Below are 287,013 nucleotides of genomic sequence, written 5' to 3'. Positions count from 1 at the left end.
GACAGCCTGGTCTGCAGCAATCCCTTCTGGATGATTCATCTGCCTTATCTCTGCAGCGTGCTCATTTCCCAGCCCAAATGCATCCAAATCCCAGATCAGAGGTTCCATTGTTTCCAGGCTCTGTCTGCTCCCACAAAGGAAAGCTCATTATGCCCAGAGTCTCCCTCTCTGTTTAGTGTGACAACAGAACCACTGGAGCACTGTCACAGCTTGTGCTAACTGCTCCCAAACTCTGCTTTTAAAACAGAATTTCCTTTCTTAATAGAAATTATAAGTGACAAATCCATGGGATGAATCTGGTATTCATTGTTTGCAAGAGAGAAGAGAGGGGATTTAAACGAAGCAGATATTCTGAGAGGAGCCTCAGGAAATCATTTACCAGCTCCAGTGAGAGGGGAGCTGTGTTATCAGCAGAATTTACATGTTACATTAGCCAGGAGTAGGAATCTTTCTATCCAAAATCTGCTTGCAAAATTAGTGGAATACTGTTGCTTTAATGCCTTTTTCTTGTAAAATCTTCCCCTCTTTGTGGGAACCAGAGAAATTAAATTTGTGAGCTACTGTCCGTTCCCCAAATCGCACTGCAACAGGAGCAGAGGCTTCAAGGTTAAAAATGATGAAAGTTGCAAAAAAAAAAAAGAGGCATTTTTAGCCTTTAAGAACTGCTCACACAGCAAGTGCCAGAGAAACAACCATTGCTCTGTCCTGCTGCTGCTCCATCTGGATCTGGAACGTGAGGGCAGAGAAACCTGAGGCTTGACACTGGCTCTGCTTCTCCCTGGAAACAGGGCAGGGCATGGACAAACCAAGGTGGGTTTGGTCCATCAGAATCCATCAGGTCGTGAGCACCTGCAGAGACTTTTCCCAAACAAAGTTAAATGGTAAATGAAAGATTTTCTCTCATCTTTCTTATTATAAACCTTGTTGCTTTTAACTCTGTTGGCCCAAAAGCAAAACTACCATGAGGTAAATCTGAGTGTCAGCATGGAATTCAGTGGAGCTAAGGGTGTCCCTGTGTCTGGGATGCCGTTGGAACCAAGGAATCACTGAGGCTGGAAAAGAGCTCCCAGCTAACCCGAAATCCCTCCCTGCATTGCAGCCCAGGTGCTAAGATTTCTCATGCTCAAAAATCTCGCTGTGAATTTCCACTTAATGGGAAAAAAAAAAAAAAAAAAGGGAAAAGACCCCCACTACTCCTGCTTAGACTGCTTCTTCTCAGCAGTAAATCCCTGCTTGGCCAGGCAGGAGCAGGAAATGCCAGGGGGAAAGGCTGAGTGTCCACCCAGCACAGCTGGAAACAGGATTTTTCATGAAGGCAGCTGGGAATGTCTCCTGTGCAGCTCAGCCCAAAGTGGTTTTTTATCCCTCAATAACAAAACATCTGGAGTCAGGGCAGCCAGGAGTGAGGCAGAGAGGGGGTGCTGCACCCCCAGTGTGCCAGGGGGTCGTGGGACTCTGTCCCCTGTGCTCTGGCGGACAGAGGTGCCGTGGGTGGTGTAATGTGATTCTGAAGAGCTTTATGCTTGGATTAAAAAGGCCTAATTGAGTGTCCTGGTAGGATAAGACACAGCTCCTGGTGCCCTGGAACAGAGGCAAATCTGGACCATGAAATATGCTCAAACCTGATTTTCCTCTGTAGCAAACCACTGCCCTGAAACCTCTTTATTCCTTCTCACAAAGGCTGAAAGCTATTTCCTGGCACCAGATCCCCCAAATTTCCAGTTAATAAGCAGGCTTTGTGCTGTTGACCTTACACATGCTGGCACAGCCAGATTTTCCAGCAGAAATGAGAGGCCAGCAGCCAACTTGTATTGCATTTTAAAGCTCTGCAGCTTGGAGAGGGAAGGGAAATGATCCAGCAGGGCCTCAGGCACGGCACGGTGACTGGCACCCTCGGCGGAGCGCGGTGGCACCGGGACACGCTGCTGAAATTACTTTTGGATGCTCTGTCAAGCACAAGATATAAATTGCACAATGTTTTTAAATGTTTTGGAGAGATTGCCTTTTGAGTGGCACCCTCCATTCCGGTGTGTCCAGTAAGGTGGAGAGAATTCATTTGCATTTTTCATTTTTATCGGCGTCTTTTAGCCAGCCTGGACCAGGAGAGTGAATCCAGCTGTGTGGAGGATGCCAGAAACAGCTCAGCCTCCATCTGCTCAAAGATACAAATTTGATTTCCCCTCATCTTTATTTTCATGTCAAAAATTTTCTGCACTTTTTCAATATCCTTTTACTTCCTCTTTTATCCCTGGTGTAAATCCTGACTATCAAATGAAATGAAATGGAAGGGAATGGACTGCCTGAAGCTATTCACGGCACGGGAACTCACTACACCTCCTAATAACCCATTCCCTATTTATTTTTAGCAGCATACCATCCCTATCTTTCCTGTTACTGTTGAATACTCAAGTGGTGCTGCTGCTAAACATTATGACTTCCTTTTCTTTGCTTAATTACGTGCCAATCAGTGGAGAGCAGAGTGTGCTCTCAGCTGGTTGCTGGATAAATATTGAGTGCAGTGTGATCCCAGCCATTACTACAGAAATGGGCATTTCTAAACCTCCCATCAGTGAGGTCCTGGTGGAAGTGTGTGCCAGCTGTGTTTCTGGGGAGCACTGGGAGCAGCTCGTGGTCTGCCATGTTAAAATTGGAGATTTCCAACTTGGATCACCCCGCATAGGGCTTAGAAGAGAGTGTGATGGTTTTTTGATGCAATAATGAACCCCCCATATTTTGGTACCAGTTGTCCAGTTTTCAGCTAGTCCATGTATTTTTACCTGTTCAGTGAGGAAGGTGAGCATGCCCTGGGTAACCTGCCTTGCCCTTGGCTATTTCTGTAAATAAATCCCAGGTTCCAAGAAGTGCCCAATTTGCAGCAGCTGCCCCCAGTGATCCCTGCAGTGGAGCTGTCTGGGGATGCACAGAGGAAAAACAAATCAGCCTTTTCCCTGCATGTGGATTTTTAAATTTTATTTTTATTTTTTAAAAATATTGTTTTGGTCTCTTCTGGAGTTTTTACTCTGCTCTTTGTTGTTGTTTTAACATAGCTGAGAATATACTGTCTGCTGCTAATGAATAGCACAGAAACCATACGCTTGCAAGGCTCTGGGGTCGTGCCGAGTCGGCTGCTGCTCCCCATATACTGCTGGGATATATTTGCCAGCATTTCAATTAGATCATCAATAACCCAGTGCAGCTGCTGAGAGAAGAACTCAGATGTTCATAAATGTTATAGTCCATTAAGTTCAGATACTTCAAAGGCAGTTTGGAAAGAAAGTCATTTGTTAGGCCGAGTGTCAGTATAGTGGAATGCAAATCATGCTGGATGCCAAAGAAAAGGATTAAAAATGGAGTTTAAAGGTCAAATTAACTTAATTTGACCACTTCTGACACATAATGTTACTCCATGACTTTTAAAATACTGCAGCCATGTGCCAGGGTAAGGATTCCCCTGGAAGGATGCAAACCCTGGGTGCAGGATGCTCAGGGCACTGCCAGCAGCAGCACAGGGACACCACAGGGACACCCCAGTAGCTGGGGGGTTTGAGGGGTGTAGGGAGTCTGGGGTGTCTGTGGGGATGTGAGAGGGTGTGTGAGTGTGTGTGTGTGTGTGTGCAATTTCCTGATTTAAAATCCATGTGATATTTCCTGCCCTCTAAAATCTGAAAAGCAAGTCAGTGTTTCAAGCACAGCAAATATTGAAAGAACTGATTAACATCATGTGAGATTTTCCCATTTTAAGATTATTTCCATTTGGAGCAGGCAGAGAACCAAAGCTCCTTTCCCAGGATGTTTCCCTGCAGCCTCCCTCTCCCCTGGGGTGTGTGCAGGAGGGTGAAGCAGCGTGATTTGTGATGCTTTGGAAGGAGAGAGGAATGCAAACATCAGGGTGAATTAACAGCTGATGGAAAACGCGGCCAGCTCACCTCGGAGGAGGGATGGCATGACAGGGAGAGAGAGGAAAACACTACATCACCCTGGAACTGCCAAACTACAGCTGAGATTCAGCAGCAGAAGAAATCTGGGCATGGCATCTGCTTTCAGCAAGTGGAGCTGCATCCCGGGAATGGAGCAGATTGGCACCGACCGGGGGGAGCAGCACGACAGATCCTGCCCCAGGAACACAGCCAGGATGTCCATGAATTGCAAAGACTTTTCTGCAAAGGTGGGAGCTTCAGGAGGCATAACAAATGCTTTCCCCACCTGGCAAGGGCAGGGACACGTGGATAACCAGGGGAATCTGTCCTTGGTGCTGTGTCCTTGGTGATGGTGCACATATGGCCAGGCAGGGTCACCCAGCCTGTTCCCAGCTCCTGCTGTCCCACTGTCCTCTGCAGATTGGGGATTTGGGCTGGATAAAACATTTCTGTGACTGCCTTGCTGGAATGTTAGTTGTTTGGTTTAACAGGCACTTTCCCAGCAAATACTTGCTGCTATGAAACAAGTTCTGTAGTTCAGGATATTTGTGGCTGGTGAACCAGTTACATGAAATGTCTTTGTCAGATTTTGACCTCAAATGGAATGGTTTTTAAAATTCCTTTAAAAATCAGGGCAGCATTTCTCAGAAGCCTGCCCCAGCTTTGCCCAAAGCTTCTGAGCCCTGGCATCTCCATCTGCAAGGATGGGGACAGCAGAGCTGGTGGGTGTGACCTGGTTTTGGGGGGTTTCAGTCTCCATTGGCAGTGCCAGGACTGTCCTGGTGGTGGGGACAGGAGCCAGGGAGGGTTTGTGGCCCTGGTGATGTGGATCTGCCATGGGACACATGAGTTCAACCCCATGAAAGCTCAGTAGAGACAAAGGCAGTGGTTCTCCTCTTGGGAAAAATCTGTTTTTCCCTCAAGTCAGCTTCTTCCAGACAGCACAGAGGGAAGATCCACATCCGTGTTCTCACTGCCTCCTTCCTCCCACGAGCCCCAGGAGGCCTCCTCTGGGAGATCCCCAAGGATTTCTCTGGGGATGCCTCTAAGAAATCTCCAAGGATGCCTTTAGGCAGCCTGGGGCTCACCCTTCCTCTGGGACCTGCAGCAGTGACAGAGCTGCGAGTGCCGCTCAGGGAATGGATGCTCCTCCCTGGGGAGGCTGCTGGGATCCCAGCTGGGGCAGAACGGGGGGGCTGCACTCCCAGGATGCCTGCTGGGTACCTGCAGGAGCCTGTGCCCGGCCCTGGACTGCCAGGAGCTGCCAAGGGTCCCCTCTGGGCACCTGGAGCTCCAGGAGCTGCCAAGTGTCCCCTCTGGGCACCTGGAGCTCCAGGAGCTGCCAAGTGTCCCCTCTGGGCACCTGGAGCTCCAGGAGCTGCCAAGTGTCCCCTCTGGGCACCTGGAGCTGCCAGGAGCTGCCAAGTGTCCCCTCTGGGCACCTGGAGCTCCAGGAGCTGCCAAGTGTCCCCTCTGGGCACCTGGAGCTCCAGGAGCTGCCAAGGGTCCCCTCTGGGCACCTGCAGGAGTCTGTGCCCATCACTTGGAGCTGCCAGGAGCTGCTGGTGTCTCCCCTCACACTCATTTGTGTTTTTGAGTCAAGCAATGTAGTGGTTTTGGTTTACCAATTTGAGATTTCTTGGCCACTTTGAGATTTTTTGGCCACTGAGAGTGGTGGGTTCAGTGCTGGCTAATTACTAGTGCGCTCACTGGAATGTACTCACTCATTTTCTGTTGTGATATAGGATTAGGAGAAAGGCAAAGCAAGCTCAAAACTTTAAAAGGGTATAAAGAAAAATTTATTAAAGCAACTAAAAGAAAGAGTAATCAGAATCAGAACAAAACTTTCAGGACACTTCTCCTCCCCCTACAACCTTTTCTTTCCCAATGATAATGTAAAGAAACAAAACCTAAAATTTCAGTCAGATTACCACCTCTAGAACAGCCTTTTTCCAGATCATTTAGGGAAGTGGTGGCAGAAAAAGTCCCTCCTGGAAGGGTGATTTAAATATCTGGTTCATCATTGTCACTGGTGATGCTGTCTGTGAGTAATGAGGGGAAAGGAGGAGGGAGGCAAGGACAAGGACGAAGCTTGGGAAGTGACTCATTAGCAGGGTGTTAATGAAGCTCTCAGCATCGCAGGGGCAGAGGCAGTTCATGGACTTGCCTGGTCACCTCTGTGCCCTGTCCCCAGCGCCTGTGACAGCTCAGGGAAGGGCAGTGGGGTCACTGTGACAGAAAACCCGGAATGGGACAGGACCACAGCAGGCACAGGAAGCAAAACAACAGCAGAAACTGCTGGGTGCTGAAGCAGCTGAGGATCCAAATCTCACGTGGCTCTTGCAGTGAGTGGCACTGCCGTGCTCTGTCACAGCTGAGCTGCCATCAGCCTGGCTCTGGGAGAATTCACATCAGGTTATCAATTCCATCAGAACCGGGAGACGGGAGGGAAATTTGATAAGCGCCTGCGATGGCTGATTAAGATGGAGAGAAGAGGAGCCTCAGGTTTAACTCCCACCTGACCTTTCCAGAAGGAGGCAGGGTGTTGAAAAATGCCATTTGCAGCTCTTAAAGGTTTTATGCCCCTGAACGCCTCGGAGCTGTTTAAGGAGAATGATATTCAGCTTGCTCAGGCCCTGCTTCCCCTCACAGCAGCCCCAGTGGGAGGCTGAGGAGGATTTATGAAAGGTCAATATTTGAATGTGCAAAACTTACTAAGTCTATCAGAGCACAGGGAGAGATTCTGCATCAGCTCACTGAAAATCGGCTTAAATTTCCACTCAAGTAGGACAGCAGCTGGAAGAACCCTGTGTGGCTCCATTGGTGCTGGCTGTGGTCAGCTGTGCACCAGCAGCTCCATGAATTCCTGTTCTCCGCTGGCACAACAAGGTCTGGACACAGGACAGGACAGAAGGAACAGAGTCTGTAACACCCCAGTGTGTCCAAAACCCCTGGGGTTCCTTCTCTCAGAGCCTACAGGGCAAGTCCTGCCAGGAGCTGCTGCAGAACCAGGACATTCCCAGTGGGCCGGGAGGAGCATTCCCAGTCTGTCTGATAGTGTAGGGACAAAATGTTCCTAAATTCATGGGGATTGAGGGGAGTTGGAAAGAGTTGCAGGGGAGTTGGAAAGAGAGGCCTGGAAATGTTGGAAAGGTTGGGCCTGGAAATGTTGGAAATGTTGGAAAGGTTGGAAAGGTTGGAAAGGTTGGGCCTGGTAGGCCCTGGGAAAATGTTAGGCTTTCCTGGATCATGCAAAACTGCACCTGTATAATCATTTAATGACAATAATAAATGATATGATTGTTATATGATAAATGATATGGTTGTTAGATGCCACGATTGTTTGGTAATTGGATATAATTATTGTTTAATTGGAACAGGAATCATGAGAAACGATGTTTGGGGGGTTTGATGGAAATGACAAGAGTCCATGCTTGGATGAAATCAATAGACACATAGATTATATGTACACATAGATTATAGATTTTATACAATACAATTTTATACAATAGAACAATATAAGTTCAATAATTAATAAGTAGTTATATAATGATAAGGGTATAAAAATATATTCATCCCCAACCCATGTTGGAGTCAGATTTGGGTCTGTGCCCCTGACACCCAGAGCTCTTCAATAAAAGCACCTGCACATAATCATTCTGTGATTTTGTTTTTATGAACACTAACATGCCCAGGCTGGGGACACTTTGCCAGTGCTGAGCACCTGTACTGGGCAGGTGACATCTCAGAACTTCCTCTCCCAAACTGCAGCTATGGAAAGCAAAGCTGGAAAGCAAACCCAGCTCTGAATCGCAATGCCAGGGAATGTTATTCCTTGTTTTCAGGATCACAGCAGCTGCAGCTTTCACAGATTTTGTGCGAAAAGAAGCAAATTTCACCGAAGCAGAAGAATGAACCCAGAGCAGAGGAGCTGCTGCAGCCACTGACATCTGCTGCAAAGCCAGTGTGAATATTTCATATCACACAATATCAAAAGTTTGCTCATGTCTCCCAGATGGGGCCGGGTGGTGATGTGTAACCGAGGGGTAGCACTGGTTCAGCAGGAACATATGACATGAATTTGCTCCAGATTTCAGGATTCTTAGCTGTGATTTTATTCTCATTCAGTGATTTGACAGGCAGCCAGTAAAATTTCAACAGAAGGGAGAAAGTGAGAAAAGGCTCCTATTCCTTGGGATCAGTCAGAAAAGAACATGTTTCCCTTTTTGGTGGCACTCCTGGTCCCAGGTCAGGACCCGGTGCCAGGACAGGGAGATTCCAAATCCTCCGGGCAGGAGGGGCTACAGGCAGGGCTGGGCACCGGCAGCTCTTCCCTTGCCACGGAGATTGCTCTGGAGCCACAGAGATTTTGGAATCCCCAAAATGAAAAGCAAATATTTTTGCATCTGGTTTGCAGCAGGAAGAGAATCCGTGTGAGGTGATGAGAGTGGGGCTCACAGGAGACTGGGACCCTGTCTGGCTGAATTCCAGGGCTTCCCCACTACTTCCCAACCCCTACAAGTATTAGCCAATTCCTCAGTATTTAAACTCCTTTCAAGAGCTGAAGTGTCGTTAAATCTCCCGTTTTGCCACAATTTACAATTAGTTTACCTCATTAAGCATTGTAAAAGCTGTCGGGAAGCACCTTGGAGGTTATCTATCACCCTTATTGCTGCTGCTGCCGTGGCTCTGCACAGCAGGAGCCTCCTGGGGACTCAGCAGAGCCCTGAACAAGGGGTGACAGCACCAAATCCAGGGGTGGCACCTGCCCTGGCCACCGAGGGCCACCAGCAGGTGTGGGGTCAGGGCTGCAGCTCCTCTGCTGAGCCCCTGAGCATCAGCCCAAGGGCCTGAGTGGTCACTGCTCCTTGTGCTGCCTTTTCTGGCCACCCAAAACCAGAGGCCAGATGAAATTAAGGGAATAAAAAGCAGTTCTATTTACTGAAGGGCCTTCAGGTGCATTTAGGGCAGACAAAGCCCCCAGAGCCACCCAAAATGGACAGTGAGTCACAGGTTTCACACTTTTATAGGTTTGGGCCATTTGCATATTGGGGGTTCATCTTCCAATTCCAGCTTCAGCTAATGAAGTCATTGACCCCAAGTTTGCTCCCCCCAACTCACTTTTGTTTCCATCTCTCAGGGCCTGAGGCAGTGAGGTGTCCTTGATTGCCAGGCCTGGAGAGGAATTGTTGTGTCTGCCCAAAATGGGAAAGCAGCAGCTCACACTGTGTGTGGAGTTTGGAGTTATACACTAAAGAACTGAAGGATTACAAACATATAAAAATTAGAAAAGCTGAAATCCTGAGGCATCACTTGCACATTCCTTATTTTAAAGCCTGACACTTGGATAACCAGAGAAGCAGAAGGAAGCAATGTGCTCTGCACAGCACAAATAAAAGCAGCAGAAGTGAAAAAGCTGTTTTTTACCAAATCCTGCGTAATAGCAGCCCAATATCAGCATGAGATTGGAGCTGTAATTTAAGGGAACAATCTCTGTTCTGCATGTAAGAAGCTCTTATCCCTTCCAGCAATCCTGGATCTGTCCTGACGCTCTTCCTCTTGTCTTCTGCCAGTACTTGCAATTTCTAGTGAGTAGTTAAATTTGACCAAAAGATAAATTAGTAAGCACTGCCTGAGGACAGAGTTTGCATCCAGAAATGGGTCCTTGCTTAACTGATGTAACTCAAACAGCTCAATTCTCTTGGGAGCTGGTGTGATCCTCAGCTCTGGAAACCGAGACACTTCTACTGAGCCACTGAAATTGCAGGAAGAAGTTTTATTTTAAATAATTGAACTTGAATAATTTAGGAAGTGTTACCCAAAGCAAAACTTGCAGATTGGCAGCAGGGAGGGTTAAACAACTCAGCCACCTGTGTCTGTGTCCCTTCTGTAGAGCATGTTGGTTTTTTCCCAGATTTCCAGCAATGATGTTGTAAGCTGCTCCACAGGTTGTCTTAGAGCCCTGTTTTAGGCTCCAGCTCAGGGAAAATAAGGGGGAGACACTCAGTGAAAGCCACCAGAGCTGCCTGGTGACATTGTTACCCTAATTCCTGTAAAAAATCCATATATCAGCAATAGATATTTGGGATTTAATTGTTTTGATAAGCACAGGGCACTTTGCCAAACAGTCAATTGAACAAAACTGTGGCAATTAGCAGAGAAGCTCTCCCTGCAGAATTACAATCCTTAAGCTCCATTCCTATTTACAAACGAGGTTGGATGAGTGGGGATGTCCATGCTAATCCCTGTGCCCAGCCCCTCCTGCTCCCAAAGCCGGGTCTGTCCCAGCTCTGTGCCCTGACCTCCCATCCGAGTATTTCTGCTGATATTTACACACACACAGAGAACAAAAGGTGATTTACGCAGTCAAGGCAGGATTATATTTTGTAGAGAAGCTCCCACTAGACTTGTATCTCAGTTTGTCTCCGGTGTGGAATTGCAACCTCACTTTTTCATCCTGAAATATTAGTTTACAGAGTCACCTCACCTCCCAAAATCCCAGCTGGAGGTCCGAGAAAAAGACTCACTTAGGCAGAACCTCCCCGTCCTGCAGCTCTGCAAGGGAACCTTTTTCTCCCAGTCAAACCCATCTATAGGAAAACTGAAATGAGGAGACAGATTCTTGGGGTTTATTGCCTCTGCTTCGGGGAAAAAAAAAAAAAAAAAAAAAAAAAAAAAGAAGCTTTGTTTCCTCTAAGAGGAGCTGTGATCATTAGAGATCTGTCTGTGTTCATTTTGCTGCTCTCCTCACAGGGCTGGTGTGCTGGAGCTGCTGTCGATGAGAGCTCAGAGATCGATCAGGGCTGGCTCAGAGCTCTGACACTGATGAAGAGCCATGGCCCCAGCACCTGCAGAGCCCCCACAGAGCCCAAACCTTTGCAAAAGGCCAGGGAAGGAAAGTCTTTGCCTGCTGGTGTCCTAAAGGCAGAGCAGGGCTGAACAGCAGCAGTGAGATCATGGTGAGCTCTGTAGGAAGTTCAGGGACTGTCCCTTTGCCAGGGAACTCCCCTGAACTGGCTTCAGGCTGCCTTGGTGTGGGTAACTTCTTCCTGGATGCAATTTTTTGCCCCAGGATGGATAAGGAGCCATGGGAGGCTGTCTAATTCACCTGTGGTCTCAGTACAAGTCCAGGGTGTGACCAAAGCCTGGCACTGCCTAATTCCCTTGGCTGGCAGCAGGTGTTCACAGCAAAATCACTGTTTCAACAACCTGCCTGGCTCTGTGGTACAGTCTCCACATGGCATCAATTGTGGCTGTCACATCCCCTTTGATAACCCCCCAGGACCCCTGGGGCTGCTGTTGATGTGAAACACACTGGACCACTCAAACCAGCTCGAGCTCTGCCTCTTGCTTTGCTAATTAATTTTATCTCCTACTCAAACCCAGGCAATCCTCAGCCTTGCAGAATTGATTTCAGGGCAAAGGAGGCATATTTGTGTCTTACCAAAGCCACTCCAGTTACAAACCCGGAGCACTTGCTCCCTGTTATTTGCATCAGCATGTTCTAAAGTAGGACACAGTGCTTGGACTGTTTCTATTCTGGTAACTTACAATGTATTTTTATAATGTCTTTTTCCTTCCCCTCCCGTCTCTTTTCTTTTCTCAGAGACAAACAGCAGCTGTGTTGTTGGCACAGTGCTGAGAAAGGGAAGCAGAAGGGCAGCAAGGGCATGGAGATAAGCAGTTCTGGTGTAAATCAGATCCTTCACAAAGCTGAGATTAAAAATTGTCGCTTGCCTACAAATAAGTGATGATTTCTTGCCCTCCCCGTATGTGCAGGCACTTTGATTTCCCATTCAGATGCTTTCTGAGCACTTCATTTTGGAGAGGGAAAGGCAAGGATCAAGTCTCCTCTCATCTGCAGAAGGCCAGAGCCCAGTTCTGCTCTCAGTGCAGGCACAGCACGCACACAAACCCTGCCTTGATGCCATCACTAAAGCAGGACTGAAGCAGCAAACCTGGCCCAGTCACCCAGTGCTGGCCACCAAAAGTCTCCAGGTGGGTGCTGGGCCAAACCCAGAGATGGCAAACCCAGCAGGACCCACCACACTCAGCTTCAGAGAGCTCTGCCCAGGCTGCCAGGGCCACTGAAGGGCCCAAAAAACCTCCTGGTCCAATAAACCAGGCTCAAGGCAGACCCAGCTCAGGACAGGGGCAGCTGGGTTTAACTGTGCTGCTCCAGAGCCACACCTGTAACCCACAGCACCCTGAGATCCTGGGCAGGATGCTCCATCCCTGTGTCCAGAGGTTTTGGACAGGGATTGCTCAGCAGAGATCACATGCTTGGCTTCTCGGAAAGCTGAAGGATGATCAATAGTTGATTAATCTAGTGAAGAAATTAATGTATTAAAAGCGGTGACTGATGTCAAATACATTCTCTCTTGCTCATTGATTTCCTTATTTTTAACCTGCATGTGCCAAAGTCCTGAAGCCCAATTCTAGTGTGCAGCTGGCACATCCATCTCTTTAATTTCATATGGATATAAGATACTGAGCAATGTATTTGATTGAGTAAATGTGGTGCCATTGATTTTGTGGCTGAATTATCTGATTTGATTGGCACCGTGTCCCATTTAATAGAGAAAGCAACCAATTCAATAAGTAATGTTAGTAATTGGGTAGTTGTTCTCTGAAGAAAGATTACTTGAGTTTACAGGACTAATGTTTCTTAGTTGCAGCATAAACTGGATAAATTCCTACACGAGATGAACATGATAACATTTATCCTGTAATAACAGAGCTCTGGGCTCTCTAATGCAGCATCCAGGGCTCCTGGGCAGCCCCACTGAGCAGCTCCCACACTGTTCATACACAAATACAAAGCTCAGCAACCAGGGCCACTCACTAATTAACCCTCTAATATTGCTGGCAAATTAAAACACAATGCACAGAGCTGCATTATTAAGCTTAGAACTTCCTAATATCTCGCTAGATATAATTTTAGGGAGCTTAGGGAGTTATTCTAGACAAGAACTAATGCACAGACCATTGTTCTATTTGTCCTTACTTTTCTACTTCTTACATAATTTTCCTGCTGACCAATCTCATGGCTACTGCTTCGCTCTAATGACAGTTCTGCTGTCTCTGAGGCCTGCCTTTTGCAGCTTTCCCAAAACCCTCTGGTTTTATGGATTCCCACGTCTAAAGCCGCAGAGAAATGCTGCATAGGTGTGTGTGTGTGCTCTGACAAACACACTGTGAGTGACAGAGGGCTCAGGGCACTGCTCGGGTTTGGAGTGGGAGCAGGAGCAGCCCTGGCTCCAGTGGGGCTGGATCAGAATCCCAGAATCATTCAGGCTGGGAAAGAACTCGAGTCCAACCTGCAATCAGCCAGCCCAGAGCACTGAGTGCCACATCCAGCTGCTCCTTGGGCACCTCCAGGGATGTGTGGCTGCACATCCTTTCCCAAAACACCTTCCCAAGCCTGAATCCGAGGTGGGTGATTTTATTCAAGGTGGTGCTCAGTACTAAGAGGAAAGATATTTAATTAAGTGTTATACTCTGCAAATTTGATACCAACAATCATCTGCCAAGTTCATGTAAAGCTGATAGAAATAAAAGCAGGACGACTCATATACTGATTTTTCAGCCTGTGCTGTATTATTTTCAAAAGAGAAACCAGCACACAACAATTGGATTCCATGCTGATATATTACAAAATACAATCTAGCCATAACACTGATGTGACAGCCAAAAGCAGATATTAGCAGAAGAAAGTGATTTTTTTTATTATACAATTTTATCAGCGGATGGAAATTTCAGGACTTAAATTTACCATCACACCCACATCTGAACCTGAATATCTGGGAGGCCATTTACTCCACTGTACAATAAAAGGGAGTCAGACAAGGTAATGCATAATGGAAATCAAAGTGGAGCTTCCATTTGCTGCACATAAACTATCGGCTGCAGGATCTAAATTATGAGGAGATTCACTCCCAGGTGATGAATGCAGAGCACAACGAGTGGGGAAGGACAGACCCTGAGGGAGGAGGAATGTGCCACTTGTCGAGGTGTTTATCAAAACAGAGATATGCTTCTGTATCTTAAAATGTTATTTCTCTCAAAATTTATTTCAGCTACTGATAAGCAAGACCTGTTTATTTATTTCACGGCAATTACAGGGTTGCTCAGAACTGCCTGTTCTGGCAGATTTTCCCCACAGAAAAAGCTTTTCACTGAGCATTTCAGAGCTTTGCTTCTAAAAATTCAGAACTTCAAAACCATTTTTAAATGTAGAAATATTCGGTTTGGTTTTTTTCTGTTCCGGAGGCCCAGGCTGCATCTTTCAAATTCCTGACTTTTTTAAAAAAGGAAAGATGCTTCAGGCTCCAGAACAGCAAAGGATATTTTGTTTTCCTCAGGGTGCTGCAGGGCAGGAGCCCCATGGGCACCCCTGGCCCAGGGATGCTCCTGCTGCTGCCTCTGAGAGCTGCTGTCTTCATCTGACACACCAGATTTACCAAGCTGTGAAAAACACCAATCAATTGTTTTTAAAATTTTTAAAGTTCAATAGTAATAAAATGGTTATAAAAATAGTAATATCATTAGAGTAATAAAAATTTGGACAATTAGGTTTAGGACAATATGAGACAATAAAAACAAAGAGTTACATACAGTCCGGGTGCTTCTTTCTGGGCAAAATAACCCCGAAAAAGGACCCACGTTAACAGAGGATTAACCCTTAAAAACAATAGGCTGTTGCATATTCATACACCTCATCCATGATGCATAAATTCCATTCAAACAAAGGATTCTGTCTGGTCAGTGTCAACTTCTTCCTCTGAATCCTGACAGCATCTTCAGGGCTGAGGAGGCAGGATGAAGTTCGTTTCTTCTGATAAGGGAGCAATAAATTGTTTTTCTCTGAAAGATTTAGGTGTCCTGTGGCTGCTATCTTGGTGTGAGTCCTTTCTTTAAAAATATATCTTACATAACATAGTTTCTATTTTAACATTATGTTATAACCTAAAACTATATTTAACACTACTTAAAAAAATTAATACAGCATCACTTTCTAATGTAACACATATAATATTTATTTTAATATTTGCAAAAAGCCAATCATAAAATACGCATTTTTCACACAAGTCAATACAGTTCTGGCCATAGAAAATGGGTGAAATAGATAGAGAACTGCTTTGTGTTAGGTTTCCTTGCCTTTTCAGAGGAGACACTCAGCGTTCAGCCTCTCCTGCCTCTCCTAAGCTGCTTTGTGCAAGAGCTGGAATGGAAAAAGGCAATGACTCCAGTTTTATCTGCCCTTAATTAAATGCTGAAGTGCTCGTGTGTAGTGGTGGGATTGTGTTGTGGTGAAACCCAAACCCCGTGAATGGGGTAATTATAAGCTGAGGGATTTTGCTAATACCAGACTTCCCCTCATTTTCCCTCAGTAATTAGAACACAGCAAATAAATCAGTGTGCAGTTGACTTAAACAATCTGCAACTGGAAGAATTGCTTGCTGATGACTTCCCTGGCCAATCACATCCCTACTGCTGCCACATATCAAAGAAATTGTTTCTGTGTCTTCATATTAAAGGCATTTCTTCCAGCTGGCAGGCTCCCATCCTTTCCTGCTGCTGGACAGGACAGGAGCAGTGTTGGAGGGAGGTGTAAGACAGGAGATGCTCATAGGCCTGGTGTTCAAACCTGAGAGCCATAAACACACAAATTCAGAGCGGGGGCATTGGTTTGAAAGCAAGATATTGGTGTCTAAGTGACTGGCAGAGAGAGAGAGGTCTCCAGAATGAGCCCCAGGAAGTGAAGCCTCTGCCTGATTTCTGGCCAGGTGCTCCTCAGGGCCCTGTGGCACACATCAGCTGCCCCAGTCTGGAGTTGATGGGATCCACACCAGGCTGTCACCCCTCTGAACCACGGGCTCTAGGCTGGTGCAATGCACAGCACTAAGAAGCTGAATCTGGAAGCATCGGTTCCACTGACCAGGATCTCTGCCACGTGGTTAAAGAACTGCAGTAGGTCTGAGCTCTCCTGACCCACCTCCCTGCCAGCCTGACCTCTCTGAACCCCAGGGGGCAGAGGGATCCTGGTGTCTGGGTTAGGGTTAAACCAGTGAAACCAGCCCAGCTTCCCCAGCATCAGGCACACTCAGCCCATTTCATGGACACGTGTCCTTATGGAAGCAGCATTTTCCCCAGCTCTGTGCGTGTGCTGAGGCTGTAAAAGCCCTGACAATGTGTACCAGAGCAGGATCTTTGTTTACCAGCTGTCAGCTAATAACAGGAGGTGTTATCCCAACCCTGAGCCCATTGCCAGCACGAGCAGCAGCTCCCAGGCTAAGCTGGCTGATTTACTGACTGCTCAAGCCCGCGTTGCATGAGCTGGTGTGAATGTAATCTACTCAAAACACCCCGCTGGGACCCATAAACTTTATATAAGGAGCCTTAACTCAAACAGTAAGAGGCTCCTAGGGCCTATGGAGAATGGCTCAAATGCTGCTTGGGATGGATTTTTTAATGCTTTTTGTTTTTTTCTTTTGTAGTCACAAGGGCTGTTTTCTGTTTATTTTGCAAAACAAAAGCAATACCCCCTCCCCAAACTGCCCCCCAATCTCTTGTGCCACAAGCACAGGTAAGGCAGGAAAGGCGTGCCAGCACCTTGTCATCCACCCAGACTGGGATGGGAAAACAACCTTTCCTGGTGCTTGTCCTCAGTGGGGATTTGTGAAAAGAATGATTGATGTTATTTGATGGGACATTTGCCCTCTCAGTGCAGCAGGAAAAGTTTAACAGGAACGTAAAAGTGGTACAACCTTGACCCTGGGATGAGCTCTGCCAGGGCTGTGCTGGTTGGTGACGTGGCAGGAGCAGATGCTGCCTCTGGGTGACATTCCAGGACAGCCAGAGCTCTTCCTGCAGGTGCTGCTGCTGTGCTCAGCAACACACCTGCACAAACCCTTCTGATCCCACCTTGCACCCATTTCTTCCCAGAAAAAGAAATCTCTGTTGTTCAGCCTGGAGAAAAGGGGGCTCAGGGGGGACCTTGTGGCTTTGCACAGCTCCTGAGGGGACAGGAGGGGACAGCCCCAGGTTGGGCTCTGCTCCCAGGGAACAGGGACAGCAGGAGAGGGAATGGCTTCAGATTGCACCAGGGCAGGCTCAGGGTGGACATCAGCAGGAGTTTCTCCATGGAAAGGGTGCTCAGGCATTGGAACTGGGAGGTTTGGAGTCCCCACCCCTGGAATTCCTGGAGGCATTCAGTGACAAAGTGGGGATTGGGTACAGCTTGGACTGGATGCTCTTAGAAGTATTTTCTAACTTTAATGATTTATTTTTCTATGATTCTACAAAAAAGAGTCATTTGAATGTCCACAAATGATGGAGAGAAGCTGGGACGTTATCTCTCTGAACTCAACACCCATAAGGATTTGGCTGTTTGGCACCACTTTGAGATAATTGTTTCCAAGGATCTGAATGCAGAAAATACTTTAAAAACAACTTCAGAATCAATAGCTCTTTTAATTTGCAACTCGCGGCTCACTTTGACAAATAACCCAAAAAGGGAGGATAAATAATGCAGCTTCAATTATATTTCTGTACAAAATTTGTCTTATTTTGTGTAGTGTACTGCTGAGCTAATTCAATTTTCTGCTGCCAGCCCATGCTTGTTTCCCTTTCACTTGTAATATATAACTTTATGAAGAGGGACTAAATCTTCCTACGTGAATGGCAGTTTATCCTCGAACGTGAATGTTTCTGGAAAATAAGAGAAAATAAACCAACAACAATACTCCTCATAAAACCAAGAAAAGCCACACAGCTGAGTTATTTTTCAGCAGGGACAAAGGAAACACAATAGAGGAAAGCAGGTGGCAGCTGGAAAACATCCAGAAACCGCCAGAGGCTTTTGGTTTTACAGCTGGAAACCAAGACCTGATACCCCCTGCTTGAACACACGCCTTTGAATTCCCAGGCTGGAGGGGAGCTCTCTCCCTGCTCTTCCTGCTGCCTGCCTGAAGGATGCACCAACATCTGAGATGTAGAAACCGTGGTTCCTGGCCCCAAAAGCTGAAAATTTAAATCGGTTTTGGAGCTTGGGGGTGGAAATTTCAAGTTCTGTTTATTTAAGTGTGAAGACTGAAGGTCGCTGGGGTGTTCCAAGGTGTCCAGGAGGTTATTGGAGCATGGTGCCCACTCAGCTGGGCTGGCACCACAAAACCTGTGTCTATTTTAGTGGTGTCACTTCTCTGCATCTCTGCTGGTGGCTGGCACAGGCCAGGGGTGGAATCTTCTCTTGCAGTGACATGGGACATGTGGTGGCAATGGCCACAACCCCTCTGTGCCGAGCAGGACACAGGCAGGGGACACTAAAACTGCAACCCCATTGCTGACTTAGTGACATTTCCATAACTTCTGCATCCTGTAATCCACTCTCATGAGCTGCCATTGGAGCTATTTCTGCACCTTTCATTTCTTTTTCTCTAAACTGCTGCCTCTGGAGGGGGAAAACAAACCACAAGCACTTCTTTCATGTCTAAAGGCAAAATGTCAGTCAGCCTCTGCCTGTCCCTCATCTCACACCATCCCAGTGTGGCCAGCCTGGCTGCTGGGAGTGAGTAAAGAGAGAGGAGCCTGTTCAGCTACAGGCTGGGAATTGTTTGCAGCAAACCAACAGATGTTTATGGTTCATGAGTACATTCCCAAAAGGACAGTGTTAGCAGCCTGAAAAAATGGGAGGGCGGAAAGATGGAGGAATTGATTTAACATCTGTGTTTTTCTTGAAAACCTGTTCTCTCAGGGATGCTGGGAAGCTGACATTTTCACAAGACAGGAGTGGGGTTCCTGGCTAATTGTGGTCCTGGTAGTGAAACAGCAGAGGATCCAAAGGAGAGATCTGGAGGCTGCAGCATCTCCTTCACAGCTCCTCCACCACCTGGAGTACTGGCAGTGAGAAAATACAGGCTCACTACAACTTTGTCCTCTTGGCTTCTTTCTCACACAGCTCAGAAAGCGATGGCTTTGCAGCCTGTCCCTTGTCTCAGCCAACACACAGCCTGGAGGGAGCACCACTGCTCCAGAAATGTGCCGGGAGAGAAATCCACCCTCACTCCCGGCTTGTCCCTCTGCCCCTCTCCTCTGATGGCAGCCCTGCTGCTCTGCAGGTTCTCCCATGCTACACTTTGTGTTACAGGTGCTCGATTATATTTTAATTTTCTGTTAAACTGGTGCTGCTCTCACACAGAACCCCACAGAGCAGCAGGAGCCCAGCAGCAATAACTCTGTCCATGCCCCCACAACCCAGACTCACCAGATCCACGCTGCACTTCTCTGCATTTCAGCCTGCTTGGTGTTAATTTTAGACTAAAAAGTTCCTGTTTTGGAGCTGAAAATGCAGCTGATAATGTGGTTACCCACTGTGGCTGTGCCCTGCCTCGGCAGGAGGCAGCAGCATCCCTGTGTGTGCTGCTGTACTGCCAGGCTGGTCTCACAGCTCCTCTGAAGCCATGGGCACCTCGGCCCTGCACTCCCTGCTAGTCTGGCTGGATTATTACACAAAATTTAGGGTATTTCTGCCCTGGAAATGTCAGCTTTTGCATGCTGAATGAGCCTGTGGGCACTCCCTGAGTCTCCATCGCCCATCTCTGCCCTGGCTGGCAGGGGACATATTTGGGAGCAGGAGGAAGGGTGTGCACTGAGGACACACAAAACTCCTTCCCTCACTTAGCTGGTGCTTGGTGCTCCCTCCTTTGTCTGATGGATCAGCCTGGGGTTCCTCGTGGAGCCTCCCAGTGCTGCTGGCCTGTGGTGATGCTCCAGCTCTGGTCCTCACTGGGGCCCTGGAGCTACAGAAGCTTCTGAAACACACTGCCAAAGTTTTGGGGGATCCCAGCTCTGGACCTGCAGGGAAAACCAGCAGCTGCAAGGTCACTGGCATGTTTTCTCAACCAGGCCCAGAGGTGTGAAGCTGCAGACCCCAAAATTTGGTTTTTATGAACAGGGTGCAAAAAGGAAACCACACATCTCCCGGACACAGCAGTGCCAGAAATCCAGATCAGCCAAGAGCAGAATCAGCTGAAGCTGTGGAGTTGTCCTTGTTTTCAAAGTAATAAACTCTGTAATTAACCACAGCTTAATAAGTCATCAATCTTATGTTAAAAAAGGAATAATGAACTAATTAACTAGAATGCATTCCCCAGTGTAGACAATCAATGCCTTATCTTAATGCTGGGTATCTCTGGAGGGGAAGGAGGGAGGTTAGAAACAGTAAAGATACTAAATATTGAGAGAGAGAATGATTTGCTTTTCCCCATAAAAGAAAATTGATTAAGAGACAAACTCCAGTCTTTGAAACCCAGGACACTTTTTCCTGTTTTAATTCTTAGAGAAGATACAGACTAAGAACTACCCTTAGTATTCTATGAGTAACTGTTTAATCTATAAGACAAGAACCACAAGGCTGGCAAACCCCCTTTAGATCACCCTCCTTCCCCCTCCCCAAGTTTAAAGAAATGTAAATTGCCATTCCAGAGGCAGTGCCTTCAAAAAGAGGGAGTTTGCATTTCTGTGAGATTTTGGAATGTGTCTTTCTAATCTTCCAGTCTCACACATATTTATTCCAGTGATTCCCTTTGCTTCCTTTTGTCAGACTGAAGTTAATTCAAGTCATTTTATACTCCAAAAGCAAGCCTTTTCTTGTATGTTTAAAATCCAGTTTGAACCTCTCCCAGTTCAATAGAGTCACTTGGGCTGTGAGCAACTGCTCAAGCAATTGCTGCTTCTTCCCTCCAGAATATTACATTCTCTGGTGCTCACAACAAAGCCATCACGAGTGTTAATATTGTTGTCATGGTGACTGACAGCTGCTGCAAACACGGCTGATATAAAGTTAAATTACTGCACTTTGGAAGCAGCACAAAGCTCTGAGCGCCGCTGGGGGATCTGTTACATCCTCCTGGGGAAAGCGGAGAGCTGAGAGCCTTCCCCCAGTGCCATCACAAAAAAAGCCTTGCACACACCTGTCTCAAGCCAGAGACATCTCATCTCATCTCATCTCATCCCATGGCATCCCCGGGCTGAGCAGCCCCCGGACAGGGCAGGGCAGGGCAGGGCGTGGGGGGCTCCTCCAGCCCTGCTGGGGGCTGCACAGCACCGACAGCCACAGGGCAAGGGAGGTCTCTGTCTACAAAAACACTCCCCTGAGTAAGAGACCGAGAGCAGAGATGTGGGACCCCAGGCAGCTCTGCAGAATGCTGTTTATTGTGTGGAGGATGTTACAGCACCCTCAGGTCTTTGGTAACACAGCCACACCTACAGCTGCAGGCAAGCCTGAAGACCCTTTAATTACATTTTGCATGATATATTTTTCTTTGCTGAGCATCTTAATACATAACAACCCATCAATACCTTTACTATTACCTACAGACCTACCTGTCATTGCCATATTATGGTCATTACTATCCAACGACATGAGTTAGTATGTTACAGTTTAAACTTAAAGTTGTTTTTCAGTTTTCTTGCAGTGGAAAATTCTTAGACCTTTTTTCTTCCTGTCACACTGGCATGTTTGTGTGCCTGTGGTATCTTTCTGCTTTTCCTAAGACCCATTTCTGCTTGGTAAAAACATCTTTTTTGTTTGTGGTCAACATATCCATTGCTCTAGTCATAAAACCTCTTCCAACTTGACTTAACATTTGCTTTCTTAGTTGTCCAGTAATGACTGGCTCAGCAATTGTCAATTTAGACATCTATTTTCTTCTATATCAAAACTTGGTTCCATCTCTATTCCGCTCTCAGGTTCTACATTCAGAGATCTTTCTGCCAAGCATAAATACCTGTGAAACTTTCTTGTCAAACTTCCATCTTTCAAAACATCCACACCTGGCCCTGGTGGGCACAGCACAGCCCAGGGATGTGAATGTTCCCAGTGAGCTCCCAGGGATGTGAACCTCCCCAGTGAGCTGCAGGATGTGCAAACTCCGAGAGAGCCAGGGTGTGAGCACAAACATCTGAGGGCTCCCCAGGAGCCAACACCTGCACCAGGATGGTTCTGCTCTGCTTATTCCCTTCTGTTCCATGGCACAGCACAGCCCAGCTGAGCTCCCAGGGATGTGAACCTTCCCAGTGAGCTCCCAAGGATGTACAAACTCTGAGAGAGCCAGGGTCTGAGCACAAACATCTGAGGGCTCCCCAGGAGCCAACACCTGCACCAGGATGGTTCTGCTCTGCTTATTCCCTTCTGTTCCATGGCACAGCACAGCCCAGCTGAGCTCCCAGGGATGTGAACCCCTCAGTGAGCTCCCAGGGATGTGCAAACTGAGTGAGATGGGGTCTGAACACAAACTGAGGGCTCACCAGGAGCCAACACCTGCACCAGGATGGTTCTGCTCTGCTTATTCCCTTCTGTTCCATGGCACAGCACAGCCCAGCTGAGCTCCCAGGGATGTGAACCTTCCCAGTGAGCTGCAGGATGTGCAAACTCCGAGCAAGCTGGGCTGGGGGGTCTGAGCACAAACATCTGAGGGTTCCCCAGGAGCCAACACCTGCACCAGGATGGCTCTGCTCTGTTTATTCCCTTCTATTCCATGGCACAGCACAGACCAGCTGAGCTCAGGGATGTGAAACCCCTCAGTGAGCTCCCAGGGATGTGCAAACTGAGTGAGATGGGGTCTGAACACAAACTGAGGGCTCCCCAGGAGCCAACACCTGCACCAGGATGGCTCTGCTCTGCTTATTCCCTTCTATTCCATGGTGAAATTCCCTTCCTGCTTCTTACCAGGGGCTGTGGGATGGGCTCCACACAGCAGGCATGTGAAATGCGTCCGAGCAGCCCTGCAGGATGAGCTCCCAGCTGGGCAGGTTTAATGTTCACATCCAGCTCCTGGTCCTTCCCCAGCCACCCAGCAGAGCCCAGCAGACCTGCTGCAGCAGTCAGTGCACCTGCCAAGAGGTGAGCAGCACCTGGGCTCAGGAACTGCCTCCCCCCAGGTCTCTGAGGGGTTCACCAAGGAATAAAACCCACAGGGGAGTTAGAGGGAGAATCAATCAAATGGATGGAGGTGTGGGAATGGAATTTAGGTTAAGAAAGGCCAATCTCAGACCGTATTTTTAATTAAATTGGGAGAAGTTCTTAACTGATAAAAACATCTTTAGTTGGACTTAATGGCATTTAGCTGCTTTAATTGGGATGTCTATATATGGTGTTTGTAGACAGAAACAGATAATAAGGCAACAAAAACAGATCACAGGGGTTTAAAATCCTGGCATTTGCATAACCCAATTGTTCACATTATGAAACGGAAACCCTGTTATCAGCTTGCATAAAACAGCTTGTTTTGGTAGATTGCAAATACTGTGTTTAATTAACCAAGCTTCAGGGACAGTGAATCTTATTGTTACAAGATACCACTCTGTGGAAATAAAGGCATTTTCATTTAAATAAAACAAAAGGGGATGTTTATCAGGATGTTACTTAATTGTCAGCATTGCTAAAGAGTTTTGTTCCTGCTATGATTTATGAACTGGAATTGATCAGTGAAGCAGGGAACCAGACGCCTTTGTCCTGTACAATTAAAGTTCTGTCATCTTACATCCTGGCATTAATGATGCCAGCAGCCAAGAGGAAAGGGGGAAAAATCTGCAGGTGCACAACTGGGTTGGGCATGAAAACCAGTTTTAACCAATTGCCCTCTCAAAGGACCTTGACCTCAGTAAAATTTACCTCTGGCTCTTCCAGAAAGTTCCTTGCAATGTCACTGAGGTGCCATCATGTTCCCCACCAAAGAGCAGGGGAGGAAGCTGAGGGTATTTGCCACTGACATATTCTCTGCCACCTCCTCCTGCAGCATTCAAGCAGGAGATCCTTATCTGAAATCCAGGAGCTGTCCACAGAGTGAGATGGAAAATAACTGAGCTGCTGTGAAGGGAATGATTGGGTTTTCCTTGCAGAAAGCACTGCTGGGAATGGAAAACATTTATTTTGAGCTTAAGACATGATATAAACTAAACATTTCTCTATCTAGATGTGTATTCACGTTTCCAGTATGTCAGAAATCATTTTTCATTAGGGGGGGAGAAAAAACCTACCCAGACATCTCCAGAAATGTTGCTTGCTGTGCTGCAGCCTCGCTGGGAGCCTGCCTGAGGCCACACCTGGGTGCAGCTGTGCCACAGGGGCATGGCAGGAGCATCCCCAGCCTGGGAGCGTGCCAGGCTCTGGGAAAAGCAAAAGGGAAGGGAAGAGGATGAGGACAGTGCTGTCCACATTAGCACAAATGCAAAGTGCACTGGGTGTTTCTCTGAAATAGGTAATTGTGTTTGAAAGGACACAAAAGCTGCAGTTGCTGAGCTGCTTCCAGCAACAAATGTATTCCGTGGCCTGAAACAAAAATCTTATTTATATGCTGTGTTTTCCTGTGATTGCTTCAATGTGCTTATCACACTGGTCTTGCTGCCATGCAAGGCCACTGAATTCCTTCTGCTCTGACGTGGCAATGTGCAACTTCTGATTTCTAACCCCAGCCAGACCCCCCAAATACCTGGAGGCTGTGGGGGAGTCTGCTGGGGAGTTCAGCCAGGGCAGGAGCTGCTGGAGAGCCCAGCAAAGCAGAGAACCAAAGAAACGTGCTGGAGTAATTGGAGGGGAGAGCAGATGCTGCTGGCAATAAAAGCCTGTGTGAAACCCAGCTGAGAAGCCAACTGTGAGACCCACAGGGGCAAACTTCCCTGTGGTAGGACAAAAGAGACCCAGCGAGTGAATAGCAGAAAAATCTATCACAAGGTGCCCATTATCAGGCAGCAGCCAAGCTGCAAAAAGTAGCAAATTGGATTTGAGAAGGGAAGGGAAGCAGGCACCCTGTGGACACAATTACAGAGCCAGCTCAGGAATTGCAGGGTGTGGAAATGCCGGAGCAGCAGATGGGACAGGTCTGAGCAGGCACTGAAGCCCCCTCCCCACATGTGCCAAGGAAATGCCCAGCTCCTGCTCCTGTCCCTGCACACTGCCCAGTGCCAGCAGCTCCTCCCTTTGCCTCTGTCCACACCTGTCACCCTTATATTTTCTGAAAAACCCTCTTTGCCCAGGATTCTTCTCCTGGGAAGCTGAGAAGCCTCAGAGAAAAATGAAAACAATAATTATCTCATTTTCTTCTCCTGTGTTTTGCTGCCTTGGAATGTGGTTTGGCCATTGTTTACCAACTGGCCATTGTTTGATTGGTTTCATGTGAATTGTTTTAACTTAATGACCAATCACAGTCAGGCTGTGTTGGACTCTGGAAGGAGTCATGGGTTTTCATTATCATTCTTTGTAGCTTTCTGTCTATATCCTTTCTCTATAGTTTAGTATAGCATTGTATAACATAACATAACATAACATAACATAACATAACATAACATAACATAACATAACATAACATAACATAACATAACATAACATAACATAACATAACATAACATAACATAACATAACATAACATAACATAACATAACATAACATAACATAACATAACATAACATAACATAACATAACATAACGTAATATAATATATAACATAATATACCATATATCATATAATAATAAATTTGCCTTCTAAGAACATGAAGACAGATTCATCATTTCCTCCTTTGTCCTGGAGACCCAGCAAATACCAGACACACCCTGGCAGCTCCATCCCCTCTGTTCCCCAGTGCTGCCAAAGGTCACCTGGGGCTGTGTCCCAAGCACAGGAGGTGCCCAGCAGCAGGACCCCACCAGCACTCTGGGATTCTGCTCCCCACCCAGCTGGGATCCAGGAAGGAGATGTGGTGCTGTGACTTCCACTGGAGGAGGATCTTGTCCCTGTGGCTGCCAGGGAGGTGTGGGATAAGGGAGTAATTTAAAAATTCAAATCCTGCCCCGGTGCTGACTGCAGAAATCTGCTGGGAAATGAACCCCTGGTCTGTGTTTGGGGGTGAAGGTTTGCAGAGGGGTGCAGGAGGTGGAACAGGGTGCAGGAAATGGAACAGGGTGCAGGAACACCCCTGCAAGCCCTGGTGTTGGTGTGTGAGTTTCCAGCAGTGTCATTACCTGCCCAGTGAGGTGTAAACACCCAAAATCCCGGGATCAGTGAGGTTGGAAAAGCCCTCCCAGGTCACAGAGCCCAAGCTGTGCCCAATCCCCACCTTGTCCCCAGCCCAGAGCACTGAGTGTCACATCCAGGCCTTCTTGGACACCTCCAGGGATGAGACCCCAAACCTCAGAGCAGTTCTGATGCCTGACCACCCTTTCCATGCAGAAATTCCTCCTGGATACACTGCACAGCCTTGCCCTACCCCAGCCCTGGAACCTCCCAGGAAAACTTCCCAGCAGCCAGGCTGCTCTTGGAAAAGGTGAAGCTGGTGCTTGAAAGGCACCGAATCCTTTAATCCCTGCAGCCACTTTAACCCTTGGCCTCCAGAGCCTCGCTGAAGGATCTGAAAGCTTGCTGAAATCCCAGAGTATCACAAGGATCAGTGTACATCCTTAAATAAACCTCCTTTCTTTAGCTCTCTCCCTTTGTGAGGATTTCTGCTGCGAGAGGCACAGCTGCTTCTGAGGAAATGGCTTGAAGGTTCCAAACCCCCTCCTGCTTTTCACTTCTTGCCTCTCGAGGGTTAACAGTCCTCAGGAGAGCAGAGCAGCCTGTCTATCCACTTTGGTAATTGAAATCAATTTCTCTGCCTTATCTGTAGGAAACCTATATAGTCAAGACACTAATCTGCTGGCTCTGGCATCTTTTAAATGAAAACCTATTTTAAAAAAGAAAAAGGTCCTTTCCCTGCCTGCTGGTACTCCTTCCTTCGGCTTCTGGGGGTGGGGACAGACAAAACTCCAGGGCCTAGACTTATTTTAGGATGCTGGCCAAGGGGATATCCAGTGGGAGAAGGATGCCAAGAACATTTGGGAGAGGGGCTTTCAGCTGGATTTCTCCCTGCTGCAGCTCCTTGGCTTGCCCTGCAGTTACCCCCAGGCTCTGTTCCTGACTCCTGTAGGCAGCAGGGTCACAAAATCAGGATGCCACAAGCACAGCCACAGGCAGGGATGAAGGAGATGAACCCCCCCAGCCTGCTCTGCTGGGATCAGTGCCTTCCTTCACAAACCTTGTCAATCTCCAGTTACCCAAAACCAATCCTGCAGAGAAAGAGCAGCCCCAAACCATGTTCTCTCCTAATCCTGGTCATTAGGAGTCCAGCCAAACCAATAGATTTCTATTTTGCAGTCAATCAGGCTTGAAATCCCTGTGGTTTTGATTGTAATTACACAGATCAAGTAATCAATAGAGAATCACACCTTCCTGAGTCTAAAATAGGGGAATGAGAACCCAGGAGCAGCCTCAGAGCAGGGAATGTGGGGCAAAGCACAGAACTGATGGGCCAGACCACAAACTGGGGTTCCACAAGAGGCTGAAAGGACCTGAGTTATTGCTGGCCCAAGAGCCTTCTGTGTATTTCTGACCCTTCCCAAGCAGCCATCCCACTGCTGGCTGCAGAAGGCACCAGTTCTCACCATTCTCTAGTGAGAAATGTGCATTTACCAAAAGTTAACAATTTGTACTTTCCTTCAAACTAAGTGCACTTTTTGAGCAAGACAATATAATTAAATGAGGCACATTAATACTGTGAGATAAGCATCACTGACCACATTTATGACAATATTAAAGGAATTCACAGAGAAAAGGGACTTATACCCTATAAATCAAAGCATTTTGGTGCATATAATTTGAGAACACGAGTCTATGAATTGTAATAGAGCATGACAAAGTCTCATCAGCAGAAGTAAATATTAAGCCCCTGATGACAAACAGACACACACATCCTATCTGAATGTTTTTTCAATTTAAAGCAGTTCCCTGATTCTTATTCTCTTAATTGAGGTAATTTGCTTGAAGTGTCCCTTGCAGCTGAGAAATTACAATTGCCCCTTTAATATTCTGGTAATTCTAACTGCATTTTCCCCATCTGATGCTAATCCTCATGTTCCTCTGAGGAGGAATCCTCTTTGGGTGAAAAAAGCTTGATAAGAGGCCAACATGCACATCAGAAAATGAAATGTCTGTCAGTGATTTGACTGCATAAGGGTAGAGGAGGGAATGGCCATTTCCCTGGCCAGTTATCCATTATGGGAAATTGCCATTATATTCCTTTCAGCTCCCTGAGAAGTCAATAGAACATAATGAAGTTATCACAAGATGCAGCTTCCTGAGCTAATTTGGTGATGGCAATATAAACCAGCTCTGGGTAAAGGTGGGGGAGAGCTTTGTTTGCAGAAGGGAACACGAGAATAGTTGGGGTTATAGAGGACAGGCAGGAGTTTCTTCCATCCTCCTCTCCCTTTCAGGCAAGATTTTTTTTATAAAATGCCAGAAAAGTTTTAGTAGTCAGTGTCACAGCAATAGGAACCTGAAAGATCAATGTAACTGCAAGCTGCTCTTGCCTCTGCCATTCAATGTGTTAAACAAAAGCGTGTTCCCGTTCTCCAGGAACTTCCATAAGGTCTCGCAGGAAAGCCCCAGACACACACATTCTTTTCCTCAGCAGAAGTGACACCAAAAGGACAAAAATCACAGGATGGTTTGGGTTGGAACGGACCTTAAAGCTCGTCTCATTCCAACCCCCTTCCATGGGCAGGGACACCTTCCACTAGCCCAGGGCTGAGCACTGCTCATCATCCAGAAACCCCTCTGAGGTACGGCTCAGCTGATTGTCCTCCAGCTCTGCAAAGGATGCACCAGGTCCTGGAAGGACGCAGGCACAGGGATGCACGAGAGGTCCTGGAAGGACGCAGAAAAAGGATGTATGGGAGGCCCTGGAAGGATGCAGGGAGGTCCTGGAAGGATGGAGGCACAGTGATGTACAAGAGGTCCTGGAAGGATGGAGGCACAGTGATGTACAAGAGGTCCTGGAAGGATGGAGGTACAGTGATGCATGAGAGGTCCTGGAAGGATGGAGGTACAGTGATGCACGAGAGGTCCTGGAAGGATGGAGGCACAGTGATGTACAAGAGGTCCTGGAAGGATGCAAAGGATGCACGAGAGGTCCTGGAAGGATGCAGGCACAGTGATGCAAGGGAGGTCCTGGAAGGATGGAGGCGCAGAGCCTGTCATGCAGCAGTTGCTGGGCACTGACAATTTACAATAACCTGGCAATCCAGCTGCACCCAGCTCGCTGTGTTGGACAGTGGAACGCTCCTGGTGTTGATGACAAACTCCACACTGAGCACAGGCTGTGTTTCTGACTCCTTGGTGAAAACACAACCTCGTTTCAGCAGCAGATCTCCTGCCTCCTGCTCACCCGGGGCCAGGTGAGCCCTCCCAACAACACAGGTCCTGGTTCCATGCAGCTGGAGCCACCAAAGCCACTCTTTGTAGCCACACAATTTTGGCATTTACCAACCCAATTTAGGTGCCAGAGGCACCTTGGAGCTGCATTAATCGATTTATTCTGCTCGTTGTAGGAATATTTATCCTGTCAAGCAGTTTTAGGATTGCAATAGTTCCTCTGCTAATCTGCAGTGCACCAAACTGAGCAGGGGAAGGAACACGGGGGGAGCTTTGCACACACATTTTGGGGAATATGGCACTGAGGAATACCCCCACAGCTGTTACTGACTGCATTCACACACCAGTAACTGCTCACTAAAGGAGCGGCTACAAAACACGTGGGGAGTAACTCTGTCTGCTGGCCTTGGAGACTGAAAGTGGAAATTAAATGAAATATTTCACTGCAGCCTGGGCAGACAGTGGCTTCAGGGCTGCAAACCCACGGGATGCTTTCCTGCTGTGGAGGGGATGCTGGGCTCGCAGTCCCCAGGACTGGCAGGAACAGGGACACCACAGAGCCCAGGGAGGATGAGCAGCTGAGCAAGGAGTGGAATGGGACAAAAGCTTTCAGGCTGGAAATTTCGACCACAAGCCCTTCTCACTGAGAGTCCCTGCAGCCTGTGATATTTGGATTATGACTAAATTCTGTGTACAAGAACCACTGGGAGTTTTTTCAGCCTCTTGCTGTAGCAAGTCACCAAGGAAGGAGGGTGGTGTTTAGTTTGGTTTTTGTGAGGAGAATTACCAGAATGAAGGTCAAGGAGCAGTGTGGGCTGACCTGTACAAATCTGGCATTTTTACTCCTGTCTCCAAGCACCATGATAAACCACTCTGAGCACAAACCTGCCTCAAAATGAATCACCAGGTGCTCCACAGAGCAGGAAATTGCAAGGGGACACTGTGGGCCCTGGGCACAGAGGACAATTGTTCTCTCAGCATTTCTACCAGTTTTCCTTCCCCCTCAAATTTCAATAGGCCATGTCTAATTATTGACTGACACGTGTTCCCCCCACACCAGGGTGTTATCAGACCACGTCACTTGTGTCAGTCCACAGAATTAGCAGCCATAATTGGACCCTTTTAACAAGGTACACAACACATTTTAAATTAAATTGCATTCCATAAATCAGGTTAACCTTTTCAACATTGCTCTAAGAAAATTAATTACTCATATCGAAGCACATGACCTTTTCACAGTGCTTGGGACTAGCTTCCACATTTCTTTTATTTTCCCTTCTCTCTGCTCCTCCCTCCTCTCTCCCCTAGCCCAGACTTCTTTCTTGACTTAAAAGCATCAAAGCCCAAAAAGCATCAAGGCTGAGCACCTTGCTTCAGCTCTCATAGCTTCAGCCTAGCATGATTTAATTGCTTAATCTCCTCTGCTAAGCAAGCTGCCCCTCTTCCCCCTCCCCTCTCTGCTGGCAGGTGGAGCCAGGGCTGCCCTGTGCCAACGCTCAGCTTTATCATCAGGCCCTTTACTTGTGTTTCATGTTTGCTGAAAGCACCAGGGAATCTCGTTGTGTGAGGATCTCCATTTCCATCGCCAGCAACTGGCAATGTTTCTACTTTATTAGCCTCAGAACCATAAATAAAGTGTGGATGAGTGCCTAAAGAACTCAGAGGGAAGAAAAGGGAGAAGTGCTTTGTGTTATTAAAGTTTGCCAGAACTTTCCACAACATTTCTGTGGGGTTAAGGGGAATAAATGCCAGCAGAGTCCCATCAGGGCACCCTCCAACCCAACCAGGTGGGGCAAACCCAAAAGGTACAATCCCACCACCTGCTCTTGATCCTGCCTGCAGCTTCCATGGGATTTGGGGTCTGGGAGCTTCCTCCCACCTCCCACAGTGAGTTCCAAAGCTGCATTGCACTTACAGGTAACAAACCTCAGTTCTAGTGGGGAGAATTGGACAAAGCTCTCAGGGAGCAGCAGCAGTTCAGGTGAGCTCACCCTGTCCACAGCTGAGCACCTGCCCCAAAATCCTACAAAAAGTTCTTATTGGGCTTTCCTCCTTGGAAAACAGCACTACTGGGATCTTCAGTGGGATTTAAATAAACTCACTCTGGAGCATGAGTGACTGCCTGGATCCCTTCAACCCTGGGGTCTCTTCCCAGAATCCCCCTTGGGATAAAACCAGAAGTTTTTATCACCTTCCTTGGTAAAGCACCACATTCATAATTTACTCTTAACATGGACAAATTTGCAGACATCTTTCTGCAGAAAATCCTTCTAGAATGGAGGGGTACATTCAGGATAGGGAGCACAGGCAGTGATGTGCTTCAGCACTTTCCAGGAGCTCAGTTTAGCGCGCCAGTTTTGTTTGGCAGCCACCCCCAATATATATAATATAATATTGTTATATAATGTTGTTAGCTGCTAAAACAGGTCTGCTGCAGCATTTTCTTGGTCCTGGGGCTCCTCTCCAGTCTTGGACAACTTCAAGCTGGGGATTTTAAAAAGCCACAAAGGACTGGCACCAGATAAGCTTGGGAGCTGTGAAGTGGTCATTCTGTCTAACATAGGTGAGAGGTTGTAAATAAAGAACAGATAGTTCTTAGTATAAAATGTTAGCACCACCCCAAGGGCAGTCACTGTGCCACAGCCTGCTGGACAGAGCTCAGCTGGTCAGGGAAAGAATGTATTAGATAAGAGAAAATAAACAACCTTGAAAACAGAGCCAAGGAATCCCTACTCCTTCTTTGGTCACTGGGTTGGGAAAAAAGAGACTTTCTAACACCTCGGGGTCATCTCAACCACACAGACCTCGACACTTCCCCCTCTTTGTGCCTGGTTTCCACAGGTGAACGAGTCCCAGGTGTTGCTGTCTCTGTCCTGTGGGACCCACAATGGTGGGGATTGGTGTCAAACTCCATACAAATGTGTGACTTATGGATGATCCTCAGTAGTTAAAAACATCTGTTGTGCTGTTTCTCCCCTGAAATGGGATAATCTATGTAGTTTTACTATAGACTGTATTTCCCAGCTGCCTTAATTTCTTTGAATTGCTCTGTGAGTTGCTGAAGTCATCAGCAGAAATGCTGGAGTCAGCTGGATTTTAAACATTTAAAATGATATAGTGCCATTTTCCTTCAGAAAGAATCTTAAAAAATTTAATTATTCTTTTTCTTTTTCCTATTTCTTTCCTTTTCATTTAATGATGGGGCTGTTGAAACCTCTCATTAAAAGTGCCATAAAATAAAACAGACAAAAAAAGCTTAGAGCAGAATCTTAGAATGTGACAAAGTTTTGTTGAAAACATCAGGCATTTGCTGCTGCTGCTGCTTTAGTGCCTTTTTTTACACAGAAAAGCAAGGAATGAGGAGGAGGGGGGTGATTGAAGGTGGCTCCTGTGTTTTATGCTCAAGTTGATGCCTCATAATCAGCACTGCACTGTGGTACCTGCTCCTTGGAAGCCAGATATATGATTAGATAAACATGTTAATGACCTAAGCACAATTAAAACAGCTGTTACAGCCCGGCCAGGCCCATCTGGCCTCAGGGTGAGGGTGCTGAGTGCTCAGAGCATGTGTAGACCAAAGGACAGTGATGCAGGACTAAATCCTGGCCCCCTTAAACTTACTGAGAAGACTTATTTCTTCTATAATTTCCCAGTTAATCAGCCTGGTTCAGCTGAGTTGATTTCAGAGTTTTAAGTTGGAAACAAAGGCAAAACTAGGAGCTCATTTGGAACGAGGAAACAAAAATAGGTTTTCCCCTTGTAGTGTGCTTAAACTGTGTTTGTTTTTGTTCCTGTGTACCCAGACACACATTAAAAAGATTGAACATAATAAGTTAATTGTTTGCCTAATCCTTAATGAAGATTGCTATTTCCTCTTCAGAATTGCTGCTTGAAGTAAGATGCATTAAAGCTCCCTTGGAAGCATTGGGAGTGCTGGGAGAGGTGGAGCTCAGAGGGAGTTTTTGTTTTACTGCTCAGAGCCCCCTCCCAGCAGGGGGATCCTGTGGCTGCTCTGCTCCTCAAAGGCAGCAGCCCCAAAAGCTGCACAATTTTTATTCCTGCAAAATCCAGGCAACATTAAAATAGTCCCATCAGCTTCAGTGTCCTGCAGCAGTTGTCCAAGAAGATCACCTTGAGGGTCATTTCTGGGCAAATACCTGTAGGAAATGTTTGCTGGTTGGTGGTAACAGTGAGGAGCTCCTGAGGGTGGGAGAGGGGTCTGGAGACTCTTTTCTGTCCCTTGTTTCTGTGAAAAAATTGAGTTTTTGAGGTTGTTCTGAAGCCCTTTTTCTGTGGTTGCTTCTCTTCTCCGTGGCAGTGCTGCCTACCCCGGGCTTCCTGTCATTTATAATAATTATGATGGTTTTGTTGGAGTGATTTTGCATCAATCCATCCATCCCTGCCCTCCAGCTGTAATTATGCTTTTTGACGCCATTGAATTGCAAAGATCTGGGGAAAAAGCTTTCAACATCTTTGATAACAAAATGTGATGCATCACTCATTTGGGCTGGGGCAGTGGCTCCTCCAGCTCGCTCTGAGCATTAAATCAGATGTTTTGATGGTGAGTGACAGAGCCAGGGAAATGTCTCCTTGCAGATTGAGTCCCTCAAACCCAGGAGTTAAACAAAGCCTGAGCCCTGTCCATGACACTGTGGGGCTGATGCCTGAGCAAAGAGGGTGAACTCAGACAACCCAAACCAGCACCACATCAAACAGAAGCAGATTTGCTTCCAGGAGACGTATTTTGCCCTAAAGTTTCATTTGCTGCATTTCCCTTGTTTCAGATGTTGCTCCAGCAGCTCCTTCATTACAGCAAATCAAATAAACAAATGAAAAATTAAAGCTATTGTTATCCAGCCGCTCCCTCAGGGGTCTGTGGTTCTTTGCATATTTATGATGTTTTTTGGGCTGTGTGTGGGATGAGAACAGATGGCTGATGGGTTCCAGTGGCTTACCTGCTCCAGCAAACTGGCAGGTGTCCACACCTCCAGCAAATGAAAACCCACAGAGCAGGTTTGGGAAGAGAAGTACATTGTAGTCATTGAAAGCTGCTTCCAATTGCTTATTGTGTTTTGGTTTTTTTTTTTTTTTTTAATTTCTTGTGGTCGTGGTTTCTTCTCCTGTGCTGTTCATTAGCCCTTCTGGAATTTAAATGGCACATTTTATGGATGAGAGTTAACTGGGTTTGCCAGATAGAATTGCTGCATTGCCATTGCCTCTGTGCATGAATATAGAGATGTGGACATTGATAGGAATGCAAGTACCTCGGAATGTTCTGACTGATAGAATATTTCTTTTCCCTCCTTATTTAATTTTGCTGTTTGGAGTGAAAGGAACGCATTTAAATAATAAAACGAACCACAATGTGCCTGCTGCTCTATTCAGGGAGTTTTTCTAATTTCAGTTCTTTCTGCAGAACTGCTATAAATACTCTGACATGAGAATGCCTGAGAAATAGGTCACAAGGAAAACTGCTAATATGTACATTTGATAGAACTCCTTCCAAAGTTGATTTCTTTCAGAGTGTTTCACAAAGCAAATAATGTGAAGATGAAGCTGGAGTTTTCAAGAATACCTGCCTGAGAGTGGGAACCAGATGAACATTCCTCTGCTTCTGTTCACCCCCAGACATGCTCTGAATCCAGATCTCATAAGAGACAGGTGAAACTGCTGCAGGCTGGAGTCCTGCACGAGCATCAATAATGTGATTATCTTTTCTTAGGACTGTTTGCTTTTTGAAATGACCATAATTTGGCAGATGCTGTGTCACTGTCATATTTTCCGGAAAAATCCTCTTTGCCCAGGATTTCTCTCCTGAGAAGCTGAGAAGCCTCAGAGTGTGTTCTGCTGCTTTGGAATGCAATATGGAAATTGCTTATCAAACATGTGAATTGCTTTTTCTTAATATATGATATAATATGATGTAATATGATATAATATACAATATGTAGTATAATATATATACCTAATATAATGCAATATAATGCAATATAATGCATTATAATGCAATATAATACAATATAATACAGTATAATACAATATAATATATAAATATATCAGCCTTCTGAGAACATGGAGTCAGATTAACCCCTTCCCTCCTCCTGGGGACCCTCACACAGACCACAACGCTGCTCCTGCCAGGGCTGGTTACTGGGGGGTGTCTCCTGCAGGGTGCCCCCAGCAGAGCTGCAATTCTTGGAGTTCACTTGCAAAAAACCCCCACCATCTTTGCTGAAAGGAAAAGGGAACAAAGGGAACGTCGGCGTGCTCAGTGCCAGGGTGAGCAGCAGTGGGGAGAAGCCCTGCAGCCCCGGCTGAGCTGGCAGCTCCCTGAGCAGGGATGTGTTTGTGGCACATCCAGAGCCAGCCTGGCAGGCAGGGCTGGGCTGGGCTGGGCTGCCTGGCTGCTGGAGCAGCCTTATCTTGTGATATCAGGCTTTTTCCAGTCCTGTTTTTCCTGTTTTCTCAGGGTGCCAGCGCGTGGCACCTTCCCCCAGGCGCTGCTGTCGCCTCTCTGGGAGGGCCCAGCCTCTGGAGAGGCTCCCAAAAAAAATCTTCTGGAAACGGCTGACTTCTGTAAGCAAACAGACAAAAAGGCATTTAAGTCCTCCCGACTGAATGTGTGACATAATAAAATTCTAAACTGGCTTTGGCATCAGACTGAGCAGAAGTTTTGGCTGGGATTTTGGAGGTTTTGGTGCGATGTGAACCCTCAGTCCAGAGGAGGGTGCTGGGCACTAACAGGGATCAAAGTCCAGTGTGTTGGATGCATTTTGGCAAAAAAATTGGAACTTTGAAAATCTCTTTTTAAGCTTTTCTCCCAGGTCTGGGAGCTGGATCTTTTAAGAGACACAATGCACACTGGGCTCAATCTGATTTATTTTTTTTCCCCACAGCAGTTTGGAGGAACTTCAGATAATCATCAGAATGTGTGGACACTTATTTAAACTGAACAGAACTTTAAGCTGTGGAAAGTCACTTAGAAAAGCACTTTTGGGAGGAAGAGTAATCTTAAAAGACAGAATGGAAATATGCATTTTATTTTAAAAAATTCTTTGTGGTCTTCTAAATATTTTTGATGATAAGGGAATTCATGGGCATAGTTGAACCTGAGTAGAAAATCCAGGCTGAACTTAGGTGTTTTCAGATGATGTATTACACAAAATCAAATTAGATTTTCATTAAGGTAATCTGTGTATTTTATTTATACTAATATAAATTAACTGTTTTGAGCTATGATGGTTAATAAACCAAATATCTCCTGAGGTCTTCCAAAGGCATAACAAGCCTGGTATCCTTTAGGGCACTTGTATTAAATAAATTTGGAAGCATTGAATAAGGGAGGAAAATGAAAACATGATGCAAACAGAATACACTTAACATTTATTGTGGCAACACAAATAAATGCTTGGAATGTTGGAGCTTGAATTTGAGGGAATAACTGGTAAAAGAAACCAGTCAGAAAAACCACGTGATAATGGCAGAATGGAAAAGTTAAAATTTAATTCCAGCACGAGAAGCAGTGTTTTCCATGGAGGCTGATCCCTGGGGTGCTGGTGATCTTCCCCCCAGGATCAGGGAGGCTGAGGGGTTCCCAGACTGTCTGTTGGCATCTTCTGGGGGCACTGGGTCCCCCTCTGCCCCTGCTCCTGCCCAGCCCAGGTGTGCAGAGTGGGCACGGGCATTTGGTGTTTAATTACTGCTCTGCTGCTGTCAGTTCTTAATATACTCACAGCAATAAGTGCAAGATGATCTATCCTAGCCAGGCTTCCAATGTTTATCATGAATAGAGAATGAACTGACATAAAAGCTTTAAGGATCTCTTCCCCCTCCTGTAGTGAGTAAAAACTTGATTTCCTTAACTAATAGATTGCTGTCAGTGTAACAGGAACAGAGTTTCCAGCCTGTAGTTAAAGAAAAAAATCACTTGCTCCATTTACTTCATATTGCAAAAAATCCCAGCCCCAGAACGCCGAAGAGCTCGTGCTTTGTGTGTGAAAAATCCTGTGTTTTGGAGGCAGGGATGGCATTAACATTCTAATGGTGGCTGCTTAAGTGCAATCAATGTATTGCAGGTGTTCGACAGATCCCGGGGATGGAGCGCTCCTTGTCTGAAGCTGGAATTGGCTGCCTGCCTTCTGCTCTCTGGGGGCTGATTCAGTTTGTCTGTTTGCTCATATTTTACAGTAAATTAGAGACCTGTGACCATCATATTAATACTTGGAACAAAAGCCTTTGAGTGCTTTTATCTTTAGAGTAAATTATACTGACTCGAATTAAGAGACATTTGGAATTTTCCTGATGAAATAGGAATGTCAGCAGAAGGAATATGTAAATCTCTTTTGCCATTTTCTGGATATCAAAGCCTGACATCCAGCACCAGGTTGGAGCTCAGGAGCTGGACAAAGCACCAATGGCTGCTCTGTTGCATCTCTTTGGAGTAGGATATATTTTTTATATTGCTTTGGTACAGCATGAGCTGCAGAGTGCTCCTGGCTGGGCTTTCCTGAGCTGCTCTTACACCAGCACACAGCTCATAAGAATCCACGTTTGGACAAAACCAGGAAACTGCTGCTCCTCCCCTACCTTGGGGCTGTATTTGCTCAGCAGAAATGGTCCCTGTTGGAGTGAAATTTAGTGACCAGAGTGATACTGGAGCTGGGGCACATGGATAAATGATTTATACCAGGGACTGGTGGGTTGTCTTTTGTAACTTGTCTCCCTTGGGCGTTTGTGGCCTTATTTTCAAGGGTGTTGACCCCTTTATACAACTGTCAGTGAAAGTGGGTTTTAGAGGGAAAATGAAAACCAGAATTTCTGTGTAGATTTTAAAGATGACCATGTGGATTTTGGGGTCTGGTCCAGAGCATGCTGCAGTCAAGGGAGTCCTTCATGTGACTGAGCTGGGCAGTCACGCTGAGCCACAGAAGAACAAAAACTGGCACAGCACAGAGAACCCCCAAATGTCTGGGCTCACTGTGGGCACTTAACTCAGGACAAAGCTTTTGGCAAACTGGCAGAGCTGGGGGTGGCTGGGGGGCAGTGGCACCCCCAGGGAAAGGAGAACAGGCATTTTAGAGAATGAATGTGTTCTTTCCAACCCGATAATCCCTGTGGACCTGGAGAATGAAGAGCAATCTCATTGTAAAATATTCATAGACAGCTGCTCTATAGCATTTATCCCAGTGTTACTTCAGTCTTGAGCTAGTCTATAATTAAAGCATTTATGTTTCAGATGCTTAACAGGGTGTTTTAAAATGTTTAGGTCTTGTAAATGATGTTTATTTATGGTTAGCTAATTAAGCCAGCAGAGTTCAGCTTGGTCTCCAATCCAGCCCAAAAGACGAGCAGTGACATTCCCTGCTACTTTGGAAGCAGCTGATCCAAAAGGGATCCCCACTCCCTCCTTGCCTGGCTCTGTGCTCCTGGTCCTCCTGGCAGGAAAAGGGCTGCACAGGGATCCAAGAGCTGTTAAATGAAGCTGCCTGTCCTGGGTGCTGACACATTTGGGCTGTTGGGTTTTTGGTGTCACCCACCCCTCCAGCCTCTCACTGCTCTGTTTGGTGCCCAAGGTGATGCCTTAAGTTTTAGCTTTTATATTTTTCAGATTCTGTGCTGCTTTAGTGTGTAACTCTGAGCCTCTCATTCAGTGTTAGCAAGTTCTCTTCACAGGGTAGGTAGACAAAAATAATCCTTTTCCAGCTTGACCAAGGATAACCATTGCAAGCTCCAGGCCCAAAAAGTATAAACATATCATAAATAATATTATAAATAAATGGTGAATTGAAGAGAGAAAAACAAGGAGGATGGAACTTCATAACCTAAAGCTTTAATTGGATAATTAACTCCTATATGCAAATGGAGCAAAACTTATAAAAGTGAGAGACTCCATGACTGGTTGTCCATTTTTGTGACCATTTTGGTTCATCTTAGGTGTAGCCCTGGCTGTGCTCTTGTGCTGCCCAAGGTGGATCCATTGAGGCCTTTTAATAAATCCCTGCTTTATTCTTTAGCTCTGTCCAGCCTCTGCTCTAGGGCAGCCTTCTCAAGGCTCCTCTTGGCCTCATCTCCGAGCAGGAGTGGGGGTTTGCTGCTCTGCAGAGGGGTCTTGTGTTGCTCTAGGACATGAAATAAAATGACACACATGCTGGAACCTCTAAGGGTAAAAAGAAGGGAAGTTTAATTTCTGACTCCAACATTTCTAGATTTCCAAAAGTGACAGTGGATTGGAAGGTGACAGTGCCACATCTCCAATGACACTGGACAAACCAACAGTCCATCAAGTTTATCCTCCTCCAGAAAGGAATGCAAAACAATTAATTATTTACATAAAGTGCGTGAGAAAGTTCATTACAAGAATGTAAACATCAGAAGGCTCAGAAGAACTTAGAAGAACAGGGCGACTGTCTTGGTTCTGGTGGGGAGGAGAGTAAAAGTGTCAGGTGAGTGCTGGCTGCTCCCTAGATCAAGGTGGGCTTGGGGACAACCCCTGGGCTGGAGGGGACAGTGTCCTGCTGCTGCTTGGATGCCCGTGGCATCCAGTGAGGCCGTGGGATGAAATGGAGTTTGTGTTCTTGAAATGGAAGTGAAAGTTTGCGGCCACACCGCTGACAGTGAGCCGGGTTTGGGGCCAGCCCTGCCTTGCACAGGGATGCAGAGAGCCCAGCCTTTGCTCAGCTGCAGGAGCCCGGCGAGAACACCCAGCCTGGAGAGGAAACCTGGTGCCAGCCCTGAGCTGGGTGCTGCGGGCTCCGGTTCCCTCTCCAAACACACTTTAGCGTTTCCCTAGCGAACAGTTCATTATCTGCCCTCTCTCTGCGAGTGTGAACTCCCAGGCTTTCAGGGCAGGAATCCTGTCTCTGCTGCAGTGCTGGCTGCTGGGAGGTCTCAGTGCTATTGTGATGCAAATACCAATAACACGAGGGAACGAGAAGGTAAAGAGCTGTTGGCACCAGCTGGCAAGCTCGGATGCATTTTGTTTCCACCAGATAATCCTGCAGGGCTGTGATACCCTGTCACTATTTCTCAATTTCTTTTTTTTTTTTTTTTTTTTTTTTTTTTTTTAATGCAGTATTACTGTGAGGGGTTGGCCTTTAGCATCCTTAAATTCTTGCTTTTAATCTTTGACTCCTTCTATTCATGTAATTATTTCCATCCTCTTTCTCCCCACTGTGAAGTTTTGCTTTCAGAAGAATTCTACCTTTAAAGCAGCAACTAAATGAGGTCAAAAAGTGCATATATGGAAAGAATATCTTGTCTAAAACATGCAAGTTATGGTTCATCAGCCTCTTGGCTGTGTTCAAGTGGCTATTAGCAATAGCATGTGTAACCTCCCGTTGCTTTACTACCCGTGTTTTTCACTTTATGCTTTATCCACCAATGCAGAAGCCTCTGCTCAATGAGATTTGCTGATGGACTGGTCCTATAAAAAAATTCCTGATGGTGATCAAAGCACAGCTCAGACATTGCCCCCGGGGCTGTGATGCCCTGTGTGCTCTTTACAGGGGCCAGATGGTTGCTACGTGTGCCAAATGCCACACAGAAATTCACGGCATCTCTGTGGCGAACCAGTACGTTTTAGTTAGTGTAAATCAAAACACAGCCCCAAATTACTTCTAAACCAAATTGTAACACTTTAATGTAACTGCTCCCAGGCCGGCTGGAGTGGGGTTTGCTTTTGTTCATTTCGGGAACCATCTGTGCCTGCAAGCACAGCTCCAGTGCAATAAAAATAACTCCAGAAAGCAGAGTGAGCACACAAAGTGGGCTAAATCGGGTTAAATTAGCTTCAATATAAAAACTGGTAGAATTCCTCTCTTCAGTGCTGCCTGAAAGAGAAATGTGTTGCCACCTTGTGCAGGGCTGGGTCATCCAAACCCTGCTCCTTTCAGGTGAGCACGGAGGGAGGGGAAAGGCAGGTGGGACTGAGCCACACCGGGTGATTTCACCTCAGCAGTGTCTCCCCAGGAGCTGCCCTGGTGTGGGACAGACAGACAGCTCCACAGCACAGACACCACCAGGGTTATTAAGCAGGGATATATTCTCCAGTGCTGCACAGGAGGGGGAATTCTGGGAGCAATGTAATTCAGATTGGAGCTGTGATTCAGCTCCTGAAATTCATTGAAGCAGCAGGTCTAAAGCTGAACAGTTTTACCTGGATCTATGCAAATTTATGGCATAATATAACATGGAAATATATGTAAATGTTGTCAATTATTGTAAAGCAAAGAAGCACATAGATGGAATATTCCATAAAATGTTTTATACAGCATTTTTTGAATTCCTAAAAGAGAAAACCTGAGAAATAGCAAATGAACTGGAATTGAATGTGGATGTTCCAAGCCCATTACATTGGGACATTTTCTTTGAACTGCTTATTAATCTCACCTTCCGTGCAGGTTTTCAAGAGCTCACTTCTTTCCACTGCTACATTATACCTTTACAAATCAGGGAAATGTCAACTCGTGATTTACTGACAAAGCCGACAACTGACATAATTTATCTCACTTGAGATCAGTTCATCAAACTTGGGAACATCTTGGCTGCTGTAAAATCCAGGCATTTGATACAATCGTGGCTGCTTAAAATGCAAAGGCTAACCTACATTTTTAAAATGCTGTAAAAAGAACAAGAAGTGATGCCAGGATGAAAATTTATGAGGCACGGAGCCGGGATCTGAATTCAGCGTTTGCTGCGTTTGGAGTGTTGTTACTATCTTGTTTGCACAGTTGAAAACCGGTGTTAATGGGAGGATGGAGCTTTAAAATTCGAGTCCAGCACCGGCTGTGACCTGGTGCTATGCAGGAATTTTAAATGCTCATCCTTAATTTAATATAACATTGTTTGATACCAGTGGCTCCTTGTTAGTGCAGCTCTGATTAGAGCAGCACGTTCCGGCAGTCTGAGCACTTGCTGCATTCAAATTCAGAGATAAACCTATGAAAACACAGATGAAAGTGGAGTGATATAGTTTAATATCAACTACTCTGATAATATTAAAATGGAATTAGCTTTTGCACCTTCTATCAGAAGGTGTTCTGTTTAACGTAGCAGCCTTCTAAGGTTTTGGGGGTGTAAGGTTTGTTTTGGGTGTTTGCACAACGTGCAGGATGTGGCTGAGTGCTCTGACAAACAACAGCTCCTGCAGTTCTCAGCACCGGGGTAAGAGATTTCCTAGGATATTAAAACACAGAGTTTTAGATTAAAGCGTGATAGCCCCTTCCTGTTATCTCCAAGTGCCTCGGTAATGGCCAAACTCTTGGGTACAAAGTGGTACAGATTCCACCGTGGGGACTGAAAGCAGAATAACTGCAGTGGGAGATGAGTTCTGGTGTTGTAAAACAACTTTGGGGAGCACTTTGCTCTTAAATATTCATGACCAAGCCATCAACCGATGTGCCAAGAGCCGTGTTGACACAAAACCTGATCCAAGGGTAAGCCAAGGCTCAGTCTCGATGTTTAGCTCGGATTTTGCACCCCAAATGTGTTGGATGCTTCTGATCTCTTTCTGAGCCTGGCAAGAGCAGGGCTGGGAGTGTCTGGGGCTTTCTGCAGCTCTGCCCGGTGATGTGTGTCCTGCTGACACGCAGCACTGCCGAGAGAGCTCTGCAGGTTATGGGGAAAGCACAGCTTGGGTTAACATTTATCTCAACTGTCATCGCTATTTGCAACACTAAATCTTCCTCATAAATAAGTGCAGAAATCTTTGCTTCAAAGTGAAAAATTCATGCTCCAGTTAAACCTCAATTATATTTCCAAACAATATTTATCAGATTTTCGGATGTGTGCTTAGTGCAGTTCAATTTTGTGCTATCAGTCAGAAGTGGCAGTGCTTGAGAAGGGGGGCTGGGGGTGTTTTTCAGGTGGGAAATGGAGCGTGCAGAGAGGAGGCAGTGCTGCCAGGGCAGGTGAGAGGGGCCTGTGGTTTGGGTTCACTTCTAATGAAATATCAGTGCATTAAAAAAAAAAATAAAAATCTCTGTAATGTTTCTCCCTGCAGAACACGGGAAGTGGATCTGAATTTTAAAGTCTGCTCCAGGGGCTTGGAATGGGAAGCTATTGTTTCATTCCATAATTCTGGGGAGGTAACAACCAAGCACCTCTAATTTCATGACTCTCTGAATTTATTTCACCTAATCTTTTTTTCTACAGCAATTTACCACATTAATTTAGCAAAAAACTTGACAAGTGTGCACATGCAGAACTTAAGCTCTGTCCTTAAGTACACATTAAGTAAAGATTTAAGGTTTTAAATATAAGATTAATTCAACTCTTGCTTACAGTTCCATTGCAAAATTGTTGATTATCTAGAAACTCATGTTTCTTGTGAATTTGACCATGTGTAATGCATTCTATGTATAGTGCTAACACTTATGATCAGAGAAGTAAAACTCTTGAGCTGAATGGGAATGAAGTGTGTGTTTTGAGGCTGGAAGTGTCGAACAGATTCTTCTTAAAAGTTTTGAGAGGAAACTTGTGGGCTGGAGCTGTGACAGGCTGCATACGTGAGGTGCTGGCTCCCAGCTCGTGTTTTAGGCAGCGTCCCCAGAATCTGGTGCCTCCCTGAATGTTCCTACTCCCACTCACCCACCCATTTACACCTGGAGCTGCTTCTTGAAGTCATTTCTGCTTCTTCCATTGATGTACTAAAATTGGGCTGTTCCCTTTGTTCTAAGGGAGCTTATTCTTTGGTCCTGTCCTCAAGGCAGGAATTAAACATTCATTTCAAAAGGGATTTGCTTTGGGCATGGGTAAATTTGATTTTTCGTAGGTTTGTGGGAGCACAAATTACAGCTCTGTGAAAGGAGGAATGGTAGGATGTTTCAGAAAGTCTCTGAACATGCAAGGCACATATTGTTGTTTATCTCTGATCTGTGCTTCAGAACGGGGCATTTTATATAGAAAAGGAGGGACTGAGACAAGTGTTGGAAAAAACCACCAGTACCCAGCGACCAGATTCCAAGATTCCCATTTCAGATACATATAAAGAGGGGAGCTATAGCAGTATCATTCAAATGTGACAGCAGTCACTCCAACCTTTGCTATTACGGCACAAAATTACATGTTCTTGCCAGAGAAATAGGAAGGGCTGATAGGGACGACAGCTGGGATTTGCTTTCTTATCTATATTTTACACACATGCTCTTTCATTTCCCTCTCTCTCCCTCTGTTCCAGGATCCAGGCTGGCTCTTAGAGCTGCTGTTAGTTTGCAAACAATGGGACAGCTTTGTATCCTTTCATCCTCAGCCCCATAGATCCAGGTTGAAAATTAAATTACTTAATTCTTGTGCTTTGTAATTGGTAGCATTAAGAGTGAAGTTCTGCCTGCAATGGGCTGTTTGTCTGAAATGTCTCCAGAGGTCCTTTCCTGAGCTGTGGGTGAGGGATCCAGCTCTGGGGAATCGATGTGTGGTGGGTTTGACTTGGCTGTAAGGAAATGGGAATGCAATCTCAGCCTGCACAGCTTCATGGCATGTGGAGAGAAAATGCTGAGCTGAAAATCCTCAGCAGAACAGATTCTGGGAGCTTGCATGACCTTGCTCTGCTGGAGTTAATGGCAGCTATTACTTACTGCTAATAGCTCATCAAAGCACTTTAAATTATCCACCTCTTGGGTGCATATTATAGATTCTGTAAGTCGAAAGATGTGTAGTACCCTCTTGTCTCTGCCCTCCTGCTTCTTTTCTTGATCTCTGGAGCACCTGCTCATGGCTTCACCCATCAGTACCGTGGGGAAGTCCATTCCCACGTTTCCATTAGAGATTGCAGAGTGATTTCTGCAGGGGCAGACCCCTGTGCCAGGGCTGTGCAAACTGAGGCGTGTGGAAAAGGTGATCCAGCAGCCACTCCTGCATGGGATTTGCAGCAGTCACACTGGAGAGGAGTGATTCTGAGCTATATTAAATGTAAAACCAAAGCAAGACGAGGGGCTGATTTGATGGATTAATGGAAAAGTTAATTGGCCTTCCCCAGAATGATTATCATTAACAAAATGCAGCTGCTAACCTGCCAGAACCAATCTGTGTAGACAGGGTTTGGGGCTTTTTGTTAGGCTGGTTTTTATTCTGCTCATGACTACTTGGGATGAAGGTACTTTTTTCAGTCTCTGCATTGTCTCCTGATGGATTTGGTGTGGGCTGTTTCAGTGGTGGCTCTGCAGCCAGAGCTGTGGGAGTGGGTGAGCTCCAGCTCTGAGGATGGCCACGAAGTTGGATCCGTGCCTGTGGTTAAGGAAACTTGAACTGACAAGCACCGTGGGCTGGCTGTGTGAATGCAGGGAAGTTTTCTGTGCCAAGTCAGTTCCATTAATCTTGGGGCTGTGACATGTCTGTGCTCTTATTGATTTCCCAGCAGGCTGATCATCACCAGGCTGATCACGTTAGGAGCCAATATGGAGAAGGCACAGGGGGGAAATGGGGCTGGTGTGTTTATCTCTAGGGCACAGGATGCTCATAATCAATGCCACTTGGAGACAAAGCCAGATGGGCTGAGATAATTGATGAAAAGTGCCTCTAAGTAGGAGAGGTTCTACATAACTTACAGGGAGGGGGAGAAATGTTTTTGGGTTTTTTTTTTTAATTTTTTTTTTTAAGGACAGCAGATATCTGTGTAGCCCTGACAGTCAGAGCTGGTCCAGGGAGACACTGACCACACCTAGCCAGCCCCACAGGCCAGGTGGGCACTCAGGCTGGCTGTGCCCATGGGGAAGGTTCCTCTCCAGGGTGGTGGAGGCTGGACACAGCTGAAAAGGGTAAAGAACAAACAGGAGCAGCCAGTCTGTCCCATGGTCTGCACAGACACCACCCAGTGCCATGGACCACCACAGAACCAACCTCAGCTCCTGCAGCTCTAGCAGGGCTTGTGCAATTCTCTTGCTGTGCCAAAATACACAAACTCCCCCCTGAGTCCTTCATTTGGTCTCTGAAATTCTCCTCAAAGTAGTCTCAAAATGTATTTTTCAGGAACTTATTTCTTCTCTTCTCAATCAATAATGAGCTATCCCAGTCAAGCCCTACATATTAAGTTGTTTTCTTGTTATTCTTTAAGACAGCTGCTTGGAATTAAAATAGCTCTTAGGCAAATCTTAGAGAAACAATTAAAGCCTGGTGCTTGGGAGATTTTTGCAATTATGAACTGATCATGGTTTGGTCCTGGAAAGACTTGTGCCTCTGGCATTAGTGAGTGGGAGCTGTGTGCAGAGATAAGCACAGGAATATTTTTTTCCTTGATTGTGGTCTGAAAGCAAACTTGGAGATGCTGTTTTTTTATTGAGTATCATTTAATTTATCTCATTGTCTGTTTTGCACATCCTGGAGTGGCTTTTGGCCGGGGCAGTGAGGACTGGGACAGGTCAGTCCTTGGCAGAGCTGCCTCGCTGACCAGGTGTGCTCTGCAGAGGGCAAGGCTGGTGGTTAATCCTGGCTTTTATCTGCAGAGAAATTACAGCCCAAATGTGAAAACTCTTTCCCTGAGGAGCCCAAGGAGGGTGAGCTGCTCCCTGAGCTGCAGGAGAAGTCCCAGATGTGCACTGGCCCAGCAGAACCCCAGCCCAAAGGCTGAACTTTGGACCTTTGGCCTCGCAGGGCAGGGAGGAGAGTCAGGCTCTGAGTGCCTGAATGGTGCACTTGGAGTTCTTGTCTCTCTCCAGCTGTTGTTTAAAAGAAGCAAAGCTTGAACAGCACCACAAAAAAACCCCCAAAAGGGCCTCACCACTCTCACAGGGAACAACTTGTCGAACTCTCTCTTTTTTCCTCTTTCTTTCTTTATATATATATATATATATATGTACACACACATATGTATGTATATTTGACCTCAGCTTGCTGATGGGAGCCAGAAACTTGAAATAACAGAACAGGTTCCATTTTCAAAATTAAATTATTGTCTGGCTGTTATAACAATTTATTGTTTCGTGCTTCTGGATATCAAAGAGCTTTTTCTACCTACATAGAGGAAAGAAAAATCTAATTTATTTTCTGTAGCTCATAAAAGGAAGCTCCTTTCCCCATGGCAGGACTTCTCCTGTCAGTTAATAAGCTCCTACAGCCAAACCTATTAGGAGCACTTTTAAGTGGTTGCCAGCATGGTTTAATTCGCAACGCCCCAGTGTCTGTTCCCACCCTCTGAAAACTTCAGGTTGACACAATTGTTAAACCTTTAAGCTGCAAATAATTACAGTTAGTGTCTGATCAGGGACACATTTATACATCATCAATATCAAAAGTCTGTGCCGTGGGGAGCGGCTGAGGGAGCTGGGGAAGGGGCTCAGCCTGGAGAAAAGGGGGCTCAGGTGGGACCTTCTGGTTCTGCACAGCTCCTGACAGGAGGGGACAGCCAGGAGGGTCAGGCTCTGCTCTCATTGATGCCTTAAGATTTTAGCTTTTATATTCTTCATATGTTTGTAATCCTGCAGTTCTTTAGTGCAAACTAAGAAACTCCAAACTCCACACACAGTGTGAGCTGCTGCTTTCCCATTTTGGGCAGACACAACAATTCCTCTCCAGGCCTGGCAATCAAGGACACCTCACTGCCTCAGGCCTGAGAGATGGAAACAAAAGTGAGTTGGGGGAGCAAACTTGGGGTCAATGACTTCATTAGCTGAAGCTGGAATTGGAAGATGAAGCCCCAATATGTAAATGGCCCAAACGTCCAAAATGGACCAAACTGTGACCCATTGTCCATTTTGGGTGTACTCCCGGGGAGATTTGTCTGCCTGAAATGTACCTGAAGTGCCTTCAATAAATAGAATTGCTTTTTATTCCCTTGGTTTTGTCTGGCCTCTGTTTTAGGTAGCCCCAGAAAGGAATCACCAGGGAGGAGGAGAGGGAATGGCCTCAAGCTGTGCCAGGGCAGGGTCAGGCTGGGCACCAGCAGGAATTTCCCCATGGAAAGGGTGGTCAGACATTGGAGATTTGGAGTCCCCAGCCCTGGAGGTGCCCAAGGAACACCTGGACGTGGCACTCAGAGCTCTGGGCTGGAGATCAGGCACAGCTTGGACTCAATGCTCTTGGAGGGCTTTTCCAACCTTAATGATTCTGTGATTTTCTGCACCTTGGAGAGAAATAACAGTGTAAATTCTGTCATCCCTATCCAGTGTCAGAGCTTATGAGAGAGAGCTCTGTAATTAATGTATTTCTTTCCCAGGTGTATTTCTTTTCTTTCCCTTTTTATAAAAGAATGTCATTCCCAAGGTGGGCACAGCGAAAGTGGGTTTATAATGTGTCATTAGTAGCTTTAGACCTTGTGCCTTGCAGGCTGTTATTACTGTTCAGTGTGGGAGAACAGATGCTATTTTACTGGAAAAGCAAAACTGCATTAAATTGACAGCACTTTAATTTTTCATGGTGGTAGCAAGAATCCTTACTTCCTATTTTATTTGCATTTTTATTACTGAGAAGCACGGTGACTGAGCTACCTGGTGGTTTTGTCAGTGCTGCTCATCTAGGCAGGCTCTGACCATCCAAGTAGCAGCTGGACTATGAATATGTATCATTTATTCATATGACAAACTTTTGGTACAGGATGCTGAATAGATGGAGGCTTCCTGCAGTTAGTGACCTGGAGAGCAGAGGGCAAAATGAAGTGTTCTGAAGTGGAACACTCCATCAAGGCATTCATTTTCACCTAGATGTGGTTCTTCTGCTGTTGACATTCTTGCCCAGACCATTATTTGCTGATTTGGAGCAGTGTTTAGGCTGTGTTTGATGTGCTTCATTGAAATCAAAGATGCTGCATTGAAAACCATCAAGATTCTGGTGTTTTTCTGGCATTCTCCAGCCAAGAGTCCTGGCAGGCTTCAGAAAACTCAGGGATTTTACTTTTCCTTTTTAGATTTAGCTTACATTAAAAGTTACTAAGGTATCTGATGCCCTCTGACCCCCCTCCTACAGAGGGACATAATGCTGATTTATATATAAAGTTCAAGGATATTGCTGTTGCTCAGTCTAGAAAAGATTGACTGGAATGTTCTTCAAATGTGCAAAAAAAAAACCCCAAACAAACCCCAAAAAACTCCTCAAACTACAGAGGGAGGAATTTCTCTTGTGTGTTCTAGACTGGGCTAGAAGAAATGGTGTTAAACAGCAAGGAATACAGGTTTAATTAATCTTCTGCAAAAGCTTTCCACTGATGAACCAAGTGAAGCATGGCCTTGTCATGGCTGGGGAGCACAGGGTGCCTGATACTGGGGCTCTTTAAGAAAGTTGAGCAGGGATTTGCTTGAAATTCTTCCCTGTGAGGGTAGTTACTCTTTCCTGCATGGATATGTATAGCTGTGTATAGTTATTTATAGCCAAAATGTCTGTCCTCCTGTGAAATTGTGACAGGAGTCAGTAAAAATAGAAAAAACTTGTGATGCTTCAGGACTGCGTCAAGAAAAAAGTCTGGAGAACCACGAGTGTGATCCCCCACTTGGGTGAGCACCATCTGGAAGGGTCAGTCCCACTTCTCCTGCTGTGTCTGAGCCCAGGCAGGCTGATCCTCAGGGAGCTCCTCTGGGGCTGGCTGGTTTCACTGGAAGGGCAGGTGGGTGAACTGCAGCAGCCTGGGGTGTGCAGGAGTTCAGAGTAAATAATTGAACTGTCTCATGGCCTTAAACTCTGTGAACCTGTGAAGGATTCAGTTTGCTGCTGATGGGAGCACCAGTGCTCTGGAGATGTTCATCCCTGTGCCTGGAGGGTGCCCAGGCAGTTCCAGCCTCTTGGTCTCTTTGCTACAATTATTTATATTTATAAAAAGAGTGAAGTGCCTGCAGCACTTTGCCCAAAATGGTAATAAACACTCCTCAACAATGCAAAAGACTTTCTTTTGATAAGATCATTTTAAAAGGTAACTGCTTATGATAATACAATTTATTCGTAATGGCTTGAGGGCAAGCTAGGATGGAAATGAAGCATGTCTTCCATTAGAACCATACAGAAACAAACTAATAGGCTGCAGAGAGAACCATTTGTAATGTTACTATAATTCACATGATTCATTAAACTGAAATGGAAAATGATAGCATTTCCCCCTGAAAAAAAAATCCGTATGGAATTACATGCTGAGATCACTTAGCTGAACTATTTTATTGACTAAGCATCTTGTTGTGCTGATGTGGAGATTACAGAGGCCTGCAGCCATTAATTTTTCTGATTTCTAAAATTAGAACTCCTTTTTCTTATGGGATTGTTGGGATGTGTTTCCCCTCTGGCTGTAGCTGAGGGGCTGCTCTTGGGCATTTCCTGGCAGTGGGAATTCCTGGATCCTTGGAAATGTGCTGCTGGTGCTCACCCTCCCAGGTCACTGCAGGGAAGTGAAGGATTGAAGGGCTTTGAGGCAGTAAAAGGCACAGAAGTGATGGGTTTTTAGCAGCTAGAGATAAAAACAGTTGCTTTCCAGGTGATTCATGTCTTTGGGATCTGGAGAAGTTTCTCTTGACATGCACACTCAGCCCTCCCTAGAATGTCACCCGTGATTAATGTCAGCAAACACACTGTGCCATTTAAAGGATTTTTGGAAAACAGCACATTGAGCAGGTTTTAATGCTGATTTTTTGACAGCCTTCACGTTTGGCCCTGACATCCTGCAGAGGAGACTCTGTCTTCCACTGGCCATTTATCAGAAGTATCACAGGACAGAGGAAGAATATTTTAAATGAGCTCAGGATGACCTCAGAGTGGATTAATGTATTTGGGAGGACTGATCAACCTGACAATCTCACATTCATCAGTGTGAAATCAATCTGAAAGGTACAATGGATTGTATCTACTTAACTGTTGATAGAGGATGCCAGAACTGACAGAATAACCTGGCACTTGCTATTTATTGCACAGGGATGCAGAATACTTGCCTGTATACATAAACAGCTCTTCCCTCTTTTGCAACACGTTGCATGGCAAGAAAAACTAATGGCAGTCTGGGATAACTGGACATTTTCTGACAGAGCCACACATCTCTTCAGTCATCTGTAATTCCAGTGGATTCCCATATCATGCAACAAAGGAAAGCAGGAGCTACAGGGATGGAATGTAACTCTTGTGCCAGTGTCATTTACATTTTGCTTTATTAGACAAAAGTCAAGTAATTAATCAGTTGATTGCTTAATTCAAAATTCAGTCGATTGCAATTGAGGCTTTATCACTCTCCTTTCCATATGATGAGATTTGGTTGATGAATTTGATTCTGTTTTGGTTGCCTGGCTCTAAATAAAGTGAGTTTTGTTACAGGCAAGCCAGAGGTTTCAGGTTTTGTGTGTGAGCAGAAATTGAAAAATTGGGCTGTGAGCAATATTCCACAGGGAGGCTTTCAGACAACCCAGTTGGATTTCAGAAAGGGCACTCAGGGTTGTGCTTTCAGAAATGCTGAGTTGATGCTGGAGAGAGGGAATCCCATCAATCCATACAAATATCTCCACAGGGTGCCAAGAGGATGGTGCCAGACTCTTTTCAGTGGTGCCAGTGACAGGATGAGGAGCAATGGCTATAAACAAAAATACAACATTTCATCTCAACATGAGGAAGAGCTTCTTTGCATGGAGTGTGGCTGAGCTCTGGAACAGGAGTCCTGGGAAGACATGGAGTCTCCTTTTCCAGAGATATTCCAGCCCCACCTGGACACCTGCTCTGGGTTCCTGTGGTTGTGTCTTGGCAGGGGATTGGATGGGATGATCTCCAGGGGTTCCTTCCAACCCCAACTATTCTGTGACTGTGTTTGCTCCACTTCTTTCAGCTCAGCTTGGGTGAATTTACCTGTGAAAAGTCAGATCCTGTTATTTCCAAGTGGGTAAAACTTCCCTGCTCTAGACAACACCCACACACATAAAATCCACCCGAGCCCCTGCTCAGTCCCACAGGGAGGAATCAGGGCTGTCATCCAGAGCTACTTCTGGGCAGAATTTCTGCCTTTGTGCCAATGCCCAGAGGTGCCTCATGCCTCGTGCAGTGAAGGAGAGCACTGGGAGCAGGTGGGTGCAGGCAGAGGGGTGAGCATGAGGGAGAGGCTGTGAATTCCATGGATGTGCCAGGTCCCTCTCCAACAGTAACTTGGCCATCAGTGCCTCTGAGCAGCCCTGAAGCAAGAGCAACACAGAAGAGACTTAAATTTCTGCTACAGAAGAGACCTAAATTCCTGCTTTTAAGCAAATTGAAGTATGAGTACAAAGAAACAACCAAATGTGTGGCTTTGGAGATGCTCACTTCCCCGTGAAGAATATGCATTCAGTGGTCTCCTACCTGCAAAGTCATAAATCTGCACTCCAGCCTGGATTCCCCCTGTAAGCCCCAGCAGAAGCTGTCATTTCTTATTGTCTAAACAATTTACAGCTGCCTTAAAAGGGTGTCTCAGCAATCTTGACATCTCGACTTGATCATAAATTCAGAGCTATCGTTGAAGGAAATGCTTTTCCCTTTAGATAAGCACGCCAGTGGAAATCTGCCCAGCCTGAGCTGCAGGAGGGTGGCTGTGTCTGCCCCTTCCCTGGGCTCTGCTGTGCCAGCCAGGCAGGCTCGTGGGGGTTGTGCCCTTCCCAGGGCCAGGGGCAGGTACAGGAATGCTGCTCTACCAGCAGCTATTTCATTATCAGCTTGTATAGCTTTAAGAAACTCTCCACAGTGGAATTGTAATCGGGTAAACCTGGGGCCCATGAAATGAGATTTTCAGTTCTGTGAGTTAGCAGTAGGTGTGATACATTAAAGCAGATTTACTCCCCAGGTGAGGGAGATTTTTTATGAGAAATCTGATAAATTAAGCACAGAGATTTCTGGTACAGAGCACAGCTCGCCTGCTGACCCACTACCCTCGTTTGGCTTTTTCATCTCCTGGCTGTGTTTGAGGGAGTGCTCCACAAATAAAATTAGCCATAACGTTACTGATACTTTTCTGCAGTGGCAAGGCCAGGAAATTTATTCTTGGAGATGTGTGAGGTTGTAAGAAGGTGAAACTGCAAAGATGTGTTCCCAGTGTTCATTCCAGGGATAAAAATGGGGGTCTGGAGCATCCTGCTGACACCAGGAACATCTGCTGAGGCTGCTTGGCACTGGTAGAGCAATTCATTCTGGATCCCTGGCGCTTCCACAGCCCTGCCCCTGCTTCCCAGGAGGCAGGAAAGGTGCCAGGTGTGCCAGGACTGTGAGCTGTGGTGCAAGGAGCAGGTGTGACCTTGCCCTGCTGCTGCCCTGGGTGTCCTGGTGCAGTGCCAGCTCCTGTGTGCGTGTGTCCCCACTGCCAGCCCTGTCCTGCTCCTCTGGGGACAGCTGATGCCTTTTCTGGCTACATGAAAACAGAGGCAAGGCGGTGGAGTTTGGAGTTATACACTAAAGAACTGCAGGATTACAAATAGATAAAGAATATAAAAGCTAAAATCCTGAAGCCTCAGAGCCAGATATACTTGGCACCAGGAGTGGCCCAGTGGGGCAGCAGAGAGTGCAAAGGGCTAGTGACATCAGTGAATTTCTGCTCATCTTCCCAAAAACCACTGGGCTTTCTGCATTTCCACCATTTTGGTTTTCTTCTTTCCCTTGCTGTTATTACAGATTTTCTTCTTTATTATTGTTTTTCTCCCTCTCTTAGCCTTCCTGGGCCCTTGTGCCCTTTGCCAGGTTTCTCCAGGTGTGGCACAGCTGGGGTCAGGGGGGTTCAGTGTCCAACAGCCGGGGTCAGGCCAAGCCCCTCTCAGCTGTGGTGCTGCTGATCTCTGGTGTGACACCGTGGAGACAGCTCCAGTATTTACCTGTCAGCCTGTTTGGCCCTGCAACCACCTGAAATAAAGGGTCAGGAAGAATAAAGTGGCTGTTCTGTGCTCTCTGTGCTGCTGTGTGCCTTGCAGGAGGGTGGCTCTCCTGAGGCACTGCAGTAACACTGGCAGAGCTTTGGTGTGGAAGTGCTCCATGCAGAGGGAACCTGGCAGGAATCCCCAGCTGCACGGGGCTTTGTGCAGCTGAAAAGCATGTTTCTTACACAGACAATAACATAGACAGAAATTCTATTTCTGTGAGGGATTTTCACAGCCCTCTGGGTGGGATTCACAGGTGGGGTGGCAGTAAATGCAGAAGGAAACAGGATGGTGCAATATTGACCACAGTGACAAGTGTCACTGGAGAGAGCTGGCAGGAGTGTGACCACAGAAAAGTTATGGAGGCCACCAGGCAGCAGGTCATGGAGAATCCTTGCAACCACTTCTGTGTGATTCCAGAGGGAGAAATGAGTCTTGATGTGTGTCTGTGAGCTGGGTACAAGGGTACCTGTAATTACCCCGTGCAGGTGGGGGTGTGGCACTGCCCCTCACAGCTGTGTTTGTGCTCACTGCACACAGACCACTCCAGCTACATTCATTTATTCCAAGTTTTTAATAAGATGTAATTGGAAAGGACTTCTACAAGATCTGCATGTGGATTTGACATTTAAGGATATGATTAAGTGAAAGCTGCTGAGGTCATTGCTTGACTAAATTGGCTTAATGAATGTTGATTACATTGTACAAGTTAATTTAATTTAGTGAGATTTTTATCTTCTGGATTGGATATCACCTTCTGTTCTGTTATTGATTGAAATATGGGAGGATGCCAGGACTGGTTCTGTCTGAGTTGATAGGTCACTGCAGCCCTGGCTGCTCAGAATGCCTAGGAGCAGGGGCTGTGTGTTCCAGGAGAGAGCCTTTTTCTCTCAAAAAATCCCTCCAGGACAAGGAAGGGCTGATGCAATGTTCAAATTCTCCCAGGAGCTGCCCACGCAGCCGTTTTTGGGCTGTGGTTCGTGAGTGTGTCACTGATGTGGGGCTGCCTTTGCACAGCTGTGAGAGCAGCCTGGCCAGAGCTGCCTCTGCTCAAAGAAGTTTCCTGGCTGGTGGGCAGGAATCTGTCTGCAGAAGGGAGTGAAGAGAATAAAGTCGCCTCCACAAAAAGGCTGCAGGAAACTTAAGTCATGAGGAGATGAATTTGTCTGAGTGGGTCTTGTGCAGGGCTGTGCTGCCCTGGCCAGAGTTCCAGGGTGGTGAGGTTGGAGCTTTGCTGCCTGACACGTGTCCCTCTGCTGTTTTGGGCAGGAGGGGTGGGAGAGGACACTTCTTCCCCTCCATCCCTTTGCATTCCCATCTTTCTAGAACTTGCCCTGTCGCTCTGCCCTGTGATAATTCACTTTTGGGGGAAATTTTGAAGGAATTAATGAGGGGACCTCTGAATTGTTTTTGATGATGTGGTTTATTTTCTTATCTTCTACATAGGCAGGAGGGGTGAGCTCGGCTCACATTGTTACAGCACAGTTCAGAATGTCACAAGACCCTTGGTTACAAGACCTCTTAAGGATTTATTGACCAATAAACCGTTCCTAACAAGGACATTTGTGCTTTTGACTCAACCCTTAAATATTCTGCCTTGTGGACCCATGCTACAGTGTAAGCTTTCTTAGCCAATCATGTTATGACACACAAACATACAGTACTGCATTCTAATTTTCTTGTTTACCTCTGTAACTACTTTTATTTTTTTCTACATCTTAAACTCTAAAACTCTAAACTTTACTAAGCTTAATGTGTCTCTGCTTTAAACTACAAATCCACATTCTTGCTTCTAGCATCTCAGTTCGGGAGCCTTTTCCAAGGTCTCAGATCAAATCCTGGGTTTAATTCTAAGCTTTGGCTTACAGCCCCAAAGTTCTGAGAGTTCCCTGCATTTTGGATTCCAACACACCCTGGGGTGGCAAAGGAGCCCAGAGAGCCCAGGGTGTCTGGGCTGTGACACTGCCAAGGAGCCCCTGCCCTCAGCACAGTGCATGGGGAGATGTGCTGGTGCCTTTGGAGAGAGCATCTCCTGAGGGATTCGTGCTCCATATGGAATGTTTCAGTGGCATATGCCCTTCATCCTGAGCGCTGAATTATTCAGCACTTTGGAATAATGAATCACTGAACAAAGCCTGGCTGTGCAGCTCCACAGGCCTCGGCTGCCTGCTGCAGCAATCCCGGCCAGTGCTCCTGGGTGGGAGCTCTGCAGCTCATGGTGGGACTCTGCTGGAGCTGTGATTCCAGGGAAAAACTGGGATTCCAGATTTTTGGGCCATTGCTTGTGGCTGCTAGAGCAGCACCTTCCAGCTGGCTGCCCAGGAAAGCTCAGAGGAGCAGCTCTGGCTCAGGCTGCTCCTCTCTGCCATGTAGATCAGCTAGAAGGTTGTTTGGTTGGAAAAACCACCCAAGATTGAGCCAACCATTCCCCCTGCACTGCCAAGGCCACCACTAACACACATCCCCTAGTGCCACATCCACAGGTCCTAAATCCCTCAAGGGATGGGGCTCCACCACTGCCCTGGGCAATCTGTGCCAGGGCTAACAATACTTTAGGTGGAGAAATTGTCCCCAGTATCCAAGCTGAACTTCTGATGGCGCAGCTTGAGGCCATTTGCTCATATCCTGTCCCTTTTCCCTTGCCAGCAGAGACCAACATCCCCCCAGCTGTCCCCTCCTGTCAGGAGCTGTGCAGAGCCAGAAGGTCCCCCCTGAGCCTCCTTTACTCCAGGCTGAGCCCCTCGAGCTCTGCCCAAGTTTTCAGAATATTTTGCTGTATGTCAGTATGGCCATTCTTGTGATCTTTTAAGATTCCTGTTGTTCTACTGCTCATGAACTGAATTTGGAATTCCTGCCCACAGCCCAGCTCTGGTGTCACAGGTGTGGCCCTGCATGGAACTTCACCACGGATCTTTTGGGTGCTCAGAGGTGCCACAAGAGGGACAAGGAGGGCAGGCAGCCCCTGCTGCATGGTCCCCTGCTCCTCTGCCTCTAAAGCACGGTGTCCCTGGGCAGGCAGGTGAGGGGGTCCCTGAGGAGCAGCCCTGGGACAAGCAGGAGCAGAGCTGGGCAGTGCTGGGCTCTGCAGAGCTCAGCAGCAGCTCAACCCAGGCACATCTCCATGCAAATGCAGGCTAGCCCCCTGACCAGGCTCTGTGCAGCTGGGGAGGGTTATTCTGGATGTATAAAAACTATAATATAAAACTATTATACCTCAGGGGCAAAACTGCCACCCACTTGTCCTCAAATCCCAGCCTCAGTGGGGCTACTGAACCTCAGAGGGGTTATGCATTTTCTGGCTTCAAGTTCCTCTGTCCCTTGTCCTTGATTGTGCTCCTGACAGCCCTGGAATGGTTTTATTGTGATATATTTGTGCTCAGAATTCCTTTGCTCACTTGCAGCAGGTCTGTGTGAGCAAAGAACTGTGGAGCTGTGCTCCAGGACAGGCTGGGCACTGCTGGTGCCAGGAGCTGTGCTGGTTCTGCTTCCCCCACACATGACCCACAGAGCTGAAAGGAAATGCTCAGGGCGAGGATTAAATTTAGATTTTTATCCAAGTGAAAACTTTGTCATCTCAGCAGATGTTATGTGCTCCAAAGCAGTAAAATCGCTGTTATTCAGAGGAGAGAAGAGGAAAATGGATCTTCTAATCTCTGTTCAGAGCTCAGCAATACACTTTGTCTTCAGTTAATATCAGGCTAACTTTCCAGGCAAAAGCAAAACCAGGTTGAATTTGGCTAGAAGTTGACCTCAAAAGTATGGACTGCCTTAAAGATGGAACTCTTTTGCTTTGTTTGACAAATTATTTTTAATGAGTAATTTTGGAATTTTTAGAACAAGATTTCTCATTTCAGAAATGTGTATATTTTGATAGTACTGCATTTTTCCTTTTAATTTCAGTGGCATTTAAAAATTAATGTTTAAAAAAAATACAGTTCTGCTTAATATCTTTCCAGTTGTTTTCCAAGTTGTTTATCTCCACTCTCCAGAGCATCCAGTGGCTCTGAACTGGTATCAGTTGCTGAACATTAGATTGCTCAGTGTAAAAAATGCTGGAGCTCTCTGGGGTGCTTCAGCCAAAATGTGATCAACACTTAAAAATGCTTAAAGACCAACCACCCTGGAACTTCTTGGGATGATGCTCTGACACTGTCTGACATCTGCACTGATAGGTCTCATCACCCACCACGAACCCTGACCCTGCAGTCATGGACTGTGTATGAAATGGAGAGGAAAAAAACCCAGAGAATGTAGGGCTGTAATTCATAATAACTTCCAAAATAAGTTAAAGTCCCAGAGCAACCCATTTAATGAGGAACTGAGCTGAAATACACTACAGTGGAATTGCTGACGTTCTGATGTTGTTCCCACAGAGCCCATTAAACCTCTTTATGTAACATTGCTGCAGCCACACGTTGCTGAAGATTTCCTCATTGTGCATTTTGCTCGATGGTTTCATAGATTTTAATAATTCTTCTTTTGGTACTTTCAATTTAAAAAAGGGAAAATCACAGTTCAACAGCTTAATAAGGGGCAAGTGAAATGTCTCATTTCTTTTGAAGGCAAATTCTGGTGTTTTGGGTTTTAGCAGCGCAATTCCACCCCAGAAAATAAAAAGCAGTGTTTGTTGCCAGCTCTGAGAAGCTGAGCAATAAGAAAACTGTCAAAAGGAAAACATTCAGCACAGCATTCCCCAGCAAACCTATGAAAGTTGCCACAGCCTGTTTATTGAAAGGAATGGGTTTAGCTCTGCACTGTTGCAGGGGGAAGTGGTGGCCACGGCTCTTTGGGACCAGGCATTTTGAATGGGAAATCGAAGGCCGTGCATCTTTAGCAGGGATTTTGGATGGAAAACTGATGGCTGTGGCTCTTTGGGTGGGATTTTGAAAGGCACAATTACACCAGGCTGGAATTAGTGTGTGCTGCTCCCCAAAAGGCTGGAGGGGGAGTGGCTGCTGTGTGGGTGCTCTGCTGCCTTTGAGCACCCCAATAACCTGTCTGTGCTGCTGCTGGAGGTGGGGACTGGTGCACAGTTTCTTAATCACTCTCTGACAAACACTGTTAAGCCTCATTAATGCAAATTACCAGATGATCTATTTTTGTAGAGTCTCAGTCCCATCACTTGAACTTGCACTACACAGCAACTTTAGAAAAATCAATTTTTAGTCCTTACTACAAATTGATTTTATGGCTTTTTCTGCTTGGAGCTGCTGGGACCTCGAGCCCTGATCAACCAGGCTGAACGTTGCCCTGTGTGCCCCCATGGGGTAGAGGGGGAACACTGACATGGGGGAAGAGTCTCTAGAAGAAAAATTAGCCTTGAGAGTTCTTTCTGAAAGGGTGTGTAAAATCTTACAGAATCTCAGGGCTGGAAAAGCCCTCTAAGGCCATCAAGTTCCCCCAGCACTGCCAAGGCCAGCACTGACCCACGTTCCCAAGTGCCACATCCACATGGATTTTAATTCCCCCCAGGGATGGGGACTCCACCACTGCCCTGGGCAGCCCTTTGGGTGGAGAAAAGTTTCCAAACATCCAGATGTGCAAAAAGAAGGTAAAGATTTGTGGTGGCGATGTTGAAGTACTCTGCAATCTTTTTCTTGAAGTGTTAGAGTAAAAATGTTCAGATTAGTGACTTATTTGGTTACATCCCTGAAGCCTCATGGTTATCTTGGTGACAAGAATCCTCAACTGGAGGTTGGAAATCACAGTCACTTCACTTGAAAGTGGTGTGGTCTCCTGGGCTCTGACCAAGTAATTATGTTTCAAACTTGAAATGAAATGTCTTCCTTGAAATGAGAATTTAAATGAATTAACTGGATCTCTTGGCAGGCACTAGTTTAATTTAAACTCCAGGTATAGTCCTGGCTTGGCACACAGAGCTTAACTGCAGCCACTTCTAACAAACAAAAACAAAGAGAGAGAAGTGGCTGAGGCAGTGCTGGGGTTTGAAGTTTTTTACAACTATTGAAATTGTTCTCTCATTAATTAACCCTGACCTAATGGTTTTTCTGTTGAAGGATGTTCATTTGATCCCACAGCTGAACTCTCATTTGCCAATCAAAGCTGAGCCATCAGGGCAGGGCTGAGGGAGCTCCTTCTGGTCTGGTTGATGAGGTGGGATTTGGTCACAGGTTGGACTCAATGATCTTGGAGGTCTTTTCCAACCTGGCTGATTCTGAGGCTGCAGAACTCGCTGCTGTGGGGAAGCCTGTCCCGGTGCTGTTTTAGGGGTGTAAGAGTTGGCATTTCCCCCAGAGAGAGGTGGCAGGAGGCCTGGGATGGGAGCAGCCTTGGCTGGGTGGGATCTGGGAATGGCTGTCTCTGTGATGGGGCAGGGTGGAGTGACTGGGATAGTGGGAGTCAGCATAAAAATAAGTGCATTGGAATTCTGGAAATGCTTTTAAATGTACTGCACCCCTAAAAGAAAGGGAAGATTATACCCCAAATGCCAAAGCTACAAGAACAGTTTCATTACTCCTGACGTGAAATTGTTGGGGGAACACCACAGAGCTTCCCAAAGAGAACTCTTAGCTAATCATGAAGTCATTTGTTGATACACCTCCTAATTTTGCATCTGATATTTATTTAGCAGCCTAAAATGTTTTTGTCACGTCCTGCAAGCCACCTCATTAGCTCTGTTATTTGTCCCATTAGTGCAGTTGATCACACGTTGGCGTTGGCGGCGCGTGGCTCGGAGCACGGGTTGGTGTGGAGGCAGATGTGTTTCACAGGCCTGAGTATGAGCTGGAGCTGGCAAAACAGGGAGTGATTTAATGAAGTTTTGATACAGCTCATCAGATACTGAAATGGGAAGATGCAATATTAATTTAGAAATGCATTATCATTTCAATTGTAGTCGTTCAGAAGAGTATTAATAACAGGGGAGCTTGTGGCGGTTTGGGAAGATGATGTATTATTCTAAAGGCAAAAATATTCTTCAGAATTATGTTTCATTTGACACCTAAACATCTAGCATATTCCTATTATCACTGTGTAATCAATTTTTTTCCCTGTGTCTTCCGTGCTTACAAACATAATCACTGGAGGCATTTCAGCACTGCACGGGAGGTTCAGGAGGGGGGAGGCAGGATGAGCTTAAAACACCAGGCTGACAACTTCTACCTTCTAATCCTCAATTCTTCTGTGGATTTAAACGACTTGAAATTCTTTTTGACAGCAGGAAGTCCTTTTGCTGTCACAAGCAAAAGAAAGAAAGATGCAAATGTCGTCTAAAACTTGTTCCATCTGTGTCAGTTCAGGCCATGTCCCATGGGAGGGACTGACCGCCTCTGAAGGCTTTGATCCTTCTTACATGGGACTTGCTGGATCCTGGGATGAATGAGGGGTGTCCCAGCCTGCTAAAACAGATTTGGCTCAACCAGAGCGGCATTCCTGGTGAAGAGAGATGTAGAAAACATATCCTGATTTTTCTGACTCCAGGAGATTTGACAAGCCTGACAAACCTGAATTAACTGTTGCTGGGTAATCTATGAAACCACCCTCCTTTTTTACTGTCCAGGGCATAGCCCCACTCTAACTCCCTAGCCTGAAGTTCTCATGGAACCAAAGACCTTAAGGATCATAAAGTCCAATGGTGAATTGTGTTGTGCAAATGTTGAGCTCAGCCTCTGAAGAACAGTCAGGAGGAGCTGGCAGGAAGGGATGTGCTTTCCCATTCCAAGTCTGCTTGGGGATGTCCCTCCTGCTGTGCCTGCCCCTGTAGCATGTCCCTGCTCCTCAGCTTTCTGAGATGAGATCAAAATGAATGTTCTGGAAAATGCTTAGATGGCTTGAACTGTGCATTGTACTGTTGAAGCATGGCAACATTGAAATGGCTCTCACTCTGTCACTAGTAGGAGTCCTGCCATCCTGCATTTGTATAGTCCAGATCCTCCTGTGACGTGGGGATGTGACCAAGGCCATCAGTGTCATCTGTTCCTGCTGCCTCTTGGACCCGTCCCAGTGGGGCAGCTCTGGAGCCTGTGAAGAACCTGGGGTTTCCTCTATGGCTCAGGCTGTAATCAAGGCCTATTCACATCCTGATGGTGCTTTGGGAAAATGTACAGGTTCTCTCCAAAAACCTTGCTCGTGGCTTGGGTGAGTTCCAGCCCAAACAACCACTTAATTACCACAGTCTCCTGGCACTGGTGTACAAGCAAATTCCCGTCTAACTGCAGAACAAAGCAATATTTTGTGTTCATTCGTAGTCACAACCATTTAATGTGTGAATTCTTGAAATCCTAAAGCTTCACAGTGAATCCCAGCCTGCTGCCTTCCTGCCCAAGATGCAGGGCTGGATCCTGGGCTGTTCCAGGCTGATCTGCCTCGGAGGGCTCCAAGGGCTTGGGGCAGTTGTCCAGCAGCCACACCAGCTCTGCACAGCAGGCACAGCATCCTGGGGCATGCAGGGCTTCCCAAAGGGCTCATCTGACACCAGATGTCATCTTCTGTTTCCAGCTGCTCCTGAGGATGCCTTTCTGGCAGTGTCCCAGGAAGTTTCTGAAGATCTTTACTGAGTCTCTGGACTTCAGCTTTTATGCCTGGGTTTTAATAAACCCATTACTGCTGCCTAGCTGGATGCTTGGCAGCTCTGCTGGGCTCCAGCTGCTCACACTGCAGTGCCTTCCATAATTTTCCTGACACAGGCAGCAAAACAACCTTGGCTGGTTTCTCCCAGCCTGTGGGGCCTGTCATTCCCCCAAGAAGGCTCTCAGAGCCTGCTGGCTTTTTTTTTTTAGCCAGCCACAACTCTGGTGGGGACAGGCAGGTGATGGATGAGCAGTGTTCCCTCAAGTGTGCAAGCAGCAGTGCATCATCTCGGCAGGCAGAGACAGCTGGGCACTGTTTGCTCAGAGCACACTCAGGCTCAGAAACATGTTTGCTGGACACTGTTCCCCCAGGGAGAATGCTGGAATAGAGCTTTTCTTAGGGAGCTGTGAGCCTGCTCTTACAGGCAGGGTTAGTCTTTCCTGACACTGGTTTTTAGTGTCCTTGTGGAAATACCATCCAGTGATTCTCTGGTGCTTCTGAGACTGTCTCTGTGGGGGCTCAGCTGTACTGTTGTGCCCAAGGACTGCCATGGTGGGCACTGCTGGTGGCAGGCTTTTGGGCTCCAGGGAAAGGAAGGAATTTCAAACTGAATATTCAAATAGAATATTAGGAAGAAATTCTTCCCTGTGAGGGTGGGGAGGCCCTGGCACAGGGTGCCCAGAGAAGCTGTGGTTGCCCCTGGATCCCTGGAAGTGTCCAAGGCCAGGTTGGATGGGGCTTGGAGCAACTTGAGATAGTGGAAGGTGCCCCTGCCCGTGGCAGGGGGTGAAACTGGATTTGCTTTAATGTTCTTTCCAACCCAAACCACTCTGGGATTCTTTCTGTCAGTCTGTGCTCAGGCCTGAGGGATTGGGAATGCTGTGGGTCAGGTCAGGATGGGAGCATGGCTGAAAGATCTCACACACCTGATCCAGGTGTAGATGAGAAAATTGCTTTGATGGTTTTATGCAGAAGTTCAGAGGCAGCAGCCAGACACGTGTTGTTGCCTCCACCATCTCACGGAATGAGAAGGTATCCGTTGGTTAAAAAGGACCAGATGCTCCAACAGCTGCCAGCAGACACCTCCTCCTCCTCCTCCTCTTAGGATGTTTGCTCTTGGAACAAGGATTTTACCCTGTTGTGTGCATATATATGCAAAAAGTAACCAAGGATGAGCAAAGGCAAATCTGCCACTTCAAATGAAATAACAAAATTCAAATTTAAGGGAATGTTTCTGTTAGGTTGAGGTTTGGAAAAATAATTTCCTCAGTAATTTCTTTACTTGATTCCCAAACCAGGGGAAAAAAATGGGCTTAAACATCAGCTTTTACAGTGGTTTTCCTCTATGGGGATTGTTTTGTAGCTGCCCTCTGAGTTGGACTTTGAGCCTTACTTGAGTTTCAAATTTTTTGCACAGTTGGGTGCTCTGAGTGGGAGTGCTGGAGTCTAGTGTGCTGGGCCTGAGGAGTCACCACAGGTTACAGCAGCCTCGGGGACAGCTTTTGGCATGTTCTCATTGAATCAAATCTATCACAATAAATCCTTGTGTTATACTGCTAGTTTCACAATAATTTAAATCAACAAAGGCCTGAGCTCCCTCTCCAGTGGCTGCTGCTCTTGCCATGTGATGGGGGAAGACAAATAACCAGGCAGTATTTTACTCCTCAGGCTCTGCCACTGGCAAATGCTTCCAAACACGCTCTGTGAATTTATGCTGCTGGTGGCAGACTTCCCTGGCAATCCTGGTAATTAATCACTCTGTTTAACAATGAGGAACATTTCACTGCTCTGATTAGCACTAGGTGAAGTGATCAGCACAATTAATCAGGTGCAGGGAAGGGCTGGCATTGGATTTGGGCAGAGAAAGTTTGAAACCAAAGAATTTCCTGTGTCTGGTGTGAGAAGACCCTTGGCACTCAGTTGTGCCCCAGACTGGGGACAAGGGTAGAATAAAGTGCATCTGAGAAAAAAATACCCCAAAAATGGCACCAGCTCCATCACTCAGGGTATCTGGGAAGGACAAGTGACTCACATGAGCTGCTCACAGATACTTGTGTTTGCACATTCCCCTGGGAAAACTCCAAAACTTCCACAAGTCCCAAAATACTTCCTAAAAATATATTCTTTAAAGATACTTTTCCTCTTTTTACTGTTTATATCGGCTTTCCACTGCCTGCTCTTTGACTGTAAGACTCTAACACGCTAGTGAATATTTCATGTGGCTCAGTTGCCAGCAGCTGCTCTGGAGAGCCCTGAAGGAGCTGGTTGTACCCGTCACTGCGGTGCCAGGTGATGTGACAGTCCCTCCCACGTAGCTCTGCCATCAGTGCCACAGCTCCTGTCCTGTCCTCATCTTCAGAATTCATCCTGGAGCCACAGTGTGCATGTGCAGTGTTTAAATGGCAGCTCTGGCCCCTTCCTGTGCCCCACAGAGACTCAAGCTCAGGATTTTAGGGTTGTAGAATTGAACAGCCTTAGGGAAGCACTGTCGGAACCAAGAGGCTCCCGGCGATGATTTGAATCTGTTGGTGAATTACAACATACATTTTTCAGATGTTCATGTATTTATCCATTCCCATGGTGCTGTGTTTCCTTTGGAGGGATGTGCTGATGAATTACCATCACAGGCAGTAGAGAGGGACAGGTTTCCTTTGAACCAGGTGATGTGGCCAGCCTTCAGAATCAAAATAACAGAACAACTTGAAAACAATAAGAAATATCCTGATCTGTGCTTATTCTCTTACCATGGTGCCACCATGAAGCTTTTTAACATGTTCCCAAAGCTGGGCTGGCAGCAGAAGGGGTCTGTCAGTGTACATCCAGAGGTGGAATCACAGAATCCTGGAAAAGACCTTTGAGACATCAAATCCAACTATCAACCCCTATTCACCACGAAACCATGTCCTCAAGTGCCACATCCACATGTTTTTTGAACACTTCCCAGGATGGAGACTCTACCAATGCCCTGGGCAGCCTGTGCCAATGTTTTATGACCTTTTCTGTGAAAAAAATGTTGTCTAATATCTCATCTGAACCTCTCCTGGCACAGCTTGGAGCCATTTCCTCTCATGCCTGCAGCCCACGCTCTGTTGAAGCATTGCTGTCTGGGGGTGACTGTCCCCTGGGATTCCTTGATCCCTAATCAGGGGTTTTCCTCTCTGGGTGGCTGAGGTAGGAGGAGGATTTTCCTGGTCATGCTCTGCCTGCTCCAAGGATCAGTTCACACCTGACCCAGTTCTGCCTTGCTGTGGTTCCACTGAGTGCAGGAATGGGATTCTGAGGGAGGAAATATCAAAAAATTAGAAGTGAAGGCCTGGTTGTTCCTGTTGCACCCTCTTTGAGGACCTTGAAGCAAGTAAGACACAGACACTCCAGACTGTTTCCTCTTCCCATTCCACATGTTCCATGTTTCCCAAAGGCAGTGGGTGAGCATGTGCAGGATGTGGCAGCACATGCAGTAATTTTTCTTAGGCTGGAGTTTCATTATTGAGGCTTTCAGTGCATACCAACATCTCCCCATTGTTACTGGTCCCCTCTGGAGTAAGAGGGAGGCTCTCCCAGGAGGAGGCAGCAGCAGCTGCAGAGCTGTGGAGCCTGTCAGCAAGTGGCAGAGGGGACCTGAGACATGGACAGGGTGATTAATCTGGATTACGGCAGGAAACATGTTTTCCTGTGTCAGATCCATCTTACAAATCCCAGGGCAGCTACTGCTCTTCATCAGAGTTCAGTGAATCCTTTGCTGAAATTAAACAGTCCAGTGACAGGAGAGATGCATGAAATGGCTCTCATTCCCTTTAAGCTGACTGCTCACATTCCTTGCTGCCTCTGTTTGCCTTTTCCAAAGGTAAGGCAGACCATTAATTTAGTAATTTGTGGGCCCGACAGACTCAGAGGCTTTCAAAGGTTATTGCTCGCACAGCCTCGTCTCCCAGCCCTCTGGGACGTGCTCTGTGAAGTGCTGGAAATGGTGCATGATGAGGGGGATGCCCTTTGGAAAAGGTTAAGCCTGCTGCTGGCTCATCACGGCCCTGCGAGCGGGGCAGGCCGGAGGGAAATCAGGGAGATCACAGGGAGGCAGCTGGGAGTGAGCCCGGGCCCGGGGGTGCAGGGTGGAATTCGGACTGATGCCTCGGGATTTCGGCTTTTATATTCTTCGTAAATGTGTTAACCTGGAACTCTTTAGGGCATGACTCCAAACTCCACTCACAGTGTGAGCTGCTGCTTTCCCATTTTGGGCAGACACAACAATTCCTCTCCCGGCCTGGGAATCTAGGCCTGGCCTCACTGCCTCAGGCCCTGAGAGATGGAAACAAAAGTGAGCTGGGGGGAGAAAAGCTGGGGTAAATTACTTCATTAGCTGAACCTGTATTGGAAGATGAACCCCCAATGTGCAAATGGCCCAAACTTATAAGAATATGAAAACATGGCCTGTTGTCTATTTTGGGTGTAGCCCCTGGGGGGCTTAGTCTGTCCGAAATGTCCCTGAAGGCCCTTCAATAAATATAACTGCTTTTTACTCCTTTAATTTTGTCTGGCCTCTGTTTTAGGTAGCCCCAGAAAAGGCATCAGGATGAGTGGGATCAGATGAACCCTGGCACTGCCCCTGCTGCACTTCAGCCCCTCAGCAGTGTCCTGGTGAGGGGATGCAATGTCATTGTGGCAGAAGCTTCTGCAGCCCCCCTAGCTCCAATGGAGCTGCTGATTTTGGCTCTGCCCTGTTGGTAACCAACAGCCAAATGCTCTGTCCATGCCAGTGGCTGTGCTTGGTTTCTTTTTTTTTTTTTTTTTTTTTTTTTTTTTTTTTAATGCAGAAAATCCCAGAATCGTTGAGGTTGGAAAAGGCCTCCAAGGTCATTGAGTCCAGCCTGTGGCTGATTCCCACCTTGTCCCCAGCCCAGAGCACTGAGTGTCACATTCAGCCCTTCCTTGGACACCTCCAGGGGTGGGGACTCCACCCTGAGCAGCCCATTCCACTGTCTCACCACCCTTTCCATGAAGAAATTCTTCCTGGATATGCATAATTGTACATTTGCAAGTGAAACAGGCCACAGACATATTTTGGGCAACTGGAAGGAATGACAACAGGAGCTGATATTTAGCTATTGAAATTTTGTACTCCGGCATTGTATACTTAATATCTTCTTTATTGCTGCCCCCAAGCACCTCCATTACACCACAACTGCGAAACTGGTTTTAGTCTGTGTTTTTGGATTAATTCTGTTTGCTCCTGTATCCATCCACTTGGTTTTCTTTCAAATCAGGAGAACTGAAACCTCCCAGCCAACACAAGAAGAAGGGGAAATCTGAACAGGAAAAGCCCAGAATTTGCAGCTTCATCCAGGGAAGTGAGCTGGGCTCTGTCACTACCTCCTGTCCTTGGTGAGCTGTGTCTGCAGCAGGGAATTCTGTGGGTTCCTTCCTCACAGCCTGCCCTGGGAGGGAACACTGCAGCTTTTTCAGCTCCATTAGGTGGTACAGCTGAAATGGATGGAGCTAATGAACACGTGCACAAGCTGGATGGCTCAGGAGCTGGAAAGCCTCTGAGCAAGTAAGGCAGAATTAGGCAGGTAAAGAACCTGATTGTTTATCAGGTGATAAAGGATTGGTGTGAATTGCAGGAGACACTGGAAATTTGGAAGATGTGTAGATCTAAATGGGTACATTTGTTCCAATTAAATAAGGGCAAGGGAACAGAATGCCTGTTCAGAAGCATCACAGACTGAGGTTTTCATCTTATTTACTCTGATTCCTGGAAGAACAATTAATGGGAATGGTCCTGTGGCTGGAAAGCCCCATGGTGCTGCTTAAATCCTCTCTCACAGGTCCTTGAGAAGGGATGGCAAACCAAGGTGACATGGAAACCCCTTCTGATAAGTTGTTTTTAGTGAATCTGAACCTTCCCCTTTGCTGTGAGGCTTGGTTTCTTCTCTATAAAGTTTTGTTTGTTTTTTAAAACAATTTTTAATTGGGAATTTTACCAGATTCATTTCCTAAGCTGGTATTGCTTTTTTTTTCCAATTACAAGTGTTCTTCCTGCAGCCTTTGGAAAACACAATATTTCTGTGAAGGTTTTGGGAAGCATCTCAAAGAAAATTTTGATTAAAACCCTGCGAACTGAAGCATGTGAGAAGTGTGTTGTTACGGGCAGCCTCCCCAAAGTAATCTATTTTTATGAAAAGCTGGAATGTGCTCATTTACACCCATTGCCCTGAGGGCACAGACCTCTCTTGGGAGTGGGGAAGGATGTTTCCAGAGGTTTTGATACAGAGAGAAAACGCAACCCCTTGAATTTCTCTTCTTTATGTCCCATCTTGAAGCTGCTGCTGTTCCTGTCACCCCTGTCCTGTCACAGCTGCTGTGCAGAATGTGAACACAGAGATTTCCCAACGCCAGAGCCCCCTGGAAAATCTCCTGTCAGGTTCATGCAGCCACTGCTTGGCACCTTCCTCCCATTCAGGGCTCAGGATTACTGTGGCATTGATTGAACAGGAAATTCGTGGAGGAAAATTAAGCCTCCAAAAGATACAATAATTTAAATAATTGGCAATTTTTTGTGTGTATGTGAGAACATGAGAAATGCAGCTTGTTCATTCATTGTCAGTTCCTCCAGGACCGCATTACAGGAGCAGATGAATTCTTATGAAACAAAGATTCTATTTTCATGCAAATATCCCTCAGTAATAAAATACCCAGGGAATAAAGATGACAGGAAAATGTATGAGGTACAAGCAGAGCTGTTTCTAGAGCAGTGTGTTTCCCACAGAGCCTCAGTGGCTCCTTACACCCTGGGCTGTGGTGGGACAAGGTGCTGAGCAGGATGAGGCTCTGGGAGCAGTGGGATGGGACAAGTGGCTGCACATGCTGCCCATGGAATCAGGGAACCATTCAAGGAGGAAAAGATGCTGCTTCTGAGCTGCAATTTCTGGGCAGAAATGATCTTTTCTACTCTCATATTGTGACATGGAAACCCCTTTGTACAGGGTTGGGAAGAGGTCGCCTGAACTACTGTGAAGGGAAGTTTTCAGAGTTACAAATTTGAAATTTTTCTTCCTTCTATTTAAAATAACTTTAAATTATTCTGTCAAAGCAAAAATCTTTTGTTCAGAATTCATTTGCTTGCCAAAGCTGTTAAGGAATTCTCAATGCCTCTGTTGTTATCCAGGTGTGAGGAATTTACCTGGAATGGCAGCTGGTGGGATGTGGGGCAGGCTCAGCCTGTCCATGCCCTGGTGGTTCCCAAAGCTAACTCCTGCATATTCTTAATTGCTCCTCTCTTCCCTTTGGGAATGCCAGGTCCATCTCTCAGGCTGCTGGGTGTCCTGCCAGCCTGTTGCAACATTAATCAGTTTTTTTCCTGCTGTATCTCCGGCCTTCCAAGCATGGATTTAAACATTAGATGAAACTAAATTAATCAATGTATAAATTAATTACCAAAAATGACTTCGCCTCAGAGGCTGAAGCAGGGATGGGTGAGAGAGAAATCCAAATACCCAAATTAAAATCTCGATCAAACTTTAAAAATAATGGATAATTACAGGGCTTTTTTTTTTTTTTATGTTCATATTAAATTGTAAGGAATTATTAGATATTTAACTGACATTTATCCAGATAGCCCACAGCAAGTTAGGTAGCGCTTACATGCTGTAATAAATGTCAGCATTTAAAAATTAATTGCTGTGCTATCTAACTTGCTGTGGGCTGTCTCGTTAAATATTAATGGGATGTCTAAAAATATGTTATGAGCTGAAAGGATTATTTGGATACGGGATTGCGGAGTTCTAAGGCCTAGAGGGGAAAGCTGTGTTCGAGCATCACCAGTTCCTTGGGATTGCTGTGTGATGAGGCAGCTCTGACTGTGCCCTCTCCAGCAGGAATGGGGTCTGGGAGAGCCCAGGGCTGTGTGGAGGGCTGGGCTGTGGGAGAATCCTTCCCTGGGAGGGTGGGGATGCTCAGGTTCCCAGAGAAGCCCCTGGATCCTGGGGAATGTTCCAGGCCATGTTGGATGGGGCTGGAGCAGCCTGGGATAGTGGAAGGTGTCCCTGCCCATGGCGGGGGTGGAATGGGATGGGTTTAAGGTCCTTTCAACCCAAGGATTCTGTGATCCTTCAGCTCCTTCGATAATGCATTAAAGGAAACCAGTCCTGGCAGAGATTTATCAGCTCCTCAGCAAGGAAATAAATATTCCCCCTCCTCATCTGGAGAAGAATCAGGAGCTGTGGGTGCCCTGGTGATGCCTTAAGTTTTAACTTTTATATTTTTCAGATTCTGTGCTGCTTTAGTGTGTGGGTCTGAGCTTCATATTAGGGGATGGTGAGCTCTCTTCACAGAGCAGGGAGACAAAACAATTCCTGCTCTAGCTGGGGACCAGGGACAAATGATCCAAATCTCAGGCCCAAGAGCACAAACACCGTGGGCTGAAGAGAGAAAAACAAGAAGGATGGGACTTCATAACCTAAAGCTGTATTTGGACCATTAACTCAGAACTTATAAAAGTGAGAGACCTTGTGACCAGGTGTCCATTTTGTGACCATTTTGGTTCATCTTGGGTGCAGCCCTGGCTGGGCTCTTGTGCTGCCCAAGGTGCATCCATTGAGGAGATCCTTTTAATAAATCCCTACTTTATTCTTTAACTCTGCCTAGTCTCTGTTCTAGGTCAGCCTTCTCAAGGCATCGCTGGGACCCTGTTGGTGCAGGAAGAGCCAAGCAGTTCACACCTGACCCAGCTCTGTCTTGCTGTCGTTCCACTGAGTGCAGGAATGGGATTTTGTGGGAGGAAATACCAAAAAATTAGAAGCGAAGGCCTGGTTGTTCCCGTTGCACCCTCTTTGAGGACCTTGAAGCAAACTCAGTGTTGCTGTTTCACATCTCTCCTGCTCACCCATCTCCAGGGTGGAGATGGCCCTTGAGCTCAGGCTGGGAAGGAGGAGGAGGAGGAGGAGGAGGAGGAGGTGGAGGAAGGGAGAAGGTCTGAGTATGGCCTTGGCTGCTCCCTGCCAGGAGGAGATAACACACGGTGGGGAAGACAAAAGGGGAGGGAGGGAGGTCCTGTCCAACATGAGTACTGGTATTTATTATTTATTTTGAGCAAGCCTTGCCAAGTGCTTTGCAGAGAACACACAGCGAAGCGTGTGAGCGGTTTGGTTTAAAGAGCAGTGCAAGCACCAGGAGGGAAAAGTGTTTTGCAGCTCAGTGGAAAACCGAAGGGATATTTCTGTCCTGAGTCAGTCTCCCCCATGAATTATGCATGCTGGCCTCCCAGAAACACAGGGTAATCAGGAATATGCCTGCCCATGGTAAACACAACGCATGTTGCTGTAATAGAGCTAAAGACCATTCCCAGCCACTCTTACTATTAAAGCTAAGAAATGTGCAGCATTTTCCCACTCAGCCACCACTTTAACTCCAATGCTCTGCTATTCCCCACACACTAATAAAGTGTTTAGAGTGAGTGAGAGCTTCTGCATGCAGAGGAAAGGCTGTTGTGGGATGGTTCTTCCTGGGGCTGCAGGGTTTGGAGGCAGGACAGGTACCTGGTGGGGCTCCCTGGTGAGCTCCTCCCCTGAGGGTACACTCACAGAGTGAATTAACCCTACAGCCAAGGAACTCCCTGTCCCCTGAGTCCCCCATGCTCAGCCAGGCTGGCAGGGAGTGGGATTGATCCCAGAGGAGGATCTGTGAGTGCTCCAGGTGCTGGTGCTGCAGGGGCAGGTGCCACAGCCTAGTGGGGTGAGCTCAGGGGCTGCATCACCCCTCTCTGCCTCTGTTCAACTTCTCTTGTTTTTGTCCATGTCAAAAAAAAAATCCAACAAAATTTGTCCTAGATGATCTCAGAGGTCTTTTCCAACCTAAATGGTTCTGTGGTTCTCTGATTTTGTAGCCTCTGAAAATCCACCATGATGTGTCTTTTCAGTCAGCTGAAGCATGTGGAACAGGTCTGCATGGATTTTGGAGAAGTGGCATCTTGGAAATGGAATTGGTGGGATTGCTGAAGGAACACCTGCTGAGCCCTCTGCCCGCCTTGAGCAGGAGAAGACAAAGCATGTCCTGCACAATTCCTGTCCTTCCCAGCCTCAGCCTCTTCCCAACATGCTCTGGAATGCCCACATGAAGTAGAACATTCTCTGCAAACATTCAGCCTGGGTAGTGCTCATCCAGCACATTGACTTTGATTCAGAAAAAAACCAGCAGAGAATTGAATTGAAGATGATTCAGAATTCCCACTTCCTTTCCCCTGAACAGACCAAGGAATGTGATTTCATTCATTGTATACTCAGTTCAAGGCACCATTTACTGCTAAAGGATCGAGCAAATATAATTTAAAGTTCCACTGTGCATGTGACAGATTTAATTAGTGTACTCGGGAGCTCGAAGTAACTCAGAAAGTATTTGTTTGCATAAAACCAGGCTGTGTCTGCAATTTAAACTGGAATAAAGTAATGCAGTTATGGAGGATTTAATGAGTTGTTGCGTAAACACCATCCTGGATGGGGAATTGGATTAGGAAATAAAACTGGGTTAGTGAGTGCACCCAAATCCAGCCTGCCATGTTCTCCTGCCCACGGAGGCTGTTAATGCCATTCAGCTAACGTGGATGGAGCTGTGCGAGGAGCTGTGGGAGGAGCTGAGTGAGGATCCCTCGTGTTGTTACCCTGTCTGTGCATCCACTGGAGCATCACTCCCCTGGCTGGAAGTGACAGTGGTGAAGGCACTGATGGGATCAGCTCCTTGGCAGGAGGAAAGCCTCACAGATAACTTCATCCCTTGTGGGGTCTGGGAGTTTGTCCTAAAACTCCGCAGTGTTTTGTGCAGAGCTGTCAGAAAAGGGTCTTGGCTGGAGGGTGACATGGAGATAGAGCCCACTCTGTTGTTGCTGTCTCATACAAATCTGTCCATCACACTCAGAGGTTGGGCTGGCAGCCTGCTCAGAACCTGCCTGTTAAGCTGGTCAAGATCCAGGCTGGAGAGAAATGTGATGACACAGCCCAGGTGCTGGAACTCCGGATTTTGAGAATTTTAGACTTCCTGTGTTTTCAGGCACAGACCCTCAAGAGAACACTACATTTGACCTGAGGCCGTGGAGAAGGCTTCCAAAATGGAATAACAGAACTGGGATTGTGGCATTACCTAGATTTATGTGAGGAGCAGAGGAGATGGCTCACAGGGCACTGATGCAGCGAGGGGAGCAGGGTCACTGGCCGTGGGCAGGATGAGCGATGCTCCGTGAGCCCTCAGGGAAAAACCCTCAGGTACTGATTAAAACCGGCACGAATTGCACGAATTGCAGGCAGATGGTTCTCTCTGCCCACTCCCCAAAGGAATTTCCATCTTGAACTTCGCATATAAAACCCATTATCTCCTACATCCCAGAGCTGCAGTGATGAAATTGGGGGAGTGAACTCTCGTTTCCGACTTGGGAAGTTCAGTTGTTACCTGGTACCTCTGGAGGTCACTATAACAAAGAAAAATACAGATACTGGAAGAGGTTTTTAAGGTTTTTATTTGACTATTTGCTCTCGAAGTGATTTTTTTGTGTTACAGCATGTGCATGTGTGAAACCTGATCAATTAATGTGAGTGTTTTAATTAATTTATCTGTGAAAAGTTATTGATCCTGCAAGATTTTAATTTGTCTGTCTGTCCTTCTTGTTATCTACAGCAGTCATTGCCTGCTGTGCCTTCCCAGTTTGAAGACTTTCCCACTGGTCAGAACTGGAAGATCTAACCTAGCACTCCACATCCTACTAATGTGTGCAGACCTCCCGAAAATCTGGGCTTTCCCTGAGGTGTGAGGAGGGTTTGATGTAATTTAATGTTTTTTACACTGGTGCCAGGACTGCAACATGGGGTTCTTAAGAGACATAGTTTTAAATGGGAATCGTTTTAAGGCAAATTAACTCAAGTAGAACCTAATCCCATGTCCAGTAGGTCATGTTCCACCACAGGGGTATCAGCTGGTCCTTCTTAATAGAGCAAAAAGCTTTATTAAATAATGAATAATAAAGGTGGCAAACTGCAGTGGAATTTAACAGCTGCTAATTGTCTTATTTTTTGTGATATGCACCAAACCAAGAAGGGACTCAGTATTCTCATTATTATTTCTCTAATGCTTCTCTAAATTGCAGAGTGGTCAAGAAGAGCTTTGACAACAGAGGAGTAGTAATTTCTCCTTACTCCATCCCACATTCCCCTCCTTACTCCATCCCACATCCCTCCTTACCTTGTCCCCCATCCCTCCTGTCCCCTGGAGGTTCTCTGGTGTTTGCTGGAAGCTCAGAGCACAAGCTAAAAGCTTCCACCCTCTAGTACTGCTGCTCTCTCTCATTTCTCTCCTGACTCTTCTCAAGGAATTGGTTGCAACAAGAGTTTGACATCTGCACTCTGTTAGATGTGGCAGAAACAGGTCAGGAAATGAAGGGGTGAAAACAGACTCCCATGAGGCAGTGTTACCTTGTTCCCTTAGCAGAAAAAAATAATGCAAGGAGCCACCCAGCCCTAGCTCTCATATCTCTGTGCTGACACTGGAAATGGCCTGAAGTTTGGGGAAAAAAAATACAGAAATATCCCTACAAAGAGAATTTCTGTTAATGCTACCATTTAAAACCTCTTTTGTTTGAAAGAAAGATGCTGATGGAGCCATTTCCATTGGTTTCTGTTCAACAGGTTCTTAGTCCTTGCTGGTAGAGATGGGTGCTCATATCAGCCATTTCACACCCTGTGTTGTGTCTTTATTTCAGGGTAGACAATTGCAGCATCACTCACAAGATGTGATTTGGGAACTTTCCAGGAGAAATAAGAATTTTTCATCCTGGTGATATGCAGCATGACCTTCAACTCTGAACACCCTAAAATAAAGTTTGGCTGAACTTTCCTATTGATGTATGCAGGGTGTAGGATAAAGCCTGAAGGTTCCTCGTGCTTGGAAGCTTGTGCTCTCCAGTAGTTTATCACCTGCAAAGTACAATGTCTATTCCCTGATATGCCAGGATAGAGACACTATTTTTTGTTTGATGGCTCAGCTTGACTTTTCAATGACTAAAATTTACATCGTGGGGTTTCAATCATCTGAGTTAGTTCTCGAATGCCTTTGATCACTGCCCATGGGTTAACTGCTCTGAGGAGTCTCAAAACTGTTGGTATTGTTAAACAGACAACATATTTTTCTTTTGATTAGACACCGAGGCCAGCAACACTGTCTGCTGTGCAGAGTTATCTGAGCAGTCTTCTCAAGTGCTGCAAGTTTACCCTTGAATATGACAGATATAAACCACCTTTTCTGTGTCTGTGTATCTTTCAGTCAAGTGATTGATCTGCCACATTAGTGTGAGCTCCAGCTTTGTCACCCTGGCACTTGCAGGCTGAGCTATATATTCTGCAAGGGGAGATTGCCAAGGACACTCCTAGGATGGAGTAATCACCAGAAGAAACCTTTGCATCATTTGCAAATATATGAATTTGGTTTGTATACTAGCAGGAACAGAATGTCCCTAACAGAAATTGTTTTCAAGGACAAGCACAGAGCTCAGAGAAAATTCTCCTGCAGCTTCCAGCCTCAGTCACATCACTTAACATCTTCAGTGGGCATTAACTTTTCAGAGGTGCTACCAACCAGCTGGTTAAAAACCTCTGCTGGTATTATTTCAACAGATCTGTAAGGACACACAGGAATGACATGAGAAATGTGGTATGAGCTCTGTTTCATAATTTTTCTTTAAATTAATTTTTGGAAATGAATGCAAAAAAGATGAAGATGCATTGCAGAAGTGGGACAGAGCATGGCAAATTCAATCACTTTATTCAGGACACAGATAATTCCTAATGACAGTAGGCAGGACAGCAAGGCCCTATCAATTAGCGCCAATCAGGTGCTAAGTGTAACTTCTGTTCCAGAGTAAATGTGGGCAGGAGATGAAGCTCCTTCCTTTTGCTGGAGGAGCTCTTGGAGGAGCTGCACGTTCTCGGTGCTGCCTTGCACAAAAACCAAGCAGGAAAAAGCCCACAGTGTCACCCCTCAGGGCTGAGCTTCCTGAATTTCAAGGGCTTTAAGTGTGAAGTAACTTCCTTTGGTAAGAGCAGGCACAGTTCAGAGTGAACAGGGCACATTCAGTGGGGGAAAGGGTGTCTCCTATTGTGCCTTGCAGTCACTCCGTGTAAAAAAAGAAGGAAAAAGAGCTCAGTAAGAGTTAAACAACGGTCTTAATGCCTTCAAAGTTAGGAAACTGTAAATAGCAATTAAAAGGATGGGTTTTACAGTGGCTTTGGAAAATGATTTTTTTTTTTTTGAAATGAACATTTAAGAGAAGCGAAATTTATTGTGTGGGAATGGAAACAGAATTTTGCACAAGAATCAGTACCTGTGACCTGATGAACTGGGCAGCAGCAGGTCCAGAGTGTCCTTCCATCAGTCCTGCCTCTGGCATGACTGTGACATCCCTTTAGGATTTGGGACCTCTCCAAGCCTGTTGGTGCCACAGCAGTGGGTGGCATTGACCTGTGGGGAGCTCAGCAGAGTACAAACTGTCAGATGAAGTTGGGGAGAAAAGATCCCTTGGAAGTTTGAATAGCAGCTGTCAAATGTGCAACCTCTGTTTAATTTGCCTCAAGAGATGAGAGATTCCTTGGTGACATTTAGCTCTGTCTCCAGAGGTGTAGAGGTGAGGGGTTCTGGAGACCACTTCTCTGAAGTGCTACAGAATAAGTATTCAGTTCTCTTTTCTCCTAAGAGACTCTGGGCATCTTGTTGAAATACCAAGGAGAGAAAGTAGAAAGACATAAAAAGGTCATTAGAAAAATTTAAGAAAGTGGCATTTAGCAGATGGAATGGCCCTGTGATGGCTGCAGTGCCAGCCTTCACCCTAATTGTGGCTCAGAAAGATCACCAGGAACGGTTTTCAGAGGAATCTCACAGAAATGTTCCAAGTCTCATTTGTCAATAGACTTTACTAAGGGACTGTTGATGGAATAAAACAGAAAGCAACACATCCCTCTTCACTGCAGGATCTGGAGGAAGTGATCTCTTTGAAGTTAAAGTTGGAACTGCAAACACCAACAGGTTTTGGTGTTTGGTGTATCTCCCAGCTCAATTTCGGGCAGTCTCAGTGGGGCTGTGGAGTCCTACCTTGCTCCTGACCTCCTGGAAGAGTGGAAAGTGGAATTACTGAATTGTGGAATGGCCTGGCTTGGAAGGAAATTAAAGATCATGTAATTGCACCCCCCTGATGTGGGCAGGGACACCTTCCACTAGAACAGATTGTTGAGGGCCCCTTCCAACCTGGCCTTGAACACTCCTAGGGATGGGGCGTTCCTGGAAGAATGGAGATTTGATGGTTCCTGGGTTGTGATTGTTTGCTTTCAGAATAATCTCACCATTGAACTTTTCATAAAGCAACCAAATAGGTATTAAAAGGAATTTATTTGGTTTTTTGTCTGTTTTTTTTCTTTTTTTTTTTTTTTTTTTTTTTTTTAATTAGCATTTTAGCATGAACACCCCCCACCCCACCCCAAGTCCATGCTCTCTATCCAGGGGGGAATATTCCCATACAGGATTATTCCCTGGGGCTGATGTTCTGACTGGCTGGGAGGAAAGCTTGTTAAAGAGGATTTTTCCCCAGTTCCTCCAGCTCTCCTTGTTGCCTTGTTTGATGTGGGCAATCTGATATGAAGGCAAATACACCTTCAAGTGCTCAGGAAGTGCCAGGATCTGTGGAGATAATGAATTAAAACGCTGCCACGGAGCTCGTTCCACCTCAGATGTGCATGTTTAATTATGTGACAGGTTTTGATAGAAAGTACAATGTTTAAGTGTCTGTAAATTCCAAGCATCTGGTTTGATGAACTGATCTTTATGTATTCCTGCCTCATAAATGGCTTTGAATGCACTTCTAACAAGGGACTGGATTAGGCATAATAGGACAGGGACAGCACGGGGAGAACGTTTCAATTGGCATCTAAAAGGCATCAGTTTCTGTGTGGGGTGAGAGTGTGAAAGTGCCTTTTAGAATAACCCGTGAAAAATGCAGGAGATGAGTTAAATGTGAACCCAGGAGGAAGGTCTTGAAGATTGTGCTTGCAGCAAAAATGTGATCAATGGGGAGCGGAGAGCGAAACAATGCGGGGCTGCCGGCGAAGTAGGTCACCCGTTAACGAGGCACTGCCTCACGCAGAGGGAGAATTTAATTTTTAAACACCAGATCCTGCATTTGCCTGAAATAAAACCTATCTAGAAATTTAGCAGCTGGCCAAATAAGAAAAAAAAAAAAAGTTTTATTCTGCTGCGTTCGGTTTTTACTAAATTTACTTATATAGTGGTTGAATAACTTTTAGTATTTTAGTCTTGATTAGATGTGACTCCTTTGTGTTGCTGCTCAGGATTCCCATGAACCAGGAGCTGTTGAACGATGGTGGTTTTTGGGGTGGTGCCGGGATAAAGCTGTGCGTTTCTTTCACTTATGCTATGGGAAGTTGATAAATTCAAGTTCTTTGTGTGCTGTCTGTTCACAGAAATAATATAAAAATCTATGTGTGGGTATGAAAAGCATGAGGTACCACACCTTTGAGAAAGCAGCTGCTGTTGGAGTATCCTTTATGTAACTCCAGGGCTGTATAAAGTGTGAGTAAAGTGTCATAATTCAGATTAAGGTTTTCCCAGCATATTTACTCTCCATGAACAGCCCATAATTTAACACATTGCTGTTCCTCCAAGAGCAGCTCCACATTCACTCGAACCCCTTCTTGTTATAATTAGTATTTTATCTTATTGATTAATGGAGCAAGATCTATAAGGCCAGTCTTAAAATCATTTAGCAGTAAAACACTGTGCAATTACAGTGTCTCTGTAATCCCTTTAATAATGACACAAAGAAGTTATTATTTCTTCTCAGGTGTCCACACTGGATTTATGTCAATGAGAGGGAAATTCCTTGTGGGTCAGTGTGGTCACAGGCTGCAGTTTTGGAGTGCCAGACCTGAGCAGCTGAGCTGTGTGCAGCCAAGGCTCAGAGAGTTTAATAAATGCTGATAAACCACTAATCTATAATATTTAACCCTTCTGTCTTCTTTCATCTGCTACAAATTTGTGTTAGTGAAAAAATATTCTGTTTCATGCCCATACATTTTCTGCAGAGCAAATTTTTTTGGGAGTGTTATTTTTAATTGCTGTTTTGGCTGGTTAGCAGAGGGTCTAAGGGAAGGTCCTGGAGAATGCCCAGAGCCCTTTGTCAGGCTGAGCTGCTTCAAAACAGTGTGCACTGAAGGCAGGATGCTCCACTTTTGGGCACACACCAAGTGCCTTTTTATTTTTTGGTCCCAACAGAGCCGAGTTAAGCCCACATCATCCCGTTTTAAAGAGAGTATAAAATAGCCACATGAAGCTGTGCCCCGATTTAATGGGAACAGCTCTTCTGAGCTGCAGAATTCTAAATTGCAGCTGGTGACTAAAGGTGGAATTTTTGCCATTGTGCTTGGGCTTCTGCATTATCCAGAGCAACTCATCCTCACGAGGTATTTAAAAGCATCCTTGAGAAATGAGCACAAAGTCTAGACAATGGCCAGCATTCAACTGGCAGGAAAATGTTTTATGTCTGGAAAATATTTGAAAAGAGATTTGAACCTTCCCCATGCTTCATTAGGGGATGAGCTACCTGAAGAAAACTCCAGTGGAGGGAATGAAACAGGAATTGAGACAATGATTAAAACAAAAGCAGAGTAATTGTCCTCTTCTCACCTGAGAATTATTTTCCCCCAGAGCCAAACCTGCCTGTCCCTCTCCTTGGAGCAGTGATGCTCCTTTGGAACGTGGCAAAGGCTAAGACAGGGCCTGAAGGAATTAGGGGAGAGTCTCTGTGTCTTCATTTCTGGTGGGTGTTTTTACAACTGTCTGCTCCTGGGCATTGGTCTAACATAATGAAATGCATATGTATTTTTAGAGGTGATGTGAATTTTGGATTAATTAAGAATGTAAGTCCCAGGCTCCTTCTTTAGATGTTAGCTCTTATTAATATTTATAAAAAACCAATTCCATATTAATACATTCATAATACATCAGATATGTGGCACTACCCCGTTTAATAGATTTTTTTTAGAACATCATTGTAACTGTGAGGATGTTCTCCTCTGTCCTTCTCCGAGTTGAAAGAGTATTCATATGGATTTTTCTCCCAATGTTTAGACAGGATTTTTCTGAAAAGCCTCCTTTTTAATTACCTCACCAGTCCATCAATAGAGGGCCGTAGGCAACGTAATTTCAGCAGCCAGCAGAGGTATAAACTGCAATGGGAACAGTCAAGGAGCAGAATTGCTGCAGGTATGGATTGGATCACATCCAATACCTGGCACTGGTGCTGGGGAATGTGAACGGATGTGGGGTTTGGGGTCCCAGCCCTGCTCTGTGGTGTATCTCAGCTGTGTCCCCCTCCTGGTGCCCACCGAGGGGCTGTCCTGGGTCACCCAGGGCCAGGGGCTGCTGAGGGGGCACTGCTGGGGTTGGCACATCACAGGGACCCCACGGGGCACCAGGGCTGTCCAGCTTAAAACTTAAAAGTGTGTGCCAGAAAATGCTTTAGGCCGGGGCTGGGAGCGAGGCACACGCAGGAAGAAGGAGCTGCTGGTTTTGAGTCCTTCACAGAGCTGTAGAACCATGGAATGGTTTGGGTTGGAAGGCACCTTAAAGATCACCCAGTTCTACCCCCTGCCATGTGCAGGGACACCTTGCAGTGTCCCAGGTGCTCCCAGCCCTGTCCAGCCTGGCCTTGGGCACTGCCAGGGATCCAGGGGCAGCCACAGCTGCTCTGGGCACCAGTGCCAGGGCCTGCCACCCTCACACCCAAGATTTTCACCCTGGATTTTTCTAACCCAAGATATTTTAATTCTTTCCCCTAACCCTGCCCTGTGGCAGTGGAAAGCCATCAACCCTTGTCCTGGCACTCCAGGTCTCTCTCTCCATCTTTCCTGCAGCTCCCTTCACCCACAAGGAACTCACAAAGCCACAACGAGGTCACTCCAAAGCTTCTCCTCTCCAGGCTGAACAATCCCACCTCTCTGAGCCTTTCCTCATGGCAGAGATGCTCCAGCCCTTGGATCACCTTGTATTTAACCATAAAGCAGTGAAGGTGGGGTCTTGTGGCACCATTTCCTTGCTCTTTTGTGCTGCTCTTGGGCTCAACTTCCCCCAGCTCCTTCCCCTGCAGTAATTAGGATTCCATATTTTTTTAAAATCTTTTTAACATTCCTCATTTCAAAGTTAATTTGCTTTGAGAACAACCCAATTAGAGGTGAATCACTCTCTATATGTGCAATTCTGCACTAATTGCTTTATTTGATCATTTTATATTTATAAGCTAAATGCCTTATTTTCTTTAGGAAGGAGCTCTCCATGCCTCCCACCTCTCACAGCTCAAGGTCTTTTCCATTTGTGGGTGGCTGTTGGCAATAAGAACAATGTTATTATACCGTTGTTCAGAGAATTATGTCATTTGCAAAAGAATCACAGCTCAGACCGTGTGAGGGGAGCTGCGTGGGGGCCCGGGGGAGCAGCGTGTCCTCCCTGACATCACAGGCATGGAGGCTTGGGTTGAATCCCTGGCCCAGGAGCTGGGGGAAATACATAATTTGAGACAGTTTTCTGTGACACTGAGAGAGATCTGATAGCTCATCATTCCCACAGTTACTGAGGACTCACACTGAAATTTAACCACACATGATCCCATGTCCTTGTGATGCCTCAGGATTTCAGCTTTTCTATTTTTCATATATTTGTAATCCTGCAGTTCTTTAGTGTATAACTCCAAACTCCACACACAGTGTGAGCTGCTGCTTTCCCATTTTGGGCAGACACAACAATTCCTCTCCAGGCCTGGCAATCAAGGACACCTCACTGCCTCAGGCCCTGAGAGATGGAAACAAAAGTGAGTTGGGGGGAGCAAACTTGGGGTCAATGACTTCATTAGCTGAAGCTGTAATTGGAAGATGAACCCCCAACATGCAAATGAACCAAACTTATAAAAGTGTGAAAATCCCTGGCCCATTTTCCATTTTGGGTGTAGCCCCTGGGGGGCTTTGTCTGCCCAAAATGTACCTGGAGGCCTTCAATAAATAGAACTGCTTTTTATTGCCTTAATTTTGTCTGGCCTCTGTTTTAGGTAGGCTCAAAAAGGCATCACTGGGATGCTATTTTTGGGGGTTGAAATGGGTGTCTTCAAGTCGGCAGTAAAGATAAATCCATAATTATCATTTGTTCTGTTACATGGGTTTAGGATTGATTCTGAATTAGTCCACAGTGGTTTTTAATAAAACTAGCTGTAGGACATTTGGCTGCTGTTAGCAGGAGTGTGAAGCCAGGCCTGGGTGAGCCAGCTCAGGGCAGCAGCTCCAGCTGCTCACTGCACTGCTTCAGGCTGGGTTAATGTCCATCAATCCTTGCTGCCAAATTAACACACAACATTTGCAGTTGGGATGTTTGTTACCTATGTTCCAGCAATCTTGTTGGAAATGTGATTTTTCCCAGTCCTGGTTTTCCCTTAGAGGGGGTTGTCCTGACTTTGTACCCATCACTGTCATCCAAATCTATCATTTCCAAAAAAGAGTGCGTGTGCTGTATGTACAGATCTAGCAATAGAGAAAATCTGAATCTAAAATACTGAGGAGGAGGGTAAAGGTGAAACAGAGACTGGGTAAAATTCCAGATTGAGCAGTGGGAGCAGCTCATGAACCAGGCTGGCAAGAGCCAGATGATTGTGCCATTCCCTATTTATGTGGTATTAAATATATTTACCTCCTTAAAAAAAAAACCAACACAATAAGAGATAGTGCCATGTTTTGAAGCTCAGAGAAAATTTACAGGGGAGAGAAAGAAAGTTCTGTTTGTTAGTTTTTTTAATGTAATGAATAAATCAACATTTAGGTGAGTTTCCTGGTGGTATTTACAACACTGGCGTTTGAACTCTTGGTTTATTTATAATTCCAAGGATCCTGTATCCAACTTAGTAATATAAAGATTGCCACCTTGTCCCATTTCAGAGCTGCAGGCAGCACTCTCCATCCCTAGCAGAATCCCATCTACCAGCCCAGCAGCAGGGAAAGAAATTGGCACCAATTCAATTTATTCAGGCTGGAAATAAGATTGGGAAATACCATCACCTTAATTCATTATTATTTTCACTCTGTGAGTTGTAATCTTGTCATTACCCTTTATGCCAGCCTTAAGATCATTCTGTTCTCCAGGGAGTTTCAAATGTTTCTTGCCAGGTATCTGTGCTGGAGCTCCATGTTCCCAGCTGGCACCGAGCCCTGGGGGACATCAGGGGTGCCTGGTGTCATTCAGAGCCCCTTGTGCTGTGCCCCTTGTGCCAGCCTGTGTTGTTCCACAGGTGTGTGTTAGACCAGGCTGTTGTTAATTTGTTAATTCCATTCCTGACAATCACATCTCTGGGCACAGAAAGCCCCGGGGATATGGTCAGGTCATAAATGTGCTTCCTTACCACTGGCTGTGTTTGAAATGAGCTTTGGTGAGTAATTTCCAAACCCACTGGACCAGGCAGGCACAGGGTGAGACCCTGCAGCCTGCAGAGCCAGGACAGCTGAGGAACACATTGGGAACACATTTTGAACACATGGGGAATGCTGGTTCTTCTGGCCTTGATCCAGTGAAGTCATGTGTGTTAAATGGGGTCTGGGACAGAGTTTGTGCCCCTGGCTGGGACAGGAGGCAGGGAGCTCTGTGTGGACCTGCATGCCCTGCCCTGAGCAATCCCTGCCAGTTCTGCCCTACTTTTGGCATCTTTGGGAGTTCTGTCTTGCCCTCAGCACCCTGACAGTTCTACCCCAGCGCCTGATCAGGCAGAGTGGACAGCAGGATGGGGAACATGTGCTGATATGTAGAACAAAATCACTGTAATGCCGAGGGAAAATAAACCCAGCCCTGAGAGGTGCATGGGACCCTGTGCGTGCTGCTCCTGTGGCTGCCCCGAGTCCCCAGCAGCTGCCACAGCCCCAGCAAACACGGAACTCCTGCATCCTGCAGGCTATAAAATCCATGATGGGGAATATCTGCAGGAGCATCAATCTTCGTGAATGAGGAGAGGATGGAGCAGGGGAGTCACGAGTGAGTTATCCTGTCACTGCTGACAAATGGAGACAAATCGTGTGACACCAGCTATTTATTTATACACTTTGCTGGCTTTGCATATGGGTGTGAGCAGGAGGAACAGCATGGTGGCACATGTGCCACTGCTGCTGCAAAGGGCTTTGGTCAGGGTGAGCTTTGGGAGGTTTTCACTGTGTGGTCACAGCAGGCAAGGACTGGGCTCCACAGGGAGAGATCACAGAAAAGCTTTTCCAGCTGATGCTGTCTGGGCTAGATCCCTTTGTTTCCTGAAGCTCAGAGTTCTGTGAAGATTGAAATCTGTAATTTTGAGAGCTCTGTATTGTTGGAACAAGGTCCTGATGGAGGTAATCCCTGACGTTTTGTAGTGCTTGAAGCACAGGTCTGATGGAAGGAGCTGGGAAGCTGTGGGATATGCATCATGCACTTTGCATTATGCATCTTAGAAATGCAAATTTATTTTCATCTTAACCCTCAGCTCAGTGCAATCCTGCTAATCCTTTCACAAAGACATGAACTACTAATCCAAGTGCTGCACAGGTCTTGCAGATCTCTAAGCAGTTTTCCAAATTCCTCTCCATGCTGAAAAGGAAATTTGTATTATTTGGATCAAGAGTGCAGCTGAAATTGGGGGTGACTTTTGCTTTTCTGAAGAGGTTTCCTGGGAGTGAGCTGGTGTGAAACCTTCCTTCCCAGCTGTCTGAAACAGGGGAACTGCTACAGCTGAGTCCTGCTTCTCCTGGAACTCCTTCTGACGGAATTGGACTAACACAAAGTGACAAAGAATCAGACAAACTGACACTGAATTTAGGGGGGTAAAGCCTGTATTGCCTGTACTTGGCCGTGTTAAGGAGCAGGAATCTGAGTGGGTTTAAATGTTTGTTCGCTCAGTGACTGATTCATGAGCTGAATTTTTCTCTGCTAAAAAAACCCCATCATTTTTGTTTTGGAATAAATTCAGTACACAAATGTAATCACCCAGAAAAATATTTACTGTGACCAGCACAATCAATTCCCTGACCCCTTTGTCTTTATAAAATCACCCAGCAAGGCTGCTTTATAATTTACTATTGTTTATTAATTTTATCTCTCTGTCCTTTCAGCAATCATTCCTGTCACAGTCAAGGATTTGTGATCCAAGCCAGCCAGCCAAAAACCCAAACCAGTTTGCAAACACCCAAACAGGAACATCAACAGGCCAATGCTGTACATGCATTGCTGGTGTCTCAACTCTGCTGCCAGCCCCATGGTGGGGGGACATCCTTGGCTGCTGAGGGTCCTGCAGGGCTGGGCACACTTCAGTCACCCCTCAGAGCCTCTGATTTACTGTGAGTGAGACACAAAAGGTCCCATGAGGTTAGGAAATGCTGCCTTTGGGGAGAGAGGGAAGGATAACTGCCAGCATAACAAAATTGCTGCCCCTCCTGCCAATCCTCCCCTCTCTCTGTGCATCAAGCGTTTCTCAACATTTCTGGCTTGAGGGTGTGTGTGTGTGTGTGCGTTCAGATTTCTTTATTTATTTCATTTTCCACGGACACATGAGATGAGACCAAGCTGTATAATTTTCTTCCCACTCCCTGTGTGCAGCCACTGAATTCGTCTTAATTTCCTGCACCAGTGCCCATGGACTGGGAGCTGCTTTCTGCCCCCCCTGGAGTGAATGATGCTGTTCAGGAGCTCAGGTGATTAAAACAGGCAGACTCCAGCTAGGCACAGAAAAGGGCATTTTCTCATCTGTGCTCTTGGTGTAATGCAGCAAAAAAGCTGAGGGGTTGTGGGATGGTGCAGGGGGATGGAGGGATGGAGGGTGCCTTCGGGTGCCACCACTCTTTTGGTCTGTCACCACATGGAGTCACAGCAAAGCTGAGGCCCAGAGACCCCCCCTACAAACCACAGCCTCCCCCCCACCTTGGCTGTACTTGAGTTTTTGATTTTGCAGCCCCTTTTTCCATGCTCTGGTTGTGTATTTGTGGGGACTCCCGGGGTGTTTTGTGTAGGAAGTCAGAACAAGGCTCCTGCAACCCTCGCACGCTCTGGAAATAGGTGTTGGCACATTGTGGCTTTCAGCAGGGGAGGGATGGAGGGAGGTAGGTAGGACATTTCCCATTAAAGGAAATTTTGCTTCCCTCTTCATCCACAGTCTCTTTCTGCCCAAACAGAGCCCTTGGAATGCCTGGGCTCTTGGAAACTGAGCTGCTGTCTCCTGTGTAGAGTCAGAACTTCATAGAACCACAGAATCATGGAATGGCTTGGGTTGGAAGGACCTCAGAGCTCATTTTGTTCATGGCAGGGACACCTTCCACTACCCCAGGTTGCTCCAAGCCCTGTGAACCAGGTGTGGAACAATTCCAGGGATGGGGCAGCCACATCTTCTCTGGGTAACCTGTGCCAGAGCCTCCCCACCCTCAGAGGGAGGAATTTATTCCCAATAGCCCATCTAACCCTGCCCTCTGTCAGTGTGAAGCCATTCCCCCTTGTCCTGTCACTGCATTCTCTTGTAAAAAAAAAAAATTAATAGAAATAAATAAAGTAAACAAAGAGTGTTTCATGGGCAGCTGAGAGGTCGGCAGAGGTCACACTGTATCATTGCTGGTTCTCAACCATCCATTTCTGGCTTCTTGTTAATCCCCAGACAGAGAAGCCACAAGTGCAGGAGTTGTGTCTGTGCTGCCCCGGGCCAGGGCCTGTCCCTGCTGTAACCAGCCACGTTCCCGCCTGCTGCAGGGGATAATTTTTTGTTTATAGAAAAATCCATAAGGTTTGAGTTATCAAAAGCTGTGTGCACTAGTGAGAAGGACACAAAATCAATGCTGAAATATTGTCTTATTTAATGGCCGCTGTAAATAGCTCTGTTATGATTCTTTAGTAGCAGTGAGTTATGGCAGGGGGGCAGTGGGGTGGGCTGGTCTGCAGCCCAGAGCCCCACGAGCCCCACCTGGCCCTGGGGGAGCTGACAGAGGCTGTGACAGGACAGGGGGAATGGCTTCACCTGGCCAGAGGGCAGGGCTGGATGGGATGTTGGGAAGGAATTGTTCCCTGGCAGGGTGTAAGCCCTGGCACTGGTGCCCAGAGCAGCTGTGGCTGCCCCTGGATCCCTGGCAGTGCCCAAGGCCAGGCTGGACAGGGCTTGGAGCAGCCTGGGACAGTGGAAGGTGTCCCTGACATGGCAGGGGGTGGAACGAGACAGGCTCTAAGGTGTCTTCCAGCCCAAGCCATTTTGGGATTCTGTGGTGTCTTAGTTCATGGGTTCATGGCAGTGAATTTAGTAGAATCACAGATGCCACATGCAGGGACACTTTCCACTAGACCAGGCTGTTCTGAGCCCCTCCAACCTGGCCTGGAACAGGGATACCCAAGGGGTGTGACATCTAATTTTTCTGAGCAACCTGTGGCGTTGTTTCACATGTGTCCTCTCCCCTTCTCCTTTTGTAAGACATGTTTTAGAAACATCACTGAGGCTTATAAATGAGGCTTTTTAAACTGTTTGAATACTTGTCCTATTTGTGGTTTGTTTCCGTGTCATTGAATGCAATTATCTGGAGGAGAAGTTATTTCTAGAATATATTCAGGTAATTTGGAAAACACTGGTATTTCCCCCCCTTTTCTGGAAAGGCCTGAGGTCTGGGTTGGGGTTTCTGGAGTAACCTAGTTGTGTTTCCAGCAGCAGCAGTAATCACTACCAGTGAGAAGAAAATAATATTGCAGGGTTCTTTGCTTGAAAGTCAGAAGGAATTAGGAAATCCTGCTCTGCACTGCTCCTTGAAGGTCAGGCAGGCATTGCTCAGTCCAATCACATGTGCAAACTCCAGCATCTGAGGGCTCACAGAAGCTGATAAAGAGTTTTCCCTGAAGTCCTGCCGCAGCCAGTGGGATCGTGCAGGCATCACCTCTGTCAATATTTAACTCTGGGTCAATACAGCTTGATGTTTGGCTTAACAGAACTTAATATCTGCCGAATGTCAGCCAAGTTCTGGCAAGTGCAGGAGCTGCCTGGTTCTGTGGGGAAGGGGTTCTGGCTGAGGAGTGGTGGGAAGCAGCCCAGCTCTGCTCACAGGTGAGGCTCCTGCTCCTCTTCACCCCAACAGACAGGGCTGCTAGCCCAGCAGGGGTTACTGGGGCTGTGCAGGGAGCAGGGAGCTGAGTTTCAGGGGATGAGCCTGTCACTGGTGCACGGGGCAGTCACCAGGCAGGGCTGCAGCTCAAGGAGCAGCAGCTTCTCAAAGCATCTGTCCCTTTCTGTGTGAGCTGCTGGGGCTCATGGAGCTCCCTCTGGCACAGAAGATGCACAGGAGAGAATCACAGAATGGTTTGGGTTGGAAGGGACCTTAAAGTCCATCTTGTTCTAACCCCCTTCCATTGGACCAGTTCCTCCACTGGAGACCTTCTGGTCCTGTTGACATCCCCAGCATGTTGTGAGTGCTGCTGTTTCTCCCTGGATTTTTTCTTCTCATGAGTTTTTCCATTCACCTGCCTGGCAGTGATGCCCTGAGGCTGCTGGCAGCTGCAGTAAGGCCAGGCTGTCCCTCTGCCCTCCCCTCAGCCTGGCACTGTCCCCTCCTCCCCACAGCCCACGTCTTTGGGCAGCAGTTAGCCAGTGACAGGGGTTTCTTTTTGCCATGGTTTTAATATTCATGCCACATGCAAATGAGGGAAAAAGGTAATTGTCCCAATTAAGACTAAATAGGTTTTTCTCACACATCTTGAATAATTCGATGCTTCTGCTTATCTCATAAAAAGTTTCCTGGTGGAACTGCCTCAGCCTTGGTGTTCCTACAGGAGCCTGCTGAGCCTTGGTAATTAAGCTGTGATTAGCCAGCTATAAATACATGGGGTGGAATTCTACATTGCACTCGTAGGGCACCCGGAGATGCTAATAAAGTGATCAGATCAGTGAGCACCTCAGGTACAGCAGCAGTGCTGGGAGAAAGCTTTTGCTGTTATGGCAGGTCAGCTGCCCTGGCTCAGCTCCTCTGGACTCAGAGGAGCTGGTCCTGGTGGATCACTTCCACTCGGAGGCTCCCTGTCCCACCAGCATTTCTTCACAGAAAGGGAGGTCAGGCTTTGGAAGGGGCTGCCCAAGGAGGTTTGGAGTCCCCATCCCTGGAGGTGTCCAAGGAATGACTGGACATGGCACTGGGTGCTGTGGGCTGGGTGACAAGGTGGGCATGGGGCACAGCTTGGACTCGATGATCCTGGAGGTGTTTTCTGACCTTGATGATTCTGGGATTCTGTGATTCCCATGAAGGGGAGAGTGGTGGTGAATTGGCTTTTTGAGGAGGTGGCTCACTGGGTCCCTCTGCTCCTCCTGCCCACTGGGGTTTGGGCTCCAGAGATGTGATGAGGGCTCCAGTGACTGAGACCCTCCTCCCAGCCAGAGCAGAGGACGATTCCTGGGCTTGAAACCAAGGGCCACGAGGTTGTGCTCATTCAGCCAGAGACATGATGGATCTCATGGCCTCTGGACCCAACTGCAGCTGTTTGTGATGTCAGGGGACTGCTCTCCAGTGAATTACAGCTGATACTTCATCACACACATTATTCTGGTAAGGAACAAACTGGAGGAAGCCAGGACAATTTGGAGAAGAAAGCGAACTGACAGTTCCCGAGTAAATGATTCATTATTCACTCAGCTCTGGCTGCTTATTGCACTTGCCCCAACTCCTGAACAGAAGTTGGCTCGTTTCAAACCCTGCTGCATTCTTATTTCTCTGCTGTGACATGACCTGGCAGCTCAAATGTTCATGAACACACTTATGAATTAAAAGTTCTGTCAAACCTGATTCTGTGAACTGCTCACAGGAAATTCATATCAGCTGCTAATTTCCATCCCTTTACGTCTCAAATACCATTTGTGAGCTTTCTAACTCAATGCTATTTCAGTTTTAAAAGCACTTCAGGAAAACAACGTGGGATTATTTGGCAGGAGGCAGTTGTCTAAAGCACTGTCAGAACAAGCACTTTCTCTTTAGCAGCCTCTTTCCTCACCATTACAGCTCCTGCAGGGGCTGGTACAGACTCAGCCCCTTTGGGCCCAGCACTAGAGGAACAGCGTGCACAAAATCCTGATGATTTTGTAGAGTTTGACACACTGTTGTGGAAGTGTTCCAGTCATGTGAATGAGGAGGCCAACAGGGAAATCTGAAACTTCAGAACACTGTGCAAGAGCAAAGGGTTGGATGCAAAGGAGTGCAGCAGCAGAAAGGGAATGGCAGAGCCCCCGTGCCCAGGTGAGGGCAGAAACAGAGGTGGAACAGAAAACAATGAAGCAGTTTATGCAAAATCAGAACCCAACAAAATATTCACAAAGAAGATCCCAAACAAAATTCAGAGAAAGAAAAATAAAGGCTCAGCCAGGGGCCTGCGCTCTGGACCGTGGTGTGTGGGTGGATGTGGTGTTTTCCACGCCAGCCCTGGACGCGAGTGCGGATACCTGGGAGCAGCGAGATCCAAGCTGGCAGCAGGAACCTTCCCGCAGAGGGCTGTGAATGCATCCCACGTCATCCCACACCTCTGCTCGCTGTTCGAGCCCGAGGCAGCGTCAGAATAACCACAGAGAGCACTAGCAGGCGTTAGCTTGGGTTTGGGCTGTTTGGCACAAAGAGCCGCGTCCCTGTACGTGCTCATTCAGGCTGGGAGGGGAGATGGAAACGTTCCCTTTCATTGCTGATTTCTCCATCTGTTTTGTGTCTCTGCTTTGTTCGCCTGCAGCGCTGCGTGGGTGCTTGTTGGGGAAGGGCGTTCCGGAGCCCTTGCACAGTTTTCCTGGTAAACACGATTTGATAGTCACTTCAAGTGTGGCTTTTGCAGTGTTCTCACATTTCATTCCTTTATGCTCTGCCAATCCGAGTCCTGCTGCTCCTTTTGTCCCTCTGCTCTTCCAGCCCAGCCCTGCCCCCAGCCATGAATGCATCGAGAAGTATTTTTTCCAATTTAACGCTGGCCAATTTTTATGTGTAGCTGTAAGTGGGTCCATTAGCGCTGGTCAGAGGAAAGCCGAAGAACATTTGGCAGATAATTGGGCCTGGATCCATCAGAAGGTCCTGATGTGGAGCCCACAGCTCTCTGTGCTGGTGAAACATCTGTGTAAAGAGCTCTGCAGCTGAGGCTTCGTTAGAACTGCCCGTCACCGCAGTCCTCTTAAAGCTCTCAATACACCAGGGACTCCTCTGGGTCTGCCCAAAATAGCAACTCTCCACTTAGGCAGCCGTGTGCTGAAACGGGAGTCGTCTCATTTAAATGTTCCCGGCTGTAGGCACGACCTGAGCCTCTTTGTGGGATGTGCTGAGCTATCAAAGCCTCACTCTTCACAGCTCTCGTTAGTCCTGGGGGACGTGGGGCTGGAGGTGGCACCCAGCTGTGTCCCTGAGCTGAGTGTGTAATTTTCCAGCCACATCTGGAAAGGGGCAGATGTGTAATTGCATGCAAATGGTCATTTGTCACAGTGAACTGTCTTTTATAGTAGATTATGCTTGAAAAAAGGCTGTACGTTAGGATGAGGAGATAATTGTAGTGTTTATGGAACTGAGTGACAGTCAGATAAAATCGGGGGCACTTTCCCCAGCTCTGTTCACTTTCTGCTCATTCTCAGCCTGGCACACCGGTGCAGCTGCTCTGGGCTCCTTGGCACTGTCTCATGCCTGAGCATTGTTTCCCCATGCATTTTCCAGCTGTGCCTGTGCCCACCTCTGCTGCTCACCCTCTGCTCTGTGCTGGGACTTTCTATACTTCAGCCCTTGTCCATGGCACAACGCTCAGGTGTGCCTCCAGAATCAACATAAGGTTTATTTAAGTGACTGCCAGGGGATCACAGCGTTCTCTGAACCAAGAAAATGAACCTTCCATAAGAGTCTGAAAAACATTCAGCGCTGAGAGAAGATGCAGAATGGACCTGACACATCTCTGCATCTCTTGCACAGGGCATGGTGAGCTCCTCCTGAATCTCCAGTCTGTTACACCCCGATCATCTCAGCTGTCCTAGGATCCTCCAAAAGCCCTTCAGAGTCGCCCACCAGCCGTGCTGTGCTGTTGCCTGCACCCCTGCCCTCTCCATCAGCACAGGGCAGCGTGCCATGATGCTGAGTCCCCCTCCCTGTCCACCACCAAACCCTGCACACGCTCGTGGTGTCAGCCTGGGTTCTGCAGAGGAGGTGTGGGCTCCCAGCCCTGCTGATTAATCCGGAAGAGACATTATTTCAGATTATTGTTGCACCACTGAGATGAAGTCAGAGGATGCTGTTGGCTTGCTGGGATGTGGGATGGCTTCACACACACCGAGGGTGATGCTGTGCAGGATGAATGCCAGCGAACAGGGAGTTTTCAGACATGCAGATTTGTTTTGTGGATCATCATCTGTTCCTTCTGTGTGCTACTTAAACTGGCTGTTGTTATGCAAATCCCGTAATGTATTTAGGAGTGCTCTCCAGAGATTTCAAATGGCATCTAATCTGGTTAGCAGATCCATTCTGCAAGAGACCTGGCTAATGTGTTCAGCTAAAGATGAGATATTGGTATTTTATGCGTGGGAATAGCGACAGAGGCTGCTTTGTCCCATTCACCAAGCACTTACAGCACTCTGACTGACCCAAAACCCGTGTAACTGCCAGGAGAAGAATAAACACACCTATAATGTGAACAAGCAAGTACAACGTATTTACAGCTCCTGACACTGCCTCGGAGTGGCTGCAAACTGGGAACTTGCCTGTTCTCCTGAGTTAAACAAGGCCGGGCTGAGTCTGTACCTGGATGAGAAATCCAGGAGCTCCCAGAGCTCCCAAATCTTTTCCGGCCTGTATCACTGACATTTCAGGCCCCAGTGCCCCTTCCCTCTGCTCCCTGGATTTTGTTGTTACCAGTTTGATTTGCAAACAACCAGGGAGTCTTTTTGTGTCTCCAGACTGATGAGGGTTCCATGCCCAGGCTTCTTCCTGATGTCCTGTCTGTCCACCATCTCCTTCTTGGGCTGTGGGATGTCCAACAGGAAACAGATTCCTGTTAAATCTGTTTTTAATGCAATTATTTCCATGCAAACAAGTGTTTCTATTTTACTGGCTGAACTTAAAAACTGTGTGCATCCACTTGGAATGTTCCACTGAAACCACTTATTTCTAGCCCAAATGGCAGCCCAGACTTTTTGACCAAATGGCACTTTACTTTCTGCTGGTTAAAACAAATGTTTCTGATTTTTCTTTTAATGCTACATTAGAATTGGATTGAGATAAATCAGCTCAAAAGTACCTCATTGAAATAAAAAATGTTAATTGAAAAAGTTTTTACTCTAAATTTAAATTTAAAAGGCAAATGCCTTCAACAAAGCAACGTGAGTGATTAAATAATTTTGATGCATATGAAACACTTTATCAAATTAATCTTTCATTTGAAGACTATAAATACATTAACATTCACATTTGTGTATTCTGAACATGCAGGGTTTGGTGGAGTTCTTGTTCCTGGTTCCATGTAGCTCTGGGCTGGCTCCTCGTTCCCTTCTCCACCATCTGCTCCGTGTCTCCTACCCCAGAACTGTCCCACGTGCCACTGTAATGTTCCTTGTCAGATGACAGATTTCGGGGAGCTTTAGTAATTAGGAACTCCACTCTCATCAAGGAAAATAATTAGTGTGAATGCTTGTGGTTTACTAAAGCAGCTCAATTAAAGAGAGTAACAAGCTTTTTACAGCAACAAAGGAGGGACTAAGCAGGCCTTGGTGAGTAAATAAAGCTGTAATCAGTGTGATTAATTTAAAGTCTCAGGAAGGCAGGAATTGGATTGATATTCCAAAAGTTTCACATGTCTCGTGAGATCTCAGAAGAAATCATTCCACATTTTAGGGCTAACATGAGGCCTCGCTAATTGTGAACAAGAAGAAGCAAAAGCTAACAAATGTAATTTGCTATTAATTTCCTCTGAAGCACAGATTTTCATGAGTGTTTTCATGGGGCTCCTAAAAAAATCTGTGTACGTTTCCTGGCTACAATAAATTCAAGAAAGGTTTAGGAATGGACTGGCTTTTAACCAGGATCCTTAAAATCCTCCTTCATCTGCATTTTTTCCCCCTGGCACTATCATGGGGACTCCCTTGTGCTGTTCCTGTTGCTCAAGAAATCGGTGTTACTGCTATTCCTTCTCTTCCACCTGAAATTTGGCTTTCCTCCACAGTTTATTTTGGGATACAGCAAACCCTAAACAGCTGGACAGGAGCTGGGACTGTAAATCGTAACCAGCTTTAATTTACTTCATTTCCCACTGGTGACTGATGGTTTTATGGTGCTTTACTGCACTTCATAATAATTTAAAGCAGATATTTAGTATGTCTATAAAATCTCTTTCATGAGCTTCTGGGGAAGGGAAGGGAAATACTCTCCAGGTTTTTGTTTGAGTTACAAACTGTTGACAAGTCAATCTACAAAATAAGTCATTCTTGGGGGTGGAGGAGTTGCTGAACCCCTTTGCTTATAAGAACTTGTTTATGGGGGATTCTCAGTTTTTTCTGATTAAATCCAGACAGGCTTAATGCTTAAATCAGTCTTTGAGCCTGGGAAACATCCTGATAATGCTTCAGTCTAGAAATGTCATATCAGACAATTCTTGAGTCTCCTTTTGCTGCAGAACACGAGGATTGAATAATTTCCTTTGATAAGTATTTTTCATTCTTTCTCATTTTTCTAGTGTTTCCAGCATTCTCAAATTTTCTCCTCAGCATTTTTTAGTGGAAAAAGAAAAATAATTTGAGTGTCTTATAACTGATGATTTCCATGACAATTATCCTGGAATAAGCACCTCTGATTGATGGCTGGGTCTTTCCCTTTGCACAAGGCAGAGCTCAGGGAGGTTCTTTGTGATTTAGCACAAATCCAGCAGCCCTGACAGTGAAACCCTGGGTGCACCCGGCTGGGAAGTGAGGTGAAATCTCCTCGAATTACAGCTCGGGTTCTGCTCATTCCCTTGTGTTTCTCAGAGTTTCCTCCTGCTGAAATCGTGTCTCAGCTGATGAAAATAAACGCTCCAGCGCTGTGTCAGTCTGCTGTGGCACCCCGGAGAGAGACATGGCATTTCCAGCAGACATCTGAGCAGGGAGAAGCAAAACAGACCCTAACTGAAACTGCAGCTGGATAAGGACAGTCCTGATGTGGTCCTGGCAGCCACTGGAGACGTGGAAATGAGGAGGGTCAGCCCCTGCATGGGCAGAGGCAGGAGGGATGGACATGACAGGGCTTGGGTGTCCTCTGGAGAGACTCTGGTCAGGCAAGGTCAGCCTCCAGTGGGACACCAGATAAAAACCTGCAGAAGAAGCATAATTCTCTATTCTAATTCTAAAATTTATTAAGTTGTCGTGATACCTTAAGTTTTAACTTTCGTGTTTTTCAGATTCTGTGCTGCTTTAGTGTGCAGTTCTGAGCTTCATATGAGGGGATGGTGAGCTCTCTGCACAGAGCAGGGAGACAAAACAATTCCTGCTCTAGCTGGGGACCAAGGACAAATGATCCAAATCTCAGCCCAAGAGCACAAACAACATGGACTGAAGAGAGAAAAACAAGCAGGATGGGACTTCATAACCTAAAGCTGTAATTGGGCAATGAACTCCAATGTGCAAATGGAGCAGAACTTAAAAAATTAGAGACCTCATGAGTGGTTGTCCATTTTTGTGACCATTTTGGTTCATCTTGGGTGCAGCCCTGGCTGGGCTCTTGTGCTGCCCAAGGTGAATCCATTGAGGCCTTTTAATAAATCCCTACTTTATTCTTTATCTCTGTCCAGTCTCTGTTCTAGGTCAGCCTTCTCAAGGCATCAGGGTTTGCAGGGTTGCCTGGACTGGCTGTGGCTCCTGAGAGCATCCTGCCCAAGCAGTGCCAGCTGATCCTCATGGATGGGGATCCAGGGCATCCCCACGCTGCCACCTGCCCTCCCTGCCATGCTCCTGAAACCACATCCTCCTTGAGAGGGAATTTCATTTGCAAGTCTCCAGGTTTTGGATTATCCTTCCCAATCCCCTACAGTATTATGATTTCTTTTCGAATTTAACTCGAGTGTTTCTGTGAACCCTGCCCGTGAACTCCGCAGTAATTTGTATTGTAATGGGAAGGGCAGCACGGCATGGAAAGAACCTTTCCATAAATAAATGCTGAGTTCTGGGGAGCACCTGCAGCAGGAATGAAAAATCAGAGGTGATGGGGCTATTTCAGCAAGTTCAAATTCCAACCAACCTCCTTTCAGCAGAGGAAAATACCATTCCAATACCTGCCCTGGTGTTCATTTGCACTGGAGAAGGATCAGCGTTTGCATTAGGTTCTCCAAATTTTGATAACCTCATTTCCCCTGAGGGAGTTTTGGGCAGGATAATGTATAGCCCCATGTTGTGTGTTCCGAATTCCATTTGCGAGAGATCAGGATTTTATTGCCAGAGCAGCATTTAAAAATTGCTCTCTCTTTTCTTGGCTTTGTGGGAATTTACAGGCCCAGAGCAGAAAGAAAAGAATTTTTTGATAAGATGTAGTCTTGATTTTTATTTATTACTTTTGATGGGAATCTTTACCCCATGGATGAATCTTGCTAGTTATAAAAAGTAATTGCTGAAAATGCCCAGCTCCTTCCTGCAGTGGGGCTGGAGCTGCCAGTGCAGGAAGGGCTGTTCTGGAGCTGGAACACCCGGTGGTCTGAGTGCCCAGCCACCAGCATTGCCAGGCAGGCAGCTCCAAGGGTGAGTGCTCAGCTTTTCCTAAAAATAGGACTTCTTTGTGGCCTTTTAAATTTTTGGTTTTTTTTTTCCCTTTTTTCCTGCCTTTATGCCATCACTGAGCAGCTGCTGGGGCAGCTGAGTTGTGTGCTCAGGTACCTCCCTGAAGCTCCTTGGATCCCTGCAGCCCCTCCTGCTCCTCTGCTCCTGCAGAGGGATGATGGAGCAATCAGTGGCTGGAGCAATCTCCTCTACCTCTCCTCCTTTTTACCCTCCTCCTCCTCTTCTTCCTTGCCCCAAGTGCTCTCTTTCCTCCCTGCTCCCTATTCCCTGGGAAGACAGATTTCAGGGAGCAGGTGGTCTCTAGGAATTGCCACCTGTGCCTCAGTGAGGCTGGGGGGGCTGGAGGTGGGACAGACACTGTCCAGTGCTCCTGCTCCAGGCCAGACCCATTCTGGGGGAGGCTGGATGTCACCATGATATTTTCTGAAAAATCCTCTTTGCCCAGGATTCTTCTAATGGGAAGATGAGAAGCCTAAGAGGAAAAGAAAAGCAATATTATCTGATGGCTTCTCCTTGCGTTTTGCTGCTTTGGAATGTGGTCTGGACATTGTTTACCAAGAGGTGCATCTTTGATTGGTTCCATGTGAATTGTGTTGACTTAATGACCAATCCCAGCCCAACTGTGTCAGGACTCTGGTCAGTCACAGGTTTTTATTATTCATTCTTTTCTAGCCTTCTGATGTGTCCTTTTCTCTACAGTTTGGTATAGTTTTACTATATAATTTCTTTTAATATAATATAGTATCATAATATAATAAATCAGCCTTTTAAGACTATGGAGTCAAATTAATCTCTTCCGTCATCCTGGGACCCTCACAACCACAACAGCTGAAGGTGTGACAGACACTGTCCAGTGCCTGCTGGGCTCCTGCTCCAGGCCAGACCCATTTTGGGGGGCTGGAGGTGTGACAGACAATGTCCAGTGCCTGCTGGGCTCCTGCTCCAGGCCAGATCCATTTTGGGGGGACAGGAGGTGGGACAGACAATGTCCAGTGCCTGCTGGGCTCCTGCTCCAGGCCAGACCCATTTTGGGGGGCTGGAGGTTTGACAATGTCCAGTGCCTGCTGGGCTCCTGCTCCAGGCCAGATCCATTTTGGGGTGTCTGGCTGCTCCCCACTGCTGGGTCAGCTCCGTGCTGGGCACTGTCTCCAAGCTTGAAATGTGCATCAACTTTCTCCACTGAGTTTTCCACTTGTTTTTTTTATTTAATTGAGCATCTCTCAGCATCTCCTGCTTCACTGGGCTCCTGAAGGACTGAGGCATTGATGCAGATCATGGGAATTATTCCTGGGACAGTGGTTTGGGCTGTTCCACTCCAACCCAGCCATGGGCTGAGATCCTTTAAATGCACGTGTTCCTTTCCTGAAGAATTAGCAGAGGAACTCATTAATTCCTAATTGCTGCTAATTAATCCTCTGTATGGTTTCTCATGTTTATGAGCAGATGAAGTAGAACTTTCCCTCATCGACGCCTTGAGAACATTTAAGCCTTTTGTGTGGCTTGTTAAATCATCACATTTCCAACTTCCCAGTTACCAGTGCAGTCAGTAATTAATTGATATCCCCGTGGTACGAGGTAGCTGTATGTTGGTTTTCTAGTCCTGCTTGTTACCAGTGCAGTCAGTAATTAATTGATATCCCCGTGGTACGAGGTAGGTTGGTATGTTGGTTTTCTAGTCCTGCTCTACTTTGTGTATTTTCATGTCATATGGCAGATTAACTCCAGCTTCCAAATTTTTCTCTGAACACTTTCAGAGCCATGGTGAGGCTGCTCTCTGAGGTCCCTTTGCCCACACAGATGACCTTTTAAGAAGTCTTTACTCCAGCCCTTCTTCCCTCAAAGCTCCATTCTTCTAACCCAGGCAAAGAATAGCAGCACTGGCTCCACAAATCTCATCAAACTTGTTGCTTCATGGTAGCAACTGGAGGTAAATGGATGTTCCCTCCCCTCTGGGGGTAATGATGGTTTGAAACTCCCTGTCCTGCCTCCACTTCCTTCATTTGGCATGTCTTTGGGAGTTTATATAATCTGGCAGTGATCCCTTGTCTAAACCCCGTCCAGCATTTCATGCAATAAACTTAATGAACTTTTCCATCTTGGAACAGCTGAATTCTTTCAGAGCAGCTGCTCTGGTTTATTGATGGGCTCATTAGAGCACTGCCACTGGCCCAGGAGGGACTTTCTGCACATCCCAGTGTGGAACATAAACTGGGCTTTTTCAGATGATCCTGCTTAAAGGCTGGGAGGGCTGGGATTGATGGCTGGCATTGCAGGAGCTCAGCCAGGGAGCCTGGGGAGAAGGAGCTGGGGAATGCAGGGAAAGCCAGAGGGCAGAGGCAGTGTGCTGAGCCCTGGCTGGCTGGCAGGAATGCTGTTCCATGGTTTCCTGTGGGATCTGTGTCTTTTTGGGGCAGGAGATTGCATGGAGAGACTGAGCTGTGGGTCCCCACAGCCCTGCCAGGGAAAGTGGCACTTCTCTCAGTACTGCATTTGGAGAAAATCTAAACAATTTGAGATTGTTTTTAAATTTTCTTTGGAGGGTTTGTAATGAAAGTGATTCCTCCCCAAGCAAGAACATTGCCCTTTCCACACAGCTCTGTTGTTTACTTCATCCATCATCCTTGCTCGGGAGCTCAATTCATAGGAGTGCCCTGACTGCTTTCTTGGGTGTGAAAATTGAAATTTCAGTTCTTGTCCTTGTCTACAGAAGTCACCTGGCCTGTGTCCATCGGTGAGCTGGTCCAGACTGTCTCATCAGACCTCGACTTTCAGGGGAATAAAAATTCCAGCTTTATTTTCTGCAGCATCCACCTCTGTCATGCTGTGGTGGAAAACATTCAGGATTGGATTTGTTTACAGGCCCTTTCTAGTGATCAGCACGTCCTGGGGAAAAAGCCTCAAAGGAGTAAGAATAAACCCAAAAGGTTTCCAAATCTTGTATTTAACATTCATGATCATTTTAACCATTCTTTAGGTCCCAGCTGGTACACTCAGACCTGCAGAACCCAGCCCTGTCTTTGCAGCTGAGCTGGAGGAGATGAGAAAAAAAATAGAATAAGAAAAAATGAAAAAAAAAAAGAATGAAAAAAGAAGAGAATGAGAAAAGCCTCATGCAGCCAGTCTGGAAGGAACAGGTCCTCTGAGGAGCATTTGGAGCACAGGCTTTAGGATAATTAGGGCTTGTGTTTGGGTGAGCAGGTGCCAAAGGCTGCTCTGTCCAAACTGCCCCGACCCAGACCACCGTGTGCTGTAAATCCTGTTGGAAATAAATAACTGAGCCCACAGACTGGTGATTCAGCCCTCAGAACCTCAGATGGTTTTGTTTGTGTTGTTTCCATTTGCCTGGGTAATCAAATTTGTTGGAATTAGGGGTTTGTCTAGATAATAAGGTTTTCTCCCCCTCTGGCAGGGGAGCGGGTTGTGGTGAATGCTGCATGGATTGGAATAAACTGGCCCTTGATAGCATCAATTACCCACTCCTGATGGATGGCTGAGTGCAGGCTGCCAGCTTTGGATTGCATGGGATCAGCCACATTTCTCTCTGATGGAAATGCCCTGAGGGAAATGCAATTGCAGCATTGGTGGAGACCTGAGCACGTGGAGGGACGCCACAGCCACGCTGGGGACAAGGACAGCCTGGCACCCCCTCACTGCCTGTGGGCCCTGGGCAGTGACAGCCTGGCCAAACCCACGCTGGTGACACTGGTGACAGTGTTCTGCTGCACTCTGTGCCAGGCCATCAGCAATTGTCCCTTTGCTGGTGTTCTGTGGGGATTGCTGCAGTCAGGCCCTGCCAGGGCTGTGGTGGCAGAAACAGGAGCACCTGTGGTGGCTTGTGGAGCATCCAGAGGCTGTTCCCACCTGGAGCACCTGTGGTGGCTTGTGGAGCATCCAGAGGCTGTTCCCACCTAGGACACCTGTGATGGCTTGTGGAGCATCCAGAGGCTGTTCCCACCTGGAGCACCTGTGATGGCTTGTGGAGCATCCCAGGGGCTGTTCCCACTGGCTCTCCAGGTGCAGGCTGGGCAAAGTCAGGTAGTGGTTTGTAGGTGTGAGTGTAGGTGGTGGCCAAGCCATGCTGCACCTGGTGAAGGATCCATAGCGTGGGTGATGGTGCTCTTGTGTGGGGCAAAGCCTGCAGCAGCCACTGTTCTTTTTTCCAGCTTCCCCAGGGCTGCTCAGCCAGCAGCAGGCTGGGTGATGATCCCTGGGGTCCGAGGAGCTGCTGGACTCTGCCAGCCCTGCCAGTGGATGTTCAGCCAGGAGGGGAGCAGGGCCTCTTTCTGCTCCAGGAGTTCCCCACAGCCTTGCTCCGTGGGCTTGGGGGTCTCTCCCTATCCAGGGACAGCTTCAGGGAGGTTTGGGGATAGAGTTCTGTGCCATGGAAGCACTGGTTCAGCAAGAGAAACTGGAAATTAGACAGGTGTGTATGAACAGACATAGCCTGAAGTGTGAGCAGGGCTGGAGGGGTGGTTATGATCATCAGGGTGCAGAATTCCTGCTAAAAGACAAACTACCCCACTTGTATTACCTCTGGTAGCTGCAGGATCTGCAGGATGGATTGGGATTAGTGTTGTGGTAACAGCCTGCTGAGCAGCCCCTGGCTCCTCCAGCCTCTCTAGTGCTGCTGTGAGCCAAAGGAGCCGTGGTGTCCCCACGCTCTGCTCCTGTGAGGAGACAAGAGTGGCAAAGCCATTAGCTTGGAGCACATTCCTTAATGTGGCATAAGCAGCTAAAGAAGACGTATTTATGCTCCTTCATTTGCAATTGATAATCTCAAGAGTGAGAACTGGTAATAAATTCCCTCACTGGGGCTCCTCTCCCTCCAGCCCCGCCACAGAGGGGAAGAGCAGCTCATTTGCATGAGATAATGAAACTGCAGTGAAATAGTAAAATTGCAAAGCAACTTTGTTTTAATAATGACAGATGCTTCTTAAACACTTCAATTATGTCTCTCTGAGTTGTTATAGCAAGGCCACAGAAAGGGAGAGCAGTATTCCTGAAATACTGGGAATAAATCTCATTCCCTTTCCACAACATCGCCAAGTGGAAAATTTTCCCCTTTGTTCAAACGAAAGCATTTGGCTTTTTCCTGGCTCAGGGCTTGCCTGTTTCAGGTCCTGAGAGGGGACAGGTGAGTGCTGCCAGGCAGGTCACCCTCCCCAGGGTGGGGTGGGCTGTGGGCCCTGAGACTCAGGGCTTGCCTGTTTCAGGTCCTGAGAGGGGACAGGTGAGTGCTGCCAGGGTGGGGTGGGGTGGGCTGTGGGCCCTGGGGTGCTGGGAGCCACATTCCCTCGTGCTGTCCTATGGGAATTGTAAAAATGGTGCCAATTTCCATGGTTCACGACCCTTCAGTGACACAGTGTCAGTACCAGCCTCAACTTCCCCGAGCAAAACTGGCTCCTGAGGTGCTGCAGACACTTTGCTATAAAGAAGCAGCAAATGGTGCATCCAACAAAGCACAGGGAGCAAGATAAACACATTAACGGAAAAAAAGCCATTATGTGAGCACACAGCGTGCATGGAGAACAGGGAGAGAGATTCTGGGCAGCAGGGGAGGATGATGAAAATAAGACAACTAGTGCTGAAGGGTAAAAAGCCTGAGAGACAGGAATGGTCTGTGCCTGAAATCTTTCTGCAGCACGTTTTTGTGTTTTCTGCAGTGATTCTCCAACGCTGTGCTTTGCTGCGTGCCCCCTTCCCTCCTCTAATGGTGCCCTTTTCCCTTCTGCTGGGGACTGTGCTCTGGTTCCTCCTGCCTCCCTTTCAAGCCCATGGAAAGAAACCTCTCCAGACCTGCTCCTCCCCTGAGCCCGAGCAGGCTCCGAGGTGTTACCTGTGTCACATCACTTTGCTAATTTACGACAACCATTTCAAGGCACATTATATCCAGAGCCCATATGTCACCTCAGCGCTGCCAAAAGAGTTCTTGTTTACTAAGCTGATGCTTTCAGCGTGCTCAGAGTGTGCTAAATAGCACCATCGATACTACTTAAAATAAAAGGTGTCAGCACCTTGTCTGCCCCTGCAGATTGCTCAGAGCTCTCAGCTCTGGAATGTCCCCGAGGCTGAGCTGCTCCTGCTCTGCTCCTGACCCATCCCTGCAGCTCTCCCCTGCCCCATCTCCCCGCGAGCAGCTCTTGGGGCTGAGACAGGAAGGCAGCTCTTGGTTTGGGGCAGGATGACACACTTTTAGTGGTTTTGATGCTCTTAATGTCTGGGGTTCCCAAGGAAGGCCAGGCCAGGTGTGTGCAGCTGCTGGTGCTGTCCAGCCCTGGCAGAGGAGCAGTCCTGCGGTGTGCAGAGCCCACAGAGGGCTGTCCCTGTCCCCCAGTGCTGCTGCATCCCCGGGATGCTCCCAGCACAGTCCTGAGCTGACAGGGCCCTCCTGCTGATGGACCAGGCTCTGCTCTGCTCCCTTTCCTCACCCCTCTGTGTAGCACAAAGTCTTTCAGTCTTTTGGTGTTTTCTGCTTTGTCTGAGCCAGAGGCTCTGTTCTTTCTAGTTAAAACCATAAAATTAGTGCACAACTCCAGTCCCATGGTTCGGTTTCTGGTGGGAAATATCAGATGCTGAAGTTGCACAGAAATTCTTGACGGGAAATGTCACCAAATTCTTCCAAATGTCACAATCCAGTTTGGATCCAGGCTGTGTCAGGAGGCTCAGGGCAGATTTCTTTCTGTGCTATTCACCTTTCTGCTGGGCTCCACTTCTCACTGGCATCACCCCCTGGTTCTGCAGGGCCCAGCTGACCCCGTTCCCATTCTGGAAGGGGGAATAAAGGAGGGGGTCTCTGGAGGAGGCTCCACAGCTCCTGGTTATGCTGCAAGTCACTCCAATTTCTCATCTGTGGAGCTAGAGATGGAGGTGGCATGAGCTGGGATCAACCTGTCATGCTGAGTAAGCTGGGTTGGGATGAGATAATGCCTCTTGTGAAAATCTCAGGAAGATTCTGATGCCAGACAGACAAGGGTGTTATTAAATGGAAAGTTATTATATGCAGGGGCTGCTCCCCATTTCCATGGTTGTTTGGGCCTTGTAAGAGTGATGCAAACACAGTTTTTATACCGTGCAGGGACTGTCCTGCCCAACCCTCTCTGGCAGGCACCAGAGGAGACAATGGATTGCTGCCATCATTCCCAAATTTCCATTAGGGAAAACAAGTGTAATTTACCTGTGAAAACATTCAGGTCCAAACTTGCCTGGGTCCTCCCCGAGTGGCAGATTATGTCTGGTTTGGTTTGGGGAGAAGAAAGGAGTTGGTGCTCACAGAGAGCAAGAGTGCACAGAGGGGTCGTGGTGGCCCATGTCAGCTGCCTGTGAGAGGGCACAGGGATGTATGAGAGCACTGACACCCCGGGTCAGCAGAACACCTGCTCGCAGATGTACAATTACTGCTTTGAAATGGGATTTTGCTGGAAGAGATCCAGGTTAAAAATTATTCTCTGCTGAGCTGAAAATCTGAAATGTCTGAAGGTGCATGGCTGGGACTGGGTGACGGGAGGGTGGGCAGACACCTCTCACCATTCCCTGATTTTCTCCATATTTTGCCCAGAGGGATTAATTGATGCTTAAAGGGAAGGGAACTGCTGTTTTATGAGTGAAATCTGTTGTCTCATTCATTATTCATTGGGAGGTGATTGGCAGCTTCCAGGCGGTGGGTCACAGGCACTAAAGGGTGAGCTGCTGACTGACAAGGTTAATTGCTGCCTGCCGTTAATGCTGATAACGATTTATGTTGACAATTCCTGGTATTCCTGCCGCAGCCGGGGGTTTGTCACGCGGGGTCAGCCCCGTCCTGCCCCTGCTGTCCCCGCAGCTGGGAGCTCCCATTCCCTCGGCACGTGGGAAGGGATTTTGTTCCCCGAGAAGGTCTCTCATGCTAAGTGATGCAGAAGCAGATTTGCAAAGGCATCCGTTGCTTTTACCTTTCCCCCTTCTTCTTTTTTGCTGTGTTCTTTGCATATTGATCAGGGTTCAGAGCATTAAAGTGAGGCTGGGCTTGGCTCTGCTGATCCCCCTCAGCACCAGCCTCAAAGCTTTGCCTTTCCGGGGGCTCAAGCGAATAGAGATGTGAAAGATTTTTGAGGGTGACCCTTGAAAATACTTAAAAAATGGGAAGGAGTTGTCTTTATTTCTCAGTGGGCTGTGCCACTGAAGCCCAGATCCACCCCTGGGGCTGTGCCTCCACTTTTGGGGTCTGTTTTATCTCTGTAGAAAGGGCAGAGCTCCGACTGTGCTCACTGCTCCCATCCCAGGAACTGCAGAGGTTCCCTCCCTGCCTCGATATAACAAAGCAGAGCCATAAAGATTTAGCTTATTAAACACTGGCCTTTAGGGTGCTCTCAGCTTTTATGGGGCTAATAAGATTTTTGACTTACATGGGAGGGAAGAGGCAAACAGAGCCTTTATGAACCTGGCAGCCTTGTTGGGGCTCCTGCTCCTCTCGCTGATGAAAAGCTGAGGCAGCCTCCAGGCAAGCCACGACAGAGAGAGCTCCTGTGGATGGCTCTTGATGGAATATCCAGGTTTAATTACCTGTCTGATATCAAGCTGTGAGGGCAGGGAGAACTGCCCTGGCTGAGCCTCATGGTCTCTTCCCTCCCTCTGGCCAAAAGTGGGACCTTCCCTTCCTCTCCTGAGACCATCACCACTGCCCCAAACCTGCCCAAACCCCCTTGGTGAGCAGCACCAGCAGCATTGCCCAGGTGTTTGGGTCCAGTTGGGAACTGGTTTTATCATCACAGGCTTTAGGGGTGATAGAGTTGGGGTGTTGTTAGACAGTGGGAGTTTGGGACAGAATCTGAGCAAGAAGGAAGGGAGATGTTGAGTATAAACAGGCATAAACTTCATTATTTTCTAGAAATTATTTATTTAAAATTTAAAACCATATTACTTCATACAGCAAACTGTGCACTTTGATATATCACAGTGTCTTAAAAAGGAAAATAATCAGAATTTTTTCTTTTTTTTTTTTTTATTTTTTGGAAATTGTATTTACATCAGCCTAGAATGATCAGCAAGTAACACAGTTACTATGAAACCAAAATTGTTACAAAATGTTTACAAAAAACTATATTCATAGAAATTCTGCATGTCCACAAAGGAAAATCCCCTGAATGTCACGGAGACTATTTTTTCCTTTTTTCTCACTCTTTTTCTGTTTATTTTTTTTCTTTTCTTTTTTTTTTTTTTTTTTTTGAGAAACATGTCAAAGTAAGGTACAGAGCAGAGGGCTCATGATGCCAATGGGAATAACCCGTGCCCTGCCAGCCCCGAGCACTCTGGGGACTGTTGCACCCCATGGTCACTGGGTGGACATGGGTGAAGCCACCAGGAGCCACGATGTCCCTTTGCTGTGACCTTCCTGGAGAGCCTCTGTGCTGGCACCCAGCCCAGTCCTGCTGCCAGCACCGAGGTGGAGCAGTGGGTGCCCAGAGCTGGTTGCCCTTTGCATATTCCATCTCTCTGTGGGTCTGTCCCCTCGACACCAGACCTGACACGTGCTGTTGGTGACTCCAAACAGAAAATCCACCCCAGGGCAGCTGCTGGCTGTCCCTGCTCTGTCTCACGGGAGAGTTGGAGGGAAAAAGCAAGTGATAAGGGGACGGTGAGCCAAGGTGACAACAGTTTAGACACAGTTTAATAACCCAAACCTGCTTTTTCTGTATTTCCTGCTCAGTTTCCCAGTCCCTCTGCCAAGTGAAGAAAGGAACAGCGTTGGAAGTCAGATGATTTCAGACTGAGTTGTCGCCAGTCCCAGCCAGGTCACGGACATGCTCACAAAAGGCTTTGAGGCTTTGCCATGGGGTCTGTCCCTTCCCAAACCTCCCAAGACGTGGCTGTGAGGCACTGGGCTGGCTGCTCCTCCTCTGGCATCAGCACACATGGCTTTGGGCTCCCCCAGGAGCACACGGGGAGGCTCCAGGAGCTCTCCTGGCTGAGCTGCCCCCGGTCCCGCGGGAAGGCTGGGGCTGACATCGTGCACATCCCTCGGGTCACAGTGAGCGGGGCCAGGGGAAGGGTCTGCACCAGCCTGGGGTCCCAGCAGCTCCTCTGCATTTTTTGGGCGCTGCAGAACATTCCCTTGTTGGATGTCAAGCGGATCAACACCAAGCCATGATGTAGAGGCAGGAATTTGGCTGCAGTTCCTGGCTGATTTAGGGGTGTGGGGATGGAAGGAAAGGTTCATCTGCAGGGTTTGGTCTGGCTGGCAGTACACCAGCAATTCCAGGTGCTCACCTGTTACGTTTGTGAGTAAAATCAAATCAGGATGGTGTCAATAAATAAATGGGGTTTGTGGTATTAGCAATATTTATTTATTTTTAAAAAAATCTGTCAAGAAGCAAAACGAATGTTGATTTCTGTGGTATTTTACTCTCTGGACATTTCAGCCAGTTTCAGGCTTTGTTTGCATCTCTGCTTTTTTAGAAGTCTGCAAGGAAAACAAAATCTACTGCTCTGACAAGCCTAAGGATTTGCAAAGGAATACAGAAAGCATGTCATTAGCTTTGGGAAGCTGCCCCACACTTCAGTTTGTCCTCTGCTCAAGGTATTTGTGCAGCAAACTTGTAGGAATCTGATGCCCATTGCACTGGCAACTTTCATCCCTAATTTTTCATGGTTTTTGTGAAAAGGTGAAAATGAATGTAAATTCTTTGCATATCTTCACTTGAGTCAAAGTATGACAAATCACCTGGTTTTGCTTGGGGTCACTCTGTTGTTTCTTTACATCATGGCAAAAGCAAAATAAGGACAAACTGTGTTCCATGATGGGGTGGGGGAGCAGCTTTTCCCCCTTGAGCTAATCTGCTAATTCTGCTCAGCTGGAGACAACGGAGAGGAAGAGGTGGGGAAAAAATCCAAAATCAGCTACAGTCAGGTTTGTTCCTTTGGGCAAGGATAAACTTTCCAGAATGGCTGTGCAGCTCAGCAGGGCTGTGGTGGCCTCAGCACCAGCTGTACCCTTGGCCCAGAGCTGGGTGCAGGGCTCGGGCACTGCTCCATCCCTGCCCTTCCTGCCCTCCACACAGGTGGGGTCCTGCAGGGTCACTGTCCCTCTTACCCCTGCAGGGGAAGGGTGTTGCTGTTTTCTACACCACCAGTGGTTTAAACCAGAGCTTTTAAGCACCTTTGCATCACATGTGTGACATTCTGGGTTATGGAGGGCAGAGGAATTTCCATTTGTTTAATTTAGTGAATGAATCCCACTGGCTGCCTGGCAGGGGTGGAGCTGAGGGATGTAACTCGAGTGTTACCTTAGGTCAGCAGAGGGGTCTTTGGTAATTCTGCCTAAATTCATCTGCAGGACCAACCTTCTGGGTTAAACAACCTGAAAATAAGAAGATAATTCACGGAAGATTTCCTAAAAACATTTTAGTGTGTGTTTGCTTAAATCCCATGGAGAGGCTGCCTGGAGGGATGGCAGTTCGTGGTCAGAGCAGGAGAGATCCCAGGCTTGGCTCTGCTTCTCCCAGGTCAGCCCTGGCTGAGATTCATCTTTCAGGTCCTTGATGCCATGGAGAGCACTCAGTCCCAAAGCAGGCCCACAGTCCCCTCCCAGCGTGGAGCTGCAGTTCAGCACTGCTGAATTTCATGGAAATCGCTACTTTTGGCTCTTGGAAGCAGCTCTGCTCCTGCCGCTGCTGGAGCCTGTGGACGTGGTTGCTTCCCATGCTTTTGTGCAGGAGAGACTGAGCTTTGCAGGAAGAGCAGAGACGGAGCTGAGGACCTGGAGATCACGGTGTCACCCTGGGCTGGAGCTTGGCACGGGGGGTGTGGGTGCTGTCACTCAGAGGTGCAGAAGGTCCTGTGCATGCCACGCTGTGCCCTCCCTGGCCCGGAGCTTGGGTACATTTCAGGCTCACCTTCCCCTTCCCAGTCAGCTGCCCTGGATCTGCTGAGGAACGAGTGTCACCTTCTGCCACCAGGCTCCCACGTGGCTGTCCCGCTCCGGGTGGCTGCGGCCAGCACAGCCGCGAGGTGAGGGCCACCGCGAGCTGCTCCGGGGCAAGCACAGCCTCCACCATCCTGGGGCTTCCCAGATGCCTCTCCCATTCCTGGACAGTGTATCCAAAATGTGCTGTGTGTGTCGGTGTGGATCAGGTGCTCACGCCTGACCGAGTGTTCCTGTTTATTGCCGTGCTGGTGGAGCCACACTCGGGGCTCCTCCTCACCCGCTCGGGGTTGGCTCAATTCTGCTTCACCTCCGCGTGTTTGCAGTGTGTAAACATCAGACTCCTGGGTGGTGGTTGGACTCCATGAGGCCTGGAGGATCGAAGCATTAAAAAAAAAAAGGAATGAAAAGTAACAAAACAAATGCAAAAAGCCCCAAGACCCACGTTACTGTCCGTGCTTGCAAGTTCTGGCTCCTCTGCGGTGATGGATGCAGCTGGGTTGCGAAGGCCTTGTTCTTGAAATTTTTTTTTTTTTTTTCTTTTTTTTTTTTTTTTCCTCTCGTTTTTTTAATCCATTCTTCCCTAGTTAAGTGTGCATCCAGCCGTGTCTGCCGCAACTCCTTCCCTCCCACACCCCCCCCTCTGCCATTCCCTAGGGAAACACAGGTGCCAGTCCGGTGTTGCAGGTCATGTTGTCCTTGCCGGGCAGCCGTCGGTCGTTGAAGGTGTGCATGTTGATCACGGCGTCCGTCTTCACCATCACGGGGGGCTGGGGCTTGTGCTTGACCCGGCGCTGGCAGGTGAGCGACAGCCGGATCTCGTCGGCCATGGCGCTGCAGAAGGAGCGCTGGGGACAGCGGGGATGAGGCCTTAGCATGTTAGCTCTTATATTTTTCAGATATTTGTAATCCTGCAGTTTGTTAGTGTGCAGCTGTAAAGCTCCGTAGCCTCTCAGCCACTGTTCTCCCATTTTATTCAGGTAAAACGATTCCTCTCTAGGCCTGGGAATCAAGGGCACCTCACTGCCTCAGGCCCCAAAAATATAAACAAAAGTGAGTTGGGGGGAGCAAACTTGGAGTAAATGACTTAATTACCTGAATCCCTTAATTACCAGGGCTTAACCCCTGATATGTAAATGGACCAAATTTATATCTGTCTGAAAAACTCGTGACCATGGTCCATACTGGGTGTGGCCCCTCAGAGGCTTTTGACTGCCCAAGGTGTACCTACTGAAGGCCTTCAATAAATACCCACTTTATTCTCCTGATCTTGCCTAGCCTGTGTTCTAGGGAGTCACTCCAAGACATCAGGGACAAAACACCCCATTGCTGCTGCAGTGTCCTGCTCCCCCAGGGGAGCAGCAGGGCTGGAAGGGCTTATTTGTCAGCTTGCTCTAAACCACGCTACCAATGTGTCCTGGTCTGGCTGCTGCAGCAGCAGATGACCCTGATCAGAGCAGACGTGACTTTCCCCCGAGTGGAGGCCGTCAGAGGGACAGCCCAGTGAGCCTCTGGGGATGGCATTTTAGGGTGCCAGGCTGGATCCCTCTGCCCCCTCCCTGCCTGTCCCTGGGTCAGCGTGCAAAGCCCTCTGGGCTGGGCTAAGGGGAGGCAGAGAATTGGGGGAATCAGTCGGTACCTGCTCGCGCTCGGCCGTTTTGCGCAGCTTGTAGATGAACTCCACCATGGCCACGAAGACAGAGAGCACCAGGCCTGCTGCCAGGACAATGAAGATCCCTCCGATGTTCTGGATGCCCAGAGCACTGGCCTCCTTGTTCTCATCCTCAGGGCAGCCATTCCCCCGCCACCACTTCTCCTTCATGACGTGGAGCTTGTCCTCCTCCTGGAGCTGCAGGATGGCGATGGTGATCTTGTCCCTGTACGGTGACCCTGGGGGTGGGGACACCGTTATACACAGAGGGAAGGTGGGACAAAAATCCCACCAAGCAGGGAAGGTGTCTGTGTTAAGCAGCGCAGTTCAGACCTCTCTTCAATGGGCAGACAGTGCTATTTGGAAATTTGCTGCTGGGAGTGGATTATTAATCACCTGTGTCGTGTTTGTGGTGACCAGCCCTCCTCGGGGTACCTGCAGAGCTGCCACTTACCCATGGGTGTCCCGATGCCGTAGCCTTTGGTGTCGATGAGCCCCCCGATCTGGGTGAGGTTGCAGTTCCTCTGGGTGATGTACTCGATGGTGGTGGACTCCATCAGCAGCGCGTAGTCGGCCGTCAGCGTTCGCTGGATCCCCTCCTCGTTGTTCTTCACCAGGGCTGTGGGTTTGCTGCTCATGAACGCCCACATTTTTTCAAATGTGGAGATTTTGGATTTCTGGAAAAACAATACCCCGCCCCAGCCCCAAAATAAGAATGAATTCTCCATTTGGCGAAAGCTGGTATCTTTTCAGTAAATAATAATAGTTGAGAACAGATCCACAGTGGAGCAACCATGAATTTGACTTTGTCTTTAATGCCCTCACTGCCCAGCATTGTTTGGGTTTATGTTGCCTTAAAAAGAGACAGGGGTTGCAGCAAACCTTGCTGTGCTTGTGCTCCAGGTCCTGAGGTGGAACAGAACCTGCCCAAAGGCCTGCAGGCCCCCTCGACTCCCAGGCCATTGTAAAATCTGCTTAAATGTGTTCACTTCCTAACCAGGATTTGTTTACCCTGTAGTGCTTCTGCATGCAGAGAGAACAGAGAATTTTGGAGGATGTGGTTTTCTCTACACACACTCTGATATTTTTGTCTTTCCTCAAGCATGGCAAGGAAACGAGTCTCCTCTGAGATATGTGCAACTGCCAAAGAGATTTAACATACCCACGTAAACAGAAGCACAGAGATATTCAAGAAGATTGTCTTACGGCTAAAAATAAACATGGATATTCTTTCACTATCAGCAGACATTCTGTTGCAAAGGAAGGAATATGTTTTCTAGCTTGCTATTCATGTGAATATGGTTTTTTTTTCTCCTAGAAAATGTGTTGAGTGAGAAGAAATATGGTTATTTTACGTCTTGCCATAACATTTCAAAAGTACCATTTATCTACGAGCACCTTCTGAGCTGTCTCTGTCAGTCATCACAAAAGTCACAGAATCTCAGAATCCCAGAATGGTTTGGGCTGGGAAAGTCCTTAAAGCTCATCCTGTTCCCCCTCCTGCCATGGGCAGGGCCACCTTCCACTGGACCAGACTGCTGGTCAGAACTGGATTTAGTTTAGGAAGATTTCCCAGACTGGCAGAGCAGTGTCCTCTTGCCCCTTTGCTGGTCCCAGTGCTCCCGTGGGTCAGTGCTTCTCCCTCAGACCAGCCCTGGGACAACACTTGGATATTCAGGTTTGTGTTCCCACTGCTGCCAGCTCCTTTATGCAACATTCTTCTTTCCTGCCCCATTTCTTGTTTTTCCTAGATCTGTTTTTGCCTTCTTATTTCATAAGAGGCATCTTAGGCAGGCAAACCTCTTCTGCTCCTCTGTGAGCCTGGAGCTGGCTGATAAGTCAGAGGGCAGATAAGTCCCTGTGCTGTGTCTGGAACCAGGGTGGCCTCTCAGCAGCTGCTGCATGAGGAGTTGCTGCTGCAGAGCTGTGATTTCAGCCGTCCTTTATCTCTCCACAGGTCTCTGTCCTTCCATGAGAAAGCAGGAGATGGAGCCCAAGCCCAGCCCAACTGCTGCTGCCACAGCTCCCCATCATTCAGTGTCACCCAAAATGTGCCAGCGTAGGTTCTTCTGATAAAACCCTAATAAATAATGGTGAGGTAGCTGAAAGTCACTTGTAATGCTTCGTTTTCCAAATGCTTTGCCCATCCACCTCCTTTATTCCAGCATGTTTAGCAAAAGTTAAACAAAAGCTCATCATCTCAAAGCTGGGTAGTGCAGTGCTGTTCAAACAAAGGCTGTACCTCTGCCTTTAACCCTGTGGGCCCCTTCTCCTGACAGAAATACCCAGGGATTCATTTCTTCTCCATTAAATCTCGTGCTCGTTATAATCCACTTGATGAATGCTCAGCAGTGGATGTGCTGGAGCAAACTTCATTCAAGAGGCAGGATAATCTCCCTTGCTTGAAAATCTGGACCAGTGCCTGTAAGGTAGATTTGTGGCATCTATCAAACCTCAAAGAGCAGCAAGAAATGTAGCCTCCAAAAGGATTATTAAATATCTGTACATTACAATGGGTAATTGAAATGAATCGTGTGCTCGGCTGGCTGATAAGGACTTGTTTAACATTTATATAGTTCACATCAGAGGCCTCTGGGTTCCTTGGCTCTCCCTCTCTCTTCTTCTCTTTCTGCATTTAATGCTCCTTGAGTGTTGACACAGAGCTTTTAACATCAGTGTTCTCCCAGTTTAGAGCACAGAGCAAAATAAACTGGCAAAAAATCAATAGGCTGCATTTAGTGAAGCAAATGGGACTTGCATGAGGCACTGGAGCTCTTCAGGCAACTGAAATTACATGAGACAGGGCTCCCTGGAAGAGAAAAACCACTTTTCTCTTCTTCTCTTAAATCAGTGCTCCAGCTTGAAAGGACTTAATTGTGTTTGGGGTGCCAGGAAGAGCCCAGATTTGTCAGTTCTGGCTGTGCTGCTTTGAGCCCAGCTTGGCCCTGCCAGGGGTGGGGCACTCCTGCAGCTGGGGCACACCTGGGAAGGGCTGGAAGGAAGGATGGAGCTGCTGTCCCTGCTCAGTGGTGCCTGATGAGAGCTGGGACAGGGATCTGGGCTCAGGGCTGAGACCCAGCAGGGCAGAGGAGCCGGGGGTCCCTCCAGGAGGGAGGGCAGGACATTGGTGCTGCCAGGGCAGCTCACACCCAGCCCTGGTCAGGGCAGTCTCAGGCTCTAAAACCTGATGAGAAAACTGCTTTTCCAAGGGAAAATTCCCCAGCTGTAATTCCCAGCACAACTCTCACAGGTTGATGGTTTGCTGCAAACCCAGAAGCAGCTGTGAGAGCGATGTTGGTCATCAATCCCAAATCACAGGAGCAGCGAGGGCAGGAGTGTCCCTGCTCCAGCTCACACACAGTTAAGCCACAGAACATGTTTTGTAGTTGAAGGAAAAGTTCATTTCTCCCCTTCCTCCTCTCAAATACTGTGGCCACACTGCAAAGGTGTTGCTTATTGATGGGAATTTGGATTTTGTCAGCCAGGACTGCACCACAGAAATAAGCAAAATCATCTTAGTAGTGATTTAGTAATAAAGAATGCCTGAAATTTTGTTTATTTTGCTGATGGTTTTTCCTGTGTTCTTTATTTGCGTGTACGTTTTATTTTGCTGCACCCCTTATTTTACCATATTTTAACTTTAAAAATTAGGGTTAGTTACTGGTCTGATCTGGTATTTGCTGTGCTGTGGCTGGCTGCTCATTTCTTCTCAAGAGATTCACCATTTACTTTTATGGGCTTCTTAAAAGAAGCATATCTCAGTTGGTTGTGGGTGAAGGGACCCTCCTGTGCCCCCACATCCTCTGGAGGATCCCCAGGTCCCCCTCAGTGACAACTTTGCTGCCAAAGGTAGATGAGGAGGAGCTGCTTGGGTGCTCTGAAGCATCAAGATAAATGGTCTGACACTGGCTCCTTCCTGGCAGAGAAGTTCCTGTGTCAGGAGCCCCGAGATGTTGGGGATGATGGAGATATTGCTAATTATCATGGGCTGCTGCTGCAGCCGTGGCTCACACGGCGGGGTCGAGTCTCACTCCTGCTCACACGAGTGCAGCTTCTCCTTGATTTATTCAGGATAAATAACACCAGAATCTGGTCTGCTGTGCTCTGCATCTTAATCAGCCCGTGTTAGTGCTAAATGAGATGTGTGTGTGAAAGCAGAGTGCCAGCCCCTCCGAAGGCAGCGACGCCGAGAACGCCTCCGAGTTCATTCTTCAGAGCCACAGCTCAGAAGCCACCTTTAATAAGCAGTTCTGCAGGGCCAGTCACCCAAATCAATTAATGGAATCGTTTAGAGGAGCCCCTGCGAGGCATCTTGCCAAGACATATACGCTTTTTTATCAGCCAAATTGGCAAGAAAGGAACTTTCAGGCTTAAGATTTTCAATTCCAGCCTGTATGAAAAAATAAATTGATTTCCACCAACTGAAGATACTTAGTCTTGAGGATTTAACATTTCTGTATGAGTATCTGTGTACACACATACACACACTCACATCCAGACTCCAAACTGCACTTGAGACCTGGCCTTCCATTCAGAGAGGCAGCATTCTCTGCAGGATGGGAAGGATTTATGAGTTATAATCAACTCTAGATGCTGTTCCTAAATTAATTGATCAGTGTTTATTCCTGTGACTCAATCTGCATTGCCAGGGAGTAAACAGCTTCTCAAAAGTTCTTTTTATGAAGTCAGAACGTGCCAGTATGGTTGGTGAAGCTCTCTCTTCTTCCCTCTCTTGGTTTGCTCGGCTGCATGGGGCCAAATTTTATGGGAGCAGCATCCCTCGCTGTGGGGCTGTCCCAGAGGGGTCTTGGTTCCATTGGGACCTTCTGCAGTGTCCCTGGGGAGCTCTGCACAAGCTCTCGGGCTGAGCACAGCTCAGTGCTTTGGAATCCATCTCATGGAGCAGCATGCCAGGTGTCCACCTTCCTCTTCCTCCCATTGTCTTCCTCCCCAGGATCTGGATGCTGCTCTGCTCCTGGATCCTGGGGGATCCAGCATGGGCAGGGTGGGCCCTGACAGAGGGGCTGCAGGGCCTGGGCGTGCCCAGGGTCGGTGTGTGCAGCTTGCACATGATTTAACAGGGGGAAAGGAAGGAAGGAGTGAGACCCTGCTGTGAGGGGAATGACTGCGGGGAACAGCCACACAAAGAGCCAGGCAGCAATTTGGGCCAAGTACAGCTAAATACAGTAAATATACAGATAATCCACGGGGCAGGTGAGATCTCATGGTGTGCTGCCTCTTGTCCCAGCAGGGGCAGTGTGTTCAGAGCTGCTGGGTGCTCAGGCTCTGGATCTGCTGCAGGAGCCCTGGCTGGTGGGGGCTGTCTCTGCTGGAGCCCCCTGGAGCAGGGCAGAGCAAGGCAGGGAAGCCAGGTGCTGTTCTTCCATCCCAGGGAGGGTGGATCCTCAGGAGCTCTGTGCTGAGACAGGTGTCCCCATGGAGGTGGCACTGACAGAGCAGCTGAACCAAACCCACCACAGGAATTACCCAGCTGAGAACAAAGACCTTGTTGGAGCTGGGACAAATCCTGCCTCTCCCAAGTCCCTCTGTGCAGGAAGGACAAGTGAGCAGAGCTTCCCACGTGGGAGCTCCCACTGCTCCAGTAATGGAAATGCTTGTCAGAAGGGACATTCCTGAGAATTCATCTCCATACAGCAGTGATAATAAAAAGGAAAAGGAAAATACTCTGCATCAATAAACCATGCCAAGGCCGTTAGAAGCCTGAAGTACGGTTCTGATGGATAATGATATGAAGCAATAAATATACTGTGTCCTGATGATTGTTAAAAGAGACAGTTTCCTTTTATTCCCATATAAAACTCATACTGGAAAGGGCAGTTAAAGCACACAGTTACAGCCTGCCTTTCCCTGCTGGCTGTTCCAGGGTTTTATGGCTTTGGAAAACACCACCACACGTCTGCCTGTGCCACGGACAGAACTGCACGGGGCAGCTCCATGGCAGGAGGCAAACTGGGCATTTCCAGAGTCACTGAAGATCAATCCACCCCCTCTGTGGTTCTTTATCAGCCTCTGCTGCTGCCTGTCAGAGTCAGGACAGATCCAGCGAGGACAGTGGCTTCTCAGCCACATCAGAGCCAAGAGAAGTTGCATGGGAGCAATGCTCCCTCTGTTATTAAAATCCAGCATATTGCCTTCCTTTAATCAGTCTTGCCAATTAAACTGCTGAGGCCTCATCAAGCTGCCATCACCCTGTGCCTGCTCAAATCTTGCAGCACCAGGCACAAAGTGCTTGGTAAAGCCTGAACTGTGCTGGTCACATGTATTTCCTTCTGCATTAGGGTGGTGGAGGGGGAAGGAGCCAGAGATGTTGGGGAGCCAGCTCCCATTCCTGAGCCAAAGCCTGGGATCTTCCTTTGGGCCTCTTTCCTTGCCAGGGTGATAATTCCTTAATCACCCTTCATTTCTATCCCTTTATTCTCTCTCTCTTTTCAAACTGGGTTTTTACAGGCCAGCAGTGGTTTTAAAGGTCATTTTACATCTCTCAGTTTCTTTCTGTTTTTGAGGCTATGGTGGAATCTGACTGACTTCTGAATTTAATTATGCTTTAAATAGACAAAATTAATGCAATTGGATTGTGATGCACTGGTACTGTTACCTTGCCCTGGATCTCAGAGGTTAATAAAACTGGATTACATTGATATGAATACCTGAAGGACAAGAAAGGTATTTCAGCTGCAAAAAATACAATCAGGGAGGGCACTTGGCAACATCTGTCCAGCTGTGGGCTTCATTCGGGCTCTCCTCTGTCCCTGAAGGCTGGCTGGGTCAGCCTGGGGCTCCATAGGGCTGAGCTGCCAGAGGCAAGGAAGAAATGGGATGGCTCAGATATGGAAATTGGGAAGGTGCTTTAAGGAATGTAAAATTTTTCTGCAGGGCTTTAATACAAGCTTCACTTTGGCACCTGCTACGTTTTAGGGTGTCTGAGCCAATATTGGGTAGAGCCTGCAAAAGTGTAAAATCAGTTTAATTTTGTACCTGTGTCTTCAGTTAACAACAGGGAGGGGGATTTAGCCTTGGTGGGACTCAGGTGAGTGACAATCTCAGTCTGGGCAAGATGTGAGACAGAAAGAAGCTGCAAGAAGGAGCAGCAGGGGCGGCTTGGGAGGATTTCTGTCTTTGGATCTTTGTCCTGGCTCCCGTTGGCATCTCTGCCTGGAAGGTAGAAAGCCTCTGCTGGGTCTCACCTTGAAGAAGGTCATGGTAGCTCCATCCTTCACTGCTCCATACTCTATTTTTGTCTGCTTTGCCAAGTCATCTGCCGAGTCGATGGGGGACTCCATCCTCTCCACGGTCAGGAAGGCCGCGAGGTTGGCCGTGTAGGACGAGATGATAATTAGGGTGAAGAACCACCATATGCCACCAATGATCCGTGTGGACAGGGCTTTGGGCATCAGCTCCGAGCCTGGGGGGGACAGGGGGAGGAGGGCAGAGGAAATAGAGGGAAAGAACCCATTTCATGTATCCATACATATATTTTATATACATATATATATATGTGTGTGCGATCAGGTTTCACTGTCAAAACTGTTACAGCCATGCAATTAAAGCCAACTGGTTTTGAGGCAAATTATCCAGACATCTTGCATGCAAGGGGATTTTGTAGCATTTGCAGAAAAACCCTCTTCCTTGATTACTGACCTTGGGTACAGTGCCCAATTTACAGGAAACATCCAAACTGAAGTAATTAACTGGGCTGCTTTTATGAGATTTAAATAGCAAGCTATTTATGAACTTTTATGAGTGTTTTGTTCTGCCATTTAAAAAGGGCTTTGCTTTTATACAGATTATTTTCAAAAGACTCACTCTGGGGAGTGTGTTCAAATACACAAGGTTTAAAAAAAAATCAAACACCAAGAGAAAGGAACCATCAGGGTCCAGGGCTTTGAATGCCAGTCAGAAATGGGGAAGCAGGAGATGTTACAGCATGAAAGGTGTAGTGGGTCTGGAATGACTTATTGAGCAGACATGAAGGGCTAAATGGGTTGTGCTATTTTTGTAATCACCCAAAACACCTTTTAAAGCCAGGCAAGAGCTTTGGGCTTGAAACAGCTGTGCTCAGAGGATTTATCAGCCTGGAAAGTGCAACAAAGATTGGGCTTTGCAAAGCAATTTTAGGCAGCGTGGCATCAAAGCAGAGCATGGGGTGTAGTTTTCCTCCCTTCAGAGTGCAGCAAGGAGACACCAGGAAGAGGAGGAGTCCTGGATGTTGAGGGTGCTTTGGTTCTCCTCAAGATCCTGCTTCTTCCCTCTTCCATCTCCGGCCCTTTGATGCATTGGATGCTGTGACATCAGTCTGGCTTTGAAATATTTTTCTTCTCAGATGCAGAATTGAGTTAAAAAGAATATAGCTCTTTTCATTTATCAGCATCTGATAAGAGGGATGATTCATCCTGCTAAACCCTCTTGCTGGGAACTGTCACTGTCCACGAGGGCAGCTGAGATCCAGGAGGAATCTCTATTACAGGCAGCAGTGGAGCTCAGAGCAGCTCTGTGCCTGCCACTGAGCCAAGGCTGTGCTTCTTTTGCTCTCTGGATGTAACCACTGATACATGGTAAATTAAAGTGTGACAAATGTTTGACATTTTCCACTTATTTCTATTCCTGGATTTTCTGCAATTAGATCGCAGCTGAATTTCGTTCCTTATTCAGAGCTGCTCCCAAGCTCCCCCCCTGCTGCCTTCTGAACAGATTTATTCTGTTCATTGCATCTCTCTATTCCATTCACACACAGGGGTGTAATCCCATCCCTGTCCCATTTCTGGGGTCCCTGTGGCCCTGGTGGCTCTCAGCAGTGCCACTGGCAGCTCTCCTGAGGGGCTGCTGGGCACAGGCTCCAGGGCAGCTCCTCCAGCCTGGGGAATCTCACACTGCTCAGAATGACCAGGGGAGGGGAAAAATGGGCACGGAGCAGAGGGCAAGGCACCCTGTCTGCTGGAAAAGTGGATTTAGAACAGAGAGAGAGCCAGGTCAGAGATCCTGAGACTGAACAAATGGTTCGAATTAACAGAAATAGGAATTTGCAGAGTCCGTGGGATGTGGGGGGATGAAGCAGCTGAGGGAGATGAAGGCAGTGCTCCTCCTTGGAGCTGCAGGGGCCAGGAGGTGCTGGGAGGTTGCAACCAAAGCAAAATTTCAGTTGCAAAAGCCCTAAGAGCAGGCAGGTGTCCCTTACCTTGCTGCATCAGCGCCCCCATCCCGAACCAGAAGCTGTTGAGCAGGGTGAAGTTGTTCTCCACGATGTCCGAGCCCGGGTTGCAGGGGTGGGCATCGTACCACTCATAGGGGCTGAACCTGCAGCACACAGGGACACAGAGCTCCTGATGATGAGGCCTTGAGGGGCTCCTAGGACACAGGCTAGTCAGGATTAGGAGAATGAAGTGGGGATTTATTAAAGGCCTTCAATAGACACACCCTGGGCGGCCAAAGCCGTCCAGAGGCTGCACCCAAGATGGACAATGATCATGAGTTTTTCATTCAGTTATGAGTTTGGTTCATTTGCATATCATTTGCATATTAATCCTTAATTACAGCTTCAGGTAATGAAGTGACATACCCCCACTTTGCTCCCCACATTTCATTTTTGCTCATACTTGTCAGGGCCTGAGGCTGCAGGGTGTCCTTGGATCTCAGGCCTCGAGTGATTGTTTTGTCTGACCAAAATGTGAAGACAGTTAAATAACACTTTATATGGAGTTATGCACTAATGCAGCACAGGGTCTGAAAAAATATAAAGGCTAAAATCCTAAGGCATCACTTAGCTGAGATGTGGCAGGACAAGACTCCAAAGGAACTGGAAAAAAGGAGTCTCAATGCCTCTGGTGCTGATGTGCAGGGGCTGCCGACCCTCTGGGGCACAGCTTTATAGAGAAAAAACCAAATTCTGCCCAAGACACCCACACAGCTGTAAGTCTGTGTCCTGCACTCTGGAGAGCAGAGACCCGGGAAGCCAAGTCCTCCTGAGGTGTCTCAGATGGCTTCTCCAGAGCCTTTGGTCTCTTGGGATCATCTTTTCAATATTGTGTCCTACAGCAGCACCTGGAGCATGTGATGGTGGGATGGGAGGGGATGGGATGGAATGGGGTCCAGACACGTAACCTCTCGTATGTAACAGCTTGAAAATGTGGAAAAAAATGACATTTTTGGTTGACTAAGGAGAAGCCTTGGTCATTCTGCAGTAGTAGCAGGGACAAACTGGTATTTTAGGAGATTCTCCCACCAATGCACATGGGAATCAGGGTGGGATTTATGTCACTGAGAGGTAGAACCTCCCACCATCCTGACAAGCAGGAGTTTGGCCCAGTCAGGGCATTGGCAGAACACTGGAATGTGGTGGCAGTTTGCTGTGGACAAACTTATTCCTTGTGTATTTCCAAGGATAGCCCTGCAACTCTTGAGCAAGACTGAGGGAATTTCCTAGGAATATCTCTGCAAATTCTGCCCAAGATTGGCAGGCAAGCACTGCTGGGAATGAGCTCGTTTAGCCAGGATCTGGGGAGGATGCTAAACAGGAGAGATGTTAATATTTTTAGAGCTGTTTATTTACATTTTCTGAGAGTCCCAAATTTTGCAGAGATTAAATTAAAAACATAATTGGTATAATTGCTTTTGATCCAGGCATTAATTATCATCTCCGCTTCCTTCTGGAATCCCTGGAGATTCACAACAGCCCCTTCTCAAAGCCCAGCCCACAGCCTCTACCAGGAGATGTTTCCCTCTGTAATTCTCCACCAGATGCGCCACCACCCAAGGAGAGGGCTCGTGGCTCCACTCCAGGGTGGCCTCGCTCACAGAGTTGGATTTGTTTGGAGAAGGGCCCCAGATCCCTGCCAGGAGCCTCCTGGCACTGAATCCTGCCCTGGGCACGTGTCAGGGCAGAGCTGTGGTCCTGGCAGCGCCAAGCACGGGAGGGGACTGGGGGAAAACCATCCCTGGGATGGACAGGGCACAGCCCACGCTCCTGTGGCTTTGGAAGAGATTACCCTGGGCACAGCTGTGCCACTTTTTGCTCCTGTTTTCCACTCAAGGTACAGTGCAATGAGCTCTCCTTTCCTCCCTGGTTTAGCTCACCTTCCTGCAGCAGCCTGGGCTGGGTTTGGGGTGTGGAACCCTGCTCAGGCTGCACCCTGGCATTGCTGCTTTTCATCCAGTGATGGTTGGGCTCTCCTTGCTCCTCACCCTCCTCTGCTCTCTGAATCAGAGGAAATCAGCAAGGAAACAAGAGCCAGGCTGAACTCAGACCTTTACATGCTGCTTATTCCTTGGAACTTGCTATAGATTCACACCAGAGGTGGATAAAAGATGGTGTCTTGGTCCTTTCTGTCAGATAAAGCCAGAGTTCAGGAATTAGATTAAAACTTTCTTGGGCTGCCAATGAAAGACTATGAAAAAGAAAGGGAATGGGTAAGATCAATGAGCCTGGCAAGATGACACGCTGGAGAACTTCAAGGTCTGAGTGAAAACCTACTGGTGCAGCTCAAATGACAGAGAAATATTCAGAAATCTGCAAAGCAGCAACAGCCTCCAGTGCTTGAGCAGAGAAACCATTAGTGGAAGCAAGAGGTAACGAAGGAAGGAGGGAGAGGAGCTCGTTGACCCCAGAGCTCAAATCATTGGGGGAACTCAGGACCCTCCATGGCTGGCTTCCCTCATCCTCACATGCACTGTGGCTCTGAGAAATATTTCATCAAAAACGAGCATCATTCTCCTGTCTCTTTCAGCTTTCTGGGTGGGAAATTGAAGCACTTGGAAGAAATTTAAAAGATCTAACACAAAATACTTTTGAGTCTAAATTGTGTCTCCAGAGAAATTTTCAATGGATGACCCAGACTGTTGCATTTGCAGGGAATGTCCTGACAAAGGCAGGAATGATGCATCTGACTCCACATTCTCAGAGGGCTAATTTATTATTTTATAATACTATAGTATACTAAAAAATACTATACTATAGTAAAGAATACAGAAAGGATACTTACAGAATGTTAAAAAGATAATAATGAAAACTGGTGACTCTCTCCAGAGTCCCGACACAGCTTGGCACTGACTGGCCAAAGAGTCAGAACAACTCACAGCAGAATCCAATGAAACAATCTCCAAACACATTCCACATGTGAGCACAACACAGGAGAATCAAATGAGATGAGAATTGTTTTCCTTTTTGTGTGAGGTCTCAGGTTTTTCCCAGGAGAAAAACCCCGGGCAAAGGGATTTGTTCAGAGAATGTGAATGCCACACCAGACCTCGCTGCAATTGGGATGAAGATTAAACCAACCCACCCACCCTGCCAGGCAGCCAGAGGGGTTGGGTGTAATTTGGAGGCTGTGTGAGCCCGAGGACAGCCTGGCACCAGACACAGCATCCCACGGAGCCCTGGGGACAGCCAGCGCTGGTGGCTCTCTGGGGATGGGGGTTGGGAGCAGGGGCTCCATCAATAGCGAAGAAAGGCTGATTAAAATGACAGATGAGCCAAATCCGTCCTTTGCCTGCCTCTAAATAGTTCCTGAGTCTGTTTTAAGTGGCATTGACCTATGGTTATGGCATGAGCAGAGGGCTCTGGTGCCTAGTTCAGAAGAGTCATGTCTCTGAATTAAGGCTTTTCTATTTTGATTGTGGTTTTCCGCTGAGAATTGGATTTCAGAGGCCTTGCTGGGGTCAAAAGCAGATATTGTTTCCATCACTTCTGAATGCAATAAATATTTTCCCTGTGAAATCTCTTGCCTTCCATCTCTATGTGTTAAAAGACCATTCCTGCAGAATTTTAATTACCCCGAATACTTGGTGTTATTTGAAAGAATAGGATGACAGAAGAAATGCCAGGAGCAAAATGTGAAAAAGAAACTGTAATTGCAATATTTTATGTGTTGAATTTAGTCCAAAAAATAGCCTGATAGGGAAAAATTGTTCTACAACCTCATAATTGCTGTGATGGAGTGAGATGATGAGGTTCATTTCAGAATAAAACCTGAGACAAAGCCACAGTTCTTCACGTTTTCACCCCTCAACATCAGCCAAAAGCCAGGCAACACTGCCATGCTAGGACAGACATCCCTGTTTGTGCAAAGTGGTGGCTGGGGGACTTCACATCAGGGCCTGCCCCAGCATTGCCTTCAGCCCTTCTGCAGCATTTCACATGCAGATACAATTTGCACATTTAACATGCTTTGAAAGCGGGATCTGGACAATTTGGGCTGGATCTGGTCATCACGAGCTGGGAAAAAGAAGCTCCAAAATGTAAAATTGAGTTTGGATTGTCACTGCAGGGCACAGGAGCAGGCTGGTGCCGTCGAAGCCAGCGGCGCTGCGGGAGCAGAGCCCACCCAGCTGTGCCCTGCCTGGATGACAGGGACAGCCAAGGGCTGTCTGTCAGCCACCACAGGATTTTCCTTCTCATGGTTACCTTGGGTCCACGTCCCCAGAGGAGAGTCTTGTGCTGCTGGGAGCACCTGGCTGTCCCTGACAGGGTTGGGTGGGCAAAGACAAGGCAGGAGGGTGACTGCAGCAGCAATCTGGATCAGGGAGGGCCCTCCACATCCTCTGAGAGGAAAACTGTGCGTGCTGACAGTCTGGCCAGGGAGAAAGTCAGATAAACTTTCCCAGGCATTGCTCTGGGGGAGCTTTGAGAAAGCTCAGGGAAAGAATTACAATAATATTTAATCTTTGCAGCTGGTGTTTTGAACTTGTTGTTCACTTGTAAGATGTGTACAAGAAGGGTGTTCCTAATTAGCCAGTGAGGTGAGGGGTGTTAATTGAGGACAAAGCAGGTCCAGTTTTCTTGGAACAGTCTATAGAAGGATGTGACATCTAATAAACTTCACTATTGCTTTCTGAGAAGACCTTGGAGTCTGTGTTGCTTCATTCAGCTGTCCCTAATACAAAAGTGACAGAAAACAAATGTCCAAATCTGCAGAGGAGGAACCAGAGGATGTACCTGCCTTGCCATGCATGTTTAACATGATTTGAAAGTGGGGTCTGGACAATCTGGGCTGGATCTGGCCGTTATGAGCTGGAAAAAACAAGCTCCTAATGTGAGCACTGCTCTGCAGCATTTCACATGCAGATACAATTTGCACATTTAACATGCTTTGAAAGCGGGATCTGGACAATTTGGGCTGGATCTGGTCATCACGAGCTGGGAAAAAGAAGCTCCAAAATGCAAAATTGAGTTTGGATTGTCACTGCAGGGCACAGGAGCAGGCTGGTGCCGTCGAAGCCAGCGGCGCTGCGGGAGCAGAGCCCACCCAGCTGTGCCCTGCCTGGATGACAGGGACAGCCAAGGGCTGTCTGTCAGCCACCACAGGATTTTCCTTCTCATGGTTACCTTGGGTCCACGTCCCCAGAGGAGAGTCTTGTGCTGCTGGGAGCACCTGGCTGTCCCTGACAGGGTTGGGTGGGCAAAGACAAGGCAGGAGGGTGACTGCAGCAGCAATCTGGATCAGGGAGGGCCCTCCACATCCTCTGAGAGGAAAACTGTGCGTGCTGACAGTCTGGCCAGGGAGAAAGTTAGATAAACTTTCCCAGGCATTGCTCTGGGGGAGCTTTGAGAAAGCTCAGGGAAAGAATTACAATAATATTTAATCTTTGCAGCTGGTGTTTTGAACTTGTTGTTCACTTGTAAGATGTGTACAAGAAGGGTGTTCCTAATTAGCCAGTGAGGTGAGGGGTGTTAATTGAGGACAAAGCAGGTCCAGTTTTCTTGGAACAGTCTATAGAAGGATGTGACATCTAATAAACTTCACTATTGCTTTCTGAGAAGACCTTGGAGTCTGTGTTGCTTCATTCAGCTGTCCCTAATACAAAAGTGACAGAAAACAAATGTCCAAATCTGCAGAGGAGGAACCAGAGGATGTACCTGCCTTGCCATGCATGTTTAACATGATTTGAAAGTGGGGTCTGGACAATCTGGGCTGGATCTGGCAGTTATGAGCTGGAAAAAACAAGCTCCTAATGTGAGCACTGCAGTGCTCACAGCACTCAAGCCCAGCTCACTCTGCTGCTCTGTGTAATTGGGATATGACAGAGTGGACGCAGGAAATCTGCTCTAAATGCCCCCCCGGACTGAGGGATACTGAAAATTGTAGATTTGTTGTACCATCAGGGTTAATGGAGGCTGCTTGCTCCAGTTCTGTAGCTGATCTTTCCTTTGACTCTCTAATGCCAGTGGATGAGGGAGGAATGTTTCTGATGGATGCTCCCAGGAAGGTGTAGCACAGCAGCCTTGGGGAAGAGGGTCTGCATGGACCCCCAGACCAAAACAGGGAGGGCTCTGAAATCCCCACTGGTATAAATTCAACTGGAAATAAGGAGAAATGAGCATCAAACTGCAGAGTGGGCTGAGGAATTTTTCCTGGACGAGGTGTTTATGCAAAGTATTCCACTGAGGGCTGTGTGTGGTCATGCAGGGCACCTGCCTGCAGGAGGGGGAAAGTGCTTCGTTTTGATTTGAATAGGTGGGATCACGGATTGAGAGCAGCCCTGGACTGTGTCTCATCAAAGGCCCTATGGAATTAACAAGACATGCAAATGTATGCAAATGCTGCCTTTAAACATAGAGGATTTAAACATGCTAATTAGATGCATATTAATTTTGTAAACAGACACATTGTCTGATCCGTAGCAACGGCTTCTCCATTCTTTGATATAGGGAAGGGTTTGTGTGAGCTTTACAGAGACAGAAGGGGGAAATGGTGGGGGAGAGGGGAGCTCAGGTCCCAGCAGAGGCTGGGAAAGGTGTGAGCAGAGCATGAATGGGCAATGACACAGAGGCACTTCATGCACCAGGAGGTGCTGACAAATGGGAAGGCTGCAAAACTTCTGAAATCTTAAAATTCTTTCAAGCTGTGAGTGTGTGAAAGTGAGCAGCCAGCCCATGGGGATGGACCAGAGGGGATCTCAGGGGTGACAAGGGTTTGGTGCTGCAGCTCCCTGCCACCCTGTTCTTCTAAGTTCTTCTGAGCCTTCTGATGTTTACATTCTTGTAACAAACTTTCTCACGGACTCTATGTAAATAATTAATTGTTTTACATTCCTTTCTGGAGAAGGATAAACTTGATGGACTGTTGGTTTTTCCAGTGTCATTGGAGAGGTGTCACTGTCACCTTCCAATCCACTTTAAAATATCTATAAATGTTGGAGTCAGAAATCAAACTTCCTTCTTTGACCTTGGAGGTTCCAGTGTGCATGTCATTTTATTTGATGTCCTAGAGTGACAGCTGCCAGCAGGGCCCCCTTACCTGGCTATGACAAAGAGCACACAGCTGACCCCCAGGTAGGCAAGGAGGATGTACATCCAGATGTCAGGAGAGAGGGGGTTGAGGAAGGAGAAGACGCTGGGGTTGGTCCCGTTGGGCTTCCTGTAGAGGATGCTGACCCCCAGGGTCATGAAGGGCTTGGAGAAGTCGATGGCTTTCTCCCGGACGTGAGTGATGGTCAGAGGAGCCACGGCCAGGTCAGCTTTCTGCAAACAGCACAGGGGGAGGACACAGGCAGGGAGAAAGGAGGAGTTAGAAACAGAGGTGTTTCCATCCCCTTGGAGACACCACAGCTCTCACACAGCACAAACAGGCCAAAAACCCCCAAAGTGCAGCCCTGGGGTTCCCCCCTGCTGTGGCACATGTGGTAAACATTTGCTGAGAAATACAGTGTTTGCTGTGAAATACAGATGTGGGTGCACAGTGTTTGCTGTGAAATACAGATGTGGGTGCACAGTGTTTGCTGTGAAATACAGATGTGGGTGCACAGTGTTTGCTGTGAAATACAGATGTGGGTGCACAGTGTTTGCTGTGAAATACAGATGTGGGAGTACAGTGTTTGCTGTGAAATACAGATGTGGGTGCACAGTGTTTGCTGTGAAATACAGATGTTGAGGCACAGTGTTTGCTGTGAAATACAGATGTGGGTGCACAGTGTTTGCTGTGAAATACAGATGTTTGTGGTACAGTGTTTGCTGTGAAATACAGATGTGGGTGCACAGTGTTTGCTGTGAAATACAGATGTTTGTGGTACAGTGTTTGCTGTGAAATACAGATGTGGGGGCACAGTGTTTGCTATGAAATACAGATGTTTATGGTACAGTGTTTGCTGTGAAACACATGTTGGAGTACAGTGTTTGCTGTGCAGGAGAGAGGGGGTTGAGGAAGGAGAAGACGCTGGGGTTGGTCCCGTTGGGCTTCCTGTAGAGGATGCTGACCCCCAGGGTCATGAAGGGCTTGGAGAAGTCGATGGCTTTCTCCCGGACGTGAGTGATGGTCAGAGGAGCCACGGCCAGGTCAGCTTTCTGCAAACAGCACAGGGGGAGGACACAGGCAGGGAGAAAGGAGGAGTTAGAAACAGAGGTGTTTCCATCCCCTTGGAGACACCACAGCTCTCACACAGCACAAACAGGCCAAAAACCCCCAAAGTGCAGCCCTGGGGTTCCCCCCTGCTGTGGCACATGTGGTAAACATTTGTTGAGAAATACAGTGTTTGCTGTGAAATACAGATATTGGAGTACAGTGTTTGCTGTGAAATACAGATGTTGGGGGTGCAGTGTTTGCTGTGAAATACAGATGTTGGGGCACAGTGCTGTGAAATACAGATGTTGGGGCACAGTGTTTGCTGTGAAATACAGATGTGGGGGCACAGTGTTTGCTATGAAATACAGATGTTTATGGTACAGTGTTTGCTGTGAAACACATGTTGGAGTACAGTGTTTGCTGTGAAGTACAGATATTGGAGTTCAGAGTTCACTGTAAAATACAGCACAGCCAAATGGAGGCCTTACAGCCTCTGCAGCTTCTGCCCCGATGTGATGAGCTCCTCTGAAACGGTCAGAAAAATCAGATTTTACAGAGTCCTAAAGTGTCAGTGGCCCTTTTCTTGCTTGCTCCTCACCACAAGACTCTACAACGGTGAGCAGGCTGTGTGCAGAGCCTGCTGTTGGCAGCAGTGGTTTGTTTTTGCTGTTGTTGTTGTCCTTCCTTTCATTTGTTGTTGTCCCGCTTTCACGCTGATGCAAGAGGAGAGGAGGGCGAGGATGGAGCTGCAGGGAGCCATGCTGTGGCAGTGTGAGGTAAAAGGTTCAATTTCTTTTCCCTCAGTCATTTCATGATGCAGTTTGAGGGCTCAGTCTCAGGCAGGAGTGCTCGGTGCCTGGGGGTGGAGGGAGGGAGGTGTGCAGGTGAGACCCTCTGAGGAAACACTGTTTAATGATGTTAAAACACTCCTCAGCCCGTCCTGCTGGAGTGCTCTGAGCTCCCTGAAGAATTTCAGCTGAGCATATTCTTTATCCTGACAGCTTGTATGAATTGTGTTTGTTTCTATTATTTCTGTTATTTGCTAATTTGTGTTAATTCAAGGAGCAACCACGTTCACCCTCTTTCTGTTGGGTAAGAGCTGCATTCATTCCTCTCACTAAACATTCATCCAGGTGCTTAAAAGCCACAAGTAAACACGTCCAAGGTTTCCTCAATATCACCCTCCTTGCCTGAGCTTTGCAAATCATTCTTTGAGATTGTGAACTTCCGAGGAAACACAGACACATAAATTACAGCTCTGAAGTTGAGCAGGACCTCCCCCCACGCCAGGAGCCCCAGCGAGATTTATTTAACATCTGGTTCTGAAAATTAAAATTCTAAATTACCCATGAGTGATAATTATCTAGAGATACAGTAGATTTGTCATTATTCATGGACTTTAAATCAATACTGGCTGGAACATGCTTTGCTTCAGCAGGAACTGGGGGCTCACTGTAGGAGCCAGAGCAGATCCCTGGCCTGTGCTGGGGGTAAAGGTTGTACTAATGGTTTCATCTGACCTTGCAATCTGTGATCAAGTCAGTGCAATATTTATAAATAGAGGAATCTGGGTGTTTTACTGTAGGAAGAGTCTCTACATGAGCTTTTGTCCATTTACACAAGTGTGTGTGTGCAAGGGTTCCCCTCCAAAGAGTGCAGCCTTAGAGCTCCTGAACAGAGGCCTTCAGGAATTATGTAACAAGGGTAAAAATGATGTGATTTTTGTTCTAACATGGCTCTCCAGCTGCATCCTGCTTTCCTTTCCTTCTCACTTTCCAGATGGAAATACATTTTTACACCAGCCTGGTACACGAAAAGCTTCGTTTTGGCATTTGTCAAAACTGTGGAAAATGGGGACAATATTTTCCCAGTGAGCCCATTCTGCCAGCTGTGGTTGTGGTGACAGGGACAGAAGCTGAAGGGGGTTGGGGGTGGCATTGGTGGCTGCCCAGCCTGAGCTGGAGATGTTGTTCTGCATCCTGGGGACCATCCTGGCAGGGTTGGAGCTTGGCTGCTCCCACCACCTTCCAGCACACCTGGAAATTTTGGCTTAGTGCTCCGCACAGTCACAAGGCAGAAATGGCAAAAGAAATGCAGCATTTTCCCTCCTCCATCACTTCTGTGTGGGTGTCCTGACTCACCAGGGAAAGGCAAAGAAGATGTTGAAGGATTTGGCTATGGGTTTTTCTGAAGGAGGGAGCAAATGTTCTGTGGTCAGAGCTCGCTGGCAATGGCCAGGCTGAGGGAGCCTCAGCCAAATTTGTCAGAACAATAACAGTGAGCTAAAGAACAGCCTGGAGTTTGTGCTTTGCCACGGAAAATGAAGAGAGAGAACTCTGCATGGATGCCCAGGGATCCAACTGCTTTTAGAGCTGAAATAAAATTTTATTGTGTGGCTCCAGCAGCTCCTGTGATGTGCTCCCAGCCCTGTGTCCTTGCAGGGAATGTCACATTCAGGCAGGACAGAGCAGGGATTCTGGAGCCTGGCTGGGGTGTGTCCTGAGCAATTAGAGGCAGCACAGAGCTGCACTTCCATATCCTTTTTATCAATGCAGATTTTTCTGAAGGTGGCCTCTAATTAAGGCTTTGCTGACAGAGAGGATCTAAATCAAACCCACCAAGGATGAAGCTTTGATTTGTCGTGCTCTGACATTCCAAACTGGGCAGTCAATTACCAGACTCTGGCTGCTTCCTTTGCTCAGCCCTGGCTCTTGTGCTGTTGCAGTCAGGTGGGTTTTATTAAAAATGAGGAATTAGAGCAAGTGCCAGTGGCTTAAAGACCCTTGTCCAGCAAAACCACTTAAGCCTGCACCTCTGTTTTACTGGAGCTCACGCGTCTTCCAAGTCCTGTCCCTGTTCTTAAGTGTTCTGCTGAATTGAGGCCAAAAAGATGAATTCTGCCAAGGCAGCTACACATCAAATGCAGACACTTCTCCAACACACCTCCAAGGGTTTGGATCTCCTCATTCACCCAGTTCCAGCGTTTCACTTGGCTGGAGCAGCTGTGAGTTCACCGTGTGTTCAGCACGGGGATGATGGTATTTGCTGCAGAGATACTTGGTTTCCATCAGAAAATGCCAAGTCTTATCTCCAAGTTCTCATTATCAGGGAGATGTGGCCTGTGGGTCAGGACAGCTCTTGTGCAGGCGTGGTCACTGTGGGAATCCTGCAGTTCCTGACCTCAGCCAGAGCCAAGCCGTGGGCAGTGGCTGGTCATGGCAGAGCCCACCAACAGCAGAAGCACCAAGATAAATATTTATTCAGGAAAAGAAGCTGCCTCTGTGCTTATTTTGCCAATCTGCGTTAGGTATTTACATAAACTAATCATGTGTGTGTTGCCTGAGAGACAGAAACAGTGCGTGTGTTTTACTGATTTAATTGTTACCCAGGCCTGGCACTGTCATCCCTCGGTGTCTCTTGCCACTGCCAGCACTGGGGCTTCTTCCTTGGGCCCTGTCTCTGCTTCCTGCTCTCCTGGCTTGGCTGCTGTGCCCTGCTCCTGCTGCCTGTGTGTGCTGGGCTCACACCTGAGCTCCCTGCACCTTTCCCCGGCTGTCCTGGGGATGAGGCACAGCTGGGGCGGCTGGGCTCCCCTGCAGCTCATGGCTCAGAGAGGGGGGCTGCTGCTGGGGCAGCTGTGGGGGTCTCTGTGAGAGCCCCCTGCCTGCCCAGGGGCAGGGAAGCCCTCACAGGGAGCAGGGATGCTCAAGGAGAGCAGGGTCAGTGCTGAGTGTCTGACTCCAGCTCTTAAGGGCTGCTCTTGCAGTCTCACAATTTGGACATCGTTTTTGTCAATGGGTTTATTCGATATTGGGGGGAATTAAGAACAGATGTTGGCAGGAAAAACCCAGCTGTGAGCTGAAGGGGAGGAATGAGAGCCATGAGGTCCTGCTGGGGCTTTTATAATCTTCGCTTTAAGGAAGATCTCCAGAGCTGGAACTGCCATTGATTGTACCTGGGAGATGTGAAGGCTGGAGGATTCAGGTGAGAATGGCCCTGCTGTGAGAAACAAGCCCTATCCTATGGATTCCTGGCAGGTGAAGCAGCCAGCAAGGGGCAGGGACACCTGCTGAGCACGCAGAGAACCTGAACTCCCAATACACAGATCCTTCACCTGGATCCCTGAGGACGACCCAGTCCTGAATCCACCCAACAGTGATCTGAGCACAAAAGGAAAAGCTCTTCTGGTTTATTTCCATCCTGTCCCTGAGTATGACCCAGTCCTGAATCCACCCAACAGTGATCTGAGCACAAAAGGAAAAGCTCTTCTGGTTTATTTCCATCCTGTCCCTGAGTATGACCCAGTCCTGAATCCACCCAACAGTGATCTGAGCACAAAAGGAAAAGCTCTTCTGGTTTATTTCCATCCTGTCCCTGAGTATGACCCAGTCCTGAATCCACCCAACAGTGATCTGAGCACAAAAGGAAAAGCTCTTCTGGTTTATTTCCATCTTGTCCTCAGCACTGAGGTCCTGCAGTGTCTGAACAAAAGGTGGAGGACACTTCATCCAATTAAATTGTTTGCTCCCTATCCCTGGCCCAGTGACATCCAAATGAAGCCCCATTTGATGACACATGAGATGAAACATCCACCAGTGCAGAGCATTAGTGGGGAGCTGGCAGTGTGGTGCAAGATGTACTTCTGCCAGAATTTACTGTCAGAAAATGCCCACTTATTGTGGAATTGTTAAATCAGCTGTCAGGAGTCATCCCTAAGGATGGATATTACAAGTCCTCTACAGTTCCCATTGGCAGGGATTTCCATCAGAAACCCCAGTATTTGCCACATCTCTTTTATTCCCACCTGAAGTTTCAGATTGAATGGCAATGTGATGTGCACTGTGGCAGCAGAAGACAAGTTTTATTTGTGAACAAGTTTGTGCAAAATGTCCAGAACAACTCATTCTGCTGCTTTTATGGGATTCTGCCCACAAACAATAGGGAAGATTTGCAGGTATTGCTTTGCCAGACAACTGGAATTTATAAATCAGAACGGATGGGCCACGGTGTGCAACGGAGCTTTGCTTGTATCAGTAATAATTTCTATGAATAAACATCAATAGCAGTTCACTGTTGCTGAAAGGAGGAGGTTTGGCACTTGTCAGGTTCTCTGTTGTGAATAAAGGGCTCAGGAGCTTCTCTGCATCGCCTGGGTTCCCCAGACCTCCCTGAATACCTGAGTTCAGCTCTCGTGGCCCTTCTGATCAAGGCTCCTCTGTGGGAATGGCCAGAGGGGTGACAATAAGCAGTAGGCTGAGGTTACTTCTCCAGGGAATGAACTGAACTCCTCAAAACAGGGACTTTTTGTGCTGAGGATGAGCAGCAGATGAAAGGCAGCGGGGCAGGGTGGTGCATTCAGCTGCATGAGGCTGTTGTCTCTGGATCTGCTACTGGGGACCTGTCAGAGACAGGGTCGTGCTGTGGCTGCTCTGATTGCTCTTGCTTTTCCTGTTTATGCTTAAGGCCAGACTAGAAACAGAGGGATTTTACAAAGGATCATAGCCTGAGGCATCCCTGCCTGTGGCCAGGCGTGTCTGGATCAGAGAGAGCAGAGGGGGAGGATTCGTGACTGCATCAAGCCCACAGTGCTCACTGTGTAAACACCTGTCCCAGCACGTGATTTACCTTTGGGGGGCCAAATTTTGGGGATTTACCTCTTTGGTGACAGCACCTTTGTCCCCCAGACACTGTTGTCATGCACCTACCCTCACCCAGCTCCTCTGAGGGCATCTCCACCCCGTGCAGGCCACCCCAGGGGACAAGTGCCCCTTGCTTTGCCCATCTCCCCCTATCCAAATTTCAGCTCAGCTGAGTTGGAATACTTCTGGTACACAGAACCTGCTGCTTCCACAGCTCCCAGACCCTCTGAGCAACAATAATGACCATTTTAGCCTCTCACCTCACCCCAGGAGCACTCCCTGCTCTGCACAGGTCGTTCAGGGAGCCCACACCAGCTCAGCCCACCTGTGTCACAGCAGTCCAGGGGGCTAAGGGGGTCTTCAGCAATGCAATGGCTTTCTGCACTGAATTAATCCTGACCTGGATTATTACCCTGAATTCTGCACTGAGTTAATCCTGACCTGGGTATTTGGACCTCACAAAATCCTGCCTGCTTCATGCTCCCACCTGAATTATTCCAGTTTATTTATGAGAAGGAGATGCTGAACACAGAGTAAAGCCAGCTCACATATCAAACTCTGGATGTGGGCAGCCCTGTTTTCATCACTACAGCATGATTTGAAGTCTCTAACACTTTTCCTCCTGGGTGTGAAATAAGCTTGATCTGGCCTGTTGGATGTCCATGGGTTGTGCCTTTCCCCACACCACGGGAAGATGCTGCTGAGGAAGGGCCCATCTGGCTGCAATTCCACTTCTGAAGGCTTTGCATAAACACTGCTATAAAAAGCAGTGACATGCAGATAAAGGAGCTAATGGCTTCATGTGGGGCCTGGGCATGTCCCTGCAGGCACATGCTCAGCCATGCAGGGCAGAGCACAGGACTGCATCTCAGAGTTAAGAATATAACTTGCAAGAAGAGGAGGTTTGGCCCTTTCCTGCTGTTTGGCCCTTTCCTGCTGCTGTGTGTTGACTTGCTTTTTAGATAGTTACCCAATAAATACTACAATGCAGGTTTGACCATGAATTTTATGTTATTTAATGAGATTGCTCCTCAAACCTCCTTCTTGTCTATCTCAGGTAGCTTCAGGAATGGCTGAAGCCTCCTGAGAGCCTTGTGGTGCTTTGCAGGACACTGGAAGTGACATGGTTTGGGCTGAATGACCATAATTAGTTGACCACAGCTTTGGGAAAGGCTGAAGCCTCTTGAGATCCTTGTGGTGTCTTGCAGGACACTGGAAGTGGCATGGTTTGGGCTGAATGACTGACTGGCTTCTATTCCCTTGGGAGGGATTTGCTCCTTGTGAGCCCTGCAGTGCAGTGAGAGAGCTCCAGGCCCCTTTCCCAGCCCTGAGAGAGCTCCAGAGCCCCTTCCCAGCAGTGGGAGAGCTCCAGAGCCCAATCCCAGCAGTGGGAGAGCTCCAGAGCCCATTCCCAGCAGTGAGAGAGCTCCAGAGCCCATTCCCAGCAGTGGGAGAGCTCCAGAGCCCATTCCCAGCACTGAGTGAACCCCAGAGCCCATTCCCAGCACTGAGTGAACCCCAGAGCCCATTCCCAGCACTGAGTGAACCCCAGAGCCCATTCCCAGCAGCGGGGCCAGGCAGAGGAGCCGTGCCCCAGGGGGCTCTGCCGAGGGGCACAGCTGCCACTCGGTGTCAGCTCTGATCTGTGTCACAGGCATCACTCGGAGCAGCAGAGCTTCCTCTGGGACACTGCCACTCGTCTAACTCGGCAGGGCTGTTGTGTAAGAGGCTCTAAAATCTGTGTTTTGAGCTGCACGGAGTTTTCCAGAAGGAAAAGCACCAAGGCAGGTTTGCAGAGCTCCCCCATGAGATGGAGTCCTGCTCTGCTCCCAGGGCTGTCCTTGCCTGCCCTTGCTGCTCTCCTGCTCCCTGGGCCAGGCCAGCTGAGGCCTGCCACGCTTGTCACAAACTGATTGTCACTTTGTCCCTATAAAAGGACATAATAATTATCATCTGCATTTTACAGATGGAGGGAGCAGTGCACAGAAGCAACTTGTCCAATGTCATTTAGGGCAGAGAGAGCAGATCTGGGAGGCCAGCCCAGCTCCTGAGCCACTCCTCAGTCCCAGCCAGTGCTTGACTCTCCACACACCACAGTGACTCACCCAGCAAACTCATTCTTCTCCCATGAATGGTAAGAGCATCACAGCTCTACAGGGGATTATTTTTGTTTCTTTGCTGCTTAGGCTGTGGATTCAGAATGTAGCCAGGACCTGGAGGTGGTCAAGGGCTGCCCCAATTGAGCAGGATGCTCAGGAGGAGAGCGCTCTGCACTGCCTGCACTGCCGCCTGTGCCACAGAGAGCAGGCATTCTTTTTGTCCTTAGCTTTTCTTCCAGAGGCCTTCTCTGGGAATCAGATATTCATAAAAACACCAGCTTTCCTCACCTCTGTAACTGGGCCCTTGGGATCACAGGATGTGCTGGAGGCAAGATATCTAATTAAGAAACTGAGCAAGCTCTGGCCGCGAGTGGCGGTTTCAGACGCGGCGATGCTTTGGCGGCTGCGGGAGCAAAGCTGCTGCTGCAACAGGTTCCCTGGGGCTTAAAGGGCTCCTGGAAGTGGCCATGGAAGGAGAAACACAGCTGCTGTGTGGCAGAGGGAGCTCCGTGTCCCAGAAGATTTTTAGCAAATAAGTTGCTTTTATAGGAAATAAAAAATGAAAGTGTCCAGGGCACAGCTGCTCCCGCAGTCTGGATGTCTCCTGTGGGCTGGGCAGTGTCTGGGACATGTCTGGGCTCCCCAGGCTGCACTGGTGCTGTGCCCTTGCCTGTGTTTGTCCTCGGGGGTGAGAGCAGCTCATGCTGCCAGCCTCAGGCCCAGGGGAAGCCTCTGCCCAGCCTGTGTCCCACTGTGGGACAGGCTGTGCCTGGAGCCACAGAGCCCATTTCTGTGCTGGGAAAACGGCCCTTTTCAGGAATTTCAAATTAATATTTGGAAGAGCCGGACACAGGGATATTCTGGCAACCAGTGTGACAAGGAGCCTTGTCACACTGGTTGCCAGAATCTTTTAAGATTCTTCAGCCTCTTCAGCTCCACCATTGCAGGCCAGCGAGAAATGGCACCTGTCCCACCCCAGAGAGCCAGCCCAGGGACAGCTCCAGGGACAGCCTGGCTCAGCCCACCCTCAGCAGCCACCCACGGGCTCACTCACGTGGTCGATGAGCTCCTTGATCATGCCATTCCACTGGCCCTTCTCATCCTGTGCGCCGTATTTGCCATCCTCCACCAGGCGGATCTCGTAGGAGAAGCCCAGGATGATGGCCAGCTCCTTCAGCAGGTCGATGCAGTAGCCCTCGAAGCGGTCGTTCCCAAATAGGGCGGTGTCGGACTTACGGAACATGACAAAGGGCTCCTCCTGCACAGGGAAAGCAAAAAGTCCCAGTTCAGGGTCAGCTGGAGGCAAGGCCACCTCTGCAGGTCAGCCCGAGCCGCCAGGCACGGCTCTCCAGGCAGGGCTGGCACTGTGACATGTTGGGAATAAATTAACTTTGCACAGCGCATCAGCTAATTAGCAACCTTGTTTACCCCACAAAATTTAATTTTGTCTCTTCTGAGCAGCCAACTGTTTTCCATTTGGTAGGATTTCAGGGAGAAAAATAACCATTTCATGCTCTGAAAATGAAGTGTTAGAAACAGCAAAAGAGGGGGAGGACAAACTCAGCCCCGCGCCCTGCACACGGTACCTGCCATCCACCACAGGCTGCTGGGTGAAATTCGGGGTGAAGGAGCTGTGCATGGCTGGGGCCACCCCAAAACCTCCCCACTCAGCTCACTGGCACTCCTCTGTGCTGGCACTGCCTGGTGGACACTGCCCTGCTGCTGCCCAGGGAAACTTTGCGCTGTGTGCTGCACTTCTGGCTGCCTGGGAGTGACCCATAGTTGAGCTCCAGCACAGGGGACAGGAGCTAAAGCAGTGACCTGTGGATCCCTCCCCTCAAGCAGGAGCTGGCAGGTGAAGTCACCCAGAGATGTCCAGCATCCTTTGGTGCCTCTCAGGCTTGGGCAGCCACCGAGGACGAGGAACACTGGGGAGCCTGAGGGAAAAACGTGTGGAGGACAGATGGAAATGGAAAAGGGGGTGGGCAGCAGGCAAGAGCTGGAAGACAAGAGGAGGGTGAGGTACCTCCAGCGAGTCCCTGGCTCAAACTGGGGGTGTCTGCAGGGCTCCTGTCCTTGCTGTGGGGTGGCCAGAGAGGGAGGGTGAAGGAGGGCTACACATTGTGCTGGCAAACACCCTCTGTGATTTTGCCCAGGCATGGGGGCCTTGAAGAGGTGGGAGGGCAGGTCTGGAGCCCTCATTAGAGCCCATTAGAGTCACAGTGCCTGGCTTGGTGGGGCATGGATGCCCTGCCCAGGGGTGCTGTGAGGAGGGGTCTCAGGTGGTGCTGTCTCTGCCCAGCTGGCAGCCCCCAGCTCTGCCCTCCCGTGGGGCTCTGTGCTCCCACGGAGGGGCAGGGGGTGCTCCTTTGGCCCAGCAGCAGGGTCAGGAGGGGACGTGGCAGCACACGGAGCCCCATTTGCAGAGTTCTAAAGCCCAGCTGATCACATCACGCCCATGGAGTTTGGCTTGGCACGCGCAGCTCGGCTCAATCCTGCGCTCCCCCGCCGCCTCCTCGGCGTTCTGCTCTGGAATTAGTGCTTTGTTTGTGAATCAGCTGAATCTATGGATCTGGATATAAATATGCTGGCTCCAGAGCAGCCATAAAGCACTATTAATTTTGGGAAGCGCTGTAGGGATTACATACATATTTAACAGCCGAAGCACTGAACATTAGGACGCCACTCGCTTCAGTAATGTATCTCCAGGTCTCAAACATTTCCTAGGGGGTAATTCTGAACTCTGTGAACCACTTATTCACGGACTATTTCACAATTTATTACTGAAAATAGCCAGACATCCAATTCACAAGCTCTCTCAGTTTGCTAATCGATTTCTCAGTGAAGGTGCCCTCAATTTCATAACTTCACAGTTCCCATATTGCTTGGGGAGAGCGGCACTGGCTGCTGGGGTAATATTTCTCTTCCAACAAGTCACTGCAATATGAGCAAAAGGGGAAAAAATAGCCTTTCATGCTTTTTCTTTTAAAGGCTCCTCCTATGGCTCTTCTCTCGTCATTTACAGCAGTGCAGAACTACAAAGGGGTGTTGCAAATGCAAATAACATCCAGGGTTCTATTTTGCGTTTCAGGCTCCAGCAAACGCAGTGCCATCACTGCAGAACTCAGGTCTGAGCACATTCCCTCCTCCCCTGGGCACAGGGAACCAGGACAGCCCTGGTTCCAAGGTGGAAAGCCCGTGGCACGTGTGCAGGCCCATGGAGTGGCACAATTAATGGGAACTGATATCACCCCGTGCCTTATGTAATTTGTACGTGCTCGCAGAGCTGGAGATGGAAATGCTGCCTGAGAAAAGCCTGTCAAAGGCAGATGGCTGACAGTCCCCTCCTGGCTCCATCGTTTTGCATTATGCTGTGGCCTTTGGGGTATGGTGGGGACCATGGCCTGGACCCAGACAGTTCCACAGCCATGGAAATGTTTAATGGGAAAAATGTCGTGTGGTGGATGGGAAGTTCGTCAGGAGGAGTGGCTGATTTGCAAGGAAAGCTGCTGCAGCATCTGTCTTTGGCTTATGTTCAGCTTCCCCCCTGCTAACCCCTTGCTGAGGGATACAAGACCTTTGGTTCCAGCCCCTCTGCCCCAGACCAAGTGTCCCCTGTCTCTGTTCCCCTCTGGGCACCTTGGTCCCATTCCTTTTATGATACAAATCCACCCTATATCCAGTCCCATCCTTTTAAAAGGCACAGGGGTGCTGCGAGAGACATTGGAGATCCCTGGGACATCCCTGGGGTTCATGGGGAAGGACAGTGACAGTTTGAGAGTCCCCTACCAGCACCGTGGTGACAATCAGAGATCTGTTGCTCAGCGAGTCCGTGACGTTGGGCCCTCTTCCTTTGGAGATTTCTGTGATGTTCAAACCATCTGAAGGGCTCCATGCTCCAACCTGAAAGGGAGCAAAGCAACACAGTGATCCCCCATCTCCAATTCCTCAATCCCCACCTGCATTCCTTAATCCCTACCTTGAATTCCTCACAGCATCCTACTGGCCTGGAAAAGAGAACTTTCTTCTTTTGTCTGCAGCAAAACTGGAATTACCATAAATTAACCCTTCAGCTGCAGGTCAGTCCATGTTCCACATGTGGCATATGTTCCACAGCCCCTGTGCTGCTGCAGTGGATGAAGACTGTGGAATTTAGGGGCTGAATGAATCAATTTGCAGAGGCAGGGCATAGAGCAGCAATCAAACCACACTAAAGAGTCAAATCTGGGCAAGGATAAAGCACAACAAAAGAAAAATAACCACAAATCTGAGTCAATTTTCTTTCTTTTCCATTTCCCCACCAATTTGCTTTGGTGGGAAGGATTAAAAATGGCTCGACCAGCTCTGCAGATCCCTGATAGGGACCATTCCTGCCGTGGAAAATCAGCTGCAGGTTTCTAACACATCTCTTGGCAGGGCCCTGGGCCCCCCTTTGGGAAATCCCTGCAATGAGGGAGTCTCAATCCTGGCTGCAAACCTGGAGGAGGGGGTGGCACAGGCACATCAGCTCTATTTCAGGTGCTCTGTTTCCTCAAGCTGTCAAATGTAATAAATTATTAGACTTCAATGAAGTCTATTGATCCAGAAATGGCAAAGCATGTCTCTGTTTAAGGAAGTCATCTGGGTGAGGCTAAGCCTGTTAACCTGATCTCCACGGTGCAGGGGAGGCTTTGGGACAAACTTTGAAGGCAGGAGTGGCTAAAGGACTGTGACAGCGAGATAAAATGTCAGGAAAGCTGGAGGAATGTGGGAGTGCTGCCAGCAAATGGAGCAGGGTGGCCACGGAGCCAGCCTGGCAGTGAGAAAAAAACAAACCCCACCTGGAAATGGGAACAGAATGATCCATCTGTAGGGTCAAACTGCAAGGTGGGACTCGGAGAGAAGCCAAAGGCAGCCAGCTCAATCCACCAGGGAGCCAGCAGCTTCCCATCTTTTATTTATTGCTGTTTTTAAGATTCTTCAGCCTCTTCAGCAGTCCAAGGGGAGAACTTGGTTTTACTGCATCCCCAAAAAGAGACTTTGTAATGAGCAATGCTGCCTGGCAAAAAAAATTGTCATAAATTCTAGAAGAGTTTCCATGAACTTTGTGAAAGGTTTTAAATATTTCAGGTAAAACTGAAGCGATCCCCCATCTCTGCCTTGGATCACAAAACAGCTGCAATGTCAAAAATTATTATTATTGTGGATGGGAAAAAAGCAAGTCTGAGAGGCCCCAGTTTGCTGCAGTGCAGCCCCAATCACTTCTGCCTTGCTACGTTTTCTTTAAGAAAATTAAATGCATGGCACTTAAGGCTGAATTAATCAGTTTAAAATATTAAAAAAGGAAGAAAAAGGAAAAAGTGCTTTAAGAGAACTGTGTGAGTCAGATAGTCAAACTATATGTAATTAGGATTTGGTAATACTCCTGTAATCCCTGGAACATCCAGGAGGTATGAGGATCAGGGGTTCAATCCTAAAGCTCAACAAACATAAGCTGTGATACATAAAGCATAATCCAGCTGGGATTTGTTTGTAGTTTGGTGTTTTGTTAGTTCAGATTAACTATTGACAGAATTCTGGCTTCAACAGAGATTTGACATCGATACTTTAAAACCCCTCTGGAGCTGACACGTAGCTTTCAGAAAAATAATGGTGGGAACTGTGAAATCTCTGAATTATTGGAGACAAAAGTTGATGGGGTGTGCAGGGGACACGTCGAGGTTTGGCAGCTTCCAGCGTGCCTGATGTGACAGAGAACTGCAATAACTCCAGCTGGTGCCAGCTCTGCTCAGCCCACCTGAGGGGTGTTGGTTTGACAGGTGATTCTGTGGCTGTGCTTAAACATTTGGGTTCATGTGGTACAAAAGGCTGGTATGTTTTCTATTATCTGCCCAACACAGCTCTCCAGCAGCGCGTCGGTGCTGCTGGACTTCAAAAAGATGTGTTGTTATTTTTGGTTAGGCTCTATAAACAAAATATTTTGCAAAAAAAATAAGGCTACAAAGGTCAGCTGCTGCTCAGTTCTTGTGAGTACCGGCACCTTCCCCAGCTCTGTCCTGCCTCCTTTCTCAGCCAGCGAGACTGAAGGTCACTGGGTTGATTTGAAACGTTTCCTTTATTCCAAATTTGACACCAAAAGCTCCCCAGCAGGAGAGGGCTGTGGTGACCTTGAGCTGTGTCACCTGAGGCACCGAGCTGCTGCTGTGGTGGGGAAGTGTGGCAGCCATTCATTTCAAATCCCAGGAATACCAGCCAGTGAGGAAGGGGGATGTGGCACGGGAGCCTCCCAGTGCAGGATCCCTCCCCTCCAAACAGAGGATGGATCCAGGGCTGCCTCCCTGTGCCGAGGGATTAATTCCCTGGACAAGTCCCCTGTGCTCTCAGGCCATGCACAGGTAACTGAAATCCCTCCCTGCTGCCAGCCAGGTGTCCCGTGGGCTCAGAACCTGTCCCCTGCCCAGAGGGACAGAGCCAACAGGCTCAGAACCTGTCCCCTGCCCAGAGGGACAGAGCCAGTCCCGTGCCCAGCTGCCACGGGCACCTGGTAGCTGTCAGAAAGCAGACTCTGCTCTAGAAAAGGCCTTGATGCCCTGCCAAATTCCTCCTGTACAGGTGATAGACACCTGTAGCAGGACAGGGACACAGAGCTGCTCACAGGGTAGTCAGAAACATGGAATTTCTTGGAAATCACAGCTGCCTGTGCTCCAGCCACTTGCTGCTCTGTTTGTCATCAGATGATCTCACCTTGAAACCTGCATTCTAAGGGCTTTAAGGCTGTGTGTGTTGCCTTTTTATTTTAAGTTTGTTTTTTTTTAAGTAATTGAAGAGAAGGAAATTAAGTCCCCAGGCACACCTGGGATCAGATTTGCACATCAGCATGGTTTTACTGTGCCCAGAGGAGATCTGCACTAATTTGGAGGACCTAAGGCTGCAGTCTTTATGCTCTTGACCCTCATGACACCCCCAGCCAGGCAGGCAAGGCCACATTTCTCTTTTTTCCTCATTGTCCCTTAGATAATAAACAAAATACCCAGTGCTTCGTCCTGCAAATTCCAGGCTGTAATAAACTGGGGCTGTTCCCAGCCTTGGGCAATTTTATAGTGGGAAATGAGTCCAGATGATGATCTCCAGTGCTGTGGTCTCCTCAGAGAATAACTGAGGGTTTGTGAGCCAGGCCAGCAAGAGGGAGTGGGACAGGTGTCATTCCTGCCTGCTTAGGGCAGGGAGGGGTTAATGGATGCTCACAAAGTTTCTTTTTCCTCCACTATCCCAGGAAAGTGCCACAAGCACTTCTGCAATCTGTAATCCCACGCACTGGCTTCAGGGCGAGTGAGTCATGGTTGAGCATGGAAAAGGATCTGAGAAATCCTACAAAGTGAATATCCTTTTATATAAACCCCAGAAACCTGGAATCAATACAGCACCAACCATTCCTCTGTTGCTGAGCACCAGCGTTATCCTCAGCCACATGCAGATGAAACAAACCCTGCCTACCTTTTCAAGGCCGTCTTCTTTGAGACTGATGATATCCAAATCAAAATCTGTCCGTAAACCACTGGTTTTATTAAAGACAATGCGTCCCGTTAATCCTTCCCATTGGGCCTGTGGAAGGGAGAAAAAGTAGCAGGGCTGTTACTCAGTATCATAAATAATCTTTTGCCCTCCACTGTATGTTCTTTTAATTAGTCCTTATGCTGGTTCTTTCTCCCTAAAGAGCCTGATTAATTAATAATCCCTCCGCTGCTGCTCAGACTGCAGACGGAGCTGGAGATTTCCTTCACTCTCTTGCAGTCCTTGCTACAATTTCTGTTTGCACCTTTTGTGCTCACCAGCTGTTGCAGGACGTGATGACTCAGTAGAAAACGACTTGCATTTATCACGGCATCCTTGTGAGCTGCGTTCATCCTTGTAGTGCTGATAAACACCGGCTGCAGGGAGCCTTTCTCCAGCCAGGAGAAATCCCTTTGTGCACCAACTCGCTGGTGCTTCCAAGGTGTGTGGAAGCTTAAATGTTGGGAATGCTTCCCTCTGTCCTTCCAGAGGGAGAGTGGAGCAGAAGAGGCCAAGAATGAGTTCATGCAAGCAAGATCTGAGGTTTGGAAACAGGCACAGGAATCTGGGGCCGCGTGCTGCTGGTGCCCTGCTTCAGTTTTTGGCAGCATAAGGACGGGAAAGGTGCTCACTGGGACTGGGGACATCCCATTCCCAGAGATTTTTCAGTGCTTGGCTGACTGAGATCCTGGACAGCCTGGTCTGACAGGGATGAGGAGCAGGAGCTTGGGGTAAAGATGCCTCAATTCAATTCCACAAAAAAAAAAACCCCATGTAATTTGATTTCTTTCCCACTGTTCATTTTGCAGCACCCCTGGAATGAATGCCTCTGATTTAGGAGGTGATAGAACCCCCAGTGCCAGGTGCTCTGTGCCAGCAGAGCAGGAGCTGGGGGACAGCAAGCTGTCCAATGCCTGGGGACAGTGCTGGATGTGCTGTGGCATTGTCCTGAGGAGAATGTTCCTGCAGGAATGCCAGGCTGCTGCTCAGCATCACATCCCAGCAGTGGGGAGCTGGGCCTGGGGATCTCTCCCCTGAGCAGCCCCACTGGGAAACGTGTTTCCTTTATGGGTGGGGGAGCTTGAAATATCCCAGCATGATCAAGGTGGCATAATGTATTCCCAGGGGGAATAACTGGCGTTCCTCCCAATAAACACGCTCCTCTGGCTCCCCCTCATTAATTCCTGAGGAGCAGTGACAGCCTGCTCCCAGTGCTGCCACCCTGGAGTCCTGGGGAGGCTCGTGTTTGCTCATTTGGGCGTGCAGGTGGTTTGCCTGTGGGACTTGCAGCCCTCGGAGCCCCCCGGGAGCCGGGGAAAACACGGAATGTTTGTCGTGCCCAGCTGGAGCAAACACAGCTGCGTGCTGAGCCCTGCAGCTCCCGTGGGGCTGCGGCGCTGCTGATGACTTTTTGGGCTACCTGAAAACAGAGGCCAGGCAACATTAAGAGAATAAAAAGGGTTATATTTGTGGAAGGGTCTTCAGGTCTTTGGGCAGATGAAACCCCCGCCCCCACAAGGGGCTACACCCAAAAAATGGATCCCAATGGGTTTTCACACTTTTATAAGTTTGGGCCATTTGCGTATGGGGGGTTCATCTTCCAATTACAGCTTCAGGTAGTAAAATAATTTTTCCCCAAGTTTGCTCCCCCCAACTCACTTTTGTTTCCATCTCTCAGGGCCTGAGGCAGTGAGGTGTCCTTGATTGCCAGGCCTGGAGAGGAATTGTTGTGTCTGCCCAAAATGGGAAAGAAGCAGCTCACACTGTGTGTGGAGTTTGGAGTTATACACTAAAGAACTGCAGGACTACAAATATATGGAGAATATAAAAGCTGAAATCCTGAGGCATTAGTAGGAGCACTGAGGGGCTGCACAGCTCCCGGTCCAGGGAGTTTTCTAACCCTGCACCTGCCAAGCCTCCACCCCCTCCTCCTCCAGGGGAACCTTTATAGTCAAACAAAACCACGCTTTTACCTCTTTTATGAAGTTCATGAAGCGGCCGCCGAACCTCCAGGCCTTGTGGCGGTGGCACTGCAGGGAGTTGACGGTCATCTGGGGCGCGCGCTGGTAGCACACGGACACCACGTGCACCGCGTCGTACAACAGGGCAGCGTCTGTCTAAAAGGAAGGGGACAGCGCTGGTGGCCGTGGCGGCTCGTAGGAAAGGGTGGAACCCGCTCTGAGCTACGCCCGCCAGCCCCAGGGTTTCTCTGTCTGTGTTCCCTGGTGGTTCCTTGGTTGTTTAGATCAAAGGCTCGGGGTTTTGTCTAAAATCAGCGATTCTGGAAGCGTCGTTTGTCTGTTCGGGTTGTTTCTTGCACATTTCCTGCTGTGGTGTCAAAGAGGGAGGCAACGGCTTCTAAATGTGGAAGGTAGTAACAGAGTTTTCTTATTGAGTCTGTTTTGTCTGAGTGTAAAAAAAAAAAACTGCACGAGAACATATTTTCTACACTATTTTATACATGGGAAAATAAGAAACAGAGATGTTTGTGGGCACACAGTTTTCCAAAAATGACACAAGCTGTCACCAAAATCAGGACCTCATGGCTTTGTAACATATTCTAGCATTTCAGTGATCTGAACTAGGGAGAACTTTTTTCCCCCATATAATGTGATGATTTTAGATTCAATTTGGGATGCCCCATCTTACATGCAAACACTGATCAAGAGAATTGGATTTATTTTTCACTCTGATGTGGTAAGACCTCCTAGTGAAAATACATTATTTGCTGGCTTCACGGAGGCACGAAACAGATGTGAGTGTAGCAGCAGCGTAATAAACCACAATGAAACAAAATAATACAGCAAATAACTGAGCAAACATCTCACAGGACGTAGCCATGGAGAAAATCCTCCAGCATTGGCAGCCATCCCTTTGACCTTCCCTTCTCTCAGCAACCAAGCATGAAGAGCAGGAGCCCCACCTGCATCCGTGGGCGGGTATGGACCACAGCAGGGACAGGTTTGTGAGTTTGGGGCTGGAGGAAAGGGGAGGCAGGGATATGTCCATGCAATTTCATGGTGAATTACAGACTGTAATGCCCAGCTGAGTCCAGGGCCCCAGTGGATAGACACCTGGCAAACAGAAATCAAAGGCAGGATCCCTCAGAGAGAGCAAAGAGGGGCAGCGCTGGGGACTGAGCTCTGCTGCAGGCAGAGGGGCTCAGCCCTGGGCAGCCTGGGGACAGGCAGGAGAGGGAGGGTCTTTTCCCTAACAACAACCACAACAGCAGGGATCTGTTTTCTTTCAAGGTGAAAGTCTGGGAGGCTTTGCCACTTTGGCTCTGGCAGATCTAAAGGGAGGGGGAAGGAGGGAGCCAGTCAGCAGTTCCGGGGGTCGGAGACAGCCTGGCAGGGAAGGCAGATGGGCGAGCAGGTGCTGTACCTTCTGAGCAGTAACTCAGCAGAGCAGAGCTGCCATCAGACCCTAAAAGGAGTCATCCAAGCTGCAGCTCAGCCCATCTCTGGCCACTGCTTGGCGCTTTCCCCTGCTCAATCTCTGCAAAGCGCCTGGCCCAGCCTGGCTGTGTGCTGTGCTCCCAGCCCTGGGAGCTGGTGTCCCTCTGCTCTCGGGGGCAGCTGGAGTTCTTTGGGACATGTCCTGGCTACCTGCCTTGTCTGGTGGCAATCTGTTGGCAGCTGGACCCGAGCAGGAGCATTACCACAGCAGCAGGGTGTGGGCTTCACCCCAGACTTTGAAGGACAGTTGTTAAAGAATGAGAGAAAGCACCTCAGGACAGATACCTGGGATGAGTTTTTACTAGTACAAAAACCAATAAAAGCAACATTTAGGCCTCAATTGTAGCCACATTTCTCTTCACAGAGAAAAAGCAAGGCACAATTCTTCCCAAGAATATTTCTGGGTTTCACATTCTCTGAACCTCAAAGAAAGGAAAAACAATTCTTATCTCATTTGCTGTGTCAGTGTTGTGCAAAAGTAGAATGCAAAATGGAGATTGTTTACCCAAAGTGAGCGTGTTTTGTTTCCTTGCCCTATCAGGGCCAAGTGTGTGTGTGTGTGTGTCAGGACTGTCAGCTGACAGTCATGAGATTCAGTGCAGTTGTATGCAGAGTTGAGTGCTTGGCAGAGTCAGTTTAGATATAATGTAATATAGAATATATTATATGTATAGAATATGTATAGAATAACATAGTATAAGACAGTAATTAATTAGCCTTCTGATAAGATGGAGTCAAATTTTCGTTGGGGGTGAAAATATCATTGATATTTGACTGTTCCTGCCTTCCTTAGCACCCTGCCCTGCTTCCCAGACCCCTGTGCCCTGTTTGAACTGCCCGTACCATCATCACACCATCCAGAAGCCCCAGCTCTGCCTTGGGCGCCGACTGCAGCCTCTCCATGGACCACTTCTCAATGATGGAGGACACGTGTGGGTTCTCCACGTTGAGGATCCGGAAGCCGGTCAGGTTCACCCCAGAGTAGCGGTATGGTTCTAGGTCTAATGCATAAAGATCCTTAAAAGAGAGAAACCGGGTTAAACATTTTGCTTAGCTTTGTTTTGTTTGAGTTTTCTGCGTCGGTTCGTGTCTGTGTTTGGAGCGAGACAGCAGAGCCCGCAGAAGGTGGGAGGGAGAACAGATCCCTCGGGAATTCAGAGGATTGTGCTGCCTGCTGCCGTCAGTGGTGCTCGCAGAGGGCTGTAGGTGTTGGTGGAATCTGGGTGCCGTATGTGCAGGTTCCCCCACACGCAGCAGAAGGGAACTCCTACCAAAGAGCCAAAGAACCTGGTCTCAGCATGAAAGAGAGTGGATTGTGGGGAGGAAAACAGAATCACTGCCTGTGACCCTGGAAAAAGAGATTGTGACCCAGGGAGGGGAGACAAGACAGAGTTTCTGTATCTGGAGCCTCCACGGGCCTTTCCAGGGAGGATTTGCTGGCAGTGCTGAGGCCCACAGGGTGCTGCGGATGACAGAGTCACTCTGAATGCAAAACACCAATTTGCAGACTATCAAAGAGGAACTAAGACGCATTTCTTGACATTCTGACCAGCCTACACAGTCTGCAGATGAATGAGGGTGCCCTTTTATACGATGTGAAAACCAGAGCCAGGCAGTGCTCAGCTCTGCTGGCTGCCAGCCTGAGAGCACTGCTTGGCAGGCAGTGAGGGGCACTGGGGCTACTGGGGGGCACTGGGGAGCACTGCTGTGCTGCAGCTCTTGGCTCTCCGCGTGTCTGAACACCAGCTTCAGTGCTCAGCAACGAGTTTGGGGTTAGACAGCACGCCAGGAGCATGTGGCAGCTGATCTGCTCCCCAAAGCCCAGCAGCTCACCCGAGGGGGGAGTGAGGGAGTGGTGAGATGGCAGTCAGGGTGAACCGTTTGTTGGGTGGGACATATTTCATCGGTGTTTATCCTGAATGACTTCTGCAAGGGTTTCATGGCAGTTTAGATGTGGGGAGGTGGAAAGGCAACACCGCAAGTCTGCAATGGAGCGTGGGGGTGAATATGTGACATTCTCTGCTCTCACAGGCAGGAATATGTGACATTCCCTGCTCTCACAAGGGCTTCTCAAAAAGAGCTTCAATATGGGATGAGCTGCTGTGGCTGGGGCTGTGCTGGGGTTATTCTGTGCTGTGTGCTGGGGCTGTGCTGGGGTTATTCTGTGCTCTGTGCTGGGGCTGTTCTGTGCTCTGTGCTGGGTTTGTGCTGGGGCTGTTCTGTGCTCTGTGCTGGTGGGACACAGCCACACTGTGGGGCCACCCACCTGCAGCATCCCCCAGCCCACAGGGGGCTGCCAAAGTCCCACATGTGCTGCCCTAAGCAAAGCAGAGCAGCAGCAGCACTTGCCAGCAACTGAGACACCATTCTCCACGGGGGAGTGAGGGTTCCTGTGGCTGTTTTGCTTTAATAAGCTTCTTTGGGGGTTTGATCTTTTCTGTAAGCCTGGCCCTGGCCTCTGCAGCCCCAGGGCTCACTGCTGATGGATGCAGTGCTCAAACCTGCAGGTGCAGCAGGGACCAAATCATTAATCACCCTACAGTGGCAGTTGGGACTTGGGTTTTTGGGCTGTTTTTTAACCCTGAAAAATTGCAAGTGCAAACCTGCACGTTCTGTTAAAGGGCACTGAAAAACCAGGCTATAATGTTGACTTTTAAATGACTTAAGGGAGTTAAGGGCAAATACAGTGGTTTGACCTCAGACAGGTGCTCATGTCTCTGGCTGGGAGGGGGGACAGCAGTTCTGTGCCTGACCTGCTGGAATGGGTCTGTTTTTCCAAGATTCATTTTTAATCAGACACTTCAGCTTGTATTCCAGAAATTGTTGTGAGGAAATAATTTTTGGTTGCAAAAGCTGATGATTTCCCCCTCAGAATGTGACTGGGTGTGACAAATCAGATCCCTGAGCTCCAGACCCCGTGGCCTCTGCTGCCCATGTGTCAAACCACCAGCTCTGGCCACCTCTCAGATCCCACTGGTATTTTGGGTGCTGTCCCTGCCCTGATGCTCCCCACCAACCCTTCCTTTCACCAAGTTCCTATAGAAACCAACCTCCCATCAGATCCCTCCCTGGTTCCAGTTTAAATCTCAGCTGCAGCCTGATTTATCACCTCCTGGAATCAGAGGATAATTCAGAATACCAGCTGAGTGTCAGGACATGGGGAGGTGTGGATGGGAATCATCAGATCAGTTTCTTCTGGATTTTCTGCTCCTGCACAGCCACAAATTGAAACATCTGGTTCTATTTTCCACCTCATCTGCATTCCCTTTCACTCATTATTTTCTGTACTGCAGATTAATTCTCCCTCCACCCTTAATTTTGCTCTCGGTGTTCCTGTGATGCTCTCCCCCAAACCAGGGCAAGCTTGGGCTCCTTGGTGGTGGCAGCAATGCTGGGGACTGATCCTCAGTGATCCCACATCCTCAGTGGGAGGCTGCAAAGGTGGCCCAGGAAGGGCATCCCTGTCTTCTGCTGCCCGTGGGTGAGTGCCCCCACAGCTCTGCCCTGGGATCTGGCAGGGCTTGGCTGTGGCTGCAAAGCCCCATTTTACAGACAGCTGAGACACCCCCACAAGGGTGGAGATCTGGGGCGTTCCCTGCTGGGCTTTGGATGTGAAATCTGCACGTGACAGAGACCAGTGCTCATCAGAGACCCTCCTGCTCCTCCTCCTGTGGTGGAAAAGGCTGATGGGGCTCCTCATGCTGGAGTCAGTGAACTGTAGTCGTGCTGCCTAGCAAAATGTTGAAGCATTTCATGCCAAGTGTTGATACACTGTGCTCGGTATTGACTGGGGACCTTTTAGAAACATTCAGTATAACATAATAGACTAATTCATTAGCACCCCATGGGTCTCGTACTGGGGAAGCTGAAGCACAGGCATTGCAAGCTAGGAAAACATTGCCTTAAGGAATGACAGATTAAAATATCTTTCCCATGATATAACTGTTATTTCAGGAAAGTGGCATTAATTGTGATTGCTTATCTATTAATTTATTATAATTCCTCTTTTCCCACCTCCAGGCTGTACCTACACATGAAATGTACTCCAGGCTCAGCTGGGGCTGATTAATAGGAGGTTATCTGGGAAATGCTTAAAGCTGCCTGGAATAGATAATGGCAGCAGGGGTAATTAAAATGTCTTTTGCATTTGAAAAATAAATTTTGTAGTTTTTAAGGATTAGTTTAGTCTGTTTCTTTCCTAAAGGCAAAAAGATAAATTAGATTTTCAAAATCACGCAAAATTCAACAGTAGACTAGACAATAGAATCTTAAATGGAGACAAAAGTGACCCTGCCAGGAAAGCATTTGGAGTCAGAGAGGACTGGCCTGTGTTTAACAGAGGGGAGTTAATGTCAGGCTCAGCTCCCCTCCTGCAAAATAAACCTGCAGGGCTGGAGCTTGGACCTCAGCAGGGCTGCTCCTGGCTCCAGAGGGGTCCTGGGTGCTCATCCCCAGCTCCTGCAGAATCAGGGTCCCACCAAATCCAGCGTGGGAGCTGCAGCCTTGCGCTCTCCCTGTGCTCACTGTCACTGTGTGGGGAGCTATGCTGGAATCAAAGTGACTGGGAGGGAAAATAAAACCAGAACCCACATCCACAAAGGAGGGACTGTCCCAGGGCAGGGGAAGGAGGGACTGGCAGCTCTCAGGCAGTGCTGCAGAGCAGAGGAGGTAGAGCCAGGTCACTGGGGCCTGACCCTGACCTGCAGCCAAGCCCAGCCCTGTCCTTTCCTCCTGGCAGGGGCCCAGGTCTCCTCTTTCCTTGCATTTCCCATCCCATGGCAGTGCAGGGCACACCAGGATCAGCCACCCATCCCTCCCTCCCCGTCCAGCTGCCCCTCACATCCCACCCCCATCAGTGTGTTTTCTGTGTTTTCTCCCATCCCATCCCCATCGGTGTGTACAGGTTGTTTTCTGTGTTTTCTCCCATCCCACCCCCCATCAGTGTGTACAGGTTGTTTTCTGTGTTTTCTCCCATCCCACCCCCCATCAGTGTGCACAAGGTGTGTGCACAGCCAGATACTTTACCAGAGTGGTGAAGATGAAGTGGTAATATTCTGTCATCATCCCCATTGCCATAGCCTTAAGGAGAGGAGGGAAAAGGGGTTAGTCAAGGGAGACAAGACAGCCATGCAACATAAAACTCAGAGCTCACAGGTAAATGTGGCAGGAGAGGCCCAGAAATGCTGGGTTTGGATTCAGGACTGAGGCTATGGAGCAGTTAAGAAACTGTAAACACCAGGTTTGGATTCAAGATTGAAGCCATGGAGCAGTTAAAAAACTGTAAACACCAGGTTTGGATTCAGGATTGAGGCCGTGGAGCAGTTAAGCCAGGCCCATCAGCAAGAGGCACGTGCTCAAGTGCTGAGCTGAGCAGAGCTGTGGTCCTCAAACCATTCTGAAAGCGTGGCAAAGCCGCAGTGTCCAGCTCCCATGAGGGCTGGTGGCATTTCTGGGTGACACTGGGTGTCCCTGGCTGTGCCAGGGCACTGTGGCACTGTGCTCCTGGCTGCAGGGTCCTCCAGGGCCACAGGCTCTGTTGGCACAGCTGTGGGAGGGGGGCACCTTTTCTTCTCCAATACCAAACCATGAGCAGAACCCCACAGAAACCTGTGAGACTGACCACAAACAGCCTGTTCTTGCAGTCACACATCATGTAGTGGCTAAGAAGGCAGCTGAAAGGGTTTTGATTTCTGACATGAGTAATTCTGTAAGTGCTCAAGCCTTCTGTGTATTCTGAAGATGCACAATGAAAATCAGTGTCAAGGAGTGGAAATTTTAGCAAGATTCTTGTGAGAGCCTTGTTGCCATCCATGGGGGTGGCAGCAAGGCCAGAAGACTCCAGGGACTCCATCCAGCCACATGTCTGCAGAGCTGACTCGTGTAGTGACCAAAATGTTACAAAAGACACATAATAGCAATAAAATATGAATATTACTGATTCTGGCATTAACAGAATCCTGGGTTGTTTTTGTTTTTTGTTTTTTTCAGTCCATTATTTGTTCTGTGCATTGTTCTTGTGCTGCTGTGAAGGGAAGCAGACTCCCCTCCTCCAGGAGATGGCTTTGCCTAGCTCGTACTTTCAGTGGAAAAGAGTTGTTTCACAAAGAAAGTGGCACCTCTGGGGCTCTGCATCCCCACCTTCAGTCCCATCTGTGCAGTGAGTACATGGAGCTCTTGCCTCTGTCCCTCCTTCCTGAGCACAACAGTCAGATCCTGAATCCAGTTCATGTTCTACAGCTGGATCACTCTGGCCATAGCTGAGGAGCCCGGACCCACTGTCAGAAGGAAGCTCCAGCTTCCCAGCACTGGCAGCCTGGGGCAGGATGCATCTGGGTTTGTGGGGAGATGAATAAATGATCATCCTGGTGGATAAGCCAGAGGCAGTGGCTGGGATGAGAGCAGGAGCTCTGTCAGAGCTGACAGGCACAGCTGTGCCCTGCAGAGCTCAGAGGCTGCTCGGGACAGCCTGGGAACAGATCTGGAGTGAGAAGAAGGGACCAAAACTGAGGAAGGATGGAGAATCTGGGGTATAACAGGAAAGCCTCAAAAGCAGGACTCACTCTGTGATAGGTTTCTAAAATTATTTGTTTTCCAAGAGGGCAAAATAATGGTTTGCTCACCAAGAGACCCAGGCTGGAGCAGTAGGTGACAATCTCTGTATAGTTGTGCTGCCTCATGTGGTGTTACTCATGGATTACTAATCCTTGGTGGTTTTTACTACTCCAGTTTAAAAAACCTGCCCAGATGATCAGTGCTGTGCTGTGGGAGCATGGAATCATGAATCTCTGGGGAGCAAGATCCTGACTGGCACGATGGTGTGTGCACTGCTCAGTCAGAGCTGCTCAACCAGCACAGGCTGCAGGTGCTCAAACCTTCTGGGTTTTCTGAAAATGTGCAATGAAAATCAGTGTCAAGGAGTGGAAATTTTAGCAAGATTCTTGTGAGAGCCTTGTTGCCATCCATGGGGGTGGCAGCAAGGCCAGAAGACTCCAGGGACTCCATCCAGCCAAATGTCTGCAGAGCTGACTGGTGTAGTGACCAAAATGTTACAAAAGACACATAATAGCAATAAAACATGAATATTACAGATTCTGGCATTAACAGAATCCTGGGCCTTCCTCCTTGGGTTGTTTTGGGTTTTTTTTTTCAGTCCATTAGTTGTTCTATGCATTGTTCTTGTGCTGCTGTGAAGGGAAGCAGACTCCCCTCCTCCAGGAGATGACTTTGCCTAGCTCGTACCTTCAGTGGAAAAGAGTTGTTTCACAAATAAAAGTGGCACTTCTAGGTATGCATTTCTTGCTACAGGTAGAAAAGTGAGGAAAATATGAGGTTTCTACACCTCCTAGTCTTCAGCAGGTGCAGGTGACCTGCAGGTCGTGGTGCACTGCTCTGAACCTGCTTGATGTTACACACCAGAGTGGCCAGGCATGCAGAGAGCAGTCAGGCTGTGGTTTGGGTTTGTGCAACTTCCCAGACTCTGAAAAATACACCAGTATTTCCTTGAGTAAAAATACACAGTCTTTTATTGCTAAGCTGAAATCCATGGCTTCAGGTCCTGACAAAACCCCGACACACACACACAAACCCAGCCAGAAGGACTTAGAGAGACTTGTCTCCCCTAGTCCCCCCTCTCCTCCATCTTCCTCACTCTGCACCAGCGGTGATGAGCTGAGCAGATGGCACAATAAGCTATAATAAACTGTATAATAAGTGAGCAGCACCAAACACAACCAGCACAGGAAAATAACTGGCAGGAGACAATGAGCCCCTTCTATTGCTTCCCATAATAATCCCTCCCAGGCTTTCCAAGTTGTCTGAACTTGGAAAGTTCATTTTGTGTCATGCAGGCTGCAGGAGAAGGCTCTTGCCTTGTGCTTGCTTTCTCATCCCTGCAGGGATTTATTTAGTCTGTGTGGTGGTGTAATGCTGGGCTGATAGGAGCAACACTTCCACCAGCTGGTTTTTAGCATCTCTGTGAGAGCCTTTTCCTCTGCCTCACATGGACCCTGAAACCCAAAGGCACTCAGGAATGAGGAGGAGCTGGAGTGAGCAGCAAGAATTCCAGTGGAGGAACTTGTGGAGGAAGAAAGGAGGGAGCCCAAATGAATGGAAAATCACTGACATCTGGCTTAAAGTCCAAGAATTGCAGACGCTGCTGGGGAAAGGACAGAGGATGAAGTCCCTCCTGGCTGGGAGAGCCAGCTTGAATGAAGGGAGAAGGGGAAAGAGGGAAGAAGGCTGGGGCTGTGCAGCTGCAGGGAGAGCCACAGAATTGTCCAGCACCAGCCTGGGCTGGGCGCTGCATTCAGCACAGCCCCTTCTCCTCCTGTAACATTTGTTTGTTCTCACCCACAGCCACTTTTTGGTACTTCCAGTTTTTCAGTGAAAACACCATTTTCTGTAGAAATCCAGCAGTGTCCTTGGAGGATGGACATGCTGTAGCTTTTGGTGCGGCTGTGGATTGCCAAGGGAAAGCTGCAGCCAGGGTGGGGCCACTCTTCATCACAGCCACCCCTCACCCATGAGCTCCATGAGCCACCCCTCACCCATGGCTCCCATGAGCAGACTTTGCTGTCCTGCTGGCCCCCTGCTCACCTGCTTGAGGATCTGAGCTGCCATCAGGTGGCTGCAGTCGAAGATGATGCGGAATTCCCGGCCCCGCTTCATCTCCTTCAGCAGTGGCCGGGCATCGTCGGTGTCCAGCGGGAGCTGGCGGATCTTCAGGCGGATGTTGTAGCGGGACGGGGCCATGATGAGCTCCTGCAGCCGTATCAGGCCTTCAGGTGTCACACAGAGACAAACCCACAGCGTTACAGGTCTGCCTTCCCACTGCTGGGCCACAGCAGTTCAGTGCTTCCCCTGTTCTCCACGGAATGGGGTCAGGACTGACATCCATCCATCCTCCATCCATCCATCCATCCATGATTCCATCCATGATTCCATCCATCCATCCATCCATCCATCCATCCATCCATCCATCCATCCATCCATCCATCCATCCATCCATCCATCCATCCATCCATCCATCCATCCATCCATCCATCCATCCATCCATCCATCCCTCCTTCAAAAGGCCCTTGCCAAATCAAAGCCAAGGTGCCACACGTCAACCATTGACCCCAGAGGAGCTGTTCTAGGACAGAACGGCTTTTCCTGGTGGTTCCCTGCCACCACTGCAGCCAGTAGAGCTGGATGGGTCCCTGCACTGGGTAGGAAGGGGAGAACAGCAGGTTGGTCCTAACCTCAGACACCTCTGGGATCACAGAGAATTTCCTTAAGCAGATGTGCCCTTGAGAAAGGACAGGATGTGATAATCAGCTGCACAACAAATTAAAATCTGCATATTTACCATGCACAGCAGCAAAAGGAAAAAATGAATATGCACTTGGATTTATGAGTCGCGTAGATCGTAACGGTCACTTAATCACAACTCGTAACTTCCTACTACCCTCAGAAATCATTTCTGTTTCCTGCACAAGGCCAAGGGCCATGGTGGACGCAGCTGAGCAGGAATTATTGGAATCTGATTTGCAAGGAGAATTTCAGCAGATGCCTATTGCAAGGGGGAAGAGAGAAGCGTGTCCCTCTGCACAGAGGAAACACGCTAGAATATGCCACAAAGGGAACATACTGTGACCCACATTTGCAAAACAGGAATGTCAAACTGTGTTCTCATCAGCCCTCCCCTAAAGAAACCATTTGGTTTAGTGAAATTAGGTTGGACAGGCTATCCAATGTGGCTTTTGTTTTTTGGGGGGTCTATATCTAGAGCTGTGCAGCACTTTGTTTTGTTTAACCATCAACAGCTTTCCTTACATGAAGAACTTTGCCAGCTCTGTGTTACAGAATTATCCAGAAAACATAAAAATCTTTCCAGAACTGCTTTTGGTTTTAGCTGGGAACTGCTCCCTCCATGGCAGCTGTGGACAGGGGCTTTTCTGTTGCAGAGGGGCACCACAGTGCCAAAAGAGCCAGGCTGAGAAGGTCACCCCATGCCAATGAACCCCCCCATGACCCTCTGCCAGCTCACGGCCCCATTGCTGGAGCTTTGTGAATGAAATGCTTAGAAATCTCCCAGGGCCTCCCACAGCACTGTCTGGAGCTCTGGGAACCCATCACTACACGGGGCATCGTTTGGCTCTCGAGAGGGTTCATTGGAAAAGCTCCCAAAGAGACCCAGGACAGAAAATCTCCAGGATTCCTTCTCTGAGCCCCTCCTTTACCCACCTGTGCTGTCGTCGTACACCACGGTGGCTGACCTCCATTTCAGGTACTGCACCAGGTCCAGGATGGCGTGGCTCAGGGAAGCATAGTCAGGATACAGGTTGACATAGAAAGTGTCCTTGTTATCCAAAGGGTGATGCTTCCACCGGAGCTGTATGTGGGGCACTTCCAGGGCGTTGCAGATAGACTGGACAGCGTTGGTGCACGAGCCTTGGGAAGGTCCAAATATTGCAACCACCCCCAGAGCGAGCTGGTCACAGGCTGGAGGGGCAAGGAAGGGATGTCAGGAAAGCCTGGGGGGGGGCTGTGCATGGGGCAGCCATGGGCAGAGCCCAGACACTTGTGGGCACTGACCCAGCACTGATATTGGGTAATTGCAGCAGTGATTGGGCACAGGGAGAATGATTTATGCCAGGTGGGTATAGACTGGTGGGTAGAGGTGCAGAGGAGTGTCAAGCTCCTCTCAGGGAGCCTCCTCCACAAAACCATCTGAAAAGGGGCTGGGTAGAGGCACAGAGGAGTGCCAAGCCCCTCTGAGGGAGTCTCCACCACAAAACCATCTGAAAAGGGACAGGGGGCCACTGGGCTGGCTGGGAGCAGAGGGCTCCCTCCTGCTGATGTCCCTCCAATAGCTGCCAGCTCAGGCAGCAGGTTTCCTTTCTCCCCAGCCAGAATCAAACTCCACGAGCCCTCAGGTCACCAGCTCGCAGCCTTTGCTGTGCAGTCCCTCCCCTTCAGCAATTCAAGTGTGCTGCTGTTATCCAGTAATCAAAAGTGACTCTTATTAAGAGAACAGAACATCCACACGATGGATGTGAATACTGCCAGGGATGCAGCAGCACAAACACAGGCATGGCCTCCAGACCTTTGCTCAGGATTAGAGCAAATGCTGAAAGGAGTTTTCTGAGGTTTCAGAGGCAAAAAAGGTAGTTGTTCCCCTTGTATGTATGTGCTGGAAGGTCAGCTCCAGCAGGAGCTCTCATCCAGATCACTGGTGAGAGCAGGACAGAACAAGCTGCTGGGCAGGAAACCAGACCTTTCTTCTGCTGAACAAATGGCCACAAAACTGCTCAGAAGTTTGCTCTGCTCTTACCTTTCTTAGTTGCTTCAAAGCTGTCGTGGAAGTGTATCCTCTGGATGTCATAGGTCAGGGTTGTGTTGGGCAGCAAAGTTCTGTTCCTGTTAATGATGTTGGCGGAGAATCTGAAGGCTTGCTCCTCAGCACTCATCACCTGCGTGTTGGGGCCATCTGCGTACTCAAAGATTCCTCCTGCAAGACAAAAAAATCCACCCTTGAGCCACAGCTTGTTTCACAAACTCATGCAGCAGGGATGAGAAAACTCTTGGAATGTTCGCAGGTGGAGCAGGACTTGCTTGAGGACCCATCCTGCCCTGAAATGAAGATGTGAAGATTTGAGTTTTTCTTATATTCTGGTCCATGAGAATGTTCAGGGTGGCAGCTTTGTGGGGCAGTAACAGGTGGTTTAAAGTCTTGGAATATTTTTACAAGCTAGATAAGTGGCTTCCCATAAAACTTTAGGACCAGACCATGGGAAGAGAACAGGCTTATTGCCCATGCTCTGTGCTCTGGGGAGTCACTGGATACAAAACTGCACTGCCCTCCTCTTGAAATCCTCCTGCCTCATCACCCATCTGGTCCTTGCACGGGAGACAGGCAGGGCAGTGCTGCTGCTGGTTATTTTCAGTGCCATTTTCAGCCCCCTTCTCCTTTTCTATTGTTCCTCATGTTTAGTTGTCCAAGTTTTTAATTCAGACCAGCAGAGACTTCTGGATTTGCCTACCCTACAGCTCCTCTGCTCAGTAATGCACATCTCGGATGCAGCTTTCCTGTGTTCAAAAGTTGTTAATGCCATTACACCTCCCCAAGGGCAACAAGCTCATGTCACAGCATCGCTGGGTTTCTTGGCTCTGTGTCTGTGAGTCTTGTCCTCAGTTCCCACTGACAGCCACTCTAATTGGAGTGACTTGGTGCAGGCATGGGTTATGTAATGATTTGTCCTTGTCTCCGAGATGCAGGAGCCACCCTGAGCCCCTCACAGAGCCACAGAAAGACACAAACCTTGCTCTATCTTATTCAAAAGTAAAGCAAAATAATTAATGGATGAGCGAAATAAGCAAGTACAATTGGTAACAGATGGTCTCAGGGTTCATTAGCAGAAGGAAAAAACCTTCCTCTTCAATTTAAGATAGTCCTCAAATGTTTTCTTGTAGACAACAGATGTCTGCTCAGCCCTGCTGGCTTTCAGGCAATGCCATGAATCCTCCTCCAGCAGCCTGAGCACATTTCCTATAGTTTTGTGGCAGTTTGGTGCTAGCCAGGAGTTCCAGTTTGGCCAGAGCCAAGCTGACAACTTGGCTGATGGCCATGCTCTGGGTGTCCTCCCAGGAGTGTGACCAGAGCCATGGGTGAGGCACAGGAGTGATGGCTGGAGATGTTCTCAGCAAGGAAGCAGAAGGACTTGCAAAAAGCCTCTGACTTTCTGCTCCCCTTGATTGTGACAAGTCCCTTTCCTCCTCTCCCTCTGCAGTCTTTGTGCATCCTGTCCCCAGTTGTGAAGCGAGGGTGGGAATTAATTTCCATTCATAGACATAAAATAAGTTTGATCTGTTTCCTGCATGTCTCTGCTAGAAAAAAAACACTGAACTCAGTGCTAATTTTGGTAATAGGCAGAAGAATAAAGAAAAAAGAGGCTGAGTGCTCATTCTGGAGTGTCATTTCAGTCTCACGTGATTTTCAGCCACTCACTCATGGGCAGGTTTTCAACCCAGAACGCTGAGCAGCGTAGGCAGGAGTGTAGCAGAATTGTCCACGTGCCTCATTCTCACTGGATTATGCCAAAACATTTGGGTTTTGACTGGTGCAAAGAAAATTATTCATCCACATCAAAGTTTGCATATGCTGGCAGCTCAGCTTAAGTTTCTTAGGGCAGAAGAAAGTTCATTTACAATATTAAATCAGATGCAATAAACAAAACAAAAGTGAGTGTGAGATTCACCCCACCTCTCTGTTCAAAGCTTCCCTGTCCAGACTGTTTAGCCAGGGATTTTTTGTTTTCTAGCATTGTCCTGAAGTGATAACTGGTAAATGTAACATTGATTATCCACTAGCTGGCATTAGGCTTTCTCCCAGCCCAGCGCTTTCAAAGTTGCATTGGAGCATGTCTTATTATGAAAGGATACAGAAGGGCTGGGAATTTGGATTATTGGTGCTTGATCCTAAATAAATTCCCATTCCAGACATCCAGCTGGATGTAATAGGCTTTTTGGCAGGAAAGAATTTTCTGTGCAGCCACCCAGCACCTTGAGCTCAGGGCCAGGTGATGAGAGAGCTGACAGGCAGCAGGGATGTGTTTCTGTGTGTTTCCCAGTGCTGGGAACACATCAGGAATACTCTGGGACATTGGGAATCTCCCTGAGGTGCTGAGGGCAGCCACAGCATGCCCCAGCTCAGAAACTGGTGAGACTGGGAGCACCTGATGTCAGATCTGTGCACAGCACACCCCGCTGGATCCTCACATCGCTCTTGGCTGCGCGCCGCTCCTTCAGAGACGTTCACTCCCATCTTTATTTAAAGAGCCTAATAACTGGCTTGAAACAGCTGATTAATGCATAATCTTCATCATGATTACACAGCATAACTGGCATTAATTTGCAAAGCCAGCTAATTATGAAAATAATTGTTGCAGTTCTTCCATTTGAGCAAAATGGAGACGCTCAGCTCGTGGCACTGAGAGCAAGAGGGGTGTGACATCAGCTGGCTGATGGTGGGCTGGGGGACCCCAGGGGTGCCCTGCAAGCCTCAGCAGGAGAGATGAAGGAGCAGGGCTGGGAAATCTGCTGCTGAGGGCTGGACAGCTGTGGGCAGCTCCAGCTGATCCCACAGGGGCCTTGGGCAGAAACCTCACCTGGCTTCACAGAGATGAGAGTCGATGGGTGTGAAAAGCTCACAGCAAAAGTCTCCACTTTTATACTCCTCATATTGACAAATCCCACCCAAGAGAGTAGAACTGGGGCTCCTTTAGTGTTGCTGTCCCTGTCTAAACCTATTTTGGAAGCTAGTTCCCATGCTGGAGATCACTGGATGCTCTGTGGGGCTCGTGGCCTTTCCCATTCTTTCCTGTCTGTGCAGGAATCAGCTTCTCATTCCTTCTTTCTTCCTGTCCCATGGCTTGGCAGAGAGATAAAAGATGTCCGTGACAAGGTCTGTCATGCTTTGTGACATCCTCCTGAGGTTCATGAGAGGATTTGCTGCCTGATTTATGTGTGCTGCTCCTTGACCAGTCAATAGAGCCCGAGGTCTCCCCACTGCAGCACTGAAGTTTATCAATTCAGGCTGGCTTTGTTTTCTTAGATATTTTTCTCTGGAAACCTTTTTATGCCATGTTTGGGGGGCCTTTGGGGCAGTGGGATCTAGGACTGGGAGTCAGCCTTGTAGGAGATGCCTCACACAAGCTGTTGAAGGCTTCCAACCCTTATCACTTATTTTACATATTTTTTGATGAAGCAATCCATTATTATATCTGACTTCTCGGATTTTAAAATCAATCCCAGGCAGGTTAAATAATTATTCAGTTGTCTTTTACTCTTAAAGCAGACTAATTGCTCTCTGGAGAATATCAGCCAGCATATGGGAAAACACACTAATTACAATCAGCTTCATGTCTGACTGTTTTATGTTATTTTATTTGATGACCTCGATGTTGCTGTTAAGGTGAGGAGTTTTCAAAATCTGAAATGAGATTCCAGAGAAGTGCCTGAAACTCCCTTAGGGTCTAGACCAGAGGAGCAGTAGTGGGGCTGGGCAGGCAGAAGGTTCCTGGCCTGGCACAAGGAGAAGTTTGGCTGAAAACCGCAGAAGCTCTCACTCAGAGAAGCAGAAACTGAGCCTCTCTTCAGGGTAAAACCTGGATCCCACAGAACACCTAAAATCCCATTGATGGCAATCCGAACAGGCCCAGCTCTGTCTGCATACAGCAAAACTGCACTGCATTCTTGTGTCCCCAGGGATGGTGCTGGAAAACCTTGGGAATGGTAAATGACCCCTGGACTATGGGCTGGGAGCTCTCTTCCCCTGCTCCAGTGATCCCAGGACATGGCTGCATGGGCTCGGTGCCAGTGCAGTTATTTTTAGCTTTGTCAAGAGCTAAGTCAAGAAAGTCAAAGTATTTTAGGTTTTCATTTCTCCCCTCTTTTGCTTTTTACCAAAACAAACAGCTTTCATTCTCAGAAAGAAAATTCCAGCAGCCCTCAGCGTGCGGTGTGATCTCTTATCTTCTATTCCTTATAAATCACGGAGTTACTTAGCTTTGAAGAACAACTATTTCTGATAACACTTTTCTCTCCCCCGCTGACAGTGTTGTTCACACATTTAGACAGCTCTGACAGCCTCTTTCCATGTGACATCCGGGAAGAAATACCTGGTTTGAGACAGCTCTCACCGAGGATGGAGCTGGCAGAGCTCCTCAGGGACACGGGAGCTCCCGCTCCCTCTCACAGCCCTTCCATGCCCAAAGCTGTGTTTTTTGTGTTTTTTTTTTTTCTCTGAGGTTATAAAATGTTTTTGCTGTTTCCTCCTGAGGCATGGAATTTGCCCTCTTCTGAGGACAAATCACTCTGTTTTGGGGACAGTATTAGCAAATGGGCCGATGAGGACAGGTACACAGAATTTAGTGCCTTTTCCAGCAGGATGCTGCTCCACAGCTCCCTGAGGCAGAGAGTGGAGAATCTATGGAGAGTCTTCCTCACAGAGCTGCCTCCCTGGGAAAGCTTGGAGAACCTGACACTGCTGCTTGGCTGACAAATCCAGTGGGGACAATCTCACTGTCATGGCCCAGGCCCCCTGAGAGCTGCTGTTTATACAGCAGCATTATATAGAGAAATGAGATAACACTGCTGGGAAGTGAAAGAAAGTTCCCTGGAGCACGAAGTTGTGTCTGGGAATGGGGCTTCAACTCCCAGAACCTGCCCATCCTGCGGGATTGTGGCAGTCTCAGGTGCAATAATAAGGATGCAGAGAGAGCAGGGAAATCCAGAAGGCAATAAACATCAGCAAAACAAAAAGGGAAAACAACGACAGATTTATTCACAAGAAATCTCTCCTTGCACCTTCCCCCAGGGAGCTGCTGCAGTGAAATGCTCCAGGAGTGTGCTCCAAGGAGCTGGTCCTGTGCTCACCTGGCACAGAGCAGAGCCCCCAGCTCTGGTGCTGATGCCAGCTGGTCCCCAAACAGAAACAACCCCACCCCATAAAGTGATGGGTGAGGAAAGCAGTGCCAGGAGCACCTGGGGGCTCCCACACTTCCACAACCCTCATTACTCCTGGGAAGCCCTTGCTGCCAGAGAGGTGCAGTGGATCCCTGCCCCAGCCCTCCACAGGCTCCCACCCAGCCCTGTGTGTCAGAGGCAGCATCCTGGGATGTGCCCTGCAGCAGGGCCACGGAGCTGCTCCACGCCAAGGCAGCCAGCACAACTTGTGAACTGATTGAGACAAACCTTCTGGGAAGGGGCTGAAAATAATTCCTGCGGTCTGTCAGTGGGTTCTGGGTTTTGACAGAGCGGCAGGATCTGAGTCCCTGTCCCCTTCAACTGCTGCTGATCATGCACTGGCCCTGTCACTTCAGCGTGGCACTGCTTAATGTGATGCAGCACAGCCACGGATCCAAAGCAATTTCAGGCTTCATCAACGCGCATCACGCAAGAGAGCCCCTGCGCTGGGCTTGGCGGCTCGGGGCTGGGCTGGCCCTGCCCACGGGAGCTCCTCGCTCTGGATGCTGATTGCTAAAAACCCAGGAGCAGGATCTGCCTGCAACCGCGGGAGAGGATTAACCTCAGAGCCGGCGTGTCTGCCTTCGCCCTGCATCTCTTCTGTGTAAGCCAAAACGGCACCAGCCTGTCCCTGAGCTGCTCCCACCCTGGCAGCCTCCCTGGCTCTCAGGTCCAAGGCATTTCCACCTGCTTTTGCTGAGGACCCCAGTTTCATGGGGCGGATGGAGCCCGTGATGTACCTGCCCACCCAGGAGCTTTCCCCGTGCCCACGATGCCCTGCAGAGAAAGGGAGCCAGGCAGGGGCTGAGCACAGCCCCCCTGGGCTTGGGTCTGGGTGTTCCTGAGCTCCCCAGCACACCCGGCTGGATTTGCTGCCTGATATCCTTAGGAAGAAGCAGGACATGGAGCCTGAATCCCTCATGAGCTCAGAGGAGAGACAGGCACAGTGGGGTGGGTGATCCCCCCAGTGTCCAGGAGCTCCCTGTCCCCAAACACCCTCAAATGTGACCAGGAAGGTTTTTATTTCAGCTGCTGTGACCCTGCATCATCAAACCTGAGTGGGAGCAGTCCTGCTGTCACCTCCCTGCCACAGCCCCCCAGTCTGGTCACTCTGGGGGTGTCCCTGGGACCCCAGGGTGGCTGGGAGAGGAGCTGATGGACAGAGATGCATTCCCAGTGCCTCTGATTCCACCACATGGTGCAGCAGGAGGCAGAGCCAGGTACTTGCTGAGTAATGCCAAGGAAATGAATTCAAGCAGAAAATCAGACACGCAAAGTGTGAGAGTGTCCCACGAGGAGGGATTTCCCACCTGCCAGGACAGAAATCCCATCACAGCAGGTTGAGCCATTCCCAGGAGACGGTGTCTCCTTCTTTTCTCATTTTTTGTATTGAATATGCAAAATCCTATTTCATTTGCTCTGAATTAGGCACTTCATGTCACAGGGGGTGACATTCTTCTATGTATAAGCTGCTTAACAGATGAGCAGTCAAGTGGCAAAGCAATACATTATTAATGCTTCTGGTTAAATTAACTGATTAAAACCACTGGAGCTAAAATGTATGTATCAGCACTTTACCCGCACTAAATGAGGAATTAATGGAACATGGCAGGTTGTGTTTTTAATGAACAGTAGATAGGGAAGGTCTGGAAAGGTTTGTCACTACTCCTGGGGATGACCTGTTGCATCCTCAGCTGGATGCTGGCACTGCTCATCCCCACGAGCCAGAGCACAACAGAACAGGCTGTGGTGTCACCATCATATTTTCTGAAAAATCCCTTCCCTGAAAAATCCCTTCCCCAGGAATTCTTCTCCTGGGAAGTTGAGAAGCCTCAGACTAAAAATATAAATAATAATTATCTGATTCTCTTCTCCTGTTTTTGCTGCTTTAGAATGTGGTCTGGAAGTTGTTTACCAACAGGTGCATCTTTGGTTGTTTCCATGTAAATTGTTTTTGCTTAATGACCAATCAAAGCCAGCTGTAAGTGACTCTGTGAGGAGTCACGAGTTTTTATTATTCATTCTTTTCTAGCCTTCGGATATATTCTTTCTGTTTCTTTAGTATAGTCTTATAATATAATATAATATAATATGACATGACATGACATAATATGACATGATATGACATGATATGACATGACATGATTAATATAATATAATATAATATAATATATCACCCTTCTAAGAATATAGAGTCAGATTCATCTCTCCCCTCATCCTCACAAACACCACACTGTGGCTCCTAGAAACAAACTTCTCCTTGCAAACCCTCCTCGTTTGGCCTAATTGGCAGCGTTTCCTCTGCCACGCTTTGAACAAGCTGTTCTGGTGTTGCACGTTTGACATCTGAGGAAGAGCGTTTAGCGCGGCGCCGGAGCGTAACCCCGACCGAGGGAGCGGATCAAAGCGCTAATCTCAGATCAAAAGCCTTCCGTGGTGCTACAGCAGAAATAAATTAAGTTAGCAACAGATTTCTTAATGATATTTAAATTTCTAATTTGCATGACACATGATTAAAATGAAGTGGGCTTGCTTTTTTTTTTTTTTTTTTTTTTTTTTAAAACAGCTCAATTAATTACAAAAAAAAGAAAGCGGCATCATAATCTCAGAGGAACAGATTTCCATCAAGATAAAGGCAAGGGAAATGCCATGAAACTTTTAATTTACGCAGTATTCAACTCACAGGAAATGCAAATCTCCCAAAGTGGCAGCTCACAACTCCCCTAGGGCTGATCTCCCAGTGACACCACATCCCACCACTGCCCTCCTGGCTGGGACAGGCTCCCACGGGCTCTGAGTGGTTTATTTCTCTACAAAAGGGAGATCTGGCAGATTTGGGCTACTTGTGCTTGTCTTGTTCCCACTATGGCACTCCTCACCAGGTTTCTGGCCTCCCTGGGATTATTGACCTGCTCAGATTTGTGTGTGAGCTGCCCAGAATTTAACCACGGTGTCAATTCCAGCCTCCACTCTCTGCCACCCCGTGCTGGACTGGATTGTGCCACCAGTCCCCCCATGGCCATCCCTGCCCCACTCCCCAAAACCTCACTGGAACAGCCTAAAGGCAGACGTGTCCTGGCAATCACTGAGGCTGGATAAATCAGGCACACTCAAATGTCACTTTTATGGCAGCGCTTTGAGCTGAGAGCACGTGTTACACTGCAATATATGGGGGGGAAATGGGGAAATAATTTGAAAGCTTCAAATTATTGTAGAAGTGTAACACAGGGCTGAGGTGGCATGGCTGGAAGTGAATTTTCTGTGGGGTTTTATTGCCCTGTGGAGGGGTCTGGGGTGTCCATTGGGGTGAGGGACAGAGCAGGGAGTGAGGCCACACTGAAATGTAAATCCCACCTCGTGCCAGGCTTCTATCAAAGTCTGCAGGGTGGTAAAATACTCTGGATTTCTCTGCTATGTGCTGGAGAGCTGAGGGCTGGCCCCTTGCCCCCCTCCTCAGTTTGGGGAGCAGAGCTTCTGCCAAGCAGGTTCTTCCCATTTATCCCAGTGCAAACTGGGTCCTACTGCTTCATTTGTGAAAATTCACTGTAAACTGAATACAGGGTGCTGGAAACCAAACCCTCTTCTTTTGGGAAAATAATTGTCTTCCCAGGTAAACTGGAGTTTGCAATTCTCTGAGCTCTGCACTGGGAGAGCCCACTGGCTGCACACAGACCTGCCAAGCTAAATTAAAATGCCAATTATTGCATGTTAATTAAATTTTTCTCCAATATTCATTGCTAAGATGCAGCTAATAAATGTTAATACCCACCTGGTATGTAGCATATATTAGACATAAGAAACCTGCATTAAATCCTGTTTTCCATTCACAGTGTAGCTAAACACCAACAGTCAACTTGTTTCTCACTCTTGCATTGATGCTTCCAAAAATTGGGGCCTTGACTAAGACAAGGCATTGAATGGCAAATGCAGTTCTGCAAATATTATGACACATTGTTTGTCATCTGCCCTAAATATTTAACAGTTCCATTTTACAAGATTTTTTTTTGCCACATGCTGAGTATTTGCTCCTGATAGCTGCTAAATTTGACTGATGGAATGGATTCCATTCAGGAGCTGACAGCCCCAAAACCTTGTGAGGATCTTTGCTGTTGGCATCTTCTTTTTAAAAGAAAGCAGAGAAGGGGGGGAAAAAAACCCCACAGAGTGCCCTGGGAAAATTGTTTCTGCTTAATCCCATCTCCTCTCCTCAGAAAATCCTTTTTGTAGGGAGAGGTCAAAGGTCTGTAATAGATTTCAACAGGTCTCCAGGAAGTGTGGGATGCAGGGGGAGTGTGGAGCTCTGCAGGATTGACCTGCCCCTGCTGCTGGTGCTTGGGGCAGCCAGAGGTGTAATTGGGAGATTCAGAGGCTGATTTTGCCTTTTCCTTTTTCCTATTTGAATGTTTTAGTGTTCTTAAGCAGTGAGAAAAAACCAGAATTTGCCAGGATGTGGCACTTGCTGGGCACAGGAGGTGGGGGCAGCACAGGGACCTGTTAGAATAAAAGCTCACAATTTTTAAAAAATTCTTTCCCAATCTACCTTGACTGACATTTTTTATGATGGAAAAGGTCTGCCTGGGGAGGGCATTTTTGAAACCTACAATCTTCAATATATTTTATGAATGGTTATTTTCCCTCCCTTTGTTTTAACCCTCTCCCCCCATTTCTTAATTTTCAATTGTGAATGCCCAGGGTAATTACAGCTGAAAGATTTGCTGGCTTAAAAGCAGCATTTTATTCCAGGGAACTAAAGAAAAAAAAAAAAAAAAAAAAAAGGGAATGACAAAAAGGATCTGCTCTGAAAAATGCTTTCATTATTTTCCTGTCATCTGTACTCTTGGTTTACAAACAGCCACACACAGACCAGGGGATGTGAAGGGACGTGCTGGACCTGCCTGGCAGCTCTCCTCCAAAGGGATTCCACATTCCCTAAATGATCAAAAACAGCTTTAGAAACCTGCTCTGGCTCACAGAGGAGCAGCTGCCCCTGGAGGAGCAGCTGGTGTGGGGCTGTGCTGGTGCTGTGCTCTGAGCACAGCGCTGCCCTGGGCTCAGGGAGGGTGGCTGGGGGTCCCTGGCACCGTGGTGGGTGCCCAGCCTGCCCTGGCATTGGGTTTATCCTGCTCCTGCCTCTCTGCCCAGGGTCAGGGCTTGGCAGTGCCCGTGCAGGGCTGGGTGCTCACAGCAGAAAGGGTCCTGGTGCTGTCCGTGCTGGGAAAAGGGCTTTGGGTCGTGCCATGGGAGGGAACTGCCCCCAAACACTGCCCAGGGCTGAGCTCTGGGGAGGGCAGCACCTGCTGTGGGCACCCTGCTCCAGGGAGGTGATGGGCACCAAGTGCCATGGGCATCACGTCAGTGCCGTGGGCACAGGGTCACTGCCATGGGCACCATGTCATTGCCATCAGCACGGTGTCACTGCCATGGACACAGGGTCAGTGCCATCAGCACGGTATCACTGCCATGGGCACCGTGTCACTGCCATGGGCATGGCATCACTGCCATGGGCACCATGTCACTGCCATGAGCATGGTGTCACTGCCATGGACACAGGGTCAGTGCCATGGGCATGATGTCACTGCCATGGGCACCGTGTCACTGCCATGGGCATGGTGTCACTGCCATGGGCATGATGCCACTGCCATGAGCATGGTGTCACTGCCATGGACACAGGGTCAGTGCCATGGGCATGGTGTCACTGCCATGGGCACCGTGTCACTGCCATGGGCACCATGTCCCTACAGAACTGGGGGCTATTGCTCCGAAGGGAGATCCTGCTGTTACAGGATCCTCTGGCAGCGACCCCACTGCCAGAGGGATTCAGTGCCAGTGACCCCACTGCCAGGGGGATTCAGTGTCACTAACCCCACTGCCAGGGGGATTCAGTGTCACTGACCCCACTGCCAGGGGGATTCAGTGTCACTGACCCCACTGCCAGGGGGATTCAGTGTCACTGACCCCACTGCCAGAGGGATTCACTGTCACTGACCCCACTGCCACAGGGAGCTGCTGCCAATGATCCAGCTGCCACCCTGGCAGAGCTGAGTGTCTCAGTAGGAACTGAACCAAGTATCTGCTAATGAAGCTGAATATTCATTATTATGACTAAACACAAATGAATCACAAATTAAAATGGGTAAATTATTAGTTGGTAGATCAGAAAAGGGGGAATTAGAAAAGCATTCCAATTCTAGAGGAGGTGGAAGAGGAAAGCTTTATTAAGAGATCCAAATCCAGTTAAAACAGAATGTTAGTCACTGTGCAGTGCTTCACACAGCCCTTTGTCACTCGAGACAGAGGATGTCACTGTGCCACTGGCAGCTCAGCACTGACCTGACCCTGGAGCTGCTCACACCAACCCTGGAGCCCTGCTGTTGTGTGGAATTCTGAGATTCATCATCATGATTGCTGTTTATTTAATGCTGAGGACACTGTTTCCTCTGCTCCAGAGTTATGAATTACCAAGGATTATGTGTTCAGTGGCTTCCATTGATTCATGCAGAGCTAATTAATGGGATACATCAACCTATCATAAACATGAGCAATAACTCATGCCTCGTTAGCACCAATGAGCAAACTGCTCCAGGGAGCAGGCAGGTCTCTGCAAGGGTTAATGGATCTACTGATTGAAGTGAGACTTCTTTTTTTTTTTTTTTTTTTTTTTTTTTTTCTGGAATAGGTTTTTTTTTCCTGTCATTTCTTACATTTTAGGTGTGACAGTATCTCCTTTGTAATGGTGTAAACTGGGAGCTGTAAACTGGGAGTAGCATGAATTCAATGGAAAAATGGTCTGAAGAAGCTTGAGAAAAAGGAATACTGGTGAGTGGGAGCTGCAAAAGGAGCTGAGCATGCAGTTGAGCTGAATTTGACTTTAATTAAAAAGCATATTGAAGGAAGAGATTTCTGACAGGAAAACTGAGGAGTGAAGGGTTCCTATTTCCCACCCTATTTATAAATCAGTGAACACAAGCTGGCATCCTCCTCTCACAAGGGCTGTACAGTAAGCAGATTGTCTGGGGGGAAACCACATGAACTTGGGCAAAACAATCCTCCTCCTCTTCCTCCCATGTGTGGGATGAGCAGCAGGGAACAGCCCCATGGGGTCACTGCTCCGTGCCTGGACCACGGACTGGAACTGGGGACAGCATCCCTGAATTTCCTCTCCTTTACAGATAACTGCTGCAGAACTTGAGTGATACCTTCAGTTTCTGAGTTAAGTGACAAAAATCAAGATTAATAAGCAGAGCTGTCCATGTGAAGGCAAATGCAGAGAGGATGCTGCAGACAGACACCCCCCGCTGCAGCCGCCGGCTCTTGCAGCACTTTCTTCTTGAGGCGTGTAATATATTTAAAAGCTATTTGGAAAAGATGCTTCTAGCATCTTCTGGCCCAGCAGTAAGTGGGACTGTGCTGGGCAGCAGCACGTGAATCTCATTAGATGGAGTGCCGGGTCACTGCCACTTGTCCTCTGCAATATTCAGAATTAAGCTGCTGCAAACACGTGAGTCCCAGCAAAATCCCAGCAAGGGGGCTGGACAGGGGGCACAGGGCTTTCAGGTTGTGTCCTCTTGCCCTGATCTGTGCTGTCCTACAGCTGCTATTGACCTTGGCTGCTCTGCCAGGGTGAGTGTGTGCAGTTCCCCTGCTTTGTGGGATCCCCTCAGCTAAAATCCACCAGTAACATCTTGGGGCTGTTATGATGCCTTAGGATTTTAGCTTTTCTATTTTTCAAATCCTGTACTGCATGGGTGTGGAACTCTAAACTCCATATAGACTGTTAGCTACTGTCTTCACTTTGTGGTCAGACAATACAATCGTTCTAGGCCTGAGATCCAGGGATATCCTCTGCCTCAGGCCCCGAAAGTATAAACAAAAGAGAATTGTGGGGGGAGAAATTTAGGGGTATCTGACTTCATTATCTGAAGCTGTAATTGGAGGATTAACCCCTGATAAGTAAATGGACCAAACTTATATCTGTCTGAAAAACTTGTGACCATCTTGGGTGTGGCCCCTGGAGGGGGTTTTATCTGCCCTAAATGTACCTGAAGGCCCTTCATTAAATATATCTGCTTTTATTCTCTTAATTCTGCCTGGCCCCTCTTTCTAGGTGAGCCAAAAAAGGCAGCAGTAATAATGAGAATATATGAATCAGTGGTGGTGTTCCAGCTCCTGTGGCGGGGCCTTGCTGCTGAAATGCAGCAACACTGCAGAAAAAATATGAAACTAAACCATGAAGGGAGGTGGGGTCTGTCCTTGCACCCCTCACTGGGGTGCCCCAGCCTTAGAGGTGACCTTGCCTTCCCCAGAGCAGGGAGCTCTGTGGATCTCCAGGCTTTGCTCAGGTCCCTCTCGAGCAAATACTCACAAGAAATGTGGTGTGAATTATTTCCCTTCCTAAGTGCTGTTTATGGAAATGCTGCAAGGCCTGACCTGAGTCACGTCTCACCAGACAATGATGGGGATAACCCAGCTTAGGGCTTCGCTCAGCTTTGTAGTAAAAAGAGAATGCTCCAGCTTTATAGTGCAAAGAGAAAAAACAGACACCAGCTAGAAGGCAAGGGGAGGAGGGATGGGACTTTTGGAGCTTGCAGGTGGTAGGATTAAGCCCAGGAAAATGATTTTCTGCTCAAGATCAGCAGTGACCCTGGCTCAGTGTGGATCCTCTCCCTCCTGGCAGGTATGAGGGAGCCAGTCCTGGCTGGAGCTCCAGGTGTGATCCTTTCCCATCTTCAGTAATAAAATGCTTCTACCCCAATAAACAGGAGCTCATTTCAGTGAATTCTAGCTCTTTGTTCAGTTTTGTGGATTTGGGAGGTTCTTCCCAAAGCATTCATGCTGAACTAACAAATTTTTATTAGTGCTTTCAAATGGAGATGAAAATTATGTGTTATCTCAGAGATGTCAGGCTTGATGAAACCAAAAATCCTACAGCTACAACTTCTGCTCCTCCTGCTTTGTTTAGCTGAGCCTTAATGCAGTGATGATCCTGCAGTCCCCTTGGAGATGAAGACAGAAACCCTGACTGGATTAGCATGTGGAACTGTTTATTGCACCTGGGTTTCTTTTGATGCAAGAGCTGCTCTGAACTTCATTCATTAACGTGCTGCTGAAACAACTGAATGGGTTTCAGCCGTGAGTTTCACCTTCCCCTTCTCCCCTCACCTAAGAGAACCCCAACTCCTCGTTTCCTCCACTAGAGTAATCCAGACACAAACCCCAGGGGCATCCAGGTTAATCTCTTTGGCAGCTGCAGCCGGTCAATGGAATCCCCTGGAAGTGTGAATATTGCAGTTGGTCAGAGAGAGCCCACCCTCACTCCCTTGTCCCTCTCTGAGGGACGGCTGGCAGCACTCCCAGCCCATCCTGGCAGCACAGGGCTTTGGGGACAGGCGGCTTTGGCTGCCAAGGGTGCCCCAGCTCCTGTGTCACACACCTGCCTTTGGCTGCTGAGCATGTTGTGGCCCTCCTGTCCCACTCATGGCTCTGCTGGGGACACCAAGACATGTCCCCATGGGCTGGTGGCTCTGCTCAGGGGGGTGGGCAGTCACAGTGATGGACCATGAGCTGAGGAAGGGCCATGGTTATCAGTGCAGCCATGTGTGTTTCTTTTCCTTCACAGATTTTACTGTTAATAATGTTATTTTTAGCTTTCCCTCCCAGAACTCATCCAAGCAGGCACTGTTCATCTTGCTCAAGTGTATTTTGAAACATATTCTTACAGGGTATATTGCATGAGTATTATAAACTTATTTTTTCCTTGAGTGTTCTTCAAATAATCCCTGCTTTGAAATGCTGAAACAAAGATACACAAAGGTCTGGCTCTGCAGGACAAGTGCAAGTGAAAGGTCACAGAGGAACAAGGGGGCTGTCTGTGGAGCTAAAGGGATAAACACAAATGCCTTTCTGAACTTTTCTCCTCCTCCTGCTGCTCACCCGTCCCCACTGGAAACACTTTTCCAAAGGAAGGGGGGAGACTTTTCTCTCTTCTGAATCTTTCTGCAAATTTTCATTTTTAAAGTGGAATCAGATAGTAATAACTGTGCCTTTTCCTGGATTAATACAAGGAATCTTCCCAAGGTCAAAGCAGTATTAGAACCGATGGGGCCAACTCACTCCCTGGGTTTTCCTGTGACCTTTCAAGTCTGCACAGAGCTACACTTTGTATAAATAGACTGAAGTAATAGTGAAGGATGTGGGTTGGTTCTTTAGTTTAGAAGCAAAAAAGGCTTTGCTTAGATAAACACAGAAGTTGTGTGCAGAAAGGTCAGAAACTGAGCCCCGTGGGCAGTGCAGGGCTTGGAATTAAAACCTGAATTGTCCCTTGGAGTCACCTCACCACACCAGAGCAGCCCTGGGCTTATTTTGGCTGCAGCGTGGCCAGCACCCAGCATCTTGTAGGTTTTAAGCTGATGCCTTTAAACTCGTGGGGCACAGGCTGGAGGCTTGTGCCTGGTGCTGTCACAGGAAGCTGTCACAGGAGTCAGGAGCAGCCCTGTGGATCTCATCCCTCAGGAAATGCTGTGCCAGAGCATTATCCTGCCTACAAACCCCTTGGAACAGCCTGGCTGGGGTTTGCTGTGGCTCTTGGGGGCCAGGCAGGGCAGTGCCCAGGACAGTTCAGCCCTCCAGGTGTGCAGGGAAGGTACTCAAGGTCTGCAGGTGCCCAGGGAAGGTCAGCTCTCAGGTGCCCAGGGCAGGTATTCAGGCTCTCCAGGTGTGCAGGGCAGTGCCCAGGGCAGTTCAGCTCTCCAGGTGCCCAGGGCAGGTATTCAGGCTCTCCAGGTGCCCAGGGCGGGTACTCAGGCTCTCCATGCCTGCCCCACGCTGGGCTGGCAGTGTCCAAGCCAGGAGAGCCTCTGCCAGGGCACAGCTGTGTCCTACTTGTGTCCCTGCTGCCCTGCCTATTAATGAGGAGGTATTTTAGGGCAGAGCACTGGGGAGTTGGTTTAATTAGCAGGTTTCAGGGTATTTGTGCTGAAATTAACTTTGGCTCCATTTTCCTTAAATTGCACAAACAGCAGTTACTGGTTCAGGCTCCTGGCAGGGTCCTGGGCAAGAGGCTGTGGCTTCTCCTGAAAGTTGTGATGTGACATTCTCCATGGGTGTATAAAAATAAACACATGCAATGGCCTTTCAGTAATTCTGTGCAGGGTTTGGGCATGGGGACAGAGCATAAACACGGCCATAAAATCACTGTAACATCACACTGCTCAGTGACAATATCTTGTCTAATTATGGAAAGCTCAGAGACATCCTCAAGAAGATATAAAATGGAAATGTAGGTGTGTGGATGGATCCAGGATGAATCCTGAGGAGACTGAGTAAAAGAAGTGGGTATTAATGAGTAGTGCAGAAACAAGGACTTGAGGAAATTCAACTATAAAAAGATGGGGAAAGGGATTGTCTGTACAACCAGGAAACAGCTAAAACAACAGACCAAAAGGGAGACATAAAGCTGGAAATTGGGTAATAAATCTCTGCCCTCATCAAAGAAGAGACAGTTCTATTGGAAAATAAAAATAACATTCTAGAACACAACAAAGTGGAATTTATAGTCCAATTAAAAATGCACGACTGAAAAAAACCCCAAACCTCGAATACTTTTCTTCCTACTTTAGGTAGAACGCAGTGAGAGCACAGCATATGGTGGGGGCTGATCAGAAGCTGCAAGGAAAGAATAGCTTGGATGTATAATTGACTCAGGGCTTCTCTCTGCTTGGGGGTGCTTCACAAAATCACAGGCTGCCCCAGAGCTGCTGCCTCCCCCGGCCCTGGAAGTCATTTTTCCTCCACCAGCTGAAAGTCTGGCTTTGGTTCTCCAGCCCGAGGTGGAGAGAAGTTTGGGAAGGGTTTGCAGGGAATGGCTGTACTGTACCTGACAGGATGTGTGGGGATCTTGTAGGTTTTAAGCTGATGTCTTTAAACTCGTGGGGCACAGGGTGGAGGCTTGTGCCTGGAGCTGTCACAGGAGCCAGGAGCAGCCCTGTGGATCTCATCCCTCAGGAAATGCTGTGCCAGAGCATTATCCTGCCTACAAACCCCTTGGAACAGCCTGATGACAACAGATTGCCTCGTTAAAGAGCCCACAAAAACATCTTTAAGCATCATAAAAAACAGAAGTGCGGGTTTGAGGACGAGCCTCTGACTCCCAAATGACACAGGGAAGGGGGAGGAACAGCAACGTGCTGCACAGGGACAGCGTGTCCCCCCTGTCCAGTGCTGGTGGTGGCAGTGGGGAGGACAGAGGGGTCCCTGTGGGCTTCAGTGGGGAGAGAATCCCCCTGCCAGTGCAGGCAGGGAGAGAGGAAAGCAAACCCTGCTGCCACCACGAACGCTCCTGAAAACTCAGGGCAGCTTTTGCATGAGCAACAAAAGCCACACTGGCCACACAAACCATCTGGAGCTCCCTGTGGGCATTCAATAAACTCCTGCAAATTGCTTCAGACATTTTCCACTCTCTCCACTCATTTTATGTGCAGAGTTCAGCGAGACACTGTTTCCTATTCAAACAACACTTGTCACTTACATTTGGGTCGTTTTTCTTCTCTCTGGCAGTGCTTTGCTTTTCTGGCTCTTTAGTTTGCTGCGTGCTCTCAGGGTAGAGGGGCTGTGAGCCTTGGCAGGGCTCAGGGCAGGGCACAGCAGCCCCACTGTGGGGTACAGCAGTGTGGGTGGTGCCTTTCCCTGTTAATTTTAGGCCAAATTAACAGCCAGACACGGTTAAGGGATAAAGGGTTTTTATCTTGGTGTTCAATAAGGATCCTTATGGATAAAAGGGATAAAGGGTTTTTATCTTGGTGTTCAATAAGGATCCTTATGGATAAAAACCTTATAGGGTTTTTATCTTGGTGTTCAATAAGGATCCTTATGGATAAAAACCTTATAGGGTTTTTATCTTGGTGTTCAATAAGGATCCTTACGGTGCAACACTTTGCCAAGGTGGAGCGTGCTGAAATGCACACACACAATAGATCTTGTATGTCATTTAATAGACCTTCCTAATTAGCATATCTAATGAAGATCCCCCAATGAGAGGCTTGAATGAGCAGTGTGACACCCTCCTATTTCAAAGAATTCCTCCCTGGATGGGCCCAATCCTGGTTTAAAGGATGTATTTTGGAGGGAACCTTGGTTTTTCAAGATAGCATAGGACTTTCCAGCCTCCCAACTGCAAGGCCTTTAGGATGTTTGGTCTCCTTACTTAACAGAATATTAGGACTATGTTAAGTTATTAGACTTAAGAAACTACAAATATGCATGTTAAGGGCATGTTACTGAGAATTCATCCAAGGTATATTAAAAGAAAAGGTAAAAAATCATCAAAAATGGCATGGTGTGGTGCAGCAGTGAGGGGTCCACCACCACCCATGGAGTGCCACAGTGACACTGGCTGTGCTCCGGGGCTCAGTGCCTGCCCCTTCCCTCCTCTGCCATGGAATTGCTGTGGTTTCCCCTCCTGCCCTGCTCTGTCCTGCTGCAGGGCAGGCAGCCGTGCCAGCAGCACCAGCTGGTCACCACGTCCTGCCTGCCTGCTGCTTATCAGGAGTCCAGCCACAGACACTCACACTGCACCAGTGAATTGTGATATAAAAATAAGCCCAGGCCTGATTATTCCCTTTGTCTGCTTTTTGCAGACAGATGCTCCATTATTTGTCGAGCCTGTTCTCAAACTCCACCGACACGTTCGTGCTCTGGGGTGTCTTAGATTTGCAGGCACTTTCATTTTTAAAGTGCATTCTTTAAAATGCCCTGCAGGTGCAGATTGAGTGTGGTGTGTTTGGGTGACCTTGTGCCCCAGGACAGTGCAGTCAGCAGTGACCAAAGGCCAGAGGAGCTTTGCTTCCCACCCCTGTCAGAGATGTAGATCCCACCACAGCCTTGGCCTGGAGAAAGCATGGGGGTATCCACCACAGGCACATCTTAAGGAAGGAGAAACTTTGTTGTGCTGACTCAGAGTCACTTTTCTGCTGGACAGATGTGCTGAAGGAGTGGTCACTGACCCCTGGTTGTGTCATCTCATGACATACAGAGGGCTGAACTCTTCAGAAGCTGCCCAGTGCATGTTCTCTGCTCTGGTGGATGACCAAATAGGTATTTTTGGGACCTGTCTAAACTTAATTTGCTCAGCTGCAGGTTGTTTGTGAATATAGGAGCTCACATGATGAAGAATTATTACCTTGTGTTGAGCACATTATCCCTTATCTGTCTGCACAGCATATACATGGCAAGATTCATTTAAAAAAAAAAAAAAGAGTTTTACATTGAGAATATTTGAAAATGTTGTGCCTGCCAGGGTTGTTATGCACATGGTGGATTGAAAAGAGCCCCTGCCTGCTCGTGGTGCTGCTTGTGACATTCTCAAATCTCAGCCCTGTCCCATCTACCAATGCTGCAGGAGTGTGTCCTGAATAAGGGGATTTGGTGAAGCTCTGCAGTGCTCAGCAATTTCAGCTCCCAGGGATACAGAGGAGCAATTTCCCTCATCCTCCTTGCCATCTCAGGTTTCATTTCCGAAGAAACTTAAAGGAAAATTCAGCCCAAATGACTCTGTATTTGCCTCCCATCAGAGCAAAATTGTATGATAGCTTTTACTTGATTTCTGCATGAAACCCTGTGTCTTTGTTGAGTTCTTTTTGGATGGATCCCGCTAAATAAGAAAGAAATGCAGGTGTTTGAAAGGGTTGAATCACTGTCAGCAAGCTTGACTCACTACAGCTCTCCAGCCAGGGAAAATGAGGGAAGAAATCTCTTTTCTAAAGTCCTTTCAGCTCCAGGGAGGACTTGTCCTGAGCTGAGTTCCTCTCTGGGTACCTGGAGCCCCTCAGCATTTGGCAGTGCTGGGAGATGCCTGTGGATTCCTGTGGGAATGGAAAAAGCCCAGGCAAGAAGCACTGACCTGGGCCAGGCTCTCTGCTGCTGGTGCCAAATCTGTTTGTTCTGCTTCTAAAATAATAATAGAACAAATTTTCTGAGCATCTTGGCGCCAGACTTCTCTTCCCTGGGTGCTTCAAAGGAAAGAGCTCCTTTTTTCAGACCTGGCTGAGGTCACTGAGGCTGCAGCACAACAGCACTCCATGGCTTTCAAAAGCATTTTCAATTAACACAAAAATCTAATGAAAGCACGTAATCACAGGTGCTCAGCTGCCACGGGACTAATCGGAGACGCCGACTTCAAATGCCTCGTCTTCAGAAACTCGGCTAAAAAAGGCTTTTTATGCCTGTTAGTCTGAGACTGGTGCCTCCAGCCAGGGGGATGCTATTGGCTTCGTTCTGACAGAAGGAAAAACCACTTTGCCCTGCAGGGGCTCAGGCTGGTCCCAGCCAGCAGCAGCCCAGTGTGAGCAGTGCCAGCTCCTGCCCAGCCCAGAGCCACACCTGCTCATTCTGCCTCCAGCCAGGGCATCATCCCTTGGCAGCTCTGCCAGCATCTCCTGGGGTCTTGCCCTTGGCCTGGAAGAGTTTGACTTCTATCAACCAAATTGAAGCCTTCTAAATGATGTGCATGGCTGTGTTGGCTGAGAGGGGAACTCCAGCTCCTCTGAGCAGCCACAAATTGCTCGAGTTGGGCCACTTGGTTGCTTTTGATAGCCAGGAAAAAGCCAGTGTAAATTCAATAGCGACCAGAGTTTGACAGTCATGTATTAGATTTGTGCCCTGGAAAAGCAAGTGAAAGGAACTTTTATTATTAAGTGTCCCTACAGCACAGAATATCTGAGCATGAATTCACCAGGCTGATTCAATTGGAAATTGAAATGTTTTCAAAAACAAGATGCATCTGTTCTCACCTCCCCTAATGCGATTATTTAGTGCCCTACTGTTATACTGTTGCAAGAAATAAGATTCACTGCATGCTAAAAATGACACCAAAAATTGATTCAGGCAGAGGAAGTGTGTCTGGAGCACCAGTGGTGACCTGAGCAGCTGTGCCACACTAGCACACTTCACGGGAAGTACTTTTTATAGCAGCACCAGTAAGTGCCTCACAAATGTGCTGTGTTTTGTTCACAGCCCTCCAAAGACTACATTGTTTGGAGTTCTTGGTGCAGGGACACATGGGATGTGTTACATCCCAGCAGTGGAGCAGTTGGGGTGGGGGGAAGAAGGATTAAACTACATAAACTGGAGAAGAAATAGCCCTTGGATGTCTTTTCTGCCAGAATACAATTTTTTGTTCTAGGGTACGAAGCCAGGGTGGTGTTGGCACTCTAAAAACCAGAGACATCACCCCTGGCTCCCAAAATTGTGTGAGCTCTCCACCTGAGCTGCTCCAAGGGGATGTAATTTCTAAGGAGGGTTCAGAGATACTGGTACAGTAATTTTTATATTCCCCCCCCAACTAAAATTAGACAGGAAAGCAAGAAATGCCAGTCTGCCCCTTCAGAGCCCTGGCCTGGCCATGCACCTGCAGAGGCACCTCTCCAGTTTCTGTGCATTCCCCATCCTCCCAAACAGCTCCTCACACTATTTATGCCACTCACCTGCACCAGGCTCATTCAACACCGAGCTCCAGCACTGGATAAGAGAGGCTGTATCACCCAAATCCCAAACCTCATCAGAGAGTGAAGTCAGACTTATTTGACAACTGTTTTCCATGGAAATGTGTGCAGCAGCATTACACTACTGCTAAATGCTCCAGTAATTGACTTTCCTGGCAGCTCTGCCAAGCCTGCATTAACGGCTCCTCCTGCTCTCCCCTCTCTCACACCACTCTCTCCCAGCTCCTTGAGCTCTCCAGATTTTACACTTTTTGTTGAAATCAGCCCTTGCACCCAGAGCTGCTCCAGGTCATCACCCAAGCCTCAGGGCAGCTCTTGAGTTTTTAGTTTCTCCTTAAAATTGCAGTCTGGGCTCTCTCCCCAGTACCCACGGGGAGAAATGCACTTCAGCCTCCCTCAGTGGCACTGGATGCCACTTTTCTTTCCATGTAAAGATCAGGAAATCTGTTTGAATATTCTCCTGGTTTTCTCTGCACTGGTAACAACAATTACATCATATTCCTCAAACAATGTCCTGTCAGTTCAATAGAGTTTCATAGGGTTTCACCTGTTCTCCTCTGCCATGCTGACCATGGATATTCTATCAGGATGCCTTTAGATTTTCTTATCAATTTTTTATTTCTCATTTATCTTTGTTGTTACCAATGTGCTACTTTTCCTTTTCCTCGACAATGCTTTTTGTGGTTTGTTTCTGCCTTTTAATTTCATTGCTGGCTCCCATTCAGCCATGAGCCAGGGTGGGCTCCCAGCCAAAGCCCTTTTCCTCTCTGATTTGCTGAATAAAATTTATCTCCATATTCTGGTACATTCCCTGAGGCTGGGGGCTGCAGTGCTGGGAGCTGCTGGCCAGGGCTGTGGTGCCAGTGCTGTGTGAGCAGCTGTGCAGGACCAGAAAGTTACTTAGAAAGATTCCCCAGCTTGAGGAGCTGCACCTCAGCCCCTGGAGCCTCTGTGATGTTCCAGTGAGAGAATCTGGGTGCTGCACTGCAGGGAAGAGGGTTTCCAATTCCCTGAGGGCAAAGTCTTTTCCTGGTGTGCCCATCCCTGACCCCAGAGCCCAAACACAGCTCAGGGCTGTGAGAGATGCCCTTTGGCTGGCACAGAGGTAGTTGTCTCTGTGGCTCTGAAGAACCTTATCCAGACAGTCTTGAGCAGGTTTTTCCTTGAGCCAGACAGGGATTGAGCCCTGTCCATGCTCATGGGTGTCTGGCCAGCCCACCCCTGTGCTCTGCCTGTGCCTGGAGGGAGCCACAGAGCACATTTGCCCCGTGCCCATGGAGCAGGCAGCCCTTGATGCCTTTTTTTGGGGCTACCTAAAAATAGAAAAGCTGAAATCCTGAGGCATCACCTGTGGATGGGGAGGAGGCAGTGGCAGAGCTGCTGGCTTTACCTGACTCAGGGGACAGGGACAGGGACAGTGCACCCGTGGGCTGGCAGCTCAGTGCTCCCACCTCAGTGTGGGTCCTCTGCCACGTGGCACAGGATGGTTTTTGCTGATGGGAATGAGGGCTCCTTTCATCTGCACTGCTGCAGGAGCTGCTGCACGACCCCAGCACTCTGCAGGACTCCCAGTGCACCCCGGAGGGGACAGACCCAGCTGTGAGACTGCCCTGCATTTCTCCAGTGCAGTCCTTTCTGCAGCCCCAGTCCTGGGTTAGCCCAGGGCAGTGGAACACCTCTGAGAGCCTGCAAAAGCATCTGTTGGGCTCCAATTTCTCCTCTTTTAAACCCCCTCCAGCATTTCCTGCCGTTTAGTGGGAGCTGCAGAAAGCTTTCAACAACCATGGCAAATTCAGAGTATTGGGATTTAAAACCAGGGGTCACAGGGGTCCTGATGTACCTGGCTGGGAGAAGGCTCCATTTGCTTTGCTCTCTGCAAGCCCACTCCAGCAGTGCTGTTCTGAACAACACACCAGTTCCTGGAATCTCAGAAACAGGCTGAGATTGCAGTGTTTTTAAGACATAATGAAAAAGGTAATTTTCCAGCCTCCCTGCAATCTTCATCATTGGGGAGGTATTTTGTGCAATTTTCAGCCCTGGCTGTAATCATGCTCCCAGAGATGATAGCGTGCTGCTGTGACACGGGGGGTCCTTTGAACCCTGCCACGCTTTGGACCCCCAAGTGAATGGAAGAAAAAGGGAGTGCAGGCACTGAGGTGCCATCCCTGCTGGTGTACAAACCCCTGTGCTGAGGGCACAGCGTGCAAAGGCTGGCAGAACACCCAGGGCTGACTCTCTGCTCACAGGATGAGACCTTAAAACAGAGATCAAAGGTGAATGGATCCCTCAGATGTGTTGGCACACAGACCTGGCATCCCATGAAGGGAGCACTGACCTGTCCCTGGTGGCACAGCGTGGTCTGCTTGCTCCTCTGCTGTGCTGCTCTTGCAGGAGGAACACCCAGAGCTCTGAAATTGTGGCAATCATCATCATCATTTTGGCAGGATTAGTTGCTATGCAATGAAAGGGACGTGCAGTCCTTCTGATGTCCAGCACCTTTGAACACATAATGGGGCTTGGAAAAGCTTCTTGCTTGCCAGGCACTCTGTAGCCATGGCTTTGTCTGGGAGGGATTTGCTGAAGCCAAGGGCAGAGGGGGAACAGAACAGGATTTGTGGGGGAGATGAGGGCTGGGTACAAGGTGCAGCTGTGAGGACACCTGGGTGCTGTTTTGGGGTACAACGTGCAGCTGTGAAGGCACCTGGGTGCTGCTTTGGGGTACAAGGTGCAGCTCTGAGGCACCTGGGTGCTGTTTTGGGGTACAAGGTGCAGCTCTGAAGGCACCTGGGTGCTGCTTTGGGGTACAAGGTGCAGCTCTAAGGACACTGGGTGCTGTTTTGGGGTACAAGGTGCAGCTCTGAGGCACCTGGGTGCTGTTTTGGGGTACAAGGTGCAGCTCTGAGGCACCTGGGTGCTGTTTTGGCCCCCACCCTGGCAGTCCCTGGGCAGATATTGGGTTGGGGAGGCACAGGAGCAGTGCTGTGGCTGCCACCTCCAGTGGCACGAGGCACCGAGCTCCCCTCAGCTGGGTCTGTCACATCCACAGACTCCTGTGGAACAGCATGTTCCAGAGCTGTGGGACAAGATCTGAGAAGAGCTGTGAGGAGCAGCTTGCTAATGCCTGAATGTGTAGATGTGTGGGGTATTAATAACAGAACAGCAGCTCTTTAGTCAGGAGGCTCCCTGGCATGGGCTCCATCTCCTGACAACTCCTGGTGAGGCTGCATTTCACTGCCCTCTGACACTCACATTCTCTGGGAAAATCCCTTCACTCAGGATTTTTCTCCTGGGAAGCTGAGAATCCTCAGAAAAAGGAAAACAATTCTTATCTCATTTGCTTCTCCTGTGCTGTGCTCACGTGTGGAATGTGTTTGGGGATTGTTTACCCACAGGTGATTGTTTCATTGGATTCTGCTGTGGGTTATTTTGACTCATTGGCCAATTGGTGCCAAGCTGTGTCAGGACCCTGGAAAGAGTCACGAGTTTTTATTATTATCTTTTTAGCATTCTGTAAGTATCCTTTCTGCATTCTTTAGTAGTTTCTTTAGAATATTAGAATATTCTTTAGAATATTCTTTATAGTATAGTTTAGTATTCTTTAATACAATGTAGTATTATAAAATAATAAATTAGCCTTCTGAGAACATGGAGTCAGATTCATCATTCCTGCCACGTGGGTCCCCTGTGAATACAATACTCCCCGACTGCTTGTACCCATGAATGAGATGCTGAGGGGTAACACAGAGCAGCACAGGGTCTGTGATGCCCTTGCAGCAGCAGCTGATGGAAGAAAAGTGCAAAGTTGTGTTCCTGGCAGAGCAGAGCCCAGGAGCCCTGGCAGCAGCCTCGGAGCGCTCATGAAATAAAAACAGGCTCTTGTGCTACCTGCCAGGAGCCATTAGCCAGAGAGCAAATGATCTGCAGAAGGGTCTGTGAGGAGAGCACAGCTCGGAGAGGGGCTGCAGCAGCTCATCTGCCATCCCTCGGTTCATCAGGACAGCTCTGTCACAGCCTCACGCCTCGTGCTTCCAGCGTGAGGGCTTGTGATGGATATTCGCAGGCAACAGGATGCAAACAGGCTGTAATGCTCAATCAGATGATGTTAAGGGTTTCAAGGAAAACAGAAATGAAAATGTCAAAGCTGTTAAGCTGTGGAGTGCTTTCACCAGAACGTGGGCAGAGGGACTCCAGGAGGGTGTTTAAAACAGGAGCCAGGGGAGATTGCTCTCACAATGGCACCATTCCTGTGCCAAAGCCCCGCTGGGGCACCATGCACTCTGCTTTTTATAGATCTCTAAAGGGAAAAAGTAAACCATGTGATGCTGAATTTATGAACCCACTCAAAAAGCAGGAGCTCCAAACTTGGCTGTCGTCTCAAGTTCAGCCTTGATAGCGCCTGTGTCATCGCTCTGAGAGCCTGAACAAAGAGGCAGACAGGGGAGGTGAGGCACAGGCTGCCACATCCAAGGCTGGGGCCTCTTAGCATTGTCTTTAGGACACTGACACCTTGGAAAGGTGGCATCTTACACCTTTTTTTGCAGCTCTTGAGTAGAGATCTGCACTTCAGAACACAGAGAGCTGTAGGCCAACTGCCTGTGCTGCCTGTGCGTGTGGCTCAGCTCACGGGGGCTGCTCAGCTCTCTGGAGCTGCCTCTCAGCTAAAGCACAGCATGGCTGAGAAGCTGCTGAATAGCCTGAAAGCATGGCAGGAGCAATGAATACCCCAAGTCTCAGGAACTTTACATGTTTAGGTACAGCTGCTTCTCCTCCATGAGGGTGCTGAGCACTGAAGAGGTCAGGAAGGGTCACTGAGTGGGATTTTGCAGTTTAAGGCCATTTCATTCCCTGCGTAACTCCGACCTTTGCTCAACTGAAATATGCAGATGTGATAGTAAATGCTTTCCTCATGTTTATTTACATGCAGGGCTTTGGCTTGGGCTGTGCTGAACAGGAGAGGTGTTACTACAAATCTGTTATGGAACCAGAACACTGGGAAAGGGAGGATTCCCCTCTTGTCTCGTACCCCAGCAGTGCCAGTGCCTGCAGTGACCTTACAGGACCCCACAGGGTCCCCAACACTGGCCAGCCCATGGTCACAGCATCTCCACCCAGTGTCACAGGAGCTCAAGAAGGTTTTCTTTAGCAGTTCTTTCAAGCCACCAGGATTCCCTAATGGTTACAGCTGCTCTGGTAACCATAAAAGTGATTTGTTCCAAGCCTAAAGATACAGAAACATTTTGCCTTCCCCATTTTTCTTCTTGCCTGAGAGGAGGCCAGGCAAATACATCATCACCAGGTCTGCAAGCAGCATCACAGCCAGAACTGATGTGTGAAAATGCTCTGAATCCTCTGCCCATGGCTCCAGCCACAGGCTGGGGACTCGGAGTGTCCCTGCCCTGCCTGTTCTGCAGCTGTCCAAGGCTGAGCCACGCAGGACAGAGCAGAGGGCCCTCAGTCCCTGTGTGAGGAAGGAGGGATCTGCCCAGCTCCCTCTGTGCTGAGCTGAGAGCTGGAATGCTGTGCTTTGGGCAGCCGGGGAAGGAGGGATTTGTAATGTGCCATATGCTGTCCCTTGGTAACCACACTCCAGCCACTCTTCCCTCCGTCTGCATCACAAGGCTCCCACCCTCCCTCTCCTTCCCTGCCTGTCCTTTCTCTCTCTCAGCTTTTTACAGCCCCAGGAGCTCTTCACAGCCACGGCTGCCTTTTGCCTGGGTTTCTAGAGCCCCTCTGGGACAGGGTCCTTTTGCTGTCCCTGTCCCTGGTGGCTCTGCCATGGGGGTCCCTGCTTTGCCCCCACCTCTGCTCCGTGCCCCCAGGGAGCAAGCAGGGACACTGAATGCACTGAGCAGGACCACAGGCACGGCAGAAACGGTCTGGTGTCGTCCTGTTCTTCTGAGTTCTTCTGAGCCTTCTGATGTTTACATTCTTGTAATGAACTTTCTCACACGCTTTATGTAAATAATTAATTGTTTTGCGTTCTTTTCTGGAGGAGGCGAAATTTGATGGACTGTTGGTTTGCCCAGTGTCACTGGAGAGGTGACACTGTCACCCTCCAATCCACTGTCACTTTTGGAAATCTATAAATACTGGAGTCAGAAATTAAACTCCCCTTCTTTTACCTTGGAGGTTCCAGTGTCCATGTGATTTTATTTTGTGTCCTAGAGCCACACAAAATCCAGGTGTGAGGTGACAAAAGCACGAGCAGCCAGCAGTGCCTGTGGGTGAATTCTGGTCTCACAGCTTGGGGGGGCTCAGCGTCACCCCCTGCTCCCCAGTGACCTCCTGGCTGGGCTGCCCCATGCCCAGGCACTGGAGCCCATGGTGCCAGCAGGCTCCCACAGTGGGTGTGCTTTCTGCAGAATCGGGGTTGGTATTTGTGTACGTGGCTGCTGAGGGTGGCTCCCTGCCAGCAGCAGAGCCAGTGAGTGCCTGACTGCCACCCCGCTGTAGGTGTGGGCTTTGGGCTGGATTAAAAGCCCCTCCTTGAGCAGAAACCCCAAAAGTGCAGTGTGGGAACCCAGAGCACTGGGAATATTCCTCTGTCTGCCCTGACCCCCAGGGGAACACTGACTTTGACCCTCATTCATGGAGAAAGTTTCCTAAACTTCAAGATAGACTAAAATCCACAAAAGTGTGAAATACTTTACAGAGAGTAGTGTAGGTGTATCACTTAGGTGGGAAATTTAGGTTTTGGGATTTTTAGTGTGTTGTGGATGGAAGGAAGATGGAGGGCACAGGGTGTTGTCCTGGGTTTCTCCTTCATGCTTATTCTTCCTTCTTCATGGGTTTAGGTGGCATTTTGTAATTGGACAGAAAAGTCCACACTGCAGCTCTTTGGGATCAGTTATTGGATTAAAAGGGAAAATAATCTAGGTGCCAGTTCTTAACTGGATAGTTTAATCTTAAAAGACCTTGTAACAAGAGATTGTTGGCCATTTTGTGGTGCCTTTCCAGCACTCTGAGCCTGGTGTGGACAGCATGCACGACTTCAGATAAGATAGCAGTAAAAAGAAGCTGAAGACTGAAAAAGTCCCGTGCCTCTCCTTTTTCCTGGCACAGAACTGCTACAGGAGGGTTTCCCCCAGCCAGGGAGCCCCAAGAAGGGCCCAATATAAAACAAACACCAATAAATGGTGCCCTGACAGGGCAGATCTCAGCCCCTCTCAGAGTGTGCTGGAAAATGGAGAGGAGGCAGAGGCACAGGCTGTGAATCCCCCGGGGCTGGGATGGGAGAGAGAGGTGGGGAAACAAAAACTTCGGTCCCATAAAAAGTCGTAACATTCACCTTATAAAACACACAAACTCAGTGATTTAAAGGGGGAAAAAACTACTATTTGTTTCCAAATTTACAGGCAATAACACTTGATTTAGATCCCTGTCTGCCTCCTGTATAGACTGCAGTATAATTTAAAGGACAATAAAGTCTGAGGCCGTAACACCATCACCACAATAAATCAGGCCAGCTACCACCACTCAGAACAGAAATTATTAATCTGGGTTCCAAATGATATGCCTGCATACTGCTTATTTGAGCTGTTTATGCAGCGAGCTGAGATAGCACTTTCCCTCGTTATTATTTTTTACTTTTGCAATGAAATACCATCTCCTCCTACCAAGGGGGCATTTATTACCCAGTATATATGGGGGCAGCCAAGTGTGCTGTGCAGAGCATCCAGCATGGATACCACTTCCCAGAGTCCATATTCTGGGATGTTCTCAGCTCTGAGGGCACTAACTCATCCCCAGGCAGCGTGGCACGTGGCACTGCTGTGCCCTGGGCAGGACTGCCAGCACTGCCACGTGCTGGGGAAAGGATGGTGCTGATGCCTTTTTGGGTCTTAGCTGGAAACTGAGGCCAGACAAAGTTAAAAAAGAGGATATATTTGTGTATTAATTTGTATATTTATATATCTATATATTTATATTTATTTATATTTATATATTTGTATATCAATATATTACATAGTGCTGTGTATATTTATATTTATATAGATACATATTATATATTTATATATTTATAGAGGTATGTATTTCTATATTTTTATATATTATATAGTCATTATATATAATATATATATGTATATATGTATTTATATATTTATATATTTATATTTATATTTATTTATTTCTATTTTTATATCTTTATGTCTTTATTGGAGGGCCTTCAGGTACATTAAGGGCAGACAAAGCTCCCCAGGAGCTACTCCCAAAATGGACAGTGGTCATGAGTTTTTCATACAGATATAAGTTTGGTCTATTTGCATATCAGGGGTTAATTCTCCAGTTACACCTTCAGGTAATGCAGTCAAATACCCCAGTTTGCTTCCCCCCAACTCACTTTTGTTTATTTTGGAGGCCTGAGGCTGTGAGGTGTCCTTGGATCTCAGGCCTGGAGGAATTTTTTTGTCTGACCAAAATGTGGAGACAGTAAGTAACACTTTATATGGAGTCTAGAGTTATGCACTAAGGCAGAAGAGGATTTGAAAAATAGGCTAAAATCCTAAGGCACTGGTGCCAGCCAGGCAGTCTGTCTCTCCAGACCCTGCTCCCAGCAGCAGACAGCTCCTGCTGGAATCCCAGGACCCCCAGACCTCCTCTCCTCTCCTCTCCTCTCCTCTCCTCTCCTCTCCTCTCCTCTCCTCTCCTGCCCTCTGCAGTTACAGACCATCAGTGGGTTTGGCAAACTATGTTTAAAACACTGTCAGAATTCAAACTTTAAAAATTCGAATTTCAGGGGATTTTTAATGCTACAGGGAAGGGAGGAGAGGCTGTTAAATTTCGAGGGAGAAAGCATGTATTTCCATGAAAAAGTGCAGAGGGGAGATTGCAGGAGGCTGAGCTCCCTCTTCACATCATTCCCCAGTAACTGAAGGAAATGGAATGAAAATAGTGGGTTTTTCCTAGGTTTGGGTAATATTCATACATCTTTACTGAGATTTAATTGTGCAAGGTCCACCCTCCTCTAACAAAAAAAATCCTTGGAATCATATTTTCTGTTCAGGAATGATGAGTCCAGCCTGGAGCAAAGACCACCCCACCAGGGGTCTTCATCTGAATGCAAAATATGTTAAGCTTCGTGTTTAAAATTAGCAGAAGTGCCAACTCTCCTGAAATTGCAGGGATTTCCTGCGAGGAGGAAGTGCTGCTGTCACAGGCAAACCCACTCACAGCTGCACTCAGGATTTTGTCTGCATTATCCAGGGATTAGCATCATTTTCATTCACGGGAATGATCTGCTTTCATCTGGTGTAAAACATGGAGATGTTAACATGGATTTTAACACACTCCTCAGGAAGACTTAAAAATTTGTGTTTTTAATAAAGTACAATTTATTTGCTAAACAAACAGCATTAAAAAAAAAAATATTGCCACCTCCCACATTTTCTGCAAACCCCCTTCTGTCTGAAGCAAAGGGCTGCGAGTTACATTTGTTCATCATGAAACATTCAGCACTCAAATTGTCCCCAGGAATGTCTCCATCTGCTGCTAGCTTTCTCTTCAGCTAATTATTAAATATATCTGAACAGAAATAAATAATAGATTTCCTTTGAAGAACCAGAAGTAAAATTTAACGAGCGTTTTGGTGTCAGGATGTGTTTTTCCCTCTGAAATTGCAGTCCCTTAACACATCCTGAGCTCCCACCCAGCACACCCAGACTCCCTTTGGCCATGTGCTTTTGTACCTTTTCCATTTGCCATCCAGCCCTTTCCCAAAGCCAGTTCTCAGCTAAAAAAAAAAAAAAGCCATTTTATAGCTGTTCTCAAGCAAACTGCAAGACCTGCTGCCCCAATTCCCCCTTCCAGACTGGAAGAGCTCCAGTTGCCTCCATCATTTCCCTTCCTGCTGGATGAATTTCATGCCTTCACTGGAGGTTTTATCCAGGAATAAGGGATTGTTTCTGTTACACATCATCTCACAACATTATGCCCTCTCTTTTAGAATGTGATGTGCAGAATTAGCTATAATTATATTGCAACACTTCATGCTGCGGGCAGGGCCAGGGCAGAGGCAGCAACAACAAAAGCCCAAAGCCCAAAAAGCCCAAAATTCCTGGCCCTGTTTCCACTGGTTTTGAACTCCTGGGAAATCTTCACTGAGCACAAGGAGCATGAAGTTCCTCTGGTGCTGCCTTGGTGGAGCACAACAGTGTTGGGTCTTGTGAGAGATGTGATTCAGAGCAAGGCTCCTCTGGAGTGTTCTGGGGAGGGTGTTTTCTCTTCTTCCCTCACATCAAAAATGGAGTGGAATTATTAAGAAACATGCAGGAATTGCAGTGTTATACTACAGGTACAGGAAATGTGGGAGAAAGAATGAGAAAAAATTTATTGCCCCTCAGAGTAATTCTTGAAATGCCTCTAGAAATGCTGCCTGGGAATAACTCTGCTGTGGGAGCCACTGCCACACCAGGCCTGGATGTGCCTGCCTGTTTTTGGGGTTCTTGCCCTGTTTGGTGATGCTTTATTGGGCTACCTAAAAACACAGACCAGACAAAATTAAGGCAATAAAAAGCAGTTATATTTATTGAAGGCCTTCAGGTACATTTCAGGCAGACAAAGCCCCCCAGGGCCACCCAAAATGGACAATGGGTCACAGGTTTCACACTTTTATAAGTTTGGTTCATTTGCATATTGGGGGTTCATCTTCCAATTCCAGCTTCAGCTAATGAAGTCATTGACCCCAAGTTTGCTCCCCCAACTCACTTTTGTTTCCATTTCTCAGGCCTGAGGCAGTGAGGTGTCCTTGATTGCCAGGCCTGGAGAGGAATTGTTGTGTCTGCCCAAAATGGGAAAGCAGCAGCTCACACTGTGAGTGGAGTTTGGAGTCATACACTAAATAATTACAAATATATGGAAAATATAAAAGCTAAAGGCTTTTATATTTTATATATTTATATCTTATTCTATATTATAAAATATATTTTATATATTTATATATTTGTATATAATTTCTATATTTATATTTATATCAGAGGGACCCAGTGATGAGGTGTCTGCCCAGAGATCTCCATCCCAGCTCCCCAGGCCTGCTCAGCCCGTGGGAGGCAGTGGCTGCTGACACCATCCTTACACTCCACAGTGGTACATTTTCTCTCTTCTTACTGGAAGCAAATGTGTCCCTAATAGTGCAAATTGCTGCAGAAGTGTTAATGAAACACATTGCAGCTGTAAAGTCAGAAGAAATCTGTTACTATAAACTGCATTTCCATTTCCTTATTTCCAGTCAGACTCAGGGAGTTGAATGGGTCATGTTTGTGTACAGCTCATCAAGAAGAAGATTCACAGTTAAAATACCAGGAGGAAGAGTTGTTTAATTGTTTAATGTGACATTTTTGAGGGAAGGCATGGAAGGGTCTGGTTGGGATGCAGCTGCCTGTCTGTCTGTGGACTCCTCATCAGGGGCTTTTTTCCCCCAAAATCCTAAATATTCCTGTTCTTAAATAAGGAACCTCTTCTAGCAATTACATATTCTTACCTCTAGCAAGATTTTCCTAATCCATTATTTATATCCCATGTGTTTCATGTTTTACGGTGGTTTTAAAAATCTACAGAAGGGCGTCTTGTTGATGACAAATGTTGAAGCTAAGTACAAATCCTGTTTGCAGCTTCCCCCTTTATGCCACAAGAACTTCCCAGGGAAGAAAAATGAAAGCCACAAATGTTAAGAGAAAAGATCCCTATAAATAAGGTTTGATTCATCTTTCCATCATTTCTGGAAGAAATGAACTGAACTGTACCACAGTTCACGAGGTACCTGTGCAAATCTGTCTGTCCACGAGGCTTTCAGATGAAATCCTAAAACACTTAAAATCTGTTTGTTTCTGGTAGAAACTACAGGTCAGATGGATATGATGAAGAAGACTTTTTGGGTTTATCACCTGGACAAAAATCTCCTTTGATTTTAGAAAATCCCATATTCCTGCTCTGGAGATGAACATTAACTGTGTGGTGAAACAGTTTGGGATCCCCAGCAGGCAAGGTCTGTGTGTCTGATCTCCCACCACCTGGTGCCAGAGCAGGTGAAATCTTTGTCTTCTCCCATGCTGGAATATCTCATTCCTCCACACATCTGTTTTTCCCAATTTATTCTAGATGACAGTGGGATTAACACATATAATGGCAAGTGAAAATCTGATTTTAAATGCTTTCCATAAACTTTCTGTCCAAAAAAACTCAGCTGTGTCCTTTCCAATTGGCTTTTTGGTTTTCTCTGAGGTAATTGCAGAGTTGTCACTGTGGTACAAGAGGGAGGAGACTGAGGCAGCAGCCAAAGGCTGTGAATTATTCAGAAATGTGCATTTCTCAAGGGGACCCAGGTGTTGTCTGTTCATGCCCAAGACCTCAGAAGACCCAGAGAAAACCTGGGAGTTGTGCAAGCCTTTCAAGATGTCCCAGTCTGAGATGAGGCTTTGTCCATTAGCAGGTCCCTGTCCCTGTGCCCTGACAGGAGCAGCCCAGGCACACACACACATGGCACTTCATGAATATTTAAATACTCTTCTCTGCATCTTTCCTCTTCCCCTGAGCCCAAACCCTGCTGGTGCTGCCCACTTCTCCTGCTCAGCTTGCTCCTGCAGCTGCCCTGCTCTAGGGCTTCACAGCTCAGCTCTGGAGGACAAAGTGTTGGTGGCTCTGGGGACACGGGACAGGAGCTGTGGTGACCCCCAGGGTCAGGACCATGGGCTGTCTCCAAGCCCAGAACACTGCCCAGCCCACTGACACGTACCAGTTCAGAATCCCAGAATCACTGAGGCTGGAAAAGCTCTCCAAGAGCATCCAGTCCAACCTGTGACCGATCCCCACCTTGTCCCCAGCCCAGAGCACTCAGTGCCACCTCCAGTCATCCCCTGGACATCTCCAGGGATGGGGACCCTCCACCACCTCCCTGGGCAGCCCCTGCCAACACCTGATCACACTTTCCATGAAGAAATTCTTCCTGATGTCCAACTTGACTCTCTTCTGGACCAGCCTGAGGCTGTTTCCACTCATCCTGTCCCTTGTCCCCTGGAGAAGAAGCTGATCCCACCTGGCCCCACCCTGCTGCCAGGGAGTTTAGGGAGCCAGAAGTTCCCTCCGGAGCCTCCTTTTTTCCAGGCTGAGCCCCCCCAGCTCCCTCAGCCGCTGCTCATCAGACTTGGAGCGAAGCAGAGGATCCAAACTCTGGCACCCGGGAGGGCAGAGCAGGCAGGGGGAGCTGGCCCGGGGACAGGAGGGACAAGGGCTGGGAAGGAGGGAGAAGGGATGGGAAAGAGGGACAAGGGCTGGGAAGGAGGGAGAAGGGATGGGAAAGAGGGACAAGGGCTGGGAAGGAGGGAGAAGGGATGGGAAAGAGGGACAAGGGCTGGGAAGGAGGGAGAAGGGATGGGAAAGAGGGACAAGGGCTGGGAAGGAGGGAGAAGGGATGGGAAAGAGGGACAAGGGCTGGGAAGGAGGGAGAAGGGATGGGAAAGAGGGACAAGGGCTGCCCCAGCTCCCTCAGCTGCTGCTCATCAGACTTGGAGCGAAGCAGAGGATCCAAACTCTGGCACCCGGGAGGGCAGAGCAGGCAGGGGGAGCTGGCCCGGGGACAGGAGGGACAAGGGCTGGGAAGGAGGGAGAAGGGATGGGAAAGAGGGACAAGGGCTGGGAAAGAGGGAGAAAGGATGGGAAAGAGGGACAAGGGCTGGGAAGGAGGGAGAAGGGATGGGAAAGAGGGACAAGGGCTGGGAAGGAGGGAGAAGGGATGGGAAAGAGGGACAAGGGCTGGGAAGGGAGGGACAAGGCCAGGGAAGGAGGGACAAGGCAGGGACAGGAGATGACCCATGCAGGGAAGGGAGGGAGAAGAGCAAGGACAGGAGGGAGAAGGGTAGGGAAGGGAGAGAGAAGGGCAGGAATGGGAGGGACAAGGGCTGGAACTGGAGGGAGAAGGGATGGGACAGGAGGGACAAGGGCCGGGAAGGGAGAGAGAAGGGCAGGGACAGGAGGAGGACCCGTGCAGGGACAAGAGGGACAAGGGCTGGGACAGGGGGCAGGGAAGAGAGGGAGAAGACCAAGGACAAGAGAGAGAAGGGCAGGGACAGGAGAGGACCCGCCCGGGGATGGGAGGCAGAAGAGCAAGGACAGGAGGGAGAAAAGCAGGGACAGGAGGGAGAAGGGTTGGGACAGGAGGAACAAGGGCGGGGACAGAAGAGAGAAGAGCAGGGAAGGGAGGAAGATGGGATGGGACAGGAGGGAGAAGGGCAGTGACAGGAGAGAAGTGCAGGGAAAGGAGGGACAAGGGCTGGGATGGGAGGGAGAAGAGCAGGACAGGAGGGAGAAAAGGCAGGGACAGGAGAGAGGAAGGCTGGGAAGGGAGGGAGAAGAGCAAGCACAGGAGGAACAAGGGCTGGGACAGGAGGGACAAAGGGTTGGACAGGAGGGACAAGGACAGGGACAAGAGATGACCCGTGCAGGGACAGGAGGAACAAGGGTTGGGACAGGGGGCAGGGAAGGGAGGGAGAAAAGCAGGGACAGGAGGGAGAAGGGATGGGACTGGAGGGACAAGCGCAGGGATGGGAGGGAGAAGAGATGGGATTAGAGGGACAAGGGCTGGGATGGGAGGGAGAAGAGCAGGACAGGAGGGAGAAAAGCAGGGACAGGAGGGACAGGGATGGGAGGCAGAAGAGCAGGACAGGAGGGAGAAAAGCAGGGACAGGAGGGAGAAGGGATGGGACAGGAGGGACAAGGGCAGGGACTGGATGGAGAAGGGCAGGGATGGGAGAGAACCGCGCAGGGATGGGAGGCAGAAGAGCAGGACAGGAGGGAGAAAAGCAGGGACAGGAGGGAGAAGGGCAGGGACTGGAGGGAGAAGGGCAGAGATGGGAGGCAGGGATGGGAGGCAGAAGAGCAGGACAGGAGGGAGAAAAGCAGGGACAAGAGGGAGAAGGGCAGGGATGGGAGAGAACCGCGCAGGGATGGGAGGCAGAAGAGCAGCACAGGAGGAGCCCCTCTCTCTGCCGTTCCGGTGCCGGGCTGGGAGCACCCCGAGCCCACCTTTCACGGGTCACTGCCGGAGCCCGGCAGGGCAGTGCTCCCCATCACGGCACAAACCCGCGCCTTGTGGCTTTGTTATGCTAATGTCCCAGCGCCGCACAATTTAAATAGCACTTCCAGAAAAATTAAGTATGTTCATTGACACAGTGAAATGTTTTCACCCTCCATGTAACCTTCACAGTTTCTGTACAAAATCTATCAGTCAGTAAACTATTCATCTGCGAATGCTTACCAATTATTATGCTAATGCATTACAATACATTACAGTGAATTCTTTTTAAATGCCAGGAAATGCAGCTGTCTGGCATCCTACCTCGCCTGTATTACGGAGCTATCAATAAACAGCAGAGCATTTGCAACTGGATTTTGACTGCTTTGTCAGAACTCTAAAAAAAAAAAAACCAAAACAAACTTATAATTTAATATTACGAAGAAATTCTGGAATTAAAGTGGTGTAATGTATTCCTCAGGCAGGGACTTGCTACAGAGCTGAGGCTGTTGCAGAGCCAGAGTGTGCAGGGACATGGGGTGTGTGGCCCATGGCAGCCCAAGCATGTGCAGCACGCTCAGATGGGCAACTGCTCCCCAAGTCTTGTCTCTTTTTGGAACTGAGTGATACTAAAATTTCGACTAGACTATCTAGACTGCAAGTGCAGATACCAGGTTATATACGGAGTATGGCATATTAGTAGTTCACACTGAGATTTCTTCCCCAGATCGTGGGAACTGCTTCCAGGTACCAAAAGGAACTCTGTCTTTTGTTGCCTCAGAGAGGAAACATTCAATATTAATGTAAATCTGGCTGTACTCTAAATCATCCAGGGATCATATGATAAAAATCCCAATTTATTATCTAGAATTAATATTGCTTGTTGGAAAGATGAAATTGCTTAGTCTGTGTATTTTAGATTTCATTGCATTTTTAGTGCCCTGCCTGTGCTGTGTGCAGAGCACTGAGCAGCAGAGCTTGCATTCCCAGCAGCACTTTCCCTGTTCCCTTCCCTGGGAACATGTGCCAATCCCCATCCAGCCCCTCACAGGGCTGTGTAGGCTCCCAGAAATGTACGTACTTGGTATTTTTAAACATTTGCAATTGCATAATTCTTTAATTAATTCATTTATTCCTCTGTAGCACGACACAGAATACAGGAGAGAGACTGAGAATACATTAGTGTCACAGAAACCTCCTGGGCTCCAAGGAGCCCTGACCACCAGGGTTTGCATCCCTGGAGAGCAGCAGCTGTCCTGTAGGACAAGCTAAGCCTGGCTGCACTCAGGGCTCTGTCAGATACAATAATCACATCCTCGAGGCAGAGAAAATCTCCATTTTCTCAGAGGAGGTAACGCCTGGGGCCAGGAGATGCTGCCAGAGCCTGGTGTCCCACAGAGCTGAGCTGGCTGGGCTCAGAGCTGGCTGCAGCCAGACCTGCCAGGCATCTCCTCGCTGGCAGGAGGTGTTGGACCCAGAGGGCAGAGCAGGCACTGCCACACAAACAAATCACTCTGTAGGTACAGCTCCACCATTTCAGCAGCTCTGTCCCCCCAGCCCTGAGGCTTTTTGGTGCAGGGGCAATCAGGGTGCTCCCCACTCCCCAGTGCTGGGATGCTCAGCTTTCTGCAGCTGCAAACATTGGGGATATTCTGCAGGAGCAGCCCCATGGCTCCAGCCCTACCTCGCCCTTTCAGATTGTGGGAAGTTGTCTCAGTGTGGAAGATGTTTGGGAGTTTTAAATCAAAAATGCGAAGTAAAAAAAATGCAGCTAGAGGCATCCATCAAAACTTCTCTGGTTCCTCTATTTGTCTTTTCTCCAAAGCTAATATCCATGAATTTGGTTATTAGAGTCATAATGTTATAATTATTTCATTTAATACTCTAATTATCCCTTGTGATTAATCCTGACCATAGCAGGAATGTCTGTGAGTCTGGAAGGCATGTTCCAATGGCTTCTGCACTATGAATGTTAATTTGAGTTAACAAGTATGAGAGCCAGAGGAAAAGAAACCAAAGAGCACGAGGACTCTTTGCTTACAAGCAAGTGCAGGGTTTCTCCTGCCTGTTTGTGGTGGTAACTGGGCCAGCAGCCCCAGTTTCTGCTGGCATGGGTTCCCTGACTGTGGTGTAGCATTGGGAATTCTGTCCACAGCTGGGGCAGGGAGGCAGAGGTGGCACAGTCCCGTGTCCATGCCTTGTTCTGGCAGCACTGCCCTGCTCATCCCCTGTGCTCTTGCTGTGAATGTCCTTGGGCAGAGCTGGAGCCCACAAGGGGCACAAATGTCCTCCTGCAGCTCCCTGCTGCACTGTCCCACTGCAGATGGATGTGGTGCAGAGCTTTGTGCCATTCACATTCTCTGGAAAATCCCTTCACGCAGGAATTTTCTCCTGGGAAGCCGAGAAGCCTCAGAGAAAAGGAAAACAATTCTTATCTCATTTGCTTCTCCTGTGTTGTGCTCATGTGGAATGTGTTTGGAGATTTTTTACCCACAGGTGATTGTTTCCTTGGATTCTGCTGTGAGTTGTTTTGACTCTTTGGCCAACTGGGGCCAAGCTGTGTCGGGACTCTGGAGAGAGTCACGAGTTTTCATTATTATCTTTTTAGCCTTCTGTAAGTATCCTTTCTGTATTCTTTAGTATAGTTTAGTATAGTATTCTTTAATATAATATAGTATAATAAAATAATAAATTAGCCTTCTGAGAACATGGAGTCAGATTCATCATTCCTGCCTTTGTCGGGGCATTCCCTGCAAATACAACAGAGCTTCACTTTGGCCAGTTGGTACTGCAGGGGCTGTTTCAGAGCTGTCAGATCCCATCACCCTAGCAGCTCCCATGGTGTCAAACTCCAGCACTGCACTCAGAGAGAACAGAAGTACCTGAAATCTTTAATGTCCTTCAGTGGTGTTGTCAGCAGACCTGGTGCAGGCACAGCCAGGAATGGCAGAGCAGAAGCTTTTTCCTCATATCCATCCCTCAGGTCCAAGGACCTCACGAGTGAGAGAAGAATTGGCTACACACACAGAGATTTCTGCACACACCTTCCACTGCAGCTGGACTGAGCTGAAAAACTCCTTGTGGGTCAGCACCAGGGCTGGCACTTTGGGTAGAACCTGCTGCAGCTTTATTGAGCTCAAAAACTCCCTGTGGGTCAGCACCAGGTCTGGCACTTTGGGTGTGCTGCAGCTGTACTGAGCTGAAAAACTCCCTGTGGGCTGGCACCAGGTCTGGCACTTTGGGTAGCCCCTGCTGCAGTGGTAGCAGTGAGCACAGGCTCGGGCTGTGCTCAGATAAGTGTGCATTCACACCCAGCACACACGTGCCCTCACAAACCTCGGGTGCCTGTCCCCAGGGCTTGGCCATCTGTGCCTTTATGCACAGGGAAAAGAAACATATGGACAAAGGGAGTGGATGCTGCTGGCACAGACCCAGGGGGCTCTGGGATCCTGGAGAGAGGCTTTGCCTCTCAGGGCTTTCAACAGCATGGGGTCAAAACCAGCCAGTGGTACCTCGTGGGCTGAGACAGTGGCTGTAAACACATATCAGGAAAGGTTCTGGCCTTGTCTCCTATGTGCAGGAGCTGGGCAGAGCCAATTTGGCCCTTGACCATGTGCTTCACCTTCAGAGGAATAGTGGATTTGTCTTTACAAACCAGCTCTGGGTCTGCTGGTAGATAAGACCAGCACTGGGAGAGAAAAGAAACCATGGGAAGGATTCCACTGATTGGTGAATGGAAAAATATATTTGCTTTTACAATTAAACTTTAGGTTTGCTGATAAATGAAATTAGACATTGAAAGATGAAAGGAACAATGGGAAAGAAAACCCCTAAATTCTGTAAGAATTAAAAATTAAAAGGGAGGGTTATACACTAGAGGGGAATCTTGGGGATCAGGCGTTTCAGGAAGTCTGAACCTCTCAAGTACCTCAGCCAGTGGGGAAAGAGAGAAGGGAAATGCAGCTGGGAAATTGGGATAAAAAGGAGGCTGCATCCTCCAAAAATTGGAGAGATCCCAGGGGAATGCCCATAGACTCTCCCTTTATAAAGTTACAGGGCTCATCTATCTCCTTTTTGGACATAAACCTCTGGTCACTGCATGGAGAGATTTCTGGGGCTTTACATTTCCACCACTGAAACAGTCTTTAAGGAATCAGGAATCGCAAAGATGATGTTCCTGCTGTCAGTACCTGAGGCTGTCTTGGAGCTCCAGTGTTTTCCTGTCTCCACTGGTGTTTTTTGGCTCCCAGTGGTGGTTTTTGGCTCCCAGTGGTGGTTTTTTGCACCCCCAGCCTGGTGAGAGCCCTGCAGGACCAGGTTCCTGCTCCACCTGGGGCTGAGCTGGACAGGGAGCTCTCACTCCCTGACATTCTACTGCTTGGAAACCATCACTGCTCAGAGGGAAAGGAAAGTCCCTAGTGGGGAACTGCTTTGTCCTGCCTGTGTTTCATCAGCTCTGAATCCATGTGCTTCATTTGTTTCCAAAATGAGCTGGGTTGTTTTGCAAAGCAAGTTACCAGGAACAGACAAATTACCAAAATTTACTAACTAGCATAAACCACCTGCGTACACAAACTTACTTTTCCTCTAAATAAAGGAACACCTGGCTGTGTCTGGCTTCCAGGGGTCTGCAAATGTTGTTCTTTAAATATTTCTTCATGTGCTTGCAGACATCGACCTCCCTAGGGCTGGGAACTCCGGGAGAGCAGGGATGGAGCAGTGTCTAATTTTAGGTACAGAAATGTGAAAGATTGAGCTAAATGTGGCAAAGCTTCCTGTACAGCCTGAGGTGGGAAGTGAGGCTCAGGAGAACCTCCTGAGGGATTCTTGTGCCCCTGGATGGCTGAGGGCAAACAGGGAATTGCCCCAGGGCTGTATTATAGATAGAAAAATAAATGTTACCTGGTTTCTTCTCTACTAAACCCTGACCCTCATGTTTGTTCCCAGTTTAGTTCCCCTTGTAGTAAGCCCACAGCATTTGGGCTGTGGCAAACTGAATTTGCCACCTCTGCCCTGCTGGCTGCACTAAGGCCAGGCTGCTGCACACTTGCTGCTGCACATCTGCTCACTGCAGGCTCCTGACCCTCCCCTCCCACCTCCTGCAGCATTTCAGCTCCTCAGGTGGTTTCCAGAAGTGCCCACAACCCTCTCCTGGAGACAAGCAGGTATCTGCAGGGCAGAGCTCCTGGCTGGAGCAGCTGTGCCCGGTGGAGCAGTTCTGGGTGCTCAGGCTGTGTGCCACTGCCTCCTCGGCGTGGACAGAGCCAGACAGAGATCCAGATGTTGAGCAGCTGCAGAGGGCACGCACAGCCGGTGCAGGAGGCTGGCTGGTGGGAAGAGACTCTTCTGCAGGGGCAGGCAGGTGGCTCCTGATCCCTCCCAAGCTCTGCTCCACATTCTCCAAAGCAGCTGCCCGGGACTGCCAGCACACAGCAGAGCTGCAGCCTCAGCTGTTGGAAAAACAATCCCAATCCCACTGAAAAGTTCATATCAAACAAAATGCTTCTGCTGGGCTGTCTCAGCTATCCCTGGGCTTGTGGCAGTGCTGCAGGAGCAGGGAAAGCTGGTGGAGGAGGCACTTGCTGTGCTGCACAGTGCTGCTGAGGATGTGCTGTGCAGCACCTGCAAGGAAAGTGCTGATGGATGCTTTTCAGATGGAGCCACATGAAGTTCCCCAGAAGGAGAAAACCTCATCCTCTGTGAGCAGCAGCATCCCCTGCACTACACAGAAAGGCTGGGGGGGTTTGCTGTGAGCAGCCACAGTGATGAACTGGCACAGTGGGTGCTGTACCCAGGGTGACCCTGATGCCTCAGGATTTGAGCTTTTATAGTTTTCATCTATTTGTAATCCTGCAGTTCTTTAGTGTATAACTCTAAATTCCATATGCAGTGTGAGCTGCTGCTTTCCCATTTTGGGCAGACACAACAATTCCTCTCCAGGCCTGGCAATCAAGGACACCTCACTGCCTCAGGCCTGAGAAATGGAAACAAAAGTGAGTTGGGGGGAGCAAACTTGGGGTCAATGACTTCATTAGCTGAAGCTGGAATTGGAAGATGAACCCCCAATATGTAAATGGCCCAAACTTATAAAATGGACCAAACTGTGACCCATTGTCCATTTTGGGTGTACTCCTGGGGAGATTTGTCTGCCCTAAATGTACCTGAAGGCCCTTCAATAAATAGAATTGCTTTTTATTCCTTTAATTTTGCCTGGTCTCTGTTTTTAGGTAGTCCCATAAAGGCCTCAGCCCTCGCCCCATCAGTCTCCTGCTGGGGTCACCCTCCCTGGACACAGCTGCTCACACCCTGCTCAGAGCCCAGAGCAGGAGCTGCCCCTGATCTTTAGAGGGAAACACTCACAGGGGTGCTCTCCCCACCCTGCTGCGGGGCAGGACGTGCAGGTGACATGGGACACACCCAGCTGGAGCAGGGGGAGCCTGGCAGTGCCCAGGCAGGAGCTGCCCCAGCCTGGCCATGCCCTCATTTGGTTAATTAGCACACGAACTTGGCTCCAGCACCAGCCCCGTGCTCAGAGCAGCCAGTCTGGGGGAAGCCAAGTCCCCTTTTCTGTGTCTCTGGCAGCCAATTACTCATTTCCAGTGCGACAGTCTGTTCCTAATTTGGCCAGTCAGGGGTTGTTGAAGGAAATAATGCAGCAATGTCCTCTCAGAGGGAGTCTCAGAAACAATATTCTAAGAGACAAGAGAAAATTAATGCAAGTCTGTAATGTTTACCAGCCCCTGTCACTGCCCATGCCTGAAGGACTGACTATTAACACCTGGTCAAAATGAAGATCTTTCTCTGCAGATTTTTTTTTTAAAGGCATCAAGGATGATATTGAGGTGCATGAAAATAATCTGATTAGTATGATGTCTCCTTGAAACATTTCTGAAATGTGCGAAGTGTTACTTTTACTGCAGGGTTCTTTTCTTCACAAAGTGGAAATCGAAGTGCAGAACAACACAAAAAGCAGAGATCCTTATGACACGGAATAATGAGGCCATAAAACCAAACAATAAACTTCAATAATTTACCATAAATATCGAAAGCTCTGAAATTATTCTCTACATTAACTGCCTATGTTTCAAATGATCTTTGCATTCACCATGTCACAGATGGCAACATCAGACAAGAGAGTCCTTGACAAAATCTCGCTGTAATTATTCTTTCCACAGCTGCAGTTATTTTAATGCCTTTTCAGTTAAGCTGAAAGAGACGCACACGTTTTATAAATAAGGGCTTTTAACCAGTTTGACAATGAAGCATTTGAAACGTAGTGTGGAAAAAAAAAAAAAAAAGAAAAAGAAAAACCAACCCAAAAACTTTCACTGCATCTTGAAACCTGGGAGAGCAACTGTGAGGACTTGGAGCAGAAAGACAACCAGTCTTTCTACAGCAATACTTAGCAATTAAGACCAAAATTATGTTGATTGTGATGGTCTCAGATAGCTGTTACTGGCAACTTTCAGAGTTGCTCAGACACAATGCAACAATTAGGTTTATTTTGGCTGGCAACTCAGAGGAGTCTCTTCTCCATTGAGAAACTGCCCCTGAAGGACAGGCAGGGACTGACTTCAGGAGGAAAATACAGCTTGGATGAGGTCAAGCTTACACACTGCTCAACACCAAAGTGTCCAGCTGCAGTCTGGGTTTGCTTGGCTTTTTTTGCGTGTTCTGGCTTTTTCCAACACGCTTTAAACCATTGTGGAGGGCCCTTCTCCCCAAGGAGCACCACAAAACCATGGCCTGAGGGGATCTGGCTGCTGGCTGACCACAGTGGCTCGGCTGTGCTGGGCTGGCGGAGCTGGGACCTTGCTCGTCCTCACTGCAGGAGCTGCCCAAGAGGAAGAGGATGGTGTTTGGAGCACTCTCTGCTCTCCTCAAACCCCCTTTCTCAGCCAGGTGACTGCCACCTCCTTCCCCAGCCCCGCGGTCATGCTTTTCTCACCCAGAGCTCCCATTCCCTGCAGTGCTGCCCCAGCCCAGCCCTGCCCTGCAGTGACTCCACTCTGGAAGCCCTGGCATGCTTCAGCACCTCAGCCAAAGCAGGCTCACTTTGGAGTGGTCCCGAATCACAGAATCACAGAGGAAAAGGCTGGAAAAGACCTTTAATATCACCCAGCCCAGCCTGTACCCTGGCAGCTCCTCACAGCTAAACCCCGGCACTCAGTGCCACCTCCAGTCTGTGTTAAACACCTCCAGGGATGGTGACTCCACCCCTCCCTGGGCAGACCATTCCATTTCCCAGCCACTCTTCCAGTGAAGAATTTCTTTCTAACATCTCACCTAAACTTCCCTTGGTGCAGCCTAAGGCTGTGTCCTCTCCTTCTGTCATTCCCATCCACTCAGAGCAGCTGGGGAGTTTGGGATATATCAAACAGCACAGGTGAGGACTCCAACAGTGATTAAAAACTTGAGCTGGAGCACCAAAATTTCATTTCCCATGGGAGTTTGTGGAAGTGTAGCCAAGCACAGCAGCCAGTGGGGCTCTGGGGGATCTTCATTCCTGCTTCCAGCTCTCTGGGGAGCCTGCAGAACACCTCTGCCCTGAATCCACATTTCAGGAGCCTGAATGAGTGGCCGTATTTTTTAAAGCTCTGAGCACTCAACAGCTCTTGTGGAAAACAAAAGGAGCTGAATCCTCTGGAAGTGAAGTTCCCCCGCTCCCAGCAAGTTGCAGCTGCTTCTCCTTCCCACCATAAGCTGTCAGTTAGTTTAAAAGAAACGTGTGGAGATGCAGCTAAAGCAGTGGGAGCTGTACTGGGAGGCTATTTTCCTGTTTAAACCAAAAAAAGAAGAAATGAAAGAGGGGGAGATCGGTGGGAGGTTTTTCACTCTGGAATCCTGGCAAGCTTTGGTGTACAAAGAGGACGTGGCAGTCTCCAAGGCTTGGGGACTGGGGAGGCCTGATTAATGGAGGTTATTGTCAGGGAGGCCTGGCTTTTATGCTCAACACTGAAAGGCACCAACCCTCAAAGTATTCAACATCACACAATAACAGATTGTGTGCAGTTAGCCCCAGAAAACAAACGTGTTCTCTCTCTATAGGATTATAGAGCATCCATCAGTGGCTGGCATTAAATACCACCCAAGTGCATGTAATTACTGATACGTGAAATCTAAACATCATTTTAAAGCAGTTGGAACAACAAAAAACACCTGGAGGTTTCTGTTTCCCTTTCAGTTGGAAGCATCCTTCCTTTCCTAACCAAAATACCAGGGAACAGCCTTCTCTGGCCCATGCCTGGGAGGAAGGGCTGCTGTCCTGGATTTCTGACTTGTGGCTGCATCAGTCACCACTCCCAGGACTGGGACCATTCCCTGCCAAAACCTCCACTGATCCTCTTATTAGATTTAGACTGCAAACAAAATACAGCTGCAGAGCTGAGAGGGTGTGGGAAATGGATTTGTAGAGAATGTAGAGAGGTGAAAAACACCTCTCAATTACTCCATCTCTAAATAAAAAATTTTAAAAAAACCCAAAAAAACCTTAATCCAACAAGAGGGAAAACCAGGATTTTTATGACACTGGGCTCATGGGCAGCTCATAAACCTGAGCTGGCCTCAAAATCCCCTGCAAAACCCGAAGAGCAGCTGCACACAGATCCCCTTGTCCTTGTTCTACCAGTTCTCTGTGGGAGAAGGGTTTGGTTCACTCTGGGGGGCTGCACAGGCACCACAGTGAGGGCCTGGACAGTGACCCAGGGAGCAGGATCTCTTATCCTGCCTTCCTTGCACTGCACTGCAGGATCAGCCACACCATTAAGAGCTATATTTAAGCACTTGAATAAACAAGCTCCACTCCTGAAAGATTCAGACACGCCTCGTGGGGTCCCTGTGTTCCTCAGTTCTGAATCTCAGGCTGATAAATTAAGAGCAAAAGAATCACTTATACAAATTAACTTCATATCCCGCCACGGAGCGAGCACAAAGCTGTTGTCGCTTCTGATTTCAAACAGTCTTGAATTAAAGGGGGCTTGGGTTATTATTTTTTGTTTGAGAGAAGCAGAACAGCCACTTGGTGGGATGGCAAGCAGCTGGCTGCAGACAGATGTCTGAGAGCTCTTGCACAGAGCCAGCCCATGGCAGCCTGGCACAAGGCAGGGTAACCACACCAGCACCAGATTTGTGATTCCCAGCACGGCACCGTGTGCCAGATTTGTGATTCCCAGCACGGCACTGTGATTTATGATTCCCAGCATGGCACTGTGTGTGCCAGATTTACGATTCCCAGCTGTGGGAGAGGCCAGGGCAGAGCAGGGCAGACCATGTGCTGCTCAGGCACAGAGCAGGGTTCCCAAGGTTCCCAGGAACATCACGCAGCATTCTGGCCTTGGTGCACCTTCCAAGGCTGCCCTTCCACAGCAGAACTTGTGGCCAAAGCTGGAGGTGGCTCCTGCAGGCAGAGCCTGGTGCTGGTTCCCATGGCAGCGATGAAGCCAGGGCTGCTTCTGAAGAGCACCCTTGACCTGTGACATTCCAGTCCTGGGGAGCTCTGGGACCCAGAATCATAAAGTATCCACGGTCCAACCTCTCTCTCAGAGAGGAGGAGAAGATTGAAGCCATCCCATGTGGAGTGGGAGCGATCCCCAACAGCCTGAGAGCCCTGTGGGGTCATGACCCTGGTCATCCAACCCCACGTGGACCCAGCCCCACATGGATCCAGCCCCAAATGGACCCAGCTCCACATGGATCCAGCCCCAAATGGACCCAGCTCTACACAGAACTGGTCCCAAATGAACCCAACCCCAAATAGACCAGCCCCACACAGACCCAGTCCCACATGGAACCAGCCCCACACAGACCCAGCTCCAAATGGACCCAGCTCCACACAGAACCAGCCCCAAATGGACCCAGCCTCACACAGACCCAACCCCACACAGAACCAGCTCCACACAGACCCAACCCCAAATGGACCCAGCTCCACACAGAACAGGCCCCAAATGGACCCAGACTCATATGGACCAGTCCCACACAGACCCAGCCCCAAATGGACTAGCCCCAAATGGACCAGTCCCACACAGACCCACCCTCACACTGACCCAGTCCCACACAGAACCAGCCCCACACAGACCCAGCCCCAAATAGACCAGCCCCACACAGACCCAGCCTCACATGGAGCAGCTCCACGCTGCCACTGTGTCATTCCAGGATGTGCCTGGCACCCGCTGACAGGCAGAATCCTCCATCGTGTGGGTCTGGCTGAGGAGCCAAACAATTGGGAGCTCATTACAGCCTCCCTTTTAATTAAGTGTCTCAAATAGGATGTAATTGCAATGTAATAGCACACGCTATTGTACATTAGTTAAATACAAAGGGATTATTAAGAGTATGTTTTAAAGGCTTTCCAGTACTGGATTGAGTAAACAGTTGCTAAATTTCAATAAATAACTTTTAAAATCTACATTAAATAAGCAGTTAAGTGTATTTAGGATAGTCTTTTTTTTTTTTTTCCCAGAATTGCTCCAGCCAGAGAGTCCTGGGTTATAATCTCAGTATTTCACTGGTAATAGGGCTGTGCCTGCTCATATCTGTTTGTTCTGCCTCAAAGATCCTGCTGGGTGTGGCAAGCTCAGCTACTGACATCTGCAGGCTCTAAACCCTTCCCATTCCCACAGCCCAGAGGAGCTGGTAGTGTGCTCAGCCCTATTTTACAAGTACAGAATTAAGGCACAGAAGAGCAAAGTCATTTGTTCAAAGCCATGCAGGGAGTCTGTAATAGAGCAGAACAGGAGCCAGCAACAGATCAAAAACTATTTCTCTAAAAATAAGGCTTTGAAAATCCATAAAGGAAATGTGGCTCTAACAAAACGCTCTGTTACGATCAAAAATGCAATTAGTCATTACTGACTTTGATAATGAATGTACAAATGTCCCACGACCCCCAAAATCTAACAAACATCTCCATCCATTTGCTACTCGTGCCCAGGGGATGCCAGCTGGACTGACAACAGTGGGTGGGCACTGAGTGATCCCTGGGGGCAGCTCTTGCCTCTATTGCACCAGAAAAGTCTGTCCAAGGTTGCACATCACAAAAAAAAGAGCTGTCATCACCCTGGTTTTAGGGTTCAGGAACACACAGTCACAGAATGATTATATGCAGGTGCTTTTATTAAAGAGCTCTGGGTGTCAGGGGTACACAGACCCAAATCTGACTCTGACATGGGTTCAGGCTGAACATATTTTATATTCTATCATTCTATAAGTTACATATTAATTATTAAACTTACATTGTTCTGTTGTATACATTGATTTCGTCCAAGCACGGGTTTCTCGTGATCCCCCTCAAACCTTTGAACATAGTTTCTCATGATTCTTCTTATGATTAAACAATAATTACATCTAATTATTAAGGAACCATCGCATCTAACAATCATATCATTTATCATACACTGGTTACACAGGTGCAGTTTCACATAATCTAGCAAACACAAGGTCTAACATTTCCCAGGGCCTACCTTTAACGTTTTCCCAGGGCCTACTAAGCCTAACTTTCTTTCTAACTCCCCGAATTTTCTATGGTTTTAAAATCTTTTACTCTCACTGGGAGCCACGGCGAGGAATAATCTAGTGCTCCCTTGACCTTTGTAAGGCTGATGTTGAGCTCCCTGCTGCTCCCTGCAGCCGGGGTGAACACATCCCCAGGAGGAGTGGGTGAAAGCACAGAGGCCCTGGTGACACCTGGGGGACACATCGGGGGCACAGCTGAACAACTCAGCCTGGCTGGCAGGGTGGGAGCAGCAGCAGCCATGGCTGCACCTGTGATGGGGTTCTGGGGTCGAGATGACCCCAAGGTGTTAGGAAGTTTTTTTCTCCCAGCCCTGCAACCAAAGAAGAAGTGGAGATTCATTGATTCTGCTTTTCAAGGTTGTTTATTTCTCCTTATCTGTATCACACAAAGTTGACAACTTTTTCCATGGACTAAAATCAAAGGCACAGGTGTTTTTGACTCCGTGCCAAGGTCTCTGAGCCCCTTGCCAGGGTCTCAAATCACCCAGGACAGTCAGAGGAATGTCCTGGGCTCTGAAACACCTGAGGCTCTGGCACAGGGACCCCTCAGTGATGCTGGAAAAGCCACCCTGTGCCAGGGGCTGGGACAGCTCCACTGCCCTGGAGGGCTCCAGGGTGGCTCAGCAAGGGCAACCAGCCCTGGGAGATGGAAGTGTGAAAAATGCATATTTAATGATCGAGTTTTTGCAAATATTCAAATGAATATTATATGTGTTATGTAAGAAAGTGATGATGTATTAATTTTTTAAAGTGTGTGTTAAATATAATTTTAGGTTATAACATAATGTTAAAATAGAAACTATGTATGTGGGATTTTTTTTTTAAAGAACAAATGAGGTACCCACACCAGAAAACAGGCACAGGACACCTAAATCTTTCAGAGAAAAATAATTTATTGCTCTTTTATCAAAAGAAATTAACTTCTTCCTGCCTTGCTCAGCCCTGGAGAAGAGGAAGAAGTTGACATTGACCAGACAGAATCCTTTGTTTGAATGGAATTTATGCATCATGGATGAGGTGTATGATTATGCAACAGGCTATGGCATTTAAGGGTTAATCCTCTGTTAACCATATCCTTTTTCAGGCTTATTTTGCCCAGAAAGAGGCACCCAGATTGTCCATAACTCTTTGTTTTTATTGTCTTTTACAGTCCTAATCTTAATTGTCCAAATTTTTATTACTCTAATTATAATACTATTTTTATAAGCATTTTATTACTATTAAACTTTTAAAATTCTGAATACAAGCGATTGGCATTTTTCACAGGAGCCACCGGGCAGGAGCCCCTGCACCAGCCAGCCCTACTGGGGAGGCCAAAACCTCTCTAAAACCTTGCCCCTGCTCCCAGCTCCTTGTGCAGAGCTTCCTGCTGCTGCTTCCCCCCTGGAAAGCAGAAATGCTCCTTTCAGAAGTGTCACCTCCCCTGCTGCACGCTGCTGAACAGGTAACACTAATGAAGGAGCCCAGAAGTCGGAACTCTTCAAGCAAGTGCTCTGAAAAATTAATGAGGAGCTGCAGAAGAACATAAATAATCCGTGCTCCCCATTAGAGGTGGTTAGCACCTTTACAGTGATCCAAGGAAAACCTGCCCAGGCACCACCTTTCTCCTTTGGAATCACTGTCCTGTAGATTTTGTCAGCTGGAGTCAAAGGACTGTTAACCCTTTAACACCTGAGCTACTTTGAAATAATTATTGTTAATCTAAATCAAAAGTGACAGCTTAACTGGTGGCAGAAATGGCTATATATAAACCAAAACGAAGTTGCATGGCCTCAGAGGAAAAATCATTAGCTCCCTGGTGGGTTTACAAGTAATTTGCCAGCAATAAAAATGCAAAAACACATTTTGGTGTGCAATGATCATAAATAATCCTTGGACAAGATTTCTTTCTAGGACTCAAAAGTCCACTCCCTTAATGGCAAGTTTTATTACCCTGGTTTCCCTGTGTTCTGTTACAAAATGTTGCTGTCAGAACAATTTACGAATTACAGCCCTGTTGGTATCAACTTCCATAATTCATATGGAAATTGGTTTCCCCACAAACACTCACAGAGCACAAAGAGTCGTGTAACCACATAGAACGACCTTAATAACACAGAATATAGAGACCAGGTGCCTGGGCCAGCATTAAATATTGCCATGGGCACCAGGCTGGGGGGAAACTTCCCTTTAAATCATGTGCACGTGGTGGTGGGGTCAGTGTGGGTGCTCAGAGTGTCACCAGTGCTGTCACCCAGGCTGGTGGCACCTCCCAGCATCTTTAGGAAGCCAGGAACGTTCTGGGGGTTCTGTTCCCAAGTGAAAATCTCATCCAGCTGCTGGAAACTGAATTTTCTTAAAATTCAGCATTTTCTTAAAATACCAGGAAGTACAGCTTGTTCAGGATTTCAGCTGTGTTCATCTCTTCCCTCCACTTTTGAGGCTTGGGGATGAGGAGGGGAGTTCAGCATCTGAGCTGAAAGTCACAGAGGGAGTGGCTGTGCCAGGGGCACCAACTCTGTGTGTGTGTGATCCTTGGAGCAGGAAAGAAAAGGGAGTGACAGTCAGTTAGGTGGGAATTGCCTCGGAAAAATTCTGAAGTAAATGCAAATCCAAAGTGTAAAGAGGGAGATCTGCAGCTCAGGCTGGATTTTGGGTGCCGTGTGCCAATTGCTCTCCCTTCAGCTGGAGGAAATGGATGCAGCCACTGAAATTGCCACATTTCATAGATGAATTTGCACTGCAGAAAAGAAAAGCACTCAAATAGAAACCACTGCATTAATGTCTAAGAAAATTAAGTAAAGATGGTTCTGACTATTTTATTTACTGATCCTTTATAAATAGATGGGCACACATCCAAAGTCAGTTCTGGCTATTGGAATGCACCACAGGGTAGAAGTAGCTGCTCAAAGAACTGAGAATTTCTTGTATGCAACACCTTATTTGTAACTTTAACCTAAGGGAAATTTGGTAAACTGTGCAGGGACAAGCCCTGCATTTTAAAAAATATTATCAGCTTCATCTAAGATTTTGCAACCCCCGTTCTAGACAACCCTTTTGCTGTGATGTAGATGAATAGGAGAGAAAACTGCAGATCCTATTTCCATTCAATTATTATGAGCCAAGCTGAGATGCCACCCTGAAGCAAAACATCCAGGGTCTTACTTTGAATTTTGTCTAAGCAAAGATGACAAAAACTGCTTTTGCAGAAATAAAAATTTGCAAGAAGAAAGGTGCATAAAATGAGGAAGAAAATGGTTTTCTTTCCCTATAAAGAAAGAGCAGGTCCTTAAGATTTTATAGACCAGAGATTTAAACCAAGAACACCCTTTTTACAGGTCCCTGGTTCAGCTTAAAATGGTAATGGCATTGCTGCTGAAAGAAACGGCACCTGGAGCTGCAGGAGGTGCTGGGCTCTGCAGAACTGCTTGGATGGGAGGGACGTGGATTCTGAGGATTCTCTGCAGCTTCTTCTCCCCTCCTCCCGTCCCAGGGACATTCTGGAGAGCTGCTGTCACCATGGGAAGCAGGACAGCAGCCACCAGCTCCTACTCCTGGGAGTTCCATGGGGCTCTGCCACACCACGAGGTTTTCAGTTCTCAACTTTTGATGAGATGCTTCAAATCAGGAAAATCTCTGTGCCAGACAGTTAAAACTGAAAGGAATTAAAGCAAAATCTTTTCCTGCACAGAAAGTACCTAACATGTGGCAATAGCAAAATCATCAGTGTTTCTGCCATCGTAAGCCCAAAAAACAAATTGGATTTTGAACGAAGCACATGGGACAGTGACCTTTGTGTACAACTTATCTTGGCCTCTGAAAATAATGGCATTTTGTCTCCAGTTCTACTGCTAATCGCAAATGCTGAATTCTGAATATTCACATTGAGAGGGATTCAGGGATTGATTGTTTCAGAAATCTGAATGCCCTGAGAAGCTCCTCTCCTGCAGGAACAGCGTTAGCTGAAGTTCCCAGACCTGTTCTCAGAACAGCCCGAACCCCAGCAGTGAACACCCAGACTGTGGGAGGCTGAGCCCAGGCTCCTCTTTCCCAGCTAAACCACCCATAAGCTCCAGACTTGGCAGCTGTGACTCCTCTTACTCCCTCCTACAGTTCCTTCCCTAGCTCAGCCCTTTCCCAACTCACAGAGGACAGAAACGTCAAATTCCACGTAGCCCAGTTGTGAAAAACATGTATTATATGACTGGCTTTTTGCAAATACTAAAATAAATATTATATGTGTTATGTTAGAAAGTTATGCTGTACTAATCCTTTTAAGTGGTGTGTTAAATATAGTTTTAGGCTACAACATAATATTAAAATAGAAACTATGAGACGTAAGATGCTTTTCTAACTAGCTCAAGGGATGGATAAGATAATCAAGAAATTCTTCACACAGAGATAACAGCAACAAGACACTAAAATCCCAAGAGAAAAAATATTGCAAGAAGAACCAGGCTCCTTCTACCTCCTTTCAGACTCCACAGAGCCAAACCATGACTTACAAGATGAAGGGGCATGGAAATAAACAGAAAAATCCCCAGTTTGAAAGGAATGTTTGCATCATGTATGAGATATATGAATATGCAACAGGCTATTGCTTTTAAGGGTTAATCCTTTGTTAGAGAGCCATGCTTTTTCTGAGGAAAACATCCAAAGGTTCATAATTCTTTGCTTTTTTATCGTCCTTTATTGTCCTAACTCTGACTGTCCAAATTCTTATTGCTCTAATTTTTATATATACACATATATTAAAAATATTTTATTTATATATTTATATAATATAATGTATATTTTTTATTTATTTATTTTTTATTATTTTTATAGCCATTTTATTACTATTAAACTTTTAAAATTTTAAACCAAGTGATTGGTGTTTTTCACACCCGTCCTTGAGCTGTACCAGTGTACCACCCCAGCCATGGGGAATCACACCCCACCTGGGCTGAGCCCCCTGTGCTGGGCCAGGACACAGCTCCAAGCCAGGGCAGAGACCCCAAAGCAGATTAAGAGCAGTTAAAGCAGCCAATAATGCAGAGCAGAGCAGAGACCAGAGCACGAGTGACCTGAAGCATGATTTGCAGTGAATGTCTTTTCCTCTCATAAATAGGAGAGACACAGTGGGACGATTATCCACCCAGATTTATCTCCTCAGCTCTGTGTATATCCTTCTGCGCTTAAAAATGTCTCACTGCCCTTTGCGTTATTGCATTGCCCTTTACATTCATAGCACATAAACCTCTCAAGTACCGTAAAACTTACAAGGTGTAATATAACGTTGGGGGGTTTCTTTTACACACCATAAACAGAAGTCACTGGGAAAGGAAAGGAGCAAAGAAAGGGAGACATTACTTGGCCTGACAACAGTACAGGAGGAAAATATATATACAAGTATACATATATACACTTAAAATCCCGAGCTGGATTGATTATCTGGCGTTGATGGATCACCTGAATGTGTTACGTAGATAAGGAAATTGATTGTTCAATAAATCACTGTCTGTGCTAAGAATGCAGTGTTAAAAAAGAAAGGGAAAATATTATAAATCTGTCTCGCACAGGCAAAGAAAAAGCTTAAGCTGTTAAGGCTAATCATGATGCACCTTTTGCTGCACATCTGATAAAAGAATATCATCTGGGAGTTCTGCAGTGCTAAAGGACTGGTGTCTGTCCCAAGGCTCTGTAGGGAGGGAGCCTCCCTGGCATGGCTGAGGGGCTGTTCCTCGTGCTAGCAGTGGGTGGGTGATCTGACAGAGCCCCAGGGGTACATCAGCCCCATCCCTGGAGGTGTCCAAGGCCAGGCTGGACAGGGCTTGGAACAGACTGGGACAGTGGAAGGTGTCCTTGCCCATGGCAGGGGGGTGGAATGAGCTGAGCTTTGATGTCCCTTCCAGCCCAAAGCATTCTGAGATTCTATGACATCCAGCCTTGTCTCCTCTGCTGAGCGGGTGCCGTGGCTGTTTGTTCCATTCAGAAGAGAATCCACCCTGTTCCCAACACAAAACTTCTGCTGCAGCAGGAAAATCTCCCTCAGCCCAAGCACCCAGGCAGGGACGGTGTCTCACAGGGGGTGGAATTTAAAATCACTGCGGTGACTTCCCTCAGAGTGCTTTGAATTCACTGCAGAACTAACCAACAAGTCTAACACCTCAGTTCCCATAGACAGCCGTAACTCTGCTAAATTTGAGGGTTATAGCAGATTTTATTTACTGTTCCATCCTGGGAGAAGAGTGCGAGCTGACAGCCATCTATTCATTAGAGTGGGGGGAAGCCGCCCACGGCGACGCCGGCTCTCTCCCTGTACACTTCCACAGCTCTAATCAAGTTTGGGTTCTGCAGTACCAGCTCTGTTATTTTAGGAATGAGGTACGTTCCTACTCACCTGGGAGCTGGTGAGTTCAGAGATCTGGGCTGTTCACCCCCAGGTCCCCACTGGAACAAAGGACATGCCGCAACCATCAGATGTCATTACCAGCTAATGAGCGCCCAGTGGCCTTTGCCAGGGCAGTCTGTGGCCTCATCCCAGTCCTTACTGGAGGCAGGATACACCATTCCACACAGCTGGTGCTCCTGAAGCTTGCAGGTTCCAAGGATAAATTGGACTTTGTCTCAAAAGCCTGTGTAACACTGAGTGCTGCAGTGCCAGGAGAGCTGGGTACCCCTTAGAGGGGATCCCCAGTGCCCAATTTCCAGAGCAATGAGCAAAGTGCAAGGTCCAAATTCAAGAATTTGTCTGAACACTTATGTAATTTTAAGTCTGTTTTGTCTAAGCTTTTGGTTTATCTGTCTGTTTAAAAACTTCTCCAAACGTCCCCACACGGTCCGTGCCTTTTGAAGCCCAGTCCCTCCTGCTGCTTTCCAGGTCACACTGCTGTGCTGAATGTCCCAGGCACAACGAGCTGATACAGAATGTGCCAGTTGTTCCCTCACTACTTCCCACTTCTGATTTTTATTCTCTGAATCCGACCCCACACACGGGAGTGCAGTTTGTTGGCTGGGGACACAGCAGAAAAGCTGAAGTCTTACAAGGTCCCTGGACTAAAGTATGAAATAATACAGATACTGTGTGGTGCCCAAGGCTGGTGTCTGCTCTCATCTCTTCCTGCCAGTGCTGCAGAGCTGAGCAGCGTGGGGGAAGCTCAGAGCAGCTCTGGGGTTGCCTCTGACGCAGGGGTACCCCACGCTCTCCTCAGCCGTTTGCAGCTGAACCACGTTTTCCTGATGATCTTCCCTGCCAGAAATAACAGAGCAGTCACAAATTTGTGTGTTCATGCTCAGTGTCTCGCTGCAGATTTAAAGCACAAGGATCCAGGGAACGCTGGCATGGTGAGAGTGTCACAGTGCAAACCTGAGCAGTGAAGCTGTGCCTGCCCCGGGGGCAGCACAGCAAAGGGGGTTGAGAGGAGGCAGAAGGGGTTAAAAATGCAACCACAAAGAAAAGCTGGTGCAGGAGCAATGACAAAGCAATGAGCTGAGCCCTCCACCTGCTTTAAGAGCTCTCGCTTGTGCTAAGGACCTGCATTTATTTTAGTCTTTATTACAAGTGGTAAATAGCAGCACATCATCCCTGTTTTCACTGTCAATAACACTAATCAATGGATCAATGCATGAGCCCCCCTCCCATTTAAATCCCCTCTGCACCGGCCCACACTGCGACAATCCCTGCCTGGCAAACCGAGCTGGATTCTCTAAGGGGCACAGCACTCCTGTTCCACATCTATTCCTGCCGTAGAGCAGCTCTTATCCTCTCGTTCAGCCCTCAGCTCCTCTCACCATTTGCCTCTCTCCCCCCTCGCCCATGGCTCTGGTGCTTTCAACTTGCTATCTGCCTTTCCCAGAGACTTCCACGCCCGTTCTCTGCTGTGCACAGGGAACAGACCAGACAGCACCGCCGTAAAGCTGCAGCCGAGAGGAGGGGAAGGAGATGGCGAAACTGGGGAGACACACATTACACTGGATTAGGAGGCTTAATGCTGGCTACAAACACCGCGCCGGGCGGATTTGCCACCGTGTCTCCTCCACGAGAGACTCCAGCACCGCAGCTCTGCTGGCACAGCTCCGGAGATCCCTCTGCCCCGGGGAGAAGAGACTCCAGCATCTCCACAGCTCCGTGCGAGCGCTGGAGATCTGCTCTGCCCCGGGAGGGGACTCCAGCATCTCCAGCATCTCTGCTGGCCCAGCTCGGTGCCGGCGCTGGAGATCCGCTCTGCCCCGGGAGCAGGGTGCGGGAGCCGCGGCGGGGCACTGCCCTCTGCCGATGCGGGGCCCGGCTGGGCGCCAGCGCATATCGCGACAGCAGCGCTAATTCCGTCAGGAGCACTGGGTTTCCGTCAGGAGCGCTAATTCCCTGGAAGTGCTGCTCTGTACCCAAGAGCGCCTCATTGCCCGGGAGAAGGGAGCCAGCTCTGCCGGAGGCAGAATGAGTTCAGTGTCGCTCCGTGCGGGCTGTGCCGGGCAGGCTCCACAGGAACCTCCTCCCAGCATCAGCCTCTGCTCGGGTTCATTAATGAAAACACCCGAGATGCAGACATTCGGGTCATAGAGGAGGATTTGCATCTGCTGGTGGTAAAACCAGAGGTGACACTGCAGCACGAGAGGAGGTGCCATGCCACAGGAGTGTGTCAGTGTGTCCCAGAGTGTGTCACTGTGTCCTGGTGTGTGTCAGTGTGTCCCAGAGTGTGTCACTGTGTCCTGGTGTGTGTCAGTGTGTCCCAGTGTGTGTCACGGTGTCCTGGTGTGTGTCAGTGTGTCCCAGTGTGTGTCAGTGTGTCTGGTGTGTGTCAGTGTGTCCTGGTGTGTGTCAGTGTGTCCCAGTGTGTGTCAGTGTGTCTGGTGTGTGTCAGTGTGTCCTGGTGTGTGTCACTGTGTCCTGGTGTGTGTCACGGTGTCCTGGTGTGTGTCACGGTGTCCCAGGGTGTGTCAGGGTATCCCGGTGTGTGTCACCGTGTCCCAGTGTCAGGAGATGTGCAGCCACCTCTCTCCATGCACAACCAGCCCTCCAAGGCTCCCTCAGCCCTCAAGCCGTGCCCACACCCTGCTGCCCCCAGCCCGAGGGTGTCCAAGTGCCCCGAGGCACCAGCCCAGCACGGTGCTGTCTGCTTTGGTGTCTCTCCTGCCTCGTGATAAATGAGAGTCTATTCTTTTCTGCTATGTGGTTTGATCTTAATTTCCTGTATGAAGTTCTCGAGAGAATGCCAAGATCAAATAATTAGACTGTTCTGCGATAAAGAGTTAACATTGTTATTCAAATGTATTCAGAATTCATTTACCACCAAACAATTTACACTGCCGCCCTCCTATCCTACTGAAATTACCAGAATGTGTTATCTGACACACAAAGCGTCTCGTGACCTGAAATAACTTTATCAACCATGAAATGCCTGAGCAGTGGGTGCACGGTCACAGAAATGCCCAGGGGAATGCAGGAGAAGCTACAAAGGCAATAAATGATTTAAAACCACCCTGGTGCCATCTCCTGCCAGCCTCCCCAGAGAACACTGGCCACTCTGGTCACCAGGCACGACCTGAGCAGAAAAACCCTGGAGCTGCCTTGCTGAGGACTCCCACTCCAGCATTCATGTCCCCCATGGCTGTGCAGCTCCCAGCCCTTGGGCGCTGCCTTTTCAGCCTGGAAAAGCCTGTTTCTGCTTTATTTTTAAAAATACAACTTCATTTGCAGAGTGTGGGAAGGTGGTTTCAAAATAAAATTCCTGACAGGCATAATAAGCCTCAGAAAAGCCAATCACAGAGAGCAGGATAATTATCCACAGAATTTGTTTTCTATGTATTTGTGTAAATAATCAATGATATTTTTCTCACACGGATTCCAATTTGATTGTATTTTCTGTGTTACTTGCAAATCATACAAACAATCAATGCTCTGACCCCTTCTCTATGCAAACACAGCTTAGAGAGACACTACAAGAAATAAAATCCGATAAATTCCTCACGCAGGGTTGTTTGTTTAAAAGCTTTGCTGGAGACTGATCCTGCTCACAGCGACTTCAGAGATACAGGAGTGGGACTGTCACACATGCCTGAAGTGGGATTATTGCCACAAATATCAGCAGGAATAGAACCTCAGTGAAAAACCTGGCACAAAAGTGAGGACCCAGATGTGGAGGTGATGCCTTTTAAAATGCAGCAAGGAAAATGAACCCATTCCCTGGCCTGGCACACTCCTCCTGCAGAGGGGCACACAGCTGGGGCTGGGCTGACCCAGGGGTGGGCTGGGACCCTGCCTGTCCCCTTGCCCACAGAGGGGGCACATCAAGGGCATTACTGGCAGGAGTGGGGTGGCCAAGGGCAATGATGGCAGCAGGGCGGCGTGGTGTCACCTTCTCAGCAGCACCTGAGTGCAAGCCCACTCAGGACCCCCCAAATCCAGCTCCTGTTGCCTGCCCAGTGCCAGGGGTCTGTTCTTGACAATTTACTGATCCCATCCCATTGGCATCCGATCCGCACGTGTGTGTCACTGACACACCATCCCTCAAAAGAGTCACTCAGAGGAATTCCTGATGATGCTTCAGCAAAGCAGAAGGCTGGAATGGGTCTGCTGGAGCCACCAGTCCTGCTCCAGCTGCGCTGCCCATCCCAGCCATCCCGCCCTGCTTTGTTAGGGACGGTGCCACCAGCTCTACAAAATGGCATCAGGCTCTGTCTGTGCGTTTAATCTGCTTTTTAATCCGAGTGTAGGTTAGCCAAATGGGCTCTCCACGGCCCCATAACACCTCGCTGGCACTCCTTTTAGCTGCGATGTTGCAAATGCTCAGCAGCTCGTGGTACCAGGTGTGATGTGCCGGAGCTCAGCCGCAGTGAGGGCGGGCAGCAGCGCAGGATCCCTCAGGGGGGTGAGCACGGGCAGCTCCTCACAGCAGCACCCTCCTCTGCCTCTGCTCCAGGGAACTCGGAGCTGAATTGAGCACTCGGGTGGTGTTTTCTGATACGGCTTTTTCAAATATTTAACAGATTGCGTAATAACCGAGCAGCTGTTGAATAAGCTTCAGATACCAACTCCTGCTTTAAAAAGCGCATCCTGTAACAAGGCACAGATTTTCTTTGTACGAGTGCATGTATAGATTATGTTTAGATGTGTAGATTAAATATTTATATTTTACTGGTGGGAGAAAGAGCGCTTTTGGCTTTTTCTTCCATTTCTTAGATATCTCTCCCTGTATTTATTTTAATAGTCAGCTTCACAGGGAAAAAAGAGAGCTTTGAGAAGTTACCTGCTTTCTCTCTGGTTTGATTTTCAGTGCTAAACCAATAGTTACTTAAGTGTTCTGCACTTCTCGGCATAACCTAATAATTAAAATAATTACTTGAAAGCCAGGGAAGCTTTGCACAAATTAATGCAGGGCAAGAAGCTGCAGTTTTTCAGTGGGCTGAAAAAGAGGTCACAAAATGATGCCAGTTTTAGCTGAGAGAGAAGGTAAACACAGATCTCCCTGCAGCCCCGATTAAAGCCTTTTTCTAATCTTTTAAGTTTCTTACTTTACTGATCAAGAAGGTGGCTCGATGAGGGGCTGACTGTTGTGGGATTTCTCAGCAGGTAAAGCAAGACCATTCCTGTGGAAGGCACGGCAGTGCTGGCAGTGGCACAGCTGTGCTCCTCCAGCGGGCAACCCTTCCTCCCTTCTTGCCCGCCTGCCTCCATCCCTCCATCCCTGCCTCCATCCCTCCCTCCCTGCCTCCATCCCTCCCTGCCTGACTCCATCCCTGCCTGCCTCCATCTCTCCCTCCCTGCCTCCATCCCTGCCTACCTGCCTCCATCCCTCCCTCCCTACCCGGTGAAAGGGAGCAGAGCTGCAGGAGACCCAAGTGCTTTTGTGGAGGGCTAGCAGCAATCTCTGCATTGAAATCTCCTCTGTCCTTTTGTGCAATTGCTTTGAGCCTAGAAAATCCATTTTCAGGACAACTGAGGCACTGAGAGTCGAGACTAAACATCTCCACAGAGCCCCCAGGGATAGTCCTGAGCCTGAATATCCCCCATGAGCCAGCCGAGCGTTCCCTGGAGTCTCAGCAGCCGCCAGCCCCAGCGGCCTCAGCCCGTTCCCCGCGAGCATCTGCCACAGCTGCAGCTGCCCCTCGCCGCCTCCTCGGAGCGCCAGCCTGGCAGCAGCCGGCTCTGGCCACCAAGAATCAGGCCCGCCGCTGCCAAGCCCAAAGCAGGAGGAGCTGCCAGCCCGGCAGCCCAGCTGCCACAGCCCCCGCACTCGGCTGTCGGTCCCAAAGGCGATCTGAGCCCTGGGACCTGCCGGGGAGGGGAAACTCCGCCACAGCACTGCGGTGCTCGCTGGGGACAGGCTGGTGACACACGGGGGGGCTCTCCCAGCAGGACACCTCCTCCCCGCTCCTGCAGTGGGACTGGCGAAGCCCAGCGCGCCCTGTCAGCAGCGACGGAGCTTTCCTGGGAGCGGGTTTGTGTGGCACAAAACATTTCCAGCTGTTCCAGGCGGAGGCTGAGCATACTAAACAGCTTGGCTCTGGTGAAAGTTCAGCAGCCGCCAGGGCCCCAGGCCCGGAGGCAGATCCATTAACCTTTTCCACCAATATTTCTGGCACCACAATGTGCACGGGATAACATCTGCCTGGAGTGCCCCATTCACGGAAGTCTGGGGGAGACCAGATGCTCACCCTGCAGGAATCAAGCCCTTGTCCATGAGATGATCTGGGCCATGCAGACACTTCAAGCCGTGCTGGAGGTGACAGTGTTTCACTTCAAAAAGCACCTATCCCTCAGGAGCAGCATTTTTCTCTTTCTGGCTTTCACATTGCTGCTGTGCAGTTGCACTAGCATAAGTAGGAACCTTTTTTTTTTTTTTTTTTTTTTTCCAGTTAAAATTATTCACAAATCTATTCCGTTTTCACTGGTTTTTCTGAGTTAAAATTTGAACCGTCAAAAGGCAGGTAAACCTGTCCTTGTAATTTTTAGTGGGCAGACAGCAAATCCCTGGGAATGTGTACCAATGGTAAAAGTGCATGGGATGTAACAGAAATCAGCGCCGTTCTTTACATGACATGATTAAAACAAGTATCTCGTTTAATTAGAAAAAGAAAGATCGCAGACTCATTCCCAGGATGTTATCTGTGCAATTACTTTATGTAACATTATTAAAAATTAATTTTCCCCAGAACCTCAGCAATTTAATGAAACACGCCTGGTCCTCAGCAGCAGCTGCAGCTGAGCCAGCCCACTGGCATCCTCCAGGCAGCGGGACTCGGTGCCGCGGGCCCCCCCGGGCTGTCTGTCCCTTGTTCTGGGCACATCCAGCCCTGGGTCAAAGCACCCCTGCACAGCACCCTATTGCCGCAGGCTCAACAGCCTTCCTCGCACCGGGTACCGCAGCCCTCCTCGTCACAAGCTCCGCATCCCCCCTCTCCGGGGGCTCGGCATCCCCCATCTCTGTGAACAAAAATCCTCCTTCTCCAGGGAATCAGCATCCCCCCTCTCCGGGTGCTCGGCATCCCCCATCTGGGGGCTCAGCATCCTCCCTCTCCAGAGGCAAAGCATTCTTCCTCTCCGAGAGCGAAGCGTCCCCCTTCCCCGGGGAATCAGCACCCCACTCTCCAGAGGGACAGCACTCTCCTCTCCTCTTCGCAAGGTGCCCAGCACCCCCCTCGCACCTCGCCCGGGGCGGCTGCTCGCACCGAGAGCGCTGCCCGCTCCGTTCCGGGACACAGCCCCCGCCTCGCCGCGCCGCCCCGGCACCGGCCAGGGCATCCTTCACCGGGGGAACCTCCGCCCCGGCACCGGACAGCGCATCCCGCAGCCCCGGGTACCGCATCCCCCGCCGCGGCCCCGGGCAGCGCTCTCTCCGCCCCGGCCCCGAAGTTCTCCCTCCGTCGCCGCCGGTCCTTACCGATCCGGATGACATGCGGCATCCCGTGCGAGCTCTGTCCCCAGAAGCCGCCGACCAGGAGCGCTGCCCAGTATTCCCAGAGGACGCGGCGAAGCGCCGGCCAGAGATGGGGCATCGTTGGGGAGGTCGCGGGCCGGCGCGGCCCTACGGCCCCAGGGCCAGCGGGGACGCGGGCGGCTGCTGCCCGGGGCTCAGGCGGAGCGGCCGCTCGGCGCCGGGGCCGGGCGGCTCATGGCACATCTTAGAGCGGCCGCGCCGGCCCGTCCCGCGGCAGCCACAGCTCCGGCCGCTCCTTTCCGCGCCGTGCCGAGCCGAGCCGAGCCGGGCCGTTCCGAGCCGTGCGGTGCCGGTGCCGGTCGGGCGGCACCTGCGGAGCCGGGGCTGCCGGTGCGCCCCAGGAGCGGCTCTGTCCCCTCCTACCGCTGATGCGCGGCTCGCGCAAAGCCCCGGAGTGGAGCGTGCACACACCGACACACTCACACCCCCTGACACACACCCCCGACACACACACACCCCGGCACACACCCGACACACACCCGACACGCTGACACGCCGCTGACACCCCGGCACCCGCCCGCTCCCCCGGGGCGAGGGCAGCGCCGGCGGCGGGCGCGGGGCGGGATGCCAAGGGGACCCTCGGCGGGCACCGCGGGGCGGGGGGAGATGGCGAAAGGGCCCCGGGGGTCCCGGCAGCGTCTCTGTTCCCTCTGCCCCCGACGGAGCCCTGTCACGCAGATGGCGGGGTGCCCGGTGTCCCCCAAGCGCTCGGGGGTCCCTTATGACCCCGGGGTCCCGGTGTCCTCGCCGGCGGGCGCCGGGAGAGGCCGGGGAGGGGGTTTGGGGCTGGGGCCGGCGTCCCGGGGGCGGGAGGGGCAGGGGCCGCTGCAGCAGGGCTACCGCGGCGGGCGCCCGGCCCGCGCTCCGCAGCCGGGAGTTTAATGACCTCGGTGACAGAGACAAAGGGCTGCCCGTGCAGCGGACCGGGAGCTGCTTTGTCAACGTGCTGGGCCAGGCTAGGGTGAATTTCTTTTTTTCTCATTTAAATAATTTGATCTATTCCATCATTTCCAATCGTTCCCATTTGCCAGCTGTCTGCTAACTCCAGCCTGGAACAGCTGAAGAGCAAATCTTTAATTTTCTTACAAACATACTATTACTCTGTATCGGCTCATCTTTTTAATTTTCCTTGCCAGCAGCAAGCTCGGCATCCTGAAATGCTGATCACCGTCCTGCACTCTGCTCCAGAGCCCCATCCCGGAGCAGCCTCCTGGAGCCGGGGTGTGTGGACTGGAGGAGAAACACTGCAAGTCATTATTGATCTACAACTCAAAGAGAAGTTGCTGCGTGTCGCCTCTGCCAGCAAACAGCGAGTGCGGGACCGCTGCGGGGAGGTGGACAGGCGGGGGACTCCCTGCGTGCCCACTGCAGTGGTGCCTGGGCTCTGGCTGATGGTACAGCAGCAGCAGTGGGGGATTGGCCGGGGAGTGTGACAGCCGTCATCAGCACGGGATCATAAGGAAAAGCTGGAAGAGTCTCTGGCTACACGGCCGGGGCAGGACCAGCCCCTCCCGGGGATGTTTCGGTGCCTCCCTGGGCCGTGGTGTGGCCGGTGCCTCGCTGGGAAGGTGCAGCTGAGCGTGGCCTGGGGTCTCAGCACTGTGTCTTACTCCTTCCTCTTCCTCGTCTTACTCCTTCCTCAGCCCCGAGGCAGAGGGGCTGCTCGGCCTCCTCCAGGCGCTGCCACAAGCTCGGTCTCAGAGGAGGGGGATTGTTGGTGTTGATTGTGGGCAGGGCCGAGGCTCCAGCTCCCAGCCCGAACCTCCCTGCCTGCGCTAAGACGGTTACAGAAAAGACTGGCTCGTGTTAAGGATATTTTTATCCCTCCTGACACCAACACGGATAAGATTTAGCAAAAGGGCATGGAAGAAAATTTCTTTAAATACTGCTTAAGTGAAGGACAGCTGTTTCTGTGAACTTGTTATAAAATTAAATGTCACAACCTGGTGACTCTTTGCACCTGCAGATAAAAAAGCCCCACAAAGCTATTGGGAGTGAGCAGGTAAAAAGGGCTGTTTCGGCTGTGGCTGTTCTTTGCTCTTTGCAGACTCCAGCACATGGAGTAGAGGTTTGATTTTGTGGAGCGTTTAAATTAAACTGTAGCTGGGAGGAAATATTCTGTTAGTTTGGAATGCTGCTTCCTGCCTTTCTGTCAGTACCAGGCACTGATAAGGCTCCAACCTCAGCTTCAGCCTCTGGATCCTACTGCAGAGCAGCACAAATAGTTTATTTTGTATTAAATTATTTGATTAGTGGCAGATGGGTGTGTAGAGGTCATGGACAGTCCTCATCTCCTGCACGTAGGTCAGAGAGGGCAGGACAGGAACAGCCCTGTATCAGAAATTACCACATCAGTCGAGCTTGGGCACAGGCAGAGGAGCACTCCAGGGCTGCTCGTGGGCTTTCATGGCTTCTCCTTCCCAAAGAAACCTGAGGTGTTCAGCAGAGCAGCTCACATGGCGGTGTCTCCCTCCCTTTGCATTCCCACATCCCCACACTCTCCCCAGCTTACCATGGCTGTGTCCCTCTCTTTGTGTTCCCACACTGTCCCCAGCCCACATGGCTGTGTCTCCCTTTGTACTCCCACATCCCCACACCATCCCTAACCCACCATTGCTATGTCTCCCTCTCTTTGTGTTCCCACACTGTCCCCAGCCCGTCCCTCTCATGCCACTTGGCAGTGCTCCTCTCTCTGGGCAGCACCCAGGGCATCCCAGGGCTGCTCTGTGGCAGGATTACAGAGAGGGCATTTTGGAAACTTCTCTTGGGTGTTGCACCATCGCTGCTTGGGGCTTTTTTTGCCCTATAAAAGACTCAATTTCACCTGCTGCCCATGGAGGGGCTGCAGACCTGTGAGCAATGACCTTCAGCAGCCAGGCCAGACTTCCCCTGGAGCCAGAGCCAGGTTGTGATGGACAATTACAGCACAGGCAGGATGGCTGGACAGAAGAAGGAAGAACCTGGAAGGCTGGTAGCGCTCTTCATGTGCCCAGAGCTCTGGCTCAGTGCTGCTGCACAGGTGAGTGCTGCCCAGTGGGATGCTGGCCTGGGGAGCAGGATTTACACCAGTCAGGACTTCCTTCAGGAATCCTTGGCTGTGCCTTGAGGACAATCAAAGGTAGCAGAAAGGCTTTGGCTTTGGATGACTTGTTACAGCGATGCTAAAAATACAAGATCTTTGCCCAGTTCATAAGTGCTGTGAAAATAGCTTTAATGTGGTAATTCATCATTTAAGAGTGTATCAATTAATGCAAACTTTGGTATATTTATAACTTGTGAACATAGTGTACCAGTGAGGAGAAGTTGATTCGTTATTTTGAGTTTGTTGAGAAGACATTTGGATGTTATTTTTTCATACTGCTGTTTTTACAATGAATATTTGTGGTATTTAGAGCTCCAGGTATTACACAGGTCAGATTCAAAATTGTGTACATCTTATGGGGGTTTTATAGACATAAAAAATTCGGTCCTCTCACCTACAAATAAAGCTGTGGGTTTATGGGTGTTCTCAAGACACTGATTTAAGACTTCTTATTTTTGAATATGAAAGGGAACCACTTGCAAAAGTGGAAAATAGTGTTGAGATTATTAATATCTAGAGGAAAATGCTGATTGACGAAATACATTTTCAAATCAGACTAATGCTTTAGAGCAGCAGCAGAACTATGAACCTGGCAGAAAGAGACATAAGCATTTCTATAGCTACAGCATTTTTCAATACTAATGAAGAAAAAGAGGCTTCTCTTTATTTCTGTAATGGTATCTAAACTGGTTCGTTGGAATTAGCTCCATCCTCATGTGTTTTGTTTAGATTTATATGCATCAGGTCTAATAGAACCACAATCAATCTGAGTTATGAGGCTCAGCGCTCGCATTACCGAGATTCATGTGCCGAAGTCGGCTCCTAAAACATCAGAGAGGGAATATACCTGGGAAACGTGGATTTCTGGGACTTGAGTGCCCTCTACTGAAACCGTCCCGGCTCCGGCCCTTCGCTCTGACACCCGCAGCTTGATTGATGGCTCGCTAAATTGAATTGAAGCCCGCGGTTCACAGATCCATTATGAAGGATCCCTCCTTTCCTTCCTCCCCGCACTCCAACTCTCCGGTTCATTCTGGCTCCTGCAGCTGTGCCACGGCAGGTTTGCTGGTTTAAATGGCAAGTTTCGATACTGTGAGGAGGATTCCTTGGGGTGTAGCCATCCGGGAGCTGTGCTGGCATTGAGGAGCGCTGAGGCTGAGCTGGGCTGGGCACGGCAGTGCCGCAGGAGAAGCTGGATTTGCCCGAGGAGTTTGGGTCTGCTCGGTGCCTCTTCTGGGAGAGGCTTTAACTCCGTGCCAGCAGCCGGGATGAGGGGACGCTGCCACCCACGCTCCAGCAGCTCCTGCAAAAGCAAACCCCAGCCATCCGCATTCGCCTCACTGCAATTTGTGTTGCATCTTGCTTGTTGTGGGGCGGAGGGAAGAGGGGAAAATTCCCACTTCTTTACTCGGCATTCCATCTGGAAGGGAGAGGCATTGTGTTCGTGCCTTGCCTGCAGCAGGGTTTGTGTGCTTGGGATGGAGGCAGGTGGGGCCGGGGCAGAGGGGAGTGCTGACAACTCGTGTGCTGTGCTGCTGGGCAGCTGATTCCAAAGTGGGGTGGTTTCCCGCTTTGGTTTTTGTGAGGTTTATTCTCTAATAAATTCCCGTGGTGAAGGTGTGGCTGCTCTGTCCGGGGTAGGAAATGTGGGGTTTCTGCAGTCTGTGCGCTGCTCGCGGAATTGTTGCTTCGCTACACTGCATATATTTGTGTTGGAACATACCGTGGTATAATAGCTGGTTTGAAATGTATCCAGTTCTGCTGAATACATTATTGTGAAAGTCAGGAGAACGCGCTGGGAGAACGCGAGCTCCTGTCAAACCCAGAGCAGCGACGCCCCACAGAAGCTGGGAGAGTGGGAAGGGGCTGGGAGCACTGCTGCGCTCCCTCCTTGGCTGGGCTGCCTGCCGGAGCTCAGAGCAGAGCCCCGCTGGGGCCCGTGTGCCTGAGCACATCAAAGGGCGCTCTCGGTGCTCTCAGATGCGGTTGGCATCACCCCTGCCGTGCAAATCCCACCCCGCAGCAGCGGGAGCCGGGACCTGCCGGCTCCCAGCACCGTCAGCTGCTCGCAGCCAGCAGAGCTGCTGGGAGCAGGTACGAGAGCTTGTCCCCAACGTCCCCAGGCTGGCAGGAGATGCGAATTGGCCCTTCCTTCCTTCCCGCGGTGGTGTTTGCAGCACCAGTTTCTTCCTCTGCCCTTTTCCAGCCGAGCAGAAATGGGGGTGAGACAAGGGCTGTGCTGGGAGTGCACAGTGACCCTTCAAACAATGGCCAGAGAGGTTCCCCGGACTTTCCTGCCTGGAGCTGGTGTGGCTGAGGCTAATGAAGCCTCTTTGAACGAGACAATAACAAAGGGTGTGAATCTTGTTATTATTTTAATCAGTTTTGCCGCAGTTTGCCCTGTCCCAGGGTGCCCTGCAGGCTCAGTGTCACACACCTGGCACAGACCCAGCAGGGTCTCTGCACCAGCAGCAGCACCCAGCCCTGGCACCAGGGATGCCAGACCTTGGGGGTCTGCCTGCTCCCACTGGCAGGGCACAGTGGGGCTGCGGGACCCTTGGGTGGCACGGGGAAATGGGAGTTTGGGAGATGGTTCAGCCCCCCTGGCTCTGGGGCAGCTCCACCCGTGCCAGCTCTTGCATGGATGCTGTGCAGCCAAACACTCACTGGGCACCCCTGGCAGGGCCCCTTTGGTCAGCCCCTGCCTTTGAGGGCATCTTGGTCTGAACCTGGTGCTCTGGGAGTCTGGACCAGACACTTCCCAATGGACAGAGCCACTCCAGGAAGGTGAGCAAGGGAGGCTGCAGAGACCTGCCTGGCCTTTTTGGATGTGATGTGTGGCTGTGAGCAAGGACAGAGCTGTCCTGGCACCTGAGAGGTGACAGATCCCCCGGGGCTTGTGGAATGGAGCCACGTGCATCCCGGCTGATTGTCAGCCTCGTGCAGCAGCAGCTGAATTTGTACAATTGCAGCGTGTCAAACGGGCTGAAAAGGGCAACAGGGAGCAAATGACTAAGTAAGACCAGTTCAAATTATTGTCTTTATCACCCCCTGCGTTCGTATCTGACAGAAGAAGCTGTTTTGGCCAGTTGGTTCCATCAAGGTCTCCTGTTTCTGGGCTACAAGATGATCTCTTTGAACTAGCTGAGTGAAAAATATATATTTGTGTCAGACAGCCTTTGCATGTGTTTTCCATCCTCTTTCTGCAGAGGCAGGAAATCATCTTTTTTCCTTTTTTTTTTTTCCCTTAAAAAAAAAGTCCTCTATCTTTAGGATTGGTGGGAGAAGCCATTTGCAACTGATGGGTGTAAATTATGCCTGCTTAGTCAGACAAGAAAATTAGAGACTGCAGCATTAGCCTCTGCTCGCTATTATCTTTGCATGGAACCAGTTTACAAAGAAACTTGGTATGCTCCATGGCATTCTGCTCCACTCTCACATGATTTGTGTGTGACCTGTCAGCCCCAGCACGTGTCCATTGTACACACCCAGCCAGGGCAGCTCCTTTTTCTCCTCAACAAAGGTACCAACTGGCAGAGCAGAAGGCTGGGCACCTGCCAGCCTGGCAGTGCACAGGGCTCTTTGCTCCCCACATGGTTAATTACCCATGCAAAGATTGGGAATGAGTGGTTAATAACTGTCCTGCCCGGATAATGAAATAGCAATTCCCAGTGTCCTGCCTGCTCCTGGCTGTGTCCCTGCTTCCTGCTGCAGTGGGCAGTGCCCGCAGCTCTGATGGGCAGCAGGGCTGGGGGTAGTGCAGAAAACCATCCTCAAATACAAATGTTTGGTTTTTCAGGCTTGTTTGTGTCCAGTGAAAGCAGTGTGCCTGCATGGAGGGAGAACCTCTCCATCAGCCACCACGGCCAGTTCCTCCCTCCCAGCTCTGATCCTGGGGTGTGAGGAGCTGTCCTGGATTGCCAAGCCAGTTGTATTCCATTTGCCATCTGGATGGCAGCTGTCTCCTGTTCAGTGGGCAGTTTTCCTTATCTCTTCCACAGCCACTCCTCCCTCCGGGGACATCTGCTGATAACAGGCTGTGGAATGTCCCTGCAGGGCTGATGAGAGCTACAGCATCCATGGGAGATGTGAGCCCAGGGGAGGAGCCCAGCATTCCTACCCGGATAGAATCTGAGATTCTGCAGCACCAGCACGGCTTCTCCCCTGCATTCCCAGAGGAACAGCAGCTGCCTCTTCCCCTGGAGCTTCAGAGGAAGACTCCAGCCTTGTGCAGGATCCCTGCTCCAGCAGAACCACAGCTGGCACTGCAGGAGGGCTGAGCCACAATTCCAGTGGGACTGCTGCCAGCACCCTGACCCACAGGGTGTCAGGCTGTGCTCTGACCCTGTCAGTGTTTTAGTTTACTGCATTATTTATTTTATCTTTTTATTTTCTTCCCTAATAAAGAACTGTTATTCCTGCTCCCATATTTTTGCCTGAGAGCCCCTTAATTTAAAATTTTTAGCAATTTGGAGGGGGGTTCACATTTTTCCATTTCAGGGAAGGCTCCTGCCTTTCTTAGCAGACACCTGGCTTTCCAAACCAAGACAGGAGTCTCTGGAGCAGGGATTTCCAGTGGCCTTGTTTTAAGCTGCTGTGAGACCCCTCCTAAACCAGACCATTGGATCAGTTCAATCCCTTTTATTCCCAGTTGCCAGTGTCTGGGCACCAGGTTAATTCTGGCACTTCTCAGCTGAGCAAGCAATGAATGGGTTCAGGTCCTTTCCCATGGGAAGGAGATTGTGCAGCACGTGGGGATTTGTAGATTGAAAGGGAAGTGTGGGAGGCTTCCAATGTGTATTACTATTCACAGGAAGAAAGAAATACTGCTTTTTTTTTTTTTTTTTATCTGATGTTTATTTGGTGTTTTAATGGTGGCAAGAAAACAGAGAAAATTAATTTCAAGAGATGGAAAACAAACCGGTTTTTAAAAATGTGCTGCACTCTGGTTTTCCTGTTTCTCCCAAATCCCACCAGTGATGCTGGGGATGGCTGCTGCTGCTGCTGGGAGACTGGCTGGTGCCACTGAGCACCTTGGGCAGCTGCTGACATCCCCCTGGAGGAGAGGCTGGAAGATGCTGTGCCTCAGGCCAAGCTGTGGGTGGCTTTTTTTGGAAACCATTTCCAGACGGTTCCTTATGGCAGCGCAGCAGATGCAGGGCTCAAAGATCCCCCAGCAGAGGCTCTGGAGGTGTCTCATACAGGACATTTTCTTCTCGTGGCTCTAAATTGGAGATAAATCCCTTAATTTAATTTTGCTGCTGTTTCTGTGTGTTGTTTCTGTTTGGTGACGAGGCAGAAGAATAATACATTTAAGCAGCTCTTAGCACAAGCAAAATGAAGCTGAAGTGGCTTTATTTTACACAGTGTACACAAAATCTTCACTAGATTGTATCTGTGCACAGTCCTCCATGGTGGGAGCGTGACTTGCATATTGAAACTTGGTGTGAAAATCCCTTGGAAAAATAACGAGCTTCTCTTCCTAGTTTATTTCCATAATTTTTCCATGGGAGGCATTTGCTTTTTTCAAATGTAAAGGAAAAGCCAGAACTGTGTCCAGTAAACATCTGATATTTAAAGCATTTGTACACAGAGAAGCACGTTGTGTTGCCTTTTTACAGTATAAAACAAAAACAAAAAAAGCATAATTTTGCATAACTATTTTTGGTTTATAAGCATTCCCTGGGGGAAGGGAGAGTAAGGTCTTGCCAAAATTATGTGTTCCGCACAATTTTAATTTTATGTTTTTTATCCCCAAGGCATTTCATTGTATCCAAGACTTGGCTGGCGGCGTGATGCCCACTTTGTCCAAGATGGGGGGAGGCTGATGCTGGACTGGGCTGAGTGGCTGTTTTTTAATAAATGAAGGGCAAAATCACACGTAATAGATCTGTTAGCACTTATTTCTACATCCCACCAGGGGAGTCAGGTGCCTTTCTGCATTGACTGGAAGCAAATATATCTCTTTCCAGGAAAGCCATCACAATCCTCATATAATATTTCAGTGAACTTGGAAGTGGGGGTGAGCAAAATATCCCAGCTCTGCTCTCCTGGGGCTCAGCCACTCCTAGTGGGCAGATGTGGCCTGGAGAGAGGCAATTACACACCCTCATGTAGCAGTTTAAAGGTCAAGTACAGAATAGTTTGACTAGAGATTAAATATAAAGATACCCATTTATGAATTGGGAAAAGAGAAGGAAAAACCCTCCGAGTAGATTAAAGTCTTGCAGAAGTGACTAATAAATCAGCGGCTGGCGGAGCGTGGCAGCCTCGTCTGCCACTCTGAAGTGACTGAGGATGAGTTTAATAAGGCTTTTCACTTCAGAGGCAAAATGAAGAGCAGGCAGAGAGAGAGCAGCACACCCAATGGCTGAGGGCGGTGGAGAGCGGCTCAGGAAGGGGCAGGAGCCTTGGCTGGGGGGCCCCAGGGCTCCCCGTGATGCCTCAGGATTTTATATTTTTCATATGTTTGTAATCCTGTAATTCTTTAATGTGTAACTCTAAACGCCACACACAGTGTGAGCTGCTGCTTTCCCCTTTTGGGCAGACACAACAATTCCTCTCCAGGCCTGGCAATCAAGGCCTAGAGAGTGTGTATTACTATTCAGAGGAAGGAAGAAATGCTGCTTTTAATTTTTTTTTAATCTGATGTTTATTTGGCATTTTAAGGGTGGTAGGAAAACAGAGAAAATGAATTTCAAGAGATGGAAAACAAACCGGTTTTTAAAAATGTGCTGCATGCTGGTGCAGCAGACCTCACTGCCTCAGGGAAGTGCAGGCCTCACTGCCTCAGGCCTGAGAGATGGAAACAAAAGTGAGTTGGGGGGAGAAAACTTGGGGTCAATGACCTCATTAAATGAAGCTGTAATTGGAAGATGCAATATGCAAATGGCCCAAACTTATAAAAGTGTGAAAACCCCTGACCCATTGTCCATTTTGGGTGCAGCCCCTGGGGGCCTTTGTCTGCCTGAAATGTACCTGAAGGCCTTCAATAAATATAACTGCTTTTTATTGCCTTAATTTTGTCTGGCCTCTGTTTTTAGGTTGTCCCAAAAAGGCATGGGACATGATGTAGGCTGGGCCGACATCACCATGATGTAGGCCCAGCTCTTCCCATGGTTTCTTTTATCTCTCAGTGCTGGTTTTATCTACCAGCAGACCCAGAACCGGTTTGTAAGGACAAATCCCTCATTCCTCTCACCCCGGTGGGTGATGTACCTCACAGGGCAGGTGCAGTGGCACGAGGTGAGGCAGGTCATTCCCTCCAGTTCCTGAGTGCACACTCCCAAGCAGCCAGCCTCAGGGGCCAGCAGCCTGCAGGATTGATTGCTGGCTCAGGGAGTGAGCAGCTCTAGGTGAAGTCAAGGGTGATCAGCCTCAGCCAGACAGCCAGCTCCCAGGAGATGCCGTGTGCCAAGGGTACCTCTGGCTGTAAATTGCTTTGGATGTTTGAATATAGACCTCTTGTAAACTCAGGCACTGCACAGGACACTCGTGTCCTCGCTCTGCCATCGCGCTCTCCATCACTGTCTGTTGTTCAAGGTCATAAGAGCCTGTCGTGATCTAGAATGAAATCAAATTGGTTCGACTGCTGTGTTTTTTGTCTTGTCTTTGCACAGTTTTCCCAGTTTTCTGAAGGCTCTGCAGTTGTGTCCTGTGGGGAGCTCCTGGGTCCAGCTCGGTGCTGACGCATCAGGAGCCTCCTGAGCAGCGTGCAGTCACAACTGGATTATTTCTGCAGGGTGCTCTCAGACTCTGCTCCAAGAGGGAGCACGGTGCTGAGAGCCTCTGGCAAGCAAAGCACTCAGGCCCCCATTAAAAACAGCAGAACAAGTTTAATCTCTGGATGGCAGGGAAGTTTGCATCGTCAGCAGTGTTTGATCCAAGTTTTCAAGGCAAAATTGAAATCGTTCTTCACCAGGCTCAACACATTGATCTTTAGAAAAGAGCACTTGTAAATAAGCTCCTTGAGACTGTGTCACCCTCTTTCTCCTCCAAAGCTACTCCTCTGTGAGAAGGGCAATCCCTGAGGATGCTCCAAAAGCAAGAAGGAGGATAAGCAGAAATGGCTTCAGGGAATTTCTTTCTCTCATTCCTTCTCCAGTCCACCATTGCATGCACACATCACATGCTCCAGATCACAAGCCATTAATAAGGAAAAACACTGCTGCTCATTTCCCCTCTCCCAAGAAGGGCTGAGTTACTTTCCTACACAGTTCATCCTCCCAGCTGTTGGAGCAGGCTCAGGGCAGGACTGACTGCCCACCCGTGGACAGCCAGGGTCTTCTGTGGGTGCCAGGGTGGCATGGCCCGTGCCTCTTCCTTTATTCCAATAAAGTTACAGGACTCCTCTATCTCCTTTTTGGACATAAACCTCTGATGTTTGTGGATTAATTTTCCTGACAGGGGTAAGATGTGCTTCCCAAGCCTGAACCCAGTGCAGACCAGCCTGTTTGGTATCACACCGGACTTTTACCAGGGGACAAAAAGTGGATTGGCTGGGTTCTGGTGCAGGAGCTTTCTGCCCCACCATCCGTGCTCTTCCTCTCCTTAGGGCCATGGTTTTCCATGTCCTGTCTCAGTGAGGAATCCTTCAAGCTTCCTGGAACTTGCAGAAATCTCCTTGTTCATGCTGCTCCTCGCTGAGGCTCCTCTCGGTGCACAGGTGCCTGCAGGCAGCCTCCAGGGCTCTGCTCATCCTCCCTTATTCACATCAAGAATTTATTTTTTCCACCTGGCAAAGCACAGAGGCCAAGGCACCACATCTCACTTTTTGGCAATTACTGGAAATTACAAAGCACTTGTAATTTCATCAGCACTTCCCCTCTATCTGTCCAAGCCATCACCTCTTGTTCTCCAAATCCTGATCTCTTTTTGTACACCCCATAAAAAGGAGGAAACCCAGCCCATGGGAGGCACATCCCTCGGGGGGCTGTGCTGCAAATCAGAGGCAGTAGAAGGGATGCATTCTCCTGCCTTTGGGCATGGTGCTGTGGGACCTGGATGCACGTTCACCTTCCCTCAGTGCTGATCCCATCCCATCCCCTCTCTGGGTTGCTTCAGTACAGCCTTTGGGGCAGAATGAATGATCCTCTTAGGATCCATCAGATGTTTTCAGGAATATTTTCAGTTGAGAGGAGAAGCAGCTAATGTTAGACTTGCTCTAAGCATGATATTTCCCTGGCAGGGCTGGATATATTTAGGGCATCTGAATGCCAGAGAATTATAAAGTGGTTTTGGTTTTTTTTCTTCCTCACAAAATGAAACACAATGATCCCTTTCAGCATCTTGTAAATTGCACTTGAAAAATGGCAAAGTTTCCTGTTTGGAGAATTAAATTTTTTATTTTTTAATTATCACCTGGTAAACCTTGAGATGGCTCAAGGCTGAAACAGCTGGGGGAGCATGGGGCTCCCCTGCATGGTGTAACTGTGCTGGTGTGACTGGTGTGACTGGTGTGACAGGAGTAACTGGTGTGACTGGTGTGACTGCCACCAATGTCTGTTGGAGTAACATTGCCTCTTGTGGGAAGTGATGGTGCAAAATGCTGAGCACTTCAGATCTGATCTTCAAGTATCTTTGACTTCTCTAAGCTGATTCATTAGTGTCAAGTTAAGAACATGTTTAAATGATTTGCAGAATTGAGCCCAGCCAATGTGATTTGCAAATTAGATACATTTCCACGGGTCTTTTTCCTTAGACTTATTGGATTTTAAATGGGTTTGAAGGGATTCTGTGACAGTTGCTGTGACCTACTTCAGAGCAGAGGCTGGTGAGTCTCTCCCATAGCTCTGTGCTGACTGACAGTGTCTCTCTAAATTCAGACTCGGCCACTTAAATGTCATTTTCCTGTTAGGGGAAAAAAATAACCAGGGTTGTGTAAATGGGGCAAATTCCCAGGAAAAGCATCCTTTAACAGTGGCAGGCATCAAACCCCTCTTCCACCCTGAAGAAGGAGGATGTTTCCTCTCCCTCCCTCCTCATCTTATGTGGACAAATCTGCCTGAGCAGGGACAGAGCCAGGACAGTGCTGACCAAGCATCTCAGTGGTGACACGAAGCATTTGATTGCATGTTGTTCCAAAATAATGTATTCCAAATTTCCTGTTGCTCCAGAAGGGCTGGCTGAGGTGGACTGGGGGTGGGAGGATGTTCTTATTGGGAGAAACAATTCTAATTTTTTTTTTTTCCAAGCAAAGCTGTGTCTGTGTCTGAAAGTGAAAATGGCCATGATGTGTTTTTCAGAGTGAGTCTCAGTGGAAGATGCTGTGGTGCCAGTGTGGGAGAGGTCACACAGGTCCCGCTGGGGCTGGGATGGCTCTGGGGACTCTGGGCTCCCCAGGAAAGGGAAAAGGGGTTTTTTGAGCTGGGTTGCCAACAGGGTGGTGGGTGCTCTGAGCCCTGTGGGTGCTGCCTTGTGCAGCCCCTAATTCAGGGTGTCAGGGGCAGCTGGAGCACAGCCAAAGGCTGCTGGCAGAGCCTGACCAAACCTGGCCAGCACTGGAACCTCAGTAGGTCTGCCAGGACACAGGCCCAGGAGAACCTCTGGTGGTTCTGGAAACCTTGAGGAGAAAGGAGCTGTGGAGCCATGTGGGGATCTGCATCGCTCCAGGACACGAAATCAAACAACACACACGCTGGGACCTCCAAGGGAAAAGAAGGGAAGTTTAATTTCTGACTCCAACATTTATAGATTTTCAAAAGTGACAGTGGATTGGAGGGTGACAGTGCCACCTCTCCAATGACACTGCACAAACCAACAGTCCATCAAGTCTGTCCTCCTCCAGAAAGGAATGCAAAACAATTAATTATTTACATAAAGAGTGTGAGAAAGTTCGTTACAAGAATGTAAACATCAGAAGGCTCAGGAGAACTTAGAAGAACAGGGCAACAGATCTGGGGAGGCGAAGGCAGGAGGGGAAAGAGAACAATACATTGTTTGGAAATGAAATGAAGTCATCTTTAATGAGGCACTTCAAAAATAGCTTTGTCACTTTTACTCACAAAGGAAGTCATTGTGGTGAAATTACCTGTTCATCTCGTGCTGGCTTCCCACCATGCTGTGCCTCCAGTGGAAAGGGAGTCAAAAAGCTCTGTTTTTTTCCTTGGAAAGGCAATGCTGTGTGGAGGTGTGTTTGTAATCAATGGGGGCTTGTAGCTAATGGATTCGAAAAGTTTAGAAGCCAGCAACAAACTGAAGGCATTAATAACTGTTGCTTTCAAGTCAATGGGATTGATTAGCAAATTCCCTTTATTTCTGAATGATCATTGTGGAAAAGTGGAGAGTGAACCAATAGTGAGAGATGTACCTGCAAGCAATAACACATGATTGCAGCCTGGGCTGCAGAGCCCAGGCTGGTGACACAACAGATCATTCATAATTGTCAGCCAAATTACCCAGCTGGTATTGAGATTTAAAAAATGAACCATAAGAAGAATTTCATATTGATTTTTGTTTCGTTAGAAACAATATAAGGCTGCCTTAAAGAACTGAGAACAGACTGCAATTGATTCTCTTTCCTTTTGAGCAAATTCTAGTAGAATTTGATATTGGTTATTAATGTAGGATTTATGAATGCTTTTCCTCTCTCTTTCACATCTCTGTTTCTGTAGGAGAGAGTTGAAGGAACAGGACCTGAACTAGAACTTGGGGAAAAGAGGACACAAAGTGCCTTGAATCTGGATATTTCACTGATCTTGTAGAGAAGGGTAAAAAATTAAATCCAGAGTCCAACAGAAAGCTCACAGGCCAGAGACTACTGATTCCTGGCAGGAAGGCAGGATGTGCTGCTGCCAGCTCTGCAATTCATTTCTGCTTCTCTGCCAAATATTGGGATTATCACCAGTTCCTCCTCACTGTCCTTCCTCTGCTGTAAAGCTGCTGCCATTAAACCATTTATTTATGAAATATTAGGTTTGTATTTGCAAACAGAGAGTTCAGATGTCTAGCTCCTAAATGATTGTTAGGCCTGAAGATGAAAATGCCCTTTCTGTGGCTCCTAGGTGTTGGTTTTGAGGGAGTTTGTGACTCCTCAGAAGACCAGGGCTCCTTCCTGAGGCAAACAGAGGCATTCCCTCCCCAGAACCAAAAAATTATTGCACTGCATCCACAGCGTGTGTGGGATTCAGCTCCCCTGCTTTCTTCCAAACAGATCTATTTGCTCTTCCATTCCCCCACAATAAATACACAGCCCCTCACCCATGAAGGTTACACATCCATCCTTCCCCCTCGCAGGCACAGGCAAAGCCTGCAAGACCTGGTGTTATTTAAGGCCCTCCTTACATGAAAATGAGATGTAATCACCCTTCACAGGTGAGGTATTCTGAGGGGATTCATTCCACATAATTCTACATTAAGCTGGTTCAGTGAGGATGCTTTGTGCTGGCTGTGAGGAGGGGGAGGCTGGGTGGGGTCTGGCCAGGTGGGGTCTGGCCAGGTGGGCTGGGCCAGGTACCTGTGGCTGAGCATTTTCCCTTTTTGAGCTTCCTGCACAGGCTCAGAGAGGCTGAAGAGCCATGCACAGCCCTGGTGTTTGAGGTAAACCAAACCAAAGCAACCAGCTAGCTTAGAGTCACTCTGGAATGTTTATGTTTTTCCTTTAAAATATTTCCCTTTAAAATATTTCCCATATTGCCAATGGCAATATGATGTGAAACCAGGTATTATTTTTCCTCTCCTGGCATCACCTGGAGGGTGATGTGGCTCTGGTTGAGGGGAGCCACTTGCATCTGCCATTGTGCTGGCTATCAAAAACATCTTTTTGGGCCAGGATGGTCATTTCCTGGTGCCATGAGCACAGCCAGTCCTTGGCAGAGTCTGGCTGGGAGTGTTAAATTCCAGATCAAAAATAACATCTGTGTGTTTCTGGTTTTCTGGAATACCAGATGTGCTTCAGCTCAGCCCTTGGAGCATCAGCTTCTCCAAGAGCACTGCTTTGTAGGGGCTGGTTATTCACACCCTCCTGTTAGTGGTGAAGATTTAAAACTGCCAAAATAATCGCAGGATCAAAATTACCCACAAACCTGTCAAGGCCTGAAGCTGCTGCAAGCTGGTCAGATTTACATAGATCATATGGCTAAATAATTGGAGTTGAGCAGATTAGTGTGTTATGCCTCTGATGAAATGATCCCTGAATGTGCCACGGCCTCGTGCCAGGGCATTATGAGAGGTGGAAAATCCGTGTTTGCTGCCAGTGACATTCAAGTGACAATGAAAGCTGTTGCATTTACAGATGCTAAAAACCAAAAAATTAAAGACGCAAGACTCTTATCAGGAGCCCAGGAAGAAAAGACATATCAGGGGAAACTACAAATCTCAGATTTTTGCACATTTGTGCAATGTTTTTGGCTCTAGGAAGGGCATGTGTGAGCTGGAGCAGCTTGAGGGGGGGACAGGACTCAGGCCATGGCAGCAGCAAGGCTCTGCTCACCAGCTCAGGCTGGTGCAGATGTGCTGATGTTCCCGTGGTTATCGTGGCTCTGGCATCTCCACAGATCCAGAGATGCACACAGCATCAGCACAGAAATCTATTAGCATAAATTACTAGCAAATTCACCTCAAAAGCCAAGCCCCAGCTCCACGATTAAAAATAGTGACAGAACTTCAAAGGGGCAATAGGCATGATTTATTTTTAAGATAATGTGAATTATTTCAAGTACCAAAGGAAATGCTTATGCTGCTTTCTGTAGTGTTCTGCATAATCTGCTGTGTCCAGCTAAGATTAGATAAAAGTCAACGCAGGATCTTTTTTCCCTTCCACATTAACTCTTTGACTTTATCCCGAGATGAGCTTGCAGAGCTTAACATGCAGGATGTTCTGGGCCCTGCTTTCAGATAAAACTTCTGGGGGGTTTGTTGTTTGGTTTTTTCCTGCCTGTGCTGCTCAGGATTGTCCCTGTGTGAGCTCTGGGGGCTGGGAAGGTGCCGTGGGAGAGGCACAGAATGGTTTGGGATGGAAGGGACTGGAGGGATCATCCAGTCACAGCGATGATGCCCTGGGGGGCTCCCTAGAACAGAGTTAGGAGAATAAAGTGGGGATTTATTAACGGCCTTCAGCAGATACACCTTGGGCAGCCAAAGCCTCCCAGAGGCTGCACTCAAAATAACTGACAGGTGAGGAGATTTTTAGACAGAAGTAAATTTGGTTCATTTACACATCTGGGATTAATCCTCCAATTACAGCCTCAGGTAATGAAGTCACATATCCCCAGTTCCCCCTCACCCCCCAATTCACTTTTCTTTATACTTTTTGGGGCCTGAGGCTGTAGGGTGTCCTTGGATCTCAGGCCTGGAGGAATTGTTTTTTCTGACAAAAGGTGAGGACAGTAACTGACACTCTATATGGAGTTTAGAGCTATGCACTAATGCAGGACAGGATTTGAAAAATAGAAAGGCTAATATCTTAAGGCCCCAGCCACGTCTGTGGCAAGTGGGGTGTGTGGTCACATCCCTGCTGGCCAAGGGCCATCCAGCTTCACCCTCCCTGCCAGTTTTAATGCAAAACTTTTTATTTACTCACACCGGATACAAACGACCCTTCCACACAACCATCAGCAAAGCTCATTTGCAGTGTGCCAGGCATCTTTAAAAGTCCCTTTGGGTTCATCAGGCCTTTAATTTTTTGCAAATTACTCAGACTCAAAAGGGAGTGAACGCTTCTGTAAAACTGACGTGATCTGACATCCCTTTTCCTCCATTTACTCTACTTTTGGTTCTAATATCATGGCAATCTCTCTTGTTTCAGGAGCTCCTGGAACACACTCGTGGTGCTGGTGAGTGTGTTCCCACCTCAGAAACCTCCTCCAGGCCACAGTAACTGTGCACATTGGGACAGCACTAATTCATTTACAAGTTCTCCAGGATGGGCTCCAGTGATGATGAACTGGGCTCTACTGTACTCTGGTTTTATCCAGCAATTTTATTTTATCCCATTTGTATGGCAGAATTCAAAACAAAGCAAAAAGAACTTTCAGGACCAATCAAAGCCCAGCCAAGAGCATTCTCTTGCCCCTCAGCCATGCAGGCAGCCCAGCCAGAGTGAGCCCTCCTCATCCTTCCACTCTTTTCTTTCCTGTTGTCAGTGGCAGCAGAGGGAGGATCGATGCCTTTGGTGTCAGGGCATGACAATAGCTGTGTGTTCTGGCCATGATATTGACAGCTCTGCTGCTTTTCTTGTGTTGTCTCTGCTTCATTTGTGAAAAGTACCACAATTATCCCCTGGTAGTCATTTCGGGAATGGCAACAGCTTGAAAAGAAAGCACAATGGGTACACCTGATTGAAAGAAAACACTTTAAATATTGAACAATTTTTTCTAAATGGTTCAATATTTCCAGTTTTGTTCAATTTTCTATCTGCCTCAGCACTTAGCATGTGCACAGCCTTTCTGTATGAGCCTTAACAATGGGCATTTTACATCGAGGGCATTCAGGACAGCAAAAATGAAGAAAGGTTCATCCTCCCCACCCCTTCTCACTGTTCTGCATCTCTCCTTCCATGTGCTCTCAGGCAGTTATTAAACCCTTAAATCTGCCTTCCCCCCCATCCACGCAGTTCTGCCCAGCCTAATTGTCAGTCTGTCTTTCATTAAGCCAACTGCAGACTTTTGATCTACTCCTTTGGAAGAGCTTTTGTGCTCAGCATTTGAACGAACCAGTCCCCTGTTTACAAGATTTACATCAAAATAAGGCTTCTGGAAAAGAAAATGCAGCTTAGCAAAATAAAAAATTGTGCAAAGCCCCGAGAGAACTAATTCATCTGCATCTCAGCAATAATAGTAATAATAAAAAATAGCATGAGACAGGCTGGCTTGGCAGTGTGGAGCTGCAGTAGGGATGGGGTGTTCTCTGTTCTCCAATTTTTGGGTGCCTGTTGAAACAGCTGTGAGTCTGTAGGATCAAGGTGCTGCACCTCTGTGCCTCTTTTTATTTAGAAAATGTGTCTGATACCAGCTCTGTGGGCTTTGTACTCAGGTAACTCCCTGAGCTGGAGGAAGGTCCTTGGGCAGGGGGTCCCAGCCCTGCTCTGGGATAACTCTGCTCCCTGGGGATGTGCTCAGCCCTGGAATGAGGAAGAGCTCCTTGTGCCCTTGTTCTAGCCACACACCCTGTCACTTAGGGAAAAATCAATTTAGGAGCTGACAAAAGCTGAGGAAAACTGCAGCAGTTAATTAATAGCCCCGTGTCTCGCACAGTTGGCTCCGACAGCAGACTCCAGTGTCGGAGCTAATTGGGAAGTCAGGCCAGATCCTATCCTACAGAACAAGTTCATGTTAATAAGTGATTTCTGTATTCAAGGGTAGTTTTTATTCAATTTCTAGTACTTTATTTTGACTAGCAAGTCAAATATTCTTGAAGTATCAAAACAATCTTTGTAGCTGTGTAAGAGGAGCGTGGCGATGTCATTAAAACCGAGCCCAGCTCGATGTGGATGCTGGCAAAACAACTTCAAAAGTATCCCAGTTACTCCAGGGGAAGGCAACTGTGCTCTCTCAGGATGAAAGGATCCACAGGAGAATAGTTTAAAGGGATCAGCCTGGGAATCTGAGGGTAGATTTTGGAGAGCCTGTAAGGGCTGAGGTAGCCCCTGAGGTCACACAGACCTGAACGTTGCCTCTGGGAAGGAGAGGGGGAGCAGCAATATTCTGTGCAGAGGATTTGCATTTGGTGTTCTCCAAATTGGAGATTGTTCTCCAAATTTGGAGCTGTAAAATGGAGGGAAATGCTTGTTTTCACAGCAAGGAGGGCTTTGGTACTGGATGCTGTGGAGGACCATGAATGGGAAGGGATGTCCTTGGGTGGCAGAAAAATTCCTGACTGGAAGTACAGAGAGTACTTCCACAGAGAGTGGGAAATGTCACTCTACACACACATACTTTTAGTTTTTCTCCATACATCCACTTCTGCTGTTGCTGCAAGCAGGAGTGACTCAGTTTACCTCAATCTTTAATTTTAATTTTTTTTTTTGTTAAAGTTGTGAAAATGGTACTAATGATGAGAGACAATAAAATTCTGGAGGAGTCCTTGGTGCATCATTCAAGGCTGTGTCACTCGGGGTTTCACAGAGCAGCCAAATAGAACAAAAAAATTAATTTTGTATTGGTTATGGAGGCTGGGATTCTCTGCATTCCTTCCTTGTTTTGGGATTTATGCTTGTTTTTCTTCCTGGATTGTCCCTTGGGTTTAAGGAATAGCAGGGCTGTTATTTAGTGGCTTTTCTTGTCCCAGTAGAGAAAAGAAATGTCAGACAGGTTAATTCAACAGCCTTGTGGGATGAGACTCTTCACTGAAAAACTGTTAAGGAATTTGGGCTTAAATTTCCTCATCTGGTAACATCCCTGTATCCTTACAGAGCTCAGCAGGGACCTCTGGGATCCCTCTCCCACAGTAGCTGCAGACAAACGTGCCTAATTTTGGGGTTGAGGCATTAAAAGGAGGTCAGGATTGAGAGTGTTACAGGTCAACAAAACCTTTGTTTACGAGGTGTGGAGCAAAGCCCCAGAGGTGTGGGAAGTCAGTGCAGAATCTACATTTCCCCCAGTATTTCTCTTGCCACTGTAAAACCTTGTTCACATCAGCCAGGAACAATTGTGCAGTTCTGCCAGAAGGTCACTGTGCAGTGAATGTGCAACACAAACTATTTCTGCATATTAACAACAAAAGAAAGGAAAAAAAAAAAGAAGAGAGAGAGAGATAGTTTTCTTTTTTGCATGCAATTTTTAAGAAGCAGAGAGCAAAGAGCCATAAAGTTTCCTTTTATAGATGGAGGAGACAGCAGCGGAATGCGCTAAAGTGAGCGAGGAAAACCCAAGGTGACACATAATTTTAGTGATAATAAGCAGTGGCAAAACTCCTCTTGTTAAAGACCTAAGGCAAAACTGTGCAGCCTGTGTGAATTCTGGAGCTGAGAACCACAGGCAGGGAAGGGAGACGGGGTAAGACACCTTGAGCAGGATTCAAAGAGCCAGGCTTTAATTTTAAGGATGAAGAATTTGAATATCTCTGCTAAGCAATGAATGAATAATGCCTGTTACAGTGGGATGAGCTGCTCTGCTCCTCAGGTTGACACAAAGGGAATTCTCTGGGTGAGGTGAGGCTGCTGCTGGGGCTGGGCTGGGCTGCACTGTGGTGTTGGTGAGGGTCCCCAGGACGAGGGAAGAGATGAATCTGACTCCACGTTCTCAGAAGGCTGATTTATTATTTTATGATATTATATTAAAAGAATACTATACTAAAACTACACTAAACTACAGAGAAAGGATACATCAGAAGGCTTAACAAGAATGAATAATAAAAACTCGTGACTCCTCAGAGCCTCGACACAGCTGGACCATGATTGGTCATTAAATTAAAGCAATTCACATGCTGAGTAAACAATCTCCAAATCACATTCCAAAGCAGCAAAACAGGGAGAAGCTGAAGCTTCTCAGCTTCCCAGGAGAAGAAATCCTGGTGAAGGGGTTTTTCAGAAAATGTGACCGTGACACTGCAGACCCTGGCACAAAGTTCTCCAGCTCATGGCCCCTGAGCATCCCTGCTTCTCACAGCCTGTGTGAGCCATTGGGGGCAATTTCCAGCATTGGAAAGGCTGGCAGGGAGCTGCTGGCTGTGACTGCAGCATTGAAGGGGCCAGTCCTGCTTAGGTGCTGCTTTTTGGGTCCAGACAGAGACAGGTCTTGAGGGGCCAGTCCAGCCAAATTATCCTCCAGGCTTCAGGAGACAGAACCTGCCACCTCTCATCCCAAAACCTTGCAGCCTGTGGATTAGGGGAGAAGCTGGGTCAGAATTGGAGCTGACAGGTAGAAGGCATTCAGAGGGAGGTGTTTTCTTTAGCAGGTGACCAGCTAGCAGGTCTGTATCCCACCTCAGCCTCGTTTGGCAGAAATGCCCATTGAAACCTCAGCTGTAGGGCATGAAGAGACAGAATTTCTTTGTTTTTACAGGCTTAGGGGTGAAGCATCATAATTCCCACCTTGTGCTCAGCTCCAGCACAGAGGGCTGCAGTCTCTGGGGCTGGGGGCTGTTGGTGGAGTGGGGGATTACTCCAAACAAATCAGTTTGCTGGGGGCACAGAGCCCTGGCTGCTTCGTGCTGCAATCCTCACCAGTTTCCCTTCACTCACTGTAAATTCTCCTGACTGAATGTTTCCAGAGGGACCAGGGCTCCTTCCACAGGGCTCTCTGCAGATGCTGATTCCTGGTGGCAGCTCTGTCTGCAGATAATTGCCCAACACCTATCTTGGCAGCACTTTCTAGGGAAGAATTAATAAAACCTAATAAGGCACTTAGAGAGTCTTGCAGCTCCGCTGGCTGCCTGTTAACAGCAGGATATCGAGTGTCTGCTCCTCCCAGGGCTGCTGCTGCACTCCCTGAGCTGCTCCTGTGGCCCTGGCACTTCTGGAGCTGCTCTGGGAGCAGGGGTGGCCCACAGCAGGGTTTGCCAGTGAGCTCCAGGTGGGTTTGTTAGATCCACTTTGATGGAAAATAGACCTAAAAGCCCTGTGTGGCTGCTGCATGGGGAGGAATTGGCAGTTTTACCATCTCTGTGCCTGTTTTCCTGTTGAGTGGTCCTGAGACAGTGCAGGATGTTGTGCTGAGGCTTTGGGTCATGATTCCAAATCTGGTTCATTTCTGCTTTGTGCACAGGATCTCACAGTGCCCTTCAGTAGAGGCAGGAAGATGTTTGTGATGCCTACAAAAACTCACCTGCACAGAAATCACCATCTCTAACGTGTGAGATGGGTACTGAGCACCAACAGCTGCTCCCAGGCTCTGCCTGTGATGTGGTTTCCCCCCTGGAGCTCTGTGCACAGGGAGGGAGAGGGGCTGTGCTCAGCCTTCAGTCCCATCAAAGGGATCCTCGTTCAGCCCTGTGGCTGCAGAGAACTGGGGACGGTGCCTTGGAGTGACTCCCTAGAATAGAGGCTGGCCACAGCCAGGAGAATAAAGTAGGGATTTATTAAAGGCCTTCAATAGACACACCCTGGGCAGCCAAAGCCTCCCAGAGGCTGTGTGCTGAGGCTTTGGGTCATGATTCCAAATCTGGTTCATTTCTGCTTTGTGCACAGGATCTCACAGTGCCCTTCAGTAGAGGCAGGAAGATGTTTGTGATGCCTACAAAAACTCACCTGCACAGAAATCACCATCTCTAACGTGTGAGATGGGTACTGAGCACCAACAGCTGCTCCCAGGCTCTGCCTGTGATGTGGTTTCCCCCCTGGAGCTCTGTGCACAGGGAGGGAGAGGGGCTGTGCTCAGCCTTCAGTCCCATCAAAGGGATCCTCGTTCAGCCCTGTGGCTGCAGAGAACTGGGGACGGTGCCTTGGAGTGACTCCCTAGAATAGAGGCTGGCCACAGCCAGGAGAATAAAGTAGGGATTTATTAAAGGCCTTCAATAGACACACCCTGGGCAGCCAAAGCCTCCCAGAGGCTGCACCCAGGATGGACAATGGGCATGAGTTTTTCAGACAATTTTAAGTTTCGTCCATTTACAGATCAGGGGCTAATTCTCCAATTACAGCTTCAGATAATGAAGTCAGATACTCCCAGCTTGCTCCTCCCCCTCCCCAAATCAATTTTGTTTATACTTTTTGGGCCTGAGGCTTTAGGGTGTCCTTGGATCTCAGGCCTAGAAGGATTGTATTGTCTGACCACAATGTGAAGACAGAAACTAACACTCTATATGGGGTTTAGAGTTATGCACTAATGCAGGACAGGATTTGAAAAACATAAAGGCAAAAACCCTAAGGCATCAGTGACATCCCCATTGCTTGGAGCAGAGTCTCCAGCTGTGCAGGTGTTCACTTTCTCTGAGGTGTGTCCATGCCCAGGACAGGTGTAACCCCTGTGTTCACTTTCTCTAAGGTATGTCCACGCCAGGACAGGTGTAACCCCTGTGTTCACTTTCTCTGAGGTGCGTCCATGCCCAGGACAGGTGTAACCCCTGTGTTCACCCCCCTGAGGTGTGCCCATGCCCAGGAGCATTTTGGACTCACTGTCACTGCCCCATGAGGTTGCTGGGGCAGGACCTGGCTCCTTCTGGGGGGCAGAAATGGATGGGGCAGCAGGGCACGACCTGAAATTTCCCCAAGAGAAGCATCTCCTTCCCTTCTGCATCTGGCAGGGGAAAGGAGGCAGGCTGCACTGACAGCTCCTGCCAGGAGGGAACGGGACAGGGAGATCAATCACTCCCAAATCCATTCCTGCACCTCTGTCTCCTCCAGCTGGATCAAAGCAAGGCTGCCTGGCCCAGACCTTGGCTCTGAATTTCTGATGTTAAGCTGCTTTATAGCAAGTCTGTGAAGGTGAGCAGAAGGCAGCAAGAAGGGGCATCCTGCTGACCAGCAGCTGCTGAGCCCTCAGCTGGCTGCAGAGCCAGCCCTGTTCCTGCCTGTGAGGACGGGGGTATAAATAGCCGTGGAGCTGAGGGGATGAGTGGGTTATACAATGAACCTCAGCTCTCTCAGAGCCAAAAATACCTGCAGGAATGATGGGCAGTTTGAATGGCATTCGCAGAACGCTGCTAATGGCGAAAAATTGCTGCCACGTTGAGCAGAGTCCCTGTCACAGAGTGACTCATCCTGTCCTGCCTGTGTGAGCCTCACACCCTGAGCTCAGTGCTGGGCCATGCAGCTGCACTGTGCCCTCCCTCTCCCTGCACAGTCCTGCCCAGGAGGGACAGGGAGCAGCACACAAAAGGGTTCCAGAGCTCCACGGCATCCTCAGCCCCGCAGCTCAGGTTTCAGGTCAATGTTATTTTCCTTTTCCATTCTGCAGAATGACAGGAGGACTGATTGTGCTCACCTTGGCAAGGCAGCGAATCCTCCCTTTGTTGCTGGATAATAAGGGACAATAATTCTCAGAGAGTGAGCAGGAGACAGAGTTTTTGTGAAATGCTCCCATTTTGTATATAAACCTGTCTCTATTTTTCAATCCTAAATGGCCCTTGAATTGAAATCCCAGTGTCAGAACTGTCTCCATTCAGTGTGAAAGCTGCAAAGAAATGAAAACTGTCCCGAGTGCTCAGCCTCTGGAGAGGGGATGAGTTTCTCAATGGATGTCTGTAACTATGTCTTTCTGTGAAACTGCAGTGATTTCGTGTTTGTGATGTTGGGACAAAGGGTATTGAGCTCACCCTCTGGCTCCATCACTGCCCTGTGTGGCTTTGGGCACTGTCTGGGTAACCTCTAACACCTGTGGCATCGGTGCCCACTCCCCTGCAGGGTCCTGGGTGCTGCCCTGGGTGCAGAGTGGGGACCTGCCCTTAGGTGGGCGAGGGCAGCCGCTGCAGCTGGATGGCCCTGGGCAGAAAATGGGCTGTCCCTCCCCTCTCTTCCCTTGGATCATGGCTCCTCGTGGCTGTTTCTGGGGTATGGGAGCTGAGATTGCAGCACAGCCTCAGAATGGAGTGTTAAATGAGGTGTGTAGCAGGTTCTCCTGCTACACAGGGTTGGGGGCTGGCTGGCACCACAGGGCTGAGCTGTGCTGAAAACAAACAGTGAAGTCCAGAGCTCCTTAATAACACAGATTCCAAGAGTGCTCTCCAAAAATCCTGAATCGAAAGTAAGGATGGAAATTTCCATCTGTCTTGTAAGGAGGGAGTGCCCAGTTAGAGCTGCCTTCTTGAAACTCCACCCTGTGGAATTTCAGTATGCTGCTTATTTTCCTCTGTTTGGAGTGGTGAAATGCTCCTTTGCTCCTGCCTGTACCTCTGCCTGAGCTCCTTCAACCAGCACCGTGTCCCTGCCTGCTCCCAACCTTTGGATCCTCTAGACATAGATTAGTAGTTGCATGACTCAATTATATGAGTTGTTGCATTAAATTACACGGTGCTACTCAAAAAGAATGTTAATTTTGTTTCCCTACAACTGTGTTCAACTTAATTTTTAATCAGATCTGACAGCAAAAATTTAAATCAAGTGCTGCATCTTGGCTCTGAGAGGGCCGAGTACATCATGAAGGCACTAAAGCCATCAGGACAGTTTGCAACACTGATACTCACTAGGTGAAGGCTGCCTGCTGTGTGGGAGGCAGAAATTATCCCTTTTCTCCCACCAGGCTTCAGGGAGGAGCAGCTGTGGCAGACTCCAGGGCTGGGAAGGCAGAAGCAGGGATGTTCAGACCCCAGTGGACACAGCAGCTGTAGCAGGGGCTGCTGGCACAGCGCTGCCTGCAAACACAAAGCAAAAGTAGATTGGAAATCAGGCTTCAATCTTTGTCATTTTCCTTGGAATTTGAGCAGTGCTGCAGGCCAGGGAGGGAGGAACCAAAAGCAATTTGCAGCCCAGAGCGAGTGTTTAACTGTGGGAAGTGACAGGGAGTTCTCTGGGCATCACTGAACTCCTCCAGGGGCAAGAGCATCTCCCAAAAGGAGCCAGGGAGCAGCTTGGTGTCTGCTCAGCACTTCCTGCTCTGCATTCAGGAGATCAGGGGCTGGAGATAAAGAATGACTGATTCATTAGGAGTGGTTGGCTAATTAAAGAAAATATAAACCACTAAACTCCTAGCAAGCCAGTGGCCTGTTAATCATAGTAATGTTCTGGGGGGAATTCAGAGAGATGTGCAAGTCCTTAAAAATCCCAGCAGAAACACTACACTGCTCTTCCTTCCCTTCTTTGTTGAGATAATGACATTTAAAGTGTGTAAATCTGCTGAAAATACCCATGGCCACTTGTCCAGCTGCGTGGGCAGGGGCAAACACGGCCTCGTGCTCTGGGTTTCTGTCTTTGTTCCATCAGAGGCAGGAAAAGGTTTTCTCTTTCTGGAAGCAGCCTGCATCACTGCGTGTCTTCTAATAGAAAAAGCAAGATCTGTATAAATTCATAATGGCTGCAGTAATCTTTCTTCTTCGTGAAAAGCTGGTATTAATCAGGAGTGTCACAAACTATGAATTTTATTGTGGTGATATTCATTATATGTGATGTACAGAGGGAAACGTGCTGCAGAAAGTGCAATGAATTGCATTTGTTGCAATGACTAGAGCTAAGTGGAAATAAATTAAGCGTGATGTGTTTTAGGAGGTTCTGTGTTCTGTAGCAGGCATAAAAAACTGTCCAAAAATGTTGATATAGAAAAGATTTCTAAGGTGTAAACAGAGCTACAAACACAGCAAAAGAAAAATAAATTCATTTTGATGCACACAGACATATCCTTTGCCGTGCACTTAACTGAGGGCTGCAGAAAGCAAATATTCTTTCTAGTCTAGAAATTTCCAGAACCGAGATAATTGCTACCTGTGGTTGCTGTGGGAACCAGAACTTTCTGATTCCACATTTTAAGAGCATGGAGTCTCAGCCAAATGTGCCCTGTCAGGGTGACTGCTGCCACATTAAAGAAAATTGAGCAGCTTGTGGTAAATATAAACATATTGGGAAAAGAGGATTTTGTCAGAGATTTGACTGGTGGTTTTATCTGCAGAAAACCTGGGGTTTGGCAGCTGGATGGAGCCACAGCCTTTGTTCAAAGGCAGAGCTGTTTGACCCCAAATTGCCTTTTTTGTCCTGGAAAGAGGGGGAGGAGCCAGGGGCAACACATTGGAGGAGCAGATCCCTCCAGAAGAGCAGAACCATCCCACAGCCCAGCCTGTGGGTGCAAGGTTCAGAAGGTCACAAGACTCTTAGTTACAAGACCTTTTAAGTATTTATTGACTAATAAAATACTGACAACAAGGATATTTATGTTTTTGACCCAATCCTTAAATATTTCATCTTCTGGACCCATGCTACAGTGTCAGCCAATCATGTTATGGCACACAAACCTACAGTACTGCATTCTAATTTTCTTGTTTGCCTCTGTAACTACTTTTATTTCTTCTATATCCCAAACTCTAAAACTCTAAACCTTCTTCATCTTAACTTAACCTGTCTCTGCTTTAAACTACAAATCCACATTCTCGCTTCTAGCACCTCAGTTTGGGAGCCTTTTATTTATTGACTAATAAAATACTGACAACAAGGATATTTATGTTTTTGACCCAATCCTTAAATATTTCATCTTCTGGACCCATGCTACAGTGTCAGCCAATCATGTTATGGCACACAAACCTACAGTACTGCATTCTAATTTTCTTGTTTGCCTCTGTAACTACTTTTATTTCTTCTATATCCCAAACTCTAAAACTCTAAACCTTCTTCATCTTAACTTAACCTGTCTCTGCTTTAAACTACAAATCCACATTCTCGCTTCTAGCACCTCAGTTTGGGAGCCTTTTCCAAGGTCTCAGATCAAATCCTGAGTTTAATTCTAAGCTTTGGCTTACAGCCCCAAAGTTCTGAGAGTTCCCTGCATTTTGGACTCCAACAAACCATCACAAATACACCTCTGCCTCCAGTGTCACAGCCCTGGCAGTGTTTGATTTTTAAGGGACACTTTAAAGATCCAGTTTGAAAACCTCACCAAGGCAGGAGGATGGGAGCAGGGGAGGCTGGGCAGCAGCTGGAATCCCCAGTAACGAGGCCCTGGTGAGAACCTCCATAAGAAATATCACCTGAACTCAGAGTGAAGGAAAGGAGGCTCCAGCTTGGATCCATCTGCAGTGAAATTTTATTGATTGTGTGAAACCCTTCAGGCAATTCTGCTCGCACCTGCAAAGGAGGATTTGGGTTTGTTCCCCAGGATGCTGTTGTTTCCTGGCTGCCACACTGCCTGGAGTAGTCCATCTGATTTCTTTTGTGCAGTGCTACAAGCTGCTGCAATAATCACTTTAAAATTCATGTTTCTAGAAGCAGCTAGAAGGAACAGAGCTGTTCATCTAAACCCAGGGTTCCTTCAGCAGAGTTGCATTTCCAGCTTCTTTAAGCTCCGCTCAGAGTTTGCTGTGTTGGCACATTTAGGTTGGGTTTTAGCAACTGGCATTCAAATATTCCTGTGTAAAAACTTATTCTGGTGAGTACACAGTGACTTGTGCTTCTTCATTCTCAAAGGGTGTTGCTAAGTGCAGTAGGAATAACAATTATTGTGCACAAATACCACAAATTAGAGGGAACACTTGAAACTCCAACACAGCAGCTAAGTGACATTTAAAGTAGAAGTGAAGAGGGTTCTGTGTCAGCAGAGTGAGTCCTGATGCTCAGGAATAAATGTGGAAAGAAGAAAGAAATTTGGAAAGAAATAAATTTGGAAGAAATAAATTTGGAAGCAATACCATGTGTTATGTTCTGTTCTGTGTAAGCAAGGGTTTAAAAGTGCAGCACATCTGTTGAATTTGGGAGTTATTGCTGGAGACAATGGAACTAAAACCCACGGGCTGTTTGATGTTTCCTTCTGTTCTTCTCAAGTGCCCACACTGGCAAAGCCCTTCAGTCCAGCCAGAGGCTTCCAGGGAACCTGGGGCTGTGCACATCTGGCATGGGGTGTGCACATCTGGCACTGAAGGCTGATGTGTGCACATCTGGCACTGAGGGCAGTGTGTGTACATCTGGCACTGAGGGCTGGTGTGTGTGCACATCTTGCACTGAAGGCTGATGTGTGCACATCTGGCACTGAGGGCTGATGTGTGCACATCTGGCACTGAGGGTGGCTGTGTGCACATCTGGCACTGAAGGGTGTGTGCACATCTGGCACAGAGGGCTGGTGTGTGCACATCTGGCACTGAGGGCTGGTGTGTGCACATCTGGCACTGGGGGAGGGCTGTGTGCACATCTGGCACTGAGGGCTGGTGTGTGTGCACATCTGGCACTGAAGGCTGTGTGCACATCTGGAACTGAGGGCTGGTGTGTGCACATCTGGCACGGGGGAGGGCTGTGTGCACATCTGGCACTGAGGGCTGGTGTGTGCACATCTGGCACTGAGGGCTGGGCTCTCTCTGGGCACTGCAGGAATTGCTCCTCTGAGCTGCTGGTTTAGTAACCAGTTAAGGATCCTGTTCCCACCTGTAGGGCAATGCCTTGTACTGGGTTGAACAGGAAGATTTTAGGCTTGGAAGTTCATAAACAGACAATGGAAGTACCCAGTGCCTCAGCCATATATCAGTGTTTGCATAAAGAGCAGAAGCTACTCTCCTAAAAAAGCAATTTCTGTGCTCAGCCCCCTGCTAGGCAAAGGGGGCTTTTACTCACTCTGAATAAATGTTCTCATTTTAAAAGGAAATAAATCCATGAATTTTTATTATTATTATTTTGAACGATCTTACAGCACAATTAAAATACTCGGGTTTGTGTAATCTTACTGGGAAACAAAGGATTGTTTATGGAGTAAAGGAAATTACAAGCTTGCCATTGTTGTCATTTGAGGATTCTCCTTTCCAGGGAAGGAACAAACCTGCCCCTGCACTGGAAATGGAAAGTAAAGATTTATCCTGAGGCCATTGAGCCTGGAAGTCAGACAAGTTGAATCAAAATGGCTTTTTCATTTTGAACATCTTTACTGCAGAATTTTAAGAAACTCAAACTTGATGTTTCCTTTAACACTTTTGTTAAACACTTTTCTTAAAAACAAGGTTTGGGCCAAAGCAAATGGAACCAGCTTGGGGCTGGAAATCTGGTTTGGATTTTAAACCCGTGATAGTACCACACTTTCCAAATTCCAATTAACTAGATTATTTTTCTTTGCCTTTTTTCTCCATAAGCCTCTATTCTTTATGCATTTTTAATAAGCATTATCCTGGGAAAACATGAGGGCGCTGACTACAAGTGAAAAGAATAAAAGCAGTTGTTGGATCACTCTGAAAATCTGAAGAATGCTGGCAAGCTTGGAGGGCGAAGTAAAGCAATGAGGAAATCTGAGCTCTGGTTTTATTAGAAGCTATGAATGGAGATAAAACCTTTCACAAACCCTGTTTAGCTGAAAGAACAAAAAAATGCAGAGTAAGAGCAGTAGATAAAGCTGTGACAGGGCTCACAGGTGTGCTGATAGCAGAATCAGCACAGGAGACCTCAGTGTCCTTTTTCTCTCCCAAAATCTCTGAGTTTGGGACTGGCTGATCCCTCCCCGAGGAGGAGGGGAGGATGCCCCAGGTCAGTGCAAACACACAGAGGAGAAATCCCACCCAAACCCAGCTAAGGAGGAAGCAGTGATGGAGATGATGCTTCCAGGATGTATAATTTGCAAGTCTGTTTTCCTTTAAGGAGAATAGATGGGCCCAGGGTGCCCAGTGAAATAAATGGGCAGGAGATCTTTCTCCTTTTTAATGCCTTTATCATTTGCAAGTCTGTTTTCCTTTAAGAAGAATAGAAGGGCCCAGGGTGCCCAGCAGAGGGGTCTGGCTGCACTCTGTGCTCTGGGGGCAGCTGGGAGCACGGCAGGCAGTCACTGGGAGCAGAGCAGGGGGGCTGTCCCTGGATGGGAGAGGATCAGGGCTGCCCAGGGGGGCTGTGGGGACAGACAGCCTCTCTCAGTCTGCCCAGTGCTTGCAGCCATGTGTTCCCTCCCACCTGTTCGTGTTTTGTAAACACTAAGAAATAATATTTAGCTCTTTACATGAAACAGACTCCTGATTTGAGACTAATCACTTGTAGTGGGTGGCTGGAGCTCCAGAGCTGGTGCTTGGTGTTTGCTGTTCCCTGCCAGGTGCCTTCCCTTAACTGAAATGACAGAAGCCCAGAAGTTTCCCCTGATTTGTGCCTGCTGTTTGCTCCTTTTTAGTGCCTGCTGTCCTGAGGGCACCACAACCTCTGGCTAAATGTGGGGTGCTGGAGCCACCCCCACGGTCAGCAGCTGGGCAGGCAGGTGCAGGAGCTGCTGGGCTTCCATCTGTGACAGGTGAGCAATGCCATGGCTGACTCTCACAATAAAAGGCAAATATCATGGATATATGTTAGGAGAAGTTTTATAGATTTATAGTTTTGTTTTACCCCCTTGTGTTGTTATCAGAGGTGCCCTGGGTTTGGGACATTTGGGAGGGTGGGCTCGTTGCCATGGCAACAGCTGCCCCCCAGTCAAGGTGTCAGGCAGTGATCTCAGCACTGGGCAGGGAAGGAGGAGTCCATGGACAGAACTTTGGGAGGGGCCAAAGGGTTAAAAGGGGAAACCCCCATGGTGTGGGTGAGCACATGGTGGGGAAATCCTCTGCTCCTGGCGCTGTAATATTTTCTCCATTCAGCCTTCTGTTGTACTTTTGATAAGGTTTTTAACAAACCTTTTAAATTTTTGACAGCGAGTATCATTTCTCACACGTGGATGGGTGCAGGATGCTGCAGGTGGGTCCTGCTCACCTCCTTGGTGGTCCCACAGCTTCCCCAGCCCCAGGCAGGGGCACAGCCTCACTGGGGAAGCTGCAGCCCAGCCCTTTCCCCGTCAGAACTAATCAACATCACAGCAGCTAATGGGGAGCACAAAACCTATTTAAGAGCTGCATTTACCACTTGGCTGATTCCATTCCGTCGTGTAATAACCAGGTGTCACATTTCCTCTCCAAACGCCGATTTTAATGCTTCCCTGGCCTGCTGGGCTCAGCCATGTGACGGGGTCCTCCCCCTGTCCTTCTTCTGCCCCAGGATCCAGCAGTGGCAGGAGGAGAGGGGCCCTGGGGTGGCAAAGGGCTGTGTGGGTGCTCGGATGGGTGCTGCAGAGCTGGGGATGGTGTTGCAGTAGCTGAGCTGGATGGGATGCTGCCAGACCTGAGTCCCCACAGCCCCAGGGAGCTGATGGGGCTGGTTCTGAAGCCTGTCAGGTTTCCAAGGCTTTCTCTGGTCCTGCTCCACGTGCTGGTGGCCTCAGCTCCCCATGAAAAAGGTTTCCTTGGAAGGGAGCAGCCCCTCGGTGATTTCTGAGATCTGAGCACATTTGGTTTGAAGTGTCTGCGTAGCCTCCGTTAGCACTGAATTATGCATGATCCCTTGGGAACAGGAATGCAGTTTAAGCTATCTGCATTTGTTGTTTTCAAGGGGACACCTGTCCCCACCTCCCCCCCCACTGGAACAGACAAGCTGTGTTTTTCTGCCTGCTCTGTCAGCCCAGCAGGGACAGGGACGTGGCAGCTGAGGGGTGCATGGGTTTGGCTTGATGTCCCCCTGTGGCATGTGAAAAAATCCCTTTTTTTTCAAAGCTCAGAGTCTTTCTCCTGGGAAGCTGAAAGGCAGCACGAGGCCTCAGAGAAAAGGAAAACAATTCTTATCTCATTTGCTTCTCCTGTGTTGTGCTCGCATGTGGAATGTGTTTGGGGATTGTTTACCCACAGGTGATTGTTTCATTGGATTCTGGTGTGAGTTGTTTTGACTTTTTGGCCAGTCAGGGCCAAGCTGTGAGACTCTGGAAGGAGTCACAAGTTTTCATTATTATCTTTTTAGCATTCAGTAAGAATATTTTCTATATGCTTTGGTATAGTATTCTTTAATATAATATATATAATAAAGTAATCAATTAGCCTTCTGATAAGATGGAGTCAGATCATCACTCTCTCCCCTTGTTGGTGCACCTGCATTTACAATATCCCCCCATGCAGTGCTGCCCTTCCCATCAGAGCTCCAGGACCCAGCAATCACCTGGAACATCAATTCCTATTTTGCAGTAATTCTTGTTTTACAGCAGATATTTTTGCAAGGATTCAGGTGCTTAGTGAAAAGCAAATATCACCGGGGCTGCTCACCTGGCTTCCCGTGGGGCTGTGTCAGGAGCGACTGCACACAAGCCCCAAAGAACAACACACAAGCCAAACACATTCTGCTGTGGGATTGGAATAGGCCTTGTAATGCTAAAGTGAGGTTTTTAAATCCCAGACAGAGCTGCCAGTGTGCTGGATTTCTCCCAAGGTGAGAACAATGTTTTTTCAGCAAACCAAATGACATAACTCCTTGAGCTTCATCTCTGCCCTGTACTGATGAAGCTGGAATTCCTTTCCTAGCTTTTGCTTTTCTTCTGTTTCCCTTTCCCTTTGCGCCCTGAAATCTCACAGATCTCTACTTGTCTTAGTAAGCGTATCCAGAATTAGAAGAAAGGCCTGAAGATAAGGTTTTCTGTTCTTGGTACACAAGTGCCAGAAAAAAGCCCGTGAGTTTGCAGCTTGCACTCGAGCTGTCTTAGAGGGATCTGAAGTTCCTGGGAGTTCTGAAGCTCCTTTCTAGGAGCCTTAAGTCAAGCATCAAAGATCAGTTGTCATTTTTAGTCTCTTGTTTGTGTTCGTGCTCTGGTATGTGCTACCCGTGGTGGTTTTTATCTGCAGCTACAGTTTCACAGAACAAGATTAAGGATGTAATTGCCTTCTTTGATTCTTAACGAGATCAAGCAGAGTGACAGGAACACCACTAAAAGGTTGGGTAAACTGCTCAGCTTTGGGAGCAGCTGAAGGGCTGGGGCACCTCGAGGGTGCTCTGCTGGAAAGGAGAGGCTGCAGCCCCAAATTTGTGCTGCTCAAACAGGAATTTGAGCAGAGCTATTGTATTTGCAGGGCTCCCATAGGAAGGAAGGAATGATAAATCTGACTCCATGGTCTCAGAAGGCTAATTTATTATTTTGTGATACTATATTATATCAAAGAATACTATACTAAACTATACTAAAGAATACAGAAAGGATACAGACAGAAGGCTAAAAGATAATAATGAAAAACTTGTGACTCTTTCCAGAGTCCTGACACAGCTTGGCCCTGATTGGCCAAAGAGTGAAAATAACCCACAGCAGAATCCAATGAAACAATCACCTGTGGGTAAACAATCTCCAAACACATTCCAAAGCAGCAAAACACAAGAGAAGCAAATCAGATAATTATTGTTTTCCTTTTTCTCTGAGGCTTCTCAGCTTCCCAGGAGAAGAATCCTGGGCAAAGGGATTTTTCCAGAAAATATGACTGTGACACAAGGCTTCCCTCCCACGTGCTTTTGATGGGTTGGAGACTGCACGAGCACAGAAAAGTTGGGACAACCAAAGGCTCAGCAGAGCCCAGGGAGATACCTCCAGGGGATAGCCTCTGTCTTTTGGGGCTGGTGGGGCCTGATGGATGCTGGCCACAGTGGTGGTCCCACCACCCAGCTGTGCTCTGTCTGCTGCCCTGGGTGCTGTGGTGCCTTTTTGGGGCTTACCCAGAAACAGAGGCCAGACAAAGGTAAAAGAATAAAAGCAGATATATTTATTGATGTGCCTTCAGGTATATTAAGCCTCCCAAGGAGCTACACCCAAAATGGAAGATGATCATGAGTTTTTCATACAGATAAAAGTTTGGTCTGTTTACATAGCAGGGGTTAATCCTCCAATTACAGCTTCAGGTAATGAAGTCACATATCCTCAGTTTGCTCCCCTCAATTCTCTTTTGTTTATACTTTTGGGGCCTGAGGCTGTGGAGTGTCCTTGGATCTAAGGCCTGGAGGGGTTGTTTTGTCTGACCAAAATGTGAAGACAGTAACTAACACTTTATATGGAGTTTAGAGTTATGCTCTAATGCAGCACAGGATTTGAAAAATATAAAAGCTAAAATCTTGAGGCATCAGGGAACCCTCACACTGCCCTGTGATGTAACCTCACGTTCTGTGTGATCCTGGTTCTGCTGTTGAGAACACCAGTGGTTAAATGCAGGGACCCCTCTATTGGTCTGTGAGGAAAGGAGAGTTTGAGGAGAATTCAGCTCACGTGCAGGCAGAGGAGCCTGGAGCTGGCAGCAGGGCTGTGCAAGGATGTCCATGCCATGGCCATGTCCAGAGCATGGGATTGCTGGACAGGGATCCTCTGGAGAGGGACTGGAGGACTGAGGCAGTAGTGAGGATAAAAAATGCAGTTTAGCATTTGGGGTTTTGGAAAAAACCTCTTTGAGTCCTCTTGAGGTTGCTTTGTGGTATGTGCTGTCGTGAACTCAACGTGAAGGTACTGACAAATAGTCAGGAGGAATGCAACCAAAGAATCATGTTTGGCACACCCTAAACACAGATATTCAAATAAACAGAAGAGGAGCAGTGTGACAAATGGATGTAGAAGGAAGCGTTCTGGGTGCAGGTGCAGAAATAAAAAGAAGGGAAGTCACAGGATTTTGTTTTCCTCTTTGAATTATCCTTTGCTCCTCTGAGATATGGGAGTGATAAGTCTTTGAGAAAGAAAAACCTTCCTCTCAGTGACCTTATGGATTTAAGATCTATTTCTAAACCAAATTTTCATAAAAAACCTGCCACACACAATCTCCAGATTAAACCTCATTTTATTTTCAGACAGACATGACCTTTCCCAGCTTTGGATATTAAATATCACAAAACCTGCTGCAATTTAAGCTGAGGATTTTCCATTCAAATAAATGTAACTTAAAAGCAAAAGTAACTTCTCTGCAGCACATAGGGGATCACAGGGCTGGGAGGGGGAAGCATTTCCCCCTCTCCCAAGGAGGCTCTCCCAGTCCATGCCCTGCAGTGGGCTCTGCACCCTCCCCAGCCCCTGGGACAGCCTCCTTAGCTTGAAAGAAGCAGTTTGCTCTGCTGTCAGTCCCTGTGGACACTGTAGGAAGAGGAGGAGGCATCCAGGGAATCCTTCCCAGTGCTGCTGGGATGGCCAGTGCCATCACAGGGGCACCAGCAGAGCCTGGGTGGACAGGCTGGTGATGGGCTGGGCAAAGAGGGAAGAGAAAATCCCCCCTGGTGTGAGAACACTGGGTTTGCTCTGCTCATCCTCACCAAAAGCTGCCTCATTATCAGGGGAATATGCACCAACATCAGCAGATTCTGTCTCTCCCTGCTGGAGAGCATGTTCTCAGCTGCAAACCAAAGTTTGGCTGATTTGCAAAAACTCTCAACTTCAGCAGGGTTTTTCCCTCCTCCCCTTTCAGCTGGAAATGCTGTTCAGGTAACAAATGTTTTGTGACAACAAATCAATGCTGTTCTCTGTAACAGAATTACCTGGACTTGCTCAGCTTTGGTCTCTGTCAGTGTCTGAGCTCTCAGGGGTGAAAGGAGGGCTGTGAGCTCCTTAGCACCTGCTGAGCTGAGCCAGAGTCATCCTCAGGAGGAAGGTAAATGTGGCATTCACATTCTGAACAGAGAGACATAATTCTCTCTCTCTCAGGGCTTTTTCCTGAAGAAGCACAGAGAGAAGAAGAGAAAAACAATTCTTATCTCTGCTTGTTGTCCCTGTTGTTTTACACATGTGGAATGTGTTAAGAAGATGGTTTACCTGAAGTGATTTGTCAATTAGATTCTGCTGAAGATTGTTTTGTTTCCTTGGCCAATTAGAAAAAGCTGTGTCCTGTTGGGAGACAGTCATGAGTTTTCTTTAGTATTCTTTGTAGTAAAGCATCTCTTTAATATAGTGTAGTAAAATGTAATATAGATTAATAAAACAATTGTTCAGCATTCTGAATGAAGGGAGTCAGATGCCAATCATTCCCTGAGTCAGGGGCCCCTGATTTTACTTTTTATAGGTAAAGCCTCCAGAGGAAAGGGCAGTTTGGATGGACATGAATGTTAAACATGGAAATAGTGGTGGCCAAAGCTGGGATGAAGTAAATCACCTTGGTTTGAGCTGGGAGGGTAATTTTGGAAGCTTTCCCACAGCTTTGCTCTTTGCTTGGGTTTTTTTGGTGTTGCACTTGAAATTTCATGGGGATTAAATGGCTCCTCTGATTTCCAGTATTCCTGCTTCAATATCTGGACCCTCAATATCTCTCTAAAGAGGAGATGTTGCACTTGTGCCATAGGTGCAGAGTTACACCATCAGGAAGAGGAGGTGGAAGGAAATCCCTGCTGTGGGCAGAGCTGGGGACAGAGGGAGGGGACACACCACGTGTGATGCTGCCTTGGGCTCCTGCTGTGGGGCAAAGGCTCCTCAAAGCAAGGCTGTGCAGGGCCAAGGCCAAGGGAAGGGGCTGGCTGAGGGCTGCTAAAGGTGGGGTGTGGCATTCACATTCTCTGGAAAAATCCCTTCGCCCAGGATTTTTCTCTTGGCAAGCTGAGAAACCTCAGAAAAAGGAAAACAATTCTTATCTTGTTTGCTTCTCCTGTGTTGTGCTCATGTGGAATGTGTTTGGAGATTGTTTACACACAGGTGATTGTTTTATTGGATTCTGCTGTGGGTTATTTTCACTCATTGGCCAATTTGTGCCAAGCTGTGTTGGGACTCTGGAGAGAATCATGAGTTTCATTATTATCTTTTTACCCTTCTATCTGTATCCTTTCTGTACTCTTTAGTATAGTTTAGTATAGTATTCTTTAGTATAATATAGTATAATAAAGTAATAAATTAGCCTTCTGATAAGATGGAGTCAGATTCATCATTTCTCCCTTTGTTGGGGCACCCCACAAATACAATAGTGGGGGACTGCTCCAGCTGCAGGGAGCAGCATGAGGGAGGGAGATGAAACCTTGAAAAGGGGATGTGGAGCATCAAATGGAATATTTCCACCCAGCTGGGTCCATGCTGTGCTGCGTGCAGGTGGAGAGCAGCACAGCCAGGCTCTGGTGGGGAGTGTTGGGGGATGAAGGTGGGAGGGAGGAGGGCCCTTGGTGCACCCACACCCCTGCAAACTCCTGGCACTGCCACAGAGCCTGGAGGGACGGGACTCCCTGGCTCCTTCAGACCATATTCCCATTTATCCAGCCCTGAACTGGAGTCGCTGTCTGGGATTTGACACGATGCTGCTCCTGCCTGCCCCGTCCCACCCACGAAGCCAGTCTTCTCCCTGCCAAGCCTGCAAACCTGATTTACCTGGGTAATTCCAGCAGAAACAGTGCTGTTGGAAACCCACAGGCCCCACACTGCTCCCCTGCCCACCTTCCCTAACACCATCTACCCATTTATCCAGACCTGAATTGGAGTCTTTGGGATTTGACACGATGCTGCTCGTGTCTGCCCCGTCCCACCCACGAAGCCAGTCTTCTCCCCGACACCTCCCAAGCCTGCAAACCTGATTTACCTGGGTAATTCCAGCAGAAACAGTGCTGTTGGAAACCCACAGGCCCCACACTGCTCCCCTGCCCACCCTCCCTACCCCCACAGCTTTGGGGTAAGCTCTGAGCAAACCAAACCCCCCTGAAAGTCCAGCAGAACCCCGGAATTCCTGACGCTCCTATCCAGGCCACGTACATGAGTTGCCATGGAGATGTGCTGAGCGCGGGCACGACGCTCCGGCGCTGGAGCCTCGCAGCCAGAGGCATCTGTTAATCTTATTTTTATCAATTTTTAAAGAGGGTATGATGGTGGTATCTTCCTCATCTTCCCCTCATCTCTTGCAAAGTTTGGCATTTGCACTCGCTGGGAGCACGGGCTGCGGCCTCTTTGAAAATGAACCTTAACGAACACGGAGCACCAGAGAGGGGAACGTGTGCTCTGAGGGGTGGAATTCAGTAGCAGGGAGCTGCCACCTTTGACATCCAGCTCCAGCTTTAATGAGGGGGAGATTGACAGCCCAGCACAGGTAAAAGGAAAAAGTGCCTTTGCCTCTGCCTCGGGGGGTCATGGCTAAGCTGGGGCCTGTGGCCGGGTCAGGAGGAGGAAATGGAGCTTTTATTTATGAAACTCTGAGTCAGTGTCCATCTGCAAGTGGATCTTTTAATTGGATTTTCTTTCTTCTTGTCCTGGGTCCCTGGCTCCAGCCAGTGCCGTGTTCCAGAGGGGATGGGCTGGTGGGTCCTGGGAGAGTCCTGGCTCTGCTGGAGCATCCCAGGCTGTGCAAAAAGGGGGACACTGGTGCCTTTTTGGGGCTGCCCAAAACCAGAGACCAGGCAAAATTAAGAGAAAAATAAAAGGTTATATTTATTGAAGGGCCTTCAGGTACATTTCAGGCAGACAAAGCCCAGGAGCTGCACCCAAAATGGACAGTGGGTCAGGGGTTTCACACTTTTATAAGTTTGGGCCATTTGCATATTGGGGGTTCATCTTCCAATTCCAGCTTCAGCTAATGAAGTCATTGACCCCAAGTTTGCTCCCCCCAACTCACTTTTGTTTCCATCTCTCAGGGCCTGAGGCAGTGAGGTGTCCTTGATTGCCAGGCCTGGAGAGGAATTGTTGTGTCTGCCCAAAATGGGAAAGCACCAGTTCACACTGGGAGTGGAGTTTGGAGTTATGCACTAAAGAACTGCAGGATTACAAATAGATGAAAAATATAAAAGCCAAAATCTTAAGGCATCAACACAATCACCCGCAGAGCTCCTCCTGCTCTGACACTGGCAAAGGGCCAGGTTGGAGCCTGCCCGTGGTCCTGCTGCAGTGCTGAGCTCCTGGGGGGCCAGGCAGGGTGGGACCCCCACAGCAGGCAGGGGCTGGTCACCAGAATTTGTCTGGAAGCAGCCAGGGATGTCCAGGCAGGGTGTGTGTGTGGTGTGTCCTCAGCAGAGGCTCTGAACACGCAGCAGCCACCGCTGGAGGATGCAAATACTGGGTAGCAGCGGTGTTCTGAGGAAGAAATAACTGTTTATACAAAGAGACTATCAGTGTTTTCCTCGTTTCCCACATGATTTTATTTAGCTAAGTGCCATCAAGTCTCAACAATGGGAACATTTCCACTTCAGCTCTGACAAAAGCCAGCCTGTCTCTCGCAGTAAATCACACTCCCTCCACTAAGGCTGTTAGAAGTCACTATAAAAATGACACAAAGAACCACACAGGGCGTGAGCCAAAACCAGCAGGGAGAGGGGAAAATAAAACAGTTTTAGCCCTTATCACCACAAAGTACACTTTCCAAAGAGATTCCCAAGAAGAATAGCCTGGACTGTCTTGCTGCGAGCCAGACAGCGATGATGTGAGGATGTTTCTGCTCTTAGAGTGCTCAGATTTTCAGCATCTTGGTGGTGCTTGAGGACATCAGTGAGGCCCTGGCCTTGTTAAACTCTGCAGCCACGTGATGAAAGGCTCTCCTGGGAATGTCCACACCCTGAGCTGGAGCTGAGCAGGGTGGCTCTGAGCTCAGGATGTTGGTGGGCAGCACTGACAGGATGGGTGCTGATGCCATGGGAGGTGACATTACCAAACTAGAAAGAGATGCTCCACTAATTAGTACGAGCTGAACCCTAAATGAGTGTTCTCCAGAATAAAATAACCTCAGGTAAGATCACCTTCCCTCCTGGGGCTGGGGAGGTGACTCTGGGCCATGTCCACACCTGTGCTGTGCCTGCTCTGCTCCTGCCCACCCCAGACTCCTCCTGGGGGGACACAGTTATTTCTGTGTCCTTGCATGCAGCTGTGTGCAGAAGTGTCTCTGGAAGCCAAGAGGATAGCACATAACACAGAATTATGAGAGTTGTTTGCCTGAGTATTATCTAATCTTGGAGCCAAACTGAGGTCTGTGCTGATGTGGACACATTTTCTACATGAGTAATCTGCAAAGAAGATGCTTGACATAAATGCCACCTGATTTTGCTTGGATTTAATCCCCTTTATTTATTGCACCGTTTCAGTTATTTTCAGTTATTATTTTCAGTTTCTCTCCTGGCATTTTAGCTGGCAGCACCGGCAGGGTTTCACCTGGGTGGGGGCAGCACAGCTCCTCCGTGTCATTCTCAGCTTGGATGTGAGAGTAACAGAGGGAATGCAGGGAAAATAGATGCCAAAATTACTGCACCTTCCAAAAACAGTGCCACAGCTCCTCACAGTGCTGGCAGGAGGACTCTGGGGGCAGCCACCAGCCCTGCCCTGCCCTGCCCAGCAGAGCACCTGCACTGGGTCGGTGCCAGCCTGGGCTCCCTCTCCCTGCCTGGCTGTGCCAGGCCACGGCTGTCATGCCTTAAGATGTCAGCTTTTATATTTTTCAAATCCTGTACTGCATTAGTGTATAACTGATCTCCATGTAGAGTGAGCTCTCTTCACATGTTGGTCAGACAGAACAATCCTTCCAGGCCTGAGATCCAAGGGACACGCTCTGCCTCAGGCCCCAAAGGTATAAACAAAAGTGAATTGGGGAGGGGGGAGCAAACTGGGGGTATGTGACTTCATTACCTGAAGCTGTAACTGGAATATTAACCTGATGTGTAAATGGACCGCATTTATAATTGTCTGGAAAACTCATGACCATGGTCCAGCTTGGATGCAGCCCCTCTCAGAGGCTTCTGATTGCCCAAGGTGTATCTATTGAAGCCTTTAATAAATACCACTTTATTCTATTAACTCTGTTTAAACTCTGTTCTAGAGAGCCACTCAAGGCATCAGCATCTGCCCCCCAGCCTGCCCTGGCTGCCCCCAGGGTGGTCCTGCTCTGCTCCAGCACCAGGAGCACCCTGCAGTGGGCAGGGGGCTGTGAAGAGCTGCCCTGGGTGTCCCACTGCAGCCCCAGGCTCCCAGCCAGGAGTTCTGGCCTCAGAGAATTGGGGACCCATCCAGCCACCCCTTCTCTGGGCAGGAGAATGCTCTGGATTCTCCCCCTGGAGCGCAGAGCTGGCTCCTGTGAGCTGTCAGTTAATCAGACATTATAATGGCAATTAGCCCCCACACGAGGCTCCAGCTTCAGGCAGGTTTCACCACCTGGCAGTGAACCTCTGCTGGCCAGAGGAGCTCTGCCCTTTCCCTGAGATTATTGCAGAATAACCAGCCTGGTGAGACACTGCTGTTTAGCACAGCTGGAGGCAGTTTGGGTACAAACACCTCGGTTTGTGGCTGGTTAGAGGATCACAGGATCACAGGATCACAGAATCACAGGATCACAGAATCACAGGATGACAGTCTCTTGGAAGAGACTTTCAAGATCATCGAGTCCAACCTGTTCCCTGACACCTCAGCAAACCCTGGCACTGAGTGCATGCTTTGCAGGTGCCCTGCTTTGCAGGACTGGTATCAATCCTCATTCAAACCAAAGCCCCTTCCACACATGCTCCAGTGAAGTGGAATTTTTTGCAGAATAAGGTGTTATTAAGGCAGGTCTGCACTTCCCAGGGAGGAAGGGGCCCTGCCACTGAAGCCATTCCTCACCAGTGAACCCTGTTAGACAGCGATCAGCAGAGCTTCCAGCACAGCAAAGGCAAACCTCTGACCTTTCCAGCTCTCAGCTCCAGTGGCTTGTAAGACATATTTTTTTATTTCTCTTCACAGAATTCCAAAAAACCTGATTTTTACAGCTCTTCTCATCAGGTCACCCTTTTTCCACTTCTCTGTTTCAATTTGCTTCTCTTCTCCCTTTTGCTCACAGCTCTTCTGGCACAACCTGGGGACCGTGAGAGCAGTGGGGAGAGGAGCAGGGAGAACGGACACCCTGGAGCTCAGGGACACTGGGAGAGGTCACATCCTCACCTTCCCAAGGCAGCTTGGATTCCTGGCAGTGCTGTGGCTCCCACCAGGGCAGCAGAAATGGCAAAGCCTTTGTGGAGCTGCTGAGGAGTGGGATGGGAATGGCCAAACAGAAGCACCCAAGCACCCAGCACAGCCCAGGCTGTTTCACGGGGGTTTGGTTGGTTTCAGCTGACCTGAACCTGTGCTTTTCACACAGAAAATTCCCAGGGATTGGGTGGTGTCAGCTCAGGTCCCAGAGCTTTTTCCTGGGGATAAGCTCTTACATCAGTGCAAAGAGCTAACAGCTGTAATTATTAGCTTTAAAAATTCTCCAAGTTTGAAATGAAAAGAAAGTTTCAGCATAAAGCAGAAATCTCTGTTATAGGTATTGACACAGCCCTCACCCGCATGCGTTGTCATAAACAAGGACATGATAATTAGATATTTTTAACAGACAAAATTATTTTATTTGCTTCCCTGCCAGTTTCCATGAGCCCATCAGTCATCCCCTTCATAGACAAGATTTCTTATGTTCCCTGACAGGATAAATTATATGGTTCTCATCCAGCAAATCAGCTTTACTGTGCAACATTATCTCTGGCAAAGCGATGGCTGAAAAAATCATAAATTCTGTCCAGGTTTATTAGATCTGTCTTTTATTCACATATTTATTTTATCCCAAGATGAGGTGCATTTTTTATGTAATTATTAATGACATTCATAGAGGAGAGGATGTAGCTTTTGTTAAGCCAAATCCAGGGCAGTGATGCTCAGGTCATGATGGATTTTGATCAGAGGGTACAGTGAGGTCTGAGCCTGAGAGATGGGTGAGACCTTCCAGAATCAGAGTTAAGTGTTTTAGAAAATCTAAATTATTGGAATAACTTATTAATTACAGGCTTCCCCCATTTCCCCTGGTGAGCTCCCTGACAGAACTCCAAAAATGAGCAGTGCAGCAGGAGGGGAATTTCTCCCTGCCAGCCTCTTGGTTACCAGAGGAATTAGTGAATCCCAGCTCTGATCACCTCAGAATACCAAATTAAACGAGGCTGTGATGGGATGGGACACTGCAGAACTGTCACTGTGAGCAAAGGACCTGTTGTAATATGAAGAGCTTGGAAACAAAACTCAGAAGGAAATCAGGAGCATGGCTGGCATTCAGAGATGATGACCCTCATCACCAGCCCAGCCATGGAGGAGCTGGGCTCTCCTGGCACCCCTGGCCATCCCCTCCCACCACACACCTGCTCTGAGGAAGGAAATGGTGCTTTCCAGGTGTGGTGTGGCCCTGGCAAGAAGCAGAAACCAGATTCAGAAATTCAAATTCAGAAATTCAACTTCAAATTCAGAAGTGCTGAATTTATTGACTGTGGGAGCAGCTGGGTGCCAGGGGCTGAGGCATTTTTCACATCACTCGTGTGTAATATGGTTGGTGTAATTCCACATCCTTTTCTTCTCCAGGGCTCGTCAAAAGCACTGAGAAATGAGGCTGGAAATGTGGGCTGGGGTGAGTGAGGCTGAGTTATTGTGGAGGTTATTGATTGAAGAGTGGGAGCAATAGCATTAGAGCCTGGATCTCATGATATTCTGGTAGTGAGAGGAAACAACATTTTCTTAAACTATAAGTCAATAAATAATTGTTTGTGACGGTTTTTTACCTTTTCTGATGATGGTTTTATGCAGCCCTGAGGCATTTTGGGAAGGAGCACTGCTTTCTTGGCCTGTGGAGCAGGAAATCCATCACATTATCTGGCTGGTTCATGTGAAAAGGAGGAGCCTGGGTGCCTTAAAGAAAATCTAACCAGCCACAGAGGACAGGAGTGACAGGAGCCACAGGAGAGCATGACCTGCTGATTCTGGTGTCCTCCCCCAGTTTCTGCCAGGGCTCTGTGTTGAGGTGTGCTTTCCATCCTCAGAAATACCAAAGGAACCTCCCAACCAGTATTTAAAAGATCAGCACTACGTAAGGTGGGGTTTATCCAGCAAATTCAAGTTTTCCTCCACGGAGATTTCTATGAAGGAACAGGTAATTTACTCCTTTGTTCAGTCACATTGAGCTGATGAGTAAAGAGCAGGAGCAGGCTGCAGGGTTTTCATTTTATTTGGCACTTGCCATTCTGGGCTAGGTGCTGGGACTGGCAGCCCAGGAGCCACGGGGCTGTTCCTCTGCCATGGCTGCTCTCCTGACACTTTAAAGGCACCCCTGCATCTTCCAGTACAAGAGAGTTTAATCTTGTAATTAAATTAAACTTCATTTTGAGCCAAAAATTTGCTTTTCAAGAACGCAACTCAGAAAAGAACCGAATTCTCTTATTTCATCAGCTCCCCCAAAGTGAGCAGTGGAGGCATTTTCTGAGATTAAATTAATCACCGAGCAGGAATTTGCATGTAATCGGCTGCCACAGAGCAGGCACTAATGATTTTAAGCATTTTACTCTCAGGGCCAGGGATTCCTCAGCCCTTGGGGCTGGGATGAAGGGGCTGCCAGGCTTCCTGCAGAAAAATCTCTCTTGTTAAGGAGGGGAGTTGAAGGGTGTTGGGGTTGGAACAGGTTGAAGTGTTTAGCAGCCAGGAGCTGGGGATGTGTGGGATGGTGCTGCAGGGCATGGAGGGGTTGTCAGGAAAATTAATCCACAAACATCAGAGGTTTATGTCCAAAAAGGAGCCAGAGGAGTCCTGGAACTTTATTCCAATAAAGGGAGAGGCTGTGGGGCATTTCCCAAGCTGTTGGAGGACACAGCCTCCTTTTTATCCCAATTTCCTAGCCACATTTCCCTCTCTCTTTCCCCACTGACTGAGGTACTTGAGAGGTACAAACTTCCCAAATCACCTAATACAGACCCCCTTCTAATGTACACCCCCCCCCTTTTTCTTTTCCTTGTATCAATCAGTGGAATTCCTATGGAATTAATGGTTCTTCCCATTGTTTCTTTCATCTCTCAGTATCCAGTTTTATTTATCAGCAGACCCACAGTAGATGTGTAAAGACAAATCCCTCTCATTCCATTCATCAGTCAGTGGAATCTTTCCCATTGTTTCTCTCCCAGTGCTGGTTTTATCTGCCCACAGTTTGTTTGTAAAGACAAATCCCTCATTTCTTTCAGGGTGAAGGGCACGGAGGGATGAAGGGCATGGAAGGATGAAGGGCAGGGAGGGATGAAGGGCACAGAGAGTGAAGGGCACGGAGGATGAAGGGCACAGAGGGTGAAGGGCACAGAGGGATGAAGGGCACAGAGGGTGAAGGGCATAGAGGGATGAAGGGCACAGAGGGGGAAGGGCATGGAAGGATGAAGGGCACAGAGGGATGAAGGGCACAGTGGGTTGAAGGGCACAGAGAGGTGAAGGGCACAGAGGGATGAAGGGCACAGAAGGTGAAGGGCACAGAGGGATGGAGGGCACAGAGGGTGAAGGGCACAGAGAGGTGAAGGGCATGGAGGGATGAAGGGCACAGAGAGGTGAAGGGCAGGGAGGGATGAAGGGCACAGAGGGATGAAGGGCACAGAGGGATGCCTGGCCATGCGGAGGGGTGCAAAGGAGGCAGCGTGGGGCATGCAGATCCCAGGCAGCAGCTGTTTAGCAGCTCCCCACAGGGCTGGGATGGATCCCACAGGCAGTTCTCTCCCGTGCTGTTAACATGAGCCACACACAGAGACCTGTCATCTGCTTTCAAGGAATAAAGTTCTCTTGCTTCTCCTAAGTGGCATTGTGGGAGATGAAACTGTTTCTCAGAAACAGGCACAAGATTTGAATCGACATTCCCTGAGAAAATGAAATCTGTGGCTAATTTCCCAGAGCGCAGGTTGAGCTGAGCACTCGGTGGATGATCCTAAGGCAGAGCCCGGGTGTTCATTAAGCTCCAGCCTCAGCTGCTTTCTTCTTGCCATGTTCTGAATGCAGAAAACATTGGCCTTGGAGGCCCAGAACCCAGAGGGACTGGAGTGGCTATTTGGGAACACACGGACCTGCAGACTGGTTTGCTTTTGTGAGAAGTGCTACTCACTTCCAAAAAAAATTTAAAAGGTTTATTAAAACCTTATCAAAAGTACAACAGAAGAGTGAATAGAGCAAATATTAAGTGCAGAAGATTTCCCCACCATGTGCTCACCCACACCATGGAGGTTTCCCCTTTTAACCCTTTGGCCTCTCCCAAAGTTCTGTCCATCGACTCCTCCTTCCCTGCCCAGTGCTGAGATCACTGCCTGACACATTGACTGGGGGGCAGCTGTTGCCATGGCAACGAGCCCACCCTCCCAAATGTCCCAAACCCAGGGCACCCCTGAGAACAGCACAAGGGGTAAAACATAACTATACATCTATAAAACTTCTCCTAACATATATCCATGATATTTGCCTTTTATTGTGAGAGTCAGCCATGGCATTGCTCATGTGGTCACATTTACCAAGACCATGGATATTTTTAAAAGAAACCACAAACTTTTTGAGGCAGAGGAGGCAGAAGTGGGCTCTGCCCAGCTCCAATGCCTCGGCACAGCTGAGTTCACAGGGAGGGGATCATCTCACAGCCAGCCTGTGAGCTACAGAAATCATTTCATTGAGTCTCTCCTTATCCACTTGCGTGATTGACAATAAAAATAATTATTTTAAAGCAAGTAAGCACTCATTAAATCTCTGGGTACCAATAGTGAGGAATTAACTCGGCATTAATGGGAATGCAATGTGCTATTATCGCGGGTAGAGAAGTAAGAAGTCACTAAATAAAGAATGAGAGATGGGTGTAGAGGCTGTACTGAAAGGAAGCAGCTGGATATCGATGCATTTCAAACAGGGAAATCCTTCAGAGCAATTGACAGAAATTCCAGCAAAGGGGTTTCCCAGAGCCCCAAAAGCCAAGGTTTGGTGATTTCAGACACATTCCTGTATTGGCTCTCTTTGTCCTGGCCGAACCCATGCCTCAAGTGAAAGGGAGCTGGCTGGAGGAGAAATTACTTCTGGACCTGGGTATTTGCACCCTGGAAAGTGCCCGCAGAGAGAGAGCAGCTTGCTGCTTTGTCAGGCAAATAATCCTTTATTTCCATCCTGATGCAAAGCTCACCTCGATTCCTCCCCGGAGTCTCGCATCATGATGTTCTCTCATTGTGCTGGAGCACAATCAGCGTTTCAAAGGGCTCGGATGAAGCGATGGGAGCCGGATGGGGGATGTTTTTCTCCCCAACAATAGGCGTTGTTAAAGCCTTTGTGTGCAGCTCCCGAACACCGAGCGGGTAATCTCCGCCAAAGGAAAGGGAAAATCCATAAAGACCATTCCAGCCCTGAAGATTGCTTCGTTCCCCGGGGGTGCAGAGTGAGTTCTGTCTGCGGTGACAGACGGGGCACAGACAGGGGTCCCGCAGCCCCAGGAGGTGTGTGGGGAGGGGGATGTGGTGTGGTGTGGTTGCGAGGGTCCCAGGACGAGGGAAGAGATTAAAATCTGACTCCTTATTCTTATACGGCTGATTTATTATATTATGACATTATATTATATTAAAAGAAAATTATATACTGAAACTAAACTATAGAGAAAGGATACAGACAGAAGGCTAGAAAAGAAAAAAAAAAAATAAAAACTTGTGACTGCTCAGAGACTCGACACAGCTGGACTGGGATTGGTCATTAAATTAAAGCAACTCACATGGAACCAATCAAAGATGCACCTGCCACATTCCAAAGCAGCAAAACACAGGGAGAAGCGATCAGGTAATTACTGTTTTTCTTTTCTTCTGAGGCTTCTCATCTTCCCAGGAGAAAATCCTGGGCGAGGGAAGTGTGGTTGCGAGGGTCCCAGGACGAGGGAAGAGATTAAAATCTGACTCCTTATTCTTATACGGCTGATTTATTATATTATGACATTATATTATATTAAAAGAAAATTATATACTGAAACTAAACTATAGAGAAAGGATACAGACAGAAGGCTAGAAAAGAAAAAAAAAAAATAAAAACTTGTGACTGCTCAGAGACTCGACACAGCTGGACTGGGATTGGTCATTAAATTAAAGCAACTCACATGGAACCAATCAAAGATGCACCTGCCACATTCCAAAGCAGCAAAACACAGGGAGAAGCGATCAGGTAATTACTGTTTTTCTTTTCTTCTGAGGCTTCTCATCTTCCCAGGAGAAAATCCTGGGCGAGGGAATTTTTCCAGAAAATATCATGGTGACAGGGATGCTCAGGGAGGGGATGCTGCAGGGGAGGAAGCTCACTGCCACTCCGTGCTGACAATGGCAGGAGCGAGCAGGGCAGGTGTTGAAAAGATCTGCTCTTCCTCTGGGCTGCGGGATGCTCCTGGAGCACCTGATGGGGTCTCCTCCCACAAAGCATTTTGCAGACTGTGAACGTGTTAGGTGTCAGTAATCCAAAATCCCTTGAAATGATCCTTAGATTCCAATGGCCTCTCTTGAGGCCCAACATTGTCTTAAGTCTTAAAAATCTTAAAAGGTGAATGCTTTGATATGACACCTGGGATGGGATGGGATGAGGGCTTCTGTTTCACCTTTAGAATCAATGGAAAACTACAACCTGAATGTTCTTAGGAAGGTTGAATTATTAAAAGGTACTGCCAAGTGATGCCATTTAGGTAACAGGTAAATTTTAGGGACTGTTTAGGTAACAGGTAAATGGTCAAGAATGCAGGTTTGAAATAAAATACTTCTGGCAAATTAATAAAAACCGAGAAAGAAATTTTTGATCAATTTGGTCATTTTGATAGAATTACTTAATAAAAATCAGAAAACAGTGCAAAGACCAGTTCTTAGGTTTTTTTTCCTAAAGCTTTATATAAGTAGCAGAGCGTTTTCTTTCTTTCTGTTTATATTTAGATCAACCTCCTGCATCAGAGGTAAAATAATTTTGCTTAATTTTAGAAGCCCCTTAATTTTTTCATTACTTCAGAAGCATTCCTCCCCAGCCCCAGGCCTTCAAGCCCAAGACAGTTGACTAAAGACAAATTAGAGCCCGTGCTTCCTTTGTCTGCTCTAATGAGTGGCTGCCATTACCCTTGCAATGCTTCCAGGACTGTGAGCTCTTAAATGCCTGTTTTCAATAAAGGAAGATATAATTTTAGTTTTGAATGTTTAAAGTTTAATTACACACTAGCCCCTCTGCAAATCCTCCTTCCCCTTGTTTGCAGGTCTGTGATTTAAAATAGCTGAGGCGGGGGTGAGCTGGCTCGTCCCTCCTGGGTGACCTGGGGACACCAGGGGACAACGTTTCTGGCCAGGTTCTTCTTTGGGCAGCTGGCTCCCAGAGCCCTGCTCTGTCTTGTGGTTTTGATGCCTTAGGATTTTAGCTTTTATATTTTTCAAATCCTGTATTGCATTAGAGTATGACTCTAAATTCCATATAAAGTGTTAGTTAGTGTCTTCACATTTTGGTCAGACAAAACAATTCCTCCAGGCCTGAGATCTAAAGACACCCTACAGCCTCAGGACCTGAAAAGTATAAACAAAAATTAGTTGGGAGGAGCAAACTGGGGGTAAATTACTTCATTACCTGAAGCTATAACTGGAGGATTAACCCCTGATATGTAAATGAACCAAACTTATAATTATCTGAAAAACTTGTGTCCTGTTATCCATCTTGGGTGTAGCCCCTTGGGGAGGTTTCGTCTGCCCTTAATGTACCTGAAAGCCCTTCAATAAATATATCCTCTCTTATTCTTTTAATTCTCTCTGACCTCTGCTTTTAGGTAAGCCCCAACAGTTTTCAAAGTGTCTGGATGCCCAAAATTTCCCTCCCTGGCTCTTCCCTGATCCCAGTCACAGCAAAGCCCCCAGCAGTGCAAGCTCTGGGCTCAAGAGTGTTTCACAAGGCAAACAATCCATGCTGAAACGTGCCAGCACGATGTGTGTTAATAGAAGCAATTTTAATGCTGAAGTCAGTGCATTTTTAACAGTTATTTTTAAAATACTAATGCTTTCCATTAGACAACCTGCAGGTCCCTCCTGGATCTCGCATTTCCCACTGGTTGATTGATTTCAGCAATTTCCCTATTACAGTAAACCCAGGACATTCACATTGTATTCCCCGCATGTTTGTGGCATGAAAAAAAAAGCAACTGTGATTTTCAAAATGATTCTGCGCATTCCTTTATGACCAACCAGCTGCAATGGAATATTTTAAATCAAAATAATGAGATTTCTACAAGTGGGTTCTCTTCCCTGTGCTTTCAGGGAGAAACAGCAGAGACATCCATGCTGCTCTGGTCCCATCCTTGCTGGATTCACTCCCAGAATTTCAGGGAAGATTCCTCCCACTGAAAGAAATGAGGGATTTGTCCTTACAAACAAGCTGTGGGTCAGCTGGTAGATAAAACCAGCACTGGGAGACAAAAAAAAAAAAACAATGGGAAGGATTCCACTGATTGATGAATGGAAAAAGATATTTGCTTTTATAAATAAACTTTAGGTTTGCTGATGAATGAAATTAGACATTGAAAGATGAAAGAAACAATGGGGAAAACCCTAAATTCTATAGGAATTAAAAATGAAAAGGGAGGATTGCATATTAGAGGGAAATCTTTGGTATCAGGCATTCTGGGAAGTCTGAACCTCTCAAGTGCCTCAGAAATAGGGAAAGAGAGAAGGGAAATGCAGCTGGGAAATTGGGATAAAAAGGAGGCTCCTCCAAAAAATTGGAGAAGCTCCAGGGGAAATGCCCCATGGCCTCTCCCTTTATTGGAATAAAGTAAAAGGACTCCTCTGTCTCCTTTCTGGACATAAACCTCAGGTGTTTGTGGATTAATTTTCCTGACACTACCTACAGTAATGAATTAATAGAAGGAACAGATCCTGGAAATCCTCGGCGCTGTGACATTCCTCCTCCAGCTGCAAGAGCAATTAAATGTCAGTTAGAAGTGGCAGGTCCTTCCAAAGGACCATTTTACTGGCCATAGTCACAGGCTTTGGGAAGGGAGGCAAGGAGAGCCCTGCTGGTGCTGCTGAGTCACACCAGATAATTGCTGACTGAAAAATCTGAAAAAACTGAAAAATCAGTCTGAGGCTGACTGGAAAAATCTGAATTTTTGGCCAAGTTCCAAGGGATCAGGTCCATAAGACCAGACAGCCCCAAGGCTGGTCAATGGCCATCACCCAAGGACCCTGCTGGCCACCCCAGCCTGAGTGGGGAGCACAGCACTGCCAGAAAAGTTCTGGAATGTTCTGCCTGGGGAGGTGGTGCAGTCACCATCCCTGGGTGTGTTTAACAAAGCCTGGATGTGGCACTGGGTGCCAGGGTTGAGTTGAGGTGTTTGGGTTGGACTCGATGATCTTGAAGGTCTCTCCCAACCCAGTGATTCTGGGAATTCTGTGAACAGAGCCTCGAGGTGCCCATGGCCCCTCTGCATTTCCCCAGGCTGCTGGGGTTGTTCTGCATTTCCCCAGGCTGCTGTGGTTGTTCTGCATTTCCCCAGGCTGCTGTGGTTGTTCTGTGCCCAGCCAGGGTGACAGGAGCAGGTGTGGTACCAAAGGCTCTGCTTGGTCTCCCCATGCAGAGCACAGGGGTGTCACCAGTGCAGGAGGAGTGCTGGTGGAGCAGGCACAGCCCTGGGGAGGGTGACAGATTCTCAGAGTCAGCCCAAGGCTGAGCCTGGATGTGGCAAAAGCAGTGTTCAGGTGAAAAATGTTCCTGTTCTTTCCAGGGAAAAGCAGGCAGCTGGAAGGAAGAACTGCAGGCTGAAAGAGCAGCCTGCCTTCAGAAGTTTCAGATGTTGTTTCTGTCTTTTCTTTCCCCGCAGAAACAGCTCTTCCCAGCAGTGGGAATGGCATCACAGACCCGAGCTGCCGCTGGTGTGAGCTGACCCTTCTCTGCCAGAGGGTTTGCTGGCCCAGCTGAGCCCCTCATCTCCCTCTGTGTGTGCCCAGGTGTGCCTGGTGTCAGCAGGCCTGGCACGGCGAGCAGGAGGTGCTGTGGCAGCTCATCCAGAAGAAAACACTCCCTACAAAGCTAAAAATAGGAAACATTTCTCCCTCGGTGCTGTTGCATTAAGAGCACAGACAGCAAACAGGACATGAACTGCTCTGCTTGCAGCTGCAGGTGATGGGGCAGCAGGAGGAGGAGGAGGAGGAAGGGCTGAGGTTGAGCAGGATGCTGGGGGTGCTCAGCAGGAGGCACCTGCCAGGCTGAAGGTGTTCCAAGGGATCACCTGGGGGCAGCAGCCCTGAGGCTGCCCATGCAGGGATCCAGCAGACAAACACACAGCACCTGGCACTGCTCAGAGTGCTCAGGGATGTTAAAGAGATCCAGCAGACACACAGAATGCTCAGGGGTGTTAAAGGGATCCATCAGACAGACACACAGAATGTTCAGGGGTGTTAAAGGGATCCAGCAGACAACAGCACCTGGCACTGCTCACAATTGTTAGGAAAATTAATCCACAAACACCTGAGGTTTATGTCCAGAAAGGAGGCAGAGGAGTCCTGGAACTTTATTCCAATAAAGGGAGAGGCCATGGGGCATTCCCCTGGGGTCTCTCAAATTTTTGCAGCCTCCTTTTTATCCAAATTTCTCTTCTCCCTTTCCCCATTGGCTGAGGTACTTGAGAGGTTCAGACTTCCCAAAACACCTGATCCCAAAGATTCCCCTATAATGTATAACCCTCCTTTTAATTTTTAATTCCTGTGGAATTTAGGGGTTTTTCTTCCCCATTGTTTCTTCCATCTTTCAATGTCTAATTTCATTTATAGCAAACCTAAAGTTTATTTATAAAAGCAAATATCTTTTCCCATTCATCAATCAGTGGAATCCTTCCCATTGTTTTTTTTGTTTTTTTGTCTCTCAGTGCTGGTTTTATCTACCAGTTGACCCACAGCTTGTTTGTACAGACAAATCCACTATTCCTCTCACATGTTTTTGTTTTTTTTTGTTTTTTTTGGTTTTTTTTTGTTTTTGTCTCCCAGTGCTGGTTTTATCTACCAATTGACCCACAGCTTGTTTGTAAAGACAAATCCACTATTCCTCTCACAATGCTCAGGGATGTTAAACCCACTCTGTCAGTTTGGGTTCACTCATCCCTTGCACTGGCATTCTTATTGAGGATGTCCAGGAACTTGGGCTCTAACAAAACACCAAAGCTGCAGAACAAAATGCACAACATGGTAAATTCTAAGCATTCCAGAAAATCCAAGCCAATGCTGATATGACAGACTATGCTTTCAAAGAGTGGCAAGAACCATTCACCTGAGGAAGCCACCAGAGACCTAGCAATGGCTCTGAAATACATTTCAAATACTTCATCATTTCTTATGTTCAGCCTTCAAAAATTGAGCCATTATGATATTTCTATAGTAGCTTACATTTTCATATAAAGTTTAATTTAAAAAATGCTAAATGTAATAGCAACATCCTTCTGTTTTCTAAAATAACTTCTAAATTTTTGTAAATATATATGGATGGACAAACTGAGTTCAGAGTTCACTTACTTGGGAGAGAAAAAGAATGAAGGGCACAGTGGGCACTGAGCCACTGTGCTGGCTCTGCCCTCTGGGCTTTTCAATCCAGCTCAGGAAGGGGCAGACAGGGCTGGATGTACAAATACCTGGAGCTGCAGGCAAGGCAGGTAATAGATGTGATTATTTTTATGAATGATGGGCAGGAGCCTTGATTTCCATGGGTGAAACTGTACAAGCTGCCAATTCCTGCAAACACACCAAATAAATCTGTGTTTTGTGTACAACTTAATTTCAACTTCCCAGCTCAAATGTCTGTGTTTATTCCTGGCACTAAGCACTACTTGTAGTTCCCACACAAAGCAGCTCATAATTTTTTCACACCTCTCAGCACAGGTGACAGCTTGGCGTGCCGAGTCCAATTCATTCTCACACTAAGCCCTAAGTTGCAGCTTTTAATGCATCGCAAGCAGCGCATCAAAACAATCCCACAGACAGATCATTCCCAATCCCAAATCACCCTCTCTGTGTCCAGGGAGGCCACAACCAGCCCAGCACTGAGAGACCTCACTCTATAATTTCCTCTTGTACCAGGCTCCTTTTTAATGAACCCCAGGAGGCCTTGTTATGCTAATTGTTGTTCTGCACTGGGTTAATTTCACCGTGATGGACTCTAAATGAATCTTCCCAGGCCATGAGCCACCATGGGATGGTTCTTTGGCTCCTGTGACCCCGTCCATCCCCCTGGTGCCCCTGGATGCAGTCACTGAGCATCACCAAGCATTACAGGTGACTTCTCCCTCCATCTGGGTGCGGGAGCCAAGGCCAGGAATTCAGGATCCTTGCTGAGAAGTCTTTGAAGCCCCTTAAGCTGTAACATTCTTTGATGTGCCATAATTGCATTTAGTCAAGTTTTAGGTGTATTGTAATGGTATTGATTGTTAATAACAAAGCTGTGGCTGCTTAATGCCAGAAGATGATTCATTTTCAGTGGGAGCAGAAAGTCCGGGGGCAAAGTATTATTTTTGACATACAGTAATTTCTTCTAGCAGGATTATTTTTCATTTTTTTTCTTACCAGCTCGGTGTTCTGGAGGCCGATGAGTGAGTGGGCTCCTGGGCAGGGTGGGCTGTGTGTTCCCACGGGACAGGGAGTGCCTGTGGGGCCCCAAGGCACCTCTGGTGAGGGACTTTAACCCTCCTGCTCCAGAAAAGAGCTTGTAGCCAGGTGGGGGTCAGTGTTCTCCCAGGAAACCAGCAGGAGGATGTGAGGAAACAGCCTCCAGTTGCTCCAGGGGATGTTCAGGTTGGACATTAGGAAGAATTCCTTCATGGAAATGGTGGTCAGGCATTGGAAGGGGTTGCTCAGGGAGGTTTGGAGCCCCCATCCCTGGAGGTGTCCAAGGAACAGCTGGACATGGCACTCAGTGCTCTGGGCTGGGTCACAAGTTGGGGTTTGGTCAAAGCTTGGACTCGATGCTCTTGGAGATCTTTTCCAGTCTCAGAGGTTCTGGGATTCTGTGAATGGGAAGACACTGCAGAACACGGGCTGGGATGGACCCAGCTGTGGGAAGGAGGAGCAGAGAGGGACAAGCTGCTCCCACCTGGAAAGGACCTTTGCACATTTGGTGGGAAGCCCCAGGAAGTGGCAGGGGCAGCCCTGGGAATGGCAGCCGGGTTGGGATGTGGGGAAAGATGTTGGGATGCTGGGATTTTGGGATGTTGAAATGTTGGGATTTTGGGATATTGAGAGGTTAGGATGCGGGGATGTTGGGATTTTGGGATGTTGGGATGTTGGAATGTTAGGATATTGGGATGTTGGGACATTGGGATGTTGGGAAAGATGTTGGGATATTGGAATGTTGGGATGTTGGAACATTGGGATGTTTGGATGTTGGGACATTGGGATGTTGGAATGTTGGGATGTTGGGACATTGGGATGTTGGAGTGTTGGGATGCTGGGATATTGGGAATGTTGGGACATTGGGATGTTGGGAAAGATGTTGGGATATTGGGATGTTGGAGTGTTGGAATGCTGGGATTTTGGGATGTTGGGATATTGGGATGTTGGAATGTTGGGATGTTGGAACACTGGGATGTTGGGATGTTGGGACATTGGGATGTTGGGAAAGATGTTGGGATATTGGGATGTTGGAATGTTGGGATGCTGGGATTTTGGAATGTTGGAATGTTGGGATATTGAGATGTTGGGAAATTGGGATGTTGGGAAAGATGTTGGGCTGTGGAGCAGCTGTCAGCCCCTGGATGAACCTGGGGCCACACTGGTCTGTGCACCTGTGCATCCACAGGGAGGTGTGATGAGCGAGGCCCCGTGGGGACTTGTCACATAAATAACAGAGAAGAAAACCCAGCAGTTTCCTCATTCTGAAAGTCCCCATGCACGTCCCCTTTATTGGTTAATCCTTGCAGTTAACAAAATAGAAGTTTCTGATTAGCTTTTAGCTCCCAGATTACTTATGTGCAATGCAAAGTGTGTTAAAATGTAGTATACTTTTTAAAATTAGATTTTTTTTTGGTGATAATCCATTCAGCTGTAAATGCATTTCAGTCACAGTGAGAAGATGAAAGAGCCTGAGCCACAGCATTACTGTAAGTAATCAGGCTGGAGGCTAAGGAGGGCTTTCTTTTAGCTGACAAATGGAAGGAATAAATAACCTGGACACTAAAAGTTGCATTAGGCAAATAAACATTTCCACAAGAATTATGCGTGACATTCAAGGGAAGGGAAATAAACCTTGACTTATGGAAAGCTATCAAAGCTCTCAGAGAATTAAATAACAGGAGATCATTATGTAGCATTTGCAGCAGCCATTGGAGACTGTCTTTTCTTTGGGCACTACTGGAAATTTGGGGTGGTCAGCTGGTACCTGGCTCTGAGCAGAATGAAAGATTTGGTTTCAACTGAAACACTTCTTATTTATGAGAGAGGTGTTTTCCTTTCTCTGTACCTCTGCCTCTCTGTGATGTTGGTGCCAGGGGGCTCCTGTCCCTGTGGGACCATTTCAGGTGTGATGGAGATTTTCCTGCAGGGCTTGGCACACAGACAGGGCTGATGGCAATAACAATCCAGTCCTGCCCTGGGGTGGGAACAGCCCCGTTGGAGATTGCATGGGCAGAGCAGGGCACACAGTGAAAACAGCTCCAGCTTGGAACTAAACCCCAGTTCTGAGACGAGCACATGGAGCTCTGCCAAAGATGCAACAGCCAACGAGGCATAAATAGCACCAGCACTGCAGCCAGGCAGCCCCTGTGCCTCCCAAGGCACATCCCTCTTTTCCTCAAGGCTCAAACTTTTCCTCAAATGCCCTGTGTGTAAAACCTTGGTAAACCTGTAGGTAAAACCTTGGTAGAGGGGCAGGAATTGGAGCAGGTGCAGGGGAGGTTGGGAGGGTGCAGCAGGAGTTTTGCCACACTGCAAGTCCACAGGGTCTTGTGAAGGGCACTCCATCACTATTCCCACTGGATCCAAGAGCAAGTGCAGCTGGTGCTTTTAGCCATACTGTTTTGGGGCTGTTTTGCAGTATCTGATGCCCTCAGGATCCAGCAGATCCTGCTACAACACCTTGCCAGCATCTCCTGAGCATCAAAGGCTTGTTTCAAGGCTTGGATTTGTTGTTTTCATCTTTCCTGTGGCCGCACTATTTGGAAAAACAACTCCTTGCTTAATTCAGATGATAAGAAGTTAATCAAATAACATGATGGCAACACCCAGTGCCGTGAGCCCTGCTGGGGTCAGCCGTGGCTGAAGGCTGCAGGGATGTTTGGCTCCAGCAGCAAACACTCTGGTTTTCAGTTTAGCTGGCTGTCCTTGTGGTTAGTCCTTAGTGTGTCATGCCTGCTGCAGCACACACACTGGGCAGTTCCTCAGAAGCAGCCACAGCGTTTTGCCACTTCAGCAGTGAGGGTGTTTAAAGTGTTCTCTTGGTTTTGAAATTCTTCAGGAGAGCCCCAGGGAATGGAGCAGAGCTGTGGGATGGAAGGAGGGGGTGCTGCTCCCAGCTGTCCCTGAGCACTGCAGGCTCAGGCTCCTGAAATCTCTCCTGGACCCACTCAGCTGAGCTCCTGCTCTGCTTTGCCAGCACCTGAGGAATGTGCTGTACTACTTATTTTTCCCCACGTGTGTGGGGTGAAGAGGTTCTGTGCCACAGAACGTGGCTCTAGAGATGCCTTTAAATTAATCAATTAGGGAAAAACGAGCTGTGCCATGTAAAATGTCCTTGCTCCATGCGAGTCTTTTGAACTATTAGTTCTCTCGAGGAGATTAATTATGAGCGTACAGAGCTAATGCCCTCTTAATGGAATCAGTTATTCAGTTTAAGGAGTCCTGGGTACTGAGCAGGCAGGCATTAGATATTCATTGTGTAAGTTCCAGATCAAACAGGAGAGGATCAAGCTGATCAGGGCTCTTTACTCTGCTGAGCTGAGCCACACGTGCTGATCTGAGGCGAGCCACAGACTGGGAGTTGCTCTAATTGTCTCTCCTCCGTATGTAATTCCAGAAACTGGCTTTTAACCTGCAGTAAAAGGGTTATTTACAAAGTGCATACATTTGCATCTCAACTACCTCTCCTCGGCTTACTGAAACTTGGAGATGAGCTCTCGCTTTCTCCTGGCTGCTGGGCTGCAGACAGATTCCTCCCCACATCCTGCACGGCTTTCTCTGCTTCTCATTCTGACCTGAACGATCCATTTTTAGTGTCCCTGTTTTTAGGAGCCCATTTTAAGGTAGCAAAGGCCTGAGCTCACATGGCTCCCAGCAGCCTCGTTAGTAATTGGAACAATTAGGGATGCGATGTGCAGGCACTCCAAATTGCAACACCAAGAGCAAATTCACTTATTCAGCAGCAAATTGCACATGGGGAATTGAAAGCAGCAATCTCTGAGAGAATTCTAGAGGAAAGGAGAGGATCTTTCTAGAATACCTGAAGTCCCTCTAGGACTCCTTCAGAAAGGCATCTTTGGGGCAAAAAGGGTTTGTTAGCTGGGGTGGGGATGTGAGAGGGCAAGAAAGGCTGTGAGCCTGGAAATCTGAATAAAGAGCCTTTTTTTTTTAATGTATTTAACCCTAAAGCTTGTCTGCAGTCTGGCCCCAAACACAGGCTTCCCAGAGAGGCAATATCTGTTTTTTTGTAGGCCAGCCTGGTCAGACATATCAATTATGGATCTGACTGGTGGTGCAGCTTTCCCACTATGGCAGCCAGATCCATTTCCAGTGTTATTCTTTTTCCATGGTGGAAACAAAACATTTGCTAAACCGAAGAACATTCATTAGCACACAATGGAAACGACCCAGTATTTTGGTTTCCCACTTGTCTAATTAGTTTTTGCAGATTAGCAAGTAGAACAGCTGAACAATCAATTGGACATATTAATCAGGCCTATTTTGGAAGCTTTAAATAGAGAATATGTTTCATCTCTTCTTTCATTTAGGATATAATGGCTGGTAAATGGACACACACAACATAAATTACACCCTCTAACAAGATGAGAGGAGAAAATGGTGACGTTGAAATAGGGAGAGCTGCAGGATTTATTGTCAGCCCATTGACTTGCAGCCTCCCAAGCTGATGAGCAAGGGGGGTGCTGAGCCCCAGCCCCACCACACGCCCCAGCTCCATCCCCTCTTTCCTTCTGGGACTCACTGGTGAGGGCTGTTCTGATGGGCCATCCGAGAGCTCCATCTGCCTCCCAGGGCATGTGACAACAGGCAGGGAAAGGACCCAGCAGGGAACAAGAGAAACGGGATGGGATAATGGGATGGGATAATGGGATGGGATGGGAGGTCTGAAAAACCATTTCAGGAGCAGCTCCTGGCAGAAACATCCCAGCCAGTTCCTCCAGCTCTGCACAGGGATGAATTTCCATGCAGGATCCCAGCTCAAGCTACTCCCACCTCCTTCCGTGGAGGCTGAGGAACAGGCAGCCATGGCTTGCATTTCTTTGATGCATTTCTTACAAAAAAGGGAGTGTATCCAGCTGGGATTGCTGGCAGGTACAAGTGGGGAGGAGGTTTGAGATCCTTTGTTCCTCAGGTGGTGGTGACACCGGCGGAGCCTCCTCTGAGTGACAGAATGGCCGAGCAGGGTGGCCTGGTGGTCACTGTGCAGCTCAAAGTTAAACTTGAGAGTGAGGTGCCTGGCTTAGGCGGGAGGGAGGGGAAGCAGATGCTGTCTGTGTGCCCACAGCTGCTGGGAGAGCTCTGGCTATCAAAGGAACGAGGTCAGATGAGAGAGAAATCCTTTGTATCCGAAAACCTCTGCCATCAGATCCTGAACGCTGCAGCTGACTCATACCTGAGCAGTGCTGCTGTCTGTAGGTGTGAGGCAGACACAGAGATATGTTTGATACATTATTCCTATTTGCAAAGGTTCAATAAAAAATGTGTGGGTTGTTGCAAATTATTTCTCCCATCCTTCTTGCAATGAAGTTAACAGCTGAGCGCATTCAAATGCATCAGTTGTATAAATTCATAGGGCATTTTCATGTTTCAATCTAGTTATGTATTTCTAGTTGACCAAACATGTTCAAATTACCATTAACTGCAATCCTATCACTTGGTTCACTGAGCAGAAAGGCAATATCTGTGTTTTAACCCCTGCAGAGCTGAGGCTGGAGATGGAGAGGAGAGGAAGGAGGAAGGGGGAACACAGGTCTGATCTCCTTCCCATAATTGGGAATGAGCCCTGAAATCCAATTAAGGTGAGAACAAGGGGCTGTAGGGCAAGGGAGGGGGCAGGACCAAAGGAATGGAGGAGCAATTCCTGGGAAGGGCTGGGGGGGTGGACTCTGACCCGAGGGCCCCGGGCAGGGCAGACCTTCAGCAGGTTTGATGCCTTTTTGGGCTACCTAAAAACAGAGGCCAGACAAAATTAAAGGAATAGAAAGCAGTTCTATTTATTGAAGGGCTTTCAGGTGCATTTAGGGCACACAAAGCTCCCAGGGGCTGCACCCAAAATGGACAATGGGTCACAGGTTTCACACTTTTATAAGTTTGGGCCATTTGCATATTGGGGGTTCATCTTCCAATTCCAGCTTCAGCTAATGAAGTCATTGACCCCAAGTTTGCTCCCCCAACTCACTTTTGTTTCCATCTCTCAGGCCTGAGGCAGTGAGGTGTCCTTGATTGCCAGGCCTGGAGAGGAATTGTTGTGTCTGCCCAAAATGGGAAAGCAGCAGCTCACACTGTGTGTGGAGTTTGGAGTTATGCACTAAAGAACTGCAGGATTACAAATAGATGAAAAATAGAAAAGTTAAAATCCTGAGGCATCAGGTTCAGTGCTGTGTCTGGCTCCAGCAATGTGGGGACACCATCCCTGTATTCCCCTGGCTGGGTCCCTGCCTGCTGCTGAGGGCTGTGAGTGTTTTTATGCATGGCCTCGTTTCCTCTGTCCTTCCAATGGGTCTCACTGCACTGCTGGCTGCTCTGTGAATCCTTTAATGTCCCACTTCGGTTTTTACTGCATGAGCTAAGCTCAGATGAGGCTCTCTCAGGAAGAAATGCCTCTGCAGAGCCAGGGCTGGCTGTCAGACTGGTTTAACCCTCCCCTCTGCCCCCTGTGTGCTCTGACCAGCCCCTGATGTTTCACCTGCCTGTTCCCCCTGTCAGCACAGCCCCTCGGGCTCCTCACTGAGGATGTCCCTCACTGGGGTGACCCTGTGGCAGCACCACGCAGGCAGGGACTAAATCTGGGGACAGATTATGGTGCAGAGTGCCCCAGTGACTGCCCCCGTTGATGTTGCCTCCCCCAGTGCTGCAGCAGCCCCAGCCTGAGCCATGCACACATTTCCCAGGGCTGGAATCCAAGTGTTTGCACTGGTGGAGCAGCTGTGGTGGTGTGCAATGCAGCCTGTGACACAGAACTGACATTCCTGACCCTTTCTAAGCCCCGCAAGGCAAAAGAAAAGAAAGAGAAATGGATGGAAATGAATGCTAAAATCTCAGTGTGTAGCTAGCACACTGGAGATCTGAATAGTGCTGCAAGGAAAATGAGACATGGTCTGAAGTCAGCATGAATGACACTGGAATTACCTGAAAAATTCACCATATTTTAATCACTGTGATGCAGGAGAAGTGCTTTTCACCTGCAGTTTGGCACTGCTGTCCTGCTCTGCAGGAGCAGCTCAGCTCTGTTGCTGGTAGTCCACAGGACATCAGTCATTCCAGAGAGCAATTTCTGGGCAAATTATAAGTCAAAATTCTCTTTTCATTGATAATGCCATTTGATGCCAAGCAGAAGTGGTTGGCCAGGGCTCCCTCAGTGCAAACCAAACCCCGTTCTTGCAGCATGAGGAATATGCAGTGTCTGGGTCTGGCTCTGTATGGGGACAGCAGGGAGATCCCTGGGCTGCTGAGGGAGGTGCTGGCAGATTTGTGGCTGTGGATGTTGATGACACTGAGGATGACAGAGGTGAGGCAAGGCAGAGCAGACCCACTCATGTGTTCCTGAGTCCCCCACAAAGGTTTGGGGTGTGGGAATCATCATCAGCCAGGAGCAGGCAGCAGTAACTGATAGCAGCCCTGACTACTGCATGTGTCAGCTGGGACTGGAAAAGCTGGAGCAATAAAAAATAGATAAAGAAACCATTCCAGGCTGCTGCAAACCCCCTAAATTGCACTCCTGACTTTTAACACCCATCTGCCTGGTGCTAAAAAATCAATTTTGTGCAGGTGGTGACAGGATGTGAGTCTGGAGGAGCCGCCGCTCGTGGCTCAGCCCTGCCAGGACACCACGGACCAGGAGGGCAGGACACTGCCAGCTCTGGGGGCACAGCAGGGCTGCCAAGGGGGCAGGTCAGAGCTGCCAAGCTGCTGGAGTCAGGCCAGCCCCACAGCTTGTTCCAGCTACTTTGGAGGAGCAGGAACAGGCTGATGAGCTCGCTGTTTGATGTGAGATTTAACCTCAGGTCAGCTGGAAGCTTTCCTGCACCTGGCTGAGGCTCTGCAGCATGAAAGATGCTCATCAGAAAGTCTTTCACCTTGATGATATGCTCTTGTCTCTCTTCTGGCAACCAGCTAAGACACACCATTATGGTTATTTTGAGAAGTCAGTCTAACACAGGCTTTTCTCTCACTCAGTGTATCCCTCCCACGAGACTCTGCCTGCCTCACAGGGACCAGGCTCAGACTCTTCATCTATTAGTCATTACTCAGGAAGAAGCTATAAATCTAATGAACATGCCAATGTTTCTTCAAGGTACTTTCGGAAAAATTAATTCTCTGTAAAAATCAGATCAAATAAATAACGTTCTCCTGGAGTGTCTGATGCAATTCATCATCTCAGAGCTTAGGACTGGGGAGGATCCCTGGATGGTGTCTCTCAGCTGGTTCAGAATGTGGGCCATCACACACTGTCTGTGAGGATGTGGCCTGTTGGAACCCTCTGGATGCCCTGGATGGCTCAAAGCCCTGGCAGGGGGGTGAGAGACCCTGGCAGGCAGACAAAAACCCCTGCGGCTTTGAGTTTGACCCATGGAGCAAATTACCAACCTTGTATGAAGAATTACAAGTCACAAAAGTTTAAGTAGCATAACAGTAGTTGTCACTGGGTGAAAAGTGGAATTTTGGAGAATTTCACTACAGGGGTCTAGGGGACAAGATGGAGGAATTTAGGTGTTGTGCTGTTCTTCCTTCTTCTTCCTAGCCTCCATCTTCTTGGTGATGGTGGCAATTTGGGATTGGTTTAGAGTAGAAAGTCACTGTCTAACATAGGTGATAGGTATTGGAACATAACTGTAAATATTGAATACATAGTTTAGAGTCTAAAAGACAACACTAGCCCTGTGGGAGGGCAGTGTGCCTCAGACTGACCTGCAGAACAGACCTTGGCAGGCCAGACAGAAAATGTTTTAGGTAAAAAATAATAAACAACCTTGAGAACTACAGCCGAAGACTCCTGATCAGTTCTTCGACAGCTGGGTTGGGGAAAAGAGACTTTCAACACACCTGGGGATCATCTCAGCCCGAGGGAACCCAAGAGTGGCCCTTGTCTGGTGGACTGAAGGGGAGCTGGGCTGGGCTGGGCTCCTCTCCAGCCATGGAGAGCACTCTCCTTCCCTGGCAGAACATCCACCTCCTGTAAGGACATCTCTCATTTCTGCCTGACGTGAACATTCCCTCCAATCCTCCTTCCATCTGCCCACTTGTTTTGCAGGTGCTGCCCAGGAGCTGCTGGCCTCGTCATCAGGTGAGTGTTAAATCCAGAGAACAGGTGGAAAAAGGCACTGAGTGCAGGTGCTCGTAGTGGTCATTGCTCCAGAGTCTCACCTTTGCAGAGAGGGGGAAAAGGCCTCACAGCATTTGCCTTAATTAGTGTCTAGTCTCTGTGCAACTTGACATCTCCATCTAATTTTGTTTGCAATATACATGCAGGGGAGAATGATAATGTAATACTGTAATGATCGTTCCTGAGACAGTCACTTATTCAAAATATTACTCCTGTTTAATCAGTGCAGCCAAGTGATTTATTGACTTGCATAACCAATCTTGCCTGGCTGTAATTAAAACAGCGACGTTCCCCGAGTCCATCACACGCAGTAAATTGTAAAGAGCCATGTCAGGGCCACATTAATGCTGATGATTCACAGGGTGACAGTCAAGGCCCTCCCAGCTGGGCTCATCCTCCTCCCTCTGCTGAGCATGGCAGGTCAGGCAGGAGCTGGAGCTCAGGGAATGTGCACTCCTGGCAGGTGACAGGGACAGGCTGGATACTTTGGTCGTGCCCAGAGTAGGGGCAATGTGGGGGTCCCAGTTGTGGATTTCTCTGGGTCTGAAGGCACCTCAGACCGTAGTTCATCCACAGGCATTTAGGGCTTTTCCCAGGACTGCTCTGGGGGAATAAATCTGTTTTTATTAGGTGATATCTGATACCTTCTCAATTTATGTTCAGTGTGAGGAGAAGCTCAGTGATGCTTAATCTGGACCGGAGGAGACCCCAAAGCCAGGGCAGAAACTGAGAGCTCTGAGTGAGCTGCTCGCTTCTTTCCAGGCCTTGGCAGGAGTGAATGAATTTGCAGCCCTGGAGGCAGAAGGAAGTGGTGGCACAAGTGTTTGAAATGCCACGAGTAAATCTGGTGCTCCTGGCTGTGAAGGATGGGAAGCTCGCGCTCTGTTCCCCACTCCCCTTCCCCTGCCCAGGCTCTCCCAGCACATCAGATCATCCTGACCTCTGTAGCTGTGATATTTTATGAAAAATCCTTTGCTAGGATTTTTCTCCTATTCTAGCTGAGAAGCCTCAGGAAAGAAATGCAAACAATTAACTAT

The 287,013-nt window shown here is 48.1% G+C and overlaps 1 protein-coding gene across 1 annotated transcript; it reads right to left on the bottom strand.

Annotated features, from left to right (window-relative positions):
- Positions 1-109,690: 109,690 nt before the first annotated feature.
- Positions 109,691-221,512, bottom strand: GRIK3 (glutamate ionotropic receptor kainate type subunit 3). Its single transcript, XM_041479292.1, has 16 exons — positions 221,183-221,512; positions 158,146-158,322; positions 157,056-157,313; positions 155,424-155,605; positions 151,854-151,907; positions 147,672-147,845; positions 145,344-145,487; positions 143,314-143,421; positions 139,630-139,743; positions 136,895-137,098; positions 127,062-127,285; positions 120,008-120,126; positions 118,020-118,237; positions 111,269-111,491; positions 110,803-111,053; positions 109,691-110,011 (listed from the first exon to the last, which is right to left on the bottom strand). The coding sequence occupies exons 1-16, from the start codon at positions 221,295-221,297 to the stop codon at positions 109,817-109,819; spliced, it is 2,760 nt and encodes a 919-aa protein (XP_041335226.1). The 5' UTR covers positions 221,298-221,512; the 3' UTR covers positions 109,691-109,816.
- Positions 221,513-287,013: the final 65,501 nt, after the last annotated feature.

Source organism: Pyrgilauda ruficollis, unplaced genomic scaffold (assembly GCF_017590135.1).
Source record: "Pyrgilauda ruficollis isolate IOZ18807 unplaced genomic scaffold, ASM1759013v1 scaffold48, whole genome shotgun sequence".
Taxonomy (NCBI): domain Eukaryota; kingdom Metazoa; phylum Chordata; class Aves; order Passeriformes; family Passeridae; genus Pyrgilauda; species Pyrgilauda ruficollis.
The sequence above is the reverse complement of the archived record's forward strand: the minus strand, read 5'-3'. Positions and strand labels throughout refer to the sequence as shown.

Coding starts and splice junctions, on each gene's coding strand:
- GRIK3 (XM_041479292.1), bottom strand. CDS start 221,297: ATGCCCCATCTCTGGCCGGCGCTTCGCCGCGTCCTCTGGGAATACTGG. Junction 151,908..155,423: donor CAGCTCAGATCCTCAAGCAG/GTGAGCAGGGGG, acceptor CCTCTCCTTAAG/GCTATGGCAATGGGGATGAT. Junction 120,127..127,061: donor GTGCTCTTTGTCATAGCCAG/GTAAGGGGGCCC, acceptor TGTGTGCTGCAG/GTTCAGCCCCTATGAGTGGT.